Below are 288358 nucleotides of genomic sequence, written 5' to 3'. Positions count from 1 at the left end.
CTTTGGACTTTTAAAAAATTAGAGAGTTGGACAAAGAGCAGGCATTTGAAACTTAGACTTGACCTGCCTGGAGGCTAAATAAAAAACCTCTGTCTGTAAAGGAGACTTGCATCTTTTGAAAAGAAATCCTGCATGTGAAAGTTGGCAGATTCCTATTGCATCCTGTCTCTGAAGAATTCCTGCATCCAGTGTGGTTCCTGTTGCCTCCTGTGTTTTGGGAAATCCTGGAAACTGAACAAAGCTTCTACTGCTGTGTTGCTGCTGTGAATCCTGAGCAGACTGGTTGCTACGCCCCTGCTGAAAGACCTGTGTGACGCCTGCTGTAGTCAAATTGTCTTGAATGCCGACCCATCATAGACTGTTCATCAACCTCGCCTGGAGAGATTTTGAGTGGCATCTGACTATTCAACTCTGGGACACCTCACCATACCGAAAACATCCTACCAGAACATGACGAACTGATTTATTTTTATTATGCCTTCTATTCCTAAGAAACAGCTGTAAACCAAAATCCTTTTCCCCCGGTTAACTGTTTTTTTAAATGTATGTGTGTGTGCATGAGGGCTCAGGAACTAAGGAGCTTTTCATAGATACAGATTTATCTCATTAGCAGTTAAGACTTACTATTTCTTTTCAAATAAACAGTTAATTTTGTTGTTGTTTAAAGAAACCTAGTTTAGTGTGCTTTATTCTGGGGGAACAATTAGAGTGTCAAATTTGGCTATTCTTCGGTAGGTGGGAAACTTTATTGATATGCTGTGATCTGTGGAGTAGTGGGACTGAATTAACAGTGCACTCCTCCCACCTCAGTCATAACAATAGATGGTCCACTGCAGTTATATGAAATTCATAGGGATTGAAAGGTCACTGTCACTAGGTTCTACTGCATCAGAAATAAAACTGGAGTTGATATTAGTAAGAAATGTACTAATGTGTGTAAAATTTCTCTGCTTACTATTTTAACAAAGGCATTCACCCATTTAAAACAAACAGGGTAACACTTTCATTAAGGTGGCAGACAAATAAATTTCATATGAATATGTTATTGTTTTTGTCACTGAGATTTCTACTCCAAAGTGTTAATGAATTAACTCCTGCCATAGTTGCTTAAAAGAGAAATTCGTAATCATCACACACACACACACATACACACACTGTGTTCAAACTATATACAGAATTGGAGAAATGATAGGTGGCACATTCATGCCATTCCCATTGATACAAAGTGTATACATCTGCACTTCTTAAATGTGAATAAATCTTAACAAATCTTTAGAGACGAGGAATAGCACTTGTAGTTGGCTCATGATTATGCATGATGAAATTAGAGAAGAATGTATTTTAGTAATATTCAGATTCATCCTGGCATCCCTTGTTCATCAATGGGAGGCGGTGGCGTAGTGGCATTGTCACTCGACTAGTAACCCAGAGACCCAGGATATTGCTCTGGGGACAAGGGTTCGAATCCCACCACAGCAGAAGGTGGAATTTGAATTCAATTAATAAATCTGGAATAAAAAGCTAGTCTAATGATGGCCATGAAACCATTGTCGGTTGTTGTAAAAATCCTTCTGGTTCACTAATGTCCTTTAGGGAAGGAAATCTGCTGTCCTTACCTGGTTTGGCCTACATGTGACTCCAGACCCACATGTAGGCTCTGAAAAGTTGATCAAGTAACGCATATAGCATGCTCTAAGGCAGCTAAAGATAAGCGCAGAACTTGCTGAAGTAAGCTAACAGACAGGTCGAAGCTTGTGGTTAGGGATATGTGACCATTAGACTAGAGTGTGGAACAAAAATAGATAAAAGAGGAACAGATATAGGGGAACGAATGGTCGTTTTTGTAAACAAGTCTGGACTTCTATCCAGGTGGCTAGTATGGCGAATGCTTGCCAAAGATGAGATAGATTAGATTAGATTAGAGATACAGCACTGAAACAGGCCCTTCGGCCCACCGAGTTTGTGCCGAACATCAACCACCCATTTATACTAATCCTACACTAATCCCATATTCCTACCAAACATCCCCACCTGTCCCTATATTTCCCTAGCACCTACCTACACTAGTGACAATTTATAATGGCCAATTTACCTATCAACCTGCAAGTCTTTTGGCTTGTGGGAGGAAACCGGAGCACCCGGAGAAAACCCACGCAGACACAGGGAGAACTTGCAAACTCCACACAGGCAGTACCTGGAATCGAACCCGGGTCCCTGGAGCTGTGAGGCTGCGGTGCTAACCACTGCGCCACTGTGCCGCCCTCTTGAATGCTTGAAGATTTGTGCAAAACAAGATCATGTGAGTCATGGAATGAGCAAGGAGCCTTCAAAGAATATATAACTTGAGGGTATTCTCGGCACGAACCAGGGAACAACTCTCAAAGGCAGAACCCTGAGTCTGGAGGCTCAATGATCAACCGTGACAAGAGACTGACCACCTCTGTGTTGATGGGTAGTATCTTGTACAAGAAGTGAGACTTGTACTTATTTGGTGTCGAAATAAAACTGTTGTAAACATTTGTATGCTTTAAGTGATTTTGGTACTAATATAGTGAAGTTATACGAGACTTTGATTTTAGTGTATCTTTGTCTGTCACGTCAGTTGATACCCTACAGAGAAAAAGGGTCAACACACAGCAATGTGGTTGACTCTTATATGCCCTCTGAAATGGCCTAGCAAGCCACTCAGTTGTATCTAACCGCTACGAAGTCAATAAAAAGGAATGAAACCGGATGGACCACTCAGCATCGACCTAGGCACCAGAAACGACAACAGCAAACCCTGTCGACCCTGCAAAGTCCTCCTTGCTAACATCTGGGGGCTTGTGCCAAAGTTGGGAGAGCTGTCCCACAGACTAGTCAAGCAACAGCCTGACATAGTCATTCTCACAGAATCATACCTGACAGACAATGTCCCAGACACTGCCATCACCATCCCCGGGTATGTCCTGTCCCACCGGCAGGACAGACCCAGCAGAGGCGGCGGCACAGTGGTATACAGTAGGGAGGGAGTTGCCCTGGGAGTCCTCAACATTGACTCCGGACCCCATGAAGTCTCATGGCATCAAGTCAAACATAGGCAAGGAATCCTCCTGCTGATTACCACCTACTGCCCTCCCTCAGCTGATGAGTCAGTACTCCTCCATGTTGAACAGTACTTGGAGGAAGCACTGAGGGTGGCAAGGGCACAGAATGTACTCTGGGTGGGGGACTTCAAAGTCCATCACCAAGAGTGGCTGGGTAGCACCACTACTCACCAAGCTGGCTGAGTCCTAAAGGACATAACTGCTAGACTGGGTATGCGGCAGGTAGTGAGGGAACCAACAAGAGGGGAAAACATACTTGACCTCGTCCTCACCGATCTGTCTGCCGCAGATGCATCTGTCCATGACAGTATTGGGAGGAGTGACCACCACACAGTCCTTGTGGAGACGACTTCCAGCCTTCACACTGAGGATACCCTCCATCGTGTTGTGTGGCACTACCACCGTGCTAAATGGGATAGATTTCAAACAGATCTAGCAATGCAAAACTGGGCATCCATGAGGCGCAGTGGGCCATCAGCAGCAGCAAAATTGTACTCAGCCACATCCTGTAACCTCATGGCCCAGCATATCCCCCACTCTGCCATTACCATCAAGCCAGGAGACTAACCCTGGTTCAATGAAGAGTGCAGGAGGGCATGCCAGGAGCAGCACCAGGCATACCTCAAAATGAGGTATCAACCTAGTGAAGCTACAACACAGGACTTAATGTGTGCCAAACATGCATAAGCAGCATGCGATAGACAGAGCTAAGCGATCCCATAACCAACGGATCAGATCTAAGCTCTGCAGTCCTGTCACATCCAGCCGTGAATGGTGGTGGACAATTAAACAACTAACTGGAGGAGGTGGCTCCACAAATATCCCCATCCTCAATGAAGGGGGACCCAGCACATTAGTGCGAAAGATAAGGCTGAAGCATTTGCAACAATCTTCAGCCAGAAGTGCCGAGTTGATGATCCATCTCGGCCTCCTCCTGAAGTCCCCAGCATCACAGATGCCAGACTTCAGCCAATTCGATTTACTCCGCGTGATATCAAGAAATGACTGAAGGCACTGGCTGTGGGCCCTGAGAATATTCTGACAATAGTACTGAAGACCTGTGCTCCAGAACTTGCTGCATCCCTAGCCAAGCTGTTCCGATACAGCTACAACACTAGCGTCTACCCAGCAATGTGGAAAATTGCCCAGGTATGTCCTGTGCACAAAAAGCAGGACAAGTCCAACCTGGCCAATTACCACCCCATCAGCCACCTCTCAATCATCAATCAAGTGATGGAAAGTGTCATCAACAGTGCCATCAAGCGGCACTTGTTTAGCAATAACCTGCTCAGTGATGCTCAGTTTGGGTTCCACCAGGGCCACTCAGCTCCTGACCTCATTACAATCTTGGTTCAAACATGGACAAAAGAGCTGAACTCAAGAGGTGAGGTGAGAGTGGCTGCCCTTGACATCAAGGCAGCATTTGACTGAGTATGGCATCAAGGAGCCCTTGCAAAACTGAGGTCAGTGAGGATCAGGGGGAAAACCCTCTGCTGATTGGAGTCTTACCTAGCGCAAAGGAAGATGGTTGTGGTTGTTGGAGGTCAATCATCTGAGCTCCAGGACATCACTGCAGGAGTTCCTCAGGGTAGTGTCCTAGGCCCAATCATCTTCAGCTGCTTCATTAATGACCTTCCTTCAATCATAACGTCAGAAGTAGGGATGTTCGCTATTGATTGCACAATGTTCAGCACCATTCGTGACTCCTCAGATACTGAAGCAGTCCATGTAGAAATGCAGCAAGACTTGGACAATATCCAGTCTTGGGCTGATAAGTGGCAAGTAACATTCGCACCACACATGTGCCAGACAATGAACATCTCCAACAAGAGAGAATCTAACCATCTCCCCTTGACATTCAATGGCATTACCATTGCTGAATCCCCCACTATCAACATCCTAGGGGCTACCATTGACCAGAAACTGAACTGGAGTAGTCATATAAATACCGTGGCTACAAGCGCAGGTCAGAGGCTAGGAATCCTGCGGCGAGTAACTCACTTCCTGACTCCCCAGCATCTACAAGGCACAAGTCAGGAATGTGATGGAATAGTCTCCCCACTTGCCTGGATGGGTGCAGCTCCAACAACAATAAAGAAGCTTGACACCATTCAGGACAAAGCAGCCCGTTTGATTGGCACCCCATCTACAAACATTCACTCCCTCCAGCACGGACACACAGTGGCAGCAGTGTGTACCATCTACAAGATGCACTGCAGCAACGCACCAAGGCTCCTTAGACAGCACCTTCCAAACCCGCGACCTCTACCAACTAGAAGGACAAGGGCAGCAAATGCATGGGAACATCACCACCTGCAAGTTCCCCTCCAAGTCACACACCATCCTGACTGGGAACTATATCACTGTTCCTTCACCGTCATTGGGTCAAAATGCTGGAACTCCCTTCCAAACAGCACTGTGGGTATACCTACCCCAAATGGACTGCAGCGGTTCAAGAAGACAACTCACCACCACCTTCTCGAGGGCAATTAGGGATGGGCAATAAATGCTGGGATGGGCAATAAATGCTGGCCTGGCCACCGACGCCCACATTCCATGAATAAATAAATAAAAAAAAATTTAAAAACACACCTTCTCCTTGCGTTTGTTAGTCATTTGATAAGGTTCCCCATGGTAGGCTGATGGAGAAAGTGAAGTCGCATGGGATCCAGGGTGTACTAGCTAGATGGATAAAGAACTGGCTGGGCAACAGGAGACAGAGAGTAGCAGTGGAAGATCCAGAGGATCTGGATCGGCGCAGGCTTGGAGGGCCGAAGGGCCTGTTCCTGTGCTGTAATTTTCTTTGTTCTTTGTTCTTTTGTTCATGCGCAGACAGTGTATCTCTCTTGGGTAGGATTTTATGGTAGAGCTTAGTTCACTGATGTGAATGATTCATAAATTACAATGGCTTCAAAAGTGTCTCACAAAATTGTTCTAGTTAAAATTAAACAATAAGGAACCCAAAAGTTTTTTGTATTAGTTGTGAGGTGGTGGGGTGGGGGGTGTGTGGTCGGGGCTATCATACCAGTGATTATTTTGCTACAGTGAAGCTGAGAGCTAAATAAACATGCTATGATGAAAAAAATCTCAATATAAACATCTTTAAAGTTTATTTAATAGCTTTTCATCAAACTTGGATAATAATAAAACTGCCATGCTCATGCAATTTACCAGTCGCAAAGTGAAATGACTTGCCAGAGGAGGAAACAGAACTTTGATGAGAAATCCCAGGATTCCTTCCCATCTCTATTACATGCCACTCATGGTAATGTTACCCTACAAAGCTGAGGGCCACTACTGATGATTCTACACACAATGAGCTCCTTACCTTGCTATGTATCAGAGAGAAACACCAAATGAAGGCGAGATACTTCACAGCAGTAAGCAAAAGAACCATCACTGGCCAGGTCTTGCACCTCCTCGCAGCCAGTTCATGATTTAGTATTGGCAAAAGCCCAGGAGGTGTCCTCCTTCATGCTCCCATTCGTGTGCTATTTCCAGAGGCAGCCCTAGCAGGGTGGTCATCTTTGGAGCCAAATAACTTTGTGAAGGAAACAACAAGAGCAAGAGTACAAAAACAGCCAAATATTGCATTGTGCAGATTGAACTTTGAACAATCCTAGAACTCGGCAGTAGCCAGAATGAATTAAACCAGCATTGACGGGAACACAAAACTACCTGTAAATCTGGCTTAATCCCTTTAAATACCGCTGGTGATAGGTATTCCAGAAGAAATGTATGATCTGCAAAGAACTGTATGATTGACTCAGGAAAATCTGTTGAGCTGTTGGTTGTCTGAGGAATCCCATATAAGATGAACATGGACAATCAAGACTTCTGCAGCAGTGAGTTATGGGCAGTTTATAGATGCCAGATCACAGGCCTTGAAAGTGTTCACCTCCACGCATTTGCACAATCAGAAGTATTAAATTGTAAGATTAGATTACAAATGGTGAGCTCCCAGTTAGTCAAAGATTGAGGTCACGTGGATCAAAGCTCAGCTACAACTGCTTAGACAGATCTTGAGGATATTTGATAACAGTCTATCCAAGATAACCTACAGTCATCAGAAAGAGGGCAAACATTTCCATTGTGGACAATTTAAGCACTACTAGAACACCTTGAAAAGGAGCCTAAAGAACTGTAAGATTAATGTGGTGTTCTGAGAGAAACTTGTTATCGAGTGAAGTCACTGAATGTCATTTGCTAAAGTGGATGCTACTTTGAGAGACAGTGTGTTGAACCAGAAAGACAAACTGTCAAGCAGATTGGAACAGCAAACTCTGAATCCAGTTGTACTAAACATGAGTATCTTTTTCTCACGTGTTAGCCCAGTGAGACCATCCAATGTGCCAGGCTAGAGCCTGATAAAGCTGTCAAAATCATTCCAACAGAAAACCAATACCATTAAATGCATATCTGTAGATAAGTCACCACTATGAATTGAATTCCATTATAAAAAATGAACTTTAATAGCTTTGTAATAGCTGGTGATAATAAATGAAATGATTACTAGGTTAGTTTCTTTACCTTGTCAGCTATGGCTCAGTTGGTAGCGCCCTTGCATGTACATCAGAAGGTTGTGATTTCAAGTCACATTCCAGAGATTTGAGCACAAATATCTAAGCTGACGCTCCAGTGCAGTACTGAGAGAGCGTTGTATTGTTGGATGTGACATTTTGAATGAGATGTGAAATTGAGGCACTATTTCAAAGAAGATCAGGGGAGTTACCCCTGGTGTCCTGGCCAATATTTATCTCTCAATCAATATGACAAAAACAAATTATCTGATCATTATCACTTTGCTATTTGTGGGAGCTTGTAGTGAGCAAATTGGCTGCTTCATTTCCTATAGTACAACAGAATCACAGAATAATACAGTGCAGAAGAGGCCCTTTGGCCCATCGAGTCTGCACCAATGCATTAAGTGGGCGGCACAGTGGCGCAGAGGTTAGCATCGCAGCCTCACAGCTCCAGGGACCCGGGATCGATTCTGGGTACTGCCTGTGCGGAGTTTGCAAGTTCTCCCTGTGTCTGCATGGGTTTTCGCCGGGTGCTCCGGTTTCCTCCCACATCCAAAAGACTTGCAGGTGATAGGTAAATTGGCCGTTGTAAATTGCCCCTAGTGTAGGGAGGTGATAGGGAATATGGGATTACTATAGAGTTAGTATAAATGGGTGGTTGTTGGTCGGCACAGACTCGGTGGGCCGAAGGGCCTGTTTCAGTGCTGTATCTCTAAATAAAATAAATAAATTAAAGACACCTGACCTGTCTACCTAATCCCATTTGCCAGCACTTGGCCCATAGCCTTGAATGTTATGACTTGCCAAGTGCTCATCCAGGTTTTTTTAAAGGATGTGAGACAACCCACCTCTACCAACCTCCCAGGCAGTGCATTCCAGACTGTCAGCACCTTCTGGGTAAAAAAGTTATTTCTCAAATCCCCCTTAAACCTCCTGCCCCTCACCTTAAACATGTGTCCCCTAGTAACTGACCCTTCAACTAAGGGGAACAGCTGCTCCCTATCCACCCTGTCCATGCCCCTCATAATCTTGTACACCTCGATCAGGTCACCCCTCCGTCTTCTCTGCTCCAGCGAAAACAACCCAAGCCTATCCAACCTCTCTTCATAGCTTAAATGTTTCATCCCTGGCACCATCCTGGTGAATCACCTCTGCACCCCCTCCAATGCAATCACATCCTTCCTATAATGTGGCGACCAGAATTGCACACAGTACTCCAGCTGTGGCCTTACCAAAGTTCTGTACAACTCCAACATGACCTTCTTGCTTTTGTAATCTATGCCTCGATTGATAAAGACAAGTGTCCCATATGCCTTTTTCACCACCCTATTAACTTGCCCTTCTGCCTTCAGGGATCTATGGACAAACACGCCAAGGTCCCTTTGTTCCTCAGAACTTTCCAGTGTCAGGCCATTCATTGAATACTTCCATGTCACATTACTCCTTCCAAAGTGTATCACCACACACTTTTCAGGGTTAAATTCCATCTGCCACTTTTCTGCCTATTTGACCATCCCGTCAATATCTTCCTGTAACCCAAGACACTCAACCTCACTGTTAACCATTCGGCCAATCTTTGTGTCATCCGCGAACTTACTGATCCTACCCCCCACATAGTCATCTATGTCGTTTATATAAATGACAAGCAGTGACTATACTTAAAAAAAAAGTACTTCAATAGCTGTAAAGTACTTTGGGACATCCAGTGGTTGTGAAAGGTGCTATATAAATGTAAATCTTTCTTTATTTTACCTTCTCCTCCATGTACTTTATAAAAGATAATGATGTACGAGCCATAGGGTACTTGAGCTTAAAAATGCTTAGATTGCAATGCATGTTTATTTTACCAAAACTGATTAATTTCTAATATCTAATTAATTAAAGTGTGATAATTTAATCAGTTTCTTTTAGAGTATCATTCATAGTTTTGTGTACCCATCAGTGTTAAAGTTAAAATGCGCACTGGGATCACAGACTATAGAATACTAAGACATGGTCAGAACTTTAATGGAAGATTAATTATACCTATAAAATAGTTGCCATCAAATCATTATTTAATATATTTGATTTTCTTTTCTTGGAAGATTAGGAATTCATAATGAGATGCATTGTATCCTTTAGCCTTCATTCATTACCTTTGTTAGACATGATAGTGATACAAGCCAGATAATTTCCAACCAAGTGCTTTCTGACCAGGCTATACTCCTCTTTTGTTATTGATCTCCGACTGAACTTCTGATTACTACTGTAACTTTCTTCAATTTACAACAATATTCAATGCTTCTCAAGGAATGCATTGCTTTTTTAGTTTTACCTTTTTTTGGGAAAAATCTTGAGTTTATTAAAGCGAGGTCTGACAGTGCTGGTGAGTGGGCATATTTCCAATTTTGACACTTGGCACTTTGCATCCAAACTCTGGTATTGTGTAGAACGGGGCTAGTTACTGGCACATGTCTCATAACTTTTATTAAAAGGAAGGTTGAAATAAATGACAGAATGTGAAAATGTTTCTGCAGAGTAAAAATGAAATGATTGCTGAGGTCAGTGTAATAGCCCTGAAATTGCAAGACTCCACTCATGATACGGAATCTCGCTCAAGGGAATAACAGAGCAAAGAACTGGCAGGGGCAATAAGTGTGCCAATTTTGTATTGTCCTAATTTTCCTTCCATTATTATTTAAGCGATTTTATTGGTTCATTTTGTGGCACTTGCAGGTTCCTGATTTGGTAGCATTCAGAGAACAAGATTGAGCAATTTCTTTGATTTTGTCGGTTGCTGCTTTATGATTCTCACCTCTCTGCTCATTTGTGTTTCTGACTTGTTCCTATTTGAGGGAATCATTGTTGTTCACTTACCAGATTACTGTATTTGAACCAATTTGTGTGGACGCTGCATGAGTGATGTTTGAACTGTGATGGACAAGACTTTTAATGGCCTAGTTAATAGGGGTTGGCAAAATCAGTTTTATGAGAACACAGTAACAGCTATTATGTCATGTCATTGATCCAGCTGCTCTACCTTGCCCGATAACATGGCTTATCTGAATCATCTATTTAAGAAAGGCTAATCTGTTATGTAATGTTCACAGCTTATGTCTTATGTAGTAATATGCTACAACTTTATAAGTCTTATTCTATTACGTACACAACTATACACCACTGCTCTTAATGTAATTCTGGTCTTTGAATATTACAATAAATAATTCAAAACAGACTTGAGCATGTTTTAAGTGGTTGGAACTGTGATGAAATTTTGGGTGATTCTTGCCATATAGATATTCCTTAATAAAATAGCTCTTTAAAAGTAGTACAAAAGAACATCTTTTAGCAATTTGTATTGTATTGTGAGGATTTTTTGTTGTTGACTTTTATAGCAACAGGATGAGAATGAGAATTTTGAATTCTTCCAACGAAAACAAAGTCAACCTTTATTAGTCCAGAGGTGAAGACAATGATATAGGTCCTCAATATCTAAAACTATTTGCCATAGAATAGAAAAAAATCTTATTCTTATCTAATAAACTGTTACAGAGTATTGGTCCTTTACCAGTATCACAAGTTCTACATCTAATGATTTTCAGTTCAAAATAAAGAATGTGAATGCACCCGACAAGTTCATAACTTTTTACAATGTGCTTCAATTTCTTTTTTACTGAAACTTGTGCCAGCAGAAAAGGAATGGTCTTGTTTTCCTTATCTTCCAATTAGATAGAAATTACAACACAGATACAGGGCATCCGGCATGTTGATGTTTACCCTCCACATGAACTAAAAGTCCTAATCACATTTACCCATTCCCATGCCCCTTTTATTCCCTTTTCTTTCTTCCACCTCAAGACATTCTGTTTCCAATGGTTGAAGGGTCAATAACCACAGGGTACGGATTTAAGGTGATTGGCAAAAGAACCAGAGATGGCATGAGGAAAAACCTTTTTTATACAATGAGCGGTTAGGAGTTGGAATGCACTAAGCTGGTGGATACAGATTCAATTGTAGTCTTTAAAAGGTAATTGGATAAATACTTGAAGAAGAAAATTTGCAGGATTCTGGGGAAAGAATGGGGAGGGGGACCAACTGGAATGCTGTTCGAAAGAGCTGGCGCAGACTTGTTGGGCCGAATGGCCTCCTTCTGTGCTGCACTGTTCTAAGATTCTATTCAATCTAGTCTTCAATATTGACATTTCCTCCGATTAAACATTGAGAAGACTAAAGCTGTTGGCTTTATTCCCTGCCGTAAACTCTGTTCCCTAGCCATAGATTTGATCCCTCTCCCTGGTCACTGTCTCAGGCTGAACCAGATTGTTTGCAACCTTGGTGCCCAAGTTGACTGTAAGCTGAGCTTCCTACCCGATATCCTGTCCATCACAAAGACTGCCTACTTACAGTTCCATAATATCGGCTGTCTCCATCCCTGCCTCATCCCATATGCTGCTGACTCGACTATTCTAATCCTGTCCAGACTGCCTACCCCTCTTCCACCCTCCATAAACTTCAGCTCATCTAAAACTGCTGCTCATATTTTAACTTGCACCGTTCCATTCACCCATCAACCCTGTATTTGCTGGTCCAGCAACACCTTGATTTTAAAATTCTCATCAGTGTGTTCAAATCCCTCCATACCATTGCTCCTCCCTATCTCTATAACTTCCTCCAGCTCTACAGCTCCACCCCACCATTGGTGGCCTTCAGTCATCTAAGCCCTAAACTCTGGAATTCCTTATCAAACTTCTCTCTTTTCCTCTTAAGATGCCCCTTAAAACCAACCTCTTTGCTCAAGCTTTTTGTCCTGTCCTAATATCTCCTTCCTTGGACATCTTAAGGTGTTTAACAGCACCATTATCAAACAGGAGTTGATACCGAGCTGCATATGAAGATATTAGGACAGGTGACTAAAAGCTTGATTAAAGAGATAGGTTTCAATGAGTGTCTTAAAGGAGAAGCTAAAGGTAGAGAGGCGGAGAAGTTTAGGGAGGGAATCCCAGTGCCTGGGCAATTGAAAGCATGGCTGCTAATGATAGAGCAATGAAAATTGGAGATGCACAAGTGGCCAGAATTGAAGGTGCACAGGGACCTCAGAGGGTTGTGGGATTGGAGGAGGTTACAGAGGTAGGGAAGGAGAAACCATGGAGGGATTTAAAAACAATGATTCTCAAGGGAATAAAATCCATGTTTATGGCACTCCTGTCCTCATGATTTAACCCTCTAAGCCTCAATATCATTCTGGTGAATCTACAATGCATCCCTCCAAGGCCAATATATCCTTTCTGAGGTGCAGTGAACAAAACTAAATGCAATACTCTAGATGTGATCTGACCAAGGTTCTGTATAACTGAAGCATTACTTCCTTCCCTTTGTAATCCATCCCCCCTTGAGATAAAGGTCAACATTCCATTGGCCTTTTGATTGCTTTCTGTACCTGTCTACTGTCTTTTAATGATTTGTGTATTTGGGCATCCAAAGTTTTTTTCTCTTCCACAGTTCCTAGTTTCTCACTATTCAGAAAACACTTTGATTTCTCTTTCTGGTATCCAAAGTGGATGACTTCACATTTGACAGCATTGAACGCCATTAACCATGGTTTGGCCCACTTCCTTAAACTATCTACATCCCTTTGCAACTTCCTGATCCCATCTGCACAAGTTACTGTCCTTCATAACTTATTGTAACCAGAAACTCGAACTTAAAACTTTCTTCATCGTAGTTTTAATAAACACACCAAGAAATTATTTCAGTATCATGTCACGGACTTGTATTATTCTTTTTCTTCTCGGATAAAAAAAAACTGTATGTGCACCTTTAAGGGGGAGAAGATTCTAGAAATCTGGAGACACAGTGTACCACAGCTGCATTTTGGTTACCCTGAGCAACAGCAGGTCACATGGTATGATGTGTTGATTTTGACTGTGTGTGGAGCTGGCAGGGATTGATTTGAAGCAGTTGGTTCTGAGAGACTTGCCAGAGAGGAACTGAAGAGAAAGGAGCTGTTTTATTCTTTCTCAAGAAAAGTTCCACACAGCTACAAGCTGAGTTAATTGTTTGAGTAAATAAGAAAATCTTTTCTTTTTCAACAAATTATTTGTATTGCTGTGCTTATCATTGAAGGAACTGTTTAATGGGGATACTAGAGTGTTTAATTTGACTGTTTTTCCGATTTTGGTAAAAATGAATATGCTGCGACCTGTGGAGTGACAGGACTGAATTAACAGTGCGTTGCTCCCGCCACGGTTGTAACAATCATGAAAGCAGACAAATTGTTCACTCAAACGGAAGTCAATGGGGATCAGGGCATTGTTGGAATCCAATCATCTCAGCCCCAGGACATTGCTGCAGGAGTTCCTCAGGATAGTGTCCTAGGCCCAACCATCTTCAGCTGCTGCATCAATGACCTTCCCTCTGTCATAAGGTCAGCAAGGGGGATGTTCGCTGATGATTGTATGATGTTCAGTACCATTCGCAATTCCTCAGATACTGAAGCAGTCCATGGCCATAGGCAGCAAGACCTGGACAACATCCAGGCTTGGGCTGATAAGTGGCAAGTAAAATGCACACCACAAAATCTCCAATAAGAGAGAATCTAACCATCTCCCCATGACATTCAATGGCATTACCATTGCTGTATACCCCACTATCAACATCGTGGGGGTTACCTTTGACCAGAAACTGAACTGGAGCAGCCACATAAATACTGTGGCTACAACAGCAGGTCAGAGGCTGGGAATTCTGCGGTGAGTAACCCACCTCCTGACTTCCCAAAGCCTGTCAAGGCACATGTCAGGAGTGTGATGGAATACTCTCCACTTGCCTGGATAAGTGCGGCTTCAACAACACTCAAGAAGCGCAACACCATCCAGGACAAAGCAGCCCGCTTGATTGGCACCCCATCCACCACCTTAACATTCACTCCCTCCACCACTGACGCACAGTGGCAGCAGTGTGTACCAACTACAAGACGCTGTGCAGCAACTCACCATGTCTCCTTCGACAGCACCTTCCAAACCTGCGAAATCTTCCACCTAGAAGGACAAGAATACCACCATCTGCAAGTTCCCCTCCAAGTCACACACCATCCTGACTTGGAAATATACTGCCATTCCTTCACTGTTGCTGGATCAAAATTCTGGAACTCCCTCCCAAACAGGACTGTGGGTGTACCTGCACCAGGTGGACTGCAGCGGTTCAAGAAGGCAGCTCACCACTATCTTCTCAACGGCAATTAGGGATGGACAACGAATGTTGGCCTTGCCATCGCCGTCCACATCCCATGAAAGAATAAAGAGAAAAAAGTTGCTTGTGTGGATGAATTAAGGATGAACAGAGAATAATTGGTAAATACATTTAATACCTTTTTTGAAGAAATGACTAGAAAGCATTGCAGCAATATTATCTGCATTGATGAAATAAATCAAACAGACTTAGAAATTGACATAAATGTGATGAATATTCTGAACCTGTAAATGGCTCACAGTAAACAAATCCATGGCAAAATATGGTATGTTTCTAGAGTAACTGGAGATGACAAAAATCATGAGAACACTAACGAATGTTGGAGAGGTACCATTAACTGAAAAACAGCTAATATAGCATTCATGTTAAAAAAAAGAGGATAAATCTAATCTGAGCAACTACAGACCCTTATGTCTAAAGTCAATACTCGGTAAAATATTGGAAATGACTGTCAGAATCAAACTTGATGAGTATATGTAGGGAAAGATCTAAATAATACAAGTCAATGTGGTTTTAGAAGAAGAAGATCCTGCTTGATGAACCTCCATGACATTTTTGAGTAAGTGACATCTCAAGTGAACAGTGGAAAACCATATGTGTTCTACTTAGATATCCAAAAGGTTTTCAATAAGGTTCTCCATGAAAGACTGCTACTGAAGTTGAAAATGGTATAGATTCAATGTAGGATAGTGGAAATACAAAGTAAAACATGGCTATAGATAATCAGTTGCTGAAGGAGTATAGTAAACAGGTGTTGAGAGTGATGATAGAGTTGTGGGAGGTAAAGTACTGAGAGGAGTGTCAGAGTTTGGTGCTGGGAGCTATTGTTCCTTATCTACATTAATGACTTAGCTGACTTAACTGGCCATGATGACATTAAACTAAGTGGAGCAGTCAAGAAGGACAAAGCAGCTAGGGCTACAAAAACTTTTGAGATAAAATCTGCAATTGGGGAAATACAGTGAGTACAGATAAATGTAAAATGTTTCATGTTAATATGAGCAATGGATACCAGAGGTTTACTGTGAATGGTGTGAAAATAGCTAAAGGTGAAGCAGAAAGAGGTCAGGGCAGGATAGTAGTTTTAATACTTTTTGTGTCAAATTGCTCTTTGGTAACAATAAATAAAGTAAACTGAATACTTAATAATACAAGGACTGTTGAGTATAAATAAGAAACATTACATTGCCTTCGTCAAATCAAATCTTGTGTACAGTTTTGGTCATTGTGATATAAAGAAAACATTCAAGTCAGAGAGAGAGGTTCCAGGGAAAACCCATGAGGCTGATTTCTGGGGTGAAAGGATTGAGTTATAAGGAAAGACTGGAAAAATTGTGCTCTTTGGCCTTGAAAGGAGATGACCAAGAGTATACAAGATATTAAATGGCATTGATAAGGATACAGAGTCAGTACTTCAAGATATGCCAGGGAACCAGAATAAGCAGGCTAGTGGAGGATCAAACCTTAGACTCATTCAATAGTCAGTTAAAAGGTGTGATGGGGGAGATGTATGTCTTTTGTCTAGATGGATGAGCTAAGATGGACTGTGTGATGATTGTATGTGTGGACCTGAGTATTAGAGAATATATGGTACTTGGAAGGGAAACTGAAAGTAGCTTTGTGCTTTGGGGAAAATACCTGACCTAGGGGTTGTTGTAAGGTCAGATAAGCTTATGCTGTTGTAGTGAGAACAGTGAACAGAACTCTTTTTGTGAACAGAAGTCTTTAATAAAACACTTGTTAAATCTTTGTTAAAGTTAAAGTTGTCATTTCAAGTTTGAGTCATTTCAGCCTGAAATGTGACATTGGCAACGAGGTAAATTTGGAGATATTTAGGATTGTGTCATGGCATTTGTTGGAGCTGATATGTCTGCAGTCCGGAAAATTGAGGCATTTGATCCGACGGGTGATGCCAGTTCTATCAGTGTGAAATGGAAAGTGTGGCTGGAGGAGTTTGAAACATATGCTGACAGTCATGATTTGTTTTTGGACGGGGCAACGGAGGTGCAGAAAGCATAGGACGGGCCTTATTACTGTTCAATGCGGGTGCATTGGTAAGGGAGACTTTCAAGACGTTGCCTGACAAGGGAGAAAGGGCGGATTATGAATGTGCAGTGAAAGCTTTGAAGGACCATTATATGTCATGTGCCACATTCCAAAGGCATGTTTTCATTCAAATGAGACAGAAAGAGGGCGAAACAGCAGCCCAATTTGTGACTTGCTTGAGGCAGGCGTCGGTTGAATGCAATTATGTTGTGACAGATTTGAATAACCAGATAATGGATCAGGTGGTCCAACATTGCAAGTCAAATAAGTTGAGATGCAGGCTGCTGGAAAGAGGAGGTGACTTAACATTGGCCGACACTTTGAAAATAGCGGCTGCATTGGAAGCAGTGGATGAACAAGTTCGCAGCCTGAAACTTAGTCCCAATTCTGTCATCAACACGACAAAATCTGAGGTTAATCGAGTGACACAACAGAATCCAGGTATGCATAAATGTAAACAAAAAAGTCTAAGAGAGAGTGTTTCAGATGTGGCAACTTGGGTCGCTATAGAAGAGATGATTGCTGCCTTGTCAAAAGAAAGATATGTAGAAAATATGGGGGCAGAGAACATTTTTCCAAGAAGTGCAGAAGTGAAGCTGAACAGAGTGGAAAGTCTGGCAAACCATGTAAATGAAAGAGAGATGGAAGTAGTACAACTGTGGGACAAGTTGAAGAAGGTACAATGACTGAGGACACAAATAGCAATCGTGGATACATGTTTTCTGTCAATGGAAGCAACCATGAGAAAGTTCCAGTGATTGTTGGGGGTGTTGAAGTGACCATTATTGTAGATTCAGGCAATGACAGTATTATCATCAGCAGAGCACTGTGGGAGGAACTGAAGACAAAGGGAATCAAGTGCACATCGCAAAAATGTGTCAAAAAGCTTTATCCTTACACACCTAAAATCCCACTTAAAACTGTTGGATGCTTCACAATGAGTATAAGAGCTGGAGCTTAGAGTATGGAGGCAGAATTTGTAGTGATTGAGGAGGATGATGAGCATCTTCTGAGTAGAGAAACTGGCCAAGCACCAGAGATTTACCAACACGAAATTCATAAATTGATACAAGGGATCCCAGGAACAGCCAATATCTCAAATGACATCATTATTCATGGAGCCAATAGAGGGGAACATGACGAGAGGCTGAGATTAGTACTGGCTAGATTGCAGTCGGTAGGACTTACGTGAAATGCAGACAAGTGGTTGCTGGGCGTGACAGAGCTCAAGTTCTTGGGTCATAAACTCATGAGCAGTGGAATCAATCCTGCGAAAGACAAAATAGAAGCAATAGCAGAGGCATGTGAACCACAAAACGTTCAGGAAGTGAGAAGTTTTCTGGGACTTATGAGCTATTGTGTGAGGTATATCCCAAACTTTGCTACCCTGGCTGATCCATTGAGGAAGTTAACCAGAAAGAATGAATGATTTAGTTTTGATAAAGAGCAGAAAGCAGCATTCAAAGCTTTGAAAGACACTTTGACAAGTGCTTGAACGCTGGAATACTATGATCCAAAAGCACCAACAAAAGTCATTGCAGATGCTAGTCCAATAGGATTAGGAGCAGTGCTGCTGTAAATACATGCTGAGAGCCTGAGAATCATTGCTTATACAAGCAAATCTCTGACAGATGTGGAGAGGAGATACTCTCAGACAGAGAAAGAGGCCCGAGGATTGGTGTGGGCATGTGAAAGATTCCATGCATACTTGTTTGGTATCAAGTTTAAATTAATGATGGATCACAAGTCATTACAGATGATTTATTCTCCCAGATCCAAACCATGTGCCAGAATTGAAAGATGGGTTTTGAGATTCCAGCAATACAAGTACAAGATGGTTCATATTGCTGGAAAGATGAACATTGCTGACGTGCTGTCACGACTACTGAGGGAGGATCAAACACACAAATCTTCACTAGAGAAGGAAACTGAATCATTTGTGCAGTTTGTGACGGTTCATGCTACACTGAAAACAATCACAACTAGAGAGATTGAAAGAGAGCCAGACAAAGATCCAGAATTGAATGACATCAGACAAAGAATCCAGACTGGAAATTTGGGAGAATTGCCCATTCAGGGCATATATTATTATACAAGCTGAACTGTTAACAATTGGAAGGTGTATTCTCAGAGGTAACAGACTTATAGTGGCACAAAAGCTTTGGCCTAGACTAGTGATGCTAACTCTTGAGGGTCACCTGGGAGTATGGTGGTCAGGGATGGAGAAAGATGTGGAACAGTTTGCAAAACATGTCATGGATGTCAACTTGTCAGGAGATCCAATCCACCAGAACAAGTCGCAGTACACTGTTACCAGCTTGACCATGGGAGGATGTAGCGGTTGACCTCTTCGGTCCATTTCCATCAGGAGAGTCCATACTAGTGGTGATTGACTATTACAGCCATTATTATGAGTATGTGGTAATGAAGTCTACAAAAGCAGAGAAAACAGTGTTTGTATTGACTGAAATATTTGCAAGGCATGGTCTACCAGTCATTTTGTATTGAGACAATGCACTGCAATTCATTTCACAAACCTTTGCAGATTACATGCAAGTCACAGGTATTCACCATCACAGAGTAACACCTAATTGGCTACAGGCAATAGGGAAGTGGAAAGACAAAACCAATCCTTAGAGAAACGGATGAGGATTGTTCAGGCTGAGGATAAAGACTGGAAGGAGGAGTAGTTGTCATATGTGGCCATGTATAGAGCAACTACACACATGACGACGGGAAAGAGCCCAGCTGATTTGCTATTTGGACGTAAAATGCGCACCAAGATACCAGAGCTGAGGGACATTAGAGTTGATAAGAAGGTTCGAGATCATGATGCTGAGAACAAGGGTGCTGCAAAGTTTTATGCAGACCACAGAAGGAGAGCTAGACCGTCTGATGTGATGCCAGGTGATGAAGTATTGCTGAGATGGGAGAGTCCGAGTAAGATGAATACACCATATTATCCCAAGCTGTTATTGCCAAGAAGGGAAACAGTGTGACTGCACAGTCGCCAGAAGGAGTACAATATGACAGATATTCTTCAAGCATTACAAGGTATCATGGTGACAAAGACACAGCAGCAGATCAACCAGATGTAGGAGCTGAGACAAAGCTGATATCCAGCAATTCAGATGTCCAAGCCGAACACCTGACCTGGGGTGTTGTAAGGTCAGATAAGCTTTTGCTGCTGTAGTGAGAACAGTGAACAGAGCTCTACAGAAGTCTTTAATAAAACACTTACTAAATCTTGTTAACGTTAAAGCTGTGATTTCAAGTGTGATCCATTTCAGCCTGAGCTGTGACAGACTGAATAGCCTCCCGAATCTGTCCCAATTACAGCAGCATTTTTTGACTTGCTATGTACTGTTTGGTCATGATAGAATTTACTGGAGGAACAGATTTGTTTCAGTGACAGAATAATTAGCAGAAATGTAAAAGCTGAACAGTAACTAAATAGTACAATGCTGCAGCTGTAAATGATGAAAACCTATTGTTAGTTTTTTGCTTTCATTTTGATTTGCAAATCAATCATAGGAACATGAATTGCCGTAATTTGATCGGGCAGCTTTGTTTGTGCAATTCCTCTTGTAGCTTAATGCAGTTCTGCCACCTACTGGGAGGAGGGTATAATGCAACTAAACGTAATTTATTTCCAGTCCTTGTAAACAGAAACTGAAATCAGTGAACCATTCCTTTTATCTTATGCATAGGAAAGCAGAATAGAAACCACATTTTAATTCCATTATTAACATCAGTGTCATTGCCAACACTAACAGAAGTTCTAAATTGTCTTCGTCATTGGCGGTCCCTCGATTCGACGATGACATCTACTGAAGGTTGCTAGTATCTGCTATGGGTCTTCAGGTGACTGAGCAGGCTGATTCTCAACCCGCAGATCTTTGGGAACATGGGGTACGATTTACCATGAGGTAGTGGGATGCGGAGTGTAGGATTTACTTGCTTTTCTTTCCTTCTCTGATGCTGCTCTGCCTCATCATTAAGGCATTTGGACTCGAAGCATGATGGAGCTTGATGGACAGGTTATCACCATTTTGAACGATTGGTGGCAAGCTCCTCCCAGTCATCAATGTCAATGCTGCTGCACTTCAAAGAGAGCTTCAGAGTGTCTTTGAAGCATTTTCTTTGTCTTCCTCTGGAATGCTGGCCATTTGAAAGATGAGAAAACAGGACCTAGGTGGGGAAGACGGTTTTCAGCCATCCGGACAGAGTGTCCAGTCCATCAAAGTTGGTTTTGCATGTGTTTTGCTTGAATGCTTGTGGGCCTGGCTTCAAGAAGGACACTAGCGTTTGTTTGACGGTCCTCCCATTGAATCCAGAGGATGCAGCAGAGGCATTCTTGATGGAGTTTCTCTAGCATAACATATAAGATAATCAGAGGGTTAGATAAGGTGGATAGTGAGAGTCTTTTTCCTCGGATGGTGATGGCAAACACGAGGGGACATAGCTTTAAGTTGAGGGGTGATAGATATAGGACAGATGTTAGAGGTAGTTTCTTTACTCAGAGAGTAGTAGGGGCGTGGAACGCCCTGCCTGCAACAGTAGTAGACTCTCCAACTTTAAGGGCATTTAAGTGGTCATTGGATAGAATTATGGATGAAAATGGAATAGTGTAGGTCAGATGGTTTCACAGGTCGGCGCAACATCGAGGGCCGAAGGGCCTGTACTGCGCTGTAATGTTCTAATTCTAATTCATCTTATATATCGCTGAGTCCAGGTCTCATTGCAGTACAGGAGTGTGGTGACAACAACTGCTCTGTACATTAGGGCTTTCGTTGACTTGCAGAGGTCTTTGTTGTCAAACACTCGCTGCCGTAGTTTGTAGAAGGCTGAACTGGCGCAGCTGATCCAGTGTTGGATCTCCTTGTCAATGGTGGCCTTTTGAGAGAGGTCACTGCCAAGGTATGGGAAGTACTAATCATATTCCAAAGTCACTCCTTCAACATATATGGGAGTGGAATAATTGACTGACCAGGTGGTGGTTGATATATGAGTTTTGTTTTGGTAACATTCAAGGACAGGCTGAGTCACTTGTATGCACAATTGAAGAAATCAAAAGTGGCTTGCAAATCTGGTGCAGAGTGGGTAATGACACTGCTGTCATCTGCAAACTGTAGATCATGTATGTCTATGGTGGTCAGTTTAGTTTTGGCACAGAGGCAACTGAGGTTAAAGAGTTTTCCATCTAGGCAGTATTTAATACTCACACCATAGGGCAGCTGATCTTTCATGAGGTGAATAGCCACTGTCAGGTAGATTGTAAATAGTATTGGGGCTAATCACATAGCCTTGCTTGACCCCGGTCCAGATTTTGAAGACATCTGTTTCAGATTTCCCACTCAAGACAGTTGCAGTCATATCATCATGGAGCAATTGCAGGATTGTGATGAAGTTTCTTGGATATCCAAATCTTTGGAGAACAATCCACAGAGCCTTGTGATTTACTGAGTCAAATGCTTTGGTCAGGTCAATGAATGCAATAAAGAGTTCCTGGTGTTGTTCTTGACATTTTTTCTGGAATGGCCTGGCAACATAGACCATGTCGGAGATTCCTCTGGAAGCTCTAAAGCCACATTACGTCTCTGGAGGATTTCCTCAGTCACAGGAAGTAGGCGATTTAGGAGAATGCGTGTCAGAATTTTCCCTGCTACGGACTAGAGGGAAATACCTTGATAGTTCCCACAGCATGATTTATCTCCCTTCTTGAAGATAGTTACAATTGTCGCGTTCCTGAAGTCGGGGAGTAGTTCTTTTTCCTCCCAAACTTGCAGCATGAGTGCACGGAATCTTGAAGTGAAGTTCTCAATAATGCAGCTCTAAAGATCATTTTGGTGGTGAATTTTTAGTCAGCTAATTTCCACCTACACCTGGGCATCCTTCCAGGTCTTCTTGCAAACCACTATCAGATTCCATCATTAGTGAAAAAAATGGATGAAAGAATTGGAGATTAGGAGAAAAGATCAGAATCCTGAACACAATGACTGAGTGTCAACAGCATAGGCGACAGTAGAAATATAAAACATCAGGTATGAAATAAAATCGCCCAAATGCAGCCCCATGGTGCCTGGCCTCTGTATTCATTGACCCGTTCTAGTGCTCTTTCCTGTGAGGTGATTCCCTGTCAACGGAGTCTGGGAGGTGGAAGGCTGTTGATCATCCACTGAGGGCACTTGGGATGATAATGGTGGGCGACCATGATCATCTCTGGGCTTTGAACACTGAGGAAATTTAGGGAAGGAAAGAACAAAAGGGTTTGTTATATGATGGAAGACAAGATAAATTACAAAAGTATTTAATTCAAGTTCTCTCCACCCACCCCCCCCCCCCCCCCCCCACCCCCCCACCAACCCCCGCCACCATAACTTTTCTTGCCAATGTACTTTCTTTAAACCTTTTACATCTCTAATTTTTTCCAGTTCAGGTCATCAACCTGAAACATTAACTCTGTTTCTCTCTCCACAGATGCTGCCAGACCTTCTGAGTTTTTCCAGCATTTTCTATTTTTATTTTAGATTTCCAGCATCCATAGAATTTTGCTTTAATAAAATCTGACATAACTTCACTAGTTTCTCAAAATATAACATATTCATAGGGTGTCATTACGACTAACTAATCAGTGAACCAATTAAATGTTTGCTAACCAGATATTGTGATGTCATGTAGTCAGACTACTGGCAAACAGCAAATGATAGCACATGTTAGCTGGAGCTTCAAGATTTGAACTGATGACATAGCATACTCAGGTACTGCTCTGATATAAGGTCATAATGTAGTTTAGAGTGTGGCAGAATTTGATTGGTTAAGTGAGATGTGATGTTGCCAGGCAATGTGAGCTAATGGGTTTTTTTTCCTGTCTGGAGTTGTTTGATTGGCTTATCATAAAAGCCCTGGTTATATCTAGCAATCCAACCCCATCTTGACTAATTGATGAAGTTACTGTTATACAAATTAAAACAATGGTATGGACAAAAAAAGTTAGTACATGAAATAAAGTTTTAAATATCTCAGGAACTAATTACAAACCACAGACATGTGGTATATTTCTCTTCCCAATTTTCTCAATTCCTGTCCTGAACTGTGATTTCTGTAGAGATTTGGTTTTGCAGTCTCAAACAGCTCTCTGGTATCTCTCCCAAAGTTGGCAAACTTTATGTACGAGTGCAGACAGCGAAAATTGGCAGAGCAGCACAGCCAAGGCCCATCTGTGCTCAACTGACATTCACACAGAATTACTTTCCAGCAGGGGTCACTGCTGAGCATTTAGGCAAAGGAACTGTAGCTCCCTTGTTCAGGAGCAATAGAGGTGATTTAGAGTACCCCAAGTGTTGCCTTCAATGAAGCGTTCTAACTCAGCTTAAATTAGGGATCAAATATGGAACTTTTGGTGCATATTTGTTATGACTGAGGTGGGAGCAATGCACTGTCAATTCAGTCCCAACTCTCCACAGGTTGCATTATTAACGTTTTCCCACCAAATCGGAAAACAGAGAATTAAACACTATAGTAACCCCCCAGAATAAAACAGACCAAACCAGGTATCGTTAGACAACAACAAATTAACTATTTATTAAAACTAAATCTTAAACACTATTAAGATAAGCCTATGTCTAAAGACCTTAAAACTTCTTATTTTAACCTAACTTCCCCATTCACACACATACACATAAATCACAGTTAACCGGTTTCTTTAAAAAAATTGTTTGAAAAATTAGCTGGTTTTTAAGAATAAACAAATAACAGGGTTGTGAGTCTTTGTGAGTTAAGTTCCTGATGGGTGAGGTATCTTAGTGTAAAAATAATTAAATGCCACTCAAAGTCTCCAGACGGATTTGATGAAATAGTCTCTTAGTAGAAAGGCATTCAAAACACTTTGGCTGCAGAAGACATCAAACAGTTCTTTAAACAAGGAGTATAGCAATCGGTCCACTCAGATTTTAAAACCAACAGTCTGTCAGTTGAAACTTTACTTCAGCAATACAAATGGTCTCTTCAAAGGGTTTTTTCCTCCTTGGGCAATTAACTTGGCCTGTAGCTTCTTGTAGAATTTTTGCTGAGGGAAATAGACAGCTTTTTTCTTCAGTAGCATGCTTTGCTGATGTCTCTCAAAACTGGTTTCAGCTGGTTTTACCACACAATTAAGTTGTAACTTTATACCATGTGACCTCTCGCTCCTGCTGTCGCCTAGGTAACAGGTGCAGCTGGCACACTGTGCCTCAGAAATCCAAAACTTCTCTCCCTGTCTTAAAGGTACACTGTTTTTAACAGAGTCTTGAAGCCGATCCGAATAGAAAATAAATACAGTTCCTTGACACCTCCGCCATTGGCAAAATGAAACGCCATTCTTAAAATGTGTTTCATGACAATGCAAAAAAAAAGAAACTGGGAAAAAAACACAAACTTTTTTTTACACTCACGCACCCATTCACTACTGATAATTTACAACATTTTCTTTGTACCATCGCTATCCATATAACTTTGCATGGTTAAATTCATGACAAAGCATCGGCGATATCATTGTTTTTCGATGAAATATGTACAATTTTCAAATGATAATGCTGTAACAACAAACTCCATCTAAATATTCCAGCATTTCATTTTTTAAATTTTTCCACAAACGTTAATGGGTTATGGTCAGTGTATATTAGTATTTCTTTACAGTCTTGGCAGTCATATGCTTCAAAATGTTTGAGAGCCAGCAAAAGTCCTAATGTTTCTTTTTCCACAGTGGAATACTTTTTTTGATGGCAATTTAGTTTTCTTGAAAGGCTTCTCTATGCCCGATTCGCCTTCCTGCAATAACCCCCAGGTCGCTAGCGTCGATAGCTATTTTAAAGAGTTCAGCAAAATTTGGAGCAGACAACACTGGTTCATTAGTTAAGATTGCCTTTAGCTTTTCAAAAGTTGCCTGGCATTCATCTGACCAGACTACATTGTTTTTCTTTTTTGTAGCAAATCGGTTAATGGAGCAGCCACAGCACTAAAATTCCATACAAATTTCCTGTAAAAACTGCATATCCCTAAAAACCTCATTATTTCCCATTTAGATTTAGGGATAGGGAACTCTACTAAGGCCTTTGCCGTTTTTGGCAATACCTGTCCTTGCCCCACTATGTGTCCGAGGTAAGTTACTCTTGCTTTTCTGAATTCACATTTTTCCAGATTTATCACTAAGTCTACTGCTTGTAGATTTTTAAACAGAAATTTTAGCTGATTTAAGTGTTCTTGCCAAGTGTTATTGTATATTAGTACATCATCGAGATACACTACACAGTTGGGAACACTGGCTACCACCTGATTCATTAATGTTGGGGCATTTTTTTAGCCCAAATGGCATCACCCAGCACTGATAAAGACTGTCAGGTAAAGGCCTGCTCGGGTCTGCAAATGAAACCCAACGCAAGTCCGACAGAACCAAATCTGACCCGAGTCCGACCCGGCCCGAGTCCTTTCATTTTTTTTCCCATGCCCAACCCAACCCAACCAACGGAATAAAGTTGATTATATTAAAGAGGTTGTGCTCTACCTTGGATGGAATTGCTCACTACAGACTAGTGCGGAGTGTTTCCCACCTTGACATCCTGGCTGTCACTGCATCTGACCCAGCCTGACCCAATTCGAGCCCGAATGCTGGACCCGGAAGAGCGACCTGACTCGACCCGAACCCGACAAAAGTCATCAGGTCCCGTCGGGTTCGGGTCGGGTAGCCATTCTCTACTGTCAGGTGTTCCAAAAGCTGATATCTCTTTGGCTCGAGGAGTCAAAGGAACTTGCCAGTTTCCCTTTAATAAGTCAATCTTGGTAAGAAACCTAATGCTGCCCACTCTGTTGATACAGTCTTCTAAATGTGGAATTGGGTAGGAGTCTGTCTTCATTACCGTATTGACAAAACTGGGTTGACCCGTCAGGTTTAGGTACTAGAACTATTGGTGAACTCCAGCTGCTTTGACGAGGTTCAATCAAATTATTTTCCTGCATATATTGGATTTCTCCTTCTACTTGGTCCTGTTGGTCCGGATTTCAGGAACAGGCCTGGCTTATCCCTACAAACTCTTTTAAATGTTGTGAAAAGCCTGGTTAGGTCCTCACATTGTTTTGCCTCTAAGTGCAAAAGCATGTTGTCCAATTTTCTGAGCTATTCTGTATTCGCTAATCTGATAGTTGGAGGATCAATCTAAGAATTTTATAGGCCTACTTCTGCCTCATCCTCAGTATCCTTTTCCGTCTCAAAAGTCCTGATTACCTGACACAACTGTACTGGCTTATCCTCCTCCCTTCGATAATATTGCTGTAACATATTGATGTGACACAACTGGTTCTTCTTCCGGGATTCATGGGTGTCCATCAAGTAAACTACCTTCCTCACTTTTTTGATCACTCTATATGGGCCAATGAACTGGACTTTTAATGGTTCTCCCTGGAATGGTAACAACACCAATACTTAATTTCTTGGTTGAAAATCGCTGGCTTTTGCCATCTTGTCTGCCCATTTTTTCATATTGGCCTGGGATACTTTAAGGTGTTCCTGAGCTACACCGTAAGATTTTGTGAGCCTTTTCTGGAACACAGAGGCATAGTCCAGTATTGAATATTCATTCTTTTTTTCTAAGAATCTGTCTTTTATGAGTTTTAGAGGACCTCTTACTTCATGTCTGTAAACCAGTTCGACAGGACTGAAGCCTATTGACTCATTCAGTGAGTCTCCAGTGGCAAATTAAAGAAAGTCTAGTCCTTTATTCCAGTCATGCAGATATTCGTGACAATATGTTCTAATCATTGTTTTGAGAGTTTGTTAGTATCTCTCTAAAGCTTCCTGTGACTGTAGGTGATATGCTGAAGATTTCAACTGTCTAATCCCCAAATTGCCCATGACTTCTTGAAATATATTAGACATGAAATTAGAATCTTGATCCAATTGAACTTCAAGTGGTAACCCATATCTTGTAAAGAATTGGGTTAACTTTTCCACTACTATTTTAGCAGTAATTGTCCTCAAAGGAATGGCCTCTGGAAATCAAGTAGCCATATCCATGATAGTAAGTATGTATTGATGTCCCGCTTTTGTTTTTGGCAAGGGTCCTACTCAGTTTACCAATACCCTGCTAAATGGTTCCTCAATCACTGGTATGGGAACTAGTGGTGCCGGTTTTATGGTAGGTTGCGGTTTTCCCACCATTTGGCATGTATGACATGTCCTACAAAATTATTTCACCTCCTTTGCAAGACCTGGCCAGTACTAATGTTGGCTTATACGTGATTTGGTCTTCCGAATTCCCCTATGTCCTGCAAAAGGAATGTCATGCGCTAACCTTAATATTTAGGTGATACTTAGGTGGTACCACTATCTGTTCAGCAACTGTCCAGTCTTCATCCGCAGGTCTATGTGGCAGTCTCCATTTCCTCCTCACAACCACATTTGCCATATAATAGCCTTCTGGAACTCCTTTCGTCTCAGCTTCTGTCAGAGCCGTCTGAGCTTTTCAGTAAAACTCTGGATCAGCTTGCTGTGCTGCAATTATGGAAGACCTGTTAAACTTCTCATTTGGATTATCAAAATCCCCAAATAAGGTTTCAGATACTTGGCTGTTTTTGGTGCAACTTTTACCTCCGACAATGGATCCTGTTTAGTCATTGCTCAGGTGACTACACACGCAGGAAATATTCCTAGAACTTGTTCCTGTAATTGTTTTGTTTCACCAACTTCACTTGATTCCTCTGTAATTATAGGAGAAATTGATACTTTTGATCTGGGCAAATCATTTCCTAGGAGTAGATCAATCCCTCTACTGGCAAACTGTGGACAACTCCTACAGTTACCATCCCAGATATTAAGTCATTCTCTAGGTGCACTTATATAAAGATATGGGTATATACTCCCGCCAACTCCATTAACTAAAACTTTAGAGTTCAAGGCGCTCTCTGACGGAAACATTATATCTTTCCCCAGCAAGAGTGTTTGGGTTGCTCCTGTATCTCTGAGTATAATGATAGATGTTCCTGCCTCACTTACAGGATATGGAGTTACTTTCCTCTTTGACAAAAATTCATTATTATGTTTGTGTATCTTATTCTTAACCTCTACACTCACTTTAGTTTTTGTATCTGGTTTTACAGCTGCCGTTAAAGCCATAGCTTATTCTGTTATACTTTCAATCAGAGTCATTTCCTCTGCATTGGCTTTGCATACCCCAACAAGTCCTATGGATTTACCTCGCAATTTCCAGCATTCTGAACGATGATGACCCGTTTTGTGACAATGATAACACTTCGGCTTGTGAACCTCACTACTACCCTCAGCACCTTCCTTTCTGGCCTGAGGAGGCGATCCAGGGGCATTCCCAACCATTCCTTCTTGTCCTTGGCTACTTGCCTTCCTTTCATTCTCCCATTTTCTATCCTTCTCGGGTTTATGGGGGTGATGGACAAAAGGTTTTGGCTTATTCATAAGCTCAAAATCATCGGCAATTTCCGCTGTTTGCCCAGCTTTCAAAACGTTCGGGTTATCTACATGAGTTCTCACTACTGAAGGAATGGAGTCTTTAAATTCCTCCAAGAGAATTATCTCTCAAAGGTTCTCATATGTGGTTTCCATCTTTAATGCTCATGTTCAACAGTCAAAATTAATTTCTTCACCCTCTCAAATTCTACTTATGTCTGCTCAGCCAATCTCTGTAAGTTCCGAAACTTCTGACAGTAAGCTTCAGGGACTAACTCATGTGCAGCAAGAATAGCCCTTCTTGCCATCTCATAATCAGCAGAAGTCTCTTCAGGAAGCATGGCATAAACTTCATGCTTTGCATAAGCAGTGTGCAGCTTTCCTTCAGCCACTTCATCTGTTTGGCTATTTTTTCAAAAGATATGAAAAATGCCTCTACATCCTTTTCCTCAAACTTAGGAAGAGCTTGTATGAATTTAAACAGCTTTTTGTTGGGTCCTGGGCTGAATTCAGATTCTTCCTGACCCGAATTTTCCCTGGAGTCAAGACCACTCCTTTGTCTTAGTTCCAACTCTCTTGACCTAAATTCCCTTTCTTCTCTTTCACTTTCTCTCTGAAATGCTCTGTCTTTCTCCCTTTCCACTTCTGCCAATTACAAACGAATTAGGAGCAGGAGTAGGCCACTCAACCCCTTGAGCCTGCTCCGACATTCAATAAGTTCATGGCTGAACTGATTACTCCACATTTCCATCTACCCCAATAACCTTTCAGCCACTTGCTTTTCAAGAATCTATCACTCTGCCTTAAAAATATTCAAAGACTCTGCTTCTACTGCCTTTTGAGGAAGAGAATGCCAAAGACTCACGACTCTCTGAGAGAAAAGTTTTCTCCTCATCTCTGTCATAAATGGGCGACCCCTTATTTTTAAACAGTGACCCCTAATTCTAGATTCTCCTTTCCACATCCAACCTGTCAAGACCCTGCAGGATCTTATATGTCTCAATTAAGTTGCCTCTTACTCTTCTAAATTCCAGCAGATACAAGCCTAGCCTGTCCAATCTTTCCTCATAAGACAGCCTGCCCATTCCAGGTATTAGTCCAGTAAACCTTCTCTGAACTGCCTCCAATGCATTTACATCCTTCCTTAAATAAGGAGACCAATACTGTACACAGTACTCCAGATGTGGTCTCACCAATGCCCTGTATAGCTCAAGCACACCCTCCCTACTTTTGTATTCAATTTCCCTCGCGATAAATTTGACATTCTATTAGCGTTCCTAATTACATGCTACACCTGCATACTAACCTTTTGTGATTCATGCACTAGGACACCCAGATCCTTCTGCATCTCAGAGCTCTGCAATCTCTCACCATTTAAATAATATGCTGCTTTTTTATTCTTCCTGCCAAAATGGACAATTTCACATTTTGCCACATTATTCTCCATTTGCTGGGTTTTTGCCCACTCACTGAAACTATCTATATCCCTTTGTAACCTCCTTATGTCCTCTTCACAACTTACTTTCCTACCTATCTTTCTGTCATCAGCAAATTTAGCAACGCATACCTTCGGTCCCTTCATCTTAGTCATTTATATAAATTGTAATTCAAGTTTTCTTATTGCTATTGCTTTTTCTTTCTCTTGTCCAAGTTTTTTTCGTTTCCAACTGAATTCTAGCCAATTCCACTGCATCACTCTCTGACTTACTATCTTCTTCTTCCTCTTCTTCTTCCAGTTTTAAGCGTTGGACTATTATATCAAATATCTCTGCTTTTTTAGCACCTGATTTCAATTCTAACTCCACTTTTGCCACCAATTCTTTTGGTTTATTCTTAGTTAAAGTTGTCAAGCCACTGAGGGACACATTCCCCTTTCCCAGAAAAACTGCTGCAACTGCTAATGCCATTCTGATGATATAGATATCATTCTGATGATATTACACAAGAAACCTGGTTCCTTTTATTTTTTTTCATAATTGGCATTAGATTTGGATCCCGATAATCGAGCACCACAATCAATATGATCCCAGGCGCGAGAGCAATTAATATGATGTCAGACACAAGACCCCAATTTATATGTTATCCCAGAGATGAGCAATTAATATGATTCCAAATGCGAGCCCCCCAATTAATCTGATCCTGGACAAGATGCCCAATTAAATATGTTACGACCGAGGCAGGAGCAACACACTGTCAATTCAGTCCCACCCAAGTTTTCCCGCCCAACTGGAAAAACACCCAAATTAAACATTCTAGTAACCCCCAGAATAAAGCAGACCAAACCAGGTATCTTTAGACAACAACAAATTAACTATTTATTAAAACTAAATCTTAAACACCATTAAGATAAACCGATGTTTAAAGACTTTATAAGTCAGTTGCCAGCGTCCGCCAGAGCTGGCGGGCAGCCATAAAGGCGGGGCTAAAGTGTGGCGAGTCGAAGAGACTTAGTAGTTGGCAGGAAAAAAGACAGAGGCGCAAGGGGAGAGCCAACAGTGTAACAGCCCCGACAAACAAATTTCTCTGCAGCACCTGTGGAAGAGCCTGTCACTCTAGAATTGGCCTTTATAGCCACTCCAGGCGCTGCTTCACAAACCACTGACCACCTCCAGGCGCTTATCCATTGTCTCTCGAGATAAGGAGGCCAAAGAGAGAGGGAACTTCTTATTTTATGTGTAAAACGCTAGTTAGGCCACAGCTGGAGTACTGTGTACAGTTCTGGTCACCACACTATAGGAAGGATGAGATTGCACTGGAAAGGGTACAGAGGAGATTCACCAGGATGTTGCCTGGGCTGGAGCTGAAGAGAGACTGGATAGGCTAGGGTTGTTTTCCTTAGTGCAGAGAAGGCTGAGGGGGGACCTGATTGAAGTATACAAAATTATGAGGGGCATAGATGGGTAGATAGGAAGAAACTTTTTCCCTTAGCGGAGGTGTTAATAACCGGGGGCATAGATTTAAGGTAAGGGGCAGGAGGTTTAGAGGGGATTTGATGAAAACTTTTGTCACCCAGAGGGTGGTTGGAATTTGGAACACACTGCTTGAAGGAGTGGTAGAGGCAGGAACCCTCACAATGTTTAAGAAGTATTTAGATGATCACTTGAAACGCCATTGCATACAAGGCTATGCGCAAGTGCTGGAAAATGGGATTAGAGTCGATAGGCTTGATGGCCGGCATGGACATGGTGGGCCGAAGGGCCTGTTTCTGTGCTGTTTAACTCTATGAATCTATGCCTCTAACGTAACTCCCCCATTCACACACATACACATAAATCACGGTTAACCAGTTTCTTTTTTAAAATTATGTTTTAAAAATTAGCTGTTTCTTAAGAATAAATAAATAACTGGGTTATGAGTCTTTGTGGGTTACATTTCTGATGGGTGAGGTAAAATTGTGTAAAAATAATTAAATGCGACTCGAAGTCTCCACACGGATTTGATAAAATAGTCTCTTAGTAGATAAGCATTTAAAACACTTCGGCTGCCGCAGGCGTCAAACAGTTCTCGGATTTTAAAACTGACAGTCTCTCAGTCAAAACTTTACTTCAGCAATACAAATGGTCTCTTCAAAGGGATTTTTCCTCCTTAGGCAATTAACTTGGCCTGTAGCTCCTTGTAGAATTTTTGCTGAGGGAAATAGACAGCTCTTTCCTTCAGTAGCACACTTTGCTGATGTCTCTCAAAACTGGTTTCAGCTGGTTTTTCCACACAGTTAAGTTGAAACATTATGCCATGTGACTTCTCCTGCTGTCACCTAGGTAACAAGTGCAGCTGGCACACTTATACAGAGATACAGCACTAAAACAGGCCCTTATGCCCACTGAGTCTGTGCTGACCAACAACCACCCATTTACACTAATCCTACATGAATCCCATATTCCTTACCACATCCCCACTATTATTCTACCACCTACCTACACTAGGGGCAATTTACCAATCAACCTGCAAGTCTTTGGCTGTGGGAGGAAACCGGAGCACCCGGTGGAAACCCACGCAGTCACAGGGAGAACTTGCAAACTCCGCACAGGTAGTACCCAGAACTGAACCCGGGTCACTGGAGCTGTGAGGCTGCAGTGCTAACCACTGCGCCACTGTGCCTCAGAAATCCAAAACATCTCTCCCTGTCTTAAAGGTACACTGTTTTAATCTGAGGAGAAAATGAATACGGTTCCATGACATATTGTAGTAATCTGTAGGATGTAGAGTTCAATTAGATACCAGGTTTTAGAACATAGAACATTAGAACATAGAACATTACAGCGCAGTACAGGCCCTTCGGCCCTCGATGTTGCGCCGACCTGTGAAACCATCTGACCTACACTATTCCATTTTCATCCATATGTCTATCCAATGACCACTTAAATGCCCTTAAAGTTGGCGAGTCCACTACTGTTGCAGGCAGGGCATCTATTTGAGCATCTATTATTTAATGTTACATGACCACTGGGGTTTTCACCAAAAATGACTTTCTAATGCCATGCGAAACAAAACAAAGTATCAGCGTTTTCCACAAGGAATTGTGAAAATAACTTTCAAGAACACACTTTATACAGGACGATCCAATCTTATCCAAATACTGTTATTGCACTGTAGATTTAAGAAATAAAACTTGCGGTTTATAAAATATAAAATAGGATTGATTATTTAGTCAAATGCTTATCTTAATGTTGTCTTTTTTACTTATATCTTTTATATCACGCCCTATTTGATGATTAAATAGTCTGTAGATCAGAATTTACAACTTTAAATATCAGCAATTTTTGCCAATCATGTTGCTGAATCTTCAACACAATTATAATTATATCAAATCGTAAAGCACCCTGTGTTGTTAGATGTTACAATCTGCTTGCTCTTTCAGATTGTACATTACGCAACCCTGTCTCATACACATTCTCAAGTGTTCCCGATTGCAAGGGACTTACCGGCTTTGTGGATTTAACAAAATGGTCGTCCTTCCTGCCATATGGTACTAGGAAATATCTTGGATTTAGGTATGAGATGATGTATCTTTAAAATTTTCAGCATAAAAAGTTCGTCGTTTGCTCTGCCATGCCATGTGACTACAGAGGGTAGCATGTGGTTATTGTGTTACGTAACTGTAAGAGCTTCTTTTCTTTATGTATGGGCATTCTGTCCACTTCCATCAGTTCAATCCGTTTCCCTAACCTTTCACTGGCCATGAAGGGTGGATTGGGATAGAATTAGAGAGGTCATTGTGGAGATCGGACTATCTGAAATGTAGACAGGCAAAATTGAAACAAAATAGTAAAACCATATAAATCTGAAACAAAGGATTAAACCAGAAAAATAAATACAAAAAATAAAAAGGTAAACAGAAACTGAGAATGGTGAATAAAAATGAGATACAAAGAGCTCAACAAACAAGTGAAATAAAATACAAGGTAAGGATAAGAATGTCAAAACAGAACTTTTTTTAACCTGCAGGTACAGTAATATAGATATGTTGAGACACAGAAACAAGAAATGTAGAAAAACAGTAAATAACTATACCTTGAGATGCCACAGTTCAAAAATAGGTGTCTGATTTTTGTGAGCTGTAGGTCATTGGCTAGTTGAGGCATCCAATGATGTAAGTACATCATTAATTTTAAGCAGACATGCATATACTTGGTAAAATTATTGCCAAGAGACTATCAAATGGCCACAATTCTTCAACCATTCAACAGGGAAAACCTTATATTGGTGATGGTAAGCTGTATGTAATGGACACTATATTAGAAAACAAGTTCTCAATTTGATATCCTTATACTTAAAACTCATTCCCATAATGGGGATGTAATATTACAGTTAGTGCTACATTAGACTCTGCATATCAGGGTACCAGTCAGGCTGAAATATTCCAAACATCAACTAACCAGGGGCAAGTTATTTCTAGCTTTGGTAAACTGAGAAACAACACAATTCACAATTCAGCTTCTAAGTGCCACAAGTGAGCTGATCCTTGCATCTCTCGATCTATGTATTGATTTTTCTACTATAGTACTATTTTTCCCAACTCCATTAATTGTACTAAAGATGTGTATTTCCTATTAATGACTAATTTGCTTTTGTTACAGTTCAAGTATTCCTTTTCTGTTTAAAAATCTGGCAATAGGCAAAGTAATAGTGATTCAAAGATCAATTGTGGTCTCCAAAGCATATGTCATAGATTGAGAAGGTACAGGTTCACACAAATAACAAGGTCCCAGTGATGTTGATGTCCCAAATAATAATGGCCAGATTAATAGTAACATAAGCTGTGGCCTGAAAATACATTGACTGTATGGAATGAGGAATGGTATTTGATATGGTAAAAACATAAACAGAGGAGAATAATGGAGAAAAAAGGTATGTTTTAACAAGTACATTTTCCAAAGAAGTATGTCACTTTTAAATCCTTGTTTTAATGCAAAACATGATAGAATAAGTTCCAGCAGAATCACGGTGAACTTGCTTTGCTTTCTTCTTTATATGAGAGCATCAACAGACTAAGAAGCAGCTATCTGAAAACCAGTCAGGTTTATCAACGAAAAGAAAAAGTCAACGGTAGGAAAAGTGGGCACCTTCTAAGGAAGGAACTCTTCAAAATGGGCTTTCTGGGTAACCAAAGCAACCACAGGCTGAGGAATCAATCATACTGCATTAAGGTAGGGCCAGTACCATGCCAATCTGTTCTTTCTGTTCAGTAGGTTGGATCCGACCTGAATTCTGCACAACTCCTGCCTCCCATTGGCATAGAGAATTGGCCGAGTTATGCACAGGACATTCCATGAAAAATAGGTTTGATAAGGCCAGAGCATTGAGAACTTGCCATTGGCTGTATAGATGTAAACATTTATGGAGATGGAGCAGCTTTAAGCAGTTACTAGAACTGCACTAAAAACAGAAAATACAAGCAGGTAAGTAAAGAAAACTGTCAGGTTAAGATATCTCAGGTTGTATTCTTAATCAGAGCTATCTGTTGGGCAATCTACAGCCCTCTACATCTGAATACTGACTTTAGACTTCAGACCTACCCTGCACCATCATCTTTACATCAGAGGGTTCTTGTGATGAGGGGTTGATCTACTGATGTCCAAGGGAAGGGGCAGTAGATTGATGTTGAGGGCAGGGAGCGACCCTTTGTCAGAACACGGCTCTGTCATGGAATCTGAGGCTGTGATGTTGACCTCAAGATCTGCAGACCCATTATCCCGGATTTAAGGGTAAAAATGAATGAGGTTATCACCATTCACTATTGTTAAAGCATAAATCTGATAGCAGTTCCTGGTGACCACACATGCGCAATTAATTACAGAACTCAGGAAGTTGTTGTCCAAGTTGTTCTGCTCCTCCAGAAGCTACACTGTACTGGTATCTCACTGAGACTCAATGTTGAAATATGTGGAACCGAGTAAAGTTGCTGTACTTGTGATTCTCACTAAACTAGCCAGAAAAAGTTACTGTTTGTCCATTCATGTGGAAGTAAATTTTTAACAGTGTGATAAGTTTTAATTACTGTCAATCTCTGTCACTAAACATTAACTTTTACAAGTCTCAAATTTCAAATATTATTGAAAATTTTTTAAAAATTAAAGAAGGATTATTTGAAAACTTTTTCATCGCAGTCAGCTTTTTTCACTTCCTGTGCATGATTTTACGTTGACTGACACTTCCTGGACCGACTCTGTATGTCACAATACAGATTCTTCAATCTGATTGGTTAAGGGGATGCACAGTTACTTGCCCTGTTCACACAGAACCAAGATCCTCTGTACAAGGTGCTGCACTGTTTTGGATTTCCAGTTGCTGCAAGTTCTAGTGCAAAAGCCCATAGAAAGTCCGTGAGCAAGCATATGTGTCATGAACAGCAAGCGTAGGTTGCTTGCTGCTGACTGCAAGATCTGGACGATTATGTTTTGCTAGCATTTTCTGTTTTAATTTCAGATCTGCTGCAATTGTAGCTTTCCTTCCTTTCCTCTTTGTGTGGGCCTCTGCCATGGTTTTACCCACGGTTGTCCAACATACAGCCCGCGGGCCAGGACCTAGCCCCCAAAGGTTTCCATCCGGCCCGCAGATGTATTTCAGGGATGAGAAATTTCCCATTGATTTCTTCCAGGTTGTTTTTTTTAAAATCGTGCTGTCAGTTTCACAGCTGACAGGTGCTGACTTCGGAAGCAGCTGTTTCCCAACTTCAGACGGATTCGGGGTTTTCCAGCAGGCTTTTAAAAAGAAGTCAGAACCTGCTGGAAAACTCTGAATCTGTCCGAAGTTCAGAAACCGCTGTTCCCGCTCCCAGCACCTGTCAGCTGTGAAACTGACTTGTGACTTTTTAATAAGAATTGACCAACCACAAAGCTGCTCTGCTGAGTGTTCCTGCTCTCTGCAACTATCAGAGAGTGAATGAGAGAGAGGGACAGAGAGAGGGGGGATGGGGGGGAGACAGAGAGAGAGGGGGTCAAAGAGAGAGGGGGAGAGAGAGGGGGACAGGGAAAGAGAGAGGGGACAGAGAGAGAGAGAAAGTGAGGGGGAACAGAGAGAGAGGGGAAAAGAGAGAGAGCAAGACAGAGAGAGGGGGAATTGAGAGAGATGTGAGAGAGTTAAAGAGAGGGGGATAGAGAGGGAGGACAGAGAGAGGACAGAGAGAGAGAGGACAGAGAGAGAGAGGGGGACAGAGAGAGTGGGGGTGAAAGAGAGAGGGGGAGAGGGGGACAGAGAAAGAGAGAGGGGACCTTTCATTAGATTTTTTTTTCAATATTTTATATGTCTGCATGATCTTTTATATCATCCAACAATTTTCCATTAAGCAGTTTACAGGTTATTCAACCCATTAACTTCCCCTCTACTTGCAGAGCTGTGATTCTCTCACCACTTTTCTTTGTATTTTTGCAACCTTACTAAATGTCTACTTGCCCTTGTATTTAGTTCTTATGAAGGGGACGTACCCCAAACATCATAACCTGTTTATTCTCTTTACAGAACCTGTCTGCATTTTCTGGTTCTATGACATTTGCAGTCTTCTTTGGCCTCCTTGTCTCGGGAGACGATGGGTAAGCGCCTGGAGGTGGTCAGTGGTTTGTGGAGCAGCGACTGGAGTGGCTATAAAGGCCAATACTAGAGTGACAGACTCTTCCACAGGTGCTGCAGAAAAAATTGGTTGTCGGGGCTGTTACACAGTTGGCTCTCCCCTTGCGCTTCTGTCTTTTTTCCTGCCAACTGCTAAGTCTCTTCGACTCGCCACACTTTAGCGCCACCTTTATGGCTGCCCGCCAGCTCTGGCGATCACTGGCAACTGACTCCCATGACTTGTGATCAATGTTACAGGACTTCACGTCGCGTTTGCAGACGTCTTTAAAGCGGAGACATGGACGGCCAGTGGGTCTGATACCAGTGGCGAGCTCGCTATACAATGTGTCCTTGGGGATCCTGCCATCTTCCATGCGGCTCACATGGCATTTGCAGTATAACTTTTTATTTATACTGTAACTGCACTGATGCTCATTCACTCGGGGGTTGTGGTTAGAGGTTTCAAGTGCTTTGGCTGATCCAAAGCATTTAAGTACAAGGTTTTTGAGGATCTGAGCATAGTGAGACGTTAAATCTGTCCTCATAAATTGATGTAAAAGATCCCTTGGCACTCTTCAAAGAAGAGCAGGGTGGGGTGTGCGGGTGTCCTGGCCAATATTTATCCCTCAACCGACATCACGATAAAACTCTCATTGCTGTCTGTGTGCATATTGGCTGCCACATTTCCCTACATTACAACAGTGACTACACTTCAAAAATACTTCATTGACAGTAGAGCACTTTGGGTCACTGAAATTCTGAAAGGTGCTATATAAATGCACCTTTGCTTTCATTTTCCAATAGATTAAATGATAATTGATCCATGATACTCTCTCCCATCTTTTTTAAGATCTTTTGTGAAGTCTCTCTAGCTCATGGACATTTCTGTAGATGAAGATAGTGATGCAACCAGTGCCCAGGTATCTGCTAATAATGCTGTGCAACAGTAGAATGTGTGTAAGCTTCAGATTCCACCTCCTTGCCCCACAATATTGTGAATTCATCACATAATGAACTTACAAGCACAGACCTACATACTACCCCTCCATGACACATCATATCAATACAGGAATGCAAAATTTCCGACCATGTTTTCTGCTATCCTTCAGTCTTTCAATTTGTTTGCAGCTTGCATTGCCAGAGATGCTGTAACACTGAAAACTATATTCTAACTGTTCAAGTGCTATGCAGGGATCACACCAGATTTCATTTGTGTTTAGGTGGGTAAAAGTATGAAAAAAAAGCAGAGGTGATTTGGGGCCTCATTCTGAAAGATTCCAGCTTCAGCTCTTGTGCAGAAGTGGAGAGGATACTCGGACACCGTTAAAGACACACTCAAGGCCAGGTTTCTAAAATGTTTTTGGTTTTATTGCTGTAGCCTATTAACTGTCTAATCTTTACCCATTTGACTCCCTTCTTTACCCCACATCACATCTCACTAGGCCATCCACCAGTTGCCAGATGAGAATGATCAGGTTAAACCACTCCAAGGCTTTTGTATCTCCTGTTGAAGCAGTCACTAAGAAGCAGGTCGTTCACAAACATACCCCACCCATTTTTTTCCTACCTAGCCTGCATTACAGCTCATTGATGACACAACCAAGATTAGTAAGAGTAACAGAAAATTGTGCAAAATTCCACATTGTACACTCTGTTGCCCTCCATTCCTATTTTAGGACTCTCTGTAATTGCATACTGTACTTCTTTCACTATCTAATCAAGTTGCATTTTAAAGTTCTGTAGCAATATAAGCAGCCAGGAGGAGGAAAGTGTTTACACTGCTTAAAAAAACTTATTAGAACCTGGCCAGGGTGAAGGGTGTAAAATGAGCTGCCCAATCTTCCTATCCATTGAATTTGGTAGGAAGGAGAATCAGACAGGTATACAACTGTACAGGAATATATCTCTGATATTGCCCAGTATACACTCCTATCGAGTGTATATATTTTGTCCAAAAGTAAAGCAGGTTAGCATGTCCTGATATTTCCACAGCTGAGGTTATTCTGTAGGAGTCCGTTTTTAACTTTGAGCTCTCAGCTGGGAACTTTTGTGGCACAGATTGGGAATTGGGGTACTAACAACTTCAAGCAAAAGTAAAATTTCTCCTAAACTCTCCCTTTGTCCTTTTGATGATATCTTAATTTTACGTCCTGCAGTTACCAAGTCACCGGTCAGTGGAAATTTATCTTTTCAAAGCCCTCTATAATTTTTCTTAACCTTCTCTGTTCAAATGATGTCGGTTTGTCTAATCTCTCCTCATAACCATCATCGCTTCTGCACCCTCTCCAATGCCCTAAATTCTTTATTATGTAGGGTGCCCATTAATGCACTCAATATTTTAACTGTTGGTTTGTGTAGGTTTATCATTACCCCTTTGTTATTGTACTCAATACCCAATTGATAAAGCTTAGGATTTGATATACTTTTTGTTTAAAAAAATCTTTATCAACTTGTCCTACTTTAAAATTATTTCATATCTGAACCTTTATGTCTCTTCTTTTCCAGGCCTTTTAAAGTTATCATTTAGTGTATATGTCCTCTTCTTTCCAAAATATATCACCTCATTTTTCCTTCATGAAATTCCATCTGTCTAATCAGTCTCTAGCCTCCTGAAGTCATTTACAGCCATCCTTACAATAACCATGCTCCCTATTCTTGTCACCTGCAATTTTGATATTGAGTCCATATCAAAGATACTATTAAAAAGCAATTGTTTTGACAGTAAACTCTGGGGTACACCATTGTTACACCTTTCCTGCCCAGAAAATATCCATTAACCACTCCTGTTTCCTGTTCTTTAACCAACTTCCAATCCATGTTGCCACATTCCTTTTAATATTGTTTTCATTTTACCAACAAACCTCCTATTTAGTAATTTATCAAATGCCTTTGAAACTCCATACTTTCTCAAAGAATTCGATTTAATTGGGTAGGATTTGCCCTGTACAAATTTGTGCTAACTATCCTTAATTGATTCATCTTTTCTCAATTCGTATTAATTGATTCTGTATGAAGGGCGCTAGAAGCCAACCCGCTATGTGTGCTAATTGTCTGTAGTTACCTGGTTCATTCCTTTCTCAACAGAAATGTTACATTTTCAGCTCTCTAATCCTTTGGGACAACTTCCATATCCAAAAATGTTTGTAAGATTGAAATCAAGCTTTAATTATTTCCTCTCTGACTTCCTTCAGCATTCTATGGCCTGTGCCATCTGAGCCCAGTATCTTTTCCAATTTAGAGTTCTACCATTGGTATCAGTAATTACTTCCTTATCTAAAGTTAACTTTTTAAAATTGTGTTTACTCTTGTATTTTGATATACCTATCACCATAGTGTTCTGTGAAACTGGAGACAAAGTACTCATTAACATCTCTGCTGTTCTTTCATCTTCCACTTATTTTTTTCATCTCTAATTGGTATTACCAATTGGTATTGTTTGAGTGTTCTTTTACTTGAGTTTCTAAAATCCTTCATAATTTCTGGTTACGCGTCAGTTTTGCTTTATACCTTCTTGCGTTTCTCCTCCTCCTTTTCGTTCCCCTTTATACTTTGATTTTCTTGGCAACATTTGTCATATGCCACTTCCAGTATAATTTTAATTTTAAGTTCTCAACTTATCCAAGGAACTCCAGCTTTTACTGGAGTTTCTTTTTTTTTTCTTGTGGGAATATTTTTAGGTTGCACAATAAACATTTCCTGATGGAACATTTTCCATTGTTTGTTCACGGCCTTATCTTCAATTTATCTGGGTTTGTTCCCGTTTCATCTCTTTGAAAATGGCTTTATTCCATTTAAGTATCTTTGTCTTTGACTGCTCCTTCTCCTTCTCAATTTTTATGCTGAACCTAATTATGTTATGGTCTTTTTTCCCCCTGAAAGTTCTCCTGTTCTTACATTACCAGTTTGCTGAACTTCATTTCCTCGAACGTGATCCTGAAACTACTGGTGCAGAATTTTCCCCTCAAGTAATTAAATAGGTGGGTAGAGTCCATGGTAGATTTCCATGGAAGGGATAGGCTTGATTGAAAAATGCCTTTTTCATGTTACCACCTAGTGATAGGTGATTCAATAGTCAGGGGAGCAGACAGGCGTTTCTGTGACTGCTGACGTGAATCCAGGATGGTGTGTTCCCTCCCTGCTGCCAGGGTCAAGGATGTCACTGAGCGGTTGCAGAGCATCATGAAGGGGGAGGGTGAATAGCCAGCAGTCGTGGTCCATATCGGAATCAACAACATAGGTAGAAAGAGGGATGTGGTCCTGCAGTCAGAATTTAGGGAGCTAGGGAAGAAATTAGCAAGCAGGACCTCAAAAGTAGTAATCTCCGGATTATTCCCAGTGCCACACGCAAGTGATTATAGAAATAGAAGGATAAGACAGATGAATGCGTGGCTGGAAAGATGGTGCAGGAGGGAGGGCTTTAGATTCCTGGGACATTGGGACTGGCTCTTGGGGTGATGGGACCTGTACAAGCAGGACGGGTTGCACCTGAATAGAGCCGGGACTGAGTTCCTTGCGGGACATTTTGCTCGTGCTGTTGGGGAGGGTTTAAACTAGTTTAGCAGGGGGATGGGGACCTGAGGGTAGTTGGGACAAAATCAGAAATGAAAATGGAAGGCAGAAAATTAATGGATGAGTCTGGAAGACAGAGGAAATGAGGGTTAGAAAATTAAAAAAGAATTTGGCTGTGCTCAAGGGTATCTATTTCAATGCAAGGAGTATAACAAATAAAGCAGATGAGCTGAGGGCACAGATAGACACGTGGCAGTATGATACCATAGCTATTACAGAAACATGGCTTAAGAAGGGACAGGAATGGCAGCTCAACGTTCCTGGTTACAGGGTTTTCAGACGCAATAGGGAGGGGGATAAGAAAGGAGGGGAGTGGCAATTTTGGTCAAGGAAACTATTACAGCTGTGAGGAGGGATGATATGTTGGAAGGTTCATCAAATGAGGCCATATAGATTGAGCTAAGGAACAAAAAAAGGGCAATCACACTACTGGGAGTGTACTATAGACCCCCAAACAGTCAGAGGGAGATAGAAGAGCAGATATGTAGGCAAATCTCTGAGAAGTGCAAGAACAATAGGGCAGTAATAGTAGAGGATTTTAACTAACCCAATATTAACTGGGATAGTTTTAGTGTGAAAGGAATTGAGGGAGCAGAATTCTTGAGGTGCATTCAGAACTTTTTTGCCCAGTATGTAGCAAGTCCAACAAGAGACCGCAGTTGTAGACTTAGTTTTAGGAAATGAAGCTGGGCAGGTGGAAGGGGTGGCAGTGGGAGGCATTCAAAGGGGAGATTCAAGGGATTCAGAGTAAACATGTTCCCATAAAGAAAAAGGGTGAGACGGCCAAATCTAGAGCCCCATGGATGTCAAGGAGCCTACAGGGAAAGATAAGGCAGAAAAGGAAAGCTTATATCCGACACCAATAACTCAATACTACAAAAAGCCAAGAGGAGTATAGAAAGTGGAGGGGTGAAATCAAAAAGGAAATTAGGAAAGCAAACAAGGGCATGAAAGAATATTGGCAAGCAAAATCAAGGTGAACCCAAAGATGTTTTATCAATACATTAAGAGTGAGAGGATAACTAAGGAGAGAGCAGGGCCCTTAAAAGATCAAAAAGGTAACCTATGTGTAGGGGCGGAAGATATTGGTATGGTTCTTATAGATTATAGAGAGATACAGCACTGAAACAGGCCCTTCAGCCCACCGAGTCTGTGCCGACCATCAACCACCCATCTATACTAATCCTGCATTAATCCCATATTCCCTACCACATCCCCTCCTACATTAATCCCATATTCCCTACCATTTTCCTACCTACGTTAAGGGCAATTTACAATGGCCAATTTACCTATCAACCTGCAAGTCTTTGGCGGTGGGAGGAAACCGGAGCACCCGGCGGAAACCCACGCAGTCACAGGGAGAACTTGCAAACTCCACACAGGCAGTACCCAGAACTGAACCCAGGTGGCTGGAGCTGTGAGGCTGCGGTGCTAACCACTGCACCGTATATTCTTAATGAATACTTTGCGTCTGTCTTCACAAAAGAGACGGACAATGCAGATATTGTAGTTAAGGAGGAAGAGTGTGAAGTATTGGATGTGATAAACAAAGGGAGAGGGGAAGTATTTTTGGGATTAGCATCCTTGAAAGTTAATAAATCACCAGGGCCAGATGAAATGTATCCTAGGCTGTTAAAAGAAGGGAGAGAGGAAATAGCAGAGGATCTGACCATCATTTTCCAGTCCTCATTGGATACAGGTGTGGTGCCAGAGGACTGGAGAACTGCTAATGTTGTACCTCTGTTTAAAAAGGGAGCGAAGGATAGACTGAATAACTACAGGCTAGTCAGCCTAACCTCAGTAGTGGGCAGATTATTGGAATCTGAGAGACAGGATAAACTGTCACTTAGAAAGGTACAGGTTAATCAAGCATAGTCAGCATGAATTTGTTAAGGGAAGATCTTGTTTGACTAACTTGATTGAATTTTTTGAAGTAACAAGATAGATGATAGTAGTGTAGTAGATGTGGTCTACATGGATTTTAGCAAGGCTTTTGACAAGGTCCTACATGGCAGACTGGTTGAAAAAATAAAATACCATGGGATCCAGGGAAATGCAGCAAGCTGGGTACAAAATTGGCTTAGTGGAAGGAAACAAAGGGTAATTGCTGATGGCTGTTTTAGTGACTGGAAGGCTGTTTCCAGTGGCGTTCTGCAGGGCTCAGTACTGGGTCCCCTGCTTTTTGTGGTACATATTAACAATTTGGACGTGAATGTAGGGGGCATGATCAAGAAGTTTGTAGATTACACAAAGATTGGCCATGTGGTAGATAGCGAAGAGGATAGCTGCAGGCTGCAAGAAGATATTGATGGTCTAGTCAGATGGGCAGAAAAGTGGCAAATGGAATTCAACTTGGAGAAGTGTGAGGTGTTGTATTTGGGGAGGTCAAACAAAGCAAAGGAATACAGAATTAATGGCAAAATACGAAGTGTAGAGGAAGTGAGGGACCTTGGAGTGAATGTCCCCAGATCCTTGAAGGTAGGACAGATTGACAAGGTGGTTAAGAAGGCATATGGAATCCTTTCCTTTATTAGCCAAGGTATAGAATACAAGAGCAGGGAGGTTATGCTGGAACTGTATAACTCATTGGTTAGGCCACACCTTGAGTAGTGTGTGCAGTTCAGGTAACCTCATTACAGAAAGGATGTAATTGCACTAGAGAGGGTACAGAGGAGATTTATGAGGATGTTGCCAGGACTGGAAAAATGCAGCTATGAGGAAAGATTGGATAGGATGGGGTTGTTCTCCTTGGACCAGAGAAGGCTGAGGGGAGATCTGATTGAAATGTACAAAATTTTGAGGAGCCTGGATAGAGTGGAGGTGAAGGTTCTATTTATCTTAGCAGAGAGGTCAGTGATGAGGGGGCAGAGATTTAAAGTGATTGGTAAAAAGATTAGAGGGGAGTTGTGGAAAAACCTTTTCACCCAAGGGGTGGGTGGGGGTCTGGAACTCACTGAAAGGGCAGAGACCCTCAACTCATTCAAAAGGGGTCTGGATATGCACCTCAAGTGCCGTAATTTGCAGGGCTATTGACCAAATGCTAGAAGGTGGGATTAGAATAGGTGGATCCTTTTTTGTTTGGCACAGACATGATGGGCTAAGTGGCCTCTTTCTGTGCCTTAAACCTTCTATGATCCATACATTCTTATGTATTTAAATCAAACAGGTAGGGTCAGCTGTCAAATCTAAACGTCATGCACATTTTGGGGTAATACTCACTACTCATTAAGTTCTGTGTATACAAAAATCCAGTGCTTTCAAACACAGACAGACACACACAATGCTTGAAACAAATTTAAATAGTCCAAATGGATATTACTCAGAATGCCACCATGAGTTCCAAGAACACCAACAGGATACAATGGGTGATAGCGAGCTGAGGGGTTCAGATAACATTACTCCCACCCACTATTTTAAAATCACACATAAAACAGGTACAATATTTGTTACTCATGTCATCAGTGGGAAATATTACTGCTTTATCCACTTAATGTTTGGGGTGCAATTTGAAGAGAGATATCACACTTACAGGTTTAAATAAACCACCAGACCAATGGGCATTTCTACATGCCTAACTTTTATTAACAAAGGTAGGGCACAGAGCACATATTAGATCAAGCTAAAGCTTTAGCATATTGAACAGAATGCTCTCTTGATTCTCTTCCATTAGTATTTTCCTCTCCCATTCTTTTGTAGGAATCAGCTTCCTGCTGGCAGACCGTTCCACAGGCACCAATTGCCTCCTGCTTTCTTTTCCACATGACCATCATTCATGTGCAGGTTTTAGCAGGCTGTTATGATCATAGAAAATCACAGTTAAACCCAATGCTGTCCTTGCCCAACATTTGCACAATGGAATATGATTTTATTTGGCAGATAAATACCAGTAAGAAAAACAATTTTAAGCCAGAAATTTGATTTTACTGTCCAAACTTTAATTGCTGTGAAAATTCCTTTTGCTCCCTATGCAGATCTTGTGCTCTGTTTTTGAAATGTTCAGCCTTTTCAGCATCTTTAGATGTACCCTCTCCTAATTTGTACATTCGACTGGTGTTTGCACATGCCCAGATGTGGCCTAGATCACATGCTTTAAGAGAATATTTTAGGGCCTTGGCCATATCCTTGGTCAATCCTGGTGCTCCCTGGATATAGAGAGTACTTAGATTAAAACAGCTGGCTGTAAAATTTCCATTGCAGGCCTTGGTGTAGTAATCTCTGGCTTTCACAGAGTCTGGTTTATTATCGAATACTTGTCCATCATGAGCCAATAATCCAGCATTATGGCAGGCATCGACTGACTTCTTACCATCTTTTTCACATGATTTAACAAAGCATTCATAGGCAGTCTTCATATTCTGTTGTAATCCACCTAAGTTAAAAACAAATGTTTAGATTTGTTTTGAAGAGACGCCACTATTTCATTACTACAAACAGATTGCTGTATTAATTTACTAACACATTAGCAGACCAGCTGAGACATCGCTACTAATATAGTTACCAAAAATCAATGTTTATCAATGAGATATGAAGTTTATTAACCAAGACACAATGATGCAGTGATTTGGTGTGTTTTGTCAGATTAAGTGTTAAGTAAAATGCAATAGATTCCATCTGTTTTTTTGTACTATGTGGCAGATGCAATGTGAAATTATGAATTAACTATGTTTTGCAAGTTGAAATACTGTTGCAGCATTTTGTGTCAAGTGTGATTTTTATTTTTTTGCAATGGCATTGTACCACCATTGAACAAGCATAGTGGCAACAATGAACATCAAGCTAATATGAATCAACGAGTCCTCAGTTTGATCTCTGTATCAGTGCAGATGTGTTCTAGTAATTGATGCTGCAGTTATACTGCATTAGTGTTGTGTGATCTTTTGTACCACACAAAAGCTGAATGTACAGTATATGGTTGCTAATTTTGTCTTCTAAAAGTGAGCTACTACAGCTAATTTTCTAGTGCAGCTGGCCTTTCACATTTTAATTTTATAAAACTCAGTATTGTGGAGTGACATCAAGCTGTCATTTGATTTCTAATGATTGACGACAACTAGGGCGGCACAGTGGCTAGCACCGCAGCCTCACAGCTCCAGCGACCCGGGTTCAATTCTGGGTACTGCCTGTGTGGAGTTTGCAAGTTCTCCCTGTGTCTGCGTGGGTTTTCTCCGGGTGCTCCGGTTTCCTCCCACAAGCCAAAAGACTTGCAGGTTGATAGGTAAATTGGCCATTATAAATTGTCACTAGTATAGGTAGGTGGTAGGGAAATATAGGGACAGGTGGGGATGTTTGGTAGGAATATGGGATTAGTGTAGGATTAGTATAAATGGGTGGTTGATGTTCGGCACAGACTCGGTGGGCCGAAGGGCCTGCTTCAGTGCTGTATCTCTAATCTAATCTAACTAAAGCCTCAGCTCTTCTGTATCATTCAGAAATCTCATCAGCAGTTGGTGGCCTGTCAACGATAATGATGCAAGCAAGCAGTGTAACCAAATAGAGATTTAAAAAGGTCAAGAAAAGACATACTGTACCTTTTCCAATCATATAGTAAGAACCAAGTTTATAGCAGCTTTCTCCATGCTGGTTTTCCTCACAGTTGTGTTTCAATACCTGTGCAGCTGCTTCATAATTTTTTTTAATTCCTTCCAAATAATCAGCAAGTCGTTGACATCCTGACAAGAGACAAATATTTTAATAAAAGTATCCCGACCAGAGGATTATATAGCTTTGTTGTTTTTTTTTTAAATAATCACACCATATACTGTTGCTGTTCCATCTCTGCCAAACAAGCATTAACAGATTTGAAACTTTTGTAAAAGGAAAAATTTGTCTATTGATGTAACAATATACTATAATAATCATGGGTAGGTTTATTTTGTTTATCAAGCAATCAGAACTAATCTTGAAAGCTAACTGACCATGGTTAACTTTGAAGACTGGACTTCATGCTGTACTTCAACTCACTTTTTGTTCCAATCTGGGGAGAGGGCCCTCCATGTGCCACCCTTTCCAGTTAGGTGCCTGTCTTTCTCAGCCTTCTGGGTTCTGTTATGTAATTTGGAAACTCAAGATTCAATTGTGTAACAATTGGTGGCCAGTGACAGCTTGCCTTCCTGCAGATAGCCATTTACATTTGTCATCAGCAACCCTCAAGTCTCCAATGGCCATTTGAAAACCCACCTCAGGAAATCGTTCAGGGTGTATCCAGAGGCTCAAGGGCCACCCAAGTTTTTTTTATAGCATCATCTGCAAAGACAGTGAATATTAAATGCCTGGTTTAGAAGCAGAAAACAGTCACAGGAAAAAAATGCACACAATTATGCTTTGTTTACTTGTACTGTTGCAATATAATGGGGCATAGAAACAGGAGTAAGCCATTCAACCCCTTGAGCTGATTCCTCTCCTCGACTGAATTAATCATGGCCGATCTGTACTTCAACTCCATTTACCTGCCTTTGTTCCATTTCACTCGATACTTTCAACCATAAAAAGATCTCAGTCTTTAAAATTTCAATTGACCCCTCCACCAGATGAAATAGTTTCAATACCACTGAAGTTTAATCTGAGCAACAGCAAGTACCGCATTACAGTGTCAAAAATATTACATCTGGTTTAAAACTGATTGAGAAACAGCTGAGCGGATAAATCTAAGCTAATTGCAGTTGATCATGATAAACCAGTTCCAATCCCACTCATCTTTTGTACATCCCCCTTGGTGTTGCTTGCAGATAGTCTAGAATATAGTTGTGATGTATGGCTGCCGACCAGATTTCTTGTTCCTTTTCAGGATCTTGCTAAAGTATTCCTAGTGGAAATCTGGGTAATCATATATAATTGTAGTTGAGGTAAATTAGATGTAACTAAGTTGTTTGTAACTTTCAGGTTCCTAGTCATCCTACTGTATTTTTAACAATGAATTTTTATGAATGTTTCTGGAATATGATGTGAAACATATACAAAATCTTATTTTCGTGCACTTCCTGTGAACTATTTGCCTGAATTAGAAGGCTGTAGATTCACACAGCAATCAAGAGACTTGAGACATAATCCAGGATGACACTTCAGTGCAGTGCTGAGGGACTGCTGCACTCAGAGTTGCCATCTTTTGGATGAAATGTTGAACTGAAGTCCTGTTTATCCTCTCAGGTGGACATAAATAAATTACATGGACCTATCCGAAGTGCAACAGGGAAATTATCCCTCTATTCTGGTCAAGTTATCCTTTGAGTAATGCCACTAAAAAAAATTAGTTTATTTATAACATTGTTGTTTGTGGGATCTTGCTGTGCACAAAATGGCTACCAAACTCCCTCTATTACAACAGTAACTATACATAAAAAGTAGTTCATTAGCTATGAAGTGCTTTGTGACACCCCAAGGATATGAAACATGCTGTGTCAATAAAAGTTTGTTTGTTCTTATTTTATGTCCATACGTATAATGGAAACTTCCTATGCAAATATGCCATTCTAATTCCACCCTTTCCCCTCCCCTCACTCCGTTATCCCACTTCGTAATTGCACCCTCCTGCAATTAACACTGACACGGTTACATAGGTAGTTTCCATTATAAAATGCAGACAGGAATTTATAACTGAAATATTCAGGCAGACTGTATGTCTGTAAAATGGCAACCAAATCACATCTGTGCGTGCTGGCCCTATTATCCCCAGCCCTCTAACCCTACTTCATCTGAAGACTACAGTTGGTCTCGATTCCCTAGAACACCACAAGAAAACAACAAATATAAATCTCCTGTATGTATTATTGCTTATGGTCAATTGGATGATCCACTTTTTAAGCCAGAGTGTATTATTCTGCTGCTAAGGTGAATTGGTGACCATTTAAGGTCAACACCAAGTTTAATCAGTGTTAGGTAAACAAAACAAAATGGCCATAATTGCTGCAATACCCTGATTTTTTAAAAATATGAGTGGTAAGGTCACTCAAAATTTAAGACATTTTGCCCCCTTTGACAAATGACTGCCTTTTTTGGCCTAGATCTTCATCCATTAAATGAATGGAAAGACTAGCCCTTTATAGTATTTTCTTGAAGTGAGAGAGAAATTTGACTGTGAAGTACAAGTGAGAAAAGGCACAGGCAGAAAAGCAGACAACATACTGTCACAGTCCTGTGTTTTTTTTTCTCTCCTTGGAAATATTGCAGTGCGCCTTTAAGACTGTAAAAGATGAGTACATCTTTAAGGCAGAAAGTTCTGGAGGATCAGTGAGCCAACTGCATTCTGGTTGCTAAGCAACAGCCAGAGAGAGTGGACATGAGATTCAATGTTGCAGTTTGACTTCAAAATTAGCTGAGCAGCATTCAGTTGAGAGCACTGTGTTATTTCTCTCAAAATTCGACAAAGTTTCAAGCTGAATCAATTTCATAAGAAGTAAGAAAAAGCTTTCTGCTGTGTTCATCGCTGGGAAGAAAAGAAGAGTTTAACACCACAACAGCTAAACTGTTGAACCCCAATCTTTGGAAGGCCCTTGATTTCATTGGACCTTGGAAGACTGCAAGTGAACTTTGACTATGTTGTATTGGCAGACATCAGGAACGTAATTTGCAAAGACTTTTTTTTTCGGTCAGCTAATTTAAAACAGAGTATATGTTTGCGAATACGGGAGATAGATTTTTAAATAAGTTATAATGTCTTTAAAATATTGGTTTATCTTAGTAGTGTTTAAGATTTTAGTTTTTAAAAAAATAAATAGCTAATTTGTTGTTATCTAAAGATACCTGGTTTGGTTTGCTTCATTCAGGGGTTACAAGATTGTTCAATTTGACTGCTTTTCTCTTCGATTTGGAAAGCTTAAAGAAATATGATGCGACCTGTGGAGTGACGGGTCTGAATTGACAGTGCGTTGCTTCCACCACGATCAGAATCATATATATTGATTTGGGGGGGGGGGGGGCTTTGTCCTGAGTGGTTGTAATATATTTTTAATTAGGGGCTCGTCCGCAGTCGAATCATATTTAATTAGTCGGCTTGCGTCTGGAATCAGAATCAGACTAATTTGGAGACTTTGCGTTTGGAATCATATTAACTGCTCATCTCTGGGATAAAATACAAATTGGAGTCTTACGTCTGGCATCGTATTAATTGCTCTTGCGTCTGGGATTATAGGAACTGAAAAATTGATTGTTGGGATCGAAATCTAATGCCAATTACGAAGAAATAAAAGGAACCAGGTCTCTTGTATAATAAGTTAGTCTATACCATAGTAATGGCATTAGCGGTTGTAGCAGAGTTTTTGGGAAAGCAGAATGTTTCTCTCAGACTTGATAACTTTAACTAAGACTAAATTAAAAGGATTGGTGGCAAAATTGGGGTTAGAATTGAAATTAGGTGCCAAAAAAGCAGAATAATTGACATAATAGCCCAACATCTGGAATTAGAAGGGGAATATGAGGGACAAGGTGGTCGTATGTCACAGAGTGATGCAGTAGAATTGGCTAGAATTCAATTAGAAATAAGAAAACTTGAACTTCAGAGAGAAAGTGAAAGAGAAGAGATGGAACTAAGACAAAGGGGTGGCCTTGAATCCAGAGAAAATTCGGGTCAGGAAGAATCTGAATTTAGCTCAGGACCCAGCGAAAAGCTGTTTAAATTTATTCAAGCTCTTCCTAAATTCGAGGAAAGTGACAGAGGCATTTTCATATCTTTTGAAAAAATTTGAAAACAGATGAAATGGCCAAAGGAAAGTTGGACACTTCTTATACAAAGCAGGTTGGTAGACAGAGCTCATGACGTTTATGCTATGCTTCCTGAAGAGGCTTCTGCAGATTATGAGATGGCAAAAAAAAGCTATTCTCGCTGCATGAGTTAGTCCCTGAAGCTTACCGTCAGAAGTTTCGGAACTTACGGAATTTGGCTGGGCAGACGTTTGTAGAATTTGAGAGGGTGAAGCAAATTAATTTTGACTGTTGGATACGGGTATTAAAGATGGAAACCACATATGAGAACCTTCGGGAGTTGATTCTCTTCGAAGAGTTTAAAAACTCCATTCCTTCAGTAGTGAGAACTCATGTAGATAACCTGAAAGTTTTGAAAGCTAGGCAAGCAGCAGAAATTGATGATTTTCAGCTTGTGAATAAGCCAAAAACTGTTGTCCGTCACCCCTATAACCCCGAGAAGGATAGAAAGTGGGACAGTGCAAAGAAGGCAAGTAGCCGGGGACATGAAGGAACAGCTGGGAATGCCCCAGGATCACCTCCTCAGGTCAGAAAGGAAGGTGCTGAAGGGAGAAGTGAGGTTCGCAAGCCAAAGTGTTATCATTGCCACAAAACAGGTAATCTTTTTTCAGAATGCTGGAAATTGCGAGGTAAACCCATAGGACTTGTTGGGGTACGCAAAGCTAGGGCAGAGGAAAAGACTCAGAGTATAGCAGACCAGGTTATAGCTTTAACAGTTGTAAAACCAGATACTAAAACTAAAAGGAGTGTAGTGGTTAAGAATAAGATACCCGAAAGTTATAATGAATTTTTATCAAAGGGGAAAGTAACTCCATATCCTGTAAGTGAGGCAGGAAAACCTATTATACTCAGATACAGGAGCAACCCAAACACTCTTGCTGGGGAAAGATAGAACGTTTCCACCAGAGAGCACCTTGAACGCTAAAGTTTTAGTTAATGGAATTGGCAGGGAGTATATACCCCTAGAGAGTGACTTAATATCTGGGATAGTAACTGTAGGAGTTGTCCACAGTTTGCCAGTAGAGGAAATTGATCTACTCCTAGGAAATGATTTGGCAGGATCAAAAGCATCAGTTTCTCCTATAATTACACAGGAACCAAGTGAAATTAAGGAAATGGAGCAATTACAAGAACTAGTTCCAGGAATATTTCCTGCGTGTATAGACACCCGAGCAGTGGCTAAACAGGTTCCATTATCGGAGGTAAAAGGGGTACTACAAACAGATAGCCAAGTATCTGAAACCTTATTTGGGGATCTAGATAATCCAAATGAGATGTTTAACAGATCTTCTATCATTGCAGCACAGCAAGCTGATCCAGAGAAATACCAAATGGCACAGACGGCTCTGACAGAAGCTGAGGCGAAAGGAGTTCCAGAAGGCTATTATATGGCAAACGAGGATTTGAGGAGGAAATGGAGACCGCCTCATAGACCTACAGAAGACAGTTGTTGAACCATTTAGTGGTACCATCTAAATATCGCCAAGGACTATTAAGGTTAGCACATGACATTCCTTTTGCAGAACATAGGGGAATTCGGAAGACCAAATCACGCATAAGCCAACATTACTACTGGCCAGGTCTTACAAAGGATGTGAGACAATTTTGTAGGACCTGCCATACATGTCAAATAGTGCGAAAACCACAACCTACCATAAAACCGGCACCACCAGTTCCCATGCCAGTGATTGTGGAACCATTTAGCAGGGTATTGATGGACTGTGCAGGACCCTTGCCAAAAACAAAAGCGGGACATCAATATATACTTACTATCATGGATATGGCTACTCAATTTCCAGAGGTCAGTCCTTTGAGGACAACTACTGAACAAAGAACAAAGAAAATTACAGCCCTCCAAGCCTACGCCGATCCAAATCCTCTATCTAAACCTGTCGCCTATTTTCCAAGGGTATGTATCTCTTTACTTCCAGCCCATTCATGTATCTGTCTAGATACATCTTAAAAGACGCTCTCGTGCCCGCGTCTACCACCTCCGCTGGTAATGCTAGGATAGTAGTAGAAACGTTAACCCAATTCTTTATGATATGGGTTACCACTTGAAGTTCAATTGGATCAAAGTTCTAATTTCATGTCTAAGATATTTAAGATATCTCAAGACGTCATGTCCAAGATATCTCAAGACGTCATGGGCAATTTGGGAATTAGACAGTTGAAATCTTCAGCATATCACCCACAGTCACAGGGAACTTTTGAGAGATTTCACCAAACTCCCAAAACAATGATTAGAACATACTGTCATGAATATCCACATGACTGAGATAAAGGACTGGACTTTAGATTCTTGGAACAAAAGAATGAATCTTCGATACTTGACTATGTATCTGTGCTCCGCGAAATGTTCGTGAAAGATGACAGTATGGCTCAGGAACACCTTAAAGCATCCCAAGCCAATGTGAAGAAATGGGCAGACAAGAATGCAAAGCCCACGGTTTTCAACCAGGAGATGAAGTATTGGTGTTGTTACCATTACAGGGAGAACCATTAAAAGCACGGTTCAGTGGCCCATATAGAGTGGTCAGAAAAGTGGGTGATTGACACCCTTGATCACCAGAAGAACAACCGGTTGTGCCACAATGTGCTAAAGCAATATTATCGCAGGGAGGAGGATAAGCCAGTACAGGTATGTCAGGTAATCAGGACTGTTCAGGAAGAATAGGATAGTGAGGATGAGGTGGAAACAGGCCTAGAAAATTCTCAGATTGAACCCCCAACTATCAGATTAGCGAATAGAATGGCTAGGAAAATTAGACAACATGCTTTTGCACTTAGCGGCAAAACAACATGAAGACCTAACCAGGCTTTTCACAACATTTAAAAATAGTTTGTAGGGATAAGGCTGCATGTACAACCTTAGCCACCCATGATTTGGATATAGGGGGAACCATTCCTTTAAAACAACATCCTTACCGCTGGAGTCCAGACAAACAGGCCCAAGTGAAAGCAGAGGTCCAGTACATGCTGGAAAACAATTTGATCGAACCTAGTCAAAGTATTCAGCAATTCAGGAGTTCACCAATAATTCTAGTACCTAAACCTGACAGGTCAACCCAATTTTGTATAGATTACAGAAAAGTCAAGGCGGTAATGAAGGCAAACTCCTACCCAATTCCGCATTTAGAAGATTGTATCGACAGAGTGGGCAGCGCTAAATTTCTTACCAAGATCGACTTGTTAAAGGGATACTGGCAAGTTCCTTTGACTCCTCGAGCCAAAGAGATATCAGCTTTTGTAACACGTGACGATCTTGATCAGTGCTGGGTGAAGCCATTCGGTCTAAAAAATGCCACAGCCATTTTTCAAAGATTAGTGAGTCGGGTGGTAGTCAGTGTTCCCAACTGTGTAGTGTATCTCGATGATGTACTAATATACAGTAACACTGGCAAGAAAACTTAAACCAGCTAAATATTCTGTATAAAAAGTTACAAGCAGTGGACTTAGTGATAAATCTGGAAAAAAGTGAATTCAGAAAGGCAAGAGCAACTTATCTCGGACACATAGTGGGGCAAGGACAGGTATTGCCAAAAACGGAAAAGGTACAAGCCTTAATAGAGTTCCCTATCCCTAAATCTAAATGGGAAATAATGAGGTGTTTGGGATGTGCGGTTTTTACAGGAAATCTGTACGGAATTTTAGTGCTGTGGCTGCTCTATTAACCGATTTGCTACAAAAAAAGAAAAACAAAGTAGTATGGTCAGATGAATGCCAGGTAGCTTTTAAAAGCTAAAGGCAATCTTAACTAATGAACTTGTGTTGGCTGTTCCAAATTTTGCTAAATCCTTTAAAATAGCAATCGTGCTAACGACCTGGGAGTTGGTGCAGTCCTATAGCAGATGACGAATCAGGCATAGAGAAGCCAGTAGGGTACCTTTCAAGAAAACTAAATTGCCATTAAGAAAAAGTTTCCACTGTGGAAAAACATTAGGACTTTTGCTGGTTCTCAAACATTTCGAAGTATATGTCCGCCAAGACTATAAAGAAACATTAATGTACACTGACCATAACCCATCAACGTTTATGGAAAAATTTTAAAAACCAAAGTGCTAGAATATTTAGATGGAGTTTGTTGTTACAGCCTTATCATTTGAATGTTGTACATATTTCAGGGAAAACAATGTTATCACTGACGCTTTGTCAGGAATTTAACTGTGTTAACTTATATGGATGGCGATGGTATAAAGAAAATGCTGTAAATTATCAGTAGAGTGAATGGTGCGTGAATGCAAGAAAATGTTAGTGTTTCTCCAGTTTCTTTTTTTTTTGCATTGCAATTAAACGTATTTTTTAAGAACGGTGTTTCATTTCGCCAGGGGCGGAGGCGTCACAGACTTCATTTTTTATCCTCGGCTTAAAACAGTGCGTGCCTTTAAGACTCTTAAAAAAAGTGCTCCTTTAAGGGAGAGAAAGTTCTGGAATTTCTAAGGCACAGTGTGCCAGCAGCTGCAGTTGTTACCCTAGGCGACAGGAGGAGAGAGATAGAGCGGTCACATGGTTCAATGTTTCGATTTGATGGTGTGTAAAACAAGTAAAAACAGTCTGAATGAGTTAGTTTTTGAGAGACTCTCCAACGAGGCATGCTATTGCAGAGAAGAAAGCTGTCTATTTTCTCTCCACAAAAATTCTACAGGGAGCTACAGGCCAAGTTAATTGCCTAAAGAAAAAAATCCCTCTTTTTTCAAGAAACCGTTTGTTTTGCTGAAAGAACTAATGATGCCTACTGCAACCGAAGAGTTGAACGCCTATTAAGAATTGAGTATTGCATCGCATCCATGTGAAGACTTCGAGTGGCCTTTGACTATTTCCACATTAGAATACCTCATCCATCAGGAACGTAACCCACAAGGACTTATTTATTCTTAAGTAGCTAATTTTTAAAAAAACACCACTTTAAAAACTGTTAACTGTTATTTTTGAGTGAGAGAATGGGGAAGTTAGATTAAAATAAGTTATAAGGTCTTTAGACATAGGTTTATCATAATGTTTAAGATTTAGTTTTTAATAAAGTTAATTTGTTATTGAAAGAACCTGGTTTGGTCTGTTTTATTCTGGGGTCACTAGAGTGTTTGAGTTGGCTGTTTTCCAGTTGGGTGCAAAGCTTTAAATAATATGCTGCCACTTGTGAAGTGACTGCACTGAAGTGACAGTGCGTTGCTCCCACAGCGGTCCAAACAACTGACTGTAGATTTTTGCAAGCAGTCGATTTCATTCATTACCTTCCGGATCTTTCTCCTTGTGACACTGGTAACTGTATTCGATACCCAGATTGTCCAGAAATTCTCTCACTTCTGCTTCATTCTGGAAATTGATAAGTCCAGCCATCGCCCATCAGTCACGGGACGGATGCGCCAATACAACCTTGCCGCCTCCACGCCTGACTCCAAGGTCAAACTCCAACACGGAAAAGCAATCACCGTCTAGCTAACCTGTCGCCTCACGGAATCAATCTTGTCCCGCATCCACCTGAGCATTGGTGTACCATCAGCCTGAACCCCACCCACTAACAGTGCATCGCCAACGACCTTAACTCCCCATTCACTGACAATCAACCATAATCATTCTGTTCACCCGCCTTTAGTTCCGCGCGACCTCGTTGGCGAAGCAAGGGAAACAGCCAATAGAGCCGGCACAATTCTGATTGACGTCTTTCACAGCCAATAGCTGGAACAGGAAGGAGAAATTCAATGAGGAACCGTCGCGACACGGGATATAGCCAATGGGCTTCAAGGGAAGGATAGGTGGGGTTAAATGTTGTTCTGTCACTCCTGGAAGTGTTTCCGGGTGCTGATGGGGTTTCTTGAGTTATTTATTTCGGCGATATGTATATAAAAATATAAACATACAATCACTGTTGTTTGGAGGAAAAAAGTTTTGTTTTAATGTTCTTGGCACGTAAGATGCACAATGCTCTGTTTTTGTAAGGTGCACTAGCTTGTGTTGACTAGATCTTTGACGGGTAGTTTTCCCCCAGTCATGTTCATATTTTCATTCCCTCGGAAGCTTCGCTAGTCTCGCGGCCGCCGCTTGTCGCCATGGTAAGAGAACGTTGTGTTGTTTAAATTTAACGGTTTTCGGGATGTTGAACGTTGTAGTTGCTGCTCGCGAAGCCTCGAGTCCCCGGGCGAATGCGCCAGCGCCCTCAGTCTGACGAAGTTGGGCTTGCCAAAAGGCGACTTGATCGGCTGCTCTTTGGCTTTACTAATTGGTGTATTAAAACGGTTGGGTCATAATTTTAATCGATTTGAACACAAGTCGAAGACAGTTTTGTCAGAAATGATACTTCTGTAAAGCCATGATTTTTAAGGGCAACTGGAGATTTATCACTTTAATTTTCATTTAGTCCAATATTAGAACCATTTTACAATATACGTCACAGCAATAATTCTTTGTGCGTACAACATCCTAATTTGGGTTCGAGTTTTTGCTTTTATAATTAATACGAATAGATTCAAAAATGAATTGCATTGAACGTAGTGCTATCGCGAAATTCCGAGTTAATTTGTAGCGTTCTCTGGATTGGAGTAAATGATTGTAAATTAAAGATTTATGCGATAGTATTCTTTCAAGAGACCTGCTCGGTTCTCGAAGTGATTAACATTGCTCCAGCATTGTGCTTGGATATGTGTGTTTACATCTTTATCGGTTTTACACAACTGTGAGTCTTTAATCAACTATTGCTAGTTTTAGACTCATTCACAGCGGAGCCAAAACCATTTTGCACCACTGTTAAACTTGTAGTGTGAATGCACCATTCAGTAGGTGAGAGTGACTGCCCTTGACATCAAGACAGCATTTGGCTGAGTATGGCATCAAGGAGCCCTAGCAAAACTGAAGTCAGTGGGAATCGGGGAAAACTCTCTGCTGGTTGGAGTTGTACCTCGCGCAAAGGAAGATGGATGTGGTTGTTGGAGGTCAATCATCTCAGCTCCAGGACATCACTACAGGAGTTCCTCAGGATAGTGTCCTGGGCCCAACCATCTTCAGCTGCTTCATCAATGACCTTCCTTCAATCATAAAGTCAGAAGTGAGGATGTTTGCTGATGATTGCACAATGTTCAGAACCATCTGCGATGACTCATACTGAAGCAGTCCATGCAGAAATGCAGCAAGACCTGGACAATATCCAGGCTTGGGCTGATAAGTGACAAGTAACATTCGTGCCACACAAGTGGCAGGCAATGACCATCTCCAACAAGAGAGAATCTTACCATTTCACCTTGACATTCAATGGCATTAAGATTGCTGAATCTCTCACTATCAACATCCTGGGGGTTACCATTGACCAGAAACTGAACTGGAGTAGCCATATAAATACCATGACTACAAGAGCAGGTCAGAGGCTAGGAATCCTGCGGCGAGTAACTCACCTCCTGACTCCCCAAAGCCTGTCCACCATCTACAAGGCACAAGTCAGAAGTGTGATGGAATACTGTCTACTTGCCTGGCTGGGTGCAGCTCCAACAACACTCAAGAAGCTCGACTTCATCCCGGACAAAGCAGCCCACTCGATTGGCACTTCCTCCCACCACTGACGCACGCAGGCTACAGTGTCCACTATCTACAAGATGCACTGCAGCAATGCACCAAGGTTCCTTAGACAGCACCTTTCAAACTCGTGACCTCTGCCACCTAGAAGGACAAGGACAGCAGTTGCATGGGAACACCACCACTTGCAAGTTTCCCCTCCAAGCCGCACACTATCCTGACTTGGAACTACATTGCTGTTCTTTCACTGTCGCTGGGTCAAAATCCTGGAACTCCCTTCCTAACAGCACTGTGGGTGTACCTACCCCACATGGACTGTAGCAGTTCAAGAAGGCAGCTCACCACCACCTTCTCTAGGGCAATTGGGGATGGGCAATAAATGCTTGCCTAGCAGTGACGGTGCCAACAGTGTGAAAGGCAAAGATTTCTTACCATCAGTCTTACCTTGGATAGAAACAGCACATTAATGATCGTCCTGCTCATTTCACCAACACTGGGATGCATATTTGCTTTAAATTATTTATAAAAGATGCAGGAGGGTGTGAAACTAGCTGTATGCTGTCGTCCTCATGGTTTGTGCCTGCCATCCAGCCGAATCCCACTTTCTGGCTCTTGGGCCATAGCCATGTAGATTGCGGCACTTCACGTTGCATATCCAAGTAGTTTTTAAATGTTAGAGTTTTCGCCTGTACCACCCTTTTCAGGCAGTGAGTTCAGATCCTCGCCTGGGTCAAAAGATTTCCCCTCAAATCCCCTCGAAACCTCCTACCTCTTAACCTAAATCTATGCCTCCTGGTTATGGGCCCCTCAACCAAGGGGAATAGAGCCGCCTTATTCACTCTATCAAGATGCATCATAATTTTATACATGTCAGTTAGGTCTCCTCCCCTCAGCCTCCTCTGTTCCAAAGAAAACAACCCTCAGCTATTCAATCTTTCCTCATAACTTAAATCTCCAGTCCTGGCAGCATCCTTGTAAATCTCCTCTGCCCCCTCTCTAGTACAATCATATATTTCCTATAGTGTGGTGACCAGAACTGCGTGCCTGAACTGCACGCAGTTCTCCAGCTGTGGCCTAACTAGTGTTTTATACATGTTGCACTGGCCAGAAAAGGGTGGGAGGGGGTGATATGTCGTATTTGTCTGAAAACTGGAGAGACACTGTTTGTAAGTTGCAGTAGCATAAAAAAGTCATCCCTGATTTAATATGCAATAGTGTAATCACTCCTGTGATGTCATGTGACACACATTAAGCAATTAATCCGGATGCATTAATAAAATCATTTCAGTGTTATTATTTTACACATTTCTCTAATGAGTCAAATAATCCAAGCTGAGTGAGCCTAGCTTCACTTAGTCTAAGGATTATAAACTTCTGTTGATACTAAAATATTCCTATTCATGGCTTATTCAACTCAAAAGACTACGTCCAACAGATCATAAGGATTAAACTATAATAAAGCACTAAACCATTATACCAGTATTGAACTGTACCTTTACCGCATTTGTTATGGCTATCTTGGTCAATGCTAAAATTGTAACTTAGTTCAATGCATAGAGTAGTACCAGCTTTTCCAAGTAAATTTATGTGAATCATAAGTTAACAGTCCAGAACATCTTAAACATAGTCAAGCTTGTATCTCAAGTAAGTACCTTTCATTGCTTGGTTATACTAGACAACAAATGCTAAAATACTCATTTGCATGGTAATCCCTTAGGGCCGGCAAAAACTATATGATATGCATCTAGCTAGAAACAAACACTTGTTGCATAGCACTCACTCTCTACACTCTTCCATTGCCTAGAATTTATGCTAATCCCTTACATAATTTTGTATATGTAACTCCCAAAATCATCTGCTCTCTGATTCCAATGTCTCTAATAATCTTGCTGCAAAAAGGATGGGCTATAGTATTTCACAACAGTTTATGAATTGAAATATATCTTACCTGAGATAAAGAAAAACAGGAGAGACATGAAGAAGTGATAAAGTTGCTACTGCAGGCACAGTTTGTCCCGCTCCTGGGTAGACTGGCCCATTGTCTAATTGGGGTGTTTGATTGTGAATTGACATTTAAGAGAAAAAGCTAACGAGGTATATTTACAACCAATTACATATTAAATACAATGTTGAATAAACAGTGATACATTAAAAATGTAAAAAAAAATTGTGGGAGTGATTTCTTGGGGGCCTCGCATACAGTTCCAGCGTAACCTCCCTGCTCTTGTATTCTATGCCTTGGCTAATAAAGGAAAGTATCCCGTATACCCTCTTGACCACCTTATCTATTTGTTCAGCCACCTTCAGAGATCTGTGATTATGCTCTCCAAGGTCCCTCTGTTCCTCTACACTTCTCACTATCCTACCATTTATTGTGTATTCCCTTGCCTTGTTAGCCTTCCCCAAATGCATTACTTCGCATTTCTCCAGATTGAACTAAACATGCCACTGTTCCACCCACCCGACTAGTCCATTGATATCTTCTTGCAGTCTACAGCTTTCTTCATTATCAACCGCATAGCTAATTTTTGTATCATCTGCAACCTTCTTAATCATACTCCCTACATTCAAGTCCAAATCATTGATATAGAACACAAAAAGCAAGGGATCTAGTAGTAAGCCCTGCGGAACCCCATTGGAAACTGCCTTCCAGGCACAAAAACACCCATTGACCCTTTGCTTCCTGCCTCTGAGCCATTTTGGATCCAACTTGTCACACTGCCTTGGATCCCATGGGCTTTTACTTTCATGACCAGTCTTCCATATGGGACCTTATCAAAACTTGACTAAAATTCATATAGACTTCATCAAATGTACTACGCTCATTGACCTTCCTTGTAACCTGCTCAAAAATTTGGTTTCTAATATCGTCTGTATGATTTTGGGGGCAGAGGGAGGAGGTGGGTGGCTGCAAGCATGGAATAAAAAAGTACTGACAGATGTTTTGAAGGTAATGGGTAATATCAGACTTGACTTTTTTAATCTTGGTGTTTGAACACAAATTTGTAATTTTTAAACCGTGATCAAGTTTCTTTTATATTGCGCTTTATAGTAAATATACCACTTTTTAGAGCAAGTATTACATGTTCTCTTTTAGCGGTGCAGACATTGTTCAAGTTAGACGGTATTTTGAGCAATTTGAAATGCCTACATTCAACTTGTGGAGAAAATGCACAAGAGAGGGTGGTGGTATAAGGGAAGTGCTATTTTGCCATGCATTCACACTAAGGTTACCTTTGCTGCAAAGCTAAACCATTCGACTATAAATTGGCTGTCAAGGCCAAATTGATACTGAAGCTGAGCAAAGGCTATCTGTTTCAGGGAATCTTCCTTCAGCTGAAGGTCAGATCCCAACTCTGGAATCAAGCCACATTTGTATTATAACTATAAAGTCAGAATGAATACACCATTAGATTTATTTCACCATGCTCTACTCTACTTCATAATTTGCTTTTTCTCCTTTAATGTTTTGCCATTTTTTTCTTCTTTTATTTTTTCTTTCTCAGTTTTATTGTATATTTTCAGCTAAAGGGTGTTTAAACTAGGAGGGAGAGATGGGGAAGTTAAAGCCAACCAGGATCAGCTAAAAGTGTAGGGTCAAATAGATGAGAATATTAATTCAAATTAACAATTTAGTCAGGGAGTATGGAGCAAAGCAATAAAATCAAGTAGATTAATTGTCAAAGGGGACACAACTAAAGTGAAAGTAAGATAGTTTAGACAAAGAAATACCAGGAGCAGTGCTTTAGCAAATCAAAAAGATTAAAATGCACATATTATAATATGCAGAGTTTGGGATATAAACTGGGGAACTGGTAGCAATTATTTTGCAGAAAGATCTAGACTAAATAGCATTAAAAAAAAATTGTTGCAAATTGGAGCAGAATGGGGGATAAATATTTTAGGAGAAGGGATAACAGGTATAAGAAAGGAAGTGCAGTGGCAATATTGATAAAAGTGTGATTACTTGCTGTAGAAAGAATTGATGTAGACGGTGTACAGGAAATGTAAATACAGTTGGAATTCAAAGGTTAAAAAGAAAAGGCTTGTTACATTAGTAGGGGTGTATTACAGCCTACCAAATTGTGGGAAGGAAATGAAAGGACATTTGGAGTCAGATTAGATGGATGAGTAGAAATCACAAAATTATTGTTCTGAGATTTTATTTATGTACTCAGCGTTTGGGACAGAGATGGAATAAATGAAGAAAAGTGAATAGAATTCCTAAAATGTACGCTTGATTCTTTCCTCAAACAGTAAACAGTGCAGCGCAGTGGCTAGCACCGCAACCTCACTGCTCCAGCGACCTGGGTTCGGTTCTGGGTGCTGCCTGTGCGGAGTTTGCAAGTTCTCCCTGTGACTCTGGGTTTCCTCCGGGTACTCCGGTTTCCTCCCACATGCCAAAGACTTGCGGGTTATAGAGTCATAGAGTCGTACAGCATAGAAACAGGCCCTTCGGCCCACCGCGTCCGTGCCGACCATAATGCCTATCTACACTAATCCCACCTGCCTGCATTAATTCCATATCCCTCTATGCCTTGCTCATTCAAGTACCTGTCCAGATGCCTCTTAAATGTTGTTACTGTTCCTGCCTCCACCACCACCTCAGGCAGCTCATTCCAGATACCCACTATTCTTTGTGTGAAAAATTTACCCCTTTGATCCCCTTTAAACCTTAAATCTATGCCCTCTAGTTTTAGTTACCCCTACCATGGGAAACAGACTCTGGCTATCTACCCTATCTATGCCTTTCATAATTTTATATACCTCTATCATGTCCCCTCTCAGCCTCCTTTGCTCCAAGGAAAACAGACCCAGCCTATCCAATCTCTCTTTATAACTCGAGCCCTCCAAACCAGGCAACATCCTTGTGAATCTTTTCTGCACCCTCTCTAGCTTAATCACATCTTTCCTGTAGTGCGGCGACCAGAACTGCACACAGTACTCAAAATGCGGCCTAACTACGTTATGTACAACTGTAACATGACGTCCCAACTCTTGTACTTAATGCCTAGGCCGATGAAGGCAAGCATGCCATACGCCTTCTTCACCACTCTGTCTAACTGTGTTGCCACTTTCAGGGAACTATGTACTTGCACCCCAAGGTCTCTCTGCTCGACAACACTCCCCAGGGCCCTGCCATTCACTGTATATGTCCTGCCCTAGTTTAACTTCCCAAAATGCATCACTTCACACTTGTCTGCATTAAATTCCATTTGCCAATCCGTTTCCCACTTTTCCAGTTGATCTATATCCTGTTGTAACCTTAGACAGCCTTCTTCACTGTCCACTATGCCACCAATTTTGGTGTCATCTGCAAACTTACTAATCATGCCCCCTACATTCACATCCAAGTCATTAATTTGATAGGTAAATTGGCCATTGTAAAAATTGCCCCTAGTGTAGGTAGGTGGTAGGAGCATTGAGGAAAGGTGGGGATGAGAGAGTGAAAATGGGATTTATGTAAGATTGGTATAAATGGGTGGTTGATGGTCGGTGCGGACTCGGTGGGCTGATGGGCCTGTGTCAGTGCTGTATCTCTCTATGACTAGTATGCAGGCTGTAACGAGGGCACAGGCATTGCTCGATCTGATTATCAGTAATGTAATAGCTCAGTTAATTGGGCTAAATGTGGATGGTACCTTAGGAGTACAATATGATGAGGTTTAAGATCCAATTAGAAAGGAAAAAAGTCAATATAAAATCTGGAACATTGGAGTAGGACAGTGAGATGAGGTGGAGGGAGAAATTGGCACACTGGATTGTAGAGCAACAGTGGGATTTTTTTTTTAAAAGAAGAGTTTTCTAAGGTAGAGAGCATATATATTTCGCTTTAGTTTTTTTTAAATCATATTAGTCAGACATGACCTTCCCTTAACAAATTTGTGCTGTTTGTCTTTGATTAATTCATGTCTTTCTAAATGAAGATTTATCCTGTCTTAGAATTTTTTCCAATAATTTTCCCGCCGCCGAGATTAGCTGACTAGCCTGTAATTACTCGGTTTATCCTTTTCCCCTTTTTAAACAATGGTATAACGTTACCTGTCCTCCAGTTCTGGCACCACACCTGTAGCCAGAAATGATTGGAAAATGAGGGTCAGAGCCTTCACTATCTCTTCTCTTGCTCCCCTTAAGAGCCTAGGATACATTTCGTCCGGGCCTGGAGACATATCCACTTTCAAAGATGTCAAACCCCTTATACTTTCTCTCTCTCTCATATGGGACATATTGTAAGGAAGCACCTGAATCTTTGCTTCAAATTGCAGTGGTATGCCCTGTGATTTTCTTGGTCCCCTGCCTTTCACTGTACCAGTGTTGTTTGGGTGTGGTGGGGTTTCCGAGGGGTGGCATCAGCCATTTGTGGAGGGGGTATCGTGCTTTTTAGCAACCATCCTCGAATGTTAATGGTTGGGTGGAAAAGTGGGTTGGGGGGGGGATGGATGGACAAGTCTTGCAGGATGAAGACATTGTGGCAATTGCCAGCAAAACTGCTGCAGACTTGCATTATCCTTCTGCAGTGATCACACACCAATACTGATCTTCAGATATATCCAAGAAAGTAAGTCTTGGCCTGTGGTCCGGTTAAGACTTTCCACAAGTAGTCTCCCTCACTTGCTACTTCTAACAGGCTCAGCTGCTACTTGAAATGAGAACAGGAAGTGCCGGAAATACTCAGTAGGTCTGGCAGCATCTGTGTACCGAGAAACAGAGTTAACGTTTCAGGTCTGTGACCCATCATCAGAACTGGCAAAGCTTAGAAATGTAACAGTCTTTGAGCAAGTCAAACGGGGAGAGGAGAAGAAGAACAGCAGGAAAGACTGTGATAGGACGGAGGAGGGAGTGATTGAATGACAAGTCACAGAATAATACAGTACAGAAGAGGCCCTTCAGCCCATCGAGTCTGCACCCATGCATTAAAGACACCTGACCTGTCTACCTAATCCCATTTGCCAGCACTTGGCCCATAGCCTTTGAATGTTTTGACGTGCCAAGTCCTCATCCAGGTACTTTTTAAAGGATGTGAGGCAACCCGCCTCTACCACCAGATGTCCTGGATCAGAATGCAAATGGAGTGCTAAATAGTTGTAATGAAAGACAAAGCATGAATCCAGAGAGAGTGCTAATGGCAGAATAATGAACAGCTCTGTACGAAAGCAAAAACATGAAAAATAAGTTTAAGACTGGCACCTGATTAAAAAATAATTAAAATGTATTCATAAAAATAATAAATAAACAGAAAATAATGGGGCTCATGGTCTGAAATTATTGAACTCAATATTGAGTTTAGAAGGCTGTAGAGTGTCTACTTGGAAGATGAGGTGCTTTTCCTCGAGCTTGTGTTGATGCTCACTGGAACACTACAGCAGGCTGAAGACAGAAATGTGGGCATGCGAACAAGGTGGTGAATTAAAATGGCAAGCAACCGGAAGCTCGGGATCATGCTTGTGGACCAAGCGGAGGTGTTCTGCCAAGCATTCACCCAATCTGTGCTTGGTCTCTGCTGTGAGCAGCGAATACCGTATACTAAATTGAAAGAAGTACAAGTAAACTGCTGCTTCACCTGGAAGGAGTTTTTGGGGTCTTGGATGGTGATGAGAGAGGAGGTAAAAGGGCAGGTATTATACCTCCTGCGATTGCATGGAAAGGTGCCATGGGAAAGGGATGCGGCATGGGGGTGATGGAGGAGTGGACCATGGTGTCGCGGAGGGAATGGTCCCTTTGGAATGCTGACTGAAGGGGAGGGGAAGATGTGTTTGGTGGCATCACGCTGGAGGTGGTGGAAATGGGGGAAGAGGATCCTTTGGATGTGGAGGCTGGTGGGCTGGAAATGAGGACAAGGGGAACCCTGTTACAGTTCTTGAAGGGAAGGGAAGGTTGAGAGCAGAAGTGTGGGACATGGTTGAGGGCACTGTCAACCACAATGCGGGGGAATCCTCGGTTGAGGAAAAAGAAAGACATATCAGAGGCACTGTTCTGGAACTTTGCATTATCAGAACAGATGCATCGGAAACTGAGAAACTGGGAGAATAGAATGGAGTTCTCGCAGGAGGAAGTGTATTTGAGGTAGCTGTGGGAGTTGTTGGGCTTATAATAAATAGTAGTGGACAGCCTATCCCCAGAGATGGAGACAGAGAAGTCGAAGGAAAGTGTCAGAGATGGACCATATGAAGGTGAGAGAAGGGGGGAAATTGGAAGCAAAATTGACATTTTCCAGTTCGGGGCAAGAGCAGGAAGCGGCACCGATACAGTCATCAACATTCTTGAAAAAGAGTTGGGGGAGGGCACCTGAATAGGACTGGAACAAGGAATGTTCGACATACTCCACAAAAAGACAGGTATAACTAGGACTCATATGGGTACCCATAGCAACACCATTTATTTGGAGGAAGTGAATGGAGTTAGAGGAGAAGTTGTTCAATGTGAGAACAAGTTCAACCATGCGGAGGAGGGTGGTGGTAGATGGGGACTGGTTGGGCTTCTGTTCAAGGAAGAAGCGGAGAACCCCCAGACTGTCCTGGTGGGGGATGGAGATGCAGAGAGATTGGACAGCCATAGTGAAGATGAGGCGGTTAGGGCCAGGAAACTGATACTTGTCCTGATTGGCTATCTGAGTGAAACACAAACTGCGCAAGATGAGCAGTGAGTGCTTAATGAAGGCAGTTAAGGAGTGGGGGCGGGGGTTGCGGAAATCAGAAGCACACTGGAAACTCAGAACTGCATTGGAAATGCGCTACTCATAATAGCACACCTTATGACCCAAGTGCTTGCATTTTTCATGTCAGCTTTACTCATGTCCATCAGTTAGTGAAGCCAGTTTATACTCAGCGGGTTGACTGCAAGGCAGTCCAAATGATACAATTGGACTCCTATATGAATTTATTCATGAGGCATCACCTCTTTCCAGTGGCTGCATTTGTGACCACAGTGAACTGCAGAGTAAAAATAGCTCTCAATGTGTTTTTAGTGGGAGCAGAGTGGTAAGTCTTATTTTCCTGATTCCAACTGTTCACCCACCCTGTTGACGCTGGTTAAGTTAAAATTGGGGCCCAGAAGTTACTGAAAAGAACTCTTGAAGATTCAGCACTTTTTATTGTTTTGAGTAAACAGAGGAGCTTATTGCTAGTTTGTTGTTGCATTTTTCTGCTTCTGTGTAAATAGAATGTTAGTCTGCAATGTACAGGTTAAAAGAAGAGCATGTGGGCAATCCGTGTGGTGTCTCGTGCATAATCTGTAATGAAAGGAAGTTTAATCTTATGGCAGATCATTTCATTCACATCACACATAAGGGTGCAAGTGTCAATTAATGAGAGATATGGATCTTGCGGAAACTGCCATTTTTAAATGAGCATGGTGTTATGAAAGTGTTTTTTGGTTAAAATATTTTTTGAGGAATTCGTCAAACTGAATAAATGTTGGACCAGTTTTTTTTTCCCAAGAGGACACTGAAAGAACTAGTTGGCAATAATGTTACTGGTTGTCACATGGCTCAAGTTTAAAAATAGAATAGAAACCTTGGTGACAGACAGAGGGCAGAGAAGTCAGTAGCGCCCTTGATTGGACATACTCGGCAGCAGCAGCGCACACCCAAGAGGGCAGAAATCTCAAGCTTTTGGTTGTAGTAGTCAGTGTGTTTTACCTTCTGGAGTGAGTGGCTGATAGTTAGCCTGAAGAAGTGTCAAGGAAGGAAGAAGCCTACAACCCAGCTCGCTTTCCAGCAAATCTCTAAAAGACCCTGAGAAGTCCACTGTGTCAATTCATCTCGTCTCCCGTCTTTGAAGAAAGCCCATTAGATTAACTCGCAACGCCGCCTGAAAAGAACTGTTGTAAAATATCCCAGTGATCTGTCAACATGTACTTAGAAGTTAGACTGTATTACAGTTTTGGAACAACATATCTCATCTGCTGTTTTCTTCAAAAATGAGCAAGTAATCAGCCCAGGTGCTTTTTTTGTCTGTAACGGAGCTCTGAATTTTAAAAAATCCCTTTTTAATTTTCCAGTTAGTGTGTGCATGAGAGAGAGAATGAGGGACTAAGGTAAAAAAGGATTTTAAAATTTAAAATCTGTGTTTATGCTTTACTTCATTACTAGTTGTCTTGTTTTATAATCTGATAATTTTGCTGTTCATTAAAGAAACCCGGTTAGTGTGTTCTATTCTAGGGAAAAGGAGTATATGATTGACTGACTGTATCAGTAAGTGGGAACATTTAAAATATATGGTGGGACTGAATAAACTGTGCACTCCCCCTGCCTTGGTCGTAACAATAGTTTAAAAGTATTGAGAGAAAGCTCTAATTATAATAGCACTAATCAACCATGTACTGATTGCTGATTATGACTATTGTAACATTTTGAGATTAACTCCTTTCTCAATAATCATTTGATTGCATTTAAAGTCTCTCCACAAAGTTTAAAAATCTTAGTATACAGCTAAAGCGGGAGACAGAAAGAGGTGTGTCGTCAGAACAGATGGGCCTACTATCCTAACACTTTTCCATAATGACTGAGAACAGTAGAATTATTAAAAGGAAACAGCACAGGAGGAGGCCATTTGGCCCATAATACTTGTGATGACTCTTTGAAAGAGCTATCCAATTAGTTCCACACCCTTGCAGTTTTCCCATATCCCTGCAAATGTTGTCTTTTCAAGTATTTATCCAATATCATTTTGAAAGTTATTATTGAATCGGCTTCCACCATCCTTTCAGACGGTGCATTCTAGATCATCATAACACGCTGTGTTTATATTAAGAAAACTCATCTCCCCTCTGATTTTTTTTTTGATTGCCTAATACAAGTCTGAAATTAGACATTCACAGTTGAGGTTGAGGATGAAAGGTATGTGTGAATACATATTTTTTTGGTGGTGGGGAGGTAAGTGGTTAAATGTAGCTGGTTTTGTTGACAGTCTTACTGGCCAATTCTGATCAAGAGCAAAGTCAAAGGGGCAGGCCACTTACCCCACCATTCTCTTCTCTCTGAACACTGAAGAAAAAACACAGTATCATTTGGGGGCCATTCAGCTTCAACAAGACCTGTAAGAAGGCTGGACTTGCCTTGGACTATTAATCAAGTTATAGCTGATCACTATTCACAGTTAGAGGCTGGTCGGAAAGGAAGAAGAATTTAAAAGTGGTTCTAGCCTGCCATTATGGATAGCGTAGCATGGTTTTTTTTTATGCATGTTCTAGAAGGGCTTCTAAAAGAAGTTAGAAAAACCCGGAAATACTATACAGTTCGCTCACCTGCTTTGTAAAATAAACCAGCTTCTTGCTTTTGCTTTGATATTGTCTCATCAGAATATTTATTCTACCTACTAGGTGATTGGAGAAATGCACAAGAAGTAGCTCGTGAAGGACATGTTATTCAACATATGACAGGCAGTGAGGTGGATTGTGTTATGAGGATTTCTTTTGTATTAAAACTTAGGATTCTCAGTTTTTTTTTAAACTGAAAAGGATTTAAGTGGACATTGAGACATCTGGAAGTAGCTGAACTTTATGGATGTTTTGAAAGGACGTTCAACAAAAGCTGAACTTGTAAACAAGGATTGGGAAACAGGTAATTGCAAGGAAACCAGCAGGGCGGTTTGACCTCAGAGCTACTCTTTGAGTGACAGGAGAGAATTTATGACTGGGCATGTGACTTGTTTCTGGAAGGTTTTGGTTTCAGTTTTGAACTTTAAAAAGCTAGTGGGTTTGGACAAAAGCAGGCAATTGAAATTTGATTTTGACTTGCCTGGAGATCAGAAGAAGACCCAGAAAAAGTATTCCCTCTCTGTAAAAGAATCCCTGCATCAAGTATGGTTCCTTTTGCCTCCTGTGTTTTAAGAAATCCTGAATATTTGAAGAAACCGTTTACTGCTATACGACTTAAGAAGATCCTTGTTGCTACACCCCTAATGGAAGACCTATGTGTGAAGTCTTCTACCGTTGAAGTTCTTTGAATGCTTACCCACCACTGACCGTTCATCAACCTCACCTGGAAGAGTGGCATCGGTTTGGCGAGGTGTCCCTAAGTTGAAGAACTTTCTTCCAGATCATGACAGTCTAAGTTTTTTTTTATTATTCCTTTCATTCCTATGAAACGGCTGTAAACCAAAATTCCTTTTTTTCCCTAGTTAACATTTTTTGGATGTATGTGCACGAGGGCTAGGGAAAATAAGGAGCTTTAATATCTCAATTCGTATATAGATTTCCTTCATTATTGGTTAAGACTTGGTTTTATAATAAATGGTTAATTTTGATGTTGATTAAAGAAACCTGGTTGGTGTGCTTTATTCTGGGGACAAATAGAGTATCTAATTGGTTGTTTCTGTAAGTGGGAAAATTTATTGATATGCTGTGACCTGTGGAGAAGTGGGACTGAATTAACAGTGCACCCCTCTCGTCTTGGTCGTGACCATTGTTGTTCTCTGGATTGCACTATTGTATCAGTACTGATTGGTCGATGCAAGTTATCTCTGGAACACAAGATACTTGGTGTATTTATGAGAATGACCAGTGCTATTCAAGACTTGAAAATATCTATGGAAATCACAATGTGTAACATCATAAACAGTATCTGGAAAATACCAATCATTGGAAGTTAGTCGTTCTTTTGTTTACTATGTTTTGTAGCAATTTTCAGCTTTTTATAATAAAATATCCATTTTTGAAAAATCTTACTGTAAATTGGATCACATTACATTCTGAGAGTAACTTGAAGTATGTTCAAAACAGCATAAAATATTTACTAGTAGATTGTCTGTCTGTCTTTCCTAGGCCTCTGGATAAAATGTTTCTGCTTATGCGAACTGTATTAAAGTATTCTGTTATGAACGATCTAAATTGTGCTTTCTGTAATCATCTGAGTGAGCAGCAGGTGTTGTACTTCTCAATCTTCAGTTTTCACAAGATGATAGTTGATTGGGAGTTATAAGTATGAGGTTTTTAATTTTATAACCAGGGTACAAGAAACAGTGGTGTGACTGCTGCAGAGTACCACATTTTTCTGATTAGTTTCTGAAAATAGCTATGTTGGGCATTCTGCAGTTATTTTCCTCTTTAGGATGTTCTAAGTGCTTGATATGTCAAGTTTCCATGGCACAGAGTATAGTGCTATTCGTTAAATAGTGTAAGTACAGTAATTTCAATTTTTATATATTTCTATAATAAATAGAAAACCTGTGAATGCAATGGTGCAACCTTTGAGTTAAGTCTATAAACGCACACTTTTATTAAGAAGGGAATTGGACAACAAATTCCAGCATCTACCCATGTGCAGTTAAACGTGGGAATCAGGAATTTGATGTCTGAGGTGCCATGCAAGGAGTTGTTATCATTGTTGCTCCTCTACAAGCTTTGCTACTGGTATCTCTCAAAGAGACTCCAGCATTCACATATATGAAAAGTTTTATTACTTACCCACTAAATAGCTACTAAGCATACCAGTAGAAGTTAGGGCTTGTTAATTCATGAGTAAGTGAATTTTTATCAGCATGTTAAGTTTTATTTATTGCCAAGCAATATTAACTGAAAATTAACTGTTAGAAGTGTGTAGTCTCATTCCTTCAGATTTTAATTATTGTAGGAGAGATTTAAAAAGGTAATAAAAGCAAAATACTGTGGATGATGGAAATCTGAAATTAAAAACAAAGTGCTGGAAATACACGGGTCTGTAGCATCTGTGGAGAGAGAAAGAGTTAAAGTTTCAGGTCATCAGAACTTTTTAAATTTTTTGCTCCTTTTTAAAATCCTTCTTTCCTTCTCTTTATTTAGCTTTCTGTACGTAACCTTACATTGAATTACACTGCCCGGTTTAGCCTCTGTATCTTAGTAAAGATTCTTCAATCTGGTTGAGGAGACACACAGTTGCTTACCCTGTTCACACAGGCCCCAAATCCCCTGTAGAGGGCACAGTGCTCTTTTTACTCTCTCATAAGTGCAAATTGCAGACTCCTTGGGCAAGGGTAAGCACAATAAACATCCGCTGACCGCAAAATCCAGGACATTAGCTTTTTAAACTTACAAAACTATAACTCTCTACTATCTGTTGTGCTGTCCTCAATATTTTCCTCTAAGTTTTCAAATTTGTTAAAACTAATGTATGGAGGAAGCATTAACCTATTTTTCACCAGTGGGCTTACTGTAGTAAATAGTTGAAACTTTGCATTGCTCTTACAACTAGTTTAGTTAAAAACTTAGTGTTGCGGAAAGTATGAGAAGGATAGTGGTAAGCTTCTTGTAAGCCAGTTGTACCTTTCACTTTGGAATAGAGTAAAATGCATGATGCTCAAGTATTATTCAAACAAGCGCTTGTCAAGAGGAAGAAGAAGGCTTATGTTAGGATGAGACGTGAAGGCTCAGTTACAAGCTAGCCAGGAAGGATCTAAAGGGAGAGCTAAGAAGAGCAAGGAGAGGACACGAGAAGTCATTGGCGGATAGGATCAGGGAAAACCCTAAGGCTTTCTATAGGTATATCAGGAATAAAAGAATGACTAGAGTTAGATTAGGGCCAATCAAGGATAGTAGTGGGAAGTTGTGTGTGGAATCAGAGGAGATAGGGGAAGCGTTAAATGAATATTTTGCGTCAGTATTTACAGTAGAGAAAGAAAATGTTGTCGAGGAGAATACTGAGATTCAGGCTACTAGGCTAGATGGGATTGAGGTTCACAAGGAGGAGGTGTTAGCAATTTTGGAAAGTGTGAAAATAGATAAGTCCCCTGGGCCAGATGGGATTTATCCTAGGTTTCTCTGGGAAGCTAGGGAGGAGATTGCAGAGCCTTTGTCCTTGATCTTTATGTCGTCATTGTCGACAGGAATAGTGCCGGAAGACTGGAGGATGGCAAATGTTGTCCCCTTGTTCAAGAAGGGGAGTAGAGACATCCCTGGTAATTATAGACCTGTGAGCCTTACTTTGGTTGTGGGTAAAATGTTGGAAAAGGTTATAAGAGACAGGATTTATAATCATCTTGAAAAGAATAAGTTCATTAGCCATAGTCAGCACGGTTTTGTGACGGGTAGGTCGTGCCTCACAAACCTCATTGAGTTTTTCGAGAAGGTGACCAAACAGGTGGATGAGGGTAAAGCAGTGGATGTGGTGTATATGGATTTCAGTAAGGCGTTTGATAAGGTTCCCCACGGTAGGTTATTGCAGAAAATACGGAAGTATGGGGTTGAAGGTGATTTAGAGCTTTGGATCAGAAATTGGCTAGCTGAAAGAAGACAGAGGGTAGTGGTTGATGGCAAATGTTCATCCTGGAGTTTAGTAACTAGTGGTGTACCGCAACGATCTGTTTTGGGGCCACTGCTGTTTGTCATTTTTATAAATGACCTGGATGAGGGTGTAGAAGGGTGGATTAGTAAATTTGCGGATGACACGAAGGTCGGTGGAGTTGTGGATAGTGCCGAAGGATGTTGTAGGGTACAGAGGGACATAGGCTGCAGAGCTGGGCTGAGAGATGGCAAATGGAGTTTAATGCGGAAAAGTGTGAGGTGATTCACTTTGGAAGGAGTAACAGGAATGCAGAGTACTGGGCTAATGGGAAGATTCTTGGTAGTGTAGATGAACAGAGAGATCTTGGTGTCCAGGTGCATAAATCCCTGAAGGTTGCTACCCAGGTTAATAGGGCTGTTAAGAAGGCATATGGTGTGTTAGCTTTTATTAGTAGGGGGATCGAGTTTCGGAGCCACAAGGTCATGCTGCAGCTGTACAAAACTCTGGTGAGACCGCACCTGGAGTATTGCGTGCAGTTCTGGTCACCGCATTATAGGAAGGATGTGGAAGCTATGGAAAGGGTGCAGAGGAGATTTACTAGGATGTTGCCTGGTATGGAGGGAAGGTCTTACGAGGAAAGGCTGAGGGACTTGAGGTTGTTTTCGTTGGAGAGAAGGAGGAGGAGAGGTGATTTAATAGAGACATATAAGATAATCAGAGGGTTAGATAGGGTGGATAGTGAGAGTCTTTTTCCTCGGATGGTGATGGCAAACACGAGGGGACATAGCTTTAAGTTGAGGGGTGATAGATATAGGACAGATGTTAGAGGTAGTTTCTTTACTCAGAGAGTAGTAGGGACGTGGAACGCCCTGCCTGCAACAGTAGTAGACTCGCCAACTTTAAGGGCATTTAAGTGGTCTTTGGATAGACATATGGATGAAAATGGAATAGTGTAGGTCAGATGGTTTCACAGGTCGGCGCAACATCGAGGGCCGAAGGGCCTGTACTGCGCTGTAATGTTCTAATTCTAATTCTAAAAAAGAACCTCTTTATTCCTACATCTGTTGTGAATTAGATAAAAAGTAAATATTGTATATTATTTAGTACTGAATAATTTTCTCATTTGGAATTTTTCTTGCCCTGATTTTTACAAAACTTGGTAATTCTAAGATATAGAAAATTGCAACTTTGTTACCTTCTTGCGAAAGATTGTTAAATTTTCAGTAAACTAGTTTTGTATTTTAAAAAAGGTATTATTTTGTTACATTGCTGCTTTATGTCTGTACCTCCTGGATGTTTTCTACTGCAATAGCATTGCAAAAACAGTAATTGTTTTGGCATTTATTTTCATTCATTTTCATGGGATGTGGACGTCGCTGGCAAGGCCAGCATTTGTTGCCCATCTCTAATTGCCCTTGAGAAGGTGGTGGTGAGCTTCCTTGAACCACTGCAGTCCATCTGGTGTAGGTCCACCCACAGTGCTGTCGGGGAGGGAGTTCCAGGATTTTGATCCGGCGACAGTGTAGAATGGCGATTATAGTTCCAAGTCAGGATGGTGTGTGCTTGGAGGGGAACTTACAGTGGTGTTCTCATGTGTCACTGCCCTTATCCTTCTAGGTGGAAGCGGTCACGGGTTTGGAAGGTGCTGTTGAAGGAGGTGTGGTGAGTTGCGGCAGTACTACTTGTATATGGTACACACTGCTGCCACCGTGCTTTGCTGGTGGAGGGAGTGAATGTTTGTTTATAGTGGTAAATGGGGTGCCAGTTAAGCAGGCTGCTTTGTCCTGGATGGTGTTAATCTTCCTGAGTGGTTTTGGAGCTGTACTCCTCCAGTAAAGTGGGGAGTATTCCATTGTATTCTGACTTGTGCTTTGTAGATAGTGAGCAGGCTTTGGGGAGTCAGGAGGTGGGTTGCTTGATGCAGAATTCCCAGCCTCTGACCTGCTCTTGTAGCCACCATACTTATGTGACTGCTGCAGTTCAGTTTCTGGTGAATGGTAACCCCCAGGATGGTGTTAGTGGGGGACTTTGCAATGGTAATGCCATTGAATGCCAAGGGGAGATGGTTAGATTCTCTCGTGTTTGAGATTGTCATTGCCTGGCACGTGTGGTGCAAATGTTAATTGCCACTCATCAGCCCAAGCCTGAATATTATCCAGGTCTTGCTTCATGTGAGCATGGACTGCTTCAGTATCAGAGAATTTGTCAATGGTTCTGAATATCACAATCATCAGCGAACATACCCCCTTATGACGGAGTGAAGATCATTGAAGTAGCTGAAGATGGTTGGGCCTAGGACACTAACTTGAACTCCTGCAGCAATGTTCTGGAGCTGAGATGATTTAGCCTCCAACAACCATAATCATCATCTTTTCTGCTAGGTAAGACTCCAACCAGTGGAGATTTTTCCCCGATACCCATTGACTTCAATTTGGCTAGGGCTCCTTGATGCTACACTCGGTCAAATGCTGCCTTATTATCATGGGCAATCATTCTCGCCTCACTTCTGGAATTCAGCTCTTTTGTCTAAGTTTGGACCAAAGCTGTAATGAGGTCAGGAGCTGAGTGACCCTGGTGGAACCCAAACTGAGCATTAGTGAGCAGGTTGTGGCTGTTTCAGTAGCGTTTCATAGCACTGTCGTCGACACCTTCTATCACTTTGCTGATGATCGTGAGTAGACTGATGGGGCGGTGTTTGGCCAGATTGGATTTTACCTTTTTGGAGGAATTTCACCTACATTTTAACAAGCGCAATTAGAAGATGAAGAGTGAATAATTGTGCAAAGTTTTCTCTCTCGCTCTCGACAATATAATCTCAGAATTGCAGCCTCTTTTTTATTTTTGATGTATTTATGGGAGGCAGCTGCCAATGTGCTCCATCTCCTTAAAACATGCTCTGTTATGTGCAATGCGGTGATATAAATGAACAACCTGCAGCCGATTACTGGAAAGTTCTTTTGTTTATAATGTGTTGCTTAACACTGATAAAGATCACGTTGCTGTAACCTACAGGAAGATGGATCATTGGAAGGGGAAATTATAGGCAGTAATTCAACGAAAGGATTCTATTAGCATAGGAACTTTAATTGGATTGCAAACCACTATTTTAATATTTAATATATTTTTAAGGATATTTAGTTCATTTTAAACATTTTTTGAAAGCTTAGTGGCAGGTTTGCTGGCTGGCAATAATCAGTTTCGGATTATTGTCCGCTCCCGCAACAAAAGTACATTCTTTCATAGTTTTTTTTTACAATTATGTACTGCCAGAAGTAATCTTGGTGTCTTTCACAAAATAATTTTCTTTCATAGCTTTGTGTATAATATAGAAAATAACAAACTCATTGAGTGCTATAATGGACACTTAACACTATAGTGATTTAATATGTTTTTTTTCCTCTGTGGTGAAGGGGAGGCATTAGAGCACACAGACCTAGATGCCATGGCTTACAATAAGCTCTGTGCAAGATTTGCAGATAAATATACTGATTTATATATTTATAAATTAGAAGTTTTAAGTCAAACTTTTGTTTGTAAAACTCCTGATATTCACTTCAATGTGTTTAAATATATTAGTACCATGTTCATTTTCTTTCTTTTATACCAACAGGAAGATTTCTCTCCCCTTTCGTTAACTGATATCTGCTTAGATTTCTTGAGGGTGAACTTGAATAAGTTTTGTTGGGAAAGGACAGATGGCTCATTCTGTCTCAAGGAAGCTGTGGTGTTTCCACAAGAACTGGCAGATCGTCTACTGCAGAAAATGTCCCTGAATGGTAAGACTGTTTATATATTTTTTGTTTTAAGTATGGAAATCAAAAATTCTCAGCTGTAGATTATCTGGGTATGCTTATGATGCACCTAATTGACAAACAATATTTCGCCTTTTCCACCCCTCAAGAATTAGACATTTCAGTTGATTTTTAAACTATCGACGGTCTGCATGTAATTTCACCAGGATAAACTTTTTTTCAAACTGCTGGAATACTATTAACATGCTTGCATGACTCTCTCAGATGATCTGTGGGTACCCTGTTCTTTTGGGCCTCCTTATCTCGAGAGACAATGGATACGCGCCTGGAGGTGGTCAGTGGTTTGTGAAGCAGCGCCTGGAGTGGCTATAAAGGCCAATTCTGGAGTGACAGGCTCTTCCACAGGTGCTGCAGAGAAATTTGTTTGTTGGGGCTGTTGCACAGTTGGCTCTCCCCTTGCGCCTCTGTCTTTTTTCCTGCCAACTACTAAGTCTCTTCGACTCACCACAATTTAGCCCTGTCTTTATGGCTGCCCGCCAGCTCTGGCGAATGCTGGCAACTGACTCCCACGACTTGTGATCAATGTCACACGATTTCATGTCGCGTTTGCAGACGTCTTTATAACGGAGACATGGACGGCCGGTGGGTCTGATACCAGTGGCGAGCTCGCTGTACAATGTGTCTTTGGGGATCCTGCCATCTTCCATGCGGCTCACATGGCCAAGCCATTAATGGTGAGTTAAAGGATGTTTGCACAGAGGAGCTGTTGAGCGTAAATGGTTGGTGATCCTTTTAGGATCCCGTAATGATTGATGCCACTGTGGCTTGAGAAATGTTTCATCAGGAATAAGTCATTTTTATCTTTCCTTTTGTAAGCACACCAGTCGGAGCTCAGGTGAGAGCCTAGTTTTAATGGTCACTGCATTAATCAGCTTCTAGATGTGGACTTTATCCATGGCTTTTAATTTTAGTGCATTATTTTGTTCTAATTCTGTTGTCCTGTTACACCCTTATTGTTCATGATATTGTGCTTTCATTTTTTAAAAAAGTAAAATTTTAAAAACACAGTGATCTTGTACTTTCCTGTAGCATCATTTAAAAATGTGAGTCTCCAAAAGTCTACATTAGTAAACCAGATGATAATGTACATTGCAAGTGTGAAGGGACTGAATTTTGCTGGGGGACAGTAATGCTGTGAGAGGGAAAAAAAAGGTCTTTGTTCCTTCTAATCCCATTTAAAGGAATATTTAGCATGAGGATCTAAAATGGATCCATCCTCAAGTGCTGGTGTTCAAGAAAGGAGGGAGAGAGAACCGGGAACTACAGGCAATTAGCCTGATATTAGCTGTCTGGAAAATCCTGGAATCTATTAATAAGGAAGTCTTAAAAATGCACTTAGAAAATCATAGTATGATCAGACTGAGTCAACACGGCTTTACGGAAAGGAAATTATGTTTGACAAAATTATTAGAGTTTTTTGAGGGTGTAACTAGGAAGGTGGATAAAGGGGAGCCAGTAGATGTAGTATAAGAACATAAGAACTAGGAGCAGGAGTAGGCAATTCGACCACTCGAGCCTGCTCCGCTATTCAATACGATCATGGATGATCTCGTTTCGGCCTCAACTCCACTTTCCTGCCTGTTCTCCATAATGCTTGGACCCATTACTAATTAAAAACCTGTCTATCTCCTCAAGTTTACTCAATGTTCCGGCATCCACCGCACTCTGGGTAGTGAATTCCACAGACTCGCGACCCTTTGAGAGAAATAATTTCTCTTCATTTCTGTTTTAAATCTGCTACCCCTTATCCTAAAACTATGACCTTTTCGTTTTAGATTGCCCCACCAGAGGAAACATCCTCTCTACATCTACTTTGTCAATCCCCTTGATCATCTTGTATACCTCAATTAGATCTCCTCTCATTCTTCTAAACTCTATAGAGTAAAGGCCTAAACTGCTCAATCTCTCTTCATAAGACAAGCCCCTCATCTCTTGAATCAATCCAGTGATCCTCCTCTGAGCTGCCTCCAATGCAACTACATCCCTCTTCAAGTAAGGGGACCAAAACTGTATGCAATACTCTAGGTGCGGTCTCACTGATGCCTTGTACAGTTGTGTACTTGGATTTTCAAAAGGCATTTGATAAGATGTTACACAAAAGGATTATACACAAGATGAGGGCTTATGGACTTGGAAGTAATATATTAGCATGGATGGAGGATTGGTTAACGGACAGGTGAGTAGGGATAAATGGGACATTTTTAAGTTGCAGATTTTAACTAATGGAGTGCCACTAGAATCAGTCCTTGGGCCTCATCTATTTACAATCTATATGAACGACTTAGACAAGGAGACTGAGAGTAATGTATTCAAGTTTGCTGATGATCCATTACCACCTAACTTTGTAAATTGTGAGGTGGATACAAAGAGGCTGCAAAGAAATATGGACAGGTTAATAAACAAGGTGGCAGATGGAGTATAATGTGTGGAAGTGTGAGGTAATTCACTTTGGTAATAAGAATAGAAAAGCAGGATTTTTTTTTTTAAAGGCATGCAACTGTTAACTGTTGATGTTCTGAGAGACTTGGGTGTACTCATACAAGGAACGCAGAAAGTTAGCATCCAGGTACAGCAAGCTGTTAGAAAGGCAAATGGCATGTTGGGCTTTATTGCAAGGGGATTGAAGTACAAGAATAAGGAAGTTTTGCTGCACTTTTACAGGGCTGAAGTACTGTGTGCAGTTTTGATCTCCATATTTAAGGAAGGATATATTTGCCTTGGAGGTGGAATAGTGAAGGTTCACCTGAATTGGTTCCTGGGATGAGAGTGTTGTCCTGTGATGAGAGGCTGAGTAAATTGAGGCCTATACTCTCGAGTTCAGAAGAATGAGATGTGATCTTGAAACATACGTGATTTTGAAGAGGCTTGACAGGGTAGACACTGTGAGGTGGTTTCCCCTGGCTGAGGAATCGAGAACATGGGGCATAGCCTCAGGGTAAGGAGTCAATCATTTAGGATGAGGGGAAATTTCTTTTCTCAGAGGGTTGTGAATTTTTGAATTGTCTACACCAGAGGATTGTCGATTTTCCTTTGAGTATATTTAAGGCTGTGATAAACAGATTTTTGGTCTCAGGGAATCAAGGGATATGGGGAGTGGGTGGGAAAGTGGAGTTGAGGCAGAAGTCAGCCATGGTTGCATTGAATGGTGGAGCACACTTAAGGGGCCATATGATCTCCTCTTGCTCCTATTTCTTATGTTCGTAAGGTGTTGGTTGGTGGCAGTGTGTGTGGGTAGCAGAATGTCTACCACTCCAGAAGGCATTGATAAGAGACACATATTTCTGTATTAATATTAGTTGCAACAATTATATGCTTCTCTAGTTGCTTGGCATATTGGAATCTGATTGATGTGAAGATGTGCACACCCATCATGTCATTGGTTAACTACTTGTACTCTGATTTCCTGGATTTTTTTTTATCATGTATGCATCTGGTTGATAAAAACATAATACTAAAAAAGTTCCCTGATTCTCATCTTTGTTTACAAATCCCTTCATGGCCTTGTCCCTCCCTAGCTCTGTAACCTCCTACAACCCTTTGAGATATCTGCACTCCTCTAATCTTTGCCTCTTGAGCATCCCTGATTTTAGTTGCAGCACCGTTGGTGGCCATGCCAGGGCCCTAAGCTCTGGAATTCTGTCCCTAAACCTCTCCACCTCTCTTTCCTCCTTTTTAAGAAGCTTCTTTAAAACTTACCTCTTTGACCTTCATCAATGTTATATCTCCTTTTATTACTTGGTGTCAAACTTTGTGTGAGAAAAATGTTCTGAAGTCCTTTGGGATGGTTTACTGTATTAAAAGTGCTATACAAATATAAGTTGTTGTTCATTTGCTACATTTAAAGCATTGAACATTTTAAAATAATAAAGCTGCCCAGTAATATGTAAAGCTAGCAGTGCATCATAAGATAAATATTTTACAGAAATACATTTAAGTGTGTTTTCTATTTCCTTCGCTGTGGGAATGGTTAAATGTGTTGTACAGAAAGTTACAATTATTTTCAAATATACAGAAAATAACAAGCATGACAAATTTTGTGATAATTGGGATTCAGCCATTCTACATAGGACAAGAGCTTCCATGAGCATTATAAAGGTTTCTGGAGCCTATAAGAATTTCAGAATTGCATATTTATCCTCGCATCTTCTGTTTTAGTCTGTGCTGAGCAATTGAATCTATGCTGGTGAAGTAGTAAAACTTATATTTAATCTGTACTTGTTTTGCTGTATGCACAGATTTAAGAAGGCGAGGGATGTTTTTAGTTACTTTTCCCCACCTCCTACCCCAACCCTTTCTGGCTATCCTGCATGGCAGCGAACAGTTGGATGGTATGAGAGGGATTAAGTACTGTTGGGAAGAGGTAAAAAGAATGTGAGAGCTGGTTTAGAGGAAAGGGGAATTTGGGCATGAGCCTGATGTCAGTTCAGAGTAGCAGTTTGTCTGAATCAACCATGGACCAGTGGATATATTCTTGCTCTTTAGCACTTGTCCACAGATGTCTGTACCCTCAAATTCCACCAGACTAGGGAGGGCATATAAGAACTAAATTTCTCCTCGACTTTGTGCAATGTGCATGTAATCTGTAAAATCAGTATAAATAGGTGAAGTGCTATTCTATTACTCTATGTAGATTTAAGCTGCTTAATATTGATTATAGTATCAAATCTCAGCAGAAAACTTTTATGCTGAAGTAATCTTGCTTCATGTAGGTGCTGATTCATAGTTTTTATTTGGGAAATTTATACTAACTAATGGATATGTGATTTGCAGCTAGATTGTATGGACCTAGTTACTGGAGAAAGCACCACTGTGAGAAATGGTTATATGAATCAGAAAAAAACAGAATGCTGCTTTGTAAAAAATTAATCTGCACTTGAACTTTTTGTTGCGAATCTAACATTGGTTATAGCTAATATTGTTTTAACTAAAAATATATATAGCTGTACTTCTCACGACAGAGAGTTAATAAAAGCACCACTGTGAGAAATGGTAATGTCAGTGAGAAATGGTCAACAAAATAGAAGAAAGCTTGCGTGGAGTTCCTTCCCAGCCCCATACAGTTTGTGTGAAAGATGTAAAAGAACTTCATCCATGAAGATGCTGGAAACGCTTAGCAGGTCAGGCAGCTCCTTTGTGTTGAAAGCTATGAAATACTGTCCTTAAGTGAAATTGAACACCCTTAAAATAGCTCTTGGGAAAGTGTGTCTGCAGTAGAAAACCACATATAATTGGCATTTATATTGCCCATCTTTCTCTTAGGCTAGCTGTTGTGGGGAAGTGGACAATGTTGTAACAGTATAGCAAACAGATTGGGGTCAGGGATTTTCCAGCAAAGTTGATTGACGTCTCCAGGGCAAAAGGTAATACTGGGTTCCGGAAATGTTCCCTTCCTTCAGCACTGACATCCCTTAACTTGATGAGCAAATAAAATTCATCAAATTTTATCAGTTCATTAACAAGTGCCTCTCTTTTTTTTTTCTATTCCTACAACAGGTGTGCTCAATGAAAAGACGGTGGGAATTTTCCGCAGGAATGATCTGCTGCGCTTGAAGCGTGCTTGTATTCGAAATGCTAAACTGTCAGCTGTCGCATTCAGGAAAGCGTTCTGCCACCACAAGCTTATTGATCTGGATGCTTCTGGTGTAAATGCAGACATCACAATAACCGACATCGTAAATGCACTCATCACAAACAAATGGAACCAACAGTACATGCAATGTCTTGTGTTGAATTCATTAACACTGTCTTTGGAAGACCCCTATGAGCGATGCTTCAGCCAGCTAAATGGCCTGCGTGTTTTAAGTGTTACCAACGTTCTCTTCTACAATGATGATCTTCGAGATGTTGCCTCTCTTCCAAGGTTAGAAAGTTTAGATATTTCAAACACTTCTGTCACTGACATCACGCCACTTCTGACTTGTAAAGACAGGTTAAAGTCATTGACTATGCACCACCTCAAATGTCTGAAGATGACGACTACACAGATTTTAGAAATCATTAAGGAACTGGTGCTCCTGCAACATCTAGACATCTCTGACGATAAGCAGTTTACCTCTGACATTGCACTTCGTTTACTAGAATTGCCCAGCATACTACCTAATCTCCGATCCCTGGATATTTCGGGCAGAAAGCACATCACAGATAAAGCTGTTCAGGCGTTTGTCCAGCATCGGCCTACAATGCAATTCATGGGTTTACTTGCTACTGAAGCTGGCTATTCTGACTTCCTTTCTGGAGAAGGGAGCTTAAAGGTTGGTCTTTTTTTGCATATATTTTTCATAATGCAATCTTGACTTTTATGCTTAGGAAGTTTTTGCACTTTATAAGGGTTTATAATACAGTTCAGGCCATTATTTTGTGCTGAGGACTTTTGTCTCCGTGTTCAGATTCTGTGGTTAATCTACTGCTCACCAGTATGTAGCAATTGTTGTTACAGAATATTTCTGTAAATCTCCACATGTAGTCATTTTTATTTGTCATTCTTAACCTCCTAATAAAGCAAACTCAATTGGACTGTGTTAAGTAATCAGTATCCGTGTAATCAGTTAGTTTTAAATATTTCTTTGTTTTTAACACTGATTTGTTGATTTTTAAAATATGGTCATTTTCTGAACAGTGGAGTCTGGATTTGATGTTCAGTGCATAGAATGTTATTACCTGTATGGAATAAATATTCAACTAGAAAATTTTGCTTTCTTTGAATTATTTATGTATTTAATGAATCCTTTCAGAAGCAAATATTTTTAATTTTAAAAAGGACTAATTATCAGCTTTTAACTGTGCAAATTATGATGTTTAGTTTGAGTGGTCTCGCTTCAAGGCACAGAGTACAAATCTGGAAATTACACCAGTGACACTTTTTCAGTTGATTCATTACATGTCTCCTTTTTTGTTTTGCCTTTTTTGCTATGTAGAGCAAAAGCTTCCAGTATAATTTGTAGATCAACCATGACGTGTTACAGGTCAAGAATTTGTAAACAAATTTTGGAATTTATTTTACACGTACAAACATTTGTGTATTTTTAGTTTGTTTTTTGAAATGGCAAGTATCAGGTGTTCTGGTTAGGAGTTACAAGAAGATATTTTGACACTGGTATATATGAGAACTTACATGATTCTGAAATGGTCTCATCTACAGTGATCAGTGGCTCTTAGTCATATGCTCCATTTGCCCAAACAGTGATACAGAACTTCAGTAAAATGAAGCAAGCTATGTGCTAAAGATGCAATCTTATCGTGTGTTTAGGAACTAAATCAGCACTCAAATATTTAGGTGGTCGGCCTCCCATGTTTACAGATTCAACATCAGCTGACAACACATCTGAACTCTTATGTTCACTATCAGTAGGTCTCTTAGCATTGGTAGACAGTAAGGGTGGTTTTTCACTTTTTTTTCCCTCTGATACTCCAGCATTATAGTACACTGGAATTTGAAACCGTGGAGCCATTTAGCATACAGTCTGGCTTCTAAGTCCTTCTGTTTCTACACCCTGCCTTCATAAAAGTGAGAGGTATGAGGGCTAAGGAGTTGAACAATTTTTTTTTTGTTTTATACCTATTGAGCCCATATTTGCGATGACCTGGTGCTTGATAGAGTAAATTTCCATCACTATGTCCAAATAAAATTAATCCTTGATGTGTTTTGTGAAGAGCACACTTGCTGCACAAGTGTGAAATTTTCCCTTTGTTTGTGTATGTATGTATGTATATATCTATATCTATCTATCTTTTCTTTCTCTCTTTCTTTCTCCCTTTCTCTCTTTCTTTCTCCCTTTCTCTCTTTCTTTCTCCCTTTCTCTCTTTCTTTCTCCCTTTCTCTCTTTCTTTCTCCCTTTCTCTCTTTCTTTCTCCCTTTCTCTCTCTCTTTCTTTCTCCCTTTCTCTCTCTCTTTCTTTCTCCCTTTCTCTCTCTCTTTCTTTCTCCCTTTCTCTCTCTCTTTCTTTCTCCCTTTCTCTCTCTCTCTCTCTTTCTCCCTTTCTCTCTCTCTTTCTTTCTCCCTTTCTCTCTCTCTTTCTTTCTCCCTTTCTCTCTCTCTTTCTTTCTCCCTTTCTCTCTCTCTTTCTTTCTCCCTTTCTTTCTTTCTCCCTTTCTCTCTTTCTTTCTTTCTTTCTTCCTTTCTTTCTTTCTCCCTTTCTCTCTTTCTTTCTTTCTTTCTTTCTTTCTTTCTTTCTTTCTTTCTTTCTTTCTTTCTCCCTTTCTTTCTTTCTTTCTCCCTTTCTTTCTTTCTTTCTTTCTCCCTTTCTTTCTTTCTTTCTCCCTTTCTTTCTTTCTTTCTTTCTCCCTTTCTTTCTTTCTTTCTCCCTTCCTTTCTTTCTTTCTCCCTTCCTTTCTTTCTTTCTCTCTTTCTTTCTTTCTTTCTCTCTTTCCCCTCCCAAGGCGACATCAAAAATTCTAATGTTGATGTATAGGCTGTTTTATTCAGTGACTTGTGCCCACTGGGAGCATGATGACGATTACATTAACTTATTTTATTTAGGGCTGTTGCCGAAAGAGAGAACTGTTTCATTTTAAAACTCTGGGCTGCAGCAGCAGACCCATGTCCCAGAAGTGATAGGCCACTGTGCTTGGTCCCTTAATCTAGCCCGTTACCGTCCAGACTTAACACTTGTATTTTACTGTAAAATTTTTTTTTCAAAGACATTTATCTCATTGTTCCAACTGTTGAAGAGTTTAATTGAATGCAAGTGGAAAATGTACTTTCGGTAAATTTCCATTAGAGTTGTGTTGATTTCATTTCATTTTGCCATTCAAGCATATTGTCCATATAGGCATTACTAAATACTTAAATATGTGTATACATTTACTATAGGTAGAGTATGTGGAAGGAATGCTAACTGTACACTAGGTAGTCTTTGTGATTGAGAAGATTATGGGGTCGAAAGCTCAGCTTGGGATTAAATATGACCGAATAGTTGAAATAGATCTGTTAACCTGAGGCAATCGTCTTGGAAGGGGATAGAATTAGTAGCAAGGTTTTGGATTTGTGATGGTGTTGCAGATGATGGTTCTGGTCTTCCAATGTTGAACTGCAGCTCATTCTATACTGGAGTAACACATGGAGTTGGTAAACGGGCAGATATTTGGATGACATCACTTTCAAGGACTTAGGTTCTGCGGTAGCTCTCCTTAAAATCCAGCCCAGAATCTTCCAGTCTAACACTGGGATTGTCAGGCCCGCTCTTCCTGGTGGTGGGGAAGCTCCATGGCGGCCCCTCTGCCGCTCTGTGACTGGGCCTGACTTAGCATATTTCCATAACATTTGCATGAATTAAAATATAAACTACAGTGATCTTACTTACAGTTCCCGATCCTCAGTGCGACGAAGTGGCACTCGCTTGCCTTCACTTTCCCATCCAGGGAAAGCTTGTGCCACTGAGGTGGGGAAGGGGTGAATTCTGCACTTTGTGTATAGGGAAAGGGGGAAACTCTGCACTTTGTTGAACTGTCTGCAGGTGCTAGCAGCCTTTTTAAAAATGGCACCAGCACCTGCTTCTGCATTAGTGATGCTGTGATTTAAGGTGGGGGGGGGGGGTGCTGGTGATTGTGGCCGCCTGCTGCAGAATCGTGGTGGCGCAGGTCCCGTGGAGGATGGCTGCCATTTTCCGTGTCCGCCGCAACTAAAATATTGCCTCTTCAGAAAGTGTTATGTACTTTGATTTTGCAGAATTTTTCAAACCATTTGTATCGTTTTTTTGTAAAGTTAATAGTTTCTAATTTTCAAAACACAAGTCTGTTTGGGAGAAACAAAATACAGCAACAATGCATGTAGATTGATGGAACAGTGACTTTGTATCCATTCTTTATGTGCTAAAAGATGAATGGCCTTTAATGGTCACATAGTGACTTATGAAACTTCATCTCTAAGTGGTAAACTTCAGCTTTTGCTGTGTTTATGTCGTTATTGTTGAGCAGCCCCTTTGTTGCAGTTTGTATTTACTGCATGTATCTGATATAGCGACAACATTAGGTATCTTCTGGAGATCAGTGAGTGCAGTGGGAATGGTGCTGTTCGTAGTGAATGACATAAAATAAGGTTACTGTCATTGCATAATTTTATGTGTGGTTGGTGGAAGAGAGAAAATTCAGTTACAGACAGATAAAAAACAAATTTGTAACTTTTTTCCCCTAATTTTGTATGCAAAAGGTTTCGGGAGAAGCAAATGAAGTACAGATCTCTGAAGCTCTTCGTCGATACAGCGAAAGGGCCTTTTTTGTAAGAGAAGCATTATTCCATCTTTTCAGTCTCACACACAGCATGGAAAAACCACAGCCTGAACTACTGAAGGTAAATTACTACATTTAAGTTGACTTTTGGCACTGCAATTTTTCTTTTAGATGTAGTGTAGCTATATTTCAATATCCTAGAAGCCCTCCACCAATTACCTTATATACATGATATAAGGGCGTGCTATGATTGTACCATGCTGCATTGATTCCTGTATACTTAGAGCAGTGATAAAGTGCATGTGGACAGAGATTAGAAATGAGATGTTTGCATTCCATAAGCTTTATAGAGAATTTCTGGATTTTTCTGTGGTTCAAGATCAGTATTTACTTGTCAATGTGGTGCTGATAGTAAAGCTAAATTGCTCCTGACTGCATCATGGCCACAATTTTACATTAACTGTATGTGTAGGTTTCCTATTGTTGCTCTAATAGCTTTGTGTTGTAAATGGGGCAAATTCTCCAATTGGAAAAGGTTAATGATCTTAAAAATCTTAATGAAACTTCCATTAGAAGCAAAATACAAAATTGGTGTTACCTGATGCCAGCTGGGATGCCATTACAGTGCACAGATTTCCTCCAAGCTCATGGGCTAGCCAGGATTCCAACTCGTGATTTATATCAAGTGACTTTTAAAATATTTGTTCTTGGGATGCAGACAACACTGGCAAGGCTGCATTTATTGCCCATTAGCTACCTAAGAAGCTGGTGGTTGGAGTTCTCCTTGTGAAGGTAGGTCAGCTGCTGACTCTAGCATCTCCATACATGCTGTCATTGAACTAATATGCTTATTGCCACTACAGATGGCCATACATGCGGACACACAACAGACTGGTTCCTGTGTCATTTGAGTCTATAAAGCTTCTGAACAGAGATGCTGGAAGGGAAATTTGGAAGGCAAGACGCTGTTCTAGTGTTTCAGACAGGGAATTGCACATAACTTAGGAGGGAGGGATGAATCTATTAAGGGTGAAAATCTTTTTAAAAATCTGGTCATCGTTACACAAGTTTCATTTTAATTTTAGCTTGTGGTCACTGGAATGAAAAACCATTCTACAAACCTGCCAGTGCAGCTAGCTGCTAGTGCGTGCGTATTCAACTTGACAAAACAGGATTTAGCAGGTGGCATGCCTGTGCGCCTTTTGACAGAAGTGACACGTCTCTTGCTGAAAGCCATGGAACACTTTCCCAACCATCAACAGGTAAAGAGTAGAAAATGCTATATAACACGGGTAATTAATAGGCATTACTGTACTTTTGCAAGCAGTCAACCATCTCGAGCATTGCCTTATATTAGTCCACCCATCTCCAAAACAAATTGGTTTTAGTTTAACAAATGAAAAGTTAATGTTGGTCAAAATAACCTGCACTCCAAGTCAACTGTAAAAATGAAAAAAAATAATGACTGCCTCTCCCCAGAAAATTGCTGGCTTGTCTAACTTAATTGACACATTGGCTTTGTGAACATGGAATGCCAAACAATTTTATCAGGAATAAACCACTTAAAATTGTTAATTGGGACAGTCTTTAAACTTGTGCCTGGCTACGTCAAGTCTAACTGCATTTAATCTGTCTTTGATCAGTGTTAAAACAGTAAACTGTTCTGTTAATGTTTTTGCAAATTGAAATCTCCCATTGATTTCATTATAGTTGCTGCAATTTTGCCACAGTTATTATGACAGGACCATACTTTTCAGAGAGAGAAACAGAGTTAATATTTCAGGTCTGTGACCTTTCAGAACTGATCATAAGTTCCGATGAAAGGTCACAGATCTGAAACATTAACTCTGTTTCCCTTGCCACAGATGCTGCCAGTCCTGCTGAGTATTTCCAGCATTTTCTGTTTTTATTTCAGATTTCCACCATCTGCAGTATTTTACTTTTGTTTTATACCATACTCTTGCCTGATTCAGAGACAACTGTGTTTAATATAGTTAATTGCTAACAACTGGATTTATGCTCTTCAGTTGTTAGCAGTAACAACCTGAAGAGTCTGTATGCTTCATTGCCGACCAGGAAGTGACCTTGTCAACTTCAGTGACAGTAAGTGCCAACTTATCTTTGCCCATTGATTAGGGTCTCTTGCACTGCCTTCTGGGTCTCTTACACCCTCCTCCAAGTCTGGGTCTTTTTGACTGCCTTCTGAGTCTGGGTCTCTTAAGTTTGAGAAATTTGTATTTAAATGAATGGGATCATACAGAAATAAAGTACAAATACTTGTATTTTTGTACTTTCTTCATCCTATCATTTGACGTTGCACTACAGTAAAGCTGATTGTACATTTTTAAATGAGCACTTTCTTATGCTGTATTGCGCAGTTTGTACAGCTAAATATACAAAGGAGACCACTTATCTTAAATTAGTGTATTTCTCACTGCTTTTTTAGGTTTTTTTTTGCTTTAACTCACTTTATTTAGTCTTATTTTGTGCCTCTATTATTGTCCATTTATCGTGAATGACATTATGACATTCCCACACAACAGATTAACTGCTTATGTATATCACTAACTGTGGGGCCAAGTGTGCAAACTGGCTGCTGTGTTTGCCTACATTAAAAAGGAAAAACATTTTAAATATGTTAGCTGTGAAGTACTTTGGGAGACCTGAGGATGTGAAAGGTACTATATAAATGTAAGTTCTTTCCCTCTGATGCTGTTCAGGTCACAAAGAGATGCATGACAATCAATAGGATTTATTTTTCTCTTTCTTCATCCACCAAACCAAACTTGTCTCTTAAATTGTTTGGGATGGACTCTGTGGGCATGCCATCAAGGGAACTTCAATGCATGATGTACCGCCTGAATAATTAGAATGCAAACCAAGTTAAACAATGGCAGAAACACATCAAAAGAAGCAGATTCTATTGGGAGCTGCTAATACTGCTAGGATTTTATTTACAAAAGGGTAATGGAACCGCTCCACTTTAGGAGGGCTCCAGCTGACGTTTGCTAGCTTGTTGGGTGCAAGACTGGGCAGAGATTACCTTATTGTTTGGGGGGCGGGGGTAGGGGGTGTGGGGGTGGTAGGAGAAAGGATCTTGCCTGTAGCAGAATATCATATCCAGAGGTCAGGTCAAGATTTTACCTGCAGAGGTGGGGTAGGATGATGTGAGCAGGAGAGGAAAAACATTGCTAGTTATAGTATTTGAGATTTGAATTGAGTATTTGAGGGTCTGTTAATTTAGCTTTACAATATAGCATTTCTCCGTGAAATGTTCTTAAATTTTCTTTTGTTAAAATCAGACATAGATATGACAAATGTCAATCTTGACATTCCATGACACATCCTGTCATTTTCACCTGGCAATGCAACTTAGCCAGTCAGTTTCTCTCCTCACCAACACTGAAAGGCACTGATAATTAAAATTAAATTCAGTGTCCTGCCCCTCTGGCTAACATTGAAAGAAGTTTCCAGTGGTCTTAAAATTGGTGAGCACTGTACTCCTATAACCAGCTCTTTCATACAGACTCTAATTTGTACAATATGCAGTCTTGCAGGATCAGTTACAGTACTAAAACATACTGTTGACTTAATATTGAAGTGTCACTGAGGAGAGTATATAACTGGGACGGGCCCATACCTAGAAGGAAAAATTCCTCAACAACTCACTGCAATCTTTGTCATTTACCCCATTGCTGCCTTTGACTTCAGAAAATTTGCTATTTCACATGTCCTATTAATAGACCAGGTTTCAGCCTTTATTTACCTAATTGCATAAATATAGTTTTCAAAATGTGAATATAAAGAACATTTCTATATTTTTGTTATAGCTTCAGAAGAATTGTCTGTTGTCTCTCTGCAGTGACCGTATTCTTCAGGATGTCCCATTTAACAGGCGAGTAATCTTTTCAAATGCAATTTTTTTGAAAATTTTTGGGGGCTGAAATTCCTCTTAAAACATGAGATAATGCCTTATTTTGCAGAATTAATAAATTAACAAAATTAATGTAAGTCAGTCTGAGATTTATTTTTGTTTTACCCCATTTAACTATCAAGATCCACATTTATAGTTCTAATATCTATGGTACAAGGCACGGATTGTTTTGTAGCACTGTAACTCAAAAATCAAAATAATAATGTTGATGTCCACGTTGATAGCAAAAATGAACAATTGTAATTGAAAATAAAAGCAAAGTGCTGGAAATACTCAGCAGGTCTGGCAGCATCTGTGGCGAGAGAAGCAGCGTTAAAGTTTCAGGTCTATGACCTTTCTCCAGTTCTGATGAAAGGTCACAGGAACTTGCAGATGGTGGTGTTCCCATGAATCTGCTGCCCCCGTCCTTCTAGGTGATGGAGGTCTCAGGTTTGGAAAGTGCTGTTGAACGAGGCTTGGTGAATTGCTGCTGTGCAACTTGTAGATGGTACACACTGCTGCCACTGTGCATCAGTGGTGGAGGGAGTGAATGTTTGTGGATGGGGTGCCAATCAAGCGGGCTGCTTTGTCCTGGATGGTGTCGAGCTTCTTGAGTGTTGTTGGAGCTACACCCATCAAGGCAAATGGAGCGTATTCCATCACACTCCTGACTTCTGCCTTGTAGGTGGACAGGCATTGGGGAGACAGGAGGTGAGTTACTCGCCGCAGAATTCCCAGCCTCTGACCTGCTCTTGTAGCTACAGCATTTATGTGTCTGGTCCAGTTCTGTTTCTGGTCAATGGTAACCCCAAGATGTTGGTGGGAGTTTCAGCGATGATAATGCCATTGAATGTCAAGGGGAGATGGTTAGATTCTCTCTTGTTGGAGATGGTCATTGCTTGCCACTTGTGGACCTTGTTTGCACTAGAGTGCTGACTTGGGTTGCATTCGAGCGTTAAAGTGAAAGTTTGGTGACTGAGGAAGTTCGGTGAGGCGGGAGCGAGGAGCTCCTTTCATTTCCTACCTGTCCCCAGAGTGAGGGGGGCCGAGAGTTTCCAAAGAGCAGAGCTGACTGGTGAGTAAGTCCTGGTGGGTATTTTTCAAAGTGGATTGAATTGTAAGTCATTGTTTTAGCAAGACTTAGTTGCTTTTTTAAATTATAATCTTCTAAAGTTTTAAATTTAAAGGGTTTAATCATGGCAGGAGAGCTTGAAGCTGTGGTTTGCTCCTCTTGCTGCATGTGGGAATCCGGGAACATTTCCAATCCCCGGGACCAACATGTGTGCAGGAAGTGTGCCCAGCTGCAGCTCCTGGAAGCTCTGGTTTCAGAGCTGGAACGGCGGCTGGAAACACTGTGGAGCATCGGCGAGTCTGAGAGCATTGTGGATAGCACGTATAGAGAGGTGGTCACACTGCAGCTGAAGGGATTTGAAGGAAGGGGATGGGTGACCACCAGGTAGTCCGAGAGAATCAGGCAGCTAGTTCAGGAGTCCCCTGGGGTCCCGCTTGCAAATCGGTATTCCATTTTGGAGGCTGATGAGGCTGGTTCCTCTAGGGAGTGCGGACAGAGGCAAGCTTCTGGCACCACAAGCAGCCTGTCTGCACAAGAAGGGGGAAAGAGAGGAAGAGCAACAGTAATAGGGGATTCTATAGTCAGGGGAACAGATAGGCGCTACTGTGGCCATCAACGTGACTCCAGGATGGTGTGTTGCCTCCCTGGTGCCAGGGTCTGGGATGTCACTGAACGGCTGCAGGGCATCCTGAAGGGGAAGGGTGATCAGGCAGAGGTCATGGTACATGTTGGGACCAATGACATAGGTAGAAAGAGGGATGAGGTCTTGCATCAAGAATTCAGGGAGTTAATCAGTAGACTAAAAAGCAGGACCTCTCGGGTTGTAATCTCTGGATTACTCCCAGTGCCACGTGCTAGCGAGTATAGAAATAGGAGAATAGCACAGATGAATGCGTGGCTTAAGAGTTGGTGCAGGAGGGAGGGTTTTAGATTCCTGGACCACTGGAACTGTTTCTGGGGAAGGTGGGACTTTAACAAGCGGGACGGTCTACATCTGAACCAGAGGGGGACTAACATCCTTGCTGGCGAGTTTGCTAGTGCTGTTGGGAGGAGTTGAAACTAATTTGGTAGGGGGAGGGGATGCAGACTCCTAGCAGAATAGGGACACAGCTAAACACAGGAAAGCGAACAAGTCAGAGGGAATACAGCGGAAGTAAGTTTCAAGGGAGTAAGACCAGGATGGAAGGCCTCTACTTTAATGCCAGGAGTATTGCAGGTAAAACGGATGAGTTAAGGGCAATGATTGACACGTGGAATTGTGATATAGTAGCCATCACGGAGACATGGTTGAGGGAGGGGCAGGATTGGCAGCTCAATATCCCGGGATATAGAATCTTCAGGCTAGACAGAGGAGGGGGCATTGCAATATTAGTTAAGGAGTCAGTTACTGCAGTAAGGAGAGATGACATCTTGGAGGGGGCATCAAATGAAGCTTTATGGGTAGAGTTTAGGAATTAAAAAAAGGACAGCCACATTACTAGGTGTTTATTATAGACCCCCAGATAGTCAGCGGGAAATTGAGGAGCAAATATGTGCGCAATTTGCAGAGGTGTGTAAAAATAATAGGGTAATTATATTAGGTGATTTCAACTTTCCCAACATTAATTGGGATAGTCATCGTGTTAAGGGCTTAGATGGAGTGGAGTTCTTAAAATGTATACAGGAGAACTTTTGAGCTCAATCTGGAGAGGATCCAACAAGGGAGGGTGCAGTGCTGGACCTAATTCTGGGGAATGAAGCCGGACAGGTGGTTGATATGTTGGTGGGGGAGCATTTTGGTGATAGTGACCACAACATGGTACAATTTAAGCTTGTTATGGAGAAAGAAATAGACAAGTTGCAAAAAAAGGTTTTGGATTGGGGGAGAGTGAATTTTAGTAAAATAAGGCAGGATCTGGCCAAGATGGACTGGAAAGAGTTACTTGTTGGGAAATCTACAGAAGAACAGTGGGGGGCATTCAAAAAGGAAATGGGGAGGGTACAGGCCCAACATGTTCCCTCTGGGGTAATAGGTAGGAGCAACAAGCCCAGAGAACCATGGATGGCCAGAAACTTTCAGGGTACGATGAGAAGGAAAAGAGAGGCTTTTAGCAAATACAAGGAGAGCAAATCAATGGAAGCATTAGTGGAGTACAGAAAGTGTAGGATGGAGCTTAAGAAAGCAATTAGGAGAGCAAAGAGGGGATATGAGAAAGCTCTGGCTGGTAAAAGTAGGGAAAATCCCAAGATATTCTATAAGTATATCAATGGGAAGAGGATAACCAGGGAAAGAGTAGGACCCATTAGGGACCAAGGGGGATATCTGTGGGTGGAGCCAGAGGACATTGGTAGGGTGTTGAACGAACACTTCACATCTGTCTTCACCCAAGAGAAAGAGGATGTAGATATGGAACTTAGAGAGAGAGACTGCGAGGTTCTTGAGCAAATTGTCATAGGGAGTGACAAGGTATTGCAGGTTTTGGCAGGCTTAAAAGTGGACAAATCTCAAGGTCCGATTTGTGTCCCAGGATGCTGTGGGAGGCGAGGGTGGAGATTGCAGGGGCTCTGACCCTAATTTTTAATTCCTCTCTGGCCACGGGGAAGGTGCCAGAGGACTGGAGAACAGCTAATGTGGTCCCACTATTTAAGAAAGGTTGTAGAGATAAGCCAGGGAACTACAGACCAGTGAGTCTCACGTCAGTGGTAGGGAAACTATTGGAGAGAATCTATCACCACTTGGAGAGGCAAAATTTGATTAGGAATAGTCAGCATGGCTTTGTCAGAGGGAGGTCATGCCGAACTAATTTGATTGAATTTTTTGAGCATGTGACCAGGTGTGTAGATGAGGGTAGTGCAGTTGATGTAGTTTACATGGATTTCAGCAAAGCCTTTGACAAGGTCCCACATGGGAGACTTATCAAGAAAGCAAATGCACCTGGGATACAGGGTAACTTGATAAGGTGGATTCATAATTGGCTTCTCTGTAGGAGACAGAGAGTGATGACAGATGGCTGTTTTAGTGACTGGAAGCCAGTGTCCAGTGGCGTACCACAGGGATCTGTGCTGGGTCCCCTATTGTTAGTCATCTATGTTGTTTATATAAATGACAATGTAGGGGGTAGGATCAGTAAGTTCGCGGATGACACAAAGATTGGCCGAGTGGTTAACAGTGAGGTGGAGTGTCTTAGGTTACAGGAAGATATAGACTGGATGGTCAAATGGGCAGAAAAGTGGCAGATGGAATTTAAAGCTGAAAAGTGTGAGGTGATACACTTTGGAAGGAGTAATGTGACACGGTAGTATTCAATGAATGGCCTGACACTGGGAAGTTCCGAGGAACAAAGGGACCTTGGCGTGTTTGTCCATAGATCTCTGAAGGCAGAAGGGCAGGTTATTAGGGTGGTGAAAAAGGCATATGGGACACTTGCCTTTATCAATCGAGGCATAAATTTTTAAAGCAGGGAGGTCATGTTGGAGTTGTACAGAACTTTGGTAAGGCCACAGCTGGAGTACTGTGTGCAATTCTGGTCGCCACATTATAGGAAGGATGTGATTGCATTGGAGGGGGTGCAGAGGTGATTCACCAGGATGTTGCCTGGGATGGAACATTTAAGCTATGAAGAGAGGTTGGATAGGCTTGGCTAGTTTTCACTGGAGCAGAGAAGACTGAGGGGTGACCTGATCGAGGTGTACAAGATTGAGGGGCATGGACAGGGTGGGTAGGGAGCAGCTGTTCCCCTTAGTTGAAGGGTCAGTTACATGGGGTCACAAGTTTAAGATGAGGGGTGGGAGGTTTAAGGGGGATTTGAGGAAGAACTTGTTTACCCAGAGGGTGGTGACGGTCTGGAATACCCAGTCTAGGAGGGTGGTAGAGGCAGGTTGCCTCACATCCTTTAAAAAGGACCTGGATGAGCACTTGGCACGTCATAACATTCAAGGCTATGGGCCAAGTGCTGGCAAATGGGATTAGGTAGACAGGTCAGGTCTTTTAATGCATCGGTGCAGACTCGATGGGCCGAGGGGCCTCTTCTGCACTGTGTTATTCTGTGATTTGTGTGGTGTGAATTTTACTTGCCACTTATTAGCCCAAGCCTGGATGTTGTCCAGGTCTTGCTGCATCTGGATACTGACTGCTTCAGTATCTGAGAAGTCGTGAATGGTGCTGAACATTGTGCAATCATCAGCGAACATCCCCACTTCTGATCTTATGATTGAAGGAAGGTCATTGATGAAGCAGCTGAAGATGGTAAGGCCTAGGACACTACCCTGAGGAACTCCTGCAGTAATGTCATGGGACAGAGATGATTGATCTCTGACAAACACAGCCATCTTCCTTTGTGGTAGGTATGACTCCAACCAGCAGAGAGTTTTTCCCCCCGATTCCCATTGACTCCTGTTTTGCTAGGGCTCCTTGATGCCATACTCGGTCAAATTCTGCTTTGATGTCTCGTCTCTGGGCTTCAGCTGTTTTGTCCATGTTTAGACCAAGGCTGTAATGACATCAGGAGCTGAGTAGCCTTGGTGGAACCTAAACTGAGCGTCAGTGAACAGGTTATTGCTGAACAAGTGCTGCTTGATAGCACTGTCGATGACACCTTCCATCACTTTGCCGATGATCGAGAGTGAACTGATATGGCGTAATTGGCCATGTTGGATTTTTCCTGCTTTTTGTGCATAGGACATACCTGAGCAATTTTACACATTGTCTGGTAGATGCCAGTGTTGTAGCTGTACTGGAAAGCTTGGCTAGGGGTGTCGCTAGTTCTGGAGTACAAGTCTTCCGTACTGTTGCCTAAATGTTGCCAGGGCCCATAATAGCCTTTTCAGTATCCAGTGCCTTCAGCCGTTTCTTGATATCACGTGGAGTGAATCGGATTAGTTGAAGACTGGCATCTGTGATGCTGGGGACCTGAGGAGAAGGCCGGGATGGATCATCCACTCGGCACTTCTGGCTGAAGATGGATGCAAATACTTCAGCCTTGTCTTTTGCATTGATGTGCTGGGCTCCCCCATCGTTGTGAATGAAGATATTTGTGGAGTCTCCTCCTCCAGTTAGTTGTTTAATTGTCCACCACCATTCACGACTGGATGTGGCAGGACTGCAGAGCTTAGATCTGATCCGTTGGTTGTGGGATTGCTTAGCTCTATCTATTGCATGCTGCTTCTGTTTGGTATGCAAGTAGACCTGTGTTGTTGCTTCACCAGGCTGACGCCTTATTTTTAGGTATGCCTGGTGCTGCTCCTGGCATGCCCTCCTGCATTCTTCATTGAGCCTGGGTTGGTGCCCCCTGGCTGATGGTAATGGTAGAGTGGGGGATATGCCTGGCCATGAGGTTACAGATTGTGGTTGAATACAATTCTGCTGCTGCTGCTGCCCCACAGTGCCTCACGGTTGCCCAGTTTTGAGTTGCTAGATCCGTATTTTGGTGGCTTTTGGCTTTCAGGTCATTTCAGACACAGTTTAAAAATGACCATCTGTGAAACTGAGCTGAAATATTACTGATTAAGTAAGAACACACTTAAGTGGTCTGTTAGTAAAATTATTTTCTTTTTATTCATTCATGGGAAGTGGGCGTCACTGGCTAGGCCAGCATTTATTGCCCATCCCTAATTGCGCTTGAGAAGGTGGTGGTGAGCTGCCTTCTTGAACCGTTGCAGTCCATGTGAGGTAGGTACACCCACAAATTGATCTTGGGCCTATAACTTCTTGAGAGATGTTGTGAATGCATGAGGAAATGGAGACCAGTAAAGCTCACCTCCACTGAAAACAAAACTAAACCAAGGAATAATGAAGAGGATAAGAAACTGACCATTGAGGGAGGCAGGAAGAAAGGGTACAACTGAGGAACATAAAAGTGTGCTTTATGGTCACCTGGAAAATGTGGAGGATGCACTTGTCCTAATACTACTGTACTTTTTAAATTATTTTGTGTAATATTTTCATACAACATGTAAAGATTAACTTTTGGTTTTTCAGGTTTGAGGCGGCCAAATTGGTAATGCAGTGGCTTTGTAACCATGAAGATCAGAACATGCAGAGGATGGCAGTGGCTATTATCTCTATTTTAGCAGCAAAGGTATATGTATTTTTTTCTAATTTGATGCTTTACATTAATCAAGTAAAGGTTGTTGGTTCTGGGAATAGAATGTTTCTTTTTTCCCTTTTTCTGCCTCAAACTAGATGCAAAGTAAAGTTCTCTATTCTCTCCTTCAATATCTGCCTTCACTAAAATAAAAACAAAAGTGCTGGAAATCTGGAAGTACTCAGCAGGTCTGGCAGTATCTGTGGAGAAAGAGGTAACCTTTCCAGGTCTGTTACCTTTCATCAGAACTGGCAAAGGTTAGAAATGTAATAGTCTTTGAGCAAGTGAAAAGAGGGGGTGGTGAGAAAAACAAAAGGGAAGGTGTGTGGTAGGGCAGAGGGTAGGAGAGATTAAATGACAAAGATATCACGGAACAAAGGCAAAGGGAGTGCAAATAGTTGTTAAAAGACAAAGCTTCCTTCCCTTCCGGGAGCGGAGCGGAACTGCGGGGAGAACGCCGAGCGAGAGAAGAGGATAAATAGAGCCCGAGGATTGCGGCCTACACACTTAACTTCCGGGAGCGGTGAGCAGGTGCGCCAGAGTTTTGAAAAAAAAAAGTCAGTGACATCACAGGAAAGCTGCAAAGTGATTGGTTGGTGAGTAACTGTTAGGAAATAACTCTAAATAGCTGGGTAAGTAACTAAAAGTAAAGGGAAAGGTCTACAGTATTTTTAATATAGTAGGTAGTTTTTTTTTTAGGGAATCAGGGTCCCTTGTGTAAATAATCACATTTTTTGTGTAATTTAAGGGGATAAATTAGGGGTAAGTCATGGCAGGGCAGTTTGGCAGTGTGGAGTGCTCCTCCTGTGCAATGTGGGAAGTCAGGGACACTTCCAGTGTCCAGGGTGAACATGTCTGCAGGAAGTGTCTCCAGCTGCAGTTACTCGAAGTCCACGTTTCGGATCTGGAGTGGCGGCTGGAGACACTGATGCATTTGCGAGGCTGAGATCATTGTGGATAGCACATATAGGGAGGTGGTCACACCGCAGGTAAAGACTGCTCAGGCAGAAAGGGAATGGGTGACTGCCAGGCAGAGAAGAAGAACTAGGCAGGTAGTGCAGGAGTCCCCTGGGTCTATCTTCCTATCTAACAGATTTTCCGCTTTGGATACTGTTGGAGATAGCTTCTCGGGAATGCAGCGAGCCAAGTCTGTGACACCACGGGTGGCTCAGCTGCACAGGAGGGGAGGAAAAGGAGCGGGAGAGCTATAGTGATGGGGCATTCTATCGTAAGAGGTACAGATAGGCGTTTCTATGGCTGCAAATGTGATTCCAGATGGTATGTTGCCTCCCTGGTGCTAGGGTCAAGGATATCACGGAGCTGCTGCAGGACATTCTGAAGGGGGAGGGTGAACAGTCAGAGGTCGTGGTACACATTGGTACCAACGACATAGGTAGAACGAGGGATGAGATCCTGCAACAAGAATTTAGGGAGCTAGGTAGTAGATTAAAAAGCAGGACCTCAGAGGTTGTAATCTCTGGATTACTCCCGGTGCCATGTATAGGAATAGGAGGATAGAGCAGATGAATGCGTGGCTGAGGAGATGGTACAAGAGGGAGGGCTTTAGTTTTCTGGATCACTGAGTCTGTTTCTGGCGAAGGCGGGACCTGTACAAGTTGGACGGGTGCACCTGAACTGGAACGGGACCAACATCCTTGCTGGGAGGTATGCTAGTGCTGTGGGGGTGTGGGGTTAAACTAATTTGGCAGGGAGTGGGATACAGAGTGGAGGTACAGTAGGGGGTGATGCACAGTCAAATATAGAAGAGAAACTGAGTCAGTCTGGAAGGCAGAGCAAACGTAGACCTGTTAAGGCACAAGTGAAAATGCAAGGCTGGATTGCATCTATTTTAACTCGAGGAGTCTTACTAGTAAGGCAGATGAATTGAAGGTGTTGATTAATACATGGGAATATGATATTATTGCTATCACAGAGACAGGGAGGGGCAGGACTGGCAGCTCAATATTCTCGGGTATAGAATCTTCAGGTGTAACAGGGGAAGGGGTAAAAGAGGAGGTGGCATTGCACTGTTGATCAAGGAGTCAATTACTACAGTAAGGAGGGATGATATCTTAGAAGGTTCCTCAAATGGGGCCATATGGGTAGAACTTAAACAAAAAGAGGCAACCCACCTGACTGGGCGTGTACTACAGGCCTCCAAACAGTCAGGGAGAGATAGAAGAGCAGATATGTAGGCAAATCTCAGAGAGGTGTAATAATAGTAGGGGATTTCAACTTCCCCAATATCAACAGGGATAGTCTTAGTGCAAAAGGCTTAAAGGGGACGGAATTCTTAAAATGCATACAGGAGAGCTTTTTGAGCCAGCACGTAGAAAGTCCTACAAGAGAAGGGGCAGTACTAGACCTAATCCTAGGGAATGAAGCCGGACAAGTGGTAGAAGTGTTAGTGGGGGAGCATTTCGGAGATAGTGACCATAACTGTAAGATTTAAGGTAGTTATAGAAGAGGACAAAGATGGACTGGAAATAAAGGTACTGAATTGGGGGAAGGCTGATTTTCAATATGATCAAAGTGGACTGGGAACAGCTACTTGTAGGAAAGTCTACATCAGACCAGTGGGAGTCATTCAAAGAAGAAATAGTGAGAGTTCAGAGCCAACATGTTCCTGTTAAGGTGAAGGGTAAGACCAACAAGTCCAAGGAGCCCTGGATGTTGAGGGATATAGAGGATTGGATAAGGAAAAAAATGGAGGCTTATTGCAGATTCAGAGTGCTGAAAACAGCGGAGGCACTAGAGGAGTATAGAAAGTGTAGGGGGGTACTTAAAAGAAAAAAAAAAGTAATTAGGAGAGCGAAGAGGGGGGCATGAAAAAACACTGGTGGGCAAGATAAAGGAAAACCCTAAGGTGTTTTATAAGTATATTAGGATAACCAGGGGAAGAATAGGGCCCATTTGGGACCAAAGTGGCAATCTCTGTGTGTGGAGCCGGAGGGCATAGGTGAGGTTTTAAATGATTACTTTTCATTTGTGTTCACAATGGAGAAGGACGATGTAGGTGTAGAGATCAGGGATGGGGATTGTGATATACTTGAACATATTAGCATTGAAAGGGAGGAAGTATTAGATGTTTTAGCAGGCTTAAAAGTGGATAAATCCCCAGGCTGTTGTGTGAGGCGAGGGAGGAGATAGGGGCTCTGACACAAATTTTCAAATCCTCTCTGGCCACAGGAGAGGTACCAGAGGACTGGAGGACAGCGAATGTGGTACTATTATTCAAGAAGGGTAGCAGGGATAAACCAGGTAATTATAGGCCTGTGAGTCTAACGTCAGTGGTAGGGAAACTATTGGAAAAAATTCTGAGGGGCAGGATTAATCTCCACTTGGAGAGGCAGGGATAGTCAGGATGGCTTTGTCAGGGGGAGATCGTGTCTAACTAACTTGATTGAATTTTTCGAGGCATTGACTAGATGTATAGATGAGGGTAAAGCAGTTGATGTAGTCCACATGGACTTCAGTAAAGCTTATGATAAGGTCCCGCATGGGAGATTGGTTAAGAAGGTAAGAGCCCATGGGATCCAGGGCAATTTGGCAAATTGGATCCAAAATTGGCTTAGTCACATAGAAAACATAGAAAATAGGAGTAGGAGTAGGCCGTTCGGCCCTTTGAGGCTGCTCCGCCATTCATTATGATCATGGCTGATCATCCAACTCAAAAGCTTGTTCCCACTTTCCCCCCCATATCCTTTGATCCCTTTCACACCAAGAGCTATATCTAACTTCTTTTTGAAAACATACAATGTTTTGGCCTCAACTGCTTTCTGTGGTAGCGAATTCCACAGGCACACCACTCTCTGGGTGAAGTAATTTCTCCTCATCTCAGTCCTGAAAGGTTTACCACGTATCCTTAGACTATGACCCCTGGTTCTGGACTCCCCCGCCATCAGGAGCATCCTTCCTGCATCTACCCTGTCAAGTCCTGTTAGAATTTTCTAGGTTTCTGTGAGATCCCCCCTCACTCTTCTGAACTCCAGTGAATATAATCCTAACTGACTCAATCATTCCTCATAAGTCAGTCCCACCATCCCAGGAATCGGTCTGGTAAACCTTCGCTGCACTCGCTCTATAGCAAGAACATCCTTCCTCAGATAAGGTGACCAAAACTGCACACAATATTCCAGGTGTGGCCTCACCAAGGCCCTGTATAGTTGCAGCAATACATCCCTGCTCCTGTCCTTGAATCCTCTCGCTATGAAGGCCAACATACCATTTACCTTTTTTTACCGCCAGTTGCAACTGCATGCTTACCTTCAGCGACTGGTGTATGAGAACATCCAGGTCTCGCTGCATATTCCCCTCTCTCAGTTTATAGCCATTCAGATAATCTGCCTTCCTGTTTTTGCTACCAAAGTGGATAACCTCACATTTATCCACATTATACTGCATCTGTCATGCATTTGCCCACTCACTCAACTTGTCCAAATCACCCTGAAGCCTCTCTGCATCCCCCTCACAACTCGTCCTCCCACCCAGTTTTGTGTTATCTGCAAAGTTGGAGATATTGCATTTAGTTCCCTCATCTAAATCATTAATATATATTGTGAATATCTGGGGTCCTAGCACCTGGCAGGAGGCAGAGGGTGATGGTCGAGGGTTATTTTTGCGAGTGGAAGCCTGTGACCAGTGGTGTACCACAGGGATCGGTGCTGGGCCCCTTGCTGTTTGTATCGTACATTAATGATTTAGACTTGGATACAAGAGGTATGATTAGTAAGTTTGCAGATGACGCGAAAATTGGTGGTGTTGTAAATAGTGAGGAGGAAAGCCTTAGATTACAGGACGATATAGATGGGCTGGTAAGATGGGCAGAGCAGTGGCAAATGGAATTTAATCCTGAGAAGTGTGAGGTGATGCATTTTGGGAGGACTAACAAGGCAGGGGAATATACAATGGATGGTAGGACCCGAGGAAGTACAGAGGGTCAGATGGACCTTGGTGTACTTGTCCATAGATCACTGAAGGCAACAGCACAGGTAGATAAAGTGGTTAGGAGGGCGTATGGGATACTTGCCTTTATTAGTCGAGACATAGAATATAAGAGCAGGGAGGTTATGATGGAGCTGTATAAAACACTAGTTAGGCCACAGCTGGAGTACTGTGTACAGTTTTGGGCACCACACTATAGGAAGGATGTGATTGCACTGGAGAGGGTGCAGAGGAGATTCACGAGGATGTTTCCTGGGCTGAAGCATTTCAGCTATGAAGAGAGACTGAAAAGGCTAGGGTTGTTTTCCTTCGAGCAGTGAAGTCTGAGGGGGGAGCTGATTGAGGTATTCAAAATTATGAGGGGCATTGATAGGTTAGATGGGAAGAAACTTTTTCCCTTAGCGGAGGGGTCAATAACCAGGGGGCATAGATTTAAGGTAAGGGGCAGGAAGTTTAGAGGAAATTTGAGGAAACATTTTTCACCCAGAGGGTGGTTGGGATCTGGAATGCATGGGGTGGTAGAGGCAGGAACTCTGACAACATTTAAGAAGTATTTAGATGAGCACTTGAAATGCCATAGCATACAAAGCTACGGGCCAAGTGCTGGAAAATGGGATTAGAATAGTTAGGTGCTAGATGGCTGGCACAGACACAATGGTCTGAAGGGCCTGTTTCTGTTCTGTATGACTCTATGATTGTGGGTAGTATTGTGCTGAAGCTCTGCACCTGTTCAGAACTAGGCTGAAACTGTCCAGAAATGCTTGCAGGGGGAAAACACAGTTCAATCCCATCATTCTGGGCTAATTTTGATCTAGAATCTTGCAAGTGAATTGATAGTATCCTAGTATAATATGTCACATTATTAATAATAATTTGAATGGATTACAAAACATTCTCAACGTGTCAATTTTTGAATAAATTTGTTTTACAGCTTTCAACAGAACAGACTGCGCAACTTGGTACAGAGCTCTTCATTGTTAAGGTAACCTTTGCTTTTCCTTGCTCTTACCCGTTTTATTAAAAAATTCTGTTTGATAATCCACACAATGCTGTGTAGTTTCCACTTGTTTATCACCGTAATCTGGGTGCAATTGGCCAAGCCACCACAAAAGGTCAGGGGGAATTGTAAATGCGAGTTATGCCCAGTGTCTCTCTTGTATGTGTTGTGTGCAATTTTTTTTTAATGTTAGTTCAAGATTCAGTTTGCCCAGATCAGGCTCCGCCCATAAAACTGGTCATTCACCCCAGGTTGAATTTGCCGTATTCTGCCAATTGTGCTGGTTTGGGAAAGCTGTTCAAATTACACTCATTTTCTCAGGCACATTTCAAAAGTGCTTCACATCAAAAATTATTTAATTTAGTAAGAAACTGACTAGTGTATACCAATTAAACTATTAAATAGTTCCCTATGTTTTTTCAATTTTTAAAAAAAGTCATATTCAGTTATTTTAGATCATGTTACTCACAATTAGACGACTAGACACTTGTGTTAGAAATGCTTATTTTTGTTGAGCCCATTTTCAGCTGTTTTCATAAAACTGCACTAGATTACCACTCTTAAATACATCAATTCATTAATTAAAACCCATCTGGTTCACTAATGTCCTTTTAGGAAAGGAAATCTGCCATCCTTACCTTGTCTGGCCTACATGTGACTCCAGACCCACAGCAATGTGATTGACTCTTAAGCGCCTTCTGAAATGGCCTAGCAAGCCACTCTGTTCAAGGGCAATTAGGGATGGGCAATAACTGCTGACCTAGTCAGCGATGCCCATATCCCACTAAAAAATATTCATCTTTTAATGCAGAAGAAACAAGAAATGATAGGTACATTCCACTTAACAATCTCTGCAGGTTAGTTTTGAACAGTGGTAAGCATCCTCTAAGTGGAAGGCTAAGGATTTGTATGAGTGAAACTAATCAATTCTCTTTCTTCCTTTTCATCAGTTTTCTCAAAGTAAGTGTTCATTTGCAGACATTCATACAATTATGGTTTCTCATAAAATGATTCAGACACTAATCAGCGTCTGCTAGAGTAATATAGTCTGGCCTGAGCTGCCTTATAATCACTGCCAGCCATGGCTCAGTTGATAGCATTCTTGCCTCTGAGTCAGAAGGTTGTGGGTTCAAGTTCCACTCCAGAGACTTGAGCACAAAAATCTAGGCTGACACTCTAGTGCAGTACTGCAGGAGTGCTGCACTGCTGGAGGTGCAGCGGATGAGACGTTAAATGAGGCCCCTTCTTTGCTTTCAGGTGAAAGGAAAAGATCCCATGGCACTTTTATTTTTAAAAAGCAGGTGAGTTATCCCTGGTGTCCTGGCCAAAATTTGTCCCTCAATCAACATCATAAAAACAGATTATCTGGTCATTATCACATTGCTGCTTGTTCTGCACAAATTTGCTGCCACATTTCCTACATTACAACAGTGACTATAATTCAAAAGTACCTTCATTGGCTGAAAAGCACTTTGGGACATCCAGAGGTAATGAAAGGCACTATATAAATTCAAGTCTCTCTCGCTTTTTTTTTAAGTCAGCTCCTACACATCAATACACAATTAGAGAGTTCCGGCTGACCAGACCAGCCATGTGTTGGATTTGGGTGAGACAGTTCTCATACTTGAACTGTTGATCATCTGGCTGAGAGACTGGTGTTTTACTGATAAGAGATCGCAGATCCCTCCTCCTGTCTTGCTTTCTGAAAACAAGGCTTTTACCTCTGTTATTTGCTGCTAATAGCTGTGTAAAACATTGTCTAGATCTATGGACTACAAATTCTTCTTTCTGTTTTACAGAAATTGCTGCATATAGTAGAGCAGAAGACAACCTTGTCATTGGTGGATACCACTTTAAAATTTACACTAAGCGCACTTTGGAACTTGACTGATGAATCTCCGACCACCTGCAAGCACTTTATAGAAAATCAGGGCTTAGAGTTATTTATGAAAGTACTGGAGGTAATTTTGTTCTTTTTTTTAAGTAGGTAATCTTTTGTTTTTGTTTGTTTCCTGTTTCTCCACACCTTGATGGCTTGATTTAAGAAGTTGGTCAGGTGACCTATTCCCCCCACCCCCTTTCCATATTGGCTTTTCCCAACTCCTGTTCATGTTGTCTCCCAGGTCTGCTCTTAGACCAGCTTCTTGGCCATTTTCTCTGTATGTATCCAGGTTATGTATAAGAGTGACCGGAAGTGATTTGTCCACTTACTTTACTCCTTTGTTGAAATGCTTGGTCTCTACTTCCATCTGATGGGTCAGAGATTGGAAAAATACACTGTGGGGAATTTCAAGCCCAAATACATCTCCTATTGCAGATCACAGTGATACTGGTAACTTTAAACTATCTCTTAGCAAAACCAGTGAGGAAAGGGGTTGTTGTTGTGACTTAAGTATGTAGTCTGTTATTTTAAAAGCTATATTATTTTTTTTAACCTAATGTTGAAGGTCTATGTATAAGCTAGTTCAAACATCAACATTATAATGCCATTAAAGACTTCAATTTTTTTTTGGCAGTCTTAATTTTATAGACAGAAGTTGCAAGCACTACTGGGTTTTATTTACAATAAAATCTTTTCCAGCTGGAGTCATGAAAAATATGATGTGGCCTTAGCACAGTGTGTTATTACACTGGCAATGTTTTGTTTGTAAAGCTAAGGTATGGCAGGGCAGCTCGGCTGAGTGGAATGTGCCTCCTGTGGTATGTGGGAAATCGTGGATGCACCATGTGACCTTGACAAACACATCTGCAGGAAGTGTCACCAACTGCAGAAGCTAGAGCTCCAGGTTTCGGTACTCGAGCGGCGGCTGGAGACACCTGTGGTACATCCGCGAGACAGAACTACGTGGATAGCACGTTTCAGGAGGTGGTCACCCTACAGCTTGAGAACGCAGGCAGAGAGACAAGAAGGACAAGGCAGGAGTCCCTGGAGGGCATCCCACTTTCTAACTGGTATTTAGTTCTGAATACCTATGGAAGAGAGGGTTCCTCTAGAGAGTGCAGCGAGAGTCATGACCAGAGCACCATGGGTGGCTCAGCTGTGCAGGGAGGGAGTAGAAAAGACAGGAGAGCAATAGTAGTAGGGGATTCTATAGTTAGGGGAACAGACAGGCGTTTCTGTGGTCGCAGACGTAATTTCAGGATGGTATGTTGCCTCCCTGGTGCAAGGGTCATGGATATCACCGAGCGGCTACCGAGCATTCCGGACGGCGAGGGTGCAGAGCCAGAGGTCGTGGTCCACATCGGTACCAACGATATAGGTAGAAAAAGGGATGAGGTCCTGCAGGCTGAGTTTATGGTGTTGGGAAAGAGATTAGCAAGCAGGACATCAAAAGTAGTAATCTCCAGATTACTCCTGAGGCCACGTGCCAGTGAGTATGGATATAGGAGAATACACCAAATGAATGTGTGTCAAGAGAGATGGTGCAGGAGAGAGGACTTCAGATTTCTGGGACATTGAGACCGGTTCTGGGGAAGGTGGGACCTGAACAGGACTGGGACATATATCCTTGTAGGAAGGTTTGCTTGTGCTTTTGGCGGATGGTTTAAACTAGTTTGGCAGGGGGAATGGGAACCTGAGGGCAGTTTCAGATAGGACAAATTCAGGGCAGGGAATGGGAAGCAGAAAATTAGCAAGTGACTCTGAAAGACAGAAGAAGCAAAGGTTAAAAAGTGTGCAGCACAGGAATTTGGCAGTGTTAAAAGGTATTTATTTAAATGCAAGGAGTACAGCAAATAAAGCCGATGTGCTGAGGGCATAGATAGGCACATGGCAACACGATATCATTGCTATAATGGAAACTTGGCTTGCAGAGAGGCAAAAATGGCAGCTCAACATCCCTGTTTTCAGGCGGGATAGAGAGGGGGATGAAAAAGGAGGGGGTGTAACATTATTGGTTAAAGAATCAATAAGAGCTGTGAGGAGGGATGATATGCTAAATGAATCATCAAATGAGGCCATATGGGTTGAACTCAGAAATAAAAAAGGGGGAGCCATACTACTAGGAGTGTACTATAGACCCCCAAATAGTGAGAGGGAGTTAGAACAAATATGTAGGCAAATTTCTGAGTGCAAAAACAATAGGGCAATAACAGTTGGGGATTTCAACTACCCTAATAGCAACTGGGATACAAAACAAACCATGTGAAGGGCACAAAATTCTTGAACTGCATTCAAGAGAACTTTTTTAGCCAGCACGTAACAAGCCCAAAGAGAGGGGGTACAATTCTAGATTTAGTCTTCAGAAATGAAGCTGGGCAAGTGGATGAAGTAACAGTGGGTGACCATTTTGGAGATGGTGACCATAATACAGTTAGTTTTAGCATAATCATGGAAAAGGACAAAGATAAAACAGGAGTAAAAGTTCTAAATTGGGGGAAGGCAAATCTTAAGAAGCTGAGAGGTGATCTGGCGAAAGTGGACTGGATACAGCTACTTGAAGGAAAATCAGTGGCAAACCAGTGGGAGGCATTCAAAAGTGAGATTCTACAGGCACGGTGTAGACAAGTTCCCACAAAGATATAGGATGGTACGGCCACATCTAGAGCCCTCTGGTTATCGAGAAGCATACAGGCTTAGATAAAGCAGAAAAAGAAAGCTTATGATGGTTACAAAAAAGTTAATGCTTTAGAAAGCTTAGAGGAGTATAGAAAGTGTGGGGTGAAGTAAAAAAGGAAATTAGGAAAGCAAGGGGAGGACATGAAAAATTATTGGCAGATAAAATCAAGGAAAACCCATTAAGAGCAAGAGACTAACTAAGGAAAGGGACGGCCTATCCGAGATGTACAAGGGAACTTGTGCGTGGTTGCAGAAGATGTGGGCAGGATTCTTATTTAGTTTTTTGTCTCTGCCTTCACAATGGAGAGGGATGATGCAGACATTATAGTAAAAGAGGAGTGTGAAATATTGGATACGCTGAGCATGATGAGAGAGGAAGTACTAGTAGGTCTGACATCCTTGAAAGTGCATAAATCACCAGGGCTGGATGGATTGTATCCCAGGTTGTTAACGGAACCCAGGGAGGAAATAATGGATGCCCTGAGGATCATCTTTAAATCCTCACTAGATACAGGCGAGATACTAGAGGATTGGAGGTTTGCGAACATTGTACCGTTGTTTAAAAAGGGTGCGAAGGATAGGCCAAATAATTATAGGCCGGTCAGTCTGACTGAGGTGCTGGGTAAATTATTAGAATCAATTCTGAGAGGATAAACTGCCACTTAGAAAGATGCGGATTAATCAGGGATAGTCAGCATGGATTTGTTAAGGGAAGGTCATGTCTTACTAACTTTATTGAATTTTTTGAGCAAGTAACAAGGAGGATTGATGAGGGTAGTGCAGTGGTTGTAGTCTACATGGATTTTAGTAAGGCACTTGACAAGGTCCCACATGGCATCGTGTTCAGAAATAAATATAAAAGCCTATGGGATGCAGGGGAATATAGCAAGTTGTATCCAAAATTGGCTCAGTGACCGGGAACAAAGGGTCGTGGTCGACAGATGTTTTTGCGAATGGAAAGCGGTTTCCAGTGACGTTCCACAGGGCTCGGTGTTGGGTTCCTTGCTGTTTGGGGTATATATTAATGATTTGGACTTAAATGTGGGAGGCATGATTGGGAAATTTGCAGATGACACAAAAATTGGTCATGTAGTTAATAGTGAAGAGGATGGCTGTAGACTCCAGAATTATATCAATGGTTTGATTGAGTGGGTGGAAAAGTGGCAAATGGAATTCAATCGGGAGAAGTGTGAGGTAATGCATTTGGGGAGGGCAGACAAAGCAAGGGAATATACAATAAACGGGAGGATATTGAGAGGGGTGAGAGACCTTGGAGTGCATGTCCACAGGTCCCTGAAGGTGGCAGGACAAGTAGGTAAAGTGGTTAGGAAGGCATATGGAATGCTTTCCTTTATTGGCCGAGGTATAGAAAAGCAGGGATGGATTGCTGTATAAAACGCTGGTTAGGCTACAGCTGGAGTATTGCATACAGTTCTGGTCACCACATTACAGGAAGGACATAATTGCTCTGGAGAGAGTACAGAGGAAATTTACAAGAATGTGGCCAGGGCTTGAAAGTTGCAGCTATGAGGAAAGATTGGATAGGCTAGGGTGGTTTTCCTTAGAACAGAGGAGGCTAAGGGGTGACTTAATTGAGGTGTACTAAGTTATGAGGGGCCTAAGTTATGAGTAGACATGAAGGACCTGTTTCCCCTAGTGGAGAGGTCAATTACCAGGGGGCACAGATTTAAGGTGATTGGTAGAAGGATTAGAGGGGACATGAGGGGAAAAACATTTTCACCCAGAGGGTGGTGGGTGTCTGGAATTCACTGCCCGGATCGGTGGAGGAGGCAGAAAGCTTCAGTTCTTTTAAAAGGTACCTGGACATGCACCTGAAGTGCTGTAACCGGCAAGGCTAGGGACCAGGTGCTGGAAGGTGGGATTAGATTGGACAGCAATGTTTTGTTTGCAGGGATGCAGACATGATGGGCTGAATGGTCTTCTTCGTGCCATATCTTTTCTATGGTTCTCTGTTAATGTAGTCGGGGTGTGTGTTCACAATAGTGCACTGGTGTGAGCAAAGGTTTCTATGTGCAGTTCTAATGTGCCCAGGTCCCTATTTCCATCAAGTTACTTAGGACAAGCAGTGAGTGCAGGCAAGAGATTTCTCTTTGAGAAGCAAAAATTGTACTTGGGCTGCTGTTGCTCAGGGTACAATTATTACAGAATGGTGGCATAGGAAGCAAGTGTCTGTCCATCTTGGCTGTGGAGTTATTTCTGATAGAAAAGACATACATGGCTGTGCTTTTCCTGCGGCTTCATGCACATTGAGTTGCTTATCTATTTAAGCTGCATTGGGGTACATATCAAGATGCTTCACATACTTTTGAAGTGCAATGACTGTTATGTTGGTAAATAGGGGAGGGGGTGGCATAGTGGTATTGTCACTGAACAAGTGTCCCAGAGACCCAGGGTATTGCTCTGGGGACATGGGTTCAAATTCCACCACAGCAGAAGGTGGAATTTGAATTCAATTAATAAATCTGGAATTAAAACCTAGTGTAATGATGGTCATGAAACCATTGTCGATTGTTGTAAAAGCCCATCTGGTTCGCTAATGTCTTTGAGGGAAGGAAATCTGTCATCTGCACCTGACCTGGTTTACATGCGATTCCAGACACACAGCAATGTGGTTGATTCTTAAATGTCTTCTGAAATGACGTAGCAATCCACTCAGTTGTATCTAACTGCTACAAAGTCAATAAAGAATGAAACCGGACGGACCACCTGGCATCGACCTAGGCACCGGAAATGACAACGGCAAACCCAGCCCTGTCGACCCTGTGAAGTCCTCCTTACTATCTTTTGGGGGCTTATGCCAAAGTTGGAAGAGCTGTCCCACAGACTAGTCAAGCAACAGCCTGACAAAGTCAGTCATGGAATCATACCTTACAATGTCCCAGATGCTGCCATCACAATCCCCGGGTATGTCCTGTCCCACTGGCAGGACAGACCCAGCAGAGGTGCCGGCACAGTGGTATAGAGTCGGGAGGGATTCGCCCTGGGAGTCCTCAACATTGACTCTAGACCCCATGAAGTCTCATGGCATCAAGTCAAATATGGGCAAGGAAACTTCATGCTGATTACCACCTACCGCCCTCCCTCAGTTTATGAATCAGTACTCCTCCATGTTGAACACCACTTGGAGGAAGCCTTAATGGTGGTAAGTGCGCAGAATGTACTCTGGGTGGGGACTTCAATGTCCATCACCAAGAGTGGCTCGGTAGCACCACGACTGACTGAGTTGGCCCAGTCCTAAAGAACATAGCTGCTAGACTGGGTCTGCGGCAGGTGGTGAGGGAACCAACGAGATTGTCGTCCCCAATCTGCCTGCATCTGTCCATGACAGTATTGGTAGAAGTGACCACCGCACAGTCCTTGTGGAGAGGGAGTCCCACTTTCACATTGAGGATATCCTCCATTGTGTTGTGTGGCACTACCACCCTGCTAAATGGGATAGATTTTGAACAGATCTAGCAAAGTTTAGAGGGGATGTGCGAGGCAAGTTCTTTACACAGAGGGTGGTGAGTGCCAGGAACTTGCTGCCGGGGGAGGTGGTGGAAGCAGGTACGATAGCAACGTTTAAGAGGCATCTTGACAAATACATGAATAGGATGGGAATAGAGGGATACGGTCCCCGGAAGTGCAGAAGGGTTTAGTTTAGGCAGGCATCAAGATCGGCGCAGGCTTGGAGGGCCGAATGGCCTGTTCCTGTGCTGTACTGTTCTTTGTTCAATGCAAAACTGGGCATCCATGAGGCGCTGTGGGCCATCAGCAGCAGCAGAATTGTACTCAACCACAATCTGTAACCTCATGGTCCAGCATATCCCCCACTCTACCATTACCATCAAGCCAGGAGACCAACCCTGGTTCAATGAAGAGTGCAGGAGGGTATGCCAGGAGCAGCACCTGGCATACCTCAAAATGAGGTGTCAACCTGGTGAAGCTATAAGCCAGGACTACTTGCTTACATAGTTTGGCATGCAGCATGCAATAGTCAGAGATAAGCGATCCCATAACCAATGGATCAGATCTGAGCTCTGCACTCTTGCCACATCCAGTCGTGAATGGTGGTGGACAATTAAACAACTAACTGGAGGAGGTGGCTCCACAAATATCCCCATCCTCAATGAAGAGGGAGCCCAGCACATCAATGCAAAAGATAAGGCTGAAGTATTTGCAACAATCTTCAGCCAGAAGTTCCGAGTTGATGATCCATCTCTGCCTCCTCCTGAAATCTCCAGCATCACAGATGCCAGTCTTCAGCCAAGTCGATTCACTCCGCGTGATATCAAGAAATGACTGAAGGTATTGGATACTGCAAAGGCTATAGGCCCTGACAACATTCCGGCAATAGTACCGAAGACTTGTGCTCCAGAACTTGCTGCTCCCCTAGCCAAGCTGTTCCAGTACAGCTACAACACTGGTATCTACCCAGCAATGTGGAAAATTGCCTAGGTATGTCCTGTACAGAAAAAGCAAGACAAGTCCAACCCAGCCAGTTACTGCCCCATCAGTCTACTCTCGATCATCAGTAAAATGATGGAAGGTGTCATCAACGGTGCTATCAAGCAGCACTTGCTGAGCAATAACCTGTTTAGTGACACTCAGTTTGGGTTCTGCCATGGCCACTCAGCTCCTGACTTCATTACAACCTAGGTTCAAACATGGACAAAAGAGCTGAACTCGAGATGAGGTGAGAGTGACTGTCCTTGACATCAAGGCAGCATTTGACCGAGTATGGCATCAAGGAGCCCTAGCAAAACTGAAGTCAATGGGAATGAGGGGGAAAGCTCTCCGCTGGTTGGAGTCATACCTAGCGCAAAGGAAGATGGTTGTGGTTGTTGGAGGTCAATCATCTGAGCTCCAGGACATCACTGCAGGAGTTCCTCCGGGTAGAGTCCTAGGCCAAACCATCTTCAGCTGCTTCATTTCACCTTCCTTTAATCATAAGGTCAGAAGTGGGGATGTTCACTGCTGATTTGCACAGTGTTCAGCACCATTCGTGACCCCTTGAGATACTGAAGCAGTCTGTGTAGAAATGCAGCAAGATCTGGACAATATCTAGGTTTGGGCTGATAAGTGGCAAGTAACATTCTTGCCACACAAGTGCCAGGCAATGACCATATCAAACAAGAGAGAATCTAACCATCTCCCCTTGACATTCAATGGCATTACTATTGCTGCATCCCCTACTATCAACATCCTGGGGGTTACCATTGACCAGAAACTGAACTGGAGTAGCCATATAAATGTTGTAGCTACAAGAGTGGGTCAGAGGCTCAGAAACTCGACACCACCCAGAACAAAGCAGCCCACTTGATTGGCACCCTTTCCATAAACATTCACTCCCTCCAATACCAACGCACAGTGACAGCACTGCGTACCGTCTACAAGATGCATGCAGCAATGCACCAAGGCTCCTTAGACAGCTCCTTCCAAACCCGCAACCTCTACCATCCAGAAGGATATGGGCAGCAAATAGTTGGGAACACCACCACCTGCAAGTTCCCCTCCAAGCCACACACCATCCTGACTTGGAAATATATAGCCGTTCCTTCACTGTGGTTGGGGCTAAATCCTGGAACTCCCTGCCTAACAGCATTGTTGGTGTACCTACACCCCAAGGTCTACAGTGGTTCAAGAAGGCAGCTCACCAGCACCTTCTCAAGGACAATCGGGGATGGGCAATAAATGCTGGCCTAGCCAGTGACGCCCACATTCTATGAATGAATGAAATAAATATATGTAAAGCAAATTCAGTCTACTTTTGGGTGTGTTGGTTGAAGGCAGAATATTGGCTAGGACACTGGGAGAACCCACTGATCTTTGAATAATACTATGGATTCCTTAAAATCCACCGAAGTCAGTTTGATGTATTAACTGAAAAATTGCATGATTTTATGGTTGGGGGTATCTCCACCACTTCTCTTATGTAAATAGTTTGATAACTGTCTCCATGACTCCTACAGACTGTAATTTGCACCTCTTAATTATCTGCTATACTGAGTTATTTTTTTATTTTTTAAATTTTTATTTTAGAGATACAGCACTGAAACAGGCCCTTCGGCCCACCGAGTCTGTGCCGACCAACAACCACCCATTTATACTAACCCTACAGTCATCCCATATTCCCTACCACCTCCCTACACTAGGGGCAATTTACAATGGCCAATTTACCTATCACCTGCAAGTCTTTGGCTGGAGGAGGAAACCGGAGCACCCGGCGATAACCCACGCGGTCACAGAACTTGCAAACTCCGCACAGGCAGTACCCAGAATCGAACCTGGGTCCCTTGAGCTGTGAGGCTGCGGTGCTAACCACTGCGCAACTGTGCCGCATAACCCAGTTGTGACAACTCCAATCGTAGTCGGTGACTTACTGGGGAATACGTAGGATGGCCACTATGTTTTCTGTCCATTCAGAAGGCAGCAAATATCACCAACGTTGTATTGCCTAAACTGATTTATATGTATTTATTTGTAATTAAGGCTGATTTGGAGAAAAACAAATACTGAATAGCACAGTATATGCAGAAAAGAACTGAAAACTGTCCACCTGGGTGGAATTACTCTTTTCAAACTGCTGCTATCTGCTATTCTTTGTTTCCAGGATTAAAACAGTTTCTTTGGATGCATTTAATGAGCCTTCCTTTGTACCTTGGTAAACAGAATGCAGTCTCAGAATGTATCTTTTCGGGATGAGATTTTAAATGTGGCATATGTGGGCACCCAAATGTCAAATACCAGAACTAAAAACTAGCAGCCAGACATGGAACATATATCCTCTGATCTCCTTTTTAAGTAAAATAATTTGAGGAAGTCGAGCAAAGTATGAACTTTCCTCCTTCTGCATTTCAACCAGACCATTAGCACATGACCACTATTGGAAATTACATACTAGTCTAAAAACCTGCACATATTAACATTTCAATTATGCTCCACCATATCAAAGGTAACTTCTGATCCATAACTGCCTGGCTGTTGCCAATTGTGTCTGGTCTCCTATACTAACAAAGGAACAGCCACCATTTTAAACTCTAGTTAGAATCATAGAATTTAAGAAAGACAAATGTCATTTGGCCCATCATGCTCATGGTGGCTCAATGGTCTATTCATTTCGACTTAAACACCTACCCTTTCCCTATACCCTAATAAATTTTCTGTTACAGATGTTTATCCACTCCCTTTGCTTCCATCACTGTTTCTGCTGGAACATTCTATGACCAAATTATTCTATGCTTATATAAAAAAAAAAATTCTCCTAACCACTCCCTTTTCGTATTAAATTATTCCTTGTAACTAGCAACTAACTGACCAGTGAATTGGGTTTCTCAATTTACTTCATCAAAGCTTCTCATTTTTTTGGATACTTCTGATTTTTCTCATCTGTTCATATTTAAAACTCCTCATTTCAGGTATTATCTCTGTGTGTCCTTTTTGCACTTTTCCATGGCTTGCCCTTCCTAAAGTAAGGTGCTTATATATTCCACTAGCGGTTTAACCCGTCGTTATTTGAACTGTATAAAAACCAAAGACAACTGCTATCTTAGTCACAGAAAACTGATTTTACAGCACCCCCTGAGTGCCGCACTGAAGTATTAATCTAGATTGTCCTCAAGTCCTGGTTTGGGGCTTGAATCCATAACCTTCTGCATCAGGAGAGAGTGCTGGTAACTAAACCAAGCTGATACTATTGAAATTATGGTGCCAAGTATGAAGTAAAATTCTGGTGTGGCTCACAAAAGCACGTGGCAATGAAAATTGACAACTTGCCTACACTGTTACTATTTATTTTGTACTATTATAAGATAGTAATGAGTGCTCCAAATAATGAGATTTTGATGAAGTAAATGGAAGAAATCAATGAAATGATAATGAAGGGACATATATTTAAGATATCACCAAAGAGAGAAAGGTTAGAGAATTGATAGGATGTGGAATGCCCAACAGCAGCAGAAACAGGGTCTGTAATGGCTTTTAAAAGAGAAATGAATTGCTTATTATAGGGTATGGAGAAATGACAGCAATGGCTGTCAATAGCTTTATCAGACAGCCTGTATAGATGAGATGGACTGAATTTTCTGTTTCTGTGCAGTAAAATCCTATACTTCTATGAAATTTAATTACTTCATTTTATTCAATATTTTAAACCAATTTATGTAGTTGCAGTGCGTTAATGACTTACTCTTGTATTTCCAGTCCTTTCCAGGTGAGCCATCCATCCAGCAGAAAGTTCTGGGTTTGTTGGTGAGTAACCTTGGTGTGCCATGAAGATAACCTTGCAGCTTAAACAGGTGTTTAGAAAAAGAAATGGTGGAGTGGCATACTGTGGCACAGTAATTGTACAGCTTCCCACAGAGCCAGTTCCTGTTTGCAGTCATGTTTATTGGAAGGCGCTGAGTGAGAACGAGGTGCTTACTCACTATGCCACTGAGCCTCCATTCAAATTTTGATGTAAAACATTCAAAAAGCTGTTGATTTCCTATTTTTGCTAAATAAAATTGTTATAAAATGAATGTGATATTTCTGAAATCTGTGTATTTAATACCAAGTCTGATTTAAAGGAAGTAATGCAAATTATGTATATTTTTCAGTTTTGCCTGTTCTTTTATTTGTCAGTTTTTGTGATGTATATTTGCTTGAGGACAAATGATTGGGATATAATTCTGCAAGCTTATCAACAAAAGATGCGAAGCTGCACATCAGAGTAACAAAGCATGGGTTTACACCCAAGATGCTTTACACCCAACACCCACACAATTTTTTTTCTCGATCTTTGCCTTAATTGTGGGCAATTGCCATGCAGAGCCCTGTATTTATCCAGAAGGAGCTAGAAAGAATTGAAGCAAAAGTATTCTAAAAAAGACTATTTCTGGAGTGCTGGCTGCAGGTTGTTAACACCCATGTGCTTCCTCCCTACTGTCACCTTAGAATGGTGAAGGGAGATTAGGGGAAGGGCGAAAATAACTTTGTGAAGTGGGGTGGGGGGTGGGGGGGCGATGCGGTTTGTGGGGGAAGAGAGCCAGGTCCTCAACAAAAGAAAATTATCTGTTTCAAGATGCTGAGTTTCTAATAGTTATTCAATAACATCTTTTTATTTTAGAACAACATAGCAGAAGTGAAAGAACTTCACCCTCAACTGATGAAGAAGAACTTTATTGAACATATTGGGTAACAATTATTTTACCACCATTCAGTTTTAAAACTCTTGTTTCTAGTGAATAACTATAGTAGGTTCTTCTTGACACCCAAGTAGGAAATGATGGACCCCCAGTAGAACGTAATGTTCCTCCCAAGATATATTTAAAATCAGTAGTTCTGTAAATTATTCTGTAAAGTTGTTTTGAAAGACTGAATGTGCAGTGTTTGATTACATTGTCCATTTAGACTAGGAGGAGCGATCATTTTCAACAAATTGGATTGACTAGAAATGAATAGTGTACATCTATTAAAATTTTGTGTCTGCTTTTTTTCCCCTAATGTAATTGACCATAACTGTGTGTGACCTTATCTAGTAAAGGGTGATTAGACAATTTTGAATATAGTCTTCTGATTTAGAAAAAATACAACTAAGTAATAAAATAAGGGATGATGAGATAAAATAGTTTCTGTATTTGCTATATTAAAGATTTTAATTTGTGGGGATTGAAATTTGCTGTATAGGTTTGAAAGATTTTTTGGGTGGGGGGATAGAGGATGGGGATTTAAGTATTTTGATCATGTCTTGTAGCAATAATTGAGAGTTAAGTTTACTAACTGACCATAAAACACCCAACCTTATTAGATGTGGATACATGAAGGAGATTGGAAATCCTCCTCCGATATTTAGTGGAATTTGACAACATGTTGAGTTCAAAAAGCCAGAATCTTATCACCTTTTTTGCTGATGATAAAATCAATTTGTTTATTTTATTTGTTCCAGTCTAATAAACAAATGGGGCATGTTTGAGGGGGTGGGGTGGGGGGTGGTGTTGGCAGTAATATTTGATACTTAAAAGAAGTCAATGTTCTTGAATTTAAAAGAATGTTACATTATTGCAATTTATGTAATATCTGGTGTGCCAATCACTCCTCATGCACCTGTTGTATGTCTCTAAAGGTGAATTTTTGTTTTAAATAATGGGTTACTTGTATGGCAGATGTTATGGCTTATATATTTTGGATATTTGTCAAATGTGAGGGGAAACATTCAAATGTGAGAGTTGCTGAAATGATTAGCAGTTTCTAGATAAATTATTTCACTTTGGTCTGTGCTGTTTTTTCTAATCTTTGTGCAGCATTCCAATTATTGGTCCAATTATACTTACTACCCCAGGCTAGGGAGATGGGAAATTAGCCAATAGCTGGAAAGTTTGTGTATGTATGTGTGTCTGTTGGGGGACAAGCTAAAACTCTGCTGGTTACTTGTGTGCAATAATGGAGAGCTGCTGGTCCCTGTGGAACCATAACTCAGCAGGAGTTTATGACTTTATAACAGTCATTTGTGAGATGTATTTTGAGCGCATTTGGTTGAAATTTGAAATTCTGTACTTCTATTTCCTCCTTTTAAGGCACTTCTTAAAACCTACCTCTTTGACCAAGCTTTTGGTCATCTGACTTACTATTTCCTTGTGTAGCTTGGTGTCATATTTTGTTTTATAATGCTCCTGTGAAGCACCTTGGGATATTTTATTATGTTAAAGGTTCTATACAAGTTGTTGGTTACTTTAACCTTAAATCATCGCACCATTGGATTATACGTTGAATATCTTCTATGTTTTTTTTATCCCCACCTTAAGAGAGACATTGCATTTGGAAGGACTGAGAGATTTATATAGCACCTATAACGAAAAGAACACCCCAGGTGCTTCACGGAGGCATAAGGAAAATGGACATCAAGCCATGGGAGAAGTTAATAGGAGTGCCTGAAAGCTTGGTTGAAGAGATAGGTTTTGAGGTTTTTAAAGGAGAGGGAAAGGTTTAGTGAAAGAATTAGAGAGTAGGAGCTAGGTAATTGCAGGCGTTGCTATTAGTGAAGGGACAAAGGGAATGAGAGGTAGATAAAAGATTAGAGTCAAAGGAATGGAATGTTTGTTTTGAGTTGGGGGTGGAATGAGTGGTTGTGGGAATATAGAGATGGTAGACAGAGTGGGGAGATGCAGGGATTTAAAGAGGAGGAGGGAAAATATATATTCAATGTGTAGGGGATGGGAAGTCATTGTAGTTCAGTGAGGTCCTAGCTTATTAAGGATGATTCTGGATCTTAGAAATTTCATATTGTGAAAGAGGCTTTCTGAAATTATTTTTTTTTTGCTTGGAGTAAAGCTTGAGGGAACATGTGGTCCAAGTCCTTTTTGGTAGATTCTTGGGGGGGGGGGGGGGAAAACTTGGTTCTTGTAACAACTTGTATTTCTGTTTCAGTGTCTTACTGCACAACAAGGAAGTGGAAGTCAGTTACTTTGCTGCAGGAATAATTGCCCACTTGATATCCCGTGGGCTGCAAATCTGGACACTGGATCTTGACCTTCGAGCTTCTCTTCTGGAGCAGCTGGTATGTTTGTATACATGGCCCATTGTATTTTGTAAAACATATTTGCACGAGGAATTTTAATGTGGAACTTTTTTTCAATGAATTAGACCTTCTGCTGCTGTCTGAGTGGTGCTAATAGCACAGGGTGAAAACTTCCATTGCTTACTATTTAGAATGAAATCATAACTGCTTTATTTACTGGGCTGCACTTTTTGGACCGTTACCTCTGGTGCAGTCCCAGGATCTGTCCTTGGCCCCCACCTACTTGTCTACATTCTGCCCTCGGTGACATCATCTGAAAACACAACTTCTGGTACCACAAGTACACGGACACCCAGCTCTACCTCACCACCACCTCTCTCGCCTCCTCCACTGTTTGATTTGTCACGATGCTTGTCCAACATCCAGTATAGGGTGGCCATTCTTCCGGTTTTTTATTGGACAGTCTGGTTTTCAGATGGTCTATCCCTGGCCGGTACCTGATTTGAACCAGACGCCTTATTGTCCGGTATTTTTATTTTAAAGCGCCCAGCCTCTAGGGGAGCAATTAAAATCAAAATTATTGATCCTGCCTGTGCCTGCCTGCGAAAGCCTGCTCCAAGGCCGCTGGAGCAGCCCTGCAAATCCTATCACTTATCCATGTGTGCGTCCTTATGATGTTTACACGCTTTGTTGCTTGCACCATGATTACTGTAGACATAGAGGCACACTGATGTACACTGCTCTCGTGTAGTCACAAGGAGAGATGCAAAAGCAACCTGGTTTTAAAAACTCTCCATCTCTTTATGTGCTTTTCTCCTATTCACAACCTGAATTTGCTGCCCATAAAATGGATCGGGTGACTAGTTAGTGTGAATATTTGTGCGCACAGCTTCTGATTAAAAGCATGACATGATTTTTTTTTTTTTAACCTGCTTTAGCTCTTCCAAGCTGGAAATGTACAGGCTCCCCAAGTTTAGCTCACTGTAAGAAACTGGGTTCGTTATGTAAAGTATTCACACTTGTTTGAGCAAAAGGTTCAAATCAGTAGTCATTTTAATAAAAAGTGTGCAAATGCATGTGGAGGATGGCAGGGGTGTCCAGTATTCTTGAGCTACATCAGTGGTCACCATAATCCAGTACTGGATGAGCAGAATTTTCTTCCTGCTACATACTGAGAAGACCAAAGCCATTGTCTTCGGTCCTCATCACAAACCTCTTTCACTAGCTATTGACTTCCATCGCTCTTTCTGGCCATCTGAGGCTGAACCAGATTATTTGCAACCTTGCCATCCTGTTTGACCTACAGCTGATCTTCTGACCACATATTTTCTCTTTCACCTATGTAACATTGCCTGATTCCCCACCAGCACAGCTCAACTGCTGCTGAAACCCTCACCAATGTCATTGTAATCTATAGATGACTATTTCAGTAGTCTCCTAGCTAACCTCCCATCTTCCACACTCTAAATCTGAATTCTTCCAAAACTATGCTGCTTGTATCCTTCTTCTTCAGCCTCCTTGACTCGAGAGACAATGGGTAAGGGCCTGGAGGTGGTCAGTGGTTTGTGGAGCAGCGCCTGGAATGGCTATAAAGGCCAATTCTAGAGTGACAGACTCTTCCACAGGCGCTGCAGATAAAATTGGTTTTCAGGGCTGTTACACAGTTGGCTCTCTCCTTGCACTTGTCTTTTTTCCTGCCAACAGCTAAGACTCTTCGAATCGCCACTCTTTAGCCCTGCCTTTATGGCTGTCCGCCAGCTCTGGTGATCACTGGCAACTGACTCCCACGACTTGTGATCAATGTCACAGGACTTCATGTTGCATTTGCAGATGTCTTTAAAGCGGAGACATGGACAGCCGGTGGGTCTGTTACCAATGACGGGCTCGCTGTACAATGTGTCCTTGAGGATCCTGCCATCTTCCATGCGGTTCACATGGCCAAGACATCTCCAGCACCGCTGGCTCAGTAGGGTGTATATGCTGGGGATGTTGGCCGCCTCGAGGACATCTGCGTTGGAGATATGGTCTTGCCACCTGATGCCAAGGATTCTTCGGAGGCAGCGAAGATGGAATGAATTGAGACGTCGCTGTTGGCTGACATACATTGTCTAGGCCTCGCTGACGTGGAGCAAGGTACTGAGGACACAGGCTTGATACACTTGGACTTTTGTGTTCCGTGTCAGTGCGCCATTTTCCCACACTCTCTTGGCCATTCTGGACATAGCAGCGGACGCCTTTCCCATTCTGCATCGAGAGACAGGTTACTGGTGATAGTTGAGCCTAGGTAGGTGAACTCTTGAATCACTTCCAGAGTGTGGTGGCTGATATTGATGGATGGAGCATTTCTGACATCCTGTTCCATGATCATTTTCTTGAGGCTGATGGTTAGGCCAAATTCGTTGCAGGCAGCTGCAATCCTGTCGATGAGTCTCTGCAGACGCTCTTCTTTGTGGGATGTTAATGCAGCATCTTCAGCAAAGGGGAGTTCCCTGATGAGGATCTTCTGTACTTTGGTCTTCGCTCTTAGAAGGGCAAGGTTGGACAACCTGCCATCTAATCTTGTGTGGAGGAAAATTCCTTCTTCTGAAGACTTGAACGCATGTGAGAGCAGCAGGGAGAAGAAGATCCCAAACAGTGTAGGTGTGAGAACAGAGCCCTGTTTCACGCCACTCAGGATAGGAAAGGGGTCTGATGAGGCACCGCTATGCTGAATTGTGCCTTTATTATTGTCATGGAATGAGGTGATGATACTTAGTAGCTTTGGTGGATATCCGATCTTTGCTAGTAGTCTGAAGAGACCACGTCTGCTGACGAGGTCAAAGGCTTTGGTGAGATCTACGAAAGCAACATAGAGGGGCAACTGTTCGCGGTTTTTCTCCTATAGCTGGTGAAGGGAGAACAGCATGTCAATGGTGGATCTCTCTGCTGGAAAGCCACACTGTGCCTCAGGGTAGACACGCTCAGCCAACTTTTGGAGCCTGTTTAAAACGACTCAAGCGAAGACTTCCCCACTATGCTGAGCAGGGAGATTCCACAGTAGTTGTTGCAGTCACCGGGGTCGCCCTTGTTCTTATTGGCATTGGTGATGATATTGGCATTGCGCATGTCCTGTGGTACTGCTCCCTCATCCCAGCACAGGCAAAGCAGTTCATGGAATGCTGAGAGTCTAGCAAGCTTGGCACTCCTAATTATTTCAGGGGTAATGCCGTCCTTCCCAGGGGCTTTTCCACTGGCTGGAGAATCACTGGCATCACTGAGCTCCGATTTTGTTGGCTGTTCGTCCAGCTCATCCATGACTGGCAGAGACTGGGCTGCATTGAGGGCAGTCTCCGTGCTTGTATCCTATCTTGTGCCCAGTCCCATTCACCTATCATCCCTGTGCTTGCTGACTCTAAATTGGCTCCGAGTCCAGCAACTTCTTGAATTTAAAATTCTTATCCTTGTTTTCAAATCACTCCATGGCTTTGCCCCTCTTCTATCTCTGTAGCCTCTTCCAGCCCCACAACCCGCCGGAATCTCTGCGCTGCTCTAATTCTGGCCTCTTGAGCATCCCCGATATGTTAATCACTCCAACATCAGCAGCCATGTCTTCAGCTGCCTAGGCTGTAAGCTCTGGTATTCCCTTCCTAAATCTCTCCACATCTCTCCCTCCTTTTAAAGACACTCCTTAAAACCTACCTCTCTGACTAAGCTTTTGGTTATCTGTCCTAGTGTCTAGTCATGTAGCGCTCAAATTTTGTTTGATAATGCTCCTGTGAAGCACTTTGCGACGTTTCACTACATTAAAGATGCTGTACAAGTCCAAGTTGTTGCTGTTTATAAATAGTAAACATTGGAAATAGTTTCCTTCCTCTGAAAGCAAGAAATGTTTGCTTTTTTAGTGTTTGGTTTTAACTAAATGACTGGACATGTAGATCATTTTTCATTTCATTCCCTCTTTTTTTTTTTTCCCACTGTTGAGGTCTCGTCCCTTCTACTACAAAGGGTAGTAGTCAACAGTGTTTTTGTGAATGGAAAGCTGTTTACAGTGGCATTCCGCAGGGCTCAGTGCTGGGTCCCTTGCTGTTTGTGGTATATATTAATGATTTGGATTTAAATGTGGGAGGCATGATTGGGAAATTTGCTCATGACACAAAAATTGACAGTGTAGTTAATGGTGAAGAGGATAGCCTCAGACTCCAGTATGACATCAATGGTTTGGTTGAATGGATGGAAAACTGGCAAATGGAATTCAATCAAGATAAGTGTGAGGTAATGCATTTGGGAAGGGCAAATAAAGCAAGGGAATACACAATAAACGGGAGGATATTGCAAGGCGTAGAAGAAGTGGGAGACCTTGAAGTGCACGTCCACAGGTCCCTGAAGGTAACAGGACAGGGATGAAGAAGGCATATGGAATGCTTTCCTTTATTGGCTGAGGTATAAAATTCAAAAGCAGGGATGTAATGCTGGAACTGTATAAAACGCTGGTTAGGCCACAGCTAGAGTATTGCGTACAGTTCTGGTCACTGCATTACTGGAAGGGCATAATTGCTCTGGAGAGAGTACAGAGAAGATTTACAAGAATGTTGCCAGGGCTTGAAAGTAGCAGCTATGAGGAAAGATTGGAAACGCTAGGGTCGTCTTCCTTAGAACAGAGGAGGCTGAGGGGTGACTTGAAAAGATCGGTGTGTTTTGTAAAAAAAAAAGAATTGAGGGTAATTCAAACCACTTGAACACAAATACATTACAACCGAAGTGATTATTCTGCAATCACCCACTATATGTAGCACACACTTTTTGTAAATACCAATTTCCAAAGAACAACTATTTTGCATTATTTATTCGAAGGGCAGTTAGCTAACTTTCTTTTTCTTTTCAGCATTCTGTCATTCTAAATTGGCCCACTCCAGATTGTGAGATGGTAGCTTACAGGTATGTTCATGTTTTTGGTACCTCACGTAGTAATGGTTTTGATAACTTTCACCCGTCCCCCATGCAGTGAGTCACAACTGGGGTTCAAGGATAGATTATAAAATGTGTTCAAGAGCCAAGTAAACAGTTCAAGGTTTTCTGTTTTCAAGGCAATTTCAAAATGTTTGTGTCCAAATTTCTTGTGTACATTTATTTATTAAAGCTACTTACACAATTATATGATTTTGATTTTTTTTGATTGAGATACAGCACTGAAACAGGCCCTTCGGCCCACCGAGTCTGTGCCGACCATTAACCACCCATTTATACTAATCCTAGACTAATCCCATATACCCACCACATCCTCACCTGTCCCTATATTCCCCTACCACCTACCTAAACTAGGGGCAATTTATAATGGCCAATTTACCTATCAACCTGTAAGTCTTTTGGCTATGGGAGGAAACCGGAGCACCCGGAGGAAACCCACGCAGACACAGGGAGAACTTGCAAACTCCACACAGGCAGTACCCAGAATTGAACCCGGGTCGCTGGAGCTGTGAGGCTGCGGTGCTAACCACTGCGCCACTGTGCCGCCCCAAATATATCCACCTTTGCTTGGTAGCACTCTCATCTCTTGAATCAGAAGGTTGTGGCTTCATGCCTCAATCTAGAAACTTCAGCCCATAATCTAGACTTGCACTTCACTGCACTGTCAACAGTGCAACTATTGGATTAGACATTAAGTGAGGCCCTCTCTGTCCCCTCTGGTGGAGATGAAAAATTCCATGGCATTATTCAAGCAAGAGCAGGAGAGTTCTCCATTTATCCCTCACCAACACCACTAAAATAGTTTACCTGGTCATTTATCTGATTACTGTTTGTGGGACCTTGCTGCGTTTCCCTACATTACAACAGTGACAACATTTTTTTTAAAGAAGTATTTGTAGAATGTACAGTGCTTTGAGATATACTAAGGTTGTGAAAAGCACTAGATAAATGGAAGTTATATCTTTCTGTTATGTCTGGCCTTGCTGCAACAGTTCTATGAATTATATTCAAAAATGGAAAAAATGTCTGTGAACAGTGATATGAATGTGTTGAATGAGCACAATATTTCAGGGAGGGAAGATTGGAAAAAAACAATTTATGACAGTGCCCTGATCCAACAGTTCATTCGAATTTGTCTGTTTTGTGAATGTAGTACAATTTTTAGCTAAAAAGTTGAAAACTTTTTTTCCTTTTTGCTAACATGGACTAAATATTTATTTCCAGGTCATTCAGTCCATTTTTTCCATTGTTGGAATGTTCTGATACACCAGGAGTGCAGATTTGGGCTGTCTGGGCAATGCAGCATGTCTGTAGCAAAAATGGTAGGTGATGATTGTGGGCACATGCAGTAATGCATGTTTTTACATGAAAATAAAAGCAAAATATTGCAGATTCTGAAAGTTTGAAATAAAAACAGAAAATGCTGGAAATACTCAGCAGGTCTGGCAGCATTTGTGGAGAGAGTAGCAGAGTTAACATTTCAGGTCTGTGACCTTTCCACAGACATGACACGTTAATGCTTGTTTTTACATGTTTATTACAATTGAGCAGAATTAATTATGGTGTGTGTTTTCCTGTAAAACTTAATGATTTTGAAAGTGAATTTAGGTTATGAAGTGGGCCATTTTTCTGGTTTCTGTTGTATTTTTCAAAAATACATCTACATTATAATTGGAGTAACAGTTTTTAATTAATTAGCAGCTCACAACAAAAACTTAATGAGATGAGGCTCCATTTCTCTGTAGCCACAGTTCATAACAAAATTAGAACCAGGAATGCCTAATTATGGATTAACTTATTTGAAAGCTTTTAGTTTCCACTGCTCTGTCGTTTAACATGAAACAATTTTAACCTAACTCGCCAACCCGGAAACTGACTGAAATGGAATGGCCAATCATTTTCCTACTGAGTGGGTTCAATTAAAATTTCCCCATTGAAATTTCATATTAACCAGCAGAATTGTTGCAGGCAGAGCAGTGATTGCTTTGGAGTCTGTTAATTATCATAGCATTTATTCTGGCAGAGACCATTTTACTTCATTACACTTAAGATTGAAGAGTGACATCCAACTTCTCATTTTTTTGGTCTGTTCTACAGCACCCAGGTACTGTAGCATGCTGATCGAAGAGGGTGGAATGCAGAAACTGTACAACATTAAGAACCATCCTCAAATTTCACCAGATGTTCTGCGGATTGTTATTAGCATTATTGAAAATTTGGAGAAGTATATTATGCGCCATGGGAAGGTCTCCTCTTGTCACAAAAAGCCACAAGCTAAGCACAGTGTGCTCTAAGCAGTAACCAGATGTAACTGTTTTGGACAGATTGTACTAGTAAGTTTTTTTTTCTAAAGGTTTGGTAACGTGTAAACTCCTTATAAGTATTCAGTTTTGTAGAGATTTTGTGACTGTTATCCCACTCCCAATAGGGAGAGAAAAGAGATTAGCTGTTCTCGTTCTGCAGTAGCTTGGAATAGTAAGTGGCAGAAGAAATGTGAAACCTTTCATGTATGAATCTAAACACTGCTGTTATTGAAGCGTTTAAAGTATTAACATAAATGTTGCAAAATTTATTGTCTTTATAAGTGGTAACATACAGTTTTACAGCACAGAAGTTGGTCATTTGGTCTATTGTGTATGTGCTGGCTCTCTGCTACAGCAATCCAAAACAATCCATTTTCCCTTCTGTCTCCTGATAACCTTGTATTTTCCTCTGCTTCAGTATTTTATCCAATTTTCTCTTTTTCTCTTAAAGATGCAATGGTCTCTGCTTCAATCAGTCTCTGTGTGAAACCAATCCATGTTCCAATTTTAGTAAAGAATTTTTTTCTATTATCTTTCCTTACTCTAGTGATAAAACAATGCTGCCTTGCCAACGATTCCCCAACCAGCGTAAATAGTATTTCTTTAAATTTATGCAAGATATTGATTGAATGAGTAAAATCTTCTTAAATCCCCTCTTTTCTTATCCTTTTCTGCTTCAATGTCGATAGTCTCATTATCATTATCTTCCTAGCCATTGTTTCCCATCACTGGCATCATTCGAGTGAATCTATGTTGTATGTTCTCTATGGCTTTAATATCCATCCTATAATGGAGTGCCCCAAACTACCACAGACAAATCTTTCATTCTCCCTTTACTCTTGTGCTTTGTGCTCCTATTTATAAGAGCTATTGGTCCTTAACTTTATAGCTGTATTTACCTGCATGCAGACTTTCAAGGAATTGTGTGTGAAGTCCTGGGTGTGTCTCTTTTCCATTTCTACGTCCTTTCCTTATTTTTCTCATTTGACTTCCATTTAAACATTCAGATTCATTTTATGGTGCTACACTAAAATCCATCTTCGTATATTGTTATGAATTCTTGAAATCCTTCCATATAAAAAGTTTTAACAACTTAGTCTTTCACTCCTCCCTTGTGTCTGGTGTATTCAAGAGCAGTCCTCAAGTGGAGTCCAGTTTTAAAGTTGGATTCTTCTTGGAACAGACTTTAAAGCATTCGGGCCTGTTTCAGTGCTGTATCTCTAAACTAAACTAAACTCTTTAAATAAATGTACTTCAAATCCTTGATGCAGTGTTATTTTAAAGGAGACTTTTTGAAAGTACTCTTTCCCTCTAATTAGTCCCAGTCCCCTAGAAAATTTAAAGTAATGCTGCTTCCCATAGGTGATTATTGTATAGTTCAATCTATATGTTTACCATGCTATAAAAGTTTGTTGCCTGTGTTTTAATGTTGTTAAACTGGACAGCTGTGCATAGTGCTTATTATTCTGATTGTAGAAGGAACACACTTGATATGTAATTCATGTGTTCAAATACTTTGTCTTACTGGTTTGGCACTTACTGGTCCTACATACTATACTCCAGATGCAGATCAAGTACTGTACTTCTGGTGCTGTAGCTAGGACTTGCTTTGTGTTGGATTCCTGCTGAGTTCAGGCTGAGCACTGCACTTGTAATGTTGTGGCTGCGACTTGGTTTGAGTTTAGCACTTGGGCAGGATTATCGAGTGAATCGCCCTGCTGTTTGTGACTTAATAAATGGGGTTCACTGTACTTTTGGGAGTGGGCGGGGGGAGGTTGTCGGTGGAGGGAGAGATTCAATGCATTCTACCCATGAGGTGAAATTTCAGTTATTGAGTCAGAAAACTGATTCTTGCATCCTTCCAGTGACGGAGTTTGCAAAACTAGCAATGATTAGTATTCTTCCCAGTCTTGGCTATAATTTACAGTTTCTTTTAATTACAGCCTAGTAATAACTTTCTCCAAAGTATTCATCAAACTATGTTGTACAATATTAGAAATGAATACCATAATGAAACTGTGGGAGTAACAAGTCTCAAAAATTGTATTTACTTTTTCAAACAGGCGGACGGTGGTTCATTTACAAAGAAATGTGCAACGCGTAACCTTTTTATTTCTGAAAACTATGAAGACGACTTCCATGATTGTAACTGTATGCTATTAAACATTTCTAAGCTAATCTAGGTGCAGTAAGAATATATCACAGTGGAGTGTTGGTGTGGTTTGTGGTATTGTCTTTGCAGATATTTTGTTCTACCAAAAGCAGCTTTTGTTTGAATAAATGCTGCTGATGAAATGTTTACTTAATCTGGATGTCATTCATATACCTACTTTATAAAGAATGAATTCATGTGTAAAATAGCTGAACTGTGATTAGCTTAAACATGTTTGATCTCTCTCCAGCCCCCACTCACTTTTTAAAAATATTTTGTACAAAATGATAATGACTCCTTCAGGGGAAACTGGTGTTTGAAATTGCCAAACTACTTTGTATTAACGTTTTTGTCGTTCATATTGCTTGTACAGGTAAATGTTTTAACGTATCATTGGTTTTAAGATGATTTTCTGCTCAGAGACTCTTGCCATTAATACCTCATTTAAAAAAAAACCATTATATTAAAATTATGATTTTACAATATTCTACCTTCTGTAAATTCTAATGGTCTTTAGGGGAACTGATTTGGAATTACTGGGACATTTTTAAGAATTTGTTCATGGGAAGTGGGCGCTGCTTTCTAGGCCAGCATTTATTGCCCATCCTTATTGCTCTTGAAGGTGGTGGTGTGCTGCATACTTGAACTGCTGCAGTCCATCTGGTGTAGGTACACCCACAGTGCTGTCAGGGAGAAAGTTCCAGGATTTTGAACCAGCAACAGTGAAGAATGGCGATTATAGTTCCAAGTCAGGGATGTTGTGTGCTTGGAAGGGAACTTACAGTTGGTGGTGTTCCCACGTGTCTGCTGCCCTCATCTTTCTAGGTGAGAGGTCACTGGTTTGGAAGGTGCTGTCGAAGGAGGCGTGGTGATTTGCTGCAATACTTCTTGTATATGTTACACATTGCTGCCACTGTGCTTTGGTGTTGGAGAGAGTTAATGTTTATAGTGGTAGATGGGGTGCCAATAAAGAAGGCTGCTTTGTTCTGTATGGTGTCAATCTTCCTGAGTGACTTTGGAGCTGTACTCATCTAGGCAAGTGGAGAGTATTCCATTGTACTTCTGACTTGTGCCTTGTAGATAGTGGGCAGGCTTTGTGGAGTCAGGAGGTGGGTTGCTTGATGCAGAATTCCCAGCCTCTGACCTGCTCTTGTAGCCACTATACTTATGTGACTACTGCAGTTTAATTTCTGGTGAATGGTAACCCCCAGGGTGATTGTTTTTGCGATTGGAAGCCTGTGATCAGTGGTGTACTGCAGGGATCTGTGCTGGGACCCTTGCTGTTTGTCGTGTACATTAATGATTTAGACGTGAATATAGGAGGTATGATCAGTAAGTTTGCAGATGACACAAAAATTAGTGCCGTCAATATTGAGGAAAGCCTTAGATTACAGGACGATATAGATAGGCTGGTAAGATGGCAGAGCTTTGGCAAATGGAATTTAATCTTGAGAAGTGTGGGGTGATACATTTTGGGAGGACTAACAAGGCAAGGGAATATACAATGGATGGTAGGACCCTAGGAAGTACAGAGGGTCAGAGGGGCCTTGGTATACCTGTCCATAGATCACTGAAGGCAGCAGCACAGGTAGATAAGGTGGTTAGAAAGGCATATGGGATACTTGCCTTTATTAGCTGAGGCATAGAATATAAGAGCAGGGAGATTATGATGGAGCTGTATAAAACGGCTAGTTCGGCCACAGCTGGAGTACTGTGCTCAGTTCTGGTCACCACACTATAGGAAGGATGTGATTGCATTGGAGAGGGTGCAGAGGAGATTCACCAGAATGTTGCCTGGGCTGGAGCATTTTCAGCTATGGAGAGAGAGGATAGGCGAGGGTTGTTTTCCTTCGAGCAGAGAAGGCTGAGGTAGAGACCTAATTTATACAAAATTATGAGGGACATAGATAGGAAGAAACTTTTTCCCTTAGTGACGGTGTCAATAACCAGGGGGCATAAATTTAGGTAAGGGACAGGCGGTTTAGAGGGGATTTGAGGGAAAAAAATTTCACCGAGGGTGGATGGAATCTGGAACGCACTGCCTAAAGGGGTGGTAGAGGCGGGAACCCTCGCAACATTTAAGAAGTATTTAGATGAGCACTTGAAATGCCATAGCATTCAAGGCTATGGGCCAAGTGCTGGAAGATAGGATTAGGACAGGTGCTTTATGGCCAGCATGGACACGATGGGCCAAAGGGCCTGTTTTTGTGCTGGAAAACTCTGGCTCTAGCCCTGTGTTGTAGCTTCATCAGGCTGACACCTCATTCTTGGGTATGTCTGGTGCAGCTCCTGGCATGCCCTCCTGCACTCTTAATTGAACCAGGGTTGGTCCCCCCAGCTTGATGGTAATGGTAGAGTGGGGCATATACTGGGTCATGAAGTTAGATTTTTTTTTAATTCAATCCTTCATGGGATGTGGGTGTCACTGGCTAGGCCAGCATTGCCCTTGAACTGAGTGGCCATTTCAGAGGACATTTAAGAGTCAACCACATTGCTGTGGGTCTGGAGTCACATGTCAGCCAGACCAGGTCAGGATGACAAATTTCCTTCCCTCAAGGTCATTAGTGAACCAGATGGGTTTTTACAACAATTGACAATGGTTTCATGGTCAACATTAGACTAGTATTTTAATTCCAGATTTTTATTAATTGAATTCAGATTTCACCATCTGCTGTGGTGGGATATGAACCTATTTCCCCTGAGGATTTGGCTGAGCCTCTGGTTACTAGTCCAGTGACATGACCACTAGGCCACCGTCTCTCCAATTCCAATACAGTTCTGCTGCTGCTGATGGCCCACAACGCGTCATGGATGCCCAGTTTTGCGTTGCTAGATATATAAAATCTATCCCAGTTTGCACAGTGGTAGGGCCACACAACACGATGGTGGGTATCCTCAATTTGAAGACAAGTCTAGACTTGTCTCCACAAGGACTGTGTGGTGGTCACTCTTACTGATACTGTCATGGACAGATGCATCTGCGACAGGTAGATTGGTGAGGACAAGGTTAAGTAGGTATTTCCCTCTTGGTTCCCTTTGCACCTGTCGCAGACCCAGTCTAGCAGCTGTATCCTATTGGACTTGGCCAGCTCGGTCAATATTGGTGCTACCAAGCCTTTCTTGGTGATGGATGTTGAAGCCCCTCACCCAGAGTACATTCTGTGCCCTTGCTACCTTCAGTGCTTCATCCAATTGGCATTCAACATGCAGAAGCAGTGATGCATCAGTCAAAGGTGGGGTGGGTTACAGTAAGTGGTAATCAGCAGGAGGTTTCTTTGCCCATGTTTGACATGATGCCACGAGACTTAATGGGGGCCAGAGTCAATGTTGAAGACTCCCAAGGCAACTCCCTCCTGCCTGTATACAATGGTGCCGCCACGTCAGGGATATTGTAAGGTATGGTTCCATCAGTATGACTGGACTAGTCTGTGGGACAGCTCTTCCAATTTTGGCATAAGCCCCTAGATGTTAGTAAGGAGGGTCGACAGGGCTGGATTTGACCGTGTCGTTTTAGGTCTATGCCAGGTGGTCTGTCCAGTTTCAACCACATTGCTGTAGGTCTGGAGTCACAAGTAGACCAGACCAGGTAAGGACGGCAGATTTCCTTCCCTAAAGGGCATCAGTGAACCAGATGGGTTTTTACAACAATTGACAATGGTTTCATGGTCGCCATTAATTCCATGTTTATTAATTGAATTCAAGTTTCACCATCTGCCATGGTGGGACTCCAACCCATGTCCCCAGAGCATTCGCTTAGGCCTAGTGACATTACCACTACACTACTGCCTCCCTCAGTGAAAGCACACAATCTGACTTGGAACACCATTGAGCCCAGCTGTTTTTCTGGTTCAACTAACTGTTTATTATGGGTGAGTCTTTGGTGGGACTACTGTCTATGACATAAGGAGCTAGAAGATTTGACTGCAGAAGTGTAAATGTCTGAATACAAGTTTGACCCACTTGCTGCTGGTCCTGGAGTAGCAAAATTGCTACCACTTGCACAGTCCAAAAATTTTGTACAATAGACCAAGTGTAAGTGAAGGCTTTGGCTGCCCCTTTATGGATCCTCTGCTATGAGACTGCTTAATTTTCATGGGCGTGCTGGGTCAGTGATTCTATATCTCAGCTGCAATGTCCTGAGAACTGACATGTGCAAGACATAGAAAATCAGATCCAACAAAACTAGATGTGGAGGAACTGACTGAACAGGACTCCGTTGAAATGACCAGGTCACTGAAGGAGCTAGATTTTGACTTTTTTTTTCACCAGCATCCTGCGAGAGTCAGTTTCTCGTATCCAGCTTCCCTCACATAGTCATCTATATTCACGATTTATACAAAAATATTCAAAAGCAAAAAGCCCTGTAAGACCAGAAGAAGAGAATGTTCAAGCTAATCACAATTCTTTTGACTTCTAGATTTTTAACTTGACTAGGTATTCAGGGGAGGAGCCAGATCCATCCAACTACTGTTTGCCCAAATTCCTTTCCTGGCTCCCATGTTTGCTGAGTTTGTAAATGGTTCCCTCTCCTCAGACACTGTCCCACTCCCTTTCAAAATTGCTATCATCACCCTTCTCTTCAAAATACCCACTCTTACCCCTTCAGTCCTCAAAATATTCCTTCAGCTCCCTTTACACATGGGAGAGTTTCAGACAGAAAATATTTCCACGTGTTCTTGTGGACATTGTCAGCTCTTGTCTGTATGCTCATCTTTCCTGAAATTTTCTCTTTGAATCCTTTTAATCAGCTTTCCACTCTTCGCAAGAAAACAGTCTTTATAAAAGTCATAAACAATATTCTTTGACTGAGGTTTATTATCCCCTCTCACGCTACAGTCCTTGACATGGTCAACCATGCCATTCTTCTTTCAACACTGCCTCTCTCTCTGTCCAGCTTCCAGCACTTGAGATGCATATCCAGACTTCTTTTGAATGAGTTGAGGGTTTCTGCCTCAACTACCCTTTCAGGCAGTGAGTTCCAGACCACCACCACCCTTTGGGTGAAAACCCTTCGTCATCTCCCCATAAATCTTTCTACTAATCACTTTAAATCTATGCCCCCTCGTCACTGACCTCTCTGCTAAGGTAAATAAGCCCTTCACCTCCACTCCATCCAGGCCCCTCACAATTTTGTACATTTCAATCAGATCACCCCTCAGCCTTTTCTGTTCCAAGGAGAATACCCCCAGCCTATCCAATCTTTCCTCATACCTGCATTTTTCCAGTCCCGGCACTATTCTCGTAAATCTCCTCTGTACCCTCTCTAGGTCATTCTTGACTAGATGGTCATAGTATAAAAATAGGAAAGTTTTACTGCAGGTGTACAGGACCTCGCTGAGACCACATCTCATTGGAGACATTGGTCTCCTTGTTTGAAAAAGAATACAGTTGCATTAGAAGCAGTTCATAGAAGCTTCACTTGACTAATTCTGGGGATGAAGGGCTTATCTGAAAGGTTGAACAGGTTCGGCCTATCCCCATTGGAGTTTAGAAGAATAAGAGATGATATTGAAACATACAAGAGCCTGAGGGAACTTGATAGTGAATACTGGAAGAATGTTTCCTCTTGTGGAGGAGACTAGAACTAGGGGACAAGTTTAATAAGAGGTCTCCCTTTTAAGACAGGGATGAGAAGAAATTATTTTCTCTGTGGGTCATTAGGCTGTGGAATTCTCTTCCCCAGAAAGCAGTGGAGGCTGGGTCACTAAATTTATTCAAGGCTGAGTTAGATAGATTTTTGAAAGACAAGGGACTTGAGGGTTCTGGAGGGCAGACAGGAAATTGGAGTTGAGACCACAGCAAGATCAGCCATGATCTCATCAAATGGTGGAGCAGGCTCAAAGAACTGAATGCCCTGCTCCTACATTCCTACTTAGCTACAACATCTCCAGTAGTAGCTCTTCCTCCTGCTGTCCCCCCTGCCCCAACACAATCTACTTACTGTCCTTGGCTATCTGATTTGCAAACGGAGCCAAGCTTCCACATGGACAATGCTGTCTTGACCCCTCCTGCCTCTGTCCTTTTAGTTTGCTTGTCCAACATCGAATCTTGAAAGAGCTACAATGTGCTCCAGCTGAACATTCGTGAGACTGAAGCCATCCTCAGCCCCTACCACAAACTCCATAAACCTGACTGCATCTTCCTCTTCAGTCGCTGTCAGCCTAAACCATACTGTTCAGTTTTTGTATCATATTCAAAACGGAGCCGAGCTTCAATCTCTATACAAAATGTGAAGAGAAAAAGATTGGTTAAGACAAATGTAGGTCCCTTACAGGCAGAAACAAGGACAATTATAATGGAGAACAAAGAAATGGCAGAACAATTAAACACATACTTTGATTCTGTCTTCACAAAGGAAGACACAAATAACCTCCCAGACATGTTAGGGAACCAAGGGTCTAATGAGAGGAAGCACTGAAGGAAATCAGTATTTGTAAAAAAATGCTAGGCAAATTAATGGGGTTAAAGGCTGACAAATGCCCAGGGCATGATAATCTACATCCCAGAGTACTAAAGGAAGTGGCCCTGGCAATAGTGGATGCATTGTTTTATTTTATTTTTTTTATTTAGAGATACAGCACTGAAACAGGCCCTTCGGCCCACCGAGTCTGTGACGACCAACAACCACCCATTTATCCTAACCCTACAGTAATCCCATATTCCCTACCACCTACCTACACTAGGGGCAATTTACAATGGCCAATTTACCTATCAACCTGCAAGTCTTTGGCTGTGGGAGGAAACCGGAGCACCCGGCGAAAACCCACGCGGTCACAGGGAGAACTTGCAAACTCCGCACAGGCAGTACCCAGAATTGGTGGTCATCTTCCAAAATTCTATAGACTGGAGCAGTTCCTACAGATTGGAGGGTGGCAAATGAAACCCCACTATTTTAAAAAAAAAGAGGAAAAAAAACAGAACTACAGACCAGTTAGCCTTACATTAGTAGTGGGGAAAATGCTAGAGTCTATTATAAAGGATGTGATTGCAAACACCTGGAAAGCATAAACAGGATTGGGCAAAGTCAGGCATGGGTTTAATGAAAGGGAAATCATGCTTAAATCTACTGGAGTTTTTTGAGGAAGTAACTAGTAGAATAAATATGGGAGAACCAGTAGATTATGGTGTATTTGGATTTTCAGAAGGCTTTTGATAAGGTCCCACATAAGCCGTTAGTGTGCAAAATTAGAGTACATGGGATTGGGGGGGTTAATATACTGGCATGGATTGAGAATTGGTTGACAGACAGGAAAGAGAGTAGGAATAAATGGGTCTTTTTCTGGGTGGCAGGCAGTGACTAGTGGGGTACTGCCAGGATCAGTGCTTGGGCCCCAGTTATTCACAAGATATATTAATGACTTAGGTGAGGCAACTAAATGTAACATTTCCAAGTTTGCAGATGACACAAAGCTGGGGGAGAATGTGAGCTGTGAGGAGGATGCAAAGAGGCTCCAATGAGATTTGCATGAGTGGGCAAATGCATAGCGGATGCAGTAGAACGTGGATGAATGTGAGATTATTCACTTTGGTTGTTTAAAAACAGAAAGGCAGATTATTGATAGATTGGGAAAGGGGAAGGTGCAACGAGACCTAGGTATCTTTGTACACCAGTTGCTGAAAGCAAGCATTCAAGTGCAGCAAGCAATTAGGAAGGAAAATTGTATGTTGGCCTTCATTGCAAGAGGATTTGAGTACAGGAGCAAGGATGTCTTACTGTAGTTATACAGAGCCTTGGTGTGACCAACTCTGGAGTATTGTGTACAGTTTTGGTCTCCTTATCTGAGGAAGGATGTTCTTGCCATGGAGGGAGTGCAAAGAAGATTTACTAGGCTGATTCCTGGAAGGGCAGGATTGACATATGAGGAGAGATTGGGTCAACTAGGCCTATATTCACTAGAGGGGATCTCATTGAATTTTATAGGTTTCTAACAGTACTAGACAGGGAGGATATTCCCGATGGCTGGGGAGTCCAGAACCAGGGGTCACAGTCTCAGGCTACGGGGTATGCCATTTAGAACCGAGATGAGGAGAAATTTCTTCACTCAGATGGTGGTGAACCTGTGGAATTCTCCACTGCAGAAGGCAGTGGAGGCCAAGTCATTAGAGAAGGAGATAGATATATTTCTTAATGCCAAAGGGATTATGGGGAGAAAGCAGGAACAGAGTACTGAATTAGACAATCAGCCGTGATCTTTTTTGAATCGCCTACTCCTGCTCCTATTTTCTGTGTCCAGACTCAACTATTTGAAAAACTTGATCTTATCCAAGTCTCTGCTGGTTATATCATGTTGCATACATAAGCAAGCAAGATATCACTCCTGTCCTCACTGACCCTTATTAACTCAATCTCCATTATATCAAATGTTAAAATTCTCCTTTATGGTTAAATCTCCATGGCCTTGCTGTTCCCTGTATCACTATCTCTAGCAAACTGTCTCCAATCTGCCTTCAACCACCTGAGCCCCATGTTTTGGAATTCCCTTCCTAAACCCCTCCAAGAGATTTTGTAAAATTTACCATGTTGGCTATGGTTTTCGACACCCCTCCTTATAGCTCCTTTGTATATGTGTCTGTTTTTCTCTCTTTCCCCCACCAAAAAAAACTTGACATTTATCAATATTAAATACCAGTTGTTTGCTTTTCAACTAGTATAGCTGTAGTGAGATTTCAAAGGGCATTGCCTATGTAAAATTTTGCAATTATACAGAAACTGATTTACTTACTTCCTCTTCTCACTAATTTTCTTCTCCTGATCTTGGTGGATGATGGTAACAATTTTCTGTGCCTCTGTTCACATATGAACCTCAGACGTTGAAATGTTAGGTTATTAATCACTGGAAGCAGCTTGAAGTACAGTTTGATCTTGTCCTCACTCAATGTCTACACAACATCCATACATGTTATACTTCTAGTAGGAATAACTAGACAGCTGATCAGCTAACTCAGCACAAATTGGGGATCAAACCAATTGTCCTACAGTCAAGGACATGTCACTGCTCTGCCCTATCCTCCAACTTTTGTACACAGCTGCTGCCACAAAGTGCATTTTTTGGGTCACTGGACATACCAGTGATAGCACCATTTGTAGAAGGGCTCCTCTTGTACTATAAAATCATGAAGCAAGGTTTTATGTGGAAGATACAACAGCACAGTCTGCTTACCAACATCCAACTATTAAAGGATGGGATCGTTTCCTCATTACCAAATTTAATTTGGAGCTTAAAGTTAAGTTTAAAGTTTCAAAATATTGCTTGTATTTTCATACATTTAAAAAAGCAAACATTTACCATACAAGAGACAGTAGAAACCAATACTGTCACCATTTGAATATTTGAAATAACTGATCACAACAAAGTCAACTTTCCAAAGCCACAACTCATCTCATGCAATGTTGTAGTAGTATGGTTAGTAGCAGTTTACCATTGTTGAAACATTATTAATCTGTATGATCTAATAAGATTATAAATAATTACTAAAGGACTGCTAATTGTTAACTGGTTTACTGTAAAGCACTCTGAGGATAGTTCAAAGATTGTACTGCTGCTCAACACAGCCTCAACTGAGTAATGTTCCAATCAGAATGGCTGTTTTGAGTAGACAGGAATGAGTGGAAGAAAATAAAACGAAACACTGAACAAAGCAGCAGCTGACCAATAATAATAATCAGCTGCGGTAGAAGTGCTGATAAATAGCACACAGCTTTCCATACAATGAGAACATTATCCTGGATGTGAGTGGTACGACAAATTATACTAGATGCTGAAACCAACTGAAAATTTCAGTAATCTCCATAAAGGTAGTCTGTCAAGACGTTTATGTAAAGGTTCAGTATTTAAGCAACCCTGTCGCTGTAGCTGGAACATGAGAGGTATAATATTCATGGTATCGATCTGAGACTTGTTTCATTTTATTCTCCAGTAAAATGCGGTAATCGTTTTTCTTTAAATGCTGCCATCCCCTCCAACCGGTCTTTTGTAGGAATGACCTGTATTGGCAAAAGGTATAAATAACTCACCAAAATATTTTAGATACATTTTCCAAAGTCTTCCAAGCCCAAAACAGAATTGTGAGGTTTTTAAAAAAGCAGCAAGGACACTCCATACCTGAGCATAACACATTTCTTCAATTGCCATTCCAGATGAAATATCTACCTACAGAGAATTGGAAATTGTTTCATATTAATATATGCTAAAGATAAGTCAAATGTTGCTTTAATTGGACAATACAGTAAACTATAAAATTAACTTGCACTGTGCAAATTCTGTAGTTTTAACAGTTGAATGAGAAATATTCTTTTCCGAATGAGAACCTTATTAGGAAATTCATTCTTCATAGATGTTTTAGTTTCACAGACTTACTTTGATCATGCCAGTATTTAGTTGAAATGCCAATCATTTAGTCAAGGAAAGTCTGACTTTTTTTTTTAAAAACTCAAATCCGTCAGAATAATAAAGTTTGAGATTGAGGAAAGTACATTTGGTCCATCTAGCTTGTCTCTTACTTCATTTGAATTGTCCCTTGCATCCAACTCTGGCTTCAGTATCTCATCTGGTGGTTTAATTCAACGTATATGACTCAAAACATTTTCATTTAAATCAGTTTTATACTTGACTTTCACAAGACAAAGCGGATACAGATAAATTTTCATGTACTGCTTGAAAAAGTGTTATTTTTAAATGGTGATCTTTGAATCCATGTGCTGAAGAGTTCACTTAGTATTCTGTATAGTTTGTACAGGAATCATGTTAATTTTTTAAAGCAAATTTGTTTTAGTTTAATACTAGAATTCAATTGTGCCCATCTCTCCACCAATACTGTTTTGTGTACAAATTTAAAATTACAACAAGCTAGCTACTTCAACTTTATCCAGCAAGTAGCTAAGTCAGACGGATCAGGAGAGACTCCAGGTTCAAACCCTCATCAGCGCCGAGTTAGTTGATCTGAGCTAGGACAGCAGTAGACATGCTACAATTAGCCTCAACTCAACACCGCAAGGGGAAGGGAAGCGACAACTAGCAGCTGGATTTTACCAAGCCCACGACATCGGGCTCTGTGGCGGGGTGGGGGGGAGAATATGGGTCCGGCAGGGCCCGGCCCGATCCTCCTGGTGGTGAGATTCTGTGGCGATGGGACCTGAATTTCAATTTTTAAAATGAATACATTTCAATAAACTTACCTTCCATTTTCCAGCACACCTCGATCCTCAGTGTGGTGGCTGTCACCTATGCCTTCAAATCCCCGTCTGGGGAAAGCCATGTGACACTAGTGGAGAGGGGGAAGGAGGTAGGATTCTCAGTGTGGGAGTGGGATCAAATAAATGTAATGGGTGTAGGGGATGGTGGGAAGGGGTGAACTTTAAACTTTGTGCAGTCTTGGGGGGTGGGGCGAAGGTCAGATTTAAAAGGTGTGTTTTAAGGGGGGAGGAGAGGAGGGCAAATAGTTAATGTAATTGTTATTGGAGGAGTTAGAAATTTGAGAGAACTTTGGGGGTTGTGGGGGTGGGGTGGTGTAAGTTGGAAAATTGAAATTTGCTGGCAGTGTTGGCTGTCCTTTAAAAATGGCGCCAGCGCACAGGCAGCTGACGCCATTGCCGGGGACAGACTGCCCGCCCCCTCCGTGATTGGGGGGTGGGGGGCCCGGCTATTTAAGTCAGCCGCCGTGCGGGAGATTGCAGCAGCTCTTTGACATGTGGGCTGCCATTTTTTCAGCTTGCTGCTGGCTATCAACCACTGCTGGCAAATGCAAGAGTTTAGATACCAGACAAAAACATGATTGGGTTTGGTTAGTCTACCTGTCACATTTAGATAGTCAGTCACTACTTGTCCAGGCTCAATCATGAAGAATGACTGCCAACACTGGTGGAGCTATTAGCAGTTTTCAGGAAGAGAGGAAATATTAGCAAAGAAAATACAAATACAACTAGATGATCTTCTTCAAAGCTAAAGTAGAATCAGGATGGTGAAATAATTGGACTCAACTCCATACACTGGGTTTAGTGCCAGCTTCGTTCAGTGATTATCAAGTGGTTGGTTCAAGCTCTACTCCAGAACTTGAACACTTAATAGGGTGACACTTCTGTATAGTACTGGAAGAATGCTGCAATGGCCGAGCTGCTGTATTATACAATGGCATTAAACAGAGACCTTGTCTACCTGTTCAGATAGAAATAAAATATCCCATGGTACTAATTAAAGAGCAAGGAGATTTTGAAGTAAAATGATCAATATTCACCCCTCAAGCACTACCAGCAAAACAGATAGTTTACCTGATTTGCTGTTTGTGGGACCCATCCGTGCACAAAGTGACAGCCATGACTAAACTCCAAAAAATATATTCGTTGGAATGTTTTGAAAATGTGAAAGGCACTATATAAAAATGAAAGATCTTTTTTGCCTCTATTTTGCCAAAGGTGACAAGTTAATATCAGGTGACAGTTTCTGTTACCTGATCAACTTCATCCTTACCTACACTACACAAAGGCTAAAATTGCTTAGTGCAGCCCTTTCACTTGGGAAGGTAGTTCTGGAGGTTATCTACTAAGTTGCTTAACTGGATGTTGCATGCCAACTTGCCATGTTCTTCTAATAGGCTTAACCCTGTATAATTACCCCCCTTTTTCTTAAAAAAAAACTTATTTCCTCCCCCACCCCATGCCAAGACAGTGTACTATGAATGTCTGAAATAGCTGGTTTGTCAGTAAAGCATTCTGTAAATTAGTTGGCAACACTGTCACATAACTGGAAAAGCAGTCTGATTCATATAGCTATTCCACCAAGAAAACAGTCACCTGCCTTTTTAAAAAAAATCTCCTGAAGGCATGACTCAGAGGAGGAGGAAGTTGTGTCAGCAGCGCTCCAGTACCTCAAAAGATCATTTAAGGTATTTAGATTTAGAAGGGTCAGCAGCGTCTTTGACTTTGGGCCTGTAATCTTAAACATTTTGCAGCAGCAACAGAAACCAAGCTAATTTTTAAAAAAATATTTGTGCCCCTTAACCTAAAACCCCTACTGCTGCACCAACTGAGATCAGCTAACTATGAACCAGTGATGAAACTTGGGACCGTCTTTTGCATAGCTTTGCGCCACACTGGATGGTATCAGCAAAGGAACTTCTACATGTTTTCAATTATAGAATTCAAGACTTAGGAAAAAACACAACCTCAGTGATATTTAAGGGACAATTTCAAATCCTAGTTGGAGTAGATAGTAATCTAATGAGGGAAGTTTTCATTGGAGGCCTGGCAGGTTTTAACTGGGCTTTATTAAAGTACTGCTAGTCAGCTGCTCGCCCATTTCAGGTAGAAAGTGGTATGGTGGGCAGCTGCTGGGGTGTTGCAGCATTAGGATTCATTCTTATTCATCTTACATATAGCACATTACCTCAATGCCTCTGTTCATCGCCTGCTTTGCCATCCTTAGAGCTACTGGACCCTTCAAGATTAATCAGAAAAAAAAACTGAGTGCAAGACACAATATCAGATATTTATAGACACAAATTGGGCTGTATTCCAATGATTTTATTACCAACTCTCACGATGCATTAACACAATTATGCACTTATGTGGGTAATACAGATCATCTATTTGGTAGGGTTGCCTTCAGCTGAAGCAGCTGTGTTGCTTCAAATGATAGCAGCGTAGGATATACTCAACCATCAACTTGTCTATCCACTGTTCAGGCACAAGTTTGTCGTGGGAGTTTGCATCGCAAAAAAAAACCTCAGGTCTTTCATTGACTATTAATACACGCAGTTTATTACACACCTGCGGAAGTATCTCCTTGGCCAGATCCAGAGCCTTCAGATAAGCTGCATCTCCCAAATCGTTTTGAATCACAGCATTATTTACTAGACCTATGGACATTGCTTGCTCGCCGTCTATCTGTCGACCTGTGAAAATAAGTTCCTTCGCCATGCCAATTCCCACAACTCGAGGCAGCCGCTGGCTTCCACCTGGAGAACAGAAATTAAAAAGTTCTGATTAATTACCACAGCCTAGATCAGCAATTTGGTTACCCTGAAATTTCATTTGTTAATGTTCATAATTCCAGTTTTTCCCCAGACATCTGAAGCATTTGGCAATATGTAACTCAAGTATCTATCTAATTAAATAATAATTAAATGTATGTTTAGCATGTACTGCCTGCATCACAAACCTGTCATGCCTTGGTGTACCACCCAGTTATTATTTTTAGCATACAATTATACCTCAATCCTCTCAACACTGCTGTGCTTCTGAAATAAAAACAGAAAATGATGGAAATACTCAGCAGATCAGGCAGCATCTATGGAGAGAGAAACAAAGTTAACGTTTCAGGCCTGTGACCTTTCATCTGACCTCTATCTCCCAGAACTGTTTCTATAGGTGGTGCGACAGTAAGTTTTATTTAAATTTAATTAATTAACCATCTCCCACCGCCCCCACCCCACCCAAGTCAATTCCCTGGAGGAAAATAAGTTATCCCTCACAGGTGTAAAAGACAATGGGTGAACAGGGCAAAGCAGTACCAGAAAGTGGAACGGGGGGGAAAAAGGACGGGCAGAGAAAAGGGACTGGTGAAGGAGGCCGGGGATGTAAAAGGTCAAACGCAGTGGCAGTAGACCAAAAAGGACAATCATACAGGGTGAACAGGTTGCTAGAAGGAGAGCATGCAGCTAAAATAGAGGGAAGGACATTGGATAGGGGATTATGGGAGCTGATATTACAAGAGAGGTGGACCATGACCAACTTCACATTCCTCTCTATTTCAAAACAGTGGTTCTACAATTTACCAATTTAAAGGTGGCCTGTCAGCCTCTCAATCCTGGATTTCTCACCTTCCATGCACTCCAAAAGCTGCCTCCCTTCATAGGTGGAACCCCACCTCCGCTGGCAGAATGGAAGAATAGTGAGACAGAAATCAAAATGAGGGATGGAGAGAGGAAAAGAAAACCTCTAACATAAATACAAGGCAGGTAATAGACAGCATATCTGATGATTTACCATGAGCAACACCACTGGAGATCTGCCAGTAATCTATGATATAAATGAAGTATTGCACAATTCTAGTGGGGCACACAAGAACCTAATACATAACATTTCATAGTACAGCTCAGAATAAGAACTGCAAGCATAAGCAGTATACAAACTAGCCATCACAAGAGATTGAGGTGGCCTGGATTTTGTGTGTTGTTAATATGTTCATAATGTTTGCTCTAGGCCAAGGTAGCATGCAGCCACAGTAAAATGACCAGGACAGGCAGCAGATCAATCATGTTGAAGCAGTTATCACAATTTGTTGAGATGGCCCTGTCTTTTTAAAGACAATGTGTGGAGAGTTTAGAGGTGTGGTGCCCACAGCCCATCATGTATGCTCCCTTTATTATCCTCCTCCACTGACTCAGTTTATTAATCGCCACTACAGGGGCAAACCTTGCTCAGCAAGTGCATGACATACTATCTTCTTCTGATCTATAGCTGCTTGGAATAATAAGTTATACATTTAGTATTGGCGTCTTCAGATTCTACTCCCTTTTCCGACAAATCCCTGAAATTTCGGCTAGCGCAGTCACCAACAATTACTCAAGTTCTTTAGAAACTGCCTGGCACAATGGTTCTCCTACCTCAAAACTCCCGCTTGTCAAAACCCCTGCCATCATCCACACAAAACCCACCCTTGACTCTATCTGTCCTTGCAAACTACTGCCATATCTTCAATCTCCCTTTCCTCTGCAAAGTCCTTGTAAATGTTGTCACCTTCCAAATTCATGCCCATCTTTCCTGCCACTCCATGTCTGAAACTTTAAATTAGGATTCCTCCCCAACACAGCACTGAAACAGTCACTGATGACATCCTCTAACTGACCATTGTGCAGTTACTCCCTGTCCTCCTTGACTGCTCTGCAGCATTTGACATAGCCGACCACATCATCCTCTTTCAATGCGTCTCCTTCCCTTCTCCAGCTGAATAGTTAGGAAAGTGCTTCCATTTAAAAAAATATTTTGAGGACTTGTGCTAAGATTGAAAAGGTTCTATGGACATGTTTTTTTTTTAAACCAAGTTCACTGAAAGGACACTTGAGATATTGTTGAAAACAACCTGTGCTGGAAATCATGTGCTTTCAGCTCAATAAACAACAGAAACCTTGGTGACCTGGGGATGTTGTTTACAGAGAAGCCACATGTCAAGGTTTATGGCAGTCAGGAGGTTGTCTTTCTGTTTGGGGAAGATATTGTTTTCAGTTCAGTTAGGGTTTGAACTTTTTTGAAGACAGTTGGTATTTTGCCTGCCAAGGAAAAAGCACCCAGCTCACCTCTTTCTCTACCTCTGAAGAAACTTTGCAATGATCTAGTGTGGGAGACCTAAAATCCCTGGTGTTGCATCTCTCCTGAGAAGCTGGAAAAACCTGCCAGATTAATTCTCAATGCCGCCCGAGAAGAACTGCTTTAGGAAAGATCCCAGTGACCCGGCTCTGTATACCCAGATGCCAGACCTAAAGGGACAACTGACTTCCCTCCATATTTTTTTTTCTTCAGGAATTAGCAAGTATTTGGCCAAAGTATTCTTTTTGTAACAGACCTCTGCAGAGAGAAGTTTTGTATTTTTGCCAGTGGGTGTATGTGTGTGGGGAATTTAAAAAGGGAACTTTCAGATTTCAAAGTCTGTGTTAATGCTTTGCTTCATTACTGGATAAGTCTTGTTTGATAATAAACTAATAATTTTGTTGTTTATTAAAGAAACCTGGTTCGTGTATTTTATTTTGGGATGAAGAGTAGAGTCTATGATTGACCGAATTGGTAACTGGGTAAACATTTTAAAAAATACATGTTGTGCCCTGCGGAGAAGTGGGGCTAGAAAAGACAGTGCACTCCTCCCATCTCGGTCATAACACCAGTCATAGCTAAAGCACCTCTAGCAATGGCTTCTCTTCCCATCACCACACCATCACCTCTGGAGTTCTCTAACAATATAGCCTTGGTCCCCTCCTCTTCCTCATGCTGGCCTTGAGCAACATCATCCAAACACATGGGACGAAGGAATCATCTGTACAAAACCGAAACCCTCACCACCAATTTCATTCCGCTCCCTAGCCACTGTGTCAGGTTGAAACAGGCTCTAGGCAAGTATAGTAGATCATTTTCAATCCCAGAGTAATACACCCATTTCCCTGCCTTTAGAACAGCTCCCTTCATGTTGACCTGCAGCCCCATAGGCCACCTCATCTTGTTGCATTCTCACTCTGCATTTGATAGCAGAATTCTTCAGCAGAGAAGATTTTGACGACCTTGTCTGGACTGTACAGCAACATTATCCCTCCCTCCGTCCTCCCCAAGCAGTTCAAATGACAGATTATTGCTTTAGCATCACTATACTATGACAGTAAATCAGGTGGTGCCATAGGCCTAATTGTATTTGTGCTCTACTGCTATAAAGATTTCTAATTAGCTGTAGGTGCAAGTGGTAGTCACGGACCTAGAAATTTGGTTGCCCCAATGTTTGGGTGTGGGTGGTGGTAGGGGGAAGCGGGGCACTGGATTTTTTTTAAACTCTTTTCATGGGATGTGGGCGTTGCTGGCAAGGCCAGCATTGGTGGCCATCCCTAATTGCGCTCGACAACTGAGTGGCTTGCTAGGCCATTTCATAGGACAGTTGAAAGCCAACCACATCTGGAGTCATATGTAGGCCAGACCAGGTAAGGGCAGCAGATTTCCTTCCCTAAAGAACATTAGTGAAACAGGTGGATTTTTAAATGAAAATTGGTGACTGTTTCTTGGCACCATTACTGAGACTAGCTTTTAATTCCAGATTTTTATTAATTCATTGAATGAATTAATTTAACTTATATTCCACCAGCTGCTATGGTGGGATTTGAACCCGTGTCCCCAGGGAATCAGCCTGGGCCTCTGGATTACTAGTTGTGACATTACCACCGCCTTCCCCAACCCTGCACCTGAATGGTGAGACCTTAGGCACTGTCAGTATTGCTCCTCAGAGTGGAACCGATGTGGCGCCAGCCACCTAAGAGTCAACCAAAAATCGGCCCATTGCAGCAACCCTCCGGTAAGTGAAGCTGGGGGTCAGGGAGGAAGGCTCATAGACTTGGAGGGTATGGGAGCAGCAGCTATCTTTCTTTAAACATGGGGTTGGAAGGAGCACACCTGCACCTCCGGGCTCCACATTCAGGTAAATAAAATAAAAAAACCTTACCTTGTAAGTTGCAGGCAATCCCAAGGTCTTGTTTTACCAAGTGCAACCAGTGGAGTGGAAGTTTAGTCACTGCTTTTTCTATTACTGGAAATGTAAAAATACTCCCAATTTTCAAACACAATCCACTCCATTGCCTTTCTTTTTATATAGTGCAGAAAGTAACTCACCAGCACCTGGAAGAAGACCTCTGGTAACTTCAACAAGACCCATTTTGGCAGAAGATGCTAAAGTTAAAGAAACAAGTGGCAATAAGAACTGCTCTGGATCACTTCAACTAAATATTAAGGGATATAAGCAAATTAACATATCACAATATGCTAGTGGACAAGAATAGGCAACTTCATAACAGCAATGCTAGAGTATTGAAATTTGAACCAAAGAAATGCAATGCAATAATTTTCACATTTTATACAAAAGCACTGAGAAAGAGAAAGGGAGAATAAAAAAGGGAGGGAACGAGCACGCACAGGGCAGAAAGCGCAAGACAGAATGAGAAAGAGCACACGGGAAATAATTCATGAAGATTTGCCCTTTATTAATTGAGCCTATGGCCTCTTCTACTCAATTTAATTGAAACTACTTTTCTGGATATACATTTTCATGCTATTTAAAACCTTACACACCTCTATAAGATCACCTTGGAGACACTTCTTTCAAGGCTGAAAAGCCCAAGTCTCTCTAGTGTTCCCTCACAAATCAGCCTTGTTGCTCTTCTCTGCACTGCCTCCAACACTTGAACATCTCCCCTATTTCCTGGGGATCAGAACTGGTCACAGTATTCAAAATGTGGTCGGAGCAGAACACTGCACAGTTTGATTACAACTTCTTCTGAATTGTATTTTTCTGTTTAAGCTATATTGTTCAACATGTTATCAGCTTTGTTGATTGATTCTCTGCATTGACTGAACATATTGAACATGAGGTCCATAAGGACTCTTGGGTCTCACAATTTCATCCGTAGCTATTTCAAAACCAATAATGAAGTACTTATTGTCCATTGTCTTTCCTATGAGCAACATTTTTCACTTGCTGGTATTCAATTTCTTCTGCTATCGTTCTGTCCACTTAAATATTTTAGCCAGCACACTCTGTAATTTCTAAATTGCTTTCTCCAATTCTTCTGCTTCTCCACAAATTTGACTGATTATTGTAATCAGATTTCTGAGTTAAAGTCAATGTAAATTAAAACCAAAATAGTCCCAATACTGAGTCCTGGGGCACCTACTAAATATTCCCCTAGCCCTATCAACTTGATATAACTCCTATAATGGTTACCCATTGTTTTCTACCTTTCAACCAATTTCTTGTCCTTACCCGAGATTTACCTTGAATGGTCATAGCTTTGAGCTTTAACTAAGTCTTTTGTGTGGAACATTGCCAAATGCTTTCTGGACGTCTAGATACATCTCATAGACTCCATTTAGGTTTTACAGAGTCCATTTGGGTTGTCACTTTCTCCAAGAAGTTGCGATCAGACAGATCTTCCTCTGAATCCATGCTGGCTGCTGTTTACCAAGTTATTGTATATGTAATTTTCAAGTTTACAACTGCACATATTCAGCACATAAGAAATAGGAGCAGGAGTAAGGCCCCTCGAGCTTGCTCCGCTTTTCAAGACCATCGTGGCTTATCTGATTGTGGCCGCAACTCCATTTTTCTGCCTGCTCCCCATAACCCTGGACTCCCTTGTAGATCAAAAATCTATCTAACTCAGCCTTGAATATATTCAATGACACAGCCTCCACTGCTCTCCATGGTAGAGAAATCTGAAGATCAAAGACCATCTGAGAGGAGAAATTCCTCCTCATCTCAGTCTTAAATGGGAAATCCCTTATTCTGAAACCATGCCCTCAAGTTATAGATTCCCCCACGAGGGGAAACATCCTCTCAGCATGTACCCCGTTAAAGAACAAAGAACAGTACAGCACAGGAACAGGCCATTCGGCCCTCCAAGCCCGCGCCGATCCGGATGCCTGTCTAAACTAAAACCTTCTGCACTTCCGGGGACCGTATCCCTCTATTCCCATCCTGTTCATGTATTTGTCAAGATGCCTCTTAAACGTCGCTATCGTACCTGCTTTCACCACCCTGTGTAAAGAACTTGCCTCGCACATCCCCTCTAAACTTTGCCCCTCTCACCTTAAACCTATGTCCCCTAGTAACTGACTCGTCCACCCTTGGAAAAAGCTTCTGACTATCCACTCTTGTCCATGCCACTCATAACTTTGTAAACCTCGATCATGTTGCCCCTCCAGCTCCGTCGTTCCAGTGAAAACAATCAGAGTTTATCCAACCTCTCCTCATAGCTAATGCCTTCCAGACCAGGCAACATCCTGGTAAACCTCTTCTGTACCCTCTCCAAAGCCTCCACGTCCTTTGGGTATTGCGGCGACCAGAATTGCACGCAATATTCTAAGTGTGGCCTAACTAAAGTTCTGTACAGCTGCAGCATGACTTGCCAATTTTTATACTCTATGCCCCGACCGATGAAGGCAAGCATGCCGTATGCCTTCTTGACTACCTTATCCACCTGCGTTGCCACTTTCAGTGACCTGTGGACCTGTATGCCCAGATCTATCTGCCTGTCAATACTCCTAAGGGTTCTGCCATTTACTGTATACTTCCCACCTGCATTAGACCTTCCAAAATGCATTACCTCACATTTGTCCGGATTAAACTCCATCTGCCATTTCTCCGCCCAAGTCTCCAACCGATCTATATCCTGCTGTATCCTCTGACAATCCTCATCACTATCCGCAACTCCACCAACCTTTGTGTCGTCCGCAAACTTACTAATCATACCAGCTACATTTTCCTCCAAATCATTTATATATACTACAAAGAGCAAAGGTCCCAGCACAGATCCCTGCGGAACACCACTCGTCACATCCCTCCATTCAGAAAAGCACCCTTCCACTGCTACCCTCTGTCTTCTATGACTGAGCCAGTTCTCTATCCATCTTGCCAGCCCCCCTCTGATCCCGTGTAACTTCACCTTTTGTACCAGTCTGCCATGAGGGACCTTGTCAAAGGCTTTACTGAAGTCCATATAGATAACATCCACTGCCCTTCATCAATCATCTTTGTCACTTCCTCAAAAACTCAATCAAATTTGTGACACACGACCTCCCCTTCACAAAACCATGCTGCCTCTCACTAATATGTTCATTTGTTTCCAAATGGGAGTAAATCCTGTCCCGAAGAATCCCCTCTAATAATTTCCCTACCACTGACGTAAGGCTCACCGGCCTATAATTTCCTGGATTATCCTTGCTACCCTTCTTACGTAAAGGAACAACATTGGCTATTCTCCAGTCCTCTGGGACCTCACCTGTAGCCAATGAGGATGCAAAGATTTCTGTCAAGGCCCCAGCAATTTCTTCCCTTGCCTCCCTCAGTATTCTGGGGTAGATCCCATCAGGCCCTGGGGACTTATCTACCTTAATGCTTTGCAAGACACCTCCTCCTCTTTAATAATGAGATGACGGAGACTATCTACACTCCCTTCCCTAGGCTCATCATCCACCAAGTCCTTCTCTTTGGTGAATACTGATGCAAAGTACTCATTTAGTACCTCGCCCATTTCCTCTGGCTCCACACATAGATTCCCTTCTCTGTCCTTGAGTGGGCCAACCCTTTCCCTAGTGGCCCTCTTGCTCTTTATATACGTATAAAAAGCCCTGGGATTTTCCTTAATCCTGTTTGCCAATAACTTTTCATGACCCCTTTTAGCGTTCCTGACTCCTTGCTTAAGTTCCTTCCTACTGTCTTTATATTCCTCAAGGGATTCGTCTGTTCCTAGCCTTCCAGCCCTTATGAATGCTTCCTTTTTCTTTTTGACTAGGCTCACAATATCCCGTGTTATCCAAGGTTCCCGAAACTTGCCAAACATATCCTTCTTCCTCATAGGAACATGCTGGTCCTGGATTCTAATTAACTGACGTTTGAAAGACTCCCACATGTCAGATGTTGATTTCCCCTCAAACAGCTGCCCCCAATCTAAATTCTTCAGTTCCTGTTATAATTAGCCTTATCCAATTTAGCACCTTCACCCGAGGACTACTCTTATCCACAAGTACCTTAAAACTTATGGAATTATGGTCACTGTTCCCAAAATGCTCCCCTACTGAAACTTCGACCACCTGGCTGGGCTCATTCCCCAATACCAGGTCCAGTACGGCCCCATCCCTAGTTGGACTATCTACATATTGTTTCAAGATACCCTCCTGGATGCTCCTTACAAATTCTTCCCCATCCAAGCCCCTAGCACTAAGTGAGTCCCAGTCAATATAGGGGAAGTTAAAATCACCCACCACTACAACCCTGTTACCTTTACATCTTTCCAAAATCTGTCTACATATCTGCTCCTCTACCTCCCGTTGGCTGTTGGGAGGCCTGTAGAAAACCCCCAACATCGTGACTGCACCCTTCCTATTCCTGAGCTCCACCCATATTGCCTCGCTGCACGACCCCTCCAAGGTGTCCTCCCGCAGTACAGCTGTGATATTCTCCTTAACCAGTAATGCAACTCCCCCACCACTTTTACATCCCCCTCTATCCTGCCTGAAGTTTCCAAATTCTGGAACATTAAGCCCCCTTTGGATCTTATATGTTTCAATAAGATCACCTCTCATTCTTCTAAACTCCAATGAGCAAAGCCCAACCTGCTCAAGCTTTCCCCACAAGACAAACCCTTCATCCAGGAATCAACCTAGTGAACCTTCTCTGAACTGCCTCCAGTGCAAGTATATCCACCCTTAAAGGAGGAGACAAAACTGTACGCGCTATTCTAGGTGTGAACTCATCAATACCCTGTACAGCTATAGCAAGACTTCCCTACTTTTGTACTCCATCCACCTTGCAACAAAGGCCAACATTCCATTTCCCTTCCTAATTACTTTAGTTTAGTTTAGAGATACAGCACTGAAACAGGCCCTTCGGCCCACCGAGTCTGTGCCGACCATCAACCCCCCATTTATACTAATCCTACACTAATTCCATATTCCTACCACATCCCCTACTTGTACCTGCATGCGAACATTTAGTGACTCATGTATGAGGATACCCAGATCCCTCTGTACCACAGTATTCCGCAGTCTCTCTCCATTTAATTGTTGGCTTTTCTATTCTTCCTACGATGTGGATAACCTCACATTTTCCCCACATTATACTCCATCTGCCAAATTTTTGTCCATTCACTTAACCTATCTATATATCTCTTTGCAGACTCTTTAGGGGGAATTTTATAGGCCCTGCAAGAACGTCTTTGATGGTGGGTGGGGTGATTTATTTAGGTATAATTTGTTTTATCAGATTTCTGATGGCAGGTTTTTGTATTGCAATTAAGCAAGCGGCGTGTTTGCGGCAGTCCGGGGCTCCCCCCGCACGGTGGCGGATTGCAGCTTTGCATGCATTTCCACACTCTGAATATTCATTACTGTACACATATTTCAAATTAAGTCCTATCTGCCAGATTAAGTTAACGGTAAACAGTAATCTTCTGCCACCCAGTTCACCTATGCAGGGTCTACGCGGGGTCCTGAGGGGGAGATGGTGCTTAGGTGCAACTGAAAACGAAGGTAAACCAAGTCCAATTTATAGTCAATTCTGTGGCTGCAATCAGCATATGCTTCCGAAGGCTGCATATCCATGTGGCTTGCAACACAGAATGATTTACTGACATGTGGCTGATGGTGCTTCACAGAGTGACGGCAGATTCCACCAATAAAAATCCGTCGCTGCTGCATGATCACACATCTCCCATGCCCGTCACCACACCGTTAACTTGCATGTAAAACTGCTTGCGAAACAGGAATAAGGGTGGAAATGGAAGTTCAGCCAACTTCCGGTTCCTACGTTGGAAACGCCGCGGGACTCAAAATCCCAGCCTTTGTGTCCTCCTCACAGCTTGCTCTTCCATCTCTGTATCATCAGTAAATTTGGCTACAATACACTCTGTCCCTTCATCCAAGTCATTAAAATAGATTGTAAATAGTTGAGGCCCAGCACTGTTCCATGTGGCATCCCACTAGTGCAATTTGCCAACCTGAAAATGACCCATTTATCCTGACTCTGTTTCCTGTTAGTCAATCCTCTATCCATACTAATATATTACCCTGAACACCATGAGCTCTTATCTTGTGTGGTAGTCTTATATGTGGCACCTTATTGAATGCCTTTTTGAAATCCAAATACTGGTTCCCCTTTATCCACCGTGCTTGTTACATCCTCAAAAAATTCTAATAAATTTGTCAAACACCATTTCCCTTTCATGAAACCACATTGGCTCTGCTTGATTGTATTATGATTTTATTATGATTTTCTAAATGTCCTGTTACTACTTCCTTAATGATGGATTCCAACATTTTCCTAATGACAGATGTTAGGCTAACTGGCCTATATTTTTCTGCTTTCTGTTGCCCCCCACTTTCATGAATAGAGGTCTTACATTTGCAATTTTTCATATCATTGGGACCTTTCCAGAATCTTGGGAATTTTTGAATATTACAACCAATGCATCCACCATCTCTGCAGCCAAATCTTTTAAGATCCTGGATGCAGGCTGCTCCAGTGACTGTTTTGAGTTCCTCTCTTCCTTTTGCCCCTTGATTTTCTACTATTATTGGGATGCTTTTAGCGTCTTCTGCCGTGAAGACAGATACAAAATATTTGTTCAAACTCGCTGCCATTTCCTTGTTTCCCATTATTAATTCCCCCCCAGTCTCATCCTCTAAGGGACGAACATTTACTTTGGCTACTCTCTTTCTTTTATATACTTGCGGAAGCGCTTACTGTCTTTATATAGTTCGCTAGTTTACTCTCATATGCTAATTCCTCTCTATTTTTTTTTTTAAAGTCATCCTTTGCTGGTTTCTAAAATTTTCCCAATCTTCTGGCCTACCACCAATCTTTGCAGAATTGTACTTCTTTTCTTTCAGTTATATCATCCTCAACGTATATAGTTAGCCATGGACGGTTCATCTTTCTTGTGGAGTCTTTCTTTCGCAATAGAATATATCAATTGAAAATTATGAAATATCTCCTTAAATGGCTGCCACTGCTTATCTACCATCTTGCCTTTTAACCTATTTTCCAAGTCCACTTTAGCCAACTCTGTCTTCATTCCTTTGTAATTGCCTTTAAGCTTAAGGCACTAATTTCAGACCCAAGTTTCTCACCTTCAAACACAATGTGAAATTCTATAGTGTTATGATCACTCTTCCCTAGAGGATCCTTTATTGCGATATTTATTAATTCTGTCTCATCACACATTACCAACTCTAAAACAGCCTGGCCCCTTGTTGATTCCAAAATGCATTGCTTGAAGAAACTGTCCCAAATATTCTCTATAACTCTTCCTCAAGGCTACCTTCGGCAATTTGATTTGTCCAATCTATACAAAGATTAAAAATTGCCCATGATAACTGCAGTAACTTTCTTACAAGCTTCCATTATTTCTTGATTTATAGTCTGTCCTTCAGTGTTGCTACTGTTAGGGCGCCTGTAAACGACTGCCACCAGTGACTTGCTATTTCTCAAACGGATTCAACATTTTGATCTTCCGAGCCAAGATTATTTTTCAATCTTGTAGTGATCTCATCCTTTATTCACACAGCCACCCCATCTCCTTTCCCTTTTCTCCTATCCTTTCGAAACATCAAATACCCTTGAATATTCAGTTCCCATTCTTGCATCCCATCTCCCATTCCAATCTCGCAACCACGTCTCTGTAATAGCTATCATAACATCCTCATTTATTTCTATTTGTGCCATCAATTCATCCATCTTGTTAGGAATGCTGTGTGCATTCAGATAAAAAGCCTTTAGTTATGTATTTTTACTATTTTTCCTTAACCTGACCCTATTTGCTGGTGCACTCATATGTTTGCACACTCTATCCCTTCCCGTCACATTCTGGTTATCATTACCCATATTACCCTGCACTATTGCCTTGTCCTTTCTCTTAAACTTTCTAAATTTCCCCTCACCTGAACAACTATTTAGTTTAAAGTCCTCTCTACAGCCCTGGTTATTTGAGTTGTCAGAACACTGGCCCCAGCTAGTTCAAGTGAAGCCCAACAGCTCTCTCTTTCCCCAGTACTGGTGTCAGTGTTCCATGAATCGAAACCTATTTCTCCCTTACCAACCTTCAAGACACGCATTCAACTCTCATTTCTTATTTACTCTATGCCAATTTTCTCATGGCTCAGGTAGTAATCCAGAGATGATTACCTTTGTGGTTCTGTTTTTTTTTAATTTAGCCCCTAGCTGCTCATACTACCTTAGCAGAACCTCTTTCTTAGTCCTATCTATGTCATTGGTACCTACGTGGACTACAACATCTGGATCCTTCACCTTCCACTCCAAGTTCCTCTCCAGCCCAGTGGAGATATCCTTGATCCTGGCACCGGCTACAGAGAACAATATCTATCCCCCTAACTATACAGACTACAACAACAACAACTACTACAATTACAACCACTACAACAACAACGCTTCGTATTCCTCCAACTTGAAAGGCCCCCTATAAACAGTTTGCTTATCCTCCCTGCTCTCGCCCACACAGGCTGCAAGAACCTCATAGCTATTGGACAAATGCAAGGGCTAAGGCTCCTCCAGTGCTACCTTGTAGATCCCCATACCTGCCTCACTCGTAGTCACATCCTCCTGTCCCTGACCATGGACCAAATCTGAGGTACTTAACCTAAAGGATGTGACTGCCTCCTGGAACAAAGTGTTCGGGTATCTTTCACCCTCCTTGATGCATCAGAGCGTCTGAAGCTCACACTCCAGCCCATCAACTCTGAGCCAAAGTTCCTGGAGCTGCAGACACGTACAGCAGATGTGGTTGCTGTGGATCACACTCATGTTCACCAGCTCCCACAAGCTACAGCTACAACACATCACGTGCCCTGCCATCTTGACTGTATTTTATTTAATTAATTAGGTTTTCAAGTTTTGAAATATCCTTCAATGATTATTTGTAGCTATATTAAGTAGCTTAACTAGCTAAGCGATAAATTTAATACAGTAATTATACCTTCTGGTCCTAGATTAAACTACTGCCCTAGTTTAGAGGGAAAAAACTAAAACTCACCAACCAGTCACCTCCCTACTCACCAAAATAATGCGTCTAGATCTCAGCTCTCACTGTCACTCGCTCCCACTCTTGGGCTGCTCCTTGTTTTTTTCTAATATATCAGAACAGCACCTCTTCCCTCCACTGTGCCAAATTCCTGCGTTAAGTACCCTGTAGATATGTACTCCATACATGCGTAATCCAACGAAGTGGACTCATTGTGTCCATAGTTGTGTAGGTATCTAATTACTTGTTTCACATATCCTGTAATGTACCCGTTCTAAGATCTTTATCGCTAATGAATGGAACGCTAGGATCTACCTAACACTAGTTTATTTGCAAGTTCCTACATACATTATAAGAAATCATGTAGACATAGGAACACTGTTAAAGATGACCATTTTCAGCCTTTGCCTCATTTTCAATTGATTGGGAGTGGGAAGCTGGGGACAAGAGGAATGGAGATGCTCCTGTGAAAGGTTTTGTTAAGAACTTACAAAAAGCATAATCCAGGTAGGTTACAGTACTGAAGTAATGGCTCAAACCTACCAGTCATCTCACCAAATCTCAATTTTTGTAAGGCAGCCTTGTAAGTCATTCTTAACTATATACGGAACTCTGCATTGCTACTTGCGAGATCTCAGTCTAGATAGGGTATTTAGATAGGCATATATGACAGTTTGACCCTACCTGCAACACGAAGATCACATGCCAATGCTAGTTCCAGACCGCCACCAAGAGCATATCCATCTATTGCAGCAATGGTGGGCATAGGCAGGGATGCTTTTAAAAAGAAATTGCACCATTAAGACTTGAAAAAACATTTTTAAAAATGATCGGTGCATTATCAAAAACAATCACTATAGCCATGTGATCAGAACTAGCCCTTTCAACTACAGTTTCTAGCAATCTCAGTGACCAAGAAACACGTGCCCATCTATTGTGTCACTAATGTAGCTTGATAGCTACAGCAAATCACACAGCCAAACAGATTATTCCATCTTTGGTTGACAGGCCTTTGACTTATTGGGTTCAGGGATTTAGTAGCTCTGTTTAGCTAATAATGGCTCATGAATCCCCATAACCACGATAGGGTTTGTGTGTGTTTTGGTCATGGTGGTTGCATCATCAGAGCAGATGCGTCGGAGACGGAGAAACTGGGAGAATGGAATGGAGTCCTTACAGGAGGCAGGGTGTGAAGATGTGTAGTCGAGATAGCTGTGGCAGTCAGTGGGCTTATAATGGATATGGACCATGTAAAGGTGAGAGAAGGGTGGAAATTAGAAGCAAAGTTGATAAAGTTTTCCAGTTCGGGGCGGGAACAGGAAACGGCACCGATACAGTCATCAATGTATCGGAAAAAGAGTTTGGGGAGGGGGCCTGAGTAGGACTGGAACAAGGAATGTTCGACATATCCCACAAAAAGACAGGTATATCTAGGACCCATGCGGGTACCCATAGCAACACCTTTTACTTGAAGGAAGTGAGTGGAGTTGAAGGAGAAGTTGTTCAATGTGAGAACAAGTTCAACCAGGCGGAGGAGGGTGGTGGAGGATGGGGACTGGTTGGGCCTCTGTTCAAGGAAGAAGCGGAGAGCCCTCAAACCGTCCTGGTGGGGGATGGAGGTGTAGAGAGATTGGACGTCCTTAGTGAAGAGGAGGCGGTTGGGGCCAGGAAACTGGAAATTGTCAAAATGACGTAGGGCGCCAGAAGAGCCACGGATGTAGGTGGGAAGAGACTGGACCAGATAGAGAGAAAAGATATAGAGTCAAGATAGGAAGAAATAAGTTCAGTGGGGCAGGAACAGGCTGACACAATGGGTCTGCCGGGACAGTCCTATTTGTGGATTCTGGGAAGGAGGCAGAAGCGGGCTGTCTGGGGTTGTCGGACTATGAGGTTGGAAGCTGTAGAGGGAAGATCTCCAGAAGAGATGAGGTCAGGGAGTTAGGAAGAAGTGTCTGAGAGTTGGTGCTGAGCCTCTGCAAGGTAGAGGTCGGTACGCCATACCAGTGTTACCCAGTGTTGTAAAGAGAATATAAAATGTTAAAGGAATATTTCAACAGTTTATTCTCATTTATTATGTATAATAGATATAGGCCACCTTTTCTAGCCCCTTCTGCCCCAGTGCTGGACAAGTACTTTGAAGCTTAAGCTGTGACTGTTCAAGGTGACTGCACCAATAACATGGTCCGGTCACCCCCTGGCAGGGCTTGTGCTGGGTATCAGAACCAGTAAGGGGATTGGGCCTGCTTGTCAGCCACGGGGCCTTGCATTGAACTAGACTGGAAATATTTGGTCATTTAAAAAGGAAGGCCCAGTTGCTTTGGGCCTGTCTTCAACTTGCTGCTGGCTCCCTCAGACTCTCTAATCTGAGAAGTGTCCTGATACAGCCCTCCATCACCAAGGGGTTACACACATACACATGAAATTGAGGTGGAAAAGCTGAGAATGCTTCCTCCCGCCTTGTTTGTATGAATATGCTAGGCCTGTGTCTGTTACAGGCACCAGTTGTCCTCCACCCACAGGAGAAGCCCGACAAGTTTGGAGACAGAATAAAGTGGGTGAAAACCTGATAAAATGAATTCCCACAGCCCTTTTTCTGACCATTGCACCCAGGAAATGGGCATTCCTCAAGGCCAGAAGTACAGAAGAAAAAGAAATTGGCCCCATGTATCACAGGCAACTGAGCAGTGCAAGAACAAAACAATCTTGAAAACACAGGTGGTCAGTTATTGGGGACGATTTTCAAGTAGTGACTAAAAGGAGTGCGAAGTAAGTGAAGTGACCACTCTGCCAGCCTGTTTATGCCAAGATGAGGCCTGGGCCTCATTGGCTTGCTACTGGCAAGATGCAGGCACCCATGCAGCTTGCTGGTTCTGGGAGAATGGTAAATTGGCTGACTCCTATGCTGAACCCGCCAACAAAGGAGGCCTTGCAAAGGGCCAAAAATGGGCAGGATTAATTTTAACTTAATCCACCTGGAGGAAACCGCCTGGATCAAATTGGCCACCACATTGACTTCAACTGAAAGTAAAACTTGGGTGGAACTTTTAAAAAGACAGCTGGTTCAATGCTATCATTTCCCATCAGGGAAGTGTTTTAGAAAGAGAAAAATGGACATTAAGCAGTGGTAGAAGAGGTAGGGGAAGGTGATCCCACCAGTAGCTAGGCCCGTTAGTATAGTGGCTACGGTACTAGCTTAGCAACCTGTAAGTCATTCATGAATTCACATCCTTCAATAAATCAGATAATTTGTGGTTTATTATTTTTTTAAAAAGTTGGAAACTGCTAGATTGTCATTAAAAATCCAACTGGTACACTGAAATCCTTCAAGGAAGAGTAGCTACTACTTGGTCTGGTGATTAAGTAACACAGTGTATTACACAAAGTAGATATGGTGAAACCTTATATTGGCCTTCATGCATTGAACAGTATACTACACACAAATACTCCTGGATTTAAAAACAAATGGCAGCAAGTGCCACTTGGTTTAAAAAATTACTTGAAAATACCATTACAGAAATACCTAGATTAATTTCTTTGTACTTGCCTATATTGCTCATTAAACTTCGCAGCTTATAAACAAAGTGGCCTGCCTCCATATTACTCATTTTAGCACGTTCCTTCAAGTCAGCACCTAGAAGATAAATTGGGGAAAGAGGAAGGGAAAATAATTTGAAAAACATCTTCACTAAGAATACAGAGATAACTTATGTTAGCACTGACTTAAAGGAAGCAAAGAATAAAACTTGGTAAACAAGAGTTTCCGCTGCATATAAAACACTCAATGTAGTTTACATGGATTTCAGCAAAGCCTTTGACAAGGTCCTACATGGGAGACTTATCAAGAAAGCAAATGCACATGGGATACAGGGTAACTTGATAAGGTGGATTCAAAATTGGCTTCGCTGTAGGAGACAGAGAGTGATGACAAACAGTTGTTTTAGTGACTGGAAGCCAGTGTCCAATGGCGTACCACAAGGATCTGTGCTGCGTCTCCTATTGTTTGTCATTTATATAAACGACATAGATGACTATGTGGGGGGTAGGATCAGTAAGTTCGCGGATGACACAAAGATTGGCCGAGTGGTTAACAGTGAGGTGGAGTGTCTTGGGTTACAGGAAGATATAGACGGGATGGTCAAATGGGCAGAAAAGTGGCAGATGGAATTTAACCCTGAAAAGCGTGAGGTGATACACTTTGGAAGGAGTAATGTGACATGGAAGTATTCAACGAAGGGCCTGACACTGGGAAGTTCCGAAGAACAAAGGGACCTTGGCGTGTTTGTCCATAGATCCCTGAAGGCAGAATGGCAGGTTAATAGGGTGGTGAAAAAGGCATATGGAACACTTGTCTTTATCAATCGAGGCATAGATTACAAAAGCAGGGAGGTCATGTTGGAGTTGTATAGAACTTTGGTAAGGCCACAGCTGGAGGACTGTGTGCAATTCTGGTCGCCACATTATAGGAAGGATGTGATTGCACTGGAGGGGGTGCAGAGGCGATTCACCAGGATGGTGCCTGGGATAGAACATTTAAGCTATGAAAAGAGGTTGGATAGGCTTGGGTTGTTTTCGCTGGAGCAGAGAAGACGGAGGGGTGACCTGATCGAGGTGTACAAGATTATGAGGGGCATGGACAGGGTGGATAGGGAGCAGCTGTTCCCCTTAGTTGAAGGGTCAGTTACTAAGGGACACAAGTTTAAGGTGAGGGGCAGAAGGTTTAAGGGGGATTTGAGGAAGAACTTTTTTACCCAGAGGGTGGTGACAGTCTGGAATGCACTGCCTGGGAGGGTGATAGAGGCATGTTGCCTCACATCCTTTAAAAAGTACCTGGATGAGCACTTGGCACCTCATAACATTCAAGGCTATGGGCCAAGTGCTGGCAAATGGGATCAGGTAGACAGGTCAGGTGTCTTTAATGCATCGGTGCAGACTCGATGGGCCGAAGGGCCTCTGCTGCACTGTATTATTCTGTGATTCTGTGACTCTTCTGTGGTGCACACAATGCAATGACCAATAGAGTCACCACTGCTAGGATAAACATCAGCAGTAATGGATCCAATATTTAAAGATTTTAATGTTAGCAGGTTTTCAATACTCTATGAAATGAATTACCAAGTCAAATCTGAGTCATATTTATGGCAATATCTATACATCCCATATCATCACCCAGCAGAACCAGTTATCTAAAAAGTGGGGCACAGTAGTTTTAGTAATAAATCATTGGCAGAGTGTAATAGTCCATTACTAGACTGCTCCTGAAAGTGGCAGGAAGTGGCTTCGCATTCATGATCCCTCACACGAGGACAGAATTTCACAGCCCACCTTGAATAAAGGAATCATATTGGGAAACTGTCGCATGTCTCACTTATTGGATCAAGAGTAGCAACAATGAAGCCCTGGAAGAACGATACCTCTTTCCCCTGCAAAATGGAGTGTGAATGAGGGAAAGCCAAAAGGCAGGCAGTAGTGGGGGAATAGGTGAGAAACTAAAACAAAAAACAACAAACAATCATAAGGCATAGATCAGTATGTTCAGATTTCAGATTTCTGGAATTTAATTAGGGAATTATTAGTCTTCGTAAAAAGACTACTAGATTGCGATTGTTATGATCTATATATCTCAAAGTAAAATATCACAGAGAACGAAGTGATTTTAAAGATATCAAAATCATACATTTAATATATTTCAATTTAATATTTGCAAGCTTTTAACCATGTTTTATTAATCTTATCATCACCAACTTGATTCTCAGTAGGATAGCTCCTCAACAATCAAGTACTGAGGTAGAATCTGCTATTTAAGAATCTACTGTAAGGTTTGGAGTAGCAGTCTGAACTCCAAAAAAGCAAAACAGTTTTCTAAATTACTACAGGACCTGCAACAGAAAAATGCTATCTTCAGACCAACTGGACTCTAGATACAAATGACTCAGATAGTGGATCTCTTACCTGCACAGAAAACACCTTTGATCTGACTCTTAAACAGTACCACACGCACAGTTTTGTCTTGATGCAAATCTTCAACAGCTTCTTCAAGCTAAAAACAAGTAATCAATTCATGTTTTACATTGATTTTCCTCCTCTATAGTCACAAGAAGTACAAAGTCCTCATAATGGAACTTTAAACTCTCATGTCAAAGGCTGGGCCAAAATTGATTATGTTATTGGTACAGGTATTGAAAAAGAAAGAGGAGAGGGAAAATGTGAGAGAGTGAGTGTGAGAGAGAGAGAAAACAAGAAAGCGTGCATTAGGCAACAATACAAATGAACAGAGTAGGTTTTGTTAAATGTACATTTAGTAAAATGATGGTACATATACCAGCATGCTTTGCTTAATTTGTCCTCAGTGGCGCAGATTTTCCTGGAGTCTTGCTTGGCACATCTAGGTTGAAGGGATCATCGAAAGGCCTAACAACTAGAAAATTACGTAGCAAGTGACTTGTACCATTGATTATGCCACTCCATATTTTCCAAGGACATTTGCTGTCACCCTTACTGGAAATAGTGACAATTCTCATAGCTCCGTGCCCCCATTATAATCAAAGCTGATTGTGATTTTGCTAGATTTACGTCAGTTTTCACACATATGCCACTTAAAAATAATGGCCTGTATTTTACAGTCAGCAGCGAAGCAAGGTCATTTGTGCTGGCTTTGAAGAAAGCTGCGTGAAGATCGTGATCTCTGTGGCAAGAACCTTAAATCTCTCGACATGCAATTCATCATGGCAGGTGTAATGGGGATTCCCAGCGGACAGAGGGGGGGGGGGGGGGGACAGAGCAGAGGGGGGGGGGACACAGAGAGAGGGGGGGGACACAGAGAGGGGGGGGGGGGACACAGAGAGGGGGGGGGGGGACACAGAGAGGGGGGGGGGGGACACAGAGAGGGGGGGGGGGACACAGAGAGGGGGGGGGGGACACAGAGAGGGGGGGGGGGACACAGAGAGGGGGGGGGGGACACAGAGAGGGGGGGGGGACACAGAGAGGGGGGGGGGGACACAGAGAGGGGGGGGGGGACACAGAGAGGGGGGGGGGGACACAGAGAGGGGGGGGGGACACAGAGAGGGGGGGGGGACACAGAGAGGGGGGGGGGACACAGAGAGGGGGGGGGGACACAGAGAGGGGGGGGGGGACACAGAGAGGGGGGGGGGACACAGAGAGGGGGGGGGGGGACACAGAGAGGGGGGGGGGGGACACAGAGAGGGGGGGGGGGGACACAGAGAGGGGGGGGGGGACACAGAGAGGGGGGGGGGACACAGAGAGGGGGGGGGGACACAGAGAGGGGGGGGGGGACACAGAGAGGGGGGGGGGGACACAGAGAGGGGGGGGGGACACAGAGAGGGGGGGGGGACACAGAGAGGGGGGGGGGGACACAGAGAGGGGGGGGGGGACACAGAGAGGGGGGGGGGACACAGAGAGGGGGGGGGGACACAGAGAGGGGGGGGGGGACACAGAGAGGGGGGGGGGACACAGAGAGGGGGGGGGGACACAGAGAGGGGGGGGGGGACACAGAGAGGGGGGGGGGGACACAGAGAGGGGGGGGGGGACACAGAGAGGGGGGGGGGGACACAGAGAGGGGGGGGGGGACACAGAGAGGGGGGGGGGGACACAGAGAGGGGGGGGGGGACACAGAGAGGGGGGGGGGGACACAGAGAGGGGGGGGGGGACACAGAGAGGGGGGGGGGGACACAGAGAGGGGGGGGGGGACACAGAGAGGGGGGGGGGGACACAGAGAGGGGGGGGGGGACACAGAGAGGGGGGGGGGGACACAGAGAGGGGGGGGGGGACACAGAGAGGGGGGGGGGGACACAGAGAGGGGGGGGGGGACACAGAGAGGGGGGGGGGGACACAGAGAGGGGGGGGGGGACACAGAGAGGGGGGGGGGGACACAGAGAGGGGGGGGGGGACACAGAGAGGGGGGGGGGGACACAGAGAGGGGGGGGGGGACACAGAGAGGGGGGGGGGGACACAGAGAGGGGGGGGGGGACACAGAGAGGGGGGGGGGGACACAGAGAGGGGGGGGGGGACACAGAGAGGGGGGGGGGGACACAGAGAGGGGGGGGGGGACACAGAGAGGGGGGGGACACAGAGAGGGGGGGGGACAGAGAGGGGGGGGGACAGAGAGGGGGGGGGACAGAGAGGGGGGGGGACAGAGAGGGGGGGGGACAGAGAGGGGGGGGACACAGAGAGGGGGGGGGACAGAGAGGGGGGGGGACAGAGAGGGGGGGGGACAGAGAGGGGGGGGGACAGAGAGGGGGGGGGACAGAGAGGGGGGGGGACAGAGAGGGGGGGGGACAGAGAGGGGGGGGGACAGAGAGGGGGGGGGGACAGAGAGGGGGGGGGGGACAGAGAGGGGGGGGGGGACAGAGAGGGGGGGGGGGGACAGAGAGGGGGGGGGGGACAGAGAGGGGGGGGGGGACAGAGAGGGGGGGGGGACAGAGAGGGGGGGGGGACAGAGAGGGGGGGGGACAGAGAGGGGGGGGGGACAGAGAGGGGGGGGGGACAGAGAGGGGGGGGGGACAGAGAGGGGGGGGGACAGAGAGGGGGGGGGGACAGAGAGGGGGGGGGGACAGAGAGGGGGGGGGGACAGAGAGGGGGGGGGACAGAGAGGGGGGGGGACAGAGAGGGGGGGGGGACAGAGAGGGGGGGGGGACAGAGAGGGGGGGGGGACAGAGAGGGGGGGGGGACAGAGAGGGGGGGGGGACAGAGAGGGGGGGGGGACAGAGAGGGGGGGGGGACAGAGAGGGGGGGGGGGACAGAGAGGGGGGGGGGACAGAGAGGGGGGGGGGACAGAGAGGGGGGGGGGGACAGAGAGGGGGGGGGGGACAGAGAGGGGGGGGGGACAGAGAGGGGGGGGGGACAGAGAGGGGGGGGGGACAGAGAGGGGGGGGGGACAGAGAGGGGGGGGGGCGGAGACTACACAATGATAGTCTGCACATACCTGCTTAACAAACACATTTCCTAGGGAATTTCTTGCATGAGGTCTGCTCATTAAAACTGCGGCAATTCCTGAAAGGAAATTTTTTTTAAATAGCTTACTTCATGATTACAAACATCAATTTTGCTGCTCACTTACATTTCTCTGTTAGGTCTCAAAAAAGGATCATCTAGCCACCGGTACTGCATGACAAGTAGAATTAAAGCAGTACAGTATTAGAGGCTGTGCATACACCATTCCCAAATCCAGATTTATCCAGCTTCCACTGTTTAAAGCATTTATGGTGGAATGAGTCACTTTAATCTTTTATAAGTGAGATAAATGAAAAGCACAGTGGCGCAGTGGTTAGCACCGCAGCCTCACAGCTCCAGTGACCCGGGTTCAATTCTGGGTACTGCCTGTGTGGAGTTTGCAAGTTCTCCCTGTGTCTGCGTGGGTTTCCTCCGGGTGCTCCGGTTTCCTCCCACAGCCAAAAGACTTGCAGGTTGATAGGGCAATTTATAATGGCCAATTTACCTTAGTATAGGTAGGTGGTAGGGGAGTATAGGGACAGGTGAGGATGTGGTAGGAATATGGGATTAGTGTAGGATTAGTATAAATGGGTGGTTAATGGTCGGCACAGACTCGGTGGGCCAAAGGGCCTGTTTCAGTGCTGTATCTCTAAATCAAATCAAATCATTTCACAACATGATGCTTTGGCTGAGCTCTACCTATTTGACTTCAAATAAGAAAGTTTTCTAACTTTCTTGAAATCTAGCAGGGTGTATTTTAAACTTTAAACTGCAGGGAATATTTTCACATCCCAGTGCCTGTCCAATACCAGCTACAACTGAAAAATGCATTGCAAGTGGTGCTGTAGCAGCAGAAACGTTTCTGATGTGTTGTAAAATAAAGGTAATCTTGTTTAGTTTTTGGGCAAAATGAACAAAAAATTACCTCAAGGAAATTTACTAGACAAAAATTTTCTTTCAGGCATCAGCTTTAGTTCAATGGCAGCATTCTTGCTTCCACATCAGAAGGTTGTATGTTTACTGTCTGCTGCAGACTTCAGCACATTGGCTGGATTTTGCGGTCAGCAGCTAATAAATGGTTCATTATGCTTACAGCTGCCCACAGACCTTTCATGGGCTTTTGAACAACTTATGATCATTGGGCATCTAAGACAGCATGGCACCCTCTATAGGGAATCTGGGTCCTTCCTGAGTGAGTAGGGTAAACAACAGCATGTTTCTTCAATCAGATTGTAGAATCCTCATTGAGTAATGCAGAGTCTAAATCAGGAAGTAAAAGTTAGTATATTTAATTCAATGTAAATAAAGAGAGGGAAAGAAACATGGAACTAAGAGAGAGTCATAGAGCTCTACAGCACAGAAACAGGCCCTTCTGCCCATCGGGTCTGTGCTGGCCATCAAGCACCTAACTATTCTAATCCCATTTTCCAGCACGTCATGCACATGTAGAAAAATGGACAATAACGATAGCAAAATACCACGCACTGGTCTCTTACCAGAGTTGTCCCCTTGTAAATGCTGTATCTGGATTTCGGGAGAGCCACAGGTGTTCGAGTATTGCCTTCTGCCCAAAGCCAGAAATGTGACTCTACTGCCTACTCTGCCCAGTCCTTCACTGGTTAAAGAGCTCACAGCAGCCCATTGATTCACTGCTTTACCGGACTGAGCGAGAGCGGCTCTGCCGCGTACGACCAAATTCCGAATAGAAACCACTTTCGCCATAACCAACATTTGTTCCAAGAACTACGGAAGTAAAATTTGCAAACTGTACATTCACACCGACGCTTCTTTAAAGAGGAAATCCCGCCTCTGCACCGACCGTATTGGAGTGCAAAGTGATTGATACGCTACGTCATCAGGATGCGCCGCGGTCTCAGGCCCTCTTTCTCCTCCCCCCCCCCGCGGCACCGCTAGCGCTGGTCTCCCCGCGCTGCTCTCCCCGGCCCGCTCCACTCTCTCACTCCGGCCATTGTATTGTCACGTGTTTGTTAGGCTGCATTTTTCAGTTGTCGCTGGTATTGGACAGGCGTCTTTAGTCCTGGCAGCTGCTGCAGTCGCAAGCTGTGACGTTTTCGTGGCACATGCTGTATTTGCGCATGTGCCAAAACAGCGCCACCTACCGATCGCGTTGTCAACAATTGCGGTCTTTTTCTTTACAAAGATTGAGAGGTATCCTGAAACAGGTCTTTAAAATTATGAATGAGTTGGACAGGGTAGAAATGTTTCCACTTAAAACTAGGGATCATAAATACAAGATGTTATGAATAAATCCAATTGGGAAATAAGGAGAAATGTCATTACTCAAAATGGAACTCGCTGCCACTGGAAGTGGTTGAGGCGAACAGCTTAATTGCTTTTAAAAGGAAAACAGACGAATGAGGGAAAAATGAATAGAAAATATATGCTGAAAGGATGAGATGAGGTAGATAGAATGAGAGGAGACTCATGTGGAGTAAAAATACCAGCATTGACAGTTGGGTCAAATGGCCTGTTTCTGTGCTGTATATTCCATGTAATTTTATATAATAATGAACTTTCCATATTAGATTTGAGCTTACATTTTTGTATACAAGAAATTTATACGCAAAATGCTAACCTTTAATGGAAATTATATGGAATTGATTTATATCAATTTCAAGATCTCCTTTTAACGCACATCATCACCTACTCCATAGTTCTAACAGGAAAATGTTAGTTTTTGTGTGATAAATAATTCAGCATAAAAGGTTTAATACATCCTGAACAATGGATCCCACGATTGAGTGAAAAGGCTAGTAATTTAAAAGAGGTGCCTTAAATGAGGTAAACTGTTAGATTAAAAATTGAACACTGAACTTCGGTGACAGCCTGGAACTTAGACGTGTTGTTTTGTATATTAAATCCAGCAGTTTCTCTTTTCCAAACTATTGAGAATTTTTGTGCCTCAATGCTATGACAGACACAAGAAAAAAATCATTGTTAAAATATTTACTAACAATTTGATTAGAGAGAATGCTGTACATTAACAGTATAAAATCAAAACTTCTTCAGACTATTCTGAGTTTAGAAGATTTGAGCTATGAAGTTCTCCCTCTCCAATAACTGGAAACAGTTCAAGCAATTATTTAATAAAAGCAAAATACTGCGGATGCTGGAAATCTGAAACAAAAACAAGAAATGCTGGAGTCACTCAGCAGGTCTGGCAGCATCTGTGGAAAGAGAAGCAGAGTTAACGTTTCGGGTCAGTGACCCTTCTTCGGAACTGACAAATATTAGAAAGGTCACAGATTATAAACAAGTGAGGTGGGGGTGGGGCAAGAGATAACAAAGGAGAAGGTGCAGATTGGACCAGGTCACATAGCTGACCAAAACGTCACGGAGCAAAGGCAAACAATATGTTAATGGTGTGTTGAAAGACAAAGCATTAGTACAGATTAGGTGTGAATACACAAGCAATTATTTACTTTGTTTTACCACCATTAAACATCAGTACAAGCTTCAATTTGTGTTATAAAGTGTAAATAAGAGTGTACAAGAGTTGAAAAGCCCCAGCCATGAAAAATCTATACAATCCATTCTAGCCAAGTGTACAGTTTATCACTGGCAGATACCAATTAAATGGTGACATACAGTGTGCTTAGCAGTATGACTGTTACGATCATTCTGCCTTGAACTCTATTTAAAGTGTCATAATAAGTTTAGCAAAACACCAAATGTTCCCAATATGAAAATGCATCACCATTCATGCTATTGCTTTAAAGCTGTTCTCAATTAGCAACTGACAATATGCTAATACTATTTGCCAGCCATAATTTCTTGTTTATAATATATAAATTTGATGTTTTAGTATTTTTACCCAAATTGTTACAAGCAATTGGTTACAAAAAATAATGTAATTGTACTTGTAGTTGATTGGAAAGGTTAGCGTTGAGCTAATGCCTCATGCTTTAAATCAGATGTCTGCCTATTCAAGTAAGGAACCAGTGCATTCATAGATAGTTCAGAACATGCAGAATACTACTTTCAATATTTATATAACATACAAGAAAGTGTAACAACTGTGAACTGATCTTTACTTGGTAGCCAATCAGATTTTAAATTGTGATAATCATCCAGCAAAAGTAACAGGAAAGCTTTTTGAAAATGTGTTCAAGTATCAACTGTTTTGCAAGGAATGGCTTTCTGCTATGAACACATGCATCACCAGCACAAAAAAGGCCATTTATAATCATTTTCTAGTTTCTCTCACCAGTCACATCCCCATCACCATTCCCTAAAAGCATTCCATCCTGGGAAAATTATCTTCCATCTCCCTCTTCAACATCTTTTACAACTCTCTCTTCTCTAGCCCTCTAACCATTGCTGTCTCTATAAATTTATAAAACAGCACCCTAAACTCTGTTTTCAATGCCCTTGGCCTTACAAGAACTCCTGCGGCACCCAACCACTCCCATTCTCTCTGGTATGTTGTACACTATCCCATCCTTAAATCCAAGGGCTGCAGAGTACTTATGGGGTTGGATTCTCCACCCTGGGGTAGGAAACAGACTGGGACAGTTTGTGGGCCCCGAACCAGCCCCCAAGGGGGGATTTTCATGGTGGGGGGAGGGGGTGGCTGTGCCACATTAATTGGCATGGAGAAAGGTTCTCCAATTAAAGGCAGTGGGCGGGCTCTCGAAGCTGGAGGGACAATCATAGGCCTTCTAGCTTGAAAGGAACAGCAGCCTGTAATGGAATGCAAGTAAAGAGATAAGGCGCTTCAAAATGGATGCCGCTCTCTCCAACTTTTTAAAATCTTTAACTGAAAGATCGATTCAGCAGCCAGGCCATCACTCGGGGCAAGGAGGGAAACTGCTACCACAGGGCGGCCTGTGGCTGCTCCTGCAACCAGGCAGGCAGGGAGGGCGGACCTCCAGGCCTGCCTAGAGTACTGACCCTCCAACTTGCCGCTGGGTGCCAGCCTTCTGGTGCTTAAACTGGCCCCCTAATTGGCCCTGATCCTGCCTCCACAAAAATGGCCTGGAGGCAGGATGGATCTGGGAAACTGGCACGCCGGCCAGCGGGATAATTTTCAGCCCAGCCCACCTCCGATCCCAGCATGAGCCAAAAATCCAGCCTATGGTGTCTGATCAGTTACTATCCATGCTGGATCTGGATAAAAAGTATGATGTTTCTGCAGCTAAATAATCCTATTACTCCAGGAACATTTGGGGAAGCAGGTATGGATGGAAATTCAAAACTCCTTTCCTCCACTGCTATCTCCACCAATCTCTCTACTCTGCATTCATCATCTTCTCATTTGACACTGGCCATGAGGAATAATAGTCTCCAAACTGAAGCTATATAACAGCTGCATTCCTCAACTACTTCCAACTTTCACCACTCTCAACTTACAATTCTATAGCTTCTCCCCATTTATTTTTCCCCAACCCTCACCTCTTCCATGGAACTTATATCTTGTACCCTTGATCCATTCCTCACTCAGCTCCTGACCACTCAACTACCCCTCCTCAGCACAAATAATTGATGCATACTTATCCCTTTTCTCTGGTAATGTTCCTGTCCACCCCCCTGACTTTCAAAATTGTTGTAATAATCCTTAAATTCTTAAATCATTCTGTCTTGTCTGAATGCCATTCCATCTCCAACCTCCATTTTCATTCTTAAGGGCCTAGATGGCATCTTTCCCCACCAAATTCTCTATCCACCTTTTTCACTACTCCTTGTTTAAATCCCTTCAATCTGGCTTCCACCCTATCCTTCGTGCTGAGATCACTCTAGTCAGAGCCACGAGCAATATGCTGCATGTCGGCATGGTGTATTATTCCTCCTTGACTTCTCATATCTTTTGACATAATGGACCACAATATCCTTTCCACTGTCTTTTCTCTGTCTCGCTCATGCTTATTGTTTTGAAACTCTCATCTACAACTCTGGAAAGGTCAAATCAGGACAATACAATGTCCCGTTGCTAGTCTCAAAACTCACAAGAAACTTGAATTCATCCAGACCCCTGGCGCTCATATCTTGCACAAAATTTCACTGAGTTTTCACTCTGATCCTCACCAAATTCTACAGGCTCCCTTCCCCAGCACATCAATTTCAAAATCCTCAACTTCAATTCGTGAATTGAAGCCCTTCTCTTTCTTTGCAATCACCTCGAGTCCTACATCTCTGCCCCTCATCCTACGCATTTGGAACACAGGGCTCCTGTGGGATTTCCCCCTCCCTTCAACTTGTTCCACCATCAATTACAGAATCTACAGCCATTTTGCCCCAACATTTTTGCTGTTGTGTGATTCGTGTATCTGAGTCTGCATGTCTCTATCACTGAAGGCTAGAATAGCATGTAAATTACTATGAATGAAGCATAGGTGATAATAAGCTTTCAATATTCAACATTGTTTTCAATATTTAAAAAACAAACCATTAAATGTCTCTGCCTCTACAACTCCAAGCAATAAGAATATTTACATTTTCTAATCACCAATATAGCATAGGCAATAACCAGCTGAGTTAATTAGAAGTCGTATGCTTTAAAGATCCAACTAAACTTTTTGAAAGATGAACTCAATTACAGTGTGGAAAGAAACTATCTCTCTGAATATCATGCATTAACATTAATTGAAAAGAAAGGGCAGGATTTTCCCTGTGGGCTTCTGAACCTAACCAACAGGCGCAAATGGGGGTCAGAAGCCCACACTGTGTAGGAAACAGTCACGCAATGTTCCCTGGAGCGGCCAATTAATGGTCAGAGGATGGGTTCACCATCTAGTTAAGGAGGGCAGGCAAGTAAAATTGAGGTGCGCTCTCTCCAACCTTTTTGAATTTAAAGTAAAAAAAATGGCTTTTGCAGCCAGACTACCACTGTTGGGGGGGAACCCCTCTACAGGGTGTCCTGTAGCTGTTGCTGCACCCAGGCAAGCAGGGAGGGTCTCTAAGCATGCTGCTGAGAGACCACCTCCAGGCAGCTAAATTGGCCCCCGCTGCCTCTGGAAACCTGGAGACTGACTGGAAAGTCCCAGTCAGCCTCCTTTAATTGGCCTGAATAGGTCTCTCCCTCCCATCCTCCTTCTGCGAAAATGGCCTGGTGATGGGATGGCAGCGGGAAACCAGCATGTCGGCTGACGGTGCAATTTTTAGCACCTGCCTGTCTCTACTCCCAGCCCCAATAGGGGCTAAAAATCAAGCCCAAAAAGTACTAAAGATGTGTGATTAGTAGTCATTTTCGTCAATCACAAAGCCCCTCTTCTTAAAAACAAGCAAAGTAGAATATTTTGAAATTTCCTCCAGCTTTTCCTCAAATTTTAAAAAAAATTTTGAGCAGCAACCGTCAAAGCTGACTGAATGGCACAGATGCATCCTGAGATATTAGGTACACTGCACTATCCAAATTCAGCCCATTGAATCACAGTTCTGTGCAAAAATATCAAATCCAAGTCTGGATCTTTGTGACAGGCAATAGCTGTCAAGTAAAATCTTTAATGGAGACATTAAAAGGCCAAAGGCAATTCAGTGGATAGATTTAACAATATACATTTCACAATAATATGATATTTATTTTGTTTAGACCTTTATTTTGACAGGAACAATTCGTTACTGAGGGGAAAAAAATGAAGAAACTTGCCAGGAAACATGCTGAGCAATCTGTAGGAACATGATGGTGGCCAGCTTGCCCCATCAGTCAAAGTTTCCACTGGAAGAAATCATTAGCAATCTGAAAGAGAGAGAGAGAGAAAAGACAAAGAGAAAGGAGAAAGCAAGAAAGAAAAAAGGAGACAAAGAAAGAGATTCATACATTACAAAAAAGAAACAGTAAAAGCCTATCAAATCCAACTAGTCAAAGTTACAGTGAGTAACCAAAATATAGATAGGTTTCTTGCTGTATTATTGTAATATTGTGCCAGAAGATTCTTAAAAGAGTGCTACGGATTCATTCCTTGAACGATGGACTGAGAGACATTGATTGAAGCTTAAGCCAATTTATGTGTTGTGGCCTTGAGCAGAGCAATATTCTAACAAAGATCACAGGTGACCACTGTCACACTTGCAAATCCTGATTAAAATCAGGAATACGTAAGAGGCCAGAAATGGGGGATGTCAAACGGCAGCAGCTAAGGCAGTTAAGAAAAATAATAATTTGTGTTTCAATGCAAGAAGTTGACATCAATACCAGTGCAAAATGGTAGAAAATCCACTGCAAAATATGTTTACAAACTTTACAAGCATAAAAGCTGCATAGACGATAGAACCACTGAGGAACCAAAAGCTGAGAAGCAATACAAGACCACTGTATAGGTTGGAGAGGCTAACAGACAATGCTTGCTTGCATGGTTACAGTGATGCACCAAACTCTGGAATGACATGCTTTCAGCCAACTTATCCAGAGTGTAAGGCATTTGGATATCTCTTGTATTTTTGTTATGCTGTGAGGCATGTTCATATCTCCTACATTTCTGTTCATAAGTAAAATGTAACCAGTTGTGGTGTGGACCAGCATGTGGAGTTCACTGGGTGGTAAAAACATGGAGGCAAAGGACATTGGGACAAAGTGAAAAGAATTCTGACTAAAGACATCATCGCTGAAGTTCATATTGGACTTTTTAAAAATGAAAGACAATGTAACTGAACAAGGACCCCCCCCCCCGCACGCACGCACGCACACACGTTATGTCATACCACTGATGTGGTAGCCTGGGCTGTTAAAACATCAAACAGCCTGTCTACAACCACACTCACGGACAATGGTCTTTTGAAATATGCGTGAATGGTTTCCTTCTTGCCTTATCAATATGCAGACATCACATCCATGCACCCAAGAACTCCCCCTGCTGACAGGAGGATATGACCACATGCAGGTGGTCTTGCATAGCCAGGGTGGGATTGATAAGGCACTGAAACCCAATCGGATGACCCAAAACAAAACATTACCTGATATGTCAAGGGGCCAGGGTCAGAAAGGGGTATAAAGCCACAGCTCACAAGGACATTGTTGCTTCAGCCAGGAAGTGTGACTTGGTCAGTCACAGGAAGTCGTGCAGAAGTCATTCGGCGGACCTGACCACCTGGGAATGAGCCGTGTACACGGGTCTACTAAGCAACTGGTGTTGTAAGTACATACTACTGCTTGGTGAGTTAATTAAGGTGTTCCACATAAAGTGGAATTGTATCCAAAGTCTGTTTTGTGCAATTGATACTTAGTACGGGGTCAGGACATTAGAGGGAAGTCAGACCCCCTTTGTAAGAGTTTCACAAGAGGCAGAACAACAAATTGCATCTATATAGTGCCTTTAACACAGTAAAATAACCCAAGGTGCTTCACAGGAGCATTATCAAAATTTGACACCGAGCCACATGAAGAGATTTTAGGATACATGATGAAAAGCCTAGCCAAAGAGGTAGGCTTTTATGAAACATCATAAAGAACAGAAAGGTAAAAAGGCTTAGGGAGGGAATTCAAGAGCCCAGCGCTCATGCAGCCGAAGGGACAGGTCCCAATGGTAGGGTGATTAAAATAGGGTGTACACAAGAGGTCAGAACTGGAGGAGCACAGAGATTGTGGAAGGTTGTAGGGCTTGAGATGGCTCCAGACATAGATAGTTGAACAAATGAGAAAGAATTTATTCTTTCACCCTGTATGACGTTCTGTACCACAGCTGCAATGTGTACTATCTACAGAATGCACCACAGCAACTTACTAAGGCTTCTTTGGCAGCACCTCCTGATTCCGCAACTTCCAGCTCAAGGGTTGTAGGTGCATGGGAAAACATAATTTCTGTCTTGGACATATATTGCTATTCCTTCATTATTGCCGAGTCAAAATCCTGGAACTCCCTACTTTACAGCATTGTGGGAGCAGCTACACCACATGGACTGCAGCAGTTCAGGGAAGAAGGCCTGTCACCACCTTCCCAGATCAATTAGGGATGGGCAGTAAATGCTGGCCTTGCCAACTATGCTCGTGTCCTGAAAAATCAATAAAAAAATTCTCCCAATTCTGTAAACCATTCAGAACAATATTGCACTGCTATTTTTTGTTTACACAAAGATTTAAATACTATACGCATTCACTGTTAATATACAAACAAAAGTTAGTTGATTGGTTGATCTTACATTATCAGAACATAAACTACATCAAACTCATAATATGGCTGTTGGATCTGACATTATTCAGCTAGTGCTATTTTTCAAAAATTTTTGTGCAATATCTCTAAGAATAATTGCAAAAATCTTGGAATGGGAATGGACATACCCTGCGAGAGACTTTGAATTTTTAAAAATTTCATGCCCTCCTAAATATGCCATCTCATTCTGAAGGTGCCGATGTCTTGGGTGATGGCAGTCCTCTAAGATTTCACCTAAGTAGCCATTTCTCACGCCACCCAAGACAACAAGTGCTAGTAGGTTATTCTGCCATGAAGGGTAATAGCTGAGCTTTATGCTATCGTGACCCAAAATTCACATGTGCACTTTCCAGGAGTCATTAAATAACAATTAGAAGTAGGAATACTGGCTGATTTCTTCCCCTGCAACACCCCCCTCCACCCCACACCTAGCCGAGGCCAAGGGGCACTGAAACCAATTATAGTGCCTTGACTGTTACCTTGGATTTTAAATTATTCATTGCATTAAATGTTCTTTCTGTCAAAGAATCTAGTCAAACGTGTCTGCTGAATGCATTCTTTGAGGAAACTGATGCACTTTGTGGAATACTCATTAGGGAATTCTCGAAAATGGTTTACATGCTGTGATGTGTTAAAATTCACAGATTGTACTTGAATAGCTAACAGTTTTCTCATTTTGATCATAGCCTCTATATCCTTGCAAGAAATTATTTTATCTGCTTTCGAATACAAGTAAAGTTGAGGCCACCTCGATGGGTCCGCCTTCAAAGCATCATAGTTTGACAGGGAAATAAACTGTGTTATTGGATAAAGCACAGCCTTCAGGAGTACAATCAAGACAAAAGCAGGAATAGCAAAGCACTTCACAAGAACATTGGTTGAAGAACCCAAGCTAGTATACAGTGCACGGATACCACCCTGGAGGTTCCTGTTTCCAGGTGCACTATCAAAAATGGTTCCTACTACATTTAACTTGGTGAAATAAGTTTCAGTTTTGTTACACTGGAGCTCAACAATGTGGCGGTACAACATGCATCCGCCATTACTGAAAACATGGAACAAGATTGGATGCTCTTCAATGCCAATGTCAAACAGAAGATCTAAGAGTTTTCTTGCAGTGCAATGGAGATTTCTGCTGAAGGTTCCAGGGAAAAATATCAGGCGCCATGGAGCGGTATATCTGAGAACTATACAACTCTGAAACAAGAAAAGTAAATATGTTTTAATACAGTATACAAAGGACATTGATCACTATCTCTAGATGAACATGTTCTTTAAGCAAGGAAGAGAGACAGTAGTGAATTCTATGATAACTGTGTAGGATTTTCAATATACAAGAGACAGAGTGGAAATTGAATTTGCACAGGTTTAAAAATCCTCAGGCTGCAGTCACTAAGACACAGAACAGGGGGTGGGGAGTTAGAAGATTTAATTTTGGTAAACAGCCAGCTTTCCTTATTGTAGTCCACCAAAACCAGAAAATTCATTGTTTCATTATAGGTGACCTAACAAAATTATGATACGTATTATCGTGGGGATAATTCTGTTCATTTGTGCTGAGAATTTAGTACCTTCAGAGTATCTATTTCTCCGATGAGGAGGTAGTTGATTTGGTTAACAGGCTTACTGGCAAATTCTTGGAGAGAAAAAGGAGTTGAAGGCACAGCCCTTTAACTTGCTAGGAGAACAAACAAGAGAGACAGATTTTTTTAAATTTATTCATTTGGGGGATGTGGGCATCGCTGGTAAGGCCAGCATTTATTGCCCATCCCTAATTGCCCTTGAGAAGGTGGTGAGCTGCTTTCTTGAACCGCTGCAGTAGGTGCAGTAACAGTGCTGTTAGGAAGGGAGTTCCAGGATGTTGGCCCAGTGACAGTGAAGGAACGGTGATACAGTTCCAAGTCAGGATGGTGTGTGACTTGGAGGGGAACTTGCATCTGCTGCCCTCGTCCTTCTAGGTGGTCGAGGTCGCGGGTTTGGAAGGTGCTGTCGAAGGAGAGTTGGTAAATTGCTGCAGTGCATCTTGTAGATGGTACACACTGCTGCCTCTGCGCAGCGACAGTGGAGGGAGTGAATACTGAAGGTGTTGGATGGGGTGCCAATCAAGTGGGCTGCTTTGTCCTGGATGGTGTCGAGCTTCTTGAGTGTTGTTGGAACTGCACTCATCCAAGCAAATGGAGAGTATTCCGTCACATTCCTGACTTGTGAATTGTGGATGGTGGCTAGGCATTGGGGAGACAGGAGTTACTCGCTGCAGAATTCCCAGCCTCTGACCTGTTCTTGTAGCCACAGCATTTATGTGGCTACTCCAGTTCAGTTTCTGGTCAATGGTGACCCCTAGATGTTGATGGTGGGGGATTCAGCGATGATAATGCCATTGAACGTCAAGGGGAGATGGTTAGATTCTCACCTGTTTGAGATGGTCAATGCCTGGCACTTGTGTGGCACGAATGTAACTTGCTACTTATCAGCCCAACCATGGATGTTGTCCAGGTCTTGCTGCATATGAACATGGGCTGCTTCAGTATCTGAGGAGTCACGAATGGTGCTGAACATTGTGCAATTATCAGCGAACATCCCCACATCTGACCTTATGATGGTGGGAAGGTCATTGATGAATCAGCTGAAGATGGTTGGGCCGAGGACACTACCCTGAGAAACTCCTGCAGTGATGCCCTGGGACAGAGATGATTGACCTCCAACAACACAACCATCTTCCTTTGTGCTCGGTACGACTCCAACCAGCGGACGGTTTTCCCCGAATCCCAGTGACACCAGTTTTGCTAGGGCTCTTTGATGCCATACTCGGTCAAATGCTGCCTTGATGTCAAGGGCAGTCACTCTTACCTCACCTCTAGAGTTCAGCTCTTTTGTCCATGTTAGGCCAACAGCTGAGTGGCCCTGGCAAAACTCAAACTTAGTGTCAGTGAGCAGGTTATTGCTGAGCCAGTGCCGCATGATAGCAATGTCGACAACCCCTTCCATCACTTTGCTGATGATCGGGTGAAGACTGATAGGGCTGGTTGGATTTGCCCTACTTTTTGTGCACAGGACATATCTGAGCAATTTTGCACATTGCCGGGTAGATGACAGCGTTGTAGCTGTACTGGAACAGCTTGGTTAGGGATGCGGCCAGTTCTGCAGCAAAAGTCTTCAGTACTATTGCCAGAATGTTGTGAGAGCTCATAGCCTTTCCCGTATCCAGTGCCTTCAGCCATTTCTTGATATCACGAGGAGTGAATCGGATTGGCTGAAGACTGGCACCTGTGATGCTGGAGACCTCAGGAGGAGACCGAGATGGATCATCCATCGGCACTCCTGGCTGAAGATGGATGCAAATGCTTCAGCCTTGTCTTTTGCACTGACGTGCTGAGCTCCCCATCGTTGAGGGTGGGGATATTTGTGGAGCCTCCTCCTCCTGTTAGTTGTTTAATTGTCCACCATTCATGACTGGATGTGGCAGGACTACAGAGCTTAGATCTGATCCGTTGGTTGTGGGATCGCTTGGTTCTGTCTATTGCATGCTGCTTCCATGGTTAGGCTTTCAAGCAGTCCTGTGTTGTAGCTTCACCAGTCTGACACCTCATTTTAAGGTATGCCTGCTGCTGCTCTTGACATGCACTCCTGCACTCTTCATTGAACCAGGGTTGGTCCCCCGGCTTGATGGTAATGGTAGAATTGGGGATATGCCGGGCCATGAGGTTACAGATTGTGGTCTGCAATTCTGCTGCTGCTGATGGCCCAAAGGGCCTCATGGATGCTCAGTTTTGCATTGCTAGATCTGTTCGAAATCTATTCCATTTAACACAGTGGTGGTGCCACAGAACACAATGGTGGGTATCCTCAATGTGAAGACGGGACTTTGTCTCCACAAGCACTGTGCAGTGGTCACTCCTACCAATACTGTCATGGACAGACGCATTTGCGGCAGGCAGATTGGTGAGGATGAAGTCAAGTATATTTTTCCCTCATGTTGGTTCCCTCACCCAGTCTAGCAGCCATCTCCTTTCGGACTCCACCAGCTCGGTCAGTGGTGGTGCTACCGAACCACTCTTGGTGATGGACATTGAAGTCCCCTACCCAGAGTACATTTTGTGCCCTTGCTAGCCTCAGTGATTCTTCCAATTGGTGTTCAACATGGAGAGGCACTGATTCATCAGCCGAGGAGGGGCAGTGGTTGGTAATCAGCAAGAGGTTTCCTTGCTCATGTTTGACCTGATGCTACCAGACTTCATGGGATCTGGAGTCAATGTTGAGGACTCTCAGGGCAATTCCTTCCCGACTGTACCACCACCTCTGTTGGATCTGTCCTGCCAGTGGGACAGGACACACCCAGGGATGGTGATGATGGTGTCTGGGACATTGTCTGCAAGATATGATTTCATGAGCATGACTAAGTCGGGCTGTTGCTTGACTGGTCTGTGGGACAGCTCGCCCGATTTTGGCATAAGTCCCCAGGTGTTAGTAAGGAGGACTTTGCAGTGTTGACAGGGCTAGGTTTGCTGTTGTTGTTAACAGTGCCTAGGTCAATGCCGGTTGGTCTGTCCAGTTTCATTCCTTTTCTTGGACTTTGTAGCAGTTCAATACAACGGAGTGGCTTGCTCAGCCATTTCACAGGGCATTTGAGAGTCAACCACATTGCTGTGGGTCTGGAGTTACATGTAGGCCAGACCAGGTAAGGATGGCAGATTTACTTTCCTAAAGGACATTAGTGAACCAGACGGGATTTTACAACAATCGTCAATACTTTCATGATCAACACGAGACTAGCTTTTCAATTCCACATTTTATTAATTAAATTCAAATTCCACCATCTGCCGTGGTGGGATTTGGACCCATGTCCCCACAGCATTAGCTTGGGTTCTGGGTTACTAGTCTAGTGACATTATCACTACACTACCGCCTCCCCCAAGATCTCTATATAAAAGATTGCATGGTGCAGGTCTGGTGCTGGCAGCCAAGATGCAGAAGGTCAGTTCATGCAGTGTCGCGTTGTCTTGAAAGAAAGGTAATGCTAAAAAGAACAAGTCAACCCATGAAAGGGATAAAACATGCGGTTTACTATTTTTTCAAGGAGAGAACTGTGATTGAGTGGGAGAAATGGAACTAACTTTAATTGATAGTCTATAAGTTAATTTGCTGCCTGCAAAATAAAGCAGCTTAGCTAAACTGCACCAGGCTGTGCCTCACTAAAATGTTCCTTGGTCTGCTTACTGAAAGACTGGAGAAGTGCTTGCGAAAGCCCGCACGAAAGACATGTACCAGGAATTTCCTCAGCGGCTCACCGCTGCAATAATTTCTGAATTTTTACCCATCTTCCATCAAAGCGATGATGCCCTAACAAGAGAATTCCCAAGGAAATTCATGAAATTATATACAGTTTGGATTATAAAGGCATCCTAATTGTTATACCCCTTGGTAACTACTGCAATCATAATGCACAATGTAAGATACTTAAATCACTTACAGAAGTGAACAACATCACTATCCTTGAAGGAATATCTGAGGCAGACCCATACATGGTAACAGAAGTGCATTAATAAAAACTATATAAGTGCACATATTTGCTGTCTGTCATGCTATACTTTTCGACCACATTTTACGGGCAAATTTCTTTCAACAATCTTCACAAAAAAAAAGCTGTTCATTTGGAATCATAGACAGTTTAAGGCACAGAAAGAGGCCACTTGGCCCATCGTGTCTGTGCCGGCTGAAAAACGATCCACCTATTCTAATCCCACCTTCCAGCATTTGGTCCGTAGCCCTGCAGGTTACAGCACTTGAGGTGCATATCCAGAGTTCTTTTGAATGAGTTGAGGGTCGCTGCCTCAACTACCCTTTCAGGCAGTGAATTCCAGACCCCCACCACCCTCTGGGTGAAAAGGTTTTTCCTCATTTCCCCTCTAATTTTTCTACCAATTACTTTAAATCTATGCCCCTCATCCCTGACCTCCCTGCTAAGGTAAATAGGCCCTTCACCTCCACTCTATCCAGGCCCCTCAAAATTTTGACCATTTCAATCAGATCTCCCCTCCGCCTTCTCTGTTCCAAGGAAAACAACCCCAGCCTCTCCAATCTTGCCTCTTAGTTGCAATTTTCGAGTCCTGGCAACAACCTCATAAATCTCCTCAGTACCCTCTCTAGTGCAATTATATCCTTTCTGTAATGAGGTGACCAGAACTGCACACAGTATTCAAGTTGTGGCAGAACCGATTAGTTATACAGTTCCAACATAACCTCCCCGCACTTATATTCTATACCTCAGCTAATAAAGGAAAGGATTCCATATGCCTTCTTAACCACCTTATCGACCTGTCCTGCTACGTTCAGGGATCTGTGGACATTCACTCCCAAGGTCCCTCACATCCTCTACACTTCAGTATTTTCCCATTTATTGGGCATTCCTTTGCCTTGTTTGACCTCCCCAAATGCATCACCTCACACTTCTCCAAGCTGAATTCCATTTACCACTTTTCTGCCCATCTGACCAGACCATCAATATCTTGCTGCAGCCTACAGCTATCCTCCTCACTTTCTATCACACGGCCAATCTTTGTGTTGTCTGCAAATTTCTTGATCATGCTCCCTACATTTACGTTCAAATCATTAATATATACCACAAAAAGCAGGGTACCCAGTACTGAGCCCTGCAGAACACCACTGGAAATAGCCCTCCAGTCGCTAAAACACCTGTCAACAATTACCCTTTGTTTCCTGCCACTGAGTCAATTTTGTATCCACCTTGCTGCCTTTCCCTGGATCACATGGTTTTTAACCAGTCTGCCATGTGGGACCTTGGCAAAAGCCTTGCTAAAATCTATGTAGACCACATCAACTGCACTACCCTCATCTATCTTCCTTGTTACTTCTTCAAAATATTTCATCAAGTTGGTCAAACAAGATTTTCCCTTAACTATCCTTGATTAACCTGTGCCTTTCCAAGTGACAGTTTATACTGTCTCTCAGAATAGATTCCAATAATTTGCCCATTACTGCTCCCTTTTTAAACAGAGATACAATGTTAGCAGTTCTCCAATCCTCTGGCACCACACATGTATCCAGTGAGGACTGGAAAATGATGGTCAGACCTTCTGCTATTTCCTCTCTTTCTTCTTTTAACAGCCTAAGGTACATTTCATCTGGCCCTGGTGATTTATCAACTTTCAAGGATGCTAGTCCCATTAATACTTCCTCTTTCCCTATGTTTATTACATCCGATACTTCACACTCCTCCGCCTTAACTACAATATCTGCATCATCTCCCTCTTTTGTGAAGACAGACACAAAGTATTCATTAAGAACCATACCAACATCTTCCGCCCCTACACACAGGTTACCATTTTGGTCTCTTATGGGCCCTACCCTCTCCTTAGTGATCATCGTACTCTTAATGTATTGATAAAACATCTTTGGGTTCACCTTGATTTTGCTTGCCAATATTTTTCCATACCCTCTCTTTGTTTTCCTAATTTCCTGATTTTGCCGTTCCTATACTCCTCTCAGCTGTCTGTAGTATTGAGTTCTCAGTGTCAGACATAAGTTCAGTTGCATGAAAATTAGGAAGTCAAAGTTAAAGGAGAAGGTAGGAGAGCAGGTTAGTGATGAGGCTGATTGTTACCAGAAAATAAAAGGGACAGAACGTGTGAACGTCATATTGCACCAAGGAATCGTACAAGAGTGGGGAAATTTGATAATAGAACAAACTTAAAGGCTTTGTATCTGAAAGCACGAAGCATTCGGAATAAAATAAATGAGGTAACAGCGCAAAGAGACGAATGGATATGATTTAGTGGCGATTACGGAGACATGGTTGCAGGGAAACCAGGTTTGGGAATTGAATATCCAAGGGTACTCAGTATTTCGGAAGGACAGGCAGGAAGGAAAAGGAAGTGGTGTAGCTTTGTTAGTAAAGGAAGAGATCAGTGCTGTAGTGAGAAACGATATAGGCACTGGAGGTCAAGATGTAGAATCAGTCTGGGTAGAAATAAGAAATAGCAAGGGAAATAAGACCCTGGTGGGAGTAATCTACAGGTCCCCAAACAGTAGTTCCGCAATTTTTGTCTGTTTAATTATTATCTCTCAAAATTCTAAAAAGTCAAGTCAAGACAGAGATCTCTGGTAATTTAAATTGAAGAAACGGAAGTTAGACTGTGACCATCTTTTATCCCTCAAAAAAAACTCAAGTCAGATTGATTCAGTTAAAAGTGTTTGCAAGTCGTTAATTGTTGATATTCTGCGAGGACTTCGAGCAACATTCTGCGGGGGTCATCGAACAACATTCTGCGGGGGTTTTCGAACAACATTCTGCGGGGGTCTTCGAACAACATTGGACTGTAAATTTGCAAGGACTCTAACTTTTCTATTTTTAAATGTTCATTGTATCTAAGAATTTAGTTCTTTTAATTAAATAGTTAATTTGTTGATTTAAAGACACCTGGTTTGGTTAACCTCATTCGGGTGTTAATAGATGGTACAATTTGGTGGGTCTTTCTTTAATTTGGAAAGTTTTAAATGATATGTTAGGCGATCTGTGGAGCGATGGGATTGAATTATCAGTGCGTCTCTCCCACCACAATCAGAATTGTATATTTTGATTGGGGGCTTTGACAGGAGCGGTCGGTTGTAAGAAAAGTATTACAGATTGTTTTTTGGAGCAATATGTTGTGGAACCAACCAGGGAGCAGGCTATTCTAGATTTGGTATTGTGTAATGAGGTGGGATTAATTAATGATCTCATAGTTAAGGATCCTCTAGCATGATCATACCATGCTAGAATTTCAAATTCATTTTAAGGGCAAGAAACTGGAGTCCCACACTCGCGTTCTGGAGTTAAACAAAGGTAATTACATAGGCATGAGGACAGATTTGACCCTAGTGGACTGGGCAGGTAGGACAGTTGATGAGCAGTGGCAAATGTTTAAGAAGATATTCAATTCCTCCCAACTAAGATGTATTCCAGAGAGGAAGAAAGATTCTAAGAGGGGGAAAAAACATCCATGGCTAAGCAAGGAAGTTAAGGATAACAAAGACAAAAACTAAGGCATACCATATTGCAAAGGGCAGTGGCAGGCTGGAAGATTGGGAAACTTTTAAAGATCGACAAAGGGTTACTAAAAAAGTAATAAAAAGTGCAAAGGTAAATTATGAAAGAAAACTAGTGCAAAACATAAAAACAGATAGCAAAAGCTTCTATAAGTATATAAAAGGGAAGAGAGTAGCTAAAGTGAATGTTGGTCACTTGGAGGATGAGACTGGGGAGTTAATAGAGGGTAACACAGAAATGGCGGAGACATAAATCAGTATTTTGCCTCAGTTTTCATGGTGGAGGACATTAGTACCATCCCAATAGTAACAGGTAATGCAGAGGTTATAGAAAGGGAGGAACTTAGAACAATCATCATCATTAGGGAAAAAGTACTGAGCAAACTATTGAGATTGAAGGCAGACAAGTCCCCAGGGCCTGATGACCTACATTCTAGGGTCTTAATGGAATTGGCAGCAGAGATAGATATTATAACCAATATTCCAAAATTGTTTGGATGCAGGAAAGGTTCCGTGGATTAGAAAAGAGCTAATATCACGCCCTTATTCAAAAAGGGAGGGAGGCAGAAAGTAGGAAACTATAGACCAGTTAGTTTAACATCTGTTGTTGGGAAATTGTTAGAATCCATTAATAAGGAAGTAATAACAGGACATTTAGAAAGTCAAAACGCAATCCATCAGAGTCAGCATGGTTTTATGAAGGGTAAATCATGTTTGACTAATTTACTAGAGTTCTTCGAAGCTGTACAAGCAAAGTGGATAATGGGGATACTGTAGATGTAGTATATCTGGACTTCCAGAAGGCATTTGATAAGGTGCCGCACAAAAGGTTAATACACAAGGTAAGATCACATGGGGTTAGGGGCAATTTATTAGCTTGGATAGAGGATTGGCTAACCAACAGAAAACAGAGAGTTGGGATAAATGGGTCTTTTTCTGACTGGCAAGATGTAACTAGTGGGGTGCCACAGGGTTCGGTCCTCGGGTCCCAACTATTTACAATCTATATTAATAACTTGGATGCAGGGATAGAAGGTACTATTGCCAAATTTGCAGATGACACTAAAATATGTGGGATAGTAAGTTGCAATAAAGAAATAAAAAATTTACAAATGGTTATGAATAGGTTAGGTGAATGGGCCAAAATTTGGCAGATGGAGTTTAACGTGGATAAGTGTGAGGTTATCCATTTTGGTCGGATGAATAGAAAGGCAAATTATTATCTAAATGGAGAGAAACTTCAGAGTGCTTCGGTGCAGAGGGATCTGGGTGTCCTCCTGCATGAATCGCAGAAAACTAGTATGCAGGTACAGCAGGTAATAAGGAAGGCAAATGGAATTTTAGCATTTATTGCTAAAGGAATAGAGTATAAAAGTAAGGAAGTGTTGCTGCAACTGTACAAGGCATTAGCGAGACCGCACCTGGAGTACTGCGGTTTTGGTCCCCTTACTTGAGGAGGAATGTAGTTGCATTGGAGGCAGTTCAGAGGAGGTTCACGAGATTGATTCCAGAGTTGAGGGGTTTGTCATATGAAGAGAGATTGAGCAGTTTAGGCCTAAACTCTGGAGAGTAAAGAAGAATGAGAGGAGATCAAATTGAGGTACATGAGATGATTAAGGGGATTGACAAAGTAGACGCAGAGAGGATGTTTCCTTTGGTGGGGAAATCTAGAACAAGAGATCATAGTTTTAGGATAAGGGGTAGCAGATTTAAAACAGAGATGAGGAGAAATAACTTCTCTCAAAGGACTGTGAGTCTGTGGAATTCACTACCCCAGAGTGCGGTGGATGCTGGGACATTGAGTAAATTTAAGGAGGAGATAGACAGATTTTTAATTAGTAATGGGTTGAAGGGTTATGGAGAATGGGCAGGAAAGTGGAGTTGAGGCCGAGATGAGATCAGCCATGATTGTATTGAATGGCAGAGCAGGCGCGAGAGGCTGAATTGCCTACTCCTGCTCCTCGTTCTTATAAGCTTTCCTTTTCTGCCTTATCTTACCCTGTAAACTCCTTGACAACCATGGGACTCTAGATTTGGCCGTCTCACCCTTTTCCTTTGTGGGAACATGTTTACTCTGAACCCCTTGAATCTCCCCTTTGAATGCCTCCCAGTGTTCTGACACTGATTTACCTTCAAGTAGCTATTTCCAGTCCACTTTCGCTAAATCACTCCTCAGTTAGTAAAATTGGCCTTGCCCCAATTGAGAACTTAACTCCCGTTCTATCCTTGTCCTTTTCCATAATTATGTTAAGACTGACTGCATTATGATCACTACCACCAAAATGCTCTCCCACTGTCACTCCATCCATCTGCCCAGCTTCATTTCCCAGAACTAATTCTAAAACTGCACCCTCTCTTTTTGGACTTGCTACATCCTGGGCAAAAAAGTTCTCCTGAATGCACCTTAAGAATTTTGCTCCCTCAATTCCTTTCACACTAAAACTATACCAGTTAATATTGGGGTAGTTAAAATCCCCTACTATTACTGCCCTATTGTTCTTGCACTTCTCAGAGATTTGCCTACATATCTGCTCTTCTATCTCCCTCTGACTGTTTCGGGTCTATAGTACAATCCCAGCAGTGTGATTGACCCTTTTTTGTTCCTTCGCTCAATCCATACTGCCTCATTTGATGAACCTTCCAACATATCATCCATCCTCACAGCTGTAATAGTTTCCTTGACCAAAATTGCCACTCCCCCTTCTTTCTTATCCCCCTCCCTATCGCGTCTGAAAACCCTGTAACCAGAAACGTTGAGCTGCCATTCCTGTCCCTGCTTGGAATGTGCAGATAAACTTTCCTACCAACAGAAAATATCTCAGTATAGGAGTCAAAATGTCCATAGTCTATTATATGAAATAACCTTAATAATCACACTTAAAAAGTAGACATTTCATGCTGGGTTCTCTCTGGTACTTGAAGAACAATTAAACTCTCAAGTACTCTCCCACACAAATTCCTACCCCTACCCATCACTATTCTTCTGCCATTCTACTCTTCTGCCACCTCTCTTGGAATTTCTCAACGAGCCCTCTGAGGCAACCATTATTGTCTCTTTACGAGCAGCAGCCCCCACACCCATCTTACTTTCTTGCTGACCTTCACATCAAGTGCACCTGCTGGGGACTAACCTTCCCAACCACCTTCGCATCCCACTCACTCAACCCACAACTATCCCCTTGAACTTTGCCAGTGGATCAATCATTGTCTTTCTCTGCCTTTGCCTGCAGCTTTACAAAGCCCTTGTTAGACCACAACTGCAGTACTCCGAGCAGTCTGGGCACCACACCTTAGGAAGGATATATTGACCTTGGAGGGAGTGCAGTGTAGATTTAACAGAAGCTGGACTCTAAGGATTAAATTACGATGAGAAATTATGCAAACTAGGGTTGTATTCCCTGGAATTTAGAAGGTGAAGGGGTGATTTGATTGAAGTCTTCAAGTTATTAAGCTGATCAGATAGGGTAGATAGAGAGAATCTATTTTCACTGGTACCATCCTGGTCAATCTCCTTTGAAGAAGCAAATACAACTGAAATTTCAGGGAAGGAATAACATTGAAAGTGACAATATGTTAATCCTACTTTAAGTTGTTCAGTTGTAAATTGGGGATTGAACCTGTGACTCCCTTTAAAACGAGCAACAAAATTAAAATTACGGGGAGGTGACATGAGAAAACTTTTTTTTTTAAACACAGCAGGTTGTTATGATCTGGAATGCACTGCTTGAAAGGGTGGTTGTGGGAGAAGTTTTTGCTGAGCTTTGCTAATTGTTACGTAACTTTGCTGAAGCAGAAAAACAGGATGCAGCTTGTAGCTAATCTAACCAATGGTCATAAAATGTATTCAGAGCAGCTATGGAACTGGGGGTCAGACGAGCAGATACACCCCTGGTTTAGAATTATCTCCCATGTCCTGATAGTGGTTTTGGGTATCATGGTGTTAGATGTGACATACTTAATTTGGCAACTTAAGATATTAATTAGGCAATGCAAGAGGATGTATGAACACAGGTTGGACAGCTACCAGAAAAGCAATTAGTGTTCGAACTTGCTCTGTAAAAGGAGGGACAATTAGTTATGCCATAAAAGGGTAATTGTATAACCTTTTCATATATTCTTAAAGTGAGCAAATGAATGATCAATGTGCTTTATGAAATTGTATTATGTTTGTACAATCGATTATGTAACAGTGATGCTTAATTGAGATGGTAAATGTACAAGTGTACCACCTTTTATTTTGTAAGCAAGTATTTGAAGCCCCTGCAAAACTTATGCCTTTACAGAGTTCCCGCTGCCCCTTTGTGATATAAGCAGGCAACGTATTGAGTGCGACCCCTCTGGGTGTTGAAGGCTGTTTCTAGACCATAGAGACCATTAAAGGCACCTAGGTGGGATCAAGGGAAGGATTCCTAAAAGGGTTTTGAAGAGTCAAGAGGGGAAACAGTGAGAACAGAATTTCAGAAGTTTGAGAACAGAAGTTTATGGGAACATTTAAGATGAAATTAATCAATCATGTATTGCTAGCTTGGCCTTGCGACTGATACAGCGCGATGGCAGAAAAAGTCAGTATGCTTCAACGATTACTTTAAGTCTCTGCCTCCCCCTCTGCATACGATGATGTTGTGTTATCATGGTATGATAAAAGCAGGGATTGTGGGAGAAGTTTTTGCTGAGCTTTGCTATTTGTTACGTAACTTTGTAGAAGCAGAAAAACAGGACGCAGCTTGTAGCTAATCTAACCAATGGTCATAAAATGTAGACAGAGCAGCTAACCACAATCAGACGTTACGGCCAGATTGATGTCTGGAGTAGGCATTGAATTAAGGAACTATAGTTTGTTATTGTTGAAACTAACGCTTTACTCATAACAGACTCTGCATGGTGCACCGTCACGTAGGCGGTCTTGTGACCATCTTGTGGGTGCTTATCTAATTGTGAAACTGTTAGCTCTGCCTCTTTTATACTATATAAGTCCACGGCGATCTGTAGCTCTTTGAAGTAGCACTGGACCGCCTTTAGGTAAGGTGTGCTCCCCATGATATCATGCAATAAAGTGTTTATTCTCAATGTCTGAGTCCAGAGAATTTGTTCAACAATTGGGCATAATCTGGATTTTTCTCCAACAGTGGTGGAAACAGATTCAATAATAACTTTTGAAAGGGAATTAGATAAATGCTCGAAGAGGAAAGTTTTGTCGGGCTATAGGGAAAGAGCAGTGGAGTGGGACTAATTAGATAGCTCTTTCAAAGAGTAGATACAGGCACAATGGGCTGAATGTCCTCCTTCTGTGCTGTTTCATTCGTAATTCTAAGTACTTTCTTACCAAAACATAATTTGCCCTTGGATATCTTAAATAATTGCGATCAGCTGCAGAAAACAAGTTGCATAGAAAAACTTGAGGGACATGCCTATCGGTAGAGACTGACAAAGTAAATTCAACCATCATCTTTGGTGCCCTTTCACTACATGCTGTTCACCTTCAACACATGACAACAGTTGAACAAAAAGCAAAATGCTGCAGATGCTGGAAATCTGAAATAAAAACAGAAAATGCTGGAAACACTTAGCAAGTCAGGCAGGACTGTGGAGAAAAATAGGATTAATGTTTCAGGTTGGTGCCTTTGCGTCAGAACTAGCAAAATGATCATCGACCTGCTCCTAATTCGTATGTATGTATGTTAGCCCAATGCTTCACTCTCTACATGCCTGCCTGCCTGACCTGCTGAATGTTTCATTTTTATGCAAACTATTGAGTTCATTATAGGAAAACAAATGATTCTCCATCTCTTACCTTTGAGTACTGAATGTCTTTTGTAGCTTTTGAAATTTACATACGTGGGCACAATTTGGAAAGTGTTATGTGGATAGTTTTGTGCTAACCACAATTAAATGTGGAGCAATTTTTTGATCAGTATGTTCTAGAGTAAATACATAAAAAGAAACCATATTCCTCAATACCCACCTGATTTTTGTAGATATTGCTGTATTTTGCTAAATGCTTGTCTTGGCAGCCACCCCAACCCAACAGAATTATCACAGGGTCTTCTTTAAAGCCTAAAATACACAAAAAGTTACATGTATACTATACAATAGTACTCCTAACACTGATATTTGCCCAATATTACAAGTACAATTTCTATTCGGATTCCTATGAGAAGTCTAGCATTGTTAAAAATGAGTCCTTCCCGAAAAATGACAATCAACTAATTATTAAAGGTTGATTAGTTGCTTACAATATTCTCCTTTAATTTCTAGGATTCAGGTTTCAGTTCATTTAAACAAATGATGGAATTAAAGACTATTCTGCTAAATGCAAGACTCTAAAATATTACGTTGTGTAGCTTTAATTGAATGTACAGCACAAAAAGGAACATAATTCAGCATCAAGAGGATAGAAATTAACAGGGGAGATGGAAGACTGATATGACAATTTCTATAAAAACTGAATTGGGAGCCAAGACAGAAAGTGTTCAAATAAGCTTGAAGACTACACAGCTCAGCCAAATCCTCTTTTCACCAATGGTCCTATAATAAGATAGCCAATGGAGCTGTAGGAACAAGCAAGCCAGTTTCTACTGGGATACATAAAGAGGCAAGACCACTAAAATTTTCAGGGCATGGCTGGCCCACCCAAAAAGATATTCGCAAAAACAAGAAGATGAAATCAAAAGGGTCAAATCAAGTGGAATCAAACCAAAGATTCTACATGCTGACCACTATTCAAAAAAGGTATTCAGCCACAATTAATCAGGAATAGAAAAGCAAAATACTGCAGATTCTAGAAATCTGAAATAAAAACAGAAAATGCTGCAAATACTCAGCAGATCAGGCAGCATATGAGGGGAGAGAAAAGGAGTTAATGGCCAGGATTTTGCAGTAGTAAAGGTGGCAAAACCATCAATGCGCACCGTCATTGCACTTCTGAAACTGACAGCAACTTCCGCACATGTACAGTTAAACACAGAAATCCAGACGTTGCTGTGAATGATTCTACCCTTCTCCATAGGGTGCATGTTGAAGTCCCCACAGACCACAATCAAATAGAAATCTCAACTGACGTGAACTTTCCCTTTTACGCTATTGGTCTCACTGTTATTGTTGAATGAGGTGTAACTGGGTTTTTAAATGATGTACTAAGTTCATAATTATTGCTGTAAAGCCTCTCTGGCCCTGAAAAATTAATTTTATATTTGTGGAATGTCAAAATTCTCTATGATGTTGAAAGATTCCAAATATTTTTTAATTTTTTAAAAGATGTTTCAGCTTCTATCTTAATCCCATTTACATGTTCCAATAATTTATTTTGTAAAATGTACTTAAAAGTGAAGGATAATCAGTGCAATTTACTTCCTGGTTTGCTGTCTGAGAATACTTCAAAGTGATTCCTTCTTTACTGCTGGGTCAATCTTTCAGATTAATGACCTTTCATCAGAACTAGAAAAAGTTAAAGATGTAAAAGGTTTTAAGCAAGTAGAGACAAGGAAAAGGAGGGAGGAGAGGAACCAAGGAAATAGAAGCTGGAGTAGGCCATTCAGTCCCTCGAGCCTGCTCCGCCATTCAACTAGATCATGGCTGAACTTCTACCTCAATGTTGTTTCCCGTACTATCCCCATATCCCTTGATACCTTTAATATGTGGAAATCTAATCGATCTCTGACTTGAACATTCTTAATGACTAAGCTTCTACTGCCCTCTGGGGTAGAGAATTACAAAGATTCACCACCCTCTGAATGAAGAAATTCCTCCTCATCTCAGTCCTAAATGGCCTAATCCATATTCTGGGGCTGTATCCCCTGGTTCTGGACCACCCGCCTCCCACCACCACCCCCAGCCAAGGGAAGCATCCTTCCTGCATCTAAGCTGTCGAGCTCTGTAAGAATTTTGTATGTTTTAATGAGATCACCTCTCATTCTTCTAAACTCGAGATAATAAAGGCCCAGCCTCCTAAATCTCTCCTCATAGAACAATCATGTTATCCCAAAAATCTGTCTGGTGAACCTTCGTTGCCTCGAAGGCAAGTATATCCTTCCTTAGGTAAAGAGACCAAAACCGTACACTATAGTCCAGATACAGTCACACCGAGGTTCTATACAATTACAGCAAGACATCTTTACTCCTGTACTCAAATCCTCTTGCAATAAAGGCCAACATAACAATTACCTTCCCAATTGCTTGCTGCACCTGCCTGTTAGCTTTCAGTGACTCATGAACAAGGACATCCAGGTCACTTTGGACATCAACATTTCCCAATCTCTTATCATTTAAGAAATACTCTGCATTTCTGTTTTTTCATACCAAAGTCGATAACTGCACATTTTTCCACATTATATTCCATCTGCCATGATTTTGACCACTCACTTAGCCTGTCTAAATTTCCTTGAAGCCTCTTTGCATCCTCCTCACAATTCAAATTTCCACCTAGTTTTGTGTCATCAGCAAACTTGGAAATTTAAAAAAAAAATTCTTTTATGGGATGTGGGCGTCACTGGCTAGGCCATCATTTATTGCCCATCCCTAATTGCCCTTGAGAAGGTGGTGGTGAGCTTGTGAGGTAGGCACACCCACAGTGCTGTTAGGAAGGGAGTTCCAGGATTTTGATCCAGCGACAGTGAAGGAACGGTGATACAGTTCCAAGTCAGGATGGTGTGTGACTTGGAGGGGAACTTGCAGGCGGTGGTGTTCCCATGCATTTGCTGCCCTTTTCCTTCTAGTTGGTAGAAGTCGCGAGTTTGGAAGGTGCTGTCTAACGAGCCTTGGTGCGTTGCTGCAGTGCATCTTGTAGATGGTACACACTGCAGCCACTGTGCGTCGGTGGTAGAGGGAGTGAATGTTTGTTGATGGGGTGCCAGTCAAGCAGGCTGCTTTGTCCTGGATGGTGTCGAGTTTCTTGAGTGTTGTTGGAGCTGCACCCATCCAGGCAAGTGGAGAGTATTCCATCACACTCCTGACTTGTGCTTTGCAGAAGGTGGACAGGCTTTGGGGAGTCAGGAGGTGAGTTACTTGCCACAGGATTCCTAGCCTCTGACCTGCTCTTGTAGCCACGGTATTTATATGGCTACTCCAGTTCAGTTTCTGGTCAATGGTAGCCCCTAGGATGTTGATAGTGGGGGATTCAGCGATGGTAATGCCATTGAATGTCAAGGGGAGATGGTTAGATTCTCTCTTGTTGGAGATGGTCATTGCCTGGCACTTGTGTGGCGCGAATGTTACTTGCCACTTATCAGCCCAAGCCTGGATATTGTCCAGGTCTTGCTGCATTTCTCCATGGACTGCTTCAGCATCTGAGGAATCGCAAATGGTGCTGAACATTGTGCAATCATCAGCGAACAACCCAACATCTGACCTAATGATTGAAGGAAGGCCATTGATGAAGCAGCTGAAGATGGTTGGGCCTAGGACACAACCCTGAGGAACTCCTGCAGTGATGTCCTGGAGCTCAGATGATTGACCTCCAACAACCACAACCATCTTCCTTTGCGCTAGGCATGACTCCAACCAGCGGAGAGTTTTCTCCCTGATTCCCATTGACTTCAGTTTTGCTCGGGCTCCTTGAGCCATACTCGGTCAAATGCTGCCTTGACGTCAAGGGCAGTCACTCTCACCTCACCTCAAGTTCAGCTCTTTTATCCATGTTTGAACCAAGGCTGTAATGAGGTCAAGAGCTGAGTGGCCCCGACGGAACCCAAACTGAGCATCACTGAACAGGTTATTTTTAAGCAAGTGCTGCTTGATGGCACTGTTGATGATGCCTTCCATCACTTTACTGATGATTGGGGTGGTAATTGGCCGAGTTGGACTTGTCCTGCTTTTTGTGTACAGGACATACCTGGGCAATTTTCCACATTGCCGGGTAGATGCCAGTGTTGTAGCTGTACTGGAACAGCTTGACTAGGGGCGCGGCAAGTTCTGGAGCATAGGTCTTCAGTACTATTGCCTGAATATTGTCAGGGCCCATAGCCTTTGCAGTATCCAGTGTCTTCCGTTCGTTTCTTGATAACATGTGGAGTGAATCGAATTGGCTGAAGTCTGGCATCTGTGATGCTGGCGACTTCAGGAGGAGGCCGAGATGGATCATCAATTCGGCACTTCTGGCTGAAGATTGTTGCAAATGCTTCTGCTAATCTTTTGCACTGATGTGCTGGGCTCCCCCATCATTGAGGATGGGGATATTTGTGGAGCCACCTCCTCCAGTTAGTTGTTTAATTATCCACCACCATTCACGGTTGGATGTGGCAGGACTACAGAGCTTAGATCTGATCCATTGGTTATGGGATCACTTAGCTCTCTCAATCGCATGTTGCTTATGCAGTTTGGCATGCAAGTCGTCCTCTGTTGTAGCTTCACCAGGTTGATACCTCATTTTGAGGTATGCCTGGTGCTACTCCTGGCATGCTCTCTGGCACTCTTCATTGAACTAGGGTTGGTCTCCTGGCTTGATGGTAATGGTAGAGTGGAGGACATGACGGGCCATGAGGTCACAGATTGTGGTTGAGTACAATTCTGCTGCTGCTGATGGCCCACAGCGCCTCATGGATGCCCAGTTTTGTATTGCTAGATCTGTTTGAAATCTATCCCATTTAGCACGGTGATAGTGCCACACAACACGATGGACAGTATACTCAATGTGAAGGCGGGACTTCATCGCCACAACGACTGTGTGGTGGTCACTTCTACCAATACTGTCATGAACAGATGCATCTGCGGCAGGCAGATTGGTGACGACAAGTCAAGTATGTTTTTCCCTCACCACCTGCCACAGACCCAGTCTACCAGATATGTCCTTTAGAACTCGGCCAGCTCGGTCAGTAGTGGTGCTACCGAGCCACTCTTGGTGGACATTGAAGTTCCCCACCCAGAGTACATTCTGCACCCTTGCCATCCTCAGTGCTTCCTCCAAGTCGTGTTCAACATGGAGGAGTACTGACTCATCAGCTGAGTGAGGGCGGTAGGTGGTAATCAGCAGGAGGTTTCCTTGTCCATGTTTGAGCTGATGCCATGAGACTTCATCAGAGTCGATGTTGAGGATTCCCAGGGCAACTCCCTCCCTACTGTAAACCACTCTGCCGTCACCTCTGGTGGGTCTGTCCTGCCGGTGGGACAGGACATACCCGTGGATAGTGATGGCAGTGTCTTGAGTGATTCCGTGAGTATGACTATGTCAGGCTGTTTCTTGACTAGTCTGTGGGACAGCTCTCCCAACTTTAGCACAAGCCCCCAGAAGTTAGTAAGGAGGACTTTGCAGGGTCGACAGGGCTGGGTTTGCCGTTGTCGTTTCCAGTGCCTAGGTCGATGCTGGGTGGTCCGTCCGGTTTCATTCCTTTTTATTGACTTCGTAGCAGTTAGATACAACTGAGGGGCTTGCTAGGCCATTTCAGAGGGCATGCAAGAGTCAACCACATTGCTGTGGGTCTGGAGTCACATGTAGGCCAGACCAGGTAAGGACAGCAGATTTCCTTCCCTCAAAGACATTAGTGAACCAGATGGGTTTCTCCAACAATCGACATTGGTTTCGTGGCTATCATTAGACTAGCTTTTTAATTCCAGATTTTTTAATTGAATTCAAATTCCACCTTCTGCTGTGGTGGGATTCAAACCCATGTCCCCAGAGTAATACCCTGGGTCTCTGGTTTACTAGTCCAATGGCAATACCACTATTCCACTGTGAATAGCTGGGGCCCAAGCACTGATCCTTGCAGTATATCCTGACAACCTGAGAATGACCCATTTATTCTTAATCTCTGTTTTCTGTCGTTAACCAATTCTCAATCCATGCTAGTATATTACCCCCAATCCCATGTGCTCTAATTTTATTTACTAACTTGGGAGGGACCTTATGGAAAGCCTTCTGAAGATCCAAATAAACCACATCTACTGGTTCCCCTTTATCTATTCTGCTAGTTATATCCTCAAAAAACTCCAACAGGTTTACCAAACATGATTTCCCTTTCATAGATCCATGTTGACTCTGCCCAATCCTATCATTATTTTCTAAGTATCTTGTTATCATATCCTTTTTAATAGATTCTAGCATTTTCACTACTACTGATGTCAGGCTAACAGGTCTGTAATTCCCTGTTTTCTCTCTCTCTCTCCTTTCTTAAGTAGTGGGTCTAGATTTGCTACCTTCCAATCTGCAGGAATCATTCCAGAATTGATAGAATTTTGGAAGATTTAGGAAAGAACAAAGAGAAGGTCTATGATAGGGTGGAAGGCAGGAGACATTAAAAGACAAAAGGGATGATGGCGCAAGGCAAAAGAGTGTGGCAGTGGGACAAGAAAAGAAACAAAAGAAAGATGGGTCAGGAGGGGCTGAAAATGACAAAAGCAGAATCATTTCCAGCAACTGCTGTCTGAAATAAAAATAAGAGTCGTGGTTATAATCGGAAATTGTTGAACTCAATATTAAGTCTACAAGGGTGTTAAGTGTTGAGTCGAAAGATGAGGTACTGCTCCTCGAGCTAGCGTTGAGTTTCACTGGAACAGCATAGGAAGCTGAGTACAGAGGGGACAATTTCAGATCATAACTACTGCTGCCGTCTGTCATTTCCACCCGCGCACTGATCCCTCTGCTCTTGCCTCTCCTCCCTTCCCTCCTTTCTCTGCTTGTGTACTTGTTTAAAAACCCATTACACCTCTAACTTTTCCCACTTGTGAGGAAAGGTCATCAACCTGAAACATTAAAACTGTTTCTCTCTCCACAGATGCTGTCTGACCTTCTGAGTGTTTCCAGCCTTTTCTGCTTTCATATCAGGAACAGAAATCTAGTCTGATACCTCGACCCTTTCCTAGAAACACTTAAATTCATGGGCTTGCACCTCATATGGCTGTATTATTATATATGCGTCAGCTACACTTCACCTCTCAATCAAAAAGTTGAGTTCAAGCTCCAATCTCGGACCTGACCACATAATCTAGGCTGATACTTAATGCAAAACTGAAGAAGGGCTACATTGTCAGTGGTGCTGTTTTTCAGATGTGACATTAAACTGATCAGCCATGGTTTCTGTTCATAATTGACATTTTTTTTTAAGTGACCACATCTGCCTATTCATGTTGAAGTTAGCAAACACTTACTATTCAAAAGAGCTGGAAAAACAATGACTTCAAGGTAATTAATTGGATCTGAAGTTGTCTTGATGACACAATAAAGCTCTAAAGAATTGCAAGCTCTTTCAAAATGGTAATACTATAAGAAACAATGAACTTTCAACATCAGTAAAGAAACATCAAAGTAACAACTTGCACATAACATAACATCTTTCATTTAATAAATGTCCCAAATATTGGAGGAGAGAAAGTGAGAGAGAATTTTGGGAGGTGACTGAAGGCATAATCTTAGAGGCAAGTTTTCAGAAACTTTTGAAGGTGGGGAAAGAGGTGGTGAGGAGGAAACATTTAGGAAGAAAGCTCCTGAATGAAGGGACACAGAGGCTAAGGATTATGGTGGATTGGGGACAAATAGTGAGCCAGAGTTGTGGTAGGACAGAGGGCTTTAACAGATTCCTGAAATATTGTAGAATGGGTAAACCTAATGAGCACTAATGCTGTGGAGGACAAGTTTCTGAAGTGTGTTAGGGATGGTTTTCTAGAGCAGTATGTTGAGGAACTGACGACAGAACAGGCTGTTTTAGATCTATTTTTATGTTATGAGAAAGGGCTAATTAATAATCTTGTAAAAGAACCTTTAGGGATGAGTGATCATCATATGATAGAATTTTACATTAAGTTTGAAAGCGAGGTGGTTCAATCTGAAGCCAGGTTGTTAAATTTGAACAAAGGAAATTATGAAGGTATGAGGGACAAATTGGCTGAGGTGGATTGGGAAAATACATTAAAAGGTATGACAGTACATAGGCAATGGATAGTCTTTAAAGAAATATTACATAGTTTACAGCAATTATACATTCCTTCAAGGCACAAAAACCCCAAAAGTAAAGGCAGTCAACTGTGGATAACAAAGGAAGTTAAGGATTGTATAAGATTAAAAGAAAAGGCCTATAAAGTTGCCAGAAATAGTAGTAAACCTGAGGATTGGGAGGATTTTAGGATACAGCAAAGGAGGGCCAAGAAACTGATAAAGAAAGGGAGAGTAGAATATAGGAACATAGGACCAGGAGTAGGCCATTCAGCCCCTCGAGCCTGTCCCGCCATTCAATGAGATCATGGCTAATCCGCGGCCTAACTCCATATCCCTTACTATCTTTGCTTAACAAAAATCTATCTCAGATTTAAAATTAACAACTGTTCGAGCGTCAACTGCTGTTTGTGGAACAGAGTTCCAAACCTCTGCGTGAAGAAGTGCTTCCTAACATCTCTCCTGAATGGTCTGGCCCTAATTTTTAGACTATGCCCCCTAGTTTTAGAATCTCCAACCAGTGGAAATAGTTTATCTCTATCAAGCCTGTCTTTTCCTGTTAATATCTTGAAGACTTCGATCAGATCACCCCTTAACCTTCTAAATTCTAGCAAAAACAGGCCTAATTTGTGTAATCCCTCCTCGTAACTTAACCCCTGTAGTCCAGGTATCATTCTTGTAAACCGACGTTGCACTCCCTCCAAGGCCAATATATCCTTCCTAAGGTGTGGTGCCCAGAACTGCTCACAGTACTCCAAGTGGGGGCTAACCAGGGTTTTGTACAGCTGCAGCATAACCTCTGTGTCTTTACACTCCAATCCTCTAGATATAAAGGCCAGCATTCCATTAGCCTTTTCGATTATTTGCTGCACTTGCTCGTGGCATTTTAAAGATCTCTTTGGACATCCACTGTACTTAACCTCTTCCCATTTAGAAAGTACCCTGCTCTATCCTTTGTTGGTCCAAAATGGATAACATCACACTTGCCCACATTGAAATCCATCTGCCACAGTTTTGCCCATTCACCTAGTCTGTCAATATCTCCTAGCAATCTTATGCTATCATCTAGACTGTCTACAATGCCGCCTAACTTTGTATCATCAGCAAATTTGGATATATGACTTACTATGCCATCATCCAAGTCATTAATGAATAATTGAGGCCCCAACACAGATCCCCGTGGGACACCACTAGTCACATCCTGCCAACCCATTATCCCCACTCTCTGTCGCCTACCACTCAACCAACTTCCTAACCATTTCAATAATTTGCCCTCAACTCCATTGGCTCAGTTAACTTAGTTAACCTTCTACCTTAGTTAACAGTCTCTTATGTGGGGCTTTATCAAATGCCCTCTGGAAGTCCATATAAATAACATGCATAGACATTCCCCTGTCCACTACCTTAGTCACCTCTTCAAAAATTTCAATGAGATTTGTCAGGCATGACCTTCCCGTCATGAATCCATGCTGGCTGTCCCTGATTAACTGTAATTTTTCTAGGTGTTTAGTCACCCTATCCTTGATTATAGACTCCAGCAACTTGCCCACCACAGATGTCAGGCAACTGGTCTGTAATTTCCTTGGTTCCTCCTTTCACCCTTCTTAAAAAGTGGAGTGACATATGCAACTTTCCAATCCAGAGGGACCACTCCTGAATCTAGGGAACTCTGAAAGACTATGCATCTATAATGTGCTCCCCTACTTCCTTTAACATCCTCAGATGGAAACCGTCAGGTCCTGGGGATTTCTCATTCTTTAGTTCCATTAATTTCCTTGTTACTGATGTTTTACATACATTAATTGTATTAAGTCACTGTCCCCTATCGGCTATTAATTTTTTTCAGGACTTCCGGCAAGTTACCTCTTTTTCAACTGTAAATATTGAGGCAAAGTAATTGTTCAACATGTCTGCCATTTCCCCATTATCAATGACAATATCTCCATCCTCAGCTTTTAGTGAGCCTACATTGCTCTTGACCACCCGCTTTCCCTTTATGTAACTATAAAATTTCTTCTTATTGATTTTGATGTCCCTTGCAAGTTTCCTTTCATAATCCCTTTTAGTAGCTCTTATAAGCTGCTTTGTGACCCTTTGTTGGTCTTTGTATCTATCCCATTCGGCTGGATCTGTGATGCGTTTTGCATTTTTGTAAGCCCTTTCTTTTAGTTTTATGCTATCCCTAATCTCTTTCGTTGTCCATGGCTGTTTTTTCTGTTAAGTGGAGCTTTTTCCTCTCAGGGGTATATACTCGCTCTGTATTTCGTTAAATGTTTCTTTAAATATTCTCCACTGTTCTTCAGTCATTTGACGCATTAACAGATCTTCCCAGTTCACCGTGAACAGTCTCTGTCTCATCTCGTTAAAGTCAGCCTTACCCAAGTCTAAAATTCTAGTAGCTGATTTGTGCTTTTCACTTTCAAACGCTACCTTGAATTTGATCATGTTGTGATCATTATTTGATAAATGTTCACGCACAGTTAGGCTACTAATTAAATTTGGCTCATTACTCATAACTAAATCTAATATTGCCTGTCCCCTTGTTACATCTAGGACATATTGCTGTAGGAAACTATCCCGGACACATTCCAGAAATTCACTACCTTTCTGACAGGTGACAGTCTGCCTCTCCCAATCTATGTGTAAGTTAAAATCCCCCATTAATACTACTCTGCCTTTGTTACACACTTGCCTAATTTGTGCATTTATACAATCTAACACTTCAGAACTGCTACCAGGGTATCTATACACAACATCTCTTGCAGATTTAGATCCTTTTCTGTTCCTCAGTTCGACCCATAAGGTCTCCACTGGATGCTTTACTCTCATTATATCCTCCCTCACCAATGAGGTGATATTATTTCTAATCAGTAAGGCTACTCCACCCCCTCTGCCATTTTCCCTGTCCCTCCTGTAAACTTTATAACCAGGTATATTTAGTTCCCAGTCCCGACCATCCTGCAGTCACGTCTCCCCAATGGCCACCACGCCATAATCTTCCATTTGAATTTGCGCCTGCGGCTCATCGAGTTTATTCCTTACACTCTGTGCATTTGTATATAGAACTCTTATTTGGGCTATACCCCCTAACCTGTCCCTCAGATGCTTTATTCGCCTGTTTATTATTTCTCTCTTCTGGTTTAACCAGTATACTTCGTGCAGTTTTGTCATTACCTGCAGTTCCTGAAGTAGGGTTCCTGACTGTTTCTTTACTCTCTGCCCTGTTACTTGTTTTTGAAACTATATTGACTTCCCCTGAGGCCTCCCCCTCCCCCCCCCCACCTCCATTTACTAGTTTAAAGTCCTTGTGACCACCCTATTTATCCTTTCCGCTTGGACACTGGTTCCAGATTGGTTCAGGTGGAGCCCGTCCCAACCGTACAGTTCCCTCCTGTCCCAATACTGATGCCAGTGCCCCATGAAACGGAACCACTCTTTCCCACACCACTCCTTTAGCCACGTGTTTACTTCCCCAATTTTCTCATCCCTATGCCAATTTGCACATGGTTCGGGTAATAATCCAGAGATTATAACCCTTGAGGACCTGTTTTTAAAATTTTGTTCCTAGTTCCTGATAATCCCCAAACAGGTCCTCTTGTCTAGTCTTGCCTATGTTGTTTGTCCCAACGTGGACCACAAAAACTGGATCCTTCCCCCTCCCTCTCCAATATCTTTTCAAGCCGGTTAGAGATGTCCCTCACCCTAGCACCGGGTAGGCAACACACCATGCGGGACTCTCGGTCCTGCTTACAAAGGATGCTATCTGTACCCCTAATTATGGAATCCCCTACCACTAACACTTTTCTTTTCGGATTTTGACAGACTTAGTGAGTGGACAAGAACTTGGCAGGTGGAATATAATGTGGAAAAATATGAGGTTATCCACTTTGGTATGAGGAATAGATGTGCAGAGTATTTCTTAAATGGTAAGAGATTAGAAAGTGTAAATGTACAAAGGGACCTGTGTATCCTTGTCAATAAGTCATTGAAAGCTAACATGAAGGTGCAGCAAGCAATTAGAAAGGCTAATGGTATGTTAGCCTTTATCGCAAGAGGATTTGAGTACAGGAGTAGTGAAGTCTTGCTTCAATTGTATAGAACCTTAATAAGACCACACTTGGAGTAGTGTGTTTTGGTCCCCTTACCTTAGGAAGGATATTACTGCCATAGAGGGAATGCAATGAAGATTTAACAGACTTGTTCCTGGGATGGCAGGACTGCCCTATGAAAAAAGACTGAGGAAATTGGGTCTATATTCGCCAGAGTTTCAATGAATGAGAGGTGATCTCATTGAAACCTACAAAATACTGAAAAGGATGGACAGGGTAGATGCAGCTAAGATGTTTCCCCTGGTTGGGGAGTCTCGAACCAGGGGACTCAATTTCAAAATAAGGGGGAAGCCACTTAGGACAGAGACGAGGAGAAATTTCTTTACTCAGAGAGTTATGAATCTTTTGAATTCTCTACCCCAGAGGGCTGTGGAAGCACAGTCATTGAGTATGTTTAAAGCAGAGATTGACAGATTTCTAAATACAAATGACATAAAGGGATATGGGGATACTGTGAGAAAAAGGCATTGAAGTGATGATCAGCCATGATCATATTGAATGGCGGGGCAGGCTGAATGGCCTACTCCTGCTCCTATGTTCCTAATGGAGTCATGGAGGGATTCGAAAATAAGGATGGGGATTTTAAGATTGACATGCAGAAGTGCTGGGAAGCCAAATGAAGATTGGTGAGGACAGTGGCAATACTCATTAAGAAAAGTAATAATGAGCTCCTGGCACTTATAGTTGAAAGCAAGGGAGAAGGGGACATGGGTGAGAGGTTTAAGATAATTGTTAGTGAAAAATGAAGTTCGTTTTGCTTTCCAGGATGATCATTGAGTGATCAGTGCCTTTGGCACAGGAGACTGAGCTCGAATAGTGCATGATGTGGTGCAGCCTGATCTGGTAATGGATGGCAAAACCAGTTGTGTACCAGATACGCACAAAACTGTACTGCACCTTTTCCCGTGACTGCAATAAGTGGTGTTTTACGGCCTGTATTGTAATGGAGCAATTGACTAACTGTAACACCAATTACGTAGTTTTGCCTATTTGTCTGTATTTTTTTCCAAGTAGGTTGCACTATGTAAAATTGTATCATCACATTTGATATTATTTAAGTTAAAAAAAGTCATTTACCAAATACAATATAGTGTTTGAAACTGATTTTAGAGGTGAGTAGGGCCCTCACTCAAGTTGTACAGCATCATAATTCAACTTTGTGCGACCGCTGTTCGGTTTTGGACGAAGGGAACAACCTCAATATGAGGTGCCACACAAATAAATGGAAAGCAATAACTGTACTCAGCAAAAATCAATACTATCACTTCCAACAAATCAACTGGGCGGCACAGTGGCTGGCACCACAGCCTCACAGCTCCAGCGACCCGGGTTCAATTCTGGATACTGCCTGTGCAGAGTTTGCAAGTTCTCCCTATGACCGCGTGGGTTTTCACCAGGTGCTCTAGTTTCCTCCCACAGCCAAAGACTTGCTAGGTAAATTGGCCATTATAAATTGCCCCCAGACTGCTCACCACCTCTGGTCCAGTACACCTACTCAGCATCTATGCTCCAACACTCTGTTCCGCACCTGAAGCTAAAGACCAGTTCTATGAACAACTCCATAACATCAATAGCAGCATCCCCAACACCGAACACCTATTCCTGCTGGGGGACTTTAATGCCAGGGTTGGGGCCGACCATGACTCATGGCCCTCCTGCCTTGGGCGCTATGGCGTTGGAAGGATGAATGAGAACGGGCAGAGACTGCTTGAGTTGTGTACCTATCATAACCTCTGCATCACCAACTCGTTCTTTCACACTAAACCCTGTCACCAGGTTTCATGGAGGCACCCAAGATCACGTCGTTGGCACCAGCTAGACCTCATTGTCACAAGGCGAGCCGCCTTAAACAGTGTTCAAATCACACGCAGCTTCCACAGTGCGGACTGCGACACCGACCACTCCCTGGTGTGCAGCAAGGTTAGACTCAGACCAAAGAAGTTGCATCATTCCAAGCAGAAGGGCCACCCGCGCATCAACACGAGCAGAATTTCTCACCCACAGCTGTTACAAAAATTTCTAAATTCACTTGTAACAGCCCTTCAAAACACTCCCACAGGGGATGCTGAGACCAAGTGGGCCCACATCAGAGACGCCATCTATGAGTCAGCTTTGACCACCTACGGCAAAAGTGCGAAGGGAAATGCAGACTGGTTTCAATCTCATAATGAAGAGCTGGAACCTGTCATAGCCGCTAAGCGCATTGCACTTTTGAACTACAAGAAAGCCCCCAGCGATTTAACATCCGCAGCACTTAAAGCAGCCAGAAGTACTGCACAAAGAACAGCTAGGCGTTGCGCAAACGACTACTGGCAACACCTATGCAGTCATATTCAGCTGGCCTCAGACACCGGAAACATCAGAGGAATGTATGATGGCATGAAGAGAGCTCTTGGGCCAACCATCAAGAAGATCACCCCCCTCAAATCTAAATCGGGGGACATAATCACTGACCAACGCAAACAGATGGACCGCTGGGTTGAGCACTACCTAGAACTGTACTCCAGGGAGAATGCTGTCACTGAGACTGCCCTCAATGCAGCCCAGCCTCTACCAGTCATGGATGAGCTGGACATACAGCCAACCAAATCGGAACTCAGTGATGCCATTGATTCCCTAGCCAGCGGAAAAGCCCCTGGGAAGGACAGCATTACCCCTGAAATAATCAAGAGTGCCAAGCCTGCTATACTCTCAGCACTACATGAACTGCTATGCCTGTGCTGGGACGAGGGAGCAGTACCCCAGGACATGCGCGATGCCAACATCATCACCCTCTATAAAAACAAAGGTGACCGCGGTGACTGCAACAACTACCGTGGAATCTCCCTGCTCAGCATAGTGGGGAAAGTCTTTGCTCGAGTCGCTCTGAACAGGCTCCAGAAGCTGGCCGAGCGCGTCTACCCTGAGGCACAGTGTGGCTTTCGTGCAGAGAGATCGACTATTGACATGCTGTTCTCCCTTCGTCAGATACAGGAGAAATGCCGTGAACAACAGATGCCCCTCTACATTGCTTTCATTGATCTCACCAAAGCCTTTGACCTCGTCAGCAGACGTGGTCTCTTCAGACTACTAGAAAAGATCGGATGTCCACCAAAGCTACTAAGTATCATCACCTCATTCCATGACAATATGAAAGGCACAATTCAACATGGTGGCTCCTCATCAGAGCCCTTTCCTATCCTGAGTGGTGTGAAACAGGGCTGTGTTCTCGCACCCACACTTTTTGGGATTTTCTTCTCCCTGCTGCTTTCACATGCGTTCAAATCCTCTGAAGAAGGAATTTTCCTCCACACAAGATCAGGGGGCAGGTTGTTCAACCTTGCCCGTCTAAGAGCGAAGTCCAAAGTACGGAAAGTCCTCATCAGAGAACTCCTCTTTGCTGACGATGCTGCTTTAACATCTCACACTGAAGAATGCCTGCAGAGTCTCATCGACAGGTTTGCGTCTGCCTGCAATGAATTTGGCCTAACCATCAGCCTCAAGAAAACGAACATCATGGGGCAGGATGTCAGAAATGCTCCATCCATCAATATTGGCGACCACGCTCTGGAAGTGGTTCAAGAGTTCACCTACCTAGGCTCAACTATCACCAGTAACCTGTCTCTAGATGCAGAAATCAACAAGCGCATGGGTAAGGCTTCCACTGCTATGTCCAGACTGGCCAAGAGAGTGTGGGAAAATGGCGCACTGACACGGAACACAAAAGTCCGAGTGTATCAGGCCTGTGTCCTCAGTACCTTGCTCTACGGCAGCGAGGCCTGGACAACGTATGCCAGCCAAGAGCGACGTCTCAATTCATTCCATCTTCGCTGCCTTCGGAGAATACTTGGCATCAGGTGGCAGGACTATATCTCCAACACAGAAGTCCTTGAAGCGGCCAACACCCCCAGCTTATACACACTACTGAGTCAGCGGCGCTTGAGATGGCTTGGCCATGTGAGCCGCATGGAAGATGGCAGGATCCCCAAAGACACATTGTACAGCGAGCTCGCCACTGGTATCAGACCCACCGGCCGTCCATGTCTCCGTTATAAAGACGTCTGCAAACGCGACATGAAATCGTGTGACATTGATCACAAGTCGTGGGAGTCAGTTGCCAGCATTCGCCAGAGCTGGCGGGCAGCCATAAAGACAGGGCTAAATTGTGGCGAGTCGAAGAGACTTAGTAGTTGGCAGGAAAAAAGACAGAGGCGCAAGGGGAGAGCCAACTGTGCAACAGCCCCAACAAACAAATTTCTCTGCAGCACCTGTGGAAGAGCCTGTCACTCCAGAATTGGCCTTTATAGCCACTCCAGGCGCTGCTTCACAAACCACTGACCACCTCCAGGCGCGTATCCATTGTCTCTCGAGATAAGGAGGCCCAAAAGAAGTATAGGTAAGGGAATTGAGAGAAGGTGGAAATGTGGTAGGAATATGGGATAAATGTAGGATTAGTATAAATGGGTGGTTGATGGTGGGCCGAAGGGCCTGTTTCAGTGCTGTATCTCTCAACAAAAAGTCTGGAATAAACACGCAGAACCTACTCGGCTTCCAACTTCCCGACAACGGTCTAGCTCGCTGAACTCATTAATGCATTCTAGAACCTATAAATAAATAATGGCTTGATATCATCTCCAACGGCTGCCTAACTGGGCCTCAGAAACTACTCTCATGCATCTGCAGGTCACCACATGAAGAGCCCGCCTGGCCTACGGTAGGTGCAAAGATACCCAGAGAATGACTTTCAGCAAATAGGAACAGCGAACAACCTTCACCTGAATCGTTGTGATCAGGGAACACGATGGTATATTCCAGGTCGTTATCATCCATCGTTTAATCGCTCCTTTTCCCGCTTATACCGTTATCAATAAGCAACCAATCCGAAAGCACCTCATGTCCAGACCTTTCACTTCCTTAGTAACTACTGCAAACAGGAAGTTCAATCTCAGACTGAGGAGATGGAGTAAGGTCCCGCCCCTTCACTCATTTCGCGGCTGATTGGTCTGATAGGGTCACGCGCTCTCTATTGTCACGCAGCCATTGGCTAAGGGGAACGCCAATTATGCAATAACTTCGATTCGATGTACGTTTCTAAGGTAGGTTGCGTTGTGCGAAAGTGTTGTCACTTTTAATATAAGATTATAACTTGTTCAGTAAAATAAATTAGCTATTTATTAAAAACAGTCATTATTTGAATCGGCCAAGCCTGTCATAGAATCGTAGAGTTACGGCGCCGAAGGTGGCCATTCGGCCCATCGTGTCCTTGCCGGCCAAAAAAGAGCTACCCAACCTAATCCCACCTTCCAGCTCTTGGCCCATAGCCTTGCAGGTTACTGCTCTTCTACTGCATAGCCAAGTATTTTTGAAATACAATGAGGGGTTTTGCCTCCACCATCCTTTTAGGCAGTCAGTTTTAGAGGCAATGCCGATTGATTCAGTTCAAGAAATGGTGCTAGCTAATAAGTTGATTTTTTTCGTTTTCAAATAATAAAATGGGTAGTAAAAATAAGTTAACTTACCAAGTACAGTTCTCCTTCACATTGTTTCATGAAATTCAAGCAAAATAACAAACAGTAAATCATTTGAAATTATATCTGAATATGTTGCCAAGGACATTTTACAGAAATCAATATTCTGGACCAGAGAGAGATTGATGACTACAAACGGGTTTATGTATGTACCAGTGAGCCTCCCGTGGCTTAATTTGGGGATCAAATTTCTTTTACAAAAGTAGAGACACAAAGAGAGACAGACAAAAAATTAACAAAGATGTGCCAAGTGGCCTCTTTCTGTGGCCTAAACTTTCTATGATTCTATGATTAAGGCAGTTGAGCATGGATTTAGAATCATAGCAATTTGAGGTACAGAACACAACACAAGGACACAAGAAATAGGAGCAGGAGAAGACCATATGGCCCATTGAGCCTGCTCCGCCATTCAAAACGATCATGACTAATCTTGGGATTCAACTCCATTTTTGTGCCCACTCACCATACTGCTTGATTCCCTAGGAGACCAAAAATCTGTGTCTCCCTGCCTTAAATGTATTAAACGATGGAGCATCCACAACCCTCTGGGGTCCAGAGTTCCAAAGATTCACAACCCTTTGAGTGAAGTAATTTCTCCTCATCTCAGTCCTAAATGATCGTCCCCTTATCCTGAGACTGTGTCCCCATGTTTTAGATTCCCCGACCAGCGGAAATAATCTCTCAGTGTATACCCTATCTAACCTGTTTGGAATCTTGTGTGTTTCAATTAGATCACCTCTCATTCTTCGAAACTCCAGAAAATACAGGCCCAATTTACTTAGCCCCTCATCGTAGGACAACTCCCTCATCCCGGGAACCAATCTAGTGTAACGTTTCTTGAAAAGTGATGTAACATTTGCCAATTTCTAATCTGATGGGACCATTCCTGAATCTAAGGAATTTTTGAAAAGCATTGCTAGCGCAATGTGGAGACCAAACCTGCACACAGTACTCCAGATGTGATCTCACCAAAACCCTGTATGATTGTAGTAATACTTCCTTATTCCTGTACTCCAATCCCCTTGCATAAAGGGCAGCATGCTATTTGCCTTCCAAATTGCTTGATATACCTGTGTGTTGACTTTCTTTGTTCCTTGTACAAGCACACCCAAGTCTCTTTGAACATCAACACTTCGAATTTGCACACTTTTTAAAAAATATTCTGCTTTTCTATTCTTACGCACAAAGTGCATAACTTCACGCTTCTCTACATTGTATTCCATCTGCCATCTTGTTCCCTTGCTTTGTTTGCCCTCCCTAAATGCATTAGCTCACACCTCTCTGGATTGAATTACATTTGCCACTTTTCTGCCTACCTGATTATCATGCACGCAACAAATTTTATATCATCTGCAAACTTCTTAATCATGCTCCCAGCATTTAAGTCTAAATTATTAATATATATCATGAAAAGGTAGGGACTTTGTACTAATCCCTGGAAACAGTCTTCCAGTTACAAAAGCACCCGTCGACCGTACCCTCTTCTTCCTGCCACTGAGCCAATTTTGTATCTAACTTGCCACTTTCCCTTGAATCCCATGGACTTTTACTTTTCTGACCAGTCTGGCAGGTGTGGCCTTGTCAAAAGCCTTGCTAAAATCCATGTAGACTACATCAAATGCGCTCTCCTCATCAACCCTTTTCATCTCCTCAAAAAATTCAGTCAAGTTAATCAGACATGATCTTCCCTTAACAAATCCATGCTGGCTGCCCTTGATCACTCTGTGCCTTTCTGAATGACGAATAATACTGTCCCTCAGAATTTATTCCAATATTTCACCCACCACCGAAGTTAGGCTGACTGGCCTGTAATTACTCGGCTTATCCCTTTTTCCCTTTTTCAACTATGTCATAAGGTTAGAAGTCTTCCAGTCCTCTGGCATCACACCTGTAGCCAGAGGATTGGAAAATGATGATGAGAGCCTTTACTATTTCCTCCCTTGTTTCTCTTAACATTCTGAGATACATTTCATCTGGGCTTGGAGATTTATCTACTTACAAAGATGCTAAATCCCTTCATATTGCCCTTATCGTTATGTTTATCCCATCCATTTCACAGTCTTCTTTAACTACAATGTCAGCAATATACTCCTGTTTTGTGAAGACTGACACAAAGGGCTGGATTTTATAGGGTCTCCGATGGCGGGAATGGTGGCGGAGGGGGGGAAATGGCAAGAAGATCGCAACAGATGAGCCCCGCCACCAACCCCGACAGGCCTCATCCCAATCTCAACGGAGGCGGGCCCCCCGCCGCTCGGCAACAGGACCACGATTTCCATATTTAAATAAATTAACCTATATGAATTAATGAAGGTCCCATCGCCTCCTTATTTGCCACACCGATCATCACTTGGGCGGCCGGCAATGCCGCGCTTTGGAATCCCCATTCGGGAAAACAAGGCGTGACTCCTGTGGGGAGGGGGGAGGAGGTACTTTTCTCAGTGCGGGAGGGGGGGTGAGCGGGGTCAAACTCTTTAGATTAGTGGGGGGGGTTATGGGAAGAGGGTAAAGGACAAAGATTCTGAACTTTGTTGGGGGGGGAAGGTCATATATTCTGGAGGGGGGGGGAAGGGCAGGAGTGACATGTAATGCCATTGGAGGGGGCAGTGGGAGAGGGCATGGAAAGAATTTTCTATTCATTTTTATTAAATGTAAAATAACTGGCCCTTTAAAAATTTCACTTCTCATTTAGGGCTCGGCTCAGGTGCCTGCCCTTTGGCGCCGGACACTGTTGCCGGGGACAGCTTGCTCACCCGCCCTGACCATGCTAATGAGCCGCCGCATTTGGAATTGCGGCAACTCTGCGACGTGCGCCCCGTGTGTGCAGGGCGCCATGTTTTTCGCACGCCGCCTATTATGGCGGCGGGCTTTCAAAATGCAGCTAAAAGTACTAATTAAGAACAATGCCCACACTTTCCACCTCCATACACAGGTTACCTTTTTGTTCTCTAATAGGCTGTACTCTTTCCCTAGTCCTTTTGCTCTTTATGTATTTCTAAAATATCTTTGGGTTTTCCTTAATTTTACTTGCCAATGTATTTTATGCCCTCGCTTTGCTTTCCTAGTTTCCTTTTTAATGTCACCCCTGCACTTTCTATACTCCTCTTGGCAGTATTGAGCTCTCAGTACCTGACATAAGCTTTCCTTTTTTGCCTTATCCTACCCTGTATGCACCTTGACATCCATGGGAGCTCTAGATTTGGGGAATCCCACACTTTTTCTTTGAAGGAACATACTTAATATATTTGTTCTGAACTCTCATCATCTCCTTGAATGCTTCCCACTTCTCTGCCAGTGATTTACCTCATGTAGTCCACCTTTGTTAAATCAAGTTGAAGGGAGCTGCTGCTGTATCATACTCAGGGTAGGAACCTCTTATTCCTTCTGCATACTCCCATCAAGTCTTGTTGATTTTCTTTTTTTCTTCCCTATTTTTAATGTACCATGCATGAACTGAATCTAGGAAACATTGCCATCATGCATGTGCCAGTGCACTGATGGATAAAAACACATCCAGAAGTAGTACTGAGCTCCCAATGTGTGCTTGTATAAAGCAATTGAAAAATCTGATGACGTAAGGCTCAGTTCAGTGATCAAAGCTCTGGGTACAGAGCAGAAGGGATAACCAGGACATCTGGAAAAGAGGGTTTGTATAGGGAGAAAGTTGTCAAAGGTAGACACGAGGGGCATGTTTGTTCTAATTCTGTCTTAAATGTATAAGATGGAGTGGTTAAGAAAGCACTTGGCCATTCCAAGAACTAATTTTTTCAGGAATGTGGTCATTATTTTAGTGATTTTTGTTTGGTTGCTTTTTAGCAAAAAATGAAAGGTTAACATTTGTGCAGAAACAGATAACATTTTTCAATAACTTTGTTTAAAAGCTGCAGTTTGTGTTGAGTTCAAGTGTGGACTGAAATTAAACAAATTTTCTTAGCTGACTAGACATTAATGAAATTCAGAAAATGGCTTCATCAAAAGAAGAAGTGGAAATTTCTCGACTTATGAGTTTTCTACAGGAGTGGGACCAGGGCACCAAAGCTGTCCGACATCGTGTATTGAATGACTTCATAAATATGAATAAAGGTAAAACTGGTCCAGAGCTGGAATTACAGTTTGCTCAAGGGGCCAGTTTGTTTCTCACAAGATTGACAGCATGGCTCAGATTAACGTATCCTTTCCTATAGACTGATTTTTAACAACAGTCTTCTGTTAAATTGTCAGGAAATATTTAATTGAAACTTTTGAATAAATCAGTGAACATCAGGCGAGGTAACAATGGGCATCAATATACTATTATAGAACTATGAAGTTTTTTTGTATATCTTAAAGAATCATATTTTAATTTAGCCAATGTGGACAGAAATCTGACGTGAATTTATCAGACATGGCACAGTAACAGTATTGCTTACAAGAGGTATGTCCTGTTCACAAAAACCAGGACAAATCCAACCCGGCCAATTACCACCCCATCAGTCTCGATCATCAGTTAAGTGAGGGAAGGTGTCGTCGACAGTGCAATCAAGTGGCACTTGCTTAGTGATAATCTGCACAGTGACACTCAGTTTGGGTTCCATCAGGGCCACTCAGCTCCTGACCTCATTACAGCCTTGGTTCAAACATGGACAAAAGAGCTGAACTCCAGAGGTGAGGTGAGAGTGACAGCCCTTGACATCAAGGCAGCATTTGACCGAGTATGGCATCAAGGAGCACTAGCAAAACTGGAGTCAATGGGATTCGGGAGAAAACTTTCTGCTGCTTGGTGCGTACCTAGCGGAAAGGAAGATGGTTGTGGTTGTTGGAAGTCAATCGTCTCAGTCGCACGACATCACTGCAGGAGTTCCTCAGGGTAGTGTCCTAGGCCCAATCATCTTCAGCTGCTTCATCAATGACCTTTCAATCATAAGGTCAGAAGTAGGGATGTTCGCTGATGATTGCACAATGTTCAGTACCATTTGCGACTCTTCAGATACTGAAGCAGTCCGTGTAGAAATGCAACAAGACCTGGACAATATCCAAGCTTGGGCTGATAAGTGGCAAGTAACATTCATACCATACAAGTGCTAGGCAATGACTATCTCAAACAAGAGAGAATCTAACCATGTCCCCTTGACATTCAATGGAATTACGATTGCTGAATCCCCCAATATCAACATCCTGGAGGTTACCATTGACCAGAAACTGAACTGGAGTAGCCATATAAATACCTTGGCTACAGGAGCAGGTCAGAGGCTAGGAATTCTGTGGTGAGTAACTCACCTGACTTCCCAAAGCCTGTCCACCATCTACAAGGCACAAGTCAGGAGTGTGATGGAATACTCTTCACTTGCCTGGAAGGGTGCAGCTCCAACAACACTCAAGAAGCTTGACACCATCCAGAACAAAGCAGCTAGCTTGATTGGCACCCCATCCACAAACATTCACTCCCTCCACCCCTGATGCACAGTTGCAGCAGTGTGTACCATCTACAAGATGCACTGTAGCAACACACCAAGGCTTCTTAGACAGCACCTCCCAAACCTGCGACCTCTATCACCTGGAAGGACAAGGGCAGCAAATGCATGGGAACACCACTACCTGCAAGTACCCCTCCAAGCTACACCCCATCCTGACTTGGAACTATATTGCTATTCCTTCACTGTCACTGGGTCAAAATCCTGGAACTCCTTTCCGAACAGCACTGTGGGTGGTACCTCCCCAACATGGAGCTCACCACTGTGGGTGGTACCTCCCCAACATGCAGCTCACCACCTTCTCAAGGGCAATTAAGGATGGGCAATAAATGCTGGCCTAACTAGCGATGCCCATATTCCAGGAACAAATAAAAAAAGAGTGGTGGACACAGATTCAATAGTAATGAAATCTTTAAAACAAAATATTTGCAGGGTTATGTGGTAACAGCAGGATTGTGGGTCTAATTGGATAGCTCTTTCAAAGAGTCAGCACATTCTGTATGATTCTATAATAATCTGAGAGCAAAATAAGGGAGGCTGACCAAAGGCTTATTGAAAGATTTGCATTTTAAGGAGATTATTAAAGACAGGGAGGGAGGTGAAGACGCAGTGTTTAGGCAGGGAATTCCTGAGTATAGAATCTAGACAATTGGGGCGGCACAGTGGCACAGTAGTTAACACTGCAGCCTCACAGCTCCAGCGACCCGGGTTCAGTTCTGGGTACTGCCTGTGCGAAGTTTGCAAGTTCTCCCTGTGTCTGCGTGGGTTTCCGCCGGGTGCTCTGGTTTCCTCCCACAGCCAAAGACTTGCAGGTTGATAGGTAAATTGGCCATTGTAAATTGCCCCCAGTGCAGGTAGGTGGTAGGAGAATGGTGGGGAATATGGGGTTAATGTAGGATTAGTATAAATGGGTGGTTGTTGGTCGGCACAGACTCAGTGGGCCGAAGGGCCTGTTTCAGTGCTGTATCTATAAATAAATTGAAGGAATGACTGCCAATGGTGAGGTAAATGAAGGGGGATGCACAAGAAGTCAGAGTTGGAGGAACGCAGAGTTCTGGGAGGGTTATAGGACTGGAGGAGGTTACAGAGATAAGGTGGGGTGAAGCACAAAGGTATTTCAGTATGAGGATGAGAATTTTAAATTTGAAGCTTTGGGGGACCAGGAGCCAATGTACACCAGTAAGCAGATATACACATGTAATACAGCAATTATGGGGAACATCAATCTTCATATAAATTGGGCAAACCAAATTTCAATTAATAATGTGGAGGCCAGTTTCATGGAATGCATTCAAAATAGTTTTCTAGATCAGTACATCAAGGAACCAACTAGGCAACAGGCTAATTTAGCTCTAGTATTGTGCAGTGAGACAGGGTTAATTAATAACCCTGTCGTAAAGGAGCCTTTGGTGAAGAGTGATCATAATATGAGAGAATTTTATATTGAGTTTGAGAGTAATTTTGTTAAGTCTGAAAATAGGGTGTTTAATCTGAACAAAGCAAACTATGTAGGTACAAGGGGTGATTTGGCTAAGGTAAATTGGGAAAATAGATTAGAAAATATGATGGTAGGTAAGGACAAACATATATAAAAATAATTCAGAATTTGCAATAATTATACATTCCCTTAAGGAATAAAAACTCCATGGGTAAAGTGATCCAATCATGGCTAACAAGAGAATTAGTATTAAATTAAAAGAAGAGGCTTATAATGGGCTAAAAAGAGTAGGAATCCTCAGAATTGGGAGGATTTTTAAATTCAACAAAGAATGGACAAGAAATTGATAAAGACAAGCTAGGACATGAGAGTCCACTAGCTAGAGACATAAAAACAGATTGTAAAAGCTTCCACATTTATGTAAAAAGGAAGAGATTAGCAAGGGTAAATGTGGATCCCTTAGAGGTGTAGATAGAAGAAATTATAATGGGGAATAAGGAAATGGCAGAGACATTAAACAAATACTTTGATTCTATCTTCACAGTGGAAGACTCACAAAACATTCCGGAGGTAGTGGAGAATCAAGGGTCTAGTGAAAATGAGGAATTTAAGGATATAGTATTAGTAAAGAAATAGTACTGCAGAAATTAATGAGACTAAAAGCTAACATGTACCCTAGACCTGAAGGTTTACACCCTAGAGTTTTAAAAGAGGTGCTACAGAGATAGTGGTTGCAATGGTTTTGATCTTCCACAAGTCCCTAGATGCTAAAACAGTCCCTGTTGGATTGAAATGTAGCAAACGTGACTCACTATTCAAGAAAGGAGGGAGAGAGAAAACAGGGAATTATAGGCAATTAGTCTGCCATCAGTCATAGGGAAAATGCTAAAATCTATTTTTAGGGGCATGATAATAGAGCAATTAGATAATCATAATAATAGGGCAGAGTCAACATGGATTATTGAAAAGGAAATCATGTTTGACAAATCTGTTAGAGTTCTTTGAGGGTGTAACCTGCAGGGTGGTTAAGGGGGAACCCGTGGATGTAATATACTTGGATTTTCAAAAAGAATTCAATGTGATGATACCCTAGAGGTTAGTACACAAAATTAGGCTTCATGGAACTGGGGCTAATATACTAGGATGAAGTTCAGTTAACAGACAGAAAACAGAGAGTAGGACTAACGGGGTCATTTTCGTGTTGGCAGGCTGGAACGAGTGGGAAACTGCAAGGATCAGTACTGGGGTCTCAGCTATTACAATTATATATCAATAATTTAGATAAGGGGATGGAGTGTAATGTATCCAAGTTTGCTGACAGTACAAAGTTAGATGGGAAAGTAAGCTGTGTGGAGAGTGCAAAAAGGCTGCAAAAAGATTTAGATAGGTTAACTAAGTGGGAAATAATGTGGCACATGAAATATAATGTGGAGCAATGTGAAGTTGTACATTTTGGTTGGAGAAATAAAAAAGCAGAATATTTTTAAATGGTGAGAGGGATCTGGGTGTCCTTCTACACAAATCACAGAAAATTAACATGCAGGTACAGCAAGCAATTAGGAAAGCAAATGGTATGTTAGGTATTATTACAAAGGAATTAGAGTACAAGAGTAAAGAAGTCTTACATGTAATTATACAGTGTCTTGGTGAAACTACATCTGGAGTACTGTGTATAGTTTTAGTCTCCTTACGTAAGGAAAGATATACCTACCTTAGAGTGAGTGAAACAAAAGTTGATGAGGGGATTGCCTTATGAGGACATATGGAGTAAACTCAGCCTATTTTGCCTCGAGATTAGAAGAATGAGAGGTAATCTCATTGAAACATATAAAATTCTTAAGGGACCTAATCGGGTAGATGCTGAGAGGATGTTTCCCGTAGCTGAGGAGTCCAGAACTAGGGTTCAGCCATTTAGGGCTGAGATTAGAAGTAATTTCTTCATTCAAGGTGTTGTGACCTTTGGTATTCTGTACCCCAAAGAGCTGTGGATATTCAATTGTTAAGTATATTCAAGTCAGAGATTGATAGATATTGCCATTCAAAAGGGAATTAGACTTATCTGAGAAGGAAGAATGTGCAGGGTTACGGGGAGAAGGCGGGGGAAAAGCATTAGGTGAATTGCTCATTCGGAGAGCTGGTACAGACAAGATGGGCCGAATGGCCTGCTTCTGCACTGTAACAATTCTGTGATTTTGTGGGATACTAAGGGAATCAAGGAATATGGGAATAGTGTGGGTGGGAAGGGGTAGCTTTTTTTATTCTTTCATGGGAGGTGAGCGGCGCTGGCAAGGCCAGCATTTGTTGACCATCCCTAATTGCCCTTGAGCAGGCAGTGGTGAGCCGCCTTCGTGAACCGCTCCAGTCCATCTGGTGTAGGTACATCCACAGTGCTATTAGGGAGGGAGTTCCAGGATTTTGACCCAGTGATGAAGGAACAGTGATATCGTTCCAAGTCAGGCTGGTGTGTGGTTTGGAGGGGTACCTGCAGGTGGTGGTGTTCCCCCATGTCTGCTGCCCTTATCCTTCTAGGTAGTAGAGATCGTGGGCTTGAAAGGTGCTGTCTAAGGCACCTTGGTGAGTTGCTGCAGTGCATCTTGTAGATGGTACACACTGCTGCCACTGTGCGGTGGTGGAGGGAGTGAATGTTTAAGGTGGTTGATGGGGTGCCGATCAAGATAGACTGCATTGCCCTGGATGATGTCAAGCTTCTTGAGTGTTGTTGGAGCTGCACTCACCCAGGCAAGTGGAGAGTATTCCATCACACACCTGACTTGTGCCTTGTAGATGATGGACAAGCTTTGGGGAGTCAAGAGGTGAGTTACTCACTGCAGAATTCCCAGCCTCTGACCTGCTCTTGTAGCCACAGTATTTATATGGCTGGTCCAGTTAAGTTTCTGGTCAATGGTAACCCACAGGATGTTGATGGTGGGGGATTTAGTGATGGTAATGCTGTTGAATGTCATGGGGGGATGGTTAGATTCTCCCTTGTTGGAGATGGTTATTGCCTGGCACTTGTGTGGTGCGAATATTACTTGCCCCTTATCAGCCCAAGCCTGAATGCTGTCCAGGTCTTGCTGTATGAAGGCACGAACTGCTTCAGTATAAGGAATCGCAAATGGTTCGGAACACTGTGCAATCATTAGCAAGCATCCCCAATTCTGACCTTTTGATGAAGAGAAGGTCAAGCTGCTGAAGATGGTTAGGCCTAGGATACTATCTTGAGGAACTCCTGCAGTAATGTTCTGGGGCTGAGATGTTTGGCCTTCAACAACCATGACCATTTTCCTTTGTGCTCGGTACAACTCCGACCAGTGGAGAGTTTTCCCATCAATTCACATTGATATCAATTGTGCTAATGATCCTTGATGCCACACCCGGTCAAATGCTGCCTTGATGTCAAGGGCAGTCACTCTCATCTCACCTCTTGAATTCAACTCTTCTGTCCATGTTTGGACCAGGCTGTAATGAGGTCTGGAGCCGACTGGCCCTGGTAGAACCCAAACTAAGCATTGGTAAACAGGTTATTGCTTTGTAAGTGCCACTTGTTAGCACTGTCAATGATGCCATCCATCATTTTGCTGATGATCAAGGGTAGACTGATGGAGCAGTAATTGGCTGGATTGGATTTGTCCTGCTTTTTGTGGACAGGACATACCTGGGCAATTTTCCATATTGTTGGGTAGATGCCAGTTGTAGCTGTATTGGAAGAGCTTGGCTAGGGGCACAACTAGTTCTGGAGCACAAGTCTTCAGTACTACTGCCGGGATGTTGTCGGGGCCCATAGTCTTTGCTGCATCCAGTGACTTCAGCCATTTCTTGATATTATGGAGAGTGAATTGAATTGGCTGAAGACTGGCATCCGTGATGCTGAGGATCTCGGGTTGAGGCCGAGATGGTTCATCCACCCAGCACTTCTGGTTAAAGATGGCTACAATTGCTTCAGCCTTGCTTTTTGTACTGACGTGCTGGGCTCCCCCATCATTGAGGATGCGGATATTTGTGGAGCCTTCTCCCCCAGTTCGTTGTTTAATTGTCCATCACCATTCACGACTGGTAACTGAGGTAGCAGATCAGCTATGATCTTATTGAATGGTGGAACAGACTCGAAGCGCTGAATGGCTTACTGCTGTTCCTATTTCTTATGTTCTTAAATGGGTGATGGGTGATTGAGACTTGGTATGAGTTACAATGTAAGCAGCAGAGCTCTAAATGAGCTCATGTTTATGGAAGATGGGAGGCTAACCAGGAGAGCATTGGAATAGTCAAGTCTGGAGGTGAGAAAGAAAGAAACAAGAAGGATTTGCATTTACATAGTGCCTTTCATGACCTCAGAACGTCTCAAAGCATCTAACAGCCAAGAAGTACTTTTGAAATGTAGTCACTGTTGTAGGATATGCGGCAGTCAATTTGCCCTCTACAAGGTCCCACAAACAGCAATATGACAATTACCAGACAATCTTATTTGCTGTTGGTTGAGCTATAATTGTTGGTCAGGACACCAGGGAATATTCACCTTCTCTTCTTTCAAATAGAGCTATTGGATCTGTTATGTCCACCTGAGAAGGCAGAGGAGTTTATTGTCTCATTTGATAAATGGCACCTCCGACTCCCTCAGTATTGCACTGGAGTGTCAGCCTAGATTTTTGTGACCAAATCCCTGCAACTTGAACTCACGACATTCTGACTCAGAGGTGAGAGTGCTACAACTGAGCTACAGCTGACACCTAAAGGTATGGATGCGGGTTTTGGCAGATGAGGCAGTAGTGTTGACGGGCGATGATATGCAAGTAGAAGTGTCCTGTTTTTTGGATGGAGAGGTTGTGGAGTCCAAAGGCTCAGCTCAAGGTCAAACAGGAAACCAAGGTTTCCGACAGTCTCATTCAACCTTAAACAGTGGTCAAGGAGGAGGGTGGAATTGGTGGCAAAAGAGTTTGCATGGGGACTGAGATGTTGGCTTTAGTATTCCTAATGTTTAACTGGAAGAAACTGCAGCTCATCCCAGACTGGATGATGGACAAGCAGTCTGACAACACAGGCAGTGCAGGAATCGAGAGATGGTGGAGAGGCAGACCCGGGTGTTATCAGCATACAGGTGTAAGCTGACCCCATGTTTTAGATGATGTCTCCAGGTGGCAGCATGTAGATAAGGAAGAGGCAATGGCCAAGGATAGATCATTGGGGGACTCCAGAGGTTATGGTGTGAGGGTGGGAAGGGAAGCCATTTATGGCGATGGTCTTGTTGCAATTGGATAGGTAAGAGTGCAACCAAGCAAGGCAGCCCCACTGAGCTGGACAATATAAGGGAGGCTATAGAGGAGGATGGTATGGTGAAATGTTTAAAGGCTGTAGAAAGGTCAAGAATGACAAGTAGAGATAGTGCACCACAGAGGCTGTCACTGGTTACTTTAATAGGACCATTTTAGTCTTGTGGCAGGGGTGAAAGTCTGATTGGAGAGATTCAAACATGGAGTTGCATGGATTTGGGAGGCAACAACACATTCAAGAACTTAAGAAGAAAGGGCGGTTGGAGATGGGACAATCAATTGCCAGGACTCGGGTGAAGAATTGTTTTTGGAGGATGTGCAGCAACACGATGGACAACACAGCAGATTGGCAATTGGTATGGCAGATTTAGCCATGGTTTGGAGGACAGCTTGTGGAGTTTAGCGGCAGTTATAGAATTTGGGGGGTGTTTTGGGAGATGGCAGTACTAAAAATGGAGATTGGTAGGATTGGGATAGAATAAAAAGTTTGGTTTATTGTATGATTGCTGGAGTCTGGTTTTGGTGATAGACAGCTTAGAATTTGGACTACTGTGTGGTTTGGCTGTAGTGGTAGGAGGATCTGGTGTTTGGCAGCTGTGGGTCCAGGATGTTGCAGCGTCATTGAGTGGGTTGTCAATAGGTGTCTTTGATCATTGGTGAGGTGGGCAGCAGTTTGTAAAGTGCTCAAGTGTTCCAGCACTGTGGTGGATGCTGGTATTTGATGTGCTGCAAGAATAGAACGTATCCATTAATAGTGAGTGAATTTGTTAGGCTCTGGAGGCTGTTGCGAGTGTGGTCTCAGAGCTGGAAAACTTGTTTGGGGAGATACCATGAGGAGGTTATAGGGTATGAAAATACTGGGGCAGGTGTCCCAGAATTTGGTAGTATTTGGAAGGGGATCTCAGGTTGCCATAGCATTTGGAGGGTGCTTATAGGATTTGAATGCAGTGAAAGGAACCCCTGGATTTTGGGAGAATTTAGTTGAATGCAGAAAAATGTCACTATTGATGGTGGGAGAAGCCGAGGAGAATATGTCCTGACTTGTTCCAGTCTATTTCAGAAGCCTGGGACCTGGCCTAAAACCAGTTTTGAAGTACAAAATCCATTGTTAATGGATGTTCTGTTCTGCACTCTTTCCTTATATGCTTCTCTTTGTGTCTCAATATCTCTCCTCCACATTTTTCTGTACTATTCTTTTTTACTCATCTAATTCTGTCATTTTTTGAGTCACAGGATGCTTTTGTCCAGAGCCACAGGCCTGCACTATGGGAAGTTGGAAGGATCTGGCGAGGACAGCATTGTGGGTAATTGGAGTGATTTGCCCAGGGCTTCAGGCTGGTTATTGTAGGAGCTGTAGTTGTCTGTCTATCTCTCCTTCTTTCACATCTCTCTCTAGCAGTCTGGTAGAGAGAGTAAAACAAAAAAATTCTGTATTCCTCCTAAGCGCCATCATTCTACGCTTCTGCTCTGAAAAAGCCAATAGTTACGGAGAGTTCTTAAAATAGTTATAATTTAGGCATATTTAATTTAAAAACTAAGACATTAAATTATGTAGTGTATTTCTTTACTGTAAGTTGGAAGCATTGTGCCATATAGCAGGAGAACAATAAATATTTTCTTAAATACTTAACTTCTTTGAACAGCTACATGGTTGGTACCTGTGTAACTGAGCAATTACAAGCCATCGGTGTATTTTTATCTGCAACAAGTGGGTAAGAATTAATTTAATCATGGCAATAATGTTTATATCATCAATAGTTCTTCATCTTTTGGTGAGGAATATGAACCTTCCAATTGTTGTCCTGAGGTACATGCCAACTAATGCTGGGAAATAAGGCCCCTGTTCCAAGGCCTCCACTAATGCTACTTCGAGCTGCTGCTAGAAGGTGAGCAACAGACTTGTAGTGCTTCGGTCACTCACTTTCTGTGCATCTATAGGAAGGTTCTTAGCATCCACTCCATTTTTCTTTACAGAGTGCAGTTGAGATTGGGAACTCAGCAACTTCACTAATCACATCTGTGGCTTCTATTGTCTTGGCATTGTAATGCACTACATCCCCAAATAGTTCTAATTCTTGCCTAATCAGGATCACAATTACTGTAACTGTTAATATAGAATATCATCTCTAGTAATGTACCTATATATACTTTCATTACACAGCAACAACATATCTTTCTGTCATTGCTGTTTGATTCTGAAAGGTGTGCATTTTAACAGATTCACTCTAATGACCAATTAATTTTATTTTTTTGCAACTCATTCAAAATATTTATGTAAAATTTGTGAAACCATATTGTACAAGATTTTTCAGCATGATATTTTGAATTGAACTGTTCCTTTATGGTTGGTGTAGATAGTTTAAGTATATTCACTACAGTCTAGAGAGAAAATATGTATTTATATGAAGGCTTGTTATTTAAATTTATTTTACGAAGTCTGTGTATATGTTTGCAAATAATAGCTAAAATATTGCTCTTAGATAATTATACTATGTTTAATCATCTGAATTTTTAAATTTATTTCAGTCATCGATATCTGATAGAAGTCTTAGAAGTTGGTGGCCTTTTGACTTTTCTGGAGATTCTGAAACTAAAACAATTGCGAGAAGATAACAAACAAGAAGCATTAAAATTACTTCAAATTATTGCGAATGCTGGACGAAAGTACAAGGAATTAATCTGTGAAAGCTATGGTAATCTAACACATTGGCACTGATTTATGTGATTCTGGCTGTATTGTGCCGATTGGACCTGTTCCACTCCTCATTACAGCCTTGGTTCAAACATGGACAAAAGAGCTGAACTCAGGAGGTGAGATGAGAGTGACTGCCCTTGACATCAAGGCAGCATTTGACCGAGTATGGCATCAAGTTGCCCTTGCAAAACTGAAGTCAATGGGAATCAGGGGGAAAACTCTCCGCTGGTTGGAGTCATACCTAGCAGAAAGGAAGATGGTTGTGGTTGTTGGAGGTCAGTCATCTCAGCTCCAGGACATCACTGCAGGAGTTCCTCAGGGTAGTGTCCTAGGCCCAATCATCTTCAGCTGCTTCTTCAATGACCTTCCTTCAATCATAAGGTCAGAAGTGGGGATGTTCGCTGATGATTGCACAATGTTCAGCACCATTCGCGACTCCTCAGACACTGAAGCAGTCTGTGTAGAAATGCAGCAAGACCTGGACAATATCAAGGTTTGGGCTGATAAGTGGCAAGTAACATTCGCGCCACACAAGTGCCGGGCAATGACCATCTCCAACAAGAGAGAATCTATCCATCTCCCTTTGACATTCAGTGGCATTACGATTGCTGAATCCCCCAATATCAACATCCTGGGGGTTACCATTGACCAGAAACTGAACTGGAGTAGCCATATAAATACTGTGGCTACAAGAGCAGGTCAGAGGCTAGGAATCCTGCGGCGAGTAACTCACCTCCTGACTCCCCAAAGCCTGTCCACCATCTACAAGGCACAAGTCAGGATTGTGATGGAATACTTTCCACTTGCCTGGATGGGTGCAGCTCCAACAACACTCAAGAAGCTCGACACCATCCAGGCCAAAGCAGCCCGCTTGATTGGCACCCCATCCACAAACATTCACTCTCTCCACCACCAACGCACAGTGGCAGCAGTGTGTACTATCTACAAGATGCACTGCAGCAATGCACCAAGGCTCCTTAAACAGCACCTTCCAAGCCCGCGACCTCTACCAATTAGAAGGGCAAGGGCAGCAAATGCATGGAAACACCACCTGCAAGTTCCCCTCCAAGTCACACACCATCCTGACTTGGAACTATATCACCGTTCCTTCACTGTCGCTGGGTCAAAATCCTGGAACTCCATTCCTAACAGCACTGTGGGTGGTACCTACCTCACATGGACTGCAGCGGTTCAAGAAGGCAGCTCACCACCGCCTTTTCAAGGGCAATTAGGGATGGACAATATATACTGGCCTAGCCAGCGACGCCCACATCCCATGAATGAATTAAAAAAAACTGTGAGCTATCCTCACCCTATATTGTGAGGTCAGCTCACTAACATAGTTTTATGGAGGTCCCAGCATGTAGTGTGAGGTGCTGGGGATTTCCAGTTGCCAGCAGCCAATGAAAGACCAATGGCATTTTCTGTGTAGAGTGCAAGGACAGGGATGGCAAAAGGTGAGGTATGGAGATGGACTAGGCGTAACATTTTTTTAAAATGTATTAAGGCCTCACTTGCAACATCCGTTCCAAGTGGGTGCTGTGTGGTTGAAGTACTGCTTAGATGTGCCAGTTGAATTATGGCAAGAACTCCAATTTCCTGTGGCCCTAAAAAGCCTTCCTTTATATTCGCCATCCATTTTGATTCGTGTTACCTGCTTCTGCGATCGGTTAGCTCAGTTGGCTGGACGGCTAGCGTGAAATGCAGAATGATGCCAACAGCGCAGGTTCAATCCCCGTATGGGCTGCGGTAGATCATGGAGAACTGCCTCCTCACCTTGCCCCACGCTTGAGGAGTAGTGACCCTCAAGCTATACATCACCAACTGTCTCTCTCTAATGGGGAGAGATGCTATGGTCCTTTGGGACTATGACTGGAGCAATGAAATCCCTCAGTATGTCAGGCACATCAGTCTATTATTAGCCCTATAGTATTTTACTACTGCTTGTTCAGCACAAATCTGCTCAAATCAAGATAATGGATGAAAGAGTGTATTTTCCAGATGGTAGATATTTATAGAGTCACTTGCCCCATTGGGTCCATGCCGGCTCTCCACGGAGCTATGCAGTTAGTACCTCTCCCTGGCTCGATCCCCATAGCCCTGCAAGTCTATTGCTGTCAGGTGGCCATCCAACTTCCTCTTGAAATCCTTGATCGTCTTTGCTTCCACCACCCTTGTGGGCAGCGAGTTCCAGGTCATTACCACCCGCTGCGTTAAAAAATTCTTCCTCATATTCCCCCTGCATCTTTTGCCCAAAATTTTCCATCTGTGTCCCCTCGTCCTTGTAGCATTTTTTAATGGGAACAGCTTTTCAGAATTTTAGAATTTAGAACATTACAGCACAGTACAGGCCCTTCGGCCCTCGATGTTGCGCCGACCTGTGAAACCATCTGACCTACACTATTCCATTTTCATCCATATGTCTATCCAATGACCACTTAAATGCCCTTTTCCTTGTTTAACTTATCTAAGCCTGTCATAATGTTGTACATTTCTATTAAATCTCCCCTCAACCTCCTTTGTTCTAAGGAGAACAAACCCAATTTTTCCAACCTAACCTAGTGACTAAAATTCTCCATCCCTGGAACCATTCTCATAAATCTCCTCTGCACCCTCTCAAGGACTCTCACATCCTTCCTGAAGTGTGGTGACCAGAACTGGACGCAGTAGACCAGAGCTTTAAAAAGGTTCAGCATAACTTCCTGCTTTTGTAATCAATGCCTCTATTTATGAATCCCAAGATCCCATATGCTTTACTAACCACTCTCTCAATATATCCTGCCACCTTCAAAGACTGATGCACATGCACCCCCAGGTCCCTCTGTTCCTGCACACTCTTTGTAACTATGCCAGTAATTATATATTGTGTCTCTATTCCTTCTGCCAAAATGCATCACCTCATATTTGTCAGGATTAAATTCCATTTGCCACCTCTCTGCCCATTCTGCTATCCTATCTATGCCCTGTTGCAGGCAGTTCATATCATCCTCACTATTTGCTGCACCTCCAGGTTTGGTGTCGTCAGCAAATTTTGAGATTCTACTCTGTATTCCAAGATCCAAGTCATTTATATATATCAAAAAAAGCAGTGGTCCCAGCACTGACCCTTGGGGAACACCACTGTCTACCATCCTCCAGTCTGAAAAGCAACCATTTACTAAGACTCGCTGTTTTCTGTCCATAAGCCATTTTTTATCTAATTGGACACTGACCCTCCTATTCCATGAGCTCAATGTTCTTTACCAGCTTTTTATGTGGTACCTTATAAAATGTTTTCTTAAAATCCATATAAACAACATCCACTGCATTCCCTTCATCAACCTTCTCTGTTACTTCATCAAAAAATTCAATTAGATTTGTGAAGCATGATCTGCCTTTTACAAATCCATGCTGGCTATCTTTAATTAACTCAAACCTCTCTAAGTGTCCCTGATTATAGTTTCTAAAACCTTACCCACCACTGATGTTAAACTAACTGGAATGTAGTTGCTAGGATTGTCCTTACACCCTTTCTTGAATAAGGGTGTCACATTTAAGAACGTTAGAACTAGGAGCAGGAGTAGGCAGTTCAGCCCCTCGAGTCTGCTCCGCCATTCAATATGATCATGGCTGATCTCATCTCGGCCTCAACTCCACTTTGCTGCCCGTTCTCCATAACCCTTCAAGCCATTACTAATTGAAATTTTTCTATTTGCCACTCTCCAATCCTCTGGCACCTCTCCCATATCCAGGGAAGGTTGGAAGATTATGGCAAGCCCTTCCACTATCTTCATCCCCACTTTCTTTAGCAATCCAGGATGCAAGCCATAAGTATAGCCAACCTTTTTAGTATCTCCCCCCTCTCAATTTTTATTCTATCCATTGCCTCTACTTTCATTGCTTCTACTGATATTTTGTCAGCCTCCATTTCCTTAGTGAACACTGGTACAAAATACTCATTAAGTATATTAGCCTTGACCTACGCCTCTAAGCATATATTATCCTCACTCTATCCTTAATAGGCCCCACTTCTCCTCTTAGTAGTCGCTTACTATTTACATGCCAGTAGAAGACCTTTGGGTTCCCTTTTATGTTGACTGCCATTCTATTTTCATATTTTATATATTGGTTTATATAGTTATGTCATTACTTTGAGTATTAAATCAAATTTGACATCTCTAAACCATGAACAGGGGCTTAACACATTTCTCTTGTAGGAAGTGCTGTGGTTTTTGTTGATAAAAATAAACCAAAGATTCAAATTGTTATTCCCCTGATAATAGGAAGGGGTTATATGATGTGCATTACTTTTGACTTGGCAGATGGTGGATGCCTCCTCCACATTTAGTGACTAGAAGTTTTTGCTAAAGAATAATTGGGAAAGCCCTCAAACAACAAATTAGCCATCATCGAATCTTGTAACTGGAATTCAATAAGAATATGTGAAGGGGTGTATGGAGGGACAATGTGACATTTTGGAAAAGGGTGGAAATTGCGGAGACGCCGGCCATAAACTTCCAATCTTCCTTAGATGCAGGAGTGGTGCCAGAGACTGGAGAATTGCAAATGTTACACCCTTGTTCAAAAAAGGGTGTAAGGATAAGTCCAGCCACTACAGGCCAGTCAGTTTAATCTCAGTGGTGGGAAAGCTTTTAGAAACAATAATCCGGGACAACATTAACAGGTGCATGGACAAATGTGAATTAATTAAGGAAAGCCAGCATGGATTTGTTATGGGAGAATCATGTTTAACTAACTTGATTGGGTATTTTGATGAGGGTTGATGATGGTAATGCATCTGATGTAGTATACGTGAACTTCCAAAAGGCATTTGATAAAGTGCCATATAACAGCCTTGTCAGCAACATTGAAGCCCGTGGAATTAAAGGGACAGTGCAGCATGGATACGAAGTTGACTGAGTGACAGGAAACAGATTAGCGGTGAATGGTTCTTTTTCAGACTGGAGGAAGGTTGATACCGGGGTTCCCCAGGAATCGGTATTAGGACCACTGCTTTTCTTGATCTATATTAATGACCTAGACCTGGGTACGTAGGGCAAAATTTGAAAATTTGCGGATGACACAAAACTTGGAAGTACTGTGAACTGTGAGGAGGACATAGAGAGACTGGTGGAATGGTGGACGCGTCACACATGAAATTTAATGCAGAGAACTGTCAAGTGATACATTTTGGGAGAAAGAATAAGGAGAAGCAATATAAAATAAAATCTACAATTCCAAATGGGTGCAGGAGCAGAGGGATCTAGGGATATATGCACAAATCGTTGAAGGTGGCAGAGCAGGTTGAGAAAGTGGTTAATGAAGCATATGGGATCCTGAGCTTTATAAATAGAGGCACAGAGTATAAAAGCAAGGAGGTTATGGTGAACCTTTATAAAACACTGGTTCGGAATCAGTTGGAGTATTGTGTCCAATTCTGGGCATGGCAGTTTAGGAAGGATGTGAAGGCATTAGAGAGGGTGCATAAAAGTTCTACTAGATTGGTTTTATGGATGAGCGATTTCAATTATGAGGATATATTAGAGAAGCTGGGGCTGTTCTGTTTAGAGAAGGGAAAGTTCAGAGGAGAATTAATAGAGGTGTTCAAAAATCATGAGGGGCCTGAACAGAGTAGGTAGGGAAAAACTGTTCCCATTGGCGGAAGAATCGAGAACCAGAGGAGACCAATTTAAAGTCAATGACAAAAGAACCAAAGGCAACATGTTTTATACCATGAGTGGTTAGGATCTGGAATGCACTGTCTGAGAGTGTGGTGAAGACAGATTCAATTGTGGCTTTCAAAAGGGTATTTTGATAATTACCTGAAAAGGCAAAATTTGCAGGGCTATGGGGAAAAGGTGGAAGAGTGGGACGAGCTGAGTTGCTCTTGCAGAGAGCATGGCATGGGCATGATGGCCCGAATGGCCTCCTTCTGTGTTGTAACCATTCTAAGACTCTGAGAAACTGAATGGAGACTAGAATTATAGGCCTCCATATCATTGAGGAGGATCTTCTACGTGGAAATCATGCTCATCCGTCCAGAGGAGTGGGCGAGGTGAATCAGTGAGAATCATCTTTGCAATGTTGTAATAGCACACTTGCTAGTAGCTGCTTCAGAGCAACACCAAAAGAGGACAGAAAGTTATTTAGCTGCATAATCATGTTCTGTCACTTTTTGCAACAGCATGTTGGAGTGCCAAAGTGGTACATCATGATGTAACCTCACCTGTACAAATGCAATTAAATGCATTCTGTAGTAACCTAAGTGGCTATGATTAATAATTTGGCTATACCTTTTAAAAATGTTTTTGTGAATAAGGTGTGAGAAATGTTGCAGAGTGTTTGGCAAATTCAAAATTGGAAAAGACCCAAGAAGAGGCTCAGGTCTTGTTGGAATTACTAGCCCAAGGCAACCCAAAGTATCAACTACAAGTTTATAAAGGACTGATTGCACTATTACCATGTACCTCCCCAAAGGTACAACAACTGGCTATTCAGACATTGAGAACTCTGCAGGTGAGAAACAATAATAATTGTAAGTCTGCATATAATTACATACATTTAATGTAGTCCTTTACTTTTAATTTTAATATTTTTGTCCCTTGCATCTCTTTTTAGCCAGAAAGGGAACCAGGCATCCTGTACTATGTCTCCTCTATTATAGTGTGATATGAGGCACAGAACAAGATTCAACAGTAGCTAATTTTTATGGTTTCCTATTAAATAAAATGCTCAGAATCCTGCAACTTTGCCAGATAAACCAGAATTTTCTTTCCTTTTATGCTTAATTGCTGACCAATTACACAACTACTGATTTTGTGTATTGGTTTTAATACTATCAGACATTTCCAGGGAATGGAGTGCATGTCCAGAGGTCCCTGAAGGTGGCAGGACAGGTAGATAAAGTGGTGAAGAAGGCATATGAAATGCTTTCCTTTATTGTCCGAGGTATAGAATACAAAAGCAGGAATGTAATGCTGGAACTGTATAAAATGATAGTTAGGCCACAGCTGGAGTATTGCTTACAGCTCTGGTCACCACATTACAGAAAGGACATAATTGTTCTGGAGAGAGTACAGAGGAGATTTACAAGAAGGTTGCCGGGGCTTTAAAGTTGCAGCTATGAGGAAAGATTGGATAGGCTGGGGTTCTTTTCCTTAGAACAGAGGAGGCTGAGAGGTGACTTAATTGAGGTGTACAAAATTATGAGGGGCCTGGATTGAGTCGCCGGGAAGGACCTGTTTCCTCTAGCGGAGAGATCAATTACCAGGGGGCACAGATTTAAGGTGATTGGTAGAAGGATTAGAGGGGACATGAGGAAAAGCTTTTTCACCCAGAGGGTAGTGGATGTCTGGAATTCACTGCCTGGATCCGCGTTGGAGGCAGAAACCCTCAACTCATTTAAAAGGTACCTGGACCTGCACCTGAAGTGCTGTAACCTGCAAGACTACGGACCAGGTGCTGGAAGATGGGATAGATTGGGCGGCAGGTTTTTTCATCCGGCACAAACATGATAGGCTGAATGGCCTCTTTCTGTGCTGTAACTTTTCTATGGTTCTATAATTGAAAAGAAATAGAAATGTGCCAATCACTCAATGAATTTTAATAATCACTTTTATTAGTCGTATGCTGGTGTCAAATATCACTATTTCATTCGCTTTTTCCCTAAACATTCCTGAGTTTTCTGCCAATCTTCCTTGTTTTGGTAATCTAGAAACTAAAGCTGTGGAATCTCTGCTCAGTGAAATATGGGGTGGAATTTTATCTTAACAGACCCCCACGCAGCAGGGAGCCTGGTAGCAGTTCAGGCACCTGTTTGCTGTGTCAGCAGGCTTTACTGTGGCTCTTTGACTCAGTCATGGCATTAGCATCCTGCTTCCAGGTTTCCCAACCAATTACAAAGTGCAGGCCTCCACTCTGTGGAATGAAGGATCTCTATTTAAAGGGACCCTGATAGGGTTCAGAATGGCTGCAGAAAACCTTGCTTATGAAGGTTAGTGGAGGCAAGGAAATGGAAGGAAGACTTGGCTAGGCTGCTCTTTTTCTCTGACTTTCCCCTGGAGGTTATGCTGGAGGCAGTGAGGGCCAGAAGGAACATGCTGTTTCCTTAGGATGGGAGAAAGAGGCCAGCCATTAAGCTAAAAAGGCATGTCTAGAAATTGCAGAGGCTATCAACAACAGGAATGTGGTGCCCGGGAATGTGTTACAGTGTCAGAAAAGGCTTAATGGCCTTATTAGGTCAGGAAAGGTGAGTGGCATACCACGTTCAGGTGGCATCCATCACTCTCTGAGCTCCCTAGCATTCTCTTGAATAGCACTCCTCTGACTGATACACATTGTAGTTCCACACATTCCTTTCTCTCCAATGGCCTCCTCAAATCTCCATCTCAACAGACAGCACTCACACTCAATCTCTTCCTATTGCCATCTCACACCCATCCCTCACAGTCACCCTTCCCAAATGTTCCCTCTTCATCCTCAACACATATTCAACTTCTCACACTCATAACTCTCTGCTTTCTCCCATTGCAGAAGACAGCGCACAACTCCAGGGAGAAGCAGCAAAACCAGGGGTTGGACTTGAAGCCATAGCCACCCCAACCACATTGAAGGAGGACACCTTGGAGATCCACAGGGTAGCACACACATTATGTGTTGCAGATGGAGAAATATGGGTGGCCCACAGACCTGATGACAGGATTAGGTATCACACTGCCACTTGGCACTTAACAGTTTCAACTCAAGTTGAATTGATGTCATCATTAACAGAAATATGATATAAACTATGTCAGGTTTGTACCCCAGGTTAACACTAACTCATGCCTTTCATCTCTGACAGGTTCCTCAAGGGTGGCAGAGGAGCTGCTACAGGAGGAGGCTGAAGACTCCTCAGAAGAGGATGAGCACTCTGAGGATGCACCATCACATGACTCATGCGCACCCTCCAGCTGCACAGATACACACACCTCGGTGGGTATTGTATTAGAGATAGCTAGGGTGTCACGTGTTATGATCTCCATGGGGACAACCAACAAACCAAAAGAATTGAATCCACTGATTGACCCCAATTTAGGAAACTAGATAGACAAGATTTTACTTTTATAAGTTTTCCTTTAATACTGCAAACCAAAACCAACATAAATGAAACACGAACTCACGTTAAATCACGATCGATGTATGTATATATCTTAAAGGTTTCACATTAAGTAGCAGATGCAACAAAGATAGTCCTCATTAATCCTCTGAACAGGCTTGTCAGCAACATGGCACCAAACAGTTCCATAGTACAACAAAATCAGAAAAATCCACAGGTCGTTTTCCAAATCCTGTCCTCCAGGATGCAGATACAGAAGTAATAATGTCCCGTCAATAGCAAGCGATGCAATCTTCCCTTTAACGGTCTGGTCTTGTTGCCTCTTGAACAACCTCAGCCTCACCCACAACCATCCTGATGGCGTGGTTCCACTGATAACTTTTTAAGTCACGGAAGACAAATGCCTTAAGCCACTCACCAATAGTCAGCCCTCAGTCTAGGCTCCTCTGGCTGCTGTTGAAACAACTATTCCAGCCTGCTGCCTTTTAGTCTGTTTCAATTCTAAGCAGCTTCTCTGAAAGTACAAAAATCTGCAGCTCTCAGCTTATCTCTTTAAACAGCAACTGGCTGTTTTTCCTTCCTTCCACTGCAGAGCTCTTCTAAAACTGAAACTTGAGCTCCAGTCCTATGTCTCTGGTTAAAAAAAAAACCCTTTGTTTTGTTAACCTGGTTCTGACCTCCCAGATATTGAAGCTTTTAGTTTCATTTTCAAATCAGGCTTTGTCTCAAAAAAACATGCTTTGAATCCAAAGTGATAGCACCCAACATGTCAGCCGCACAGAACGCGGTCTGCACACGAGAATTCCATCACAAATGATGCGGTGCACATCACATGTGAGCAGGGGCAAGTGCTGGAAATAGGGACAGCAGTGGTGAGTCCCCATCAGAGGAGCAGTCCAAGCTCTGCTCAGCTGGATGTAGATGCTGAGCCTTGGGGATCATCCACAAAAAGGGAACTTGTGGAGTAGCAATGGGAAATGTGTGCGCCTCTTTCAGCATTTCCAGAGGCAGTGTGCACACTTGGAGAGAGACTGGAGGAGTCCATCTCTAGCATGAGTGCCATGATGTCTGAGACATTTGCACTGGTGGACACCTGCATTGAGAATCAGACACATAGGCCATCGAGTGAATGTTGGTTCAGACTAATGGCCTGCAGACACTGTCTGCCATTTTACACAAGATGGAGCAAAGCATGGCCTTGGTGGCTCAATGTCTCATGGAAATGCAACCAAGTGCTCTCCAGGTCTTGGCTAGTGGGGAAGTGCAGGTGAGAGGGAAGATGGAGAAAGGGCACATGGCAGTGGGGACTATTCTCAAGATGCGCCCACTTCTCATCCCTTGCACCCCCGCCACCCCACACAGCTGCACATGCTTCTTCCTGCCCCAGTGACCGAGTCTGCCCCTGCACAGGTACAGGTGAGGCAGTCTTTGGCAGGATCCCCATGGGCTCCAGAATCCAGAGGATGTCTGGCATGGGCATCTCATCTGTCAGAGCAGGCTGACTCCAGTTCTGCTGAAGCCACAGGGGTTGCACTACGTAAGAGTAATAGAAAGCGGATGCTGAAGATTTATTACTTACACAAGGGGAATCACTTGGGTGTGCATAGCTGTGTTTATGGCATTATGTTATTTATTTCAATGATTGAAAGGTTTATTTGAACTCCTCATTCTCTTGGCCTTTACTTTGTTGCATCCCCCATTCACCTTGGACAGTAGCATTCAGTTCATTGGTCTGATCAGGTTTTATGAGGAGGAAAGGCTGTGAATGTAATGGTTGAATTGTTGACCGTTGGAATGAACTGTATTTGGGGCCGGGGGGAGGAGGGGTGCCACAGAGTTTCTGATGGCACTGTCAGATGACCTCATGCACTCAGAGTAGGTAAAATATGCCTGTATGAGGTTGTCGTGGGCTTCTCTGGCAGCCAGGTGAGCAGCTGCAGGCAGCAAGGCCACATTTGGCACCTCCATGTTTGGAGGAGGATGCCGATTGGTCTGCACCATTCTCTTCCCGCAGCTCCATTCATCTTTGCAGCGCAAGGTAGTACAGGGCACAGCAGACCACTACCATTCTGGAGACCCTTGATGGGCGATACTGAAAGGCATCTCCAGATCTGTTGAAGCACCTGAAATACATATTGAGCAACGTAATGTCTTTCTGTATTACTGCCATGAGGTCATGAGGCTCCTGTTGTATCTCTCCATTGGCAGGGTTCCTTACAGGAGCCCTTATCTCCAAGGAGCCAGCTGCTGACGCTGTGTGGAGAAGCAAAAACCTGCAGGAGATGTGACTGCCGCAGAATGAATGAATTATGGCAGCTCCCAGATATCTTGTACAGACATCATGATAACCTTCTGGTGGTAAGAAACTATCTGAACATTGAGAGAGTGAAATCCCTGGCAATTGATGAAGACTCCAGGCAGATATGAGGGTGCCTTGATTGCCACATGTGTGCAGTTAATGACTCCCTGCACTTGTGGGGATCCAACCACTGCAGCAAAACCAAAAGCCCTCTGTGTTTGATTGGCTTCATACGTGGCAAAGATGAGATAAGTGCGGCCTTGGAAAACAAGGCATAGGTGACCAGGGAAATGCACTTGTGGGCAGTAAATTGTGAGACCCTTGAGGTGTCACAAGCAGATCCCTGGAATGAGATGGAGGCAAAGAAATTCAGGGCTCTGGTGACCTTGATGGTCAGTGGCAATGTGTGCCCATCTGGCCCTCTTGGAAGAAAGAGGCCATTCAGTCCATCGTGTCTATGCCGGCTGAAAAAAGTAGCCGCCCATTCTAATCCCACCTTTCAGCACCTGGTCTGTAGCCTTGCAGGTTACAGTACTTCAGGTGCAGGTCCAGGAACCTTTTAAATAGTTCCGTTCCCCCACCCTATCCCCATTGCCCTGCAAATATTTTCTCTTCGTGCTTAAGCAATTCCCTTTTGAAAGCCACAATTGTATCTGCCTCTACCACCCTCTCAGGCAGTGCATTCCAGTTTCTGTGTTAAATCGTTTTCCTCATGTTGTCCATGGTTCTTTTGTAAATCACCTGAAATCTGTATCCTCTGGTTCTTGACCCTTCTGCCAATGGAAACAATTTCTCTATCTACTCTGTCTGGACCCCTCATGATTTTGAACATCTCTATCACATCTCCTCTCAACCTTCTATTCTCAAAGAAGAACAACCCCAGATTCTCCAACCTATCCACGTAACTGAAGTCCCTCATCCCTGGAACCATTCGAGTAAATCTTTTCTGCAACCTCTCCTAAGCCTTCACATCCTTGCTAATTGTGGTGCCCAGAATTGGACAACATACTCCAATAGAGACCAAATTTATAAAGGTTCAACATAACTTCCTTGCTTTTGTACTCTATGCCTCTACTTATAAAGCCCAGGATCCTGTATGCCTTTTTAAAAACTTTCTTAACCTGCCCTGCCACCTTCAACGATTTGTGCACATATACCCCCAGGTCTCTCTATTCCTGCATCCCCTTTTGAATTGTACCCTTTATTTTATATTGCCTCTCCTCATTTTTCCTACCAAAAGGTATCACTTCATACTTCTTTCATCTGCCACATGTCCGGCCATTCAACCAGCCTGTTTATGTCCTCTTGAAGTCTGTCACTATCCCCCTCACATTACACAATGCTTCCAGGTTTTGTGTCATCTGTAGATTTTGAAATGGAGCCCTGTACACCCAAGTCATTAATGTAAATCAAGAAAAGCACTGGTCGTAGTACTAGTTCCTGGGGAACCACTCTGAATACCTTCCTCCAGTCTGAAAAACAACCCTTTGTTTTTGTCACTCAGCCAACTTTGTATCCATGTTGCCACTGTTCTTTTATTTCATGGGCTTCAACTAGGATGGCAAGCCTATTATCTGGCACTTTATCAAACACATTTTGGAAGTCCATATAGACCACATCAACTGCATTAACCTCATCAACGCATCAGAAAGCTCAATCAATTTGGTTAAACACGGTTTGCTTTTCTGTGAAAATACTTGCTGGCTTTCCTGAATTAATCTACATTTGTCAATTTTGTTCCAGATTATTATTTCTAAAAGCTTTCCCACCACTGATGTTAAACTGATTGGCCTGTAGTTGCTGGGTTTATTCTTGCACCCTTTCTTGAACAAGTGTGTAACATTTGCAATTCTCCAGTCCTCTGGCACCACCCCTGCCCCGTATCTAAGGAGGATTGGAAGATCATGGCCAGGATCTCTAATTTCAACCCTTACTTCTCTAAGTATCCTTGGATGCATCCCATCTGGTTCTGGTTACTTATCAACTGTAAGTACAGCCAGCTTTTCTAATACCTTCTCTTCATCAATCTTTAGCCCATTCAGTATCTCAACTACCTCCTCACTCACTATGACTCTGGCAGCAGCAGACAGATGCAAAGTATTCATTTAGTATGCCCTTTAGCCATGCCCTTTGTCTCCAGGCATGAATCCCCTTTTTAGTCTCTTATCGGCCCCTCCTCTTACTCTCCTTTTACTATTTATATGCCTATAGAAGACTTTTGGATTCCCTTTTATGTCAGCTGCCATTCTTTTCTCATACTCTCTCCTTGCCCCTCATTTCCTTTATCAGTTCCCCTCTGAACCTTCTATATTCAGCCAGGTTCTCACTTGTGTTATCTAACTGATATTTGTCACACCCATCTGCTTCATCTTACTCTGTATCTCTTTCATCGTCCAGAGAGCCCTGGCTTTGTGTGCCCTACCTTTCCCCCTCATGGGACTGCACTTCAACTGTACCTTGACCATCTCCTCTTTAAAGGCGGCCCATTGTTCCGTTACAATCCTTCTCTCTAATTTACACGGGACAATTTAGGCGGCACAGTAGCGCAGTGGTTAGCACCGCAGCCTCACAGCTCCAGCGACCTGGGTTCAATTCTGGGCACTGCCTGTGTGGAGTTTGCAAGTTCTCCCTGTGTCTGCGTGGGTTTTCTCCGGGTGCTCCGGTTTCCTCCCACAAGCCAAAAGACTTGCAGGTTGGTAGGTAAATTGGCCATTATAAATTGCCCATAGTCTAGGTAGGTGGTAGGGAAATAGAGGGACAGGAGGGGATGTGGTAGGAATATGGGATTAGTGTAGGATTAGTATAAATGGGTGGTTGATGGTCGGCACAGACTCGGTGGGCTGAAGGGCCTGTTTCAGTGCTGTATCTCTAAACTAAACAAAGTCTGTTCTCAACCCACTGAAATGGCCTTCTTCCAATTAATTATTTTTTTACTCTAGATTGCCTCTTGTCCTTTTCCATAGCTAATCTAAACCTTCTGGTACTATGATCACTGCTCCTTAAATGTTCCCCTACTGACACTTGATTCACTTGACCCACTTCATTCCCCAGCACCAGATCCAACAATGCCTTCTTCCTTGTTGGGCTGGATACATACTAGTCAAGAAAATTCTTCTGAACACACTTCAGAAACTCTACTCCCTCTCTGCCCTTTACATTATTACTATCCCAATCTATATTAGGATAATTAAAGTTCCCCACTATCACTGCAGCATAGTTCTTCCACCTCTCTGTAATTTCCCTGCAAATTTTCCCCTTCATATCTTTCCCACTAGTTGGTGACCGATAGAATACACCCAGTAGTATAATGCATTTCTGTTGTTTTTTAATTCTAACCAAATACATACTATCCTTGATCCATCTAGGATATCCTCACTCTCCAGCACTGTAATATTCTCCGTAATCAATACTGCCACCGCTCCTCCTTTCTTTCCTTCCCTATCTTTCCTGAACACCTTGTAATCAGGAATATTCAGTACCCTATCCTAGCCTTTTTTGAACCAGGTTTCTGTTATCACCACAACATCATGCTACATAAGTTGCTCCCATTTTGCAGTGAAGGCTGAAAGCAAGGAACTTGAGATCAAGGTGAGTAAACTCCAAGGTAGATGAAAGTATTTCCAAAAAGTTGGAAAAGACCTTCAAAGCAGTGAAATTAGGCTCTCAGCACAAATCCTGCAAGCACAAGCCTTTCAGTGATGCTGGCCACAAGCTTTACAATTTCACTCTTTAAAGGTTTCCCAACATGTGAATTTCATTGTTCAATGACTCCCCACTGTGCTTTCGCCTTGTTAACCCTGGTTAGTTCCACACAACTCACAAAACCTGTGCACTGGCTGTCAAAGCCAGAATTCTGGGTTAAATCCTCAGTTAATTGCCAATTTGAATATTTTAATAACTTACCTGTTAGCTCCACGGGGTTTCCCTGCTCACCTGCAAACCCGCCCAGGTTAAACTTGGAAGTGGGTGGGATCATGTCAGGTTTCTGACCCAACACTACTTTCGGGGCTTTAACTCCCTGCCCACACCCCAACCCGCCTCCGCTTGACAGTTAAAATTCTGCCCAGGGTGTGTCTATGTTGTGGCCAGGTGAACGGTAGCAATATGCTTGCACATTTTATGATAGTTTATGGTGTATCATAGCATTGGTAGGAGTATCTGGTACCTACTGTCTTTTTAGTGAAGGCCCAAACACAGTCATTTCAGCTTCACCAGCAACTGGCGATGCTGCTTGGAGAATGGGAGAGAAAGTAACCAGGGTGTATTTGGAATTAAGTTCCCTACAAAATGTCTCAACCGGTGATGGACATGGGATCTTTTATACCCACCTGAACAGGCAGATGAAACTGAGTCAGTCTTTATTGGCAGATTCAGTAATCCATGATCAACCCAGATAGGTCCATAGCATTCTGGACCATGTTGATGATTGACCACTATGGAAAGAGAAACAAGAGTTAATCTTTCAGATCAATGGCTTGAAAGGTTATCTCTTCATGAAAGGTCATTGACCTGAAAGGTTAACTCTGTTTTTCTCTCCACAGACGTTGCTGAGTGTTTCCAGCATTTATTTTTATTTTATATTTTACATTAATATAGCGCCTTTCATGACCTCAGTGTCTCAAAGGGCATTACAGCCATTTAAATACTTTCGAAGTATATTGTTGTATTGTAGGGAAACATGGCAACTAATTTGCACATAGCAAGGTCCAACAAACTGCAGTGAGATAATAACTATTCCATCAGTTTGTAATGTTAGTTGAGGGAGAACATCGGCCTAGATACTGGAAGAGTTCCCTTGTTCCTCTTTGAATTGTGCCATGGGATCTTTTACACCCACCTGAACAGGCAGATGGAACCTTGATTTAATGTTTCATTAGAAAGATAGCACTTCTGACATTGCAGAGCAATTTTGTATTGCCATGTCAGTTAATTTACTCCATGACTGTGAGGAAAGAAAAAAGAACCACAGGGAAAGTCACTTCAGGCCACTGTCATGTACCACTTAGTGACCAGTTACAGAACACAATGAGCAGAAGGTTGGCAGGAAGCTACATGCTGGCCTTTTGTGCCAAGGAATGGTGCTGAGGAACCTAAAGGTGATTCTTTTTAAAAATTGTGTAATAAATGTCTTAATATATATTTAAAATGTCAATCGGGTATCTTACTGTACATAGCGCCTTTTGTTCTTGTTTAGACAGTTGTGAAGATCGTACATCCTTGTATTGTTGAACCTCTTTTGAACATATTGAGAACCATACACTATGAAGTGCAATATGAAGGTAAAATACTTTATTGGGCTGAGAATAGTTGGGTTAAGCAACTCGGGGTTGCACCTGCAGTTAATTCCTAGAATTCTGTTTCTTTAATTTTCAGGAGTAAGGTTTTATCCAGAGATTGTGCTGTTTAAATGCTGTGTTGTTGAAATCCAGACTGAACATGCCCTTTATCAGACCAAGACTCAGGTCTATATTGAAAGATTATTTATTTAAATAACACGGGTAAATGGAAAATATACTGTATAAAACTGTACTATTAATGCTTAATGCATAAAATAAATGTGCCACTCACTATTAATACATAGTTATTAAAACGGAAGCTCAAGTTGTTACACTGTGAGACGTGCATCAGTTTCAAAATGGCTAAGTTTCTCTGCTGACCAGCACAAACTTAAATACAGAAATTTACTGCTGGGTGAGCAGCAGGAATTTCTGGAGGAGAAAGTGGTTTAGATCTCTTTTTGGGGCCGCAATGGTCGGCACGCTCACTGTGCGCACCAGAAGCCAGTGGCTCAACGCTTATCGAAATCGGAAATAAAAACAGAAAGTGCTGGAAATACTCAACAGGTCAGGCAGCATCTGTGGAGAGAAAAACAGAGTTAATCTTTCAGGTCTGTGCCCTTTCATCAGAACCTTAGATCAGAACTGATGAAAGGTCACAGACCTGAAACGTTAACTCTTTTTGTTCTCCGCGGATGCTGCCTGACCTGCTGTTCCCAGCATTTTCTGTTTTTATTTCAGATTTCCAGAATCTGTAGTATTTTGCTTTTGTGATCCGACATTGGAACTTTCCTGGATAACGCTGTTGAGCTGCTGATGCTTGTTTAACCTCCTGATGTAGCTTGCCAGTTTCCTGCTCCGCTGCCAATGCCCCACAGGGAAGGACGGAGGGAGGCAAAGATAAAGTGGCAGGGGTGAGTTCATGGCAGCAGCAGCCCATAGTAATGCTGTGGACCCAGGAAGAAGACTGTTAATCTTCTGTACTCCACATTAAGTTAAAAAGAAAATTCTTTCTTTTCAGTTGGCGGTCTCCTGATCGAAGGAACCAAAACATCCTTGCCAGTTTCAGAGGCGGGACCTTAAACAGGTGTGACACCCTTCATCAGCAAATGGCTGTTGAAAGTAGCTGCCATGCACATCTGAATATCGCTCAAGCCAATATGGGGTTGGATGAATTTCAGCTGCCCTTAAGAGTGCTTCAAAATTGAATAATTTTGCCCCATTTTGTATCTGAGAAATGGGCAAAATGAGGTTGAATTTTGCCCCCACCATTGTTGGGGTTTCAGCCTTACCATAGAAATATAATACAAACCCCTTTGAAGTTACTCTGAAGCAAAAGGCTGCATTTCCTTTATCGATGTTAAGTGTTTAGCCAATCTTTGCCATACAGTGTAAAACCCGGGGCCATTTAACCTTATTAGCAAATTAAATTCACTGTTGTTTTCTCTCCATTTTGTGAAGCTTGCTGCAGTATCTGATATGTTCTGAGCTTGTGGGTTTTTCTTTGAGAAATGCCCCTTGCTACAGTGAGTTTTTAATCCTTCATATGCTATGTCCAGCAATAAAGAATACAGATTAAAAATTGAACAGAAACAAAAATCCAGTTTTGTTACAATGCCACAGGAGGTCAACGTATTAGTGTAAAAAAATTAAGATAGACTTGTGTTACATGTAATGATTACTGTCCTATAGGGATCGAATTTATCAAGATTCTCGTGAATTATAATGTACGAAAAGCTTTGCTAGAAGGATTAGTTGCACGCCTTAATCCATCAATGGATGACATAAAGAATCAACCAAAAATTCTTGATGGTAAGAAAGAAAAATGCAAAGACCCCCAGGTGTAACTCTAAAATACCGAGTCATATCAGATCAACAATGCTCAACCTGAATGTTTGAACAATTTTATTTGTTTAGTTTGTCACTTAGTGCTGGCAGAAAAAGTTCAATAAAGTAGCATTGGATCACCATCTGAATGGAGCCCTGCAAGTAAAACATCAGATTAAACTTTGTGAATTGAGGCAAGAACTCAATGGGCGGCACAGTGGCGCAGTGGTTAGCACTGCAGCCTCACAGCTCCAGGGACCCGGGTTCAATTCTGGGTACTGCCTGTGTGGACTGCCTGTGTGGAGTTTGCAAGTTCTCCCTGTGTCTGCGTGGGTTTTCTCCGGGTGCTCCGGTTTCCTCCCACATGCCAAAGACTTGCAGGTGATAGGTAAATTGGCTGTTATAAATTGCCCCTAGTGTAGGTAGGTGGTAGGGCATATGGGGTTACTGTAGGGTTAGTATAAATGAGTGGTTGTTGGTCGGCACAGACTCGGTGGGCCGAAGGGCCTGTTCCAGTGCTGTATCTCTAAATAAAAAAAAATAAAAACTGTTATGTGCTAGTGCAATCAGAAAGCATATGAAGCTTTTAACATGGCACATCATAGGTAATAAATTTGATTTAGTCTCAATTAGGACACTGCAACCTAAATGCTCTAGTTTCATAATTTTGAACCAGTGCTCAATTTAAGGTGAAACCAAATTTAAAATATTCAAATTGACTGATTTTTATACCGTTTTAAGAATCCATTGTAGTACTTTAAAATATAGCAGTATTGTAGAGTTTTCAGCTTGCAACAGTGCAAGTTTGGCTCAGCTGGTAGCACTGTTGCCAGTAATTAGTTGTGGGCACAAGCCTCCCTCCAGGTTTTGAACATGTAATGTTGTAGTGTAGTACTGAGGGAGTGCTAATTCTTAAAAGCGCCATTCTTTGCATCTACTATTGGATGAATAGCTCAGCTGGGCTTTAAAGATCCATGCAAAGGGCAAGGAACTCTCCCTAGTTACCCCCTTCCCTCAACCAACCCCATCAAAAAACAGACTCGGTAGTCAGTATAGCAACAACACCATCATCAATGGTCTGCCTAAGGCAGGCAATGGCTTAATTTTCCCTTCTCTAAACTACCCTATCTTGTGCTTTTCTATATAATCTCCTATTCTTCAGGTGGTACAGAAGCATCCTTTTTTTCCTCCTTCAATGTCTTTTTCCAGCTATTCACCCATCTATCACCTATTTCACATCCCATACCCTCTCAGCATATGCCTAAAGCAAATAATTAGCACTTTTCTAATAACCACAATCAAATTACATTCTTCTTGTATCATTGCTAACATTTCATTACCTTTCTTATATATTTTACTTCTCTATTCGCCGAGAACTGACCTCATTCCTCAGCATTCATGTTTCAGCACCACATGCATAATCAAACTTTTCACTAATCTTTTCTTCAGTTCAATATTCAGTTTTCTAGTCAATATGCTCTTCTATTAAAAACAATTTTACCCATTGTAATCCTAGCTGTCATCCCTTTGGCATATCTGTCATCTTGAATCCTGCTTATTCCAATATTCTGCTTTTGGTCTTAACCCTCTTGTAAGCACCTGAGCATAATGTTTACAGCATGTGGAATCATATTGGTGACACGAATCCTGTTACACATTAGGCTGAATCTTGTGGTCCTGTCGTCGGGAGTGGAGGCGGGCGTATAAAATGGCGGCCAGTACTCATGGGCCATGTGCCGCCACGCCTCCGCGATCCTGAGCCCTGCGGCTCATTATCATACTGCCCCACACCCCTCCACCAATCAAATGGCTGGGTGGCCTTGGCAACGCTGTGAACAATGTCAGCTGTTTCTGTGCAATTACACCAAAAGTACATATTTTCCTCGTTTACCCCCCCCCCCCCCCGCAACTACACTACTAATTGTTACAACCAGGTGAGAAAGGGGTCTAGGGTTCTCTCTCAGCCTTCACCTGGTCTTACTGTAACAGGGTTTAATTTTAAACACACCATTTTTTTCAGCTCCCCCTTAGTGAATCCTTGTTCACTAACTTTCAATTATAAGGCAAAGAAACTAGTCAAACAGGTTTTCTTAGGTTTAAAGAAAAAAGGTTGAACTTTATTAAACTTAAACTCTAGTTTGGTTAACACCTACGGATACGCGACGCGCCCACGCTAGCATGCATATGTGATACACACATGCAGAGACAGAAAAGGGCAGAAGAAATAAATTGGAAATGTTTGAGGCAATATCTGAAGATGGTTTTGGTTACTGTTCTTCGAACTCGCTGTAAAGTCTTTGATTGTAGGTAGGTCTTGCTTTTCGTTGAGGCCCAGTATTCTTCTTAAACCATGTTTGATGTAGGAGACTTTTCTCTCTTGAAGTTCATGTGTCCTCTGTGTTCAGAGGCTTGTGAGAAAGAGATGGGAGCAGACAGGAGAGTTCTGCTCACTCCAGGAGCAAACAGTCTTTTCTTAGTTCAGTCTCTAATTCAGAAAAACCCAGGTTGCCAAGCAGGTTAGTTATGTGACTAGCTGGTCTGACCACGTCTGTTTGTGGATTCTCTTGTCTTAGCCGACCCTGGAATGTCTCTTCTTACACAAAATACCTGGTGCTCCAAGTCCATTGTGGGTTAAATTGGAGCAGGGAACAGCCCCTTTGTCCCTCCAAGCACTGTCTGTTAGTATGCAAATGTTTTTTCCAGCCACGGCTGATCTGTTTAACAAGTCAATTCCTCACTCCAGCAACAGTTTAAAATCAGTGCTCATATGACAAAATTAATATGCCTCATTCTTGGCAGGTAGGGATTGTCCCTAGTTTGCCTATGGACGAGTTTGACCTGCTCCTAGGTAATGATCTGGCGGGTATGAAGGTGGTAGCCCCCTCAGTAGTGAAAGAAAGACCACAGGAGGTCAGAGAGACAGGGCAGTGGCGGGAGACAGACCCCTGCAGTTTCCCTGAATGTGTAGTGGATCAGGCCATGATCAAACCAGCTCCCCTATAGGAGACTGCATTGGCACTGCAGGCAGATGGCCATGAAGTCTGCCTGTCCAAGACTTTCTTTGGAAAGTTAGGAGACCCAGGGAATGAATTAAATGGATTTTCCCTAGGTGAGGCTCAGCGAGCCGACCCAGTATTGCGAGAGTTAGCACAGGCTGCCCAGTCTGAAAGTGAAGCAGAGAGAGTCCCTGATTGCTACTATTTAAAGAATGAGGTACTGATGAAGAGATGGAGTTCTTCTCACAGAACTGAGAGCAAAGAATGGGCAGTAGTTCACCAGTTAGTGGTGCTGCAGGGGTAGCGGAGAGAAATATTAAGAAGGGCTCACTACAGTGGCTGTACATGCCGGTATATGAAAGACCAAAGCTCGCATAAGACAGCAGTTTGACTGACCAAAATTCCACAAAGAGGTGGTGGAGTACTGCAAGAGTTGCCACATGTGCCAGGTTGAGGGGAAACCCCAACCTACAGTGAAACCTGCACCCCTAAGTCCTGTACCGGTGGTAGGAGGATCCTCCAGCAGAGGGCTGGTGAACTGTAAGGGACCCACGCCGAGAACAAAAAGGGACAGACAGGCACAAGGGTGGCAAAAGGTTAGACAGGGAAGGAGAAAAAGTGAACAAGAGGACAGGTTAAACGAAGTCCGGGAGGAATCCTGGATGAAAACCCCTACTGTCCAGTCAGCAAACCCCAAAAAATGTGAGAAGCTAGACACCTCATCCTCCTACGTAAATGCAGACACTAGAAGCACCCCATCAGAGTTTCTAACAGCATTTACAGGAACCTGCAGAGGCAAAAAAGACCTCTAGGGGGCAGAGAAACCGTGAGGGTGATGCCTCACCTAGTCGAAGTGCCACACTCTTGCACACATACCTGCAGGCAGGAGTGTCCTCTGGAACAAAGGGGAGATTAATAAAGAATCCTCTCCCACAGTCAGCAAAAAAAACGAATCACCCATCCCCTGAAGTCAAAAGCCTTTGCATGACTCAGCAAAGCACTGAAATAGAGTTCAGAATAAACCCACCCATTACTGAGTCTTTTTTTAAAACAAAATTACCTCAGCAGGAGCAAAGACCCGAGGCAGTCATGGAAATGGGCAAAAGGAAAAGAAACTTCCCAAAAGAAAACACATGTTTACTGGGTTACCAAAAGGGGGCAATTAAAGCAGCACTGGCACCAAGAGAAGACCAGCTGTAATAAGTCTTAGGATTTTTGAATGAATGGGAATGAATGAGAGAAATGCATGGCTTTTTCTGTATCTTACATTTTTCTCTCGACCCTTTTAATGAAATGTGCTTTTCTCAAATCACATTTCATTCCGCTGGGTCTGGAGGTGTCTTGCTAGGCCCCCATCTGCCAATAATGAGGCACATTCATTTTGTCATGAACATTGATTTTAAACTGTTACTGAAGTTAAGAAAGGACTTGTTGAACAGATCAGCCGTGGCTGGAAAAAACATTTGCATACTAACAGACAGTGTTTGGAAGGACAAAGCAGCCATTCCCTGACACATTCAACACACAATAGACTTTTGATCACCAGATGTTGAAGGTGGGGTCTGTCTCCCGCCACTGCCCTGTCTCTCTGACCTCCTGTGGTCTTTCTTTCACTACTGAGGGGGCTACCATCTTCATACCCGCCAGATCATTACCTAGGAGCAGGTCAACCTCATCCATAGGCAAACTAGGGACAATCCCTACGGTCACCAGTCCCGAAACTAGGTCGCACTCCAGGTGCACCCTGTGTACAGATTCAGGCATACACTGCCCTCCAATACCATTCATCACCATTTTGGTGTTCACTGCACTCTGGGGAAAGGTCAGATCTTTTCCCAGTAAAAGGGATCTAGTAGCCCCTGTGTCCCTGAGGATCACTATGGGCTTGCTTGCCCCACTTGAGGGGTATGGGGTTACTTTCCCTTCAGACACAAAACCCTGATAACCTTCAAGAATCCTGTTAAACTTTCCTGCACTTGTAACTGTAAGCTTGTTGGGTCTTACTCTTACTGCAGTTAAAGCCACAGCTTGTTCTGCTGTGCATTCCATCAGGTTCACTTCTTCACTGAGCGTATGTGCCCTGATTAACCCTACCAGTTTTCCCTTTAGTTTCCAGCAGTCAGCTTTTAAATGCCCTGCTTTTTTACAATGGAAGCACGCAGGTCTCTGGGTCTCACTCTTGCTCACAGCACCTTCCTTTTTGGCTAGAGGAGGGCCCCCTTTGTCTCCTGCTTTCCTTTCTCTCCCAGGACTGCTGGTGGTCCTATCACCTTCCCACCCTTTGTCTTTTCAGATTTGTGGGGGTGACTAGGAAAGGTTCTCCCCTGGCAAACTGACTAATAAATTAAAGCCTACACTCATCGGCCAGAATGGCCGCTTGCCGTGCTCTCTGGACTCACTGTTCCTCTACATGGGTCTTTATGGAGAGTGGGAGAGAGTGTTTAAACTCATCTAATAGAATTACTTCTCTGAGATTCTCATAGCTGAGCTGTACTTTAAGAGTCCTCAGCCACTGGTCAAAAGCCAGCTGCTTACTTCCTTTAAACTCTAAGTTTGACTAGCTTGCTTCTTGAGGGTTCTAAACTTTTGGCGATAGGCTTCGGGCACTAATTCATATGCCCTGAGGATAGCATTTTTGGTCAGTTCATAATTGGATGAACTCTCATCTGGCAACAGGGAATAAACCTCTTGGGCTTATTAGTTTGCTTTGTAGTAAAAGAGGCCAGGTCTCAGCTGGTCATTTAAGCTGCCTTGCCAGTTTCTCAAAGGACACAAAAAATTCTTCTACATCCTTCTCATTGAATTTTGGAATTAGTTGAGCTAGTCTTAACAATTTTGTACCCAGCCCTGAATTACCCAACCCTAAATCTATGTCCCCTGGTTCTTGACCCCTCCGCTAAGGGAAAAAGTTTTTTCCTATCTAACCTATCAATGCCCCTCATAATCTTGTACACCTCAATCATGTCCTCCCTCAGCCTTCTCTGCTCCAAGGAAAACAACCCTAGCCTTTTCAGTCTCTCGTCATAGCTGAAATCCTCCAGTCCAGGCAACATCCTGGTGAATATCCTCTGCACCCTCTCCAGTGCAATCACATCCTTCCTATAGTGTGGTGACCAGAACTGTACACAGTACTCCAGCTGTGGCCTAACTAGTGTTTTATACAGCTCCCATCATAACCTCCCTGCTTTTATATTCTATGCCTCGGCTAATAAAGGCAAGTATCCCATATCCCTACCATCTATTGTATATTCCCTTGCCTTGTTAGTCCTCCCAAAATCCATTACCTCACACTTTTCAGGAGTAAATTCCATTTGCCATGCTTTCACTGGGGTTACTCTGTCGTCCCCTAGTTAACTCAAGTCACTTCAACTCTCTCTCTTCGCATTCCTTCTGGAATATTCTTTCTCTCTCCCTCTCCTCAAATTCAAGTTTCCTCTGTTCCAATTATATCTTTGCTAACAATACCCTGTCGGAGTCTGCTTTTAACCCTGTTTCTGCTTCTTCAGATTCAAGGGAAAAATGATTGGCCACTAGCCTTAGGAGTTCAGGCTTCCGAGCCTTGCCACGTACAGTGATCCCACATTGCTCGGCCATTTTCCTCAACTCCTCCAAAGACAGTGATTTTAACTTATTCCAAGTTACTTCACCCTGGCTTGGAAAGCTACTAGCTTCAGTCACAGACATGTTAGTATTCAAGCACACACAACCACAAGAAAACCTGTCTTGAAATCTTGCTTTTTTTTTTGATTGGGAACAATTTGGCTTCCCACTTCCAATTTCCCGTTTGTCTGTGGGTCAGTTCCAGATGTTAGCACCAAATTTCTGTTATGACCAGGCTCGTGATCCCTCTCAGCCTTCACCTGGTCTTATTGTAACAGGGTTTAATTTTTAACACACTGTTTTTAGGTCCACCTTGGTGAATCCTTGTTCACTGCTTTCCAATTATAAGGAAAGATACAGCTGAGCACAGCACAAACAGGCTTTCTTGGGTTTAAAGAAGAAAAGTTGAAATTTATTAAACTTAAGCGTAAACTCTAATTCAGTTAACGCCTACGGATACATGCCGCACTCCACACTAGCATGCATACGCGATACACACATGCAAGTAGAGACAGAAAAGAGCAGAAGAAAAATAAAGTGGAAAGGTTTGAGGCAATATCTGAAAAGTTGTTGTTACGGTTCTTCGAGCTCACTGTAGAGTCTCTGATTGTAGGTAAATCTTACTTTTCATTGGAGCCCAGTATTCTTCTTAAACCTTGTTCACTGTAGGAGACTTTTCTCTCTTGGGGTTCATGTGTCTTCAGTGGATTCAGAGGTTTGTGAGAAAGAGATGGGAGCGGACAGGAGAGAGATCTTCTCAGTCCAGGAGCAAACAAACACTCTGCCCAAACTGCTTGTACAAATGCAAAAAAGTCAGGTTTCCCAGCAGGTTAGTCATGTGACTAGCTGGTTTGATCATGTCTGTTTGTGTATTCGGCCATCTTAGCAGTCAACCTGAATGCAAGCTCCCCCACCTTCAACATCTGGTGATCAAACGTCCATTGTGGGTTGAATGTTGGGGAATGGCTGCTTTGTCCTTCCAAATACTGTCTGTTAATATGCAAATGTCTTTTCCAGCCATGGCTGATCTGTTTAACAAGTCCTTTCTTAACTCCAGTAACAGTTTAAAATCAATGTTCATGACAAAATTAATGTGCCTCATTCTTGGCAGGTGGGGGCCTAGCATGACAGTATCATATAAGGTCCATGTACCCCCAAGCTAATCCTGAATCAATGTGTACATGTGCAAATTTACCAGCAGAAGTAACTGGGAACTCTGACTGATACATTCCTTCCCTAAATAGGTAGTACTTAGGTGAAATGTATTTCACTAAGATCAACTAATTCAATACAGACCAGATAAGGACCTTCGACAGCACCTTCCAAACCCACGACCTCTACCACCTAGAAGGAAAAGGGCAGCAGATGCATGGGAACACCACCAACTGCAAGTTCCTCTCCAAACCACACACCATCCTGATTTGGAACTATATCGCCATTTCTTCACTGTCACTGGGTCAAAATCCTGGAACTCCCTTCCTCATAGCACTGTGAATGTACCTACCCCACATGGACAGCAGCAGTTCAAGAAGGCAGCTTACCATCACCTTCTCAAGGGCAATTAGGGATGGGCAATAAATGCTGGCCTGGCCAGCGATGCCCACATCCCTTAAAAGAATTTTTAAAAATTAAACTTAGGACCTACTGTTCTTTATAGCTCAGCTACACATTGCTTTTCCCAAATGAGCCATCTAGAATGCTGTTATTTTGTTTTCTAACACAAAGCTGTATTTGCACCTGGAAATCATTTTCACAAGTTAAGTTTTTGTTTTGTTTTTAATTTATATATTCAGCATAACTTAAACACCAATAAAATTATATAATTTTACTGCCATCTAATTGTCTCTAACATTTCTTAAGACAGTAATTTTCTTTTACATTTAGATGAACCCACAACAAACCTTTCAGAATCCTTACCTTTGTTTGTACAACAGGCTGCAGCAGCAAAAGTTATAGGGTAAGTCATGTGCCAAATGATTTTATTGAAGAAAATCCAAGTGAGTTTCTGCATTGCCACTAATATTGCAAATCACTAATCGAACAATAGTTGACAAACCAAGGAAACTGTTATGGTATACTGACAGATCTCCTGTGGCCTAGTGCAGTGAGCTGCAGGATATTCTGTTTTATAACATTAGGCCTGTTTTAGCCATGTTGGAGATAACATCCCAATGTAAGGTTCTGTTTGGAATTTTTAAATCTGTTTAAAATCTTATTTTGGACTTCAGAAATTTCAATTACTGAGAAACAAAATGATGGACAATTTTTTTTCAAAAAGCATTGGAATGATATTTCTTATTAGAAATGCTTACTTAGCAGTTTCCATTGTAAATGTTAACATGACAAGTATTACAAGAAATAACTCTTTGGAGTGGATATACATACCAAATGTAAGCTTTTTAACACATTGATAAATTGACTGAGAAAGAAAGGGTTGATTCCATATTTCTAGTAGGTGCAAATTCATGGTCACACAGTTCATACATTCCATCCATTTTTAATTCATTTCTTCCTGGAAGTGCAGACTTGGTCCTTAAATGTCTTGACGTACTGGTAAATGAAGGCCACATTTCAGACTAGAGCATTGTGCAGAGGTTACAGTTTCCATATTCAGTATTGTTGACAACGAAATCAGTTACCTGAGCAATTTATAAAATAGAGACAATTTGCCTTGCAATTCTGTAACTTTTTTTAAATCTTCCCTTCCATCTTTAGGTGCTATCACATCACACACTCTTCACATGAAACAATGAATAGTAACTTGCTATCAGGCATCATTCTTTAACCAGAAGCAGCTATGGAAGGGGGGCATGGTCAACTCTCCTGGTTCTAAGATCTTACATGAAATTGGTTTGAGGAACTTAGCTTTTAGTGTAGGAGGGCACCAAATAGTGTCAGCCATGGCTCAGTTGGTAGCACTCTCGCCTCTGAGTAGTAGGTGGGAGTTCAAGTCCCACTTCAGAGACTTCAGCATAAAAATCTAGGCTGACAGTTCAGTGCAGTAGTGAAGGAGTGCTGCACTGTCAGAGGTGCCATGTTTCGGATGAGACAGTAGATAAATCAAGGCCCTGTTTGACCTCTCAAGTGGATGTAAAAGATTTCATGCATGATTACAAAGAACAGCAAGGGAGCTATCTCCAGTGTCCTGGCCAATATTTATCCCTCAATCAACATCACTTAAAAAAACAGATTATCTGGTCATTATCTGGAGGCAGTGGCATAGTGGTATTGTCACTGGACTAGTAACCCAGAGACACAGGGTATTGCTCTGGGGACATGGGTTCAAATCCCACCACAGCAGAAGGTGGAATTTGAATTCAATTAATAAATCTGGAATTAAAAAGCTAGTCTAATGATGGCCATGAAACCATTGTCGATTGTTGTAAAAACCCATCTGGTTCACTAATGTCCTTTAGGGAAGGAAATCTGCTGTCCTTACCTGGTCTGACCTACATGTGACTCCAGACCCACAGCAATGTGGTTGACTCTTACATGCCCTCTGAAATGGCCTAGCAAGCCACTCAGTTGTATCTAATCACTACGAAGTCAATAAAAAGGAATGAAACCGGACGGACAACCCGGCATCGACCTAGGCACCGGAAACGACAACAGCCCTGTGGACCCTGCAAAGTCCTCCTTACTAACATCTGGGGGCTTGTGCCAAAGTTGGGAGAGCTATCCCACAGACTAGTCAAGCAATAGTCTGACATAGTAATACTCACGGAATCATACATGACAGACAATGTAGCAGACACTGCCATCACCATCCCTGGGTATGTCCCGTCCCACTGGCAGGACAGATCCACCAGAGGTGGTGGCACAGTGGTATACAGTAGGGAGGGAGTTGCCCTGGGAGTCCTCAACATCGACTCTGGACCCCATGAAGTCTCATGGCATCAGATCAAACATGGACAAGGAAACCTCCTGCTGATTACCACCTACTGCCCTCCCTCAGCTGATGAGTCAGTACTCCTCCATGTTGAACAGCACTTGGAGAAAGCACTGAGGATGGCGAGGGCACAGAATGTACTCTGGGTGGGGGACTTCAATGCCCATCATCAAGAGTGGCTCGGTAGCACCACTACTGACCAAGCTGGCCAAGTCCTAAAGGACATATCTGCTAGACTGGGTCTGCGGCAGGTGGTGAGGGAACCAGCAAGAGGGGAAAATATACTTGACCTCGTCCTCACCGATCTGCCTGCCGCAGATGCATCTGTCCATGACAGTATTGGTAGGAGTGACCACCGCACAGTCGTTGTGGAGATAAAGTCCCGCCTTCACATTGAGGATACCCTCCATCATTTTGTGTGGCACTACCACCGTGCGAAATGGGATACATTTTGAACAGATCTAGCAATGCAAAAATGGGCATCCGTGAGGCGCTGTGCGCCATCAGCAGCAGCAGAATTGTACTAACCACAATCTGTAACCTCATGGCCCGGCATATCCCCCACTCTACCATTACCATCAAGCCAGGAGACCAACCCTGGTTCGATGAAGAGTGCAGGAGGGCATGCCAGGGGCAGCAACAGGCATACCTCAAAATGAGTGTCAACCTGGCAAAGCTACAACACAGGACTATCTGCGTGCCAAACCGCGTAAGCAGATCAGATTTAAGCTCTGCAGTCCTTCTACATCCAGCCGTGAATAGTGGTGGACAATTAAACAACTAACTGGAGAAGGTGGCTCCACAAATATCCCTATCCTCAATGATGGGGGAGCCCAGTACATCAGTGCGAAAGATAAGACTGAAGCATTTACAACAATCTTCAGCCAGAAGTGCCGAGTTGATGATCCATCTCGGTCTCCTCCTGAAGTCCCCAGCATCACAGATGCCAGACTTCAGCCAATTCGATTCACTCCGCATGTTAGCAAGAAACGACTGAAAGCACTGGATACTGCAAAGACTATGGGCCCTGACAATATTCCGGCAATAGTACTGAAGACCTGTGCTCCAGAATTTGCTGCACCCCTAGCCAAGTTGTTCCAGTACAGCTAGAACACTGGCATCTACCCTGCAATGTGGAAAATTGCCCAGGTATGTCCTGTACACAAAAAGCAGGACAAGTCCAACTCAGCCAATTACCGCCCCATCAGCCTACTCTCAATCATCAGTAAAGTGATGGAAGGTGTCATCAACAGTGCCATCAAGTGACACTTGCTTAGCAATAACCTACTCAGTGACACTCAGTTTGGGTTCCGCTAGGGCCACTCAGCTCCAGCTCCTGACCTCATTACAGCCTTGGTTCAAACATGGAGAAAAGAGCTGAACTTAAGAGGTGAGGTGAGAGTGACTGCTCTTGACATCAAGGCAGCATTTGACTGAGTATGGCATGAAGGAGCTCTAGCAAAACTAGGTCAATGGGAATCAGGGAGAAAACCCTCTGCTGGCTGGAGTCATACCTAGCGCAACGGAAGATGGTTGTGGTTGTTGGAGGTCAATCATCTGAGCTCCAGGACATCACTGCAGGAGTTCCTCAGGGTAGTGTCCTGGGCCCAACCATCTTCAGCTGCTTCATCAATGACCTTCCTTCAATCATAAGGTCAGAAGTGGGGATGTTCGCTGATGATTGCACAATGTTCAGCACCATTCGTGACTCCTCAGATACTGAAGCAGTCCGTGTAGAAATGCAGCAAGACCTGGACAATATCCAGGCTTGGGCTGATAAGTAACATTCGTGCCACACAAGTGCCAGGCAATGACCATCTCCAACAAGAGAGAATCTAACCATCTCCCCTTGACATTCAATGGCATTACCATCGCTGAATCCCCCACTATCAACATCCTAGGGCTACCATTGACCAGAAACTGAACTGGAGTAGCCATATAAATACCGTGGCTACAGGAGCAGGCCAGAGGCTAGGAATCCTGCGGCGAGTAACTCACTTCCTGACTGCCCAAAGCCTAACCACCATCTACAAGGCACAAGTCAGGAGTGTGATGGAATACTCTCCACTTGCCTGGATGGGTGCAGCTCCAACAAAACTCAAGAAGCTCTACACCATCCAGGACAAAGCTGCCCGCTGAATTGGTACCCCATCTACAAACATTCACTCCCTCCACCACCGATGCACAGTGGCAGCAGTGTGTACTATCTACAAGATGCACTGCAGCAATGCACCAAGGCTCCTTAGACAGCACCTTCCAAACCCGCAACCTCTACCAACTAGAAAGACAAGGGCAGCAAATGCATGGGAACACCATCACCTGCAAGTTCCCCTCCAAGTCACACACCATCCTGACTTGGAACTATATCACCGTTCCTTCACTGTCGCTGGGTCAAAATCCTGAAACTCCCTTCCTAACAGCACTGTGGGTGTACCTACGCTACATGGACTGCAGCAGTTAAAGAAGGCAGCCCACCATCACCTTCTCAAGGGCAATTAGGGATGGGCAATAAATGCTGGCCTGGCCAGCGACGCCCACATCCCATGAATGAATAAAAAAAAATTATCATATGGCTATTTGTGGGAGCTTTCTGTGTACAAACTGGTTGCCACGTTTCCCACATTACAACAATGACTACACTTCAAAAAATACTTCATTGGCAGTGAAATGCTTTGCGACGTCCTGAAATCATGAAAAAAGCTATATAAGTGCGAGTCTTTTTCTTTTTCAACTTTCAATAGTTTGACGATAATTGATACAAACATTTCAATTACAATTAGAATGGATAGTGTGGATAGGAAAAAAAATCATACCACTGCACTAGAAAATATTCTTTTGACCTTGTGGTTAAGATATGTATTGACACAATAAAGAGCATTTTGCTCTGCGTCTGGCTACTGTCACATCTGACCTAGAATGCTTGATACCAACAAGCACAAACGTGGTCTATTTCCCAGCACTGATATCTAGATAAGAACTTATTTCTCTTGGAGAGAAGTAAAACTAATTTTTAGGGGGAGAAGTTAAATTAATTATTATTTTATTTAGAGTAATTTAGTAGTACCTAACCTGAGTATTGCTGAAAATAGAGACATGTTGTCAAAGCTTTTCTTCTTGCACTCATCAGGACAATCGCAAGAATAACCAATGTAAGGGAAAACAACAACTTATACTGCATGAGAATCAGCACTCTCTTCTCATGCAGTGTAAATTGTTGTTTTCCCTTACATTGGTTATTCTTGCGATTGTCCTGATGAGTGCAAGATGAAAAGCTTCGACAACATGTCTCTATTTTCAGCAATATTATTTTATTATTCATTCTAATTGTAGAATTTATAATTGCTTTAAATCTGTTTTATAACCTTTTACCTTTCACAGTCTACTCATTCAAGAATCTGCTGAGATAGCTGAGGAATTGCTGCAGCTCAGAGTGGTGCATCACCTCATGATTGCAATGGGGAACCTGGAGCATGCTGACAGCCAAAGACAGGCTAGTTTGACATTGGAAGTAAGCATGTCATTATGGGGGTAATTTTACAAGTCTGAGGATGCTTCACTTGACATCAGTTGGGAAATCATGAGAAGTGAACCCATGATTTCCAAACATTTGCTGCCAATCGGTGAAGTTCCCGGCCAACAGTGTGAAATCAGCATAATTACCCCTTGCATCTTGGAGGGTAATTGTAGAGGACAGGTGAACCCATGTTCAAATAACTAAAGTGATTATACTCATGATAAAATATATATTATTGGATTCACAGTTCAGTAATTAAAGGTGTAGAAAAAAATCACTTAGAAACGCAGCCAATTTTTTGAATATATATTATCAAAGTACTGATTAGAAAATGCTAAGACATAGATTTGTCATTATTGATAAAGGAAATATTGAAATTTCTGTATTAAATTTGATTATAAACATGTTCCCCAGATGGCTCATTAAGTGACCTTGGCTGCCACGTTTCCCTACATTACAATAATGATTACACTTTAAAAGTACTTAATTAGTCGTGAAAGCTGCTACCTAAATGCAAGTTCTAATTTTCTTAACGGTCCATGACAATTATTGTGAAATTGAACTAATTCAGTCAAAATGTTCATCATCATATCAGGTATGGCAGTGTCGTAGTTATGCTACTGGATCAGTAATCCAGAGACCTAGACAAATAATCCAGTGAGTGTGAGTTCAAATCTCACCATTGCATTTTGAGAATTTGAATTTAGTTTAAAAAATGTCTGGAAGAAAAGGTATCGGGAAAGTGACCATGAAGCTGTCAGATTATCATAAAAAGCTAACTAGTTTGTTAATATTCTTTAGGGAAGGAAAGCCGCTCATCCTTTTGGGACTCTGGAAAGTGTATCTACTTGGATGAGGGCAAGGATGGAATCAGGCTCAGCTGTGTTATCTTCCTGCTGGCATTGACTGTCTGGCTCACATGTGAAAAACTGTGGTACCCAAAGTCAGTGCCTTTAGGAATTGGCAGCAAAGGGGAGAAAATTACAGAAAAAGCAAATTTAGAAACCAGTAAACATAAGCATCATGACAGCTTCCAGTAAATCGTGAATTCAAGTACAAGAGGTTGTGCCATTCAGCACATATCAGCTGCACAATTAGGGAATGGAAGTCATTGTGGTTCATATAAATACATTTGGGGCACAGCGTGTCATATGGGTGCCAATCAGTAGTCCTAACAACGCTGGGAATGCAGCAATTCTGAAAAAGTTGATGACTTTTTCTGTGTGGGAGCATTGCCAAATTATATAAATTGAGCTGTCTTGGCAAATAGGTCATTGGTGATGTCTTACAGAGGCGTGTGCAGTAAATTGACTGATATGATAATAGTCTATGCTTCCCTGGAAGGAGCCAGTGACATGGAAATTGAGTGTTGTGGTCACTTTCTGTGCCACAGTAAGGGTTGTATGTGCAATGAGCCTCAGCTGCAGATCTGGCTGCAGCAATTAACAGACCTCTTCCAAAGCTTTATGAATAAAGCACAGCTTCCTGAGACAAAGCTCCTGGGAAAGGTTTTGGAAAGTACACCTGGATATAAACATCCTTCTGGACGGGTACTGCCTGGATGGTCTGGCTGTTCTCTGGTGCTGCCTGATTAATCTGGCTTCCCTTCCATCCACCTGTTGCTCCTCTTGTTCCAACATATAAATCATGCAACATTCAGTTCTCATTGGGAGGCCCACAGTGCAACCCTCAGATCCTAACTCAGTAATTGGCTTGAAATGAATTGCTTTCCAAGAGAATTGCAGAATTTAGGAAAGGCTTCTTGAGCATAAAATAAGTTTAAAAAACAGTTTTGCAATACCTGCAATGAGCCCAGGATATGACCAAATGTGTTCACAAACTGCTTTCATTAAGTACTTGTGCCTAGAAAATTGTGCCTTGTAAGGAGTGGCACATATTCTCATGAGTAAATGGGAAGCGAGGGAATTTTGGACAGGTGACATCATCTCTTCAACTCTGTCATTTGCTCAGGAATCCTTCCCTAAATTCTGCATTACACTTGGAAAGCAATTCATTTCAAGCCAATTACTGAGTTAGGATCTGAGGGTTGCACACTGGGAGGACAGGTGCTTCTTGGTACAACACAGATAGCCAGGCAGTGAAAGATAGAACTGGAGCCTAGTCTTTTATTTACAGAGACACACACTACATGTCGTGCTCCTATATATATGAGCACAGATGAATCCCCAGTAGTTTTCAAAAATTATTTCATAGGATGTGAGTGTTGCTGGCAAGTCCAGCATTTGTTGCTCATCCCCAACTGCCCTTGAGCAGGTGATTGTGAGCCGCTTTCTTGAACTGCTGCAGTCCATGTAGTGTAGGTACACCCACAGTGCTGTTAGGAAGAGAGTTCCAGGTTTTTGATCCAGCAACAGTGAAGGAATGGCAATATAGTTCCAAGTCAGGATGGTTTATGACTTGAAATTGGTGGTGTTCCCAAGTGTCTGCTGTCCTTGTCGTGCTAGGTGGTAGAGGTTGCGGGTTTGGAAGGTGCTGTCGAAGGAGGCTTTGTGAGTTGCTGCAGTGCATCTTGTATATGCATTGTGCACCAATGGCGGAGAGAGTGAATGTTTAAGGTGACGGACGGGATGCCGATCAAGTGGGCTGCTTTGTCATGGATGGTGTCAAGCTTCTTGAGTGTTGTTGGAGCTGCACTTATCCAGCCAAATGTAAGAGTATTCCATCACACTGCTGACTTGTGCCTTGCAGATGGTAGACAGGCTTTGGGGAGTCAGGAGGTGCGTTACTCGCTGCAGAATTCTGAGTCTCTGACCTGCTCTTGTAGCCACAGTATTTATATGGCTGGTCCAGTTCAATTTCTGGTCGATGGTAACCCCCAGGATGTTGATTGGGGGGTGGTGGGGGGGTCGGGGGGGGGAGAAATTCAGCGATGGTGATGCCATTGAATGTAAAGGGGACATGATTAGATTCTCTCTTGTTGGTCATTGCCTGTGTTACGGACAGGTGAGAGATGATAGGGATGGTTCCCCCTTTTTCACCTCTTGATTGACCGAAGACTGCGTTTAAAAAAAAAGGTGTTTTTTAACCCCTGAATGCTTTAATGGTCAAGAACAGACAAATGACAGGTTTTCTTGCAAGTTTAAAAGAAAAATGCTTATATTCAGCTTAACAGCCGAAATATTCATAACAACACCCACTCTCACACTCATACAGATACATACACACTAAAGAAAAGATAGAGATTATAAAGATAACATGCATCAGATCTGATGATTTTAAAGAGTCTTCTGTTAAAATTGCTTTTCCCTGGGGTGAAGTCTTGAAATGGTGCAGGCCTATTCTTTTCCCTTGTTCACTGGGAGTTTTAGGAAGATGGATGCACTGCTGCAGACTGCTTTTGTCCTATTCCAGCCAAAGGTCACTGGCGAAGTTCTGGTGTGATTTCTCAGGTAGGGAGTTCAAGGCCAAACTTCAGTCGCTGCCTACATGTCTTCTTAGGCAGTCCCTCAGGAACAAGGATGACTTTCTTTTACTCCAGGGTTGTGGGTCCTTAGCTAACTGAATAGTCAAATTCTGGATCCTCACACTCTGCCACAGGTGGGGCAGGTGGTGTTTGGTGAGGCGTGAATGGGATGCTTGAAATTCCAAACGCTCCTTCTCCTGTTTGCACCTGATCGCTGCCTGGGCATGTCGACATTGTTCGAACTGGCTGGCACCGTCGCGGATGCTTCTTCGCCATTTTGGGTAGTCTTGGGCAAGAGATTCCCACAAATCAGTGGAGATGCCACATTTTTTCGGGGAGGTTTTAAGGACATCCTTGTAGCGTTTCCTCTGCCCTCCTGATAGCCTCTTGCCGTGACGGAGCTCATAGTAGAAAGCTTGTTTTGGGAGTCTTGTGTCAGGCTTACAGACGATGTGGCCCGCCCAGCGTAACTATCAAGCCATGACCAGTATCTTGATCCTGCCACTGAATCTGCAGGATCTTGCAGAGGCACTGCTGGTGATATCTCTCCAGGGCTTTGAGATGTCTGCTGTACAGTGTCCATGTTTACGATGCATACAGGAGGACAGGTAACACTGTGGCCCTGTAGACCATGAGCTTGGCGCCAGATTTGAGGTCTTTGCCATCAAACACACTTTTCCTCAGATAACCGAAGGCTGCGCTGGCACACTGGAGGCGATACTGAATTTCATCATCAATGTCTGCCCTTGCTGAGAGGAGGTTCCCAAGGTATGGGAAGTGATCAACATTGTCCAGTGGTTCGCCGTGGATCTTGATAGTCAGGGGGCAGTGTTGCATTGCGGGAGCAGGCTGGTAGAGGACCTTTGTCTTCCGGATGTTTAGCTTAAGGCCTATTCTTTCATATGCTTCCATGAATGCATCAACAAGGGTTTGAAGCTCGTCCTCGGGTGTGCACATTGGCAAGCATTGCCAGCATACTGCAGCTCGATGATAGAGGTTGGAGTGGCCTTGGTTCTGGACTGGAGGCAACGTAGGTTAAATAGTTTGCCACTCGTCCTGTAGAGTAGACCAGCTTTGTTATTGAATCTCTCCTGCCCTATCAAACACCTTCCCCATTGTTCTCACCCCCACCCACCCCTTCGCTTGCTTAAAACCTCATTCTTTTCTAAACTTTGCCAGTTCTGATGAAAGGTCACAGAACTGAAATGTTAACTTTGCTTCTCTCTCCACAAATGCTGCCAGACCTGCTGAGTATTTCCGGCACTTTTTGTTTTTGTTTCAGATTTCCAGCATCTGTAGTATTTTGCTTTTATCATATTGGAATCTCAGTTGGTGTGATACCTGTTTGATGGTTGCAGCAATGAATGATCATTGATTTCGTCATCTCCCAGTTGTACACTTTATTCATTCTCACTTCAAATGTCTAGAAATTTCTGATGTAATTAATTTGTGAAATCATGTAACTGGAAACTAACTACATCCCGTCAGATCCCAACAGAAATATAAATATTCCCAGACACTGTTCATTTACTGCCACAAGACAAGACACCCTTTTAAGGATACGGCTAACTGAAGTCCATTTTATAGCAGATTTTAACTTAAAGGCATAAAAAATCAGAACAGTCCACAGTTTGAAGCATGAGGGAGCTCTGTTTCTGTTACACTCTGTTTTAAAAATAATTTCATAATATTTTGTTTTGTATGAAAGAGAATTAAAAGCTATACATCTTTCATTTCAGCATCTTGTTCGTACATTTCCAGTTGTGGAAGAAAATGTACGAGAAGCCATGGGAGAAACACTTTATGAACTATATATGGTAATTCTTTAATCATCTTCATTATAGTAACATGGCAATAATAACAAGTGGAATTGCTTTTTTTCCAAGTTTTCTTCTCTTTGAGCATTTTGTAGTTTTTCTAAAATATATAAATATAAAAGTACACAACGATTTATGTTTTTACATAGAAAATATGGTTTCGAAATCACATTTGTAATTAATGTTCTGTTGGATTATATGTATAATCTTTTGATAAGTGGTGTTACTAGTTACTTACTTTTGATCATGTGCCTTTTCATATTTTTCCTCCTATTTAAAATATTTTGTTTCACTCCTTTGGTTGCATAGAGGGTATAGCCATCATCTGTTGTAGTACTGACCCAGGGAAGCTCCCACATTTAATCTGGTCTCTGTTAGATGAGCCGATCTCAACACAGTACTCAATTGTCTTGGACTGGGCAGAGAAAAGAATCCATCAGCACTCTCGGGCCTAATTGATTTCCAATGACCTTTGCTGGAATATTTTGAAAATATTGGGCAAACTAGTATCAGGCTTCGGTGCTTTTGATAAGAGCACGAAAGTAGGAAAAAATCACACTGGTTTAACTCCAAATCAATAGGCTTGAATCCTATCCTACATCTGTGTTCACTCATTTGCTCTGTTCTTGTGTCATTTGACACGACATTTGGGAGGTGAGGGAAGGAGAAAAAAATGTGAAGACCAATCCCTCTTCACAGTGGTGTGAGTTCTGTTGGCTAATGAAGGACAAGAGCAGCAGATGCATGGGAACATCACCAGCTGCAAGTTCCCGTCCATGTCACACACCATCCTGACTTGGAACTATATCGCCGTTCCTTCACTGTCGCTGGGTCAAAATCCTGGAATTCCCTAACAGCACTATAGGTGTACCTACCTCACATGGACTGCAGGGGTTCAAGAAGGCAGCTCACCACCACCTTCTCAAGGGCAATTAGGGATGGGCAATAAATGCTGGCATAGCCAGTGATGCCCACTTCCCATGAATGAATTTTAAAAAACATACAGATTTGAAACAGTCCTGGAGAGATACATACACTGAATCTCACAGTGAACTACTCAATATAACCCAGAAACTAAGGGCTGGATTTTAAGGAGCCCTCAACAACGGAATCCGTGGTGGAGGGGGGGGGGGCAGGGGTTTGAAGATGGCCCCGGATGAGGCCCACCACGGACCTCAACGCCGGCAGGGCCTGGCCCAATATTACCGGCGGCGGCGAGACCTGGTGGCAGTCCCCTCCCGCTGCTCGGCAATGAGCCTGCAATTTAAATAAATTTAAATAATTGAATTAATGACTCTTACGTCTCCTCCTGATGTCCCACCGCGATCTCTACCTTGGCGGCCAGCACTGATGAGCCTTTGGATCCCTGTCCGAAGAAACGAGGCAGAACGCTTGTGGGGAGGGGACAGAGGTCAGTTTATCAGTGCAGGAGTGGAGGGAACAGGGTCAAATCAGGGTCATGGGTGTAGGGGATGGTGGGAAGGGTTGAAGTTGAAAATTTGTGCAGTTTGGGGGCCTGGGGAAGGTCAGGTTGCAAAGGTAAGTGTTTTGGGGGGGGGGGAAGGACAAATAATTAATTTAATTTTTATGTGGGGGGCTGGGAGAGGGGCGAAAGAATGTATTTACTTATTTCTGTTCACTTCACCTTTAAATATTTAAATTTCCCAGTAGGGCTGACAGCCCTTTAAAAATGGCGTCAGTGCCTACGCACAAGCAGCTGACACCATTACCAGGCATGGACAGCCCACCCCCTCCATGTGATTGGAGGGGGTGGGCCAGCCCGCTCCAGCTATTTAAATGAGCCGCTGCTGCAGCTCTTTAGCGTGCGGCCCATTATTTTTTTCACTCGCCATCGATTTCAGTGGCAGGTTTATAAAATTCAACCCTCTTAACCAAAAGTACAACTTACATTTTTATACTACATTTGATATACAGAAAGCCATCTTCATCGGGCAGTAGAAATAAATAGCCGTGAGCAGGACAAAATTGTGATTTATGTTTTAGTCTTGTACTTACATATGTATCTTTTAAATCAATACAGCTAAATCCAGAGAGTTTGTACTTGAAGATGGACTTGGTCCAATCTGATGTTTTAGTTGGCAACAAAATCAATATTCCAGGAAGTAAGGCAAAGTTAATATTGTGTATTAAGCAGAATAAATACACATTTTATCAGTTGAACAATTGTATTAATGTAAGAACCTATTATGTTTAACCCCAACAGTTGAAGAAGTACCAGAATAAACCCCAAGTTTTCAGTAACAGCATGACAAGGTGGAGCCTTTCATAAGCCAATGTAAAGAATCAATGCAAATTTTTTCTGAATTAATTACATTTTCAAATAGACTCCAGGTAGACAGAAGAGTGCTTGTATTAGCTCAAAGTCTCTCCCATTCCATCTTAAAACATGGTGGAAATTCATTCAAACTAGCAGTGATGAATTGTGCTTTTATCTAGCATGCTGCAGCAGTGTGAACTTGCACCATGGGTTTAATACTAGCTCTGTACACCAACAGAATTACCAAAATTCAATATCTATTAATTATTTATGAAACTTTTACTTCTAGTATTTGTATGAACATGTATTAGATAAAATGTACAAATATAATTTCTGGCGTCACTGTTAACTTTCCCATGGTTCCTATCTTTCAACCTGTTAAAAATATATTTTTTTTAATTTACAACTGTTTTGGTGAACATTGACTCAACTCTGTAATGAATAGGAATGTTAACGAACAAAAAAAATGAATACTTCATTCATGCTTTCTAATTTTTTTATTAACTTTGGCTGGGAAGTGATTTCATGCTGGAAAATGGCGAGCTGTGGATTCCAATTGGGCATACCAATGCAGGTCTGAAGGGAAGACAATAAAGAGTGGAGCAAGCCTGTACTGGCAGCGGCTCGCAGTATTGTCATGAAGGCAAGAGCACTCCTGATCCTTGTTGCTCCATATTAACATAAGTAAAAAAAAAAATTCTTACTTTTCTGTCAGTTACCTCCAGCAATCCCCTTAAGTTCTAACCAAAAGGCTATTAGTTAAGCTCAAAGCCATGTAAATTCAGGGTGTATCTTGGGTATGAATATGAAATTAGCTGAAAGGCAGAAAATAATGAGTACTTGAGTTATGCCAGAGTGGAGAGAATTACTGAATGGAGTCTTTGAGGGATCGGTGCTGAAATCACAATTATTGCTAAATTAAAGCAATGACTTGGAGTCACTGATGTCATTTGGGTGTTTATAAAATTTTCACCTCTGAAGGTTGGGGGTTCAATTCCTATCCCAGAACTTGAGCACAATATCTAGGCTGACACTCCAGTGTAGTAGTGAGAGAATGCTGCACTACCTGAGATGATATCTTTTGGATGAGACATTAAACCCTGTCTGCCCTCTCAGGTGGATGTTTAAAAAAAATCCCATGAAACTATTTTGAAGGAGAGCAGGGGAGTTCTCACCTGTATTCTGACCAATATTTAACCCTCATCAAACATCACAAAATCAAATTATGTGATCATATCACATTGCTGTTTGTGGGACCTTGCTGTGTGCAAATTGGCTGCCCTGTTTTCTATACTACAACAGTGATTATGCTTCAAAAGTACTTCATTGGCTGTAAAGTGCTTTGTGATGTCCTGAGGTCATGGAAAGCACTATGTAGATGCAAGTCTTTTTTTCAGTAACCCAATGCAAATTCGTCAGATTTGCAGAAAGTACCAGATTGGGGAGGACATACTTTACATCCAATGTCCCAGACACAACCATCACCATTCCTGGGTATGTCCTGTCCCACTGGCAGGACAGACTCACCAGAGGTGGCAGCACAGTGGTATACAGTTGGGAGGGAGTTGCCCTGGGAGTCCTCAACATTGACTCTGGACACCATGAAGTCTCATATCATCAGGTCAAATACAGGCAAGGAAACCTCCTGCTGATTACCACCAATCACCCTCCCTTAGTTGTCCTTTTTGAATTTGTGGGGGTGACTAGGAAAGGTTTTCCCCTGGGGAACCGACTTGTATATTAGAGCAAACTCATCAGCCAGAACTGCGGCTTGCCTCGGTCTATGTAGTTTTTGTTCCTCCACATGGGTCTTTATGGAGAGTGGGAAAAAGTTTTTAAATTCCTCTAGCAAAATCATCTCTCTGAGGTTTTCTCTCTGGGCTGCACTTTAAGAGCCTTCAACCACTGGTCAAAAGCCACCTGCTTACTTCTCTCAAACTCCAAGTAAGTTTGATCAGTCTGTTTCATGAGGGTTCAGAACTTCTGGCGGTAGGCTTCCGGTACTAGGTCACATGCCCTGAGGATAGCATTTTTTTTGTCAGTTCATAATTTGATGAACTTTCATTTGGCAACAGGGAATAAACCTCATGGGCTTTTCCGGTAAACTTACTTTGCAGCAGAAGACTCCAATTCTCAGCCAGCCATTTTAACTGCCTTGCACATTTCTCAAAAAATCCAAAAAATGCTTCCACGTCTCCCTCGTTGAATTTTGGAATCAGTTGGGATAATTTTTTAAATTCAGTACACAGCCCCGCACCACTTGTATTTTCCATGCTTTCACTGGGGTTACTCTGTCGCTCCCTGGTTAATTCAAGCCACCTCAGCTCTCATTCCTTCCATTCTTTCTGGAAATTTCTTTCTCTCTCTCTCCTGTCTTTCTCTCTCTCTTTCTCTCTCCTGTTTTTCTTTTTCTTTCTCCTGTCTCTCCCTTTCTCTCTCTCTTTCTGTATCTTCTAATTCAAGTTTCCTCTGTTCCAATTGTATCTTTGCTAGCAATACTCTGTTGGAGTCCATTTCTAACCCTGTCTCTGCTTCTTCAGATTCGAGGGAAAAATGGTTGGCCACTAGTGTTAGGAGTTCTGATTTCCTAGCCTTGGCACGGAAAGTGATCCCACACTGCTCAGCCATATTCCCTAACTCTTCCAGAGACAGCGCTTTTAACTTATCCCAAGTTACTTCACCCTGGCTTGGGAGTCTACTGGCTTCGGTCGTGGACATGTTAGTATTCGAGCACACACAACCACAAGAAAACCTGTATTGAAATCTTTTCTCTTTTTGATTGGAATCAATTTGATTTCCCACTTCCAATTTCTCATTTGTCTGTGGGTTCAATCTTGGACGCTAGCCCCCAAATTGCTGTTACGACCAGGTGAGGAAGGGATCTAGGGCTCCCCTCTCAGCCTTTTCCTGGTTTGGCCATAACAGGATTTAACTTTTAAAACACAGTGTTTTTAGCTTCCCCTCACTTGCTCACTGCTCTCTATTTGTATTTGTAAAGTAATCAACCAGACAGGTTTTCTCAGATTTAAACAAGAAAGATGTAAGTTTATTAACCTTAAAACTCTTACTCAGTTAAAACTATGAAAAATATGCGACGCTAGCACGCATATGCGATAAACACAGACACAATAGGCACAGAAGAAGAGAAAGAATTAAAGGGGGAAGGTTTGAAGTAGTAGATGGAATTCAGTTACTGGTTTTAGGTTGGATGTAGAGTCTTTGATTGAAGTTAAGTCTTGCAGTTGTCGTTGGGTCCCAGTGCACACTTTCAAATTTGTTTAGCTGGTACCAGTAGGCTGCAGGGTCTTCTGTCTTGAGGCATAAGTTACTTCGGTGGGTCCCTGGAACTTTGCCTGAGAGAGAGAGAGACCTTGCTTCCTCTCTTTGGTCTTCAAAAGCAGTCTCCTCTGATCCAAAGAAAACAACTCCAGCTCATCCAATCTTTCCGCTTACTAAAATTCTCCAGTCCTGGCAACATCCTCGCAAATCTCCTCTGTACCCTCTCTTATGCAATCACATCCTTTCTGTAATGTGGTGATCAGACCTGTACACAGTACTCTAGCTGTTGCCTAAATAGTATTTAGCAAAACCTTCATGCTCTTGTATTCTATGCCTCAGCCAACAAAAGCAAATTATCCTGTATACCTTCTTAATCGTCTTACCTACCTGTTCTTCCACCTACATGGATCTGTGGACATGCACACCAAAGTCCCTCTGTTCCTATACACTAGGGTTGTCCAATCCTTTCCGGCGCAGGGCCACATTACTATGTCTGCTCGGCCCAGAAGGCCAGTGAGCAAATTTTGAAAGATAAAGGCATTAAAAATTTATCTTACTAATAAAAACAACAATAAATGAGCATTTTTGTGAAGAATCTTTAAATGAGAAGACTAATTTATTGACTTACTTTCTCGTCACTATATTGAAAACTGATTTAGTGACATACCTGGCATTGTTTTTGCTTGCACAAGTAGTCAATCTCAACCCGCACACTTGATGTAGCAGTGCAGAGTATACTGGATAGATATCCATCTGTCAGGAGTGATCTTTATCTGTGTCTCGCTCTCTCTGTGTTCCTCCCTCTCTGTGTTGTTCCCTCACTCTCTGTGTCATCCTCGATCTGTGTTCCCCCTGTCCCCCCATCTCTGTCCCCCCTTTCTGCCCCTCTCTCTGTCTGTTGCCCCTTTCTGCTTCCCCCTCTCCCTCTGTTTCCCCCCTCTGTGTTTACCTCCATCTCTGTGTTTCCCTGTCTCTCTTTCCCCACCTCTCTCTCTGTTCCCCCCCCACTCTCTGTTCCCCCCTCTCTCTCTGTCTCTGACAGTCACACTAAGCAGGAGCACTCAGCACAGCAGCTCTGTGGTTGGTTAGTTTATTTAAAATCATCGCGCTCAGTTTCACAGCTGACAGCTGCTGAAACAGGAACGCACTTCCCAACTTGGAACAGATTTGAGGTTTTCCAGAGGGCTTTTTAAAAAAGTTGGAAAACCCCGAATCTGGCAAAAGTTGGGAAGCGTATTCCTGATTCAGCAGCTGTCAGCTGTGAAACTGACAGTGCAATGTTTTTAAAAAGGCCGGTCTGCACGAAGAAGCTAATGGGAAATTTCACATCTTCAGTCACGGAGCCCTGGTGAGGATGAGGAATGGCCCTGGGTACAGTTTACTTCCGCGGGCCGGATGGAAACCTTTGGTGGGCCGGATCCTGGCCTGCGTGCCGTATGTTGGACAACCCTGCTTAACCGAGGTGGGCAGAGTACACAGTTAATTTAATCCCACTTCTCCACAGGTCAAAACATATATTTAAATTTTCCCACTTACCAAAACAGTCAATCCGATACTCTAATTTACCCCAGTATAAAGCACAGCAACCAGGTTTCTTTAATAAACAACTAAATTATCTGTTTATTATAAACCAAGTTTTAACCAATAAGGAAGTAAACATACATGCAAATTGAAATATTAAAGCCCCTTATTTATCTTAGCCCTCACGCACACGCATGTACATACACAACCTGTTAACCGGGAAAGAAAGGAATTTTTGTTTCCAGCTGTTCCAAAGAAATAGAAGGAATAATAAAAAACACTTAGGCTTAACAGTAGGTATGGAAGGAAGTCCTTTGTTTTGGCAAGGTGTTCCAAAGGCAAATAGGGGGCTGTCAATGGAATCTTCAGGTGATGTTGATGATCAGTTTGGGTAGGCTTCGAAAAAACGCAGCACAGAAAGCTCCAGTCAGGCTTTACAGCAGGAAGCAGCAACAATGATCTTCTTAGGTCTCATAGCAGTAATATAGTAGTAAAGGTTTCTTCAAATACAGGAGGCAACAGGAAACACACTTGACACAGGATTTGCTTTTCAAGGGAAAGATGGGCTGGTTGGATCTTCTTTGGTTCTTCTGGCAGGTTAGTAAGCAAATTCCGACTGTTTTTAACAGTTCAAAATGAAACGAAAACCTTTTCAGAAACAAGCCTTGTGATGACCATAAATCTTGGCTTGTCACTTCCTTGTAAATAGCTCTTCAGGTCAAAACACAACCCCCTGCTGGGTTCTTTGCAAACAGGTGCTTTCCAGTAAAACTTGTTTACATTCAGTCCAAACCTTCTGGTAACTTCTTTTAAGAAAAACACCCAAAGTTCAGCTTCTTCAAGATTCCAGCTTCCATGGAATCCGTTTTCAGTTTTAAAATATAGATTCTCAAGTTTTAACAAAAAATGGAAACGCTCGTAACAATATTTCTCAGTATCCTGCCATTTATTGTGTATTCCCTTGCCTCCTCAAATATACTACCTCACACTTTTCCAGATTGAATTCCATTTGCCACTTTTCTACCCACCTGACCAGTCCATTGATACCTCGCTGCAGTCCACAGCCTTCTTCCTCACTATCAATGGGACTAAGTGGCAACAAATCCCCTGGACCTGACGACCTGCATTCTACCAGTTTAAAAGAGGTTGCTGCAGTGATAGTGGATGTATTGGTTTTGATTTTCCAGAATTTCTTAGATGGGGAACTATAGGCCAGTTAGCCTAATATCAGTAGTAAAATGCTAGAATCTATTATTAGGGATGCAGTAACAGGGCATTTAGAAACTCAAAATATGATTAAGCAGAGTCAACACAGATTTATGAAAGGGAAATCGTGTTTGACAAATCCATTAAGAGTTTTTGAGGATGTGATTAGTAAGGTGGATAAGGGGGAACCAGTGGATGTAGTGTATTTGGATTTTCAAAAATCATTTGATATGGTGCCAAACACGAGGTTTTGACACAAAATTAAGACTCGTGGAATTAGGCGTAATATATTAGCATGGATTGTTTAGTAGACAGAAAACAGAGAGTAGGAATAACGGGATATTTGTGGATTGGCAGGCTGTAACTAGTGGGGTATCGCAAGGATTAGTACTTGAGCTTCAGCTTTTTACAATCTATATTCATGTCTCTGATGAGGATACTGAGTGTAACGTATCCAAGTTTGCTGACGATAGAAAGTCAGATGGAAAAGTAAGTGGTGAGGAGGATGAGAGGCAGCAGAGGTATATAGACAGGTTCGGTGTGTGGGCAAGAACATGGACAATGGAATACAATGTGGCAAAGTGTGAAGTTATGCATTTTGGTAGGGAAAAAAAGCAGAATATTTTTTGAATGGCGAGAGACTGGGAAATGTTTCCAATCAGAGGGGTGTGGGTGTCCTTGTACATGAATCACAGAGAGTTAACATGCAGGTGCAGGAAGCAATTCAGAAGGAAACTGGTATGTGAGCTGTTGTTACAAAGGGATTGGAGTATAAGAGTAAAGAGCACTACAATTATACATTGGCATTGGTGAGGCTACCTCTGGAGTATTGTGTGCAGTTTTGGTCTCCTTACCTAAGGAAGGACATACTTGCCCTAGAGGGAGTATAATGAAGGTTCATTGGACTGGTTCCTGGGATGAGGGATTGATGAAAGATTAAGTAGATCAGGCCTATATTCCATGAGGTTTAGAAGATAGTCGTTTGGTAGTACAGAACTTGAGTATTGCTGAAAATTGAGACATTTTGTCGAAGCTTTTCATCTTGCATTCATCTGGACAATTCGCAAGAATACCAATGTAAGGGAAGCAACAAATTTATACTGTATGAGAAGAGAGTGCTGATTGGTTGGCAAGTGGACTCTGATTGGCAGAGGCATTGCCATGCGGCCGTAAAATCGACATGGGACAGTCGCCGGGACCAGGTCAGTTAATTAGCATTTGACCGCTCCGGAGCCTTGCTGCCACCGGTAAAATGTGGCGGGGCCTTCTCGGCGCGGGAGTCGTGGCAGGCAGCTCCCGCAAGTATTTTATGGGGCCCCCCGTCACAACCCCCAATGTCGAGGGGCTGGTAAAATTCAGCCCACTATATCCCTTAATATTTCCTCTCTCATTATGTTTATCCTATCCAATATTTCACACTCCTCTTCCTCCTCCTTAATTGCAATGCCACCCTCTTTTATGAAGGCAGACACAAAGGGGGGAATTTTATGATCTCCCTTGTGGTGGGTTTTGAGGCAGGGAGAGCATAAAATCGGGTGGGATGTTGGCGGCGGGGGCACGGATTCCACTACTGTCCCACCTCTGCCAAAATTTAGTCCGGGGTGCGAGAAGGCCTGTGAATGGCCTTCCTGTCGCGAATTGAGGACCTTAACTGGGCAGTTAATCCCAATTAAGGGCCTCATCCTGCCACCGCCGTAATTAGCCGTGCGGCGGGTGGCCCTATTGCCACATGGAAATCGTGGCAAGAAAAACCATGCAGACTGCTTCCCAGCTCTGGGGTTGGGGTGTCCCTTGTTAAAAGGCACCTGGCATCAGAAAGGGGGGCCCACTGAGAGCCACCCCCCCTGCCCTTGCTAGCGACCCCCCTACACCCACTCCCCTGTGAGCCCCAACCTTGCAAGACCCCACCTGCCCTGACCTATCTGTGGCCTGGGTCCAGCGCTGCTCCTGGGCCTCTGGTAGGTGCTCCTCTAGCAGCAGCCACCACCTCCGCAGTCCGCCAATCAGAGGCTAGCAGCTCTCCAAGGGCAGGACTTTCGGCAATCGGGTTCTTGATCCTGTGGAAGGCCCGCAGCTGTCCACTTAAGTACCTGATTGGCACTAGATTAGGCAGGCCTTCCGCAGAAGAGGTTACGCTGGGATCTCGGCGTCGCTTTTTCCGAGCGCGAGGCCCCCATCACCAGCATAAAATCCCAGCCAAAATATTCATTAGGAACTGTGCACATGCCTTCCACCTCCCCATAAAGGTTATCCTTTTGGTCTATACTCTTTCCTTAGTTATCCTCTTGTTCTTTATATATTTATAACATATCTTTGGGTTATCCTTGATTTTACTTACCAATATTTTTTCATGCCCTCTCTTTGCTTTCCTGATTTCCTTTTTGATTTCACCCCAACACTTTCCATATTTCTCCAGGCTTTTTGCAGCTCTTAGCCCTTGGTATCTAACGTAAGCTTCCCTTTTTTGCCTTATCCTATCCTGTGTGCTCCTTGACATCCAGGAAGCTCTAGATTTGGAAGTCCCACCCATTTTCTTTGTGGGAACATACATGTTTTTAATTCTCACTATCTCCTCCTTGAATGCCTCCCACTGCTCTGACATGGATTTACCTTCAAGTAGCTGTTTCAGTCCACTTTTGCTTAATTACATCTCAAGGTAAAATTGGCCTTTCCTCAATTGACAACTTTTACTCCCAGTCTACTTGTCCTTTTTCATAACTATGCTAAATTTAACTGAATTATGCTCATTATCACTAAATTGCTCTTCCACAGATACAATCTTCACTGCCAATCTTCATTACCTAGAACTAGTCCAGAACTGCCCACTCTCTTGTTGGGCTTGCAACAAAATGCCTAAAAAAGTTCTTTCTAATGCATTTTAAGAATTCTGCACCTTATATATGTTTTATACTGATTTTATCCCAGTTAACATTATGGTAGTTGAAATTCTCTACTATTACTGCCCTATTGTTTTTGCACTTCGCAACAATTTGCCTGCATATTTGCTCTTCTATTTGGCCTGACTGTTGGAGGTTTATAGTATACTTCCAGAACACAAGAAATAGGAGCAGGAGTAGACCATATGGCCCATTGAGTCTGCTCTGCCATTCAAAATGATATTGGCTGATCTTAGGCCTCAACTCCACCTTCCCGCCTGCTTGCCATTTCCCTTGATTCCCTGAGACAACAAAAATCTGTCTATCCCAGCCCTAAATGTATTCAACGATGGAGCATCCACAACCCTCTGGGGTAGAGAATTCCAAAGATTCACAACCCTTTGAGTGAAGTAATTTCTCCTCATCTCAGTCCTACATGATCGGCCCCTTTATCCTGAGACTGTGCCCCCTTGTTTTAGATCCCTCGACCAGCAGAAACTATCTCTCAGTGTCTATCCTATCCAGCCCCTTCATAATCTTATATGTTTCAATGAGATCGTCTCACATCCTTCTAAACTCCAGAGTATAGGCCCAATTTACTCAACGTCTCAACATATGACAATCCCCTCATCCCAGGGACCAATTTAGTGAACCTTCGCTGTACTGCCTCCAATGCAAGTATATTCTTTCTTAAATGTGGAGACCAAAACTGCACACAGTACTCCTGATGTGGTCTCACCAAAACCCTGTACAACTGTAGCAAGACTTCCTTATTCCTGTACTCCAATCCCCTTGCAATAAAGGCTAACATGCCATTTGCCTTTCCTAATTGCTTGCTGTACCTGCATGTTAACTTTCTGTGTTTCTTGTACAAGTACTCCCAAGTCTCTTTGAACATCAACACTTACAACTTTCACACCTTTTAAAAAATATTCTACTTTTCTATTCTTACGACCAAAGTGAGTAACTTCACACTTCCCTACATTATACTCCATCTGCCATCTTTTTACCCACTCACTTAACCAGTCTACATCTTTTTGCAGCCTCTCTGTGTCCTCCCCACAGCTTACCTTTCCACATAACTTTGTATCATTAGCAAACTTAGATACATTATTCTCTGTCTCTTCATCTAAGTTATTAATATAGATTGTAAATAGCTGAGGCCACAGCACTGATCCTTGCGGCACTGCACTACTTACTGCCCTGCAACTTGAAAATGCCCCGTTTAAGCCCACATTTTGCTTCCTGTCCGTTAACCAATCCTCTATCCATGCTAATATATTACCCCCAACTCCATGAGCTATATCTTGCCTATTAACCTTTTGTGTAGCACCTTATCGAATGTCTTTTGGAAATCCAGGTCTACTACATCTACTGGTTTCCCTTTATCTACCCTACTAGTTACATCCTCAAAAAACACGAATAAATTTGTCAACAGGATTTCCCTTTAGTAAAACCATCTTGACTTGTTCTAATCATACTGTGCATTTCTAAGTGCATTGTTAAGACTTCCTTAATAATAGATTCCAGCATTTTCCCAACGACTGATGACTGGCCTGTAGTTCCCTGTTTTCTCTCTCCCTCCTTTTCTGAAAAGTGGTGTAACATTTGCCAACTTCCAATCTGATGGGACCGTTCCCAAATCTAAGGAATTTTGAAAAATCATAGTTAGCACATCCACCATCTCTGCAGCTATCGCTTTTAGAACACTAGGGTGGAGGCCATCAGGTCCAGAAGATTTGTCAGATGTTAGTCCCTTATGTTTCTCCAATACTACAGTGTGACTGCCTCTTTGTTCTTGAGTTCAACCCATATGGCCTCATTTGATGATCCTTCTAGCATAACATCCCTCCTTACAGCTGTAATTGTTTCTTTGAACGATATTGCAACCCCCCCTTTTTTTATTTCCCTCTCTATCTCATCTGAAAACCCTGTAACCAGGAATGTTGAGCTGTCATTTGTGCCCTTCTTTAAGCCATTGCAGAGCAGCAATCAACAAAGGGGCGGCACAGTGGCGCAGTGGTTAGCACCGCAGCCTCACAGCTCCAGGGACCCGGGTTCGATTCTGGGTACTGTCTGTGTGGAGTTTGCAAGTTCTCCCTGTGTCTGCGTGGGTTTTCTCCGGGTGCTCCGGTTTCCTCCCACAAGCCAAAAGACTTGCAGGTTGATAGGTAAATTGGCCATTATAAATTGTCACTAGTATAGGTAGGTGGTAGGGAAATATAGGGACAGGTGGGGATGTTTGGTAGGAATATGGGATTAGTGTAGGATTAGTATAAATGGGTGGTTGATGTTCGGCACAGACTCAGTGGGCCGAAGGGCCTGTTTCAGTGCTGTATCTCTAATCTAATCTAAAGCTGCATTGCTGAAACAATAGAACATAAATCATGATTAAAATGCAGATCAGACCACACTTCAAGTACTGTGTCCAGTTCTGGCTGCCAAGACACAGATGTATGAGACTTGATCTTATAGAAGTACACAAAATTTTAAAGGTATTAAAAGGTAAATGCAGAAAATTACTTTAAATTGCAAGAGCAGGACAATGGTACAGTAAACCAGTAAAAGACAAATTTAGGACTGATATCAGGAAGTTTTCTCAGCATTTAAAATGATCAATACATGGAATAGACTCCTAAAGAGTAGTAGTGTATCATTTAAGAACCAATTGGATGGATGAGCTAAATTGGGCCAAATGGTCTTCCTTATTGTAATTACTTTATAATCAAAATGGAAGTTATGTATGCATTTCAAAGCCAAGACATTGCCTAGAGAGACAAAAGGTCTACAATAACATTTTGAAGGGACAAAGTATCCTTAAAATGCAAATATTTGAAACACAAAATTGTTGAGCATATATGTACCACAAGAAACGATTACTGTAAGGCATTTAACAGGGATGTAGGAACCAGGAAGTAATATTCAAGAGGAAAACCAAGGACCATAGAGACTTGGGACAGACAGCACTATAGTAGGAAATAGTAAGGCATTAGGTGGGGTCAGTACAAGAGGGGATGTAATAAGGTCTGTATTAAGTTTACTCTGCATGTATATGAACCTGCGGAGTGTGGTAAATAAGGTTGGTGAGCTGTAGGCACAGATAGCCATGTGCAAATATGTTGTGGTGATAACGGAGACCTGGCTCAAAAAAGGGCAGGGTTGGACACTAAATATTCCTGGATACAATTCATTCAGGAAAGATAGGGAAGGAAGGAAAGGAGGAGGAGTAGCTGTATTGATTAAGGAGAACAATACAGGGCTGGAGAGAAAGAATGTCCTTGAGGGGTTAAGGACATAATCTATTTGGTTAGGAATAAGAAACAATAGAGGCACGACTACATTGCTGGGGTATTCTATACATTAGAGCCTTGGTTTAAATATGGACAAAAGAGCTGAATTCAAGAGGTGAGGTGAGAGTAACTGCACTTGACATCAAGGCAGCGTTTGACCAAGTATAGCATCAAGGAGCCCCAGCAAAACTGGAGTCAATGGGAATTGGGGTAAACTCTCCGCTGGTTGGAGGCATAGCAAGCGGAAAGGAAGATGGTTGTGGTTGTTGGAAGTTAATCATCTTAACTCCAAGACATCACTGCAGCAGTTCCTCTGGGTAGTGTCCTAGGCCCAACCATCTTTCCTTCAATCATAAGGTCAGAAGTAGGGAGGTTCGCTGATGATTTCACAATGTTCAGCACCATTCACAACTCCTTAAATACTGAAGCAGTCTGTGTAGAAATGCAGCAAGACCTGGACAATATCCAGGCTTGGGCTGATAAGTGGCAAGTAACATTGATGCCACACAAGTGCCAGGCAATGACCATCTCCAACAAGAGAGAATCTAACCATCTCCCCATGACATTCAATAGCATTACAATCACTGAATCCCCCACTATCAACATCCTGGGGGTTACCACTGACCAGAAACTGAACTGGAGTAGCCATATAAATACTGTGGTGACAAGAGCAGGTCATAGACTAGGAATCCTGCGGCAATCCTCCTGACTCCCCAAAGCCTGTCCATCTACAAGGCACAAGTCAGGAGTGTGATGGAATACTGTCTACTTGCCTGAATAAGTGCAGCTCCAACAACACTCAAGAAGCTCGACACCATCCAGAATAAAGCAGCCCGCTTTGATTACACCCCATTTACAAATATTCACTCCCTCCACCACGTGGCAGCAGTGTGTCCCATTTACAAGCTCCACTGCAGCAAAACACCAAGGCTCCTTCGACAGCACCTTCCAAACCCGTGACCTCTACCACCTAGAAGGACAAGGGCAGCACGTGTATGGGAACACCACCACCTGCAACTTCCCCTCCAATCCACACACCATCCTGACGGAACTATATCACCGTTTCGTCACTGCCACTGGGTCAAAATCCTGGAACTCCCTTCCTAACAGCGCTGTGGGTGTACCTACGCAACATGGACTGCAGCGGTTCAAGAAGGCAGCTCACCACCACCATCTTGAGGGCAATTAGGGATGGGCAATAAATGCTGGCCTAGTCAGAGACACCCACATCCCATGAATGAATAAAAAAAATTCTATAGGCCACCAACTAGTGGGAAGCATATTGAACAAATTTGCAAGGAAATTACAGAGAAGTGCAAGAATTATACAGTTATAATGGGGGTCTTTAATTATCTTAATATTGACCGGGGTAGTAATAGTATAAAGGGCAGAGAGGGGCAAGAGTGTCTAGAGTGTGTTCAGGAGAATTTTCTATATCAGTATGTTTCCAATCCAAAGAGGAAGGTGGCATTGCTGGATCTGGTTCTGGGGAATGAGGTGGGTCAAGTGACTCAAGTGTCAGTAGGGAAACATTTAGGGGACAGTGACTATAGCATTATAAGATTTAGGTTAGCTACGGAATAGAAAAATAATGTAAATATATATAAATGGGGGAGGGCCAACTTCAATGGAGTGGCCCAAGGAAATTGGAATCAAAGAGTAGAAGGCTAAACTGTAACTGAACAATGGGCTGCTTTTAAAGAGGAAATAGTTCAGGTACAGTCAAGGTACATTCCCACGAGAGGGAAAAATAGGGCAAACAGATTCAGAGCTCCCCGGATGACGAAAGAGATAGAGAGTAAGATGAAGCAGATAAAGGGTATATTTTACAGTTGCCAGGTGGATAATACAATTGAGAACCAGGCTCAATATAGAAGATTCAGAGGGGAAGTGAAAAAAACAAATGAGAAGCAGAGAGCATGAGAGGAGACTCCCGGCTAACATAAAAGGGAATTGAAAAGTCTTCTACTGGCATTTAAATAGAAAAAGGTAAAAGGAGGAGTGGGGCCGATTGGGAACCTAAAAGGGGATTTACGCATGGAGGCAGAAGGCATGGCTGAGATAATAAATGAGTACTTTGTGTCTGTCTTTATCAAGGAAAATGATGCTGCCCAAGTCATGGTGAAAGAGGAGGTAGTTGAGACATTGGATGGGCTAAAAATTGATAAAGAGGAGGTATTAGATAGGCTGGCGGTAATTAAAGTTGATAAGTCAGCAGAACCAGATCAGATGCATTCAAGGATACTTAGGGAGGTAAGGGTCAAAATTGCGGAGGCACTGGTCATAATATTCCAATCCTCCTTAGATATAGGAGCAGTGCCCGAGGACTGGAGAATTGCAAATGTTACACCCTTGTTCAAAAAAAGGGTGTAAGGACAAACCCAGCAACTACAGCCCAGTCAGTTTAACCTCAGTGGTGGGAAAGCTTCTAGAAATGATAATTCGGGACAAAATTAATAGTCACTTGGACAAATGTGGATTAAGGAAAGCCAGCATGGATTTGCTAAGGGCAAGTTGTGTTTAACTAAGTTGCTTGAGTTTTTTGATGAGGTAACAGAGAGGGTTGATGAGGGTAATGCAGTTGATGTGGTGTAAATGGAGCTCCAAAAGGCATTTGATAAAGTGCCACATAACAGGCTGTCAGCAAACTTAAAGCCCATGGAATAAAAGGGACAGTAGCAGCATGGATATGAAATTGGCTGAGTGACAGGAAACAGAGAGTAGTTGTGAACAGTTGTTTTTCAGACTGCAGGAAGGTATATAGGGGGGTTCCCCAGGGGTCGGTGTTAGGACTCCTGCTTCTCTTGATACATAGTAATGACCTAGACTTGGGTGTATAAGGCACAATTTCAAAATTTGCAGATGACACAAAACTTGGAAGTATTATGAACTGTGAGGAGGATAGTGATAAACTTCAAGAGGACATAGAGGGCTGGAGAATGGGCAGACAAGTGGCAGATGAAATTTAATGCAGAAAAGTGTGAAGTGATTCATTTTGGTAAGAAGAACGAGGAGAGGCAATATAAATTAACGGGTACAATTCAAAAGGGGGTGCAGGGGCAGAGGGAACTGGGGGTATATGCGCACAAATCATTGAAGATTGCAGGGCAGGTTGAGGAAGTGGTTAATAAAGCATATGGGATCCTGGGCTTTATAAACAGGGGCATAGAGTACAAAAACAAGGAAGTTACGATAAACATGTATACAACACTGGTTTGGCCTCAACTGGAGTTTTGCGTCCAGATCTGCATACCACACATTAGGAAGGATGTTAAGGCATTAGGGACGTTGCAAAAAAGATTCACGAGAATGGTTCCAGGGATGAGGGGTTCCGAGGTAGGGTCACTGACCCGAAACGTTAACTCTGCTTCTCTCTCCACAGATGCTGCCAGACCTGCTGAGTGGTTCCAGCATTTCTTGTTTTTATTTCAGATTTCCAGCATCCGCAGTATTTTGCTTTTATTATATGAGGAATTTCAGTTGCATTGATAGGTTGGAGAAGCTCGGGCTATTCTCCTTGGAGAAGATTAAGAGGATATTTGATAGAGGTATTCAAAATCATGAGATGTCTGGATAGGGTAGATAGGGAGAAACTGTTTCCATCGGCGGAAAGATCCAGAACCGAACCAATTTAAGGTGATTGGCAAAAGAAGCAACAGCGACATGAGGAAAAGCTTTTTTATACAGCAAGTGATTAGAATCTGGAAAGCACTGCCTGAGAGTGTGGTGGAGGCAGATTCAATCAAGGTCTTCAAAAGAGAACTGGATCATTATCTGAAGAGAAAAAATTTGCAGGGCTATGAGGAAAAGGCAGTGGAGTGGGACTAGATGAGTTGTTCTTGCAGAGAGCCAACACAGAAATGACAGGCCGAAGGGCCTCTATCAGGCTGCTTAAATCATACTTCCAGTGCCTGGATAGGTTGGGGGGGGGGGGGGGGGGGGGCAGGGGTGAGGGTGGTATTCTACGGTATGTGCCTGATAAGAGTGATCTGCTGTGCACTGCACAATTTTGCCCTAAGCAGTCTATACATGCCCCACAAACATCCTCCCACTCCAATTTCCTCTAAATATGCTGGGTACATGGGTCGTTGAATGTGTTTATAGAATGGAGCAAGAAGCAGAACACATTCAGTTATAAATGTGAGTCTAAAGATTAAAAAAATGAAACCGTGAAACCAAAGATTTGCTCAATATGATGTGCCAAAATATGATGTAACTTATGAAAAGATTGGCTCCATCACCAGTTAGAAAGTGGAAGAAACTGTAGAACCACTTGTCTGAAGTCTTTTTGAACAGGTGAACACAGGAGCAGGACTAGGCCATTCAGCCCGTCGAGCCTCCTCCGCCATTCAATTAGATCATGGCTGATCATCTACCTCAATGCCACTTTCCTGCACTATCCCCATATCCCTTGATGTCATTAGTATCCATATATCTATCGATTTCTGTCTTGAACATGCTCAATATTTGAGCTTCCACAGCCCTCTGGGATAGAGAATTCCAAAGATTCACCACCCTCTGAGTGAAGAAATTCCTCCTCATCTCAGTTTTAAATGGCCTACCCCTTATTCTGAGACTATGTCCCTTGGTTCTAGACTCACCAGCCAGGGGAAACATCCTATCTACATCTATCATGTCATGCCCTAAGTTTCAATGAGATCACCATTCATTCTTCAAAACTCCAGAGAATACAGGACCAGTTTCCTCAATCTCTCCTCATAAGACAATTCCACAATCCCAGGGACTAGTCTGGTGAACTGCCGTTGCACTCCCTCTATGGCAAGTATATCCTTCCTTAGATGAGGAGACCAAAACTGTACATTGTGAATCAACTAAAGAAAAATTGAGCAAATTCATAACAGTATTTTGGATAAGGACCAGTACATAAACTGCAGATTAAATCAGGCCAGATGACCGACAGTTATCCAAATTGCATAGTAAAGTAGTTTCTGACCTTGTAGTTTATCAAAAGAGGTTATACACAAGGAAAAGTTTAGGCATGAGGTAGAAAAAAAGGAATCCTCACAAGGAGAGAGCTCCATCAAGTTACAAAGTACCTGTGCCTTCTTCTTCTTCTTCTTTGGCCTCCTTGTCTCAGGAGATAATGGGTAAGCGCCTGGAGGTGGTCAGTGATTTGTGGAGCAGTGCCTGGAGTGGCTATAAAGGCCAATACTAGAGTGACAGACTCTTCCACAGGTGCTGCAGATAAAATTGGTTGTCAGGGCTGTTTCGCAGTTGGCTCTCCCCTTGCACTTCTGTCTTTTTTTCCTGCCAACTGCTAAGTCTCTTCGACTCGCCACACTTTAGCCCCGCCTTAATGGCTGCCCGCCAGCTCTGGCGATCGCTGGCAACTGACTCCCACAACTTGTGAACAATGTCATAGGACTTCATGTCGCGTTTGCAGACGTCTTTAAAGCGGAGACATGGACGGCCGGTGGGTCTGATACCAGTGGCGAGCTCGGTGTACAATGTGTCCTTGGAGATCCTGCCATCTTCCGTGTGGCTCACATGGCCAAGCCATCTCAAGCGCCGCTGATTCAGTAGGATGTATAAGCTGGGGATGTTGGCCGCCTCGAGGACTTCTGTGTTGGAGATACGGTCCTGCCACCTGATGCCAAGGATTCTCCGGAGGCAGCGAAAATGGAATGAATTGAGACGTAGCTCTTCACTGCCATACGTTGTCCAGGCCTCACTGCCGTAGAGCAAGGTGCTGAGGACACAGGCTTGATACACGTGGACTTTTGTGTTCCGTGTCAGTGCGCCATTTTCCCACACTCTCTTGGCAAGTCTGGACATAGCAGTGGAAGCCTTTCCCATGCGTTTGTTGATTTCTGCATCGAGAGACAGGCTACTGGTGATAGTTGAGCCTAGGTAGGTGAACTCTTGAACCACTTCCAGAGCGTGGTCGCTGATATTGATGGATGGAGCATTTCTGATGTCCTGTCCCATGATGTTCGTTTTCTTGAGGCTGATGGTTAGGCCAAATTCGTTGCAGGCAGCCGCAAACCTGTCGATGAGATTCTGCAGACGCTCTTCAGTGTGAGATGTTAATGCAGCATTGTCAGCAAAGAGGAGTTCCCTGATCAGGACTTTCCGTACTTTAGTCTTTGCTCTTAGACGGGCAAGGTTGAACAACCTGCCACCTGATCTTGCGTGGAGGAAAATTCCTTCTTCTGAAGACTTGAACGCATGTGAGAGCAGCAGGGAGAAGAAAATCCCAAACAGTGTAGGTGCGAGAACACAGCCCTGTTTCACGCCACTCAGGATAGGAAAGGGGTCTGATGAGGCGCCGCTATGCTGAATTGTGCCTTTCATATTAGGTGATGATACTTAGCAGCTTTGGTGGACATCCTATCTTTTCTAGTATTCTGAAGAGACCACGTCTGCTGACGAGGTCAAAGGCTTGTGCCTTATACACAGTATAATTATAAACATGATCAAGGGAAATATCCAGCACACATTTAAAAGTTCAGGGACATTTTGAAATAGTCTGTCACACCATTGTTAAAGCAATGGGCACTAGTGATAAATCACATAATCTTTCTTGCTGCAGTTATATGTGATGACAACATTGACCTATCATGATGGCAAACCTGAAATAAATGGTAAGACTGTACATTTTAATGTTGATACAGTGTTACGAGTTCTTCCTTTTTTTTGTTTAATTTTGAGAAGGAGTCCATGGATTTCTTTTTACAAGGGTCACTGGGAGGTTTGGATTATAAACAGTTACTGGAAGGCACCTGTTTTCAGATAAATACCCAGCAGGGAGTTTGTTTTTTTGACTTGGAGAAGATGTTTACAGAGAAGTAACAGGTCAAGATTTATAGAGATCAGGAGGCTTGACTTCTGGAATGTTTTTGGTTTCACTTTTAATTGTTACAGAGACAGTTGGGATGAACAATGGTTTGAAAAGGAGTTAAAGAATCAACTTGCCAAGAAAACGACCCCAACTTAGTCTGTTCTAGCAGTTTGGAAAAAGCCTGCCAGTTTTCCATCTCTTGAGAAGCTGCAAAGCAAGTGAAAGAAGCAGACTGAAACTGTTGCTACATTTCCTGTAAGGCCTGTCTGGAACCTTTGTTGCTGCATTTCTCCTGGAAAGCCTGTCCAAACTGATCTTCAACGTAGCCATAAAAGAACTATTCTCGGAAGACACCAGTGATAGCCGTCTTATGTATTTTTTCATCTCTTCTCTTTTTCCTTCAAGAATTAGCAAGTATTTAGCCCAAGTTTTTTTTTTGTCTTTTTTTTTGTAATAGAGCTCTAAAACGAAAATCCTGTTATTTTTCTGGTCAACCGGTATGCGTAGGTGTGAGGGGCCAAGGTAAAAAGGGAACTTTTATATTTCAATCTGTGTGTTTATGCTTTGCTTCATTACTGGTTAAGACTTGTTTAATAATAAACAGATAATTTTGTTGTTTATTAAAGAAACCTGATTATGTTTTATTCTGGGAAAAAATAGAGTCTATGATTGACTGTATCAGTAGTGGGAAAAAAAAATGTTATGACCTGTGGAGTAATGGAACTAGAATAAACAGTGCCCTCCTCATGCCTTAGTCGTAACAACAGGTGCAAGCATCACTTCTGTCACAACACAGGTTTGCAGTACATCAATATTTCAATTTTTTAAAAGTGCAAGTGCTTTCTCTGCTAAAAATATTCACTTTTGAAAATAAAACCTATATATTAGAAAATAGACTTATTTATGTATGGATGCTTCCCGCATCCTGGAGAACCATTTGTGCAGGAAATGTTGTCAATTGCAGCAGCTTGAGCTCCAGGTTTTGGAACTTGAGCAGCAGCTGGCGACACTGTGGTGCACTCTAGAGGATGAGAGCTACGCGGATAGCATGTTTGTGGATGTGGTCACCCCACAGATTAAGAGTATGCAGGGAGAGAGGGAATGGGTGACTGCCAGGCAGTCAAAAAAAATCAGGCAGGTAGTGCAGGAGACCCCTGAGTGCATCTCGCTCTCCAACAGGAATTCAGTTCTGAATACTGAGGAAAGCGATGCTTCACCTGGGGAGTGCAGCCAGAGATAAGTCCATGGTACCACGGGTGGCTCAGCAGCACAGGGGGGTACAGGGAAGACTGGAAGAGCCATAGTGATAGGTGATTCAATAGTCAGGGAAACAGACAGGCATTTCTGTGACCGCAGACGTGAATCCAGGTTGGTGTGTTGCCTCCTGGTGCCAGGGTTAAGGATGTCTCTGAGCGGCTGCAGAGCATCATGAAGGGGAAGGGTGAACAGCCAGCAGTCCTGGTCCACATCAGAACCATTGACATAGGTAGAAAGAGGGATGTGGTCCTGCAGTCAGAATTTAAGGTGCTAGGTAAGAAATTAGCAAGCAGGACCTGAAAAGTAGTCATCTCCAATTACTCCCAGTGCCACGCGCAAGTGAGTATAGAAATAGAACGTTAAGACAGATGAATGCGTGGCTGGAAAGATGGTGCAGGAGGGAGGGCTTTAGATTCCTGGGACATAGGGACTGGCTCTGGGGGAGATGGGACCTGTACAGGCCAGATGGGTTGCACCTGAACAGAGCCGAACTGAGCTCCTTGTAGGATGTTTTGCTATTGCTGTTGGGAGGATTTAAACTAGTTTGGCAGGGGGATAGGGACCTTAGGGTATACTCAGTTGGGACAAAATCAGAAATGAAAATGGAAGGCAGAAAATTAATGGATGAGTCTGGAAGACAGAGGAAACAAAGGTTAGAAAATGAAAAAAGTTTGGCAGTGCTCAAGGGTATCAAGGTATCAATGCAAGGAGTGTAGCAAATAAAGCAGATGAGCTGAGGGCACAGATAGACACGTGGCAGTATGATATCATAGCGATGACAGAAACATGGCTTAAGGAGGGACAGGAATGGCAGCTCAACATTCCTGGTTACAGGGTTTTCAGACGCGATAGGGAGGGGGTTAAGAAAGGAGAGGGAATGGCAATTTTGGTCAAAGAAACTATTACAGCTGTGAGGAGGGATGATATTTATTTATTTAGAGATACAGCACTGAAACAGGCCCTTCGGCCCACCGAGTCTGTGCCGATATTCCCTACCACCTACCTACACTAGGGGCAATTTACAATGGCCAATTTACCTATCACCTGTAAATCTTTGGCAGTGGCAGGAAACTGGAGCACCCAGCGAAAACCCACACGGTCACAGGGAGAACTTGCAAACTCCGCACAGGCAGTACCCATCAATTGAACCCGGGTCCCTGGAGCTGTGAGGCTGCGGTGCTAACCACTGCGCCACTATGTCAGAAGATTTATCAAATGAGGCCATATGGAATGAGCTAAGGAACAAAAAAGAGGCAATTACACTGCTGGGAGTGTTCTATAGACCCCCAGTCAGAGGGAGATAGAAGAGCAGATACGGAGGCAAATCTCTGAGAAGTGCAAGAATAGGGCAGTAATAGTAGAGTATTTTAGCTACCCCAATATTAACTGGGATAGTTTTAGTGTGAAAGGAATTGAGGGTGCAGAATTCTTGAGGTGCATTCAGAACTTTTTTGGCCAGTATGTAGCAAGTCCAAAAAGAGAGGGTGCAGTTTTAGACTTAGTTTTCAGAAATGAAGCTGGGCAGGCAGAAGGAGTGGCAGTGGGAGACATTTTGGTGGTAGTGATCATAATTTAGTCAGTTTTAACATAATTATGGAAAGGGACAGATAGAACAGGAGTTAGAGTTCTCAACTGGGGCAAGGCCAATTTTACTAAACTGAGTGATTTAATGAAAGTGGACTGGAAACAGCTACTTGAAGGTGTCAGAGCAGTGGAAGGCATTCAAAGGGGAGATTCGAGGGGTTCAGAGTAAACATATTCCCACAAGGAAAAGGGGTGAGATGGCCAAATCTAGAGTCCCATGGTTGTCAAGGAGCTTACAGGGTAAGATAAGGCAGAAAAGGAAAGCTTATATCCAACACCGAGGACTCAATACTACAGAAAGCCAAGAGGAGTTTAGAAAGTAAAGGGGTGAAATCAAAAAGAAAATTAGGAAAGCAAAGAGAGGGCATGAAAGAATATTGGCAAGCAAAATCAAGGTGAACCCAAAGATATTTTATCAATACATTAATAGTGAGAGGATAACTAAGGAAAGAGTAGGGCTCATAAAAGACCAAAAAGGTAACCTATGTGTAGGGACAGAAGATGTTGCTATTGTTCTTAACGAATACTTTGTGTCTGTCTTCACAAAAGAGGGGGACAGTGCAGATATTGTAGTCAAGGAAGAGGGGTGTGAAGTATTGGATGTGATAAACATAGGGAGAGAGAAAGTATTAAAGCATCCTTGAAAGTTGATAAATCACCAGGGCTGGATGGAATGTACCCCAGGCTGTTAAAAGAAGCAAGAGAGGAAATAATGGAAGGTCTGACCATCATTTTCCAGTCCTCATTAGATACAGATGTGGTGCTGGAGGATTGGAGAACTGCTAATGCTGTACCTCTGTTTAAAAAGGGAGCGAGGGATAGACTAAATAATTACAGGTCAGTCAAGTCTAACCTCAGTAGTGGCCAAATTATTGGAATTTATTCTGAGAGACAGAATAAACTGTCACTTAGAAAGGCACAGAGTAATCAAGGATAGTCAGCATGCATTTGTTAAGGGAAGATCTTGTTTGACCAACTTGATTGAATTTTTTGAAGAAGGAACAAGGAAGATAGATGAGGGCAGTGCTGTTGATGTAGTCTACATGGATTTTAGCAAGGCTTTTGACGAGGTCCCACATGGCAGACTGGTTAAAAAAATAAAATGCCATGGGATCCAAGGAAA

General features: G+C 42.6%; 5 protein-coding genes across 14 annotated transcripts; 2 read left to right on the top strand and 3 right to left on the bottom strand.

The window, feature by feature from the left end:
• Positions 1–46857: 46857 nt before the first annotated feature.
• Positions 46858–58244, bottom strand: coa7 (cytochrome c oxidase assembly factor 7). Its single transcript, XM_068036400.1, has 3 exons — positions 57869–58244; positions 48473–48613; positions 46858–47313 (listed from the first exon to the last, which is right to left on the bottom strand). The coding sequence occupies exons 1-3, from the start codon at positions 57972–57974 to the stop codon at positions 46865–46867; spliced, it is 696 nt and encodes a 231-aa protein (XP_067892501.1). The 5' UTR covers positions 57975–58244; the 3' UTR covers positions 46858–46864.
• A 163-nt stretch (positions 58245–58407) lies between these two features.
• On the top strand, positions 58408–141387 carry zyg11 (zyg-11 family member, cell cycle regulator). Its single transcript, XM_068037123.1, has 16 exons — positions 58408–58687; positions 78944–79109; positions 84639–85396; positions 89290–89430; positions 90395–90571; positions 93140–93204; positions 100251–100350; positions 106232–106282; positions 108097–108258; positions 119058–119105; positions 119962–120029; positions 122259–122388; positions 127211–127263; positions 128518–128615; positions 129391–129626; positions 131660–141387. Exons 1-15 carry the CDS (start codon positions 58685–58687, stop codon positions 129585–129587), a joined length of 2217 nt encoding a protein of 738 aa, XP_067893224.1. The 5' UTR covers positions 58408–58684; the 3' UTR covers positions 129588–129626; positions 131660–141387.
• echdc2 (enoyl CoA hydratase domain containing 2) lies at positions 129842–169797 on the bottom strand. 3 transcript variants are annotated; one of them, XR_010975504.1, is made up of 11 exons: positions 169461–169797; positions 167957–168024; positions 164968–165055; positions 162563–162649; positions 159703–159795; positions 150101–150157; positions 145511–145698; positions 145128–145178; positions 141852–141899; positions 137690–141733; positions 129842–130075 (listed from the first exon to the last, which is right to left on the bottom strand). XR_010975504.1 is itself a non-coding variant. In XM_068037124.1 (10 exons), the coding sequence occupies exons 1-10, from the start codon at positions 169693–169695 to the stop codon at positions 141656–141658; spliced, it is 993 nt and encodes a 330-aa protein (XP_067893225.1). In that variant the 5' UTR covers positions 169696–169797; the 3' UTR covers positions 129842–141655. The 3 variants fall into 3 exon arrangements, 1 of the variants encoding a protein (XP_067893225.1); XR_010975505.1 differs by having other exon boundaries at positions 129842–137966; positions 140472–141733; XM_068037124.1 differs by having other exon boundaries at positions 129842–141733.
• Positions 169798–175389: 5592 nt separating this feature from the next.
• Positions 175390–209963, bottom strand: tmem53 (transmembrane protein 53). 3 transcript variants are annotated; one of them, XM_068037120.1, is made up of 3 exons: positions 209822–209963; positions 193072–193163; positions 175390–179264 (listed from the first exon to the last, which is right to left on the bottom strand). In XM_068037120.1, exons 1-3 carry the CDS (start codon positions 209880–209882, stop codon positions 178572–178574), a joined length of 846 nt encoding a protein of 281 aa, XP_067893221.1. In that variant the 5' UTR covers positions 209883–209963; the 3' UTR covers positions 175390–178571. The 3 variants fall into 3 exon arrangements, with proteins under 3 accessions (XP_067893221.1, XP_067893222.1, XP_067893223.1); XM_068037121.1 differs by having other exon boundaries at positions 209828–209963; XM_068037122.1 differs by lacking the exon at positions 193072–193163 and having other exon boundaries at positions 209828–209963.
• On the top strand, positions 190963–266695 carry armh1 (armadillo like helical domain containing 1). Of its 6 annotated transcripts, XM_068037113.1 has the most exons (12): positions 210103–210148; positions 214515–214748; positions 224376–224444; positions 225259–225425; positions 231726–231922; positions 241994–242078; positions 243768–243887; positions 252383–252455; positions 257766–257895; positions 263065–263142; positions 265184–265265; positions 265367–266695. In XM_068037113.1, the coding sequence occupies exons 2-12, from the start codon at positions 214543–214545 to the stop codon at positions 265384–265386; spliced, it is 1227 nt and encodes a 408-aa protein (XP_067893214.1). In that variant the 5' UTR covers positions 210103–210148; positions 214515–214542; the 3' UTR covers positions 265387–266695. The 6 variants fall into 6 exon arrangements, with proteins under 6 accessions (XP_067893216.1, XP_067893214.1, XP_067893217.1 ...); XM_068037116.1 differs by lacking the exon at positions 231726–231922 and having other exon boundaries at positions 241998–242078; XM_068037114.1 differs by lacking the exon at positions 243768–243887.
• Positions 266696–288358: the final 21663 nt, after the last annotated feature.

The sequence above is a fragment of the Heterodontus francisci genome, chromosome 8, assembly GCF_036365525.1.
Source record: "Heterodontus francisci isolate sHetFra1 chromosome 8, sHetFra1.hap1, whole genome shotgun sequence".
Taxonomy (NCBI): domain Eukaryota; kingdom Metazoa; phylum Chordata; class Chondrichthyes; order Heterodontiformes; family Heterodontidae; genus Heterodontus; species Heterodontus francisci.
The sequence above is the reverse complement of the archived record's forward strand: the minus strand, read 5'-3'. Positions and strand labels throughout refer to the sequence as shown.

Bases quoted from the DNA above. Each gene is read 5' to 3' on its own strand.
- coa7 (XM_068036400.1), bottom strand. From the start codon at position 57,974: ATGGCTGGACTTATCAATTTCCAGAATGAAGCAGAAGTGAGAGAATTT. The intron at 48,614-57,868 runs GTAATGAATGAA...GTCTCTTGTCAG, and splicing joins CAAGGAGAAAGATCCGGAAG to GATGTCAACGACTTGCTGAT. The intron at 47,314-48,472 runs GTACAGTATGTC...TTTTTAACTTAG, and splicing joins TTACTATATGATTGGAAAAG to GTGGATTACAACAGAATATG.
- zyg11 (XM_068037123.1), top strand. The intron at 108,259-119,057 runs GTAATTTTGTTC...TTGTATTTCCAG, and splicing joins TATTTATGAAAGTACTGGAG to TCCTTTCCAGGTGAGCCATC. The intron at 122,389-127,210 runs GTATGTTTGTAT...TTTTCTTTTCAG, and splicing joins CTTCTCTTCTGGAGCAGCTG to CATTCTGTCATTCTAAATTG.
- echdc2 (XM_068037124.1), bottom strand. From the start codon at position 169,695: ATGTTGGTTATGGCGAAAGTGGTTTCTATTCGGAATTTGGTCGTACGC. The intron at 162,650-164,967 runs GTAAGAGATCCA...TTTATCTTCTAG, and splicing joins CAAAGGTGTTTTCTGTGCAG to GTGCTGACTTGAAGGAACGT. The intron at 150,158-159,702 runs GTAGGGTCAAAC...CTTTAACTTTAG, and splicing joins ATGTGATCTTCGTGTTGCAG to CATCTTCTGCCAAAATGGGT.
- tmem53 (XM_068037120.1), bottom strand. From the start codon at position 209,882: ATGGATGATAACGACCTGGAATATACCATCGTGTTCCCTGATCACAAC. The intron at 193,164-209,821 runs GTTGTTCGCTGT...TGTGTATTTTAG, and splicing joins TCACAACGATTCAGGTGAAG to GCTTTAAAGAAGACCCTGTG. The intron at 179,265-193,071 runs GTGGGTATTGAG...TTCTTGTTTCAG, and splicing joins GCAATATCTACAAAAATCAG to AGTTGTATAGTTCTCAGATA.
- armh1 (XM_068037113.1), top strand. From the start codon at position 214,543: ATGGCTTCATCAAAAGAAGAAGTGGAAATTTCTCGACTTATGAGTTTT. The intron at 225,426-231,725 runs GTAATCTAACAC...TTTGTGAATAAG, and splicing joins ATTAATCTGTGAAAGCTATG to GTGTGAGAAATGTTGCAGAG. The intron at 252,456-257,765 runs GTAAGTCATGTG...TACCTTTCACAG, and splicing joins GCAGCAGCAAAAGTTATAGG to TCTACTCATTCAAGAATCTG.